General features: G+C 43.6%; 5 protein-coding genes across 10 annotated transcripts; 3 read left to right on the top strand and 2 right to left on the bottom strand.

Annotated features, from left to right (window-relative positions):
* The first annotated feature begins 26547 nt into the window (after nt 1–26547).
* On the top strand, nt 26548–79627 carry pask (PAS domain containing serine/threonine kinase). The gene is made up of 19 exons (XM_078563493.1): nt 26548–26804; nt 27846–28057; nt 29383–29553; nt 32140–32280; nt 33852–33986; nt 37416–37557; nt 43402–43589; nt 47169–47340; nt 49629–49721; nt 52613–52784; nt 58596–59932; nt 62718–62890; nt 63931–64098; nt 65284–65409; nt 65965–66099; nt 67350–67549; nt 68783–68916; nt 75966–76109; nt 77288–79627. The coding sequence occupies exons 1-19, from the start codon at nt 26588–26590 to the stop codon at nt 77527–77529; spliced, it is 4302 nt and encodes a 1433-aa protein (XP_078419619.1). The 5' UTR covers nt 26548–26587; the 3' UTR covers nt 77530–79627.
* mterf4 (mitochondrial transcription termination factor 4) lies at nt 78342–92044 on the bottom strand. Its single transcript, XM_078563494.1, has 4 exons — nt 91956–92044; nt 90396–90915; nt 85931–86115; nt 78342–82477 (listed from the first exon to the last, which is right to left on the bottom strand). Exons 1-4 carry the CDS (start codon nt 91986–91988, stop codon nt 82115–82117), a joined length of 1101 nt encoding a protein of 366 aa, XP_078419620.1. The 5' UTR covers nt 91989–92044; the 3' UTR covers nt 78342–82114.
* A 5109-nt stretch (nt 92045–97153) lies between these two features.
* LOC144693642 (E3 ubiquitin/ISG15 ligase TRIM25-like) lies at nt 97154–107415 on the bottom strand. Its single transcript, XM_078563492.1, has 6 exons — nt 106795–107415; nt 106016–106111; nt 104312–104545; nt 102612–102634; nt 100500–100630; nt 97154–98803 (listed from the first exon to the last, which is right to left on the bottom strand). The coding sequence occupies exons 1-6, from the start codon at nt 107359–107361 to the stop codon at nt 98265–98267; spliced, it is 1590 nt and encodes a 529-aa protein (XP_078419618.1). The 5' UTR covers nt 107362–107415; the 3' UTR covers nt 97154–98264.
* A 9408-nt stretch (nt 107416–116823) lies between these two features.
* sap130b (Sin3A-associated protein b) lies at nt 116824–173676 on the top strand. 2 transcript variants are annotated; one of them, XM_078563498.1, is made up of 21 exons: nt 116824–118142; nt 121949–122078; nt 126096–126352; nt 132905–133072; nt 133204–133336; nt 135240–135367; nt 137927–138051; nt 139411–139558; nt 140649–140739; nt 143952–144050; nt 145169–145310; nt 145901–146031; nt 149162–149470; nt 152235–152406; nt 153256–153360; nt 156162–156526; nt 157715–157972; nt 159684–159809; nt 160617–160720; nt 170661–170774; nt 172031–173676. In XM_078563498.1, exons 2-21 carry the CDS (start codon nt 121955–121957, stop codon nt 172187–172189), a joined length of 3258 nt encoding a protein of 1085 aa, XP_078419624.1. In that variant the 5' UTR covers nt 116824–118142; nt 121949–121954; the 3' UTR covers nt 172190–173676. The 2 variants fall into 2 exon arrangements, with proteins under 2 accessions (XP_078419624.1, XP_078419623.1); XM_078563497.1 differs by having other exon boundaries at nt 143946–144050.
* Nucleotides 173677–205549: 31873 nt separating this feature from the next.
* On the top strand, nt 205550–260012 carry LOC144693641 (AMMECR1-like protein). Of its 5 annotated transcripts, XM_078563490.1 has the most exons (9): nt 205708–205852; nt 210139–210233; nt 211655–211779; nt 227975–228476; nt 246369–246479; nt 247473–247587; nt 253260–253350; nt 254277–254373; nt 258941–260012. In XM_078563490.1, the coding sequence occupies exons 4-9, from the start codon at nt 228007–228009 to the stop codon at nt 259050–259052; spliced, it is 996 nt and encodes a 331-aa protein (XP_078419616.1). In that variant the 5' UTR covers nt 205708–205852; nt 210139–210233; nt 211655–211779; nt 227975–228006; the 3' UTR covers nt 259053–260012. The 5 variants fall into 5 exon arrangements, with proteins under 5 accessions (XP_078419612.1, XP_078419615.1, XP_078419614.1 ...); XM_078563489.1 differs by lacking the exon at nt 210139–210233 and having other exon boundaries at nt 205695–205852; nt 211629–211779; XM_078563488.1 differs by lacking the exon at nt 210139–210233 and having other exon boundaries at nt 205698–205852.
* Nucleotides 260013–267865: the final 7853 nt, after the last annotated feature.

Raw genomic sequence — 267865 nt, 5'->3', positions numbered from 1 at the left:
AGACGGGACTAACGCCGTGCCCCCTGCAGCTGTCTGCGCATGCGTGTTTGGAGTCTGCTGCTGGGCATGAATCTCAGACTGGAGTCAGAAGCAGGAATTATCATCTTCATTCAAAATCACCTGAGGATTACCACAGCAGAGAACAAACATGAATTCTGCTTCTATATTCATTATTGGCAGTATCTGTGTCTGCATAATTCAGAAGTAAATAACTTGCATTTATATACACCTTCCAACTTACATTGGAGAAGGAGTAAGCCACTTGATTGAGGTGTACAAAATTATGAGGGGAATAGATAGAGCGGACAGGATAAAATTGTTTCCCTTGGTGGAGAATTCTTCAAGATAAGCGGCAGAAGGTGTAGGGGGGACATGAGGAAGAACTTTTTTTTTATGCAGAGGGTAGTGGGAGTCTGGAATTCGCTGCCCAAGTTGGTGGTAGAGGCAGAAACTCTAAACTCTTTTAAAAAGTTCCTGGATCTGCACCTTAAGTGCTGTAAACTGCAGGGCTATGGGCCGAGTGCAGGAAGGTGGGATTAGAAAGGGCACCTGGGTGTCCTCGGGCTGGCATGGGCAAGATAAGACAAATGGCCTCCTTCTGTGCTGTAACTTTTCTATGGTTCTATTTGGCCCTTCCAGCCAACTCTACCTTTCGAGAAGTTCATGGCTGATCTGGTTGTAGTCTCAACTCCACTTTCCTGTCTGACTCCAATAACATTTAAATCTCTTGTAGATTAAAAATCTGTCCAACTCAGCCTAGAATAAATTCAATGACCCAGCTTCTGATGCTTTCTGGGGAAGAGAATTCTGAGAGAAAAAAATTCTCCTCATGCCCATCTTAGAAGGGAGACCTCATTCTTAAACTGTATTCCCCCTAGTTCTCTCCTTAAGGTGAAACAACCTCTCAGCAACCAGTCTGTCAAGTCCCTCAATATCTTAAGATAAAAGTTTCAGTGCTGCTTCATGCTCTCGTTTGGACCTGGAAAAATTGATCAATTTTGCTTCCAATTTCCACCTCTCTATCACCTTCATATGGTCCATCTCCAACACTTCCCTTCCCTTCCTTGACCTCTCTGTCTCCATTTCCGGTGATAGACTGTCCACCAATATGCATTACAAGCCCACCGACTCCCACAGCTACCTCGACTACAGCTCCTGATACCCTGCTTCCCGGGAGGACTCCATCCCATTCTTTCAGTTCCTTGGCCTCCATCGCATCTGTTCCAATGATGCCACTTTCCAAAACATCACTTCTAACAGTATTCCTCCTTCCTTAACTTAACCACCCACTGTGGTTGACAGGGCTCTCAACCATGTCCGACCCATCTCCCGCGCCTCTGCCCTCACACCTTCCCCTCCCCCAAGAACCATGACAGGGTCCCCCTTGACTTCACTTTTCAGCCCACCAGCCTCCGCATTCAAAGGATCATCCTCCGCCATTTCCGCCAACTCCAGCATGATGCCACTACCGAACACATCTTCGCCTCACCCCCCTGTCAGCATTCCATAGGGACCTTTTCCTCCAGGATGCCCTGGTCCACTCCTCCATCACTCCCAACGCCTCATCCCCTTCCCCTGCAATCGCAGAAGGTGCAACACCTGCCCCTTTACCTCCTCCTTCCTCACTGTCCAAGGCCCTTAACACTCCTTTCAGGTGAAGCAGCACTTCACTTGTGTAAGGAACATATATTTTTATTTCTGTTGGACTGCTGTAAAGAACTCTTTTTATTTTCTGTTTGACTGTGGATTAAGATTAAAATGGCTGCAGTTTGAAAGATATGTCCATTGGAACAGGATGAGAGATGTGTACAATGTTGCAGTCCTGGAACAGAGTGTGCCATGGAAAACAAGATGGTGCCAGAAAGGAGTCCTGGACCAAGGAGGCTGCCTGGCAACAACATTTTAGTTGGCTCCTGACTGCATTCACTGCTCCCAATGCAGTCTCCTCTACATTGGGGAGACCAAACGCAGACTGGGTGACCGCTTTGCGGAACACCTTTCGGTCTGTCCACAAGCATGACCCAGACCTTACTGTCGCTTGCCATTTCAACACACCATCCTGCTCTCATGCCCACATGTCCGTCCTTGGCCTGCTGCAATGTTCCAATGAAGCCCAATGCAAATTGGAGGAGCAGCACCTCATCTTCCGATTAGGCACCTTTCAGCCTTCTGAACTTAACAATGGGCAGGATTTTACCATCAGCGAGCGGGGTCACCGCGCCCCATTTAAATTTTCAGGAAGGCGGGGGCGCAGCAAAATCAGCTGCACACCTGCCAACCTGTCAATGGCCAACTGAAGCCATTGACAGATCAATTAAAGTAATTAGTTGACCTGCCCGTCCAACCTTAAGGTTAGCAGGCAGGCCAGGAGCCCCGGCGGGAAGTAGAGAAAACACGAAACCTCATCCACAGGCGGGATGAGGTTTCATGTTGGGTTTTAAAAATTTTAATAAAGTTTTTTTGGAAATTATGAACATGTCCCAACTCATGTGACATTGTCACATGAGGGGACATGGAAGGGAATTTTTTTTTTTCTATTTTTAATATTTTTGAAAGTAGAGGTGATCTCCCTGAGGCTGCACTTAGCCTCAGGGAGATGAGTGCGCTCTGTCATGCGCATGTGTGAAAGAGCGCACTCTCGATTTTAGGAAACCCTCCCCCCGCCCGCACAGGGAGCACATAGTGCTTCCGTGCGGACGTCACCCTGGGCGGGCCCTAATTGACACCGATTGGAAGTGCGCCCGCATGCGCCCGCCCATCAACTTCCCCCCTGACAGGGGGAAAATTCAGCCCAATGAGTTCAACAACTTCAGACCATGAAGTCTCTCCTCTATCCTCACCCCTTTTTTAATCCCTTTTTTAAAAGTTTATTTTTATTTTAATCCACTTATTTTCATTTTTATTCATTTTTTCATTGTTTTATCCTCTTTTTTATCTCTTTTTCCATCCTTTTTCCCAACCACTGCCACTTCCCCCCACCCCATCCCCAAAAGGGCCATCTGTTACTTGTTCCATGTTGATCTTTCACAGAGTGCTTATCTTTGTTCTGCTACTAACATATTGTGTTTTCTTACCTTTATGCCACTATCAGCACCTTCTTTAGTCCTTACCACTCCTTTTGTCTTTTTGTCCATGACATCTTTGTCAAACTCTCCTTAGCCCCCACCTATCACTGGCCTTCTATCCCTCTTCACCTGCTCCAACCCCCTTAAACAGTATAAATTTCATCACACTTCTATTTCTCTTTAGCTCTGAAGAAGGGTCATATAGGCATGAAACATTAACTCTGTTTCTGTCTCCACAGATGCTGTCAGACCTGCTGAGTTTTTCCAGCATTTTCTGTTTTCATTCCCTCAATATCTTATATGTTTCAGTAAGGTCATCTCTCATTCTTCCAAACTCCAATGGGTATAGTCCCACCCTGCTCAACCTTTCTTCATAAAATCGCAGGACATCCCAGAGCTATTCACAGTCAGATAAAGATTTTTTAAGCATAGTTACTGATGTAATATAGGAAATCATGGCAGCCTAATTGAGCAAAGTCTCACAAATGGAAATGAAAATGACCAGATAATCCCTTTTAGTGATGTTAGTTGAGGGATAAATGTTGACCTGGTTTCCTACCTTTCACTCTATCTTATAGGTCCACGTGGGAGGGAAAAGGTGCCTCTGGGTAAACATCTCATGTGAAAAGCTGCACCTCCAAGAGTGCAGCATTCCCTCAGTATGGAACTGCAGCATCAGCCTAGATTATGAGCTTAAGGCCAGAATCTTCTGCTCGCCGTGCGGGGGCAGGCCCACATGCTGACGCGTGGTGACATCGGGCATGTGTCCCGACGTCACCGTGCGTCATTCTGACCTTCCATTCGGCGGGCACGCACCGGAGTCAGCTGTGCACCTGCCGAACTGTCAAAGGCCTGTTAAAGCCGTTAATAATCCAATTAAAGTACTTGTCAGAGCTGCCCGTCCAACCTTAAGGCCGGCGGGCAGCCGAAGAGCCCAGGCGGCCTTTGCATTTTTCATGGAACCTCATCCACGGGTGGGATGAGGTTTCATGAAGGGTTTATAACTTAACTAAAGTTACATGAGGGAACATGTCTGAATAATTTTTTAAATTCTTTTATTCAATTTTTCATGATGAAATTAATCTCCCTGAGGCAGCTCCATGCCTCAGAGAGATTTCTGCACCCATTTGCACGCAAAAGAGCACAGGCCCCGACTCCCTCTCCTCCCCCGCCCGCACAGGTAGCACTGAGCGCTTCCAGGTGCACGTCACACTGGGCGGGCCTTAATTGGCCCACCCACATAAAATGGCGGTGCACAGCTGATCGCGGGCTGCGATCGGCTCCACACCCGCCCACGTACGCTCCAGACCAGCCCACCCAACAGGGAGAAAATTCTCCCCTAAGTCTCCGAAGAGGGATTTGCTCTGCAAATTTCCAACCCAGGGGCAAGACACCACCACTGCTTAAACTTTTTCTTACATCCACTCGAAGAAGCAAAGGGGAGCTCAGTTTAATGAAAAAATAAATGGTGTGTATAGATATGAAATAGGTTTTTACCTTAGTCTGAATACATTGTCTGAGTTTACATCGTGCATTGCGCCACATTTTATTTTTTATTGCACTCAGGTGATCATGCTGCAGCAAGCTTTAGTGTAAATTATTGATGGTACTGCTGAAAAATATATCCATGGTGGAATCCTGTTTTTTGGAGATGCAACTGGACCCCACCTAATACTCCCAAAACCATCAAACTGTGATTTTTCCTGAAGGTATTATCTGATGCTGGGATACAACGTCATGCATGCTCTAGCCCCATGCCCAAATTATCTTTCTTCCTATAGAGTATTGGTATGCTACACTGCTATGGTCAACCACATCACAACTCATCCCCTCACCCAATGTTCACACACTTGCAGCTTCCATAAGGTGTCATTGGATAACTGTTAAGAAAATATCATTTTTTCCAATATTACGGTGGGATACTGTGAAGCAGGCCTGTGCAGGCTGTGTTTATGTTTGAAGACAGTCAGACTGCAAGGTTTAAATCATCAAAGGGATGGGTGTAAAAGCAGGCATTTTGAAGATGAACAAGCTAACATGGGATACAAGTAAATACAGCATGAATAGGAATTTGCATTAGGAGATAAATGAGGAGTTGAATTTTAACTGTTGAATTTCAAAGAGAAATAAAAGGAAGTTTTACAACTGGCAAAGATCATAAATTAATAAAGCCAAGCTTATTTTTATTTACTAAGTTTATTTTTCCCAAAAGTAGCGGCCATAAAGAACATGAAAGATTTTTATATTCTGGGAATGGTAACTTCCAAAGAAAGTTAGGAACAATGGGTTTAACGATGAAAGAAGAAAAACATATTTAAGGAAAGATTGAAAGCTGTATAAGAGGTGTGGGCATATGATATCTTGAAGAGTGTGCTGTCCGAGGACAGACCGGTGAAGTAAGCAGCCTCTAGCCAACTCAGAGAATTGTTTGTTTGTTCCAGAAAGCAAGGCTTTGGTACAAGCCTGGGATTTCTATTGCCGAGTGAGAGGGAGAGAGGAGCCTGTGAAATACCTCCCCTATGGCAACAGTGGGTGCCTTGCAGTAATATTACTGGATTTTTTTATAGATTAAGAATCTATATGGATTGTTTCCTGGAAAAGGATGTTTATTTGTGAGTCCAGCTAAGTAGAAACATTTTGGGAAATGTTGTAAGACTAAATTTAACTGTGTAACTGTAATTTGGTGTGTTTAATTTTCTTTTCATTTGTTAAGAAATGTTTTAATTTAATGTTTAAAATCTTCAAAAGTTGTGGTGAAATCTTTACTTCTGACTTCAGTACGCATACCTCCTCGTAACAAATACAAATTGCAAATTGTTGTGATAGTTTGAACAAGTTTCCCTTTGGGATTTGGTCAGCCCGGCAATTACCACCTGCCACGTCATAACAATAATGGGAAGTCTAGTTGATGTATTTCTTTCAGGAACTCCTCCTCCTTCAGGCACCATGCCTTAAGAGTGCATTGGCAACCATAGACTTTCATTGGATTGGTCGATGATTATGCTTGGCAAAGTACGCAGTGGTTTGCCATTGCCTTCTGCAGAATAGCTGACCAGGAAACTCTCCCACTCTTAGAGCCTGCCATCAGATGTATTGGAAGGATTTACAGGCTGATAATCAACCAGTTTGGCCACGTTATGAACATACCTTCCAGGGCCATCGAGTCCTGAAGTGGGACTTGAACCCAGAGTTTCTGGCCAAGAGTTAGGGATGCTATCACAGGACCTCCCTCAGGGCCACTGAAGCTTTATTATAGCATTCCTTCTGAAACTCAGCACGGTCGAAGAATGGAACCTGAGACCTTCTGACCTGAATAATTCAGCAAAACACCGCGTGGTAAACTTGCCCAGAAAGAAGTTAACAGATAAAGAGATGTCTTCAGGTAAGAAGAACCCAAGGTTATTAACCCAGAAGCAGAGTATATCAGTGCAGAGAATTTGGATCATCAATCTTAATATGCCGCTCAGAGGTCAGTGTAAAGGACACTAAGTGGTTGTCTGGTGTAAAAATAATCAGTGACATTTACTGCAATTTTTTATGTGGACATTTATAGAAAGCAATTAAAAATGTAATAAATCACACTTCCAAAATACATAAATCTGACAGATTCTTACCCCTGGGAAAGCTCCTATACGCAGTTTGGAAAAAGCTTTCAAACAGATGGGTCACTAAGATTGTGATGCTGTTCGCATTAACAAAATGGCTCAAAGTATATTACTCTCCAATTTACAGTAAATTATCATAATGGAATGTTTACAGGTGCAGGCGAAAGAGGAGGTGATATTGACTACATACATTGTATGGTCATCCTTCAAATGCAAACGTCCTCTACATAACACTAGACCATAATAGGGGAAAAATATGAGGGCAATATTGCTTTAATATACAGAAAATGCCAAAATTGGGAACCCAGCAGGAACCTGTCGACCTCTGCATTTAACTCAAGTGCCTCACCAGGTTGAACAAGGGGGCAAGAATTCAAGTCTGGAATGTAAAGCTAGCCTCAGTAATGGTGACCATGAAACTATCATTGATAGTCACAAAAACCCATCCGGTTTATTAATGTCCTTCAGGGGAAATAAATTCTGCTGACTGGTCCTGGTCTGGCCTACACGTGACTCCATATCCACAGAACATGGTTGGTCCTTAACTGCCCTCTCAAGCAGTATCACAAGCCACTCAAGCGAGATAAAGGATCAGCAACAAATGTTGGCCTTTCCCACATCCCATGAAAGAAGGCTTTTGCTCACAAGACATGTTCTAAGAGTGCATTTTCACTGCTTTTGAAGTGATTTCTGAGATTTTGGAACTCATTTCTGCTACCTTGGATTCTTGTGACTTTGAATTACAATTCCCAGATATCAACCTGCACAGCAGCACAGGAGTCACTTGTGCAGCTCGACCTTGGGCCTCTGATGAGAAACAAGGAGAGCGGCACCAACAACACCAGCAGGAGCTGCAGCAGTTTTCTCCTCGGCAACCTGCTGCTCTACAGGACAAAGGGGATGGACTCAGAGCTCCAACTCGCAGGAGGCGATATCCCAAAACAGGGTCTACAGATAGAGAATGAGCTCCCTGGACATTACTGAGCACCAGTGCCTCAGGAGGCTCAAACATTCATGGCAGGTGGTTGTAGACGTTTGCAGTCTCCTCTTTCCAAGGGGCCAGGTGCTTGCCAGTTGCGATGAAGGTCACCAGAGTCCTGAATTTCTTCCTTTCCGGGCTCCTCCGGAGTTCTGCTGATGACATCTGCAGGATTTCATGATCCGTTGCCCATAAGTGCATCTCCCAGGTGACCGATGCTATGTTTGCCAGTGCTGTCACTTATTACCAGTTCACGACTACTGAAACCAGTCACAATGGGAGGGCACTGGATTTGCAACAGTGGCTGGATTCTCACAGATGCGGGGATTTACGGATTGCACATTTGTGGCAATCAAGGCAACATCAGAATAAATGGCAGTATAAATGCAGACATTTATAATGTCGATCGAAAGCAATTACACTCTATCAATGTTCAGCTGGTATGTAACCATCGGAAGATCAAACCTGTCTGCGCAAAATACCAAGAAGGCTGCCATAATGCCTTTATTCTGCTTCAGTCAAGTCTGCCACGTATTTGAACCTCCATGTAGACTCGTTGATAGCTCCAGGGAGACAAGGGCTACAAGGGCTACCGTTGAAGGACATGGCTGATTACGTCACTGGTGCACAGCAAAGATATAACCGAAGCCACAAAAACACAAGAGCGATCAATGAGCAAGACATCAGGAGGCGATGGTGTAGTGGTATTGTCACTGGACTAGTAATCCAGAGGCCCAGGGTAATGCTCTGGGGTTCAAATCCCAGATGGTGGAATTTGAATTCAATAAAAATCTGGAATTAAAAGTCTAATGGTGATCATGAAACCATTGTCGATTGTTGTAAAAACCCATCTGGTTCACTAATGTCGTTTAGGGAAAGAAATCTGACTTCCAGATTTGACTCTGAAGTGGCCTAGTGAGCCACTCATTTGTATCAAACCCCTACAAAGGAATGAAACCAGACGGACCATTTGGCATCAACCTAGGCACTAGAAACGACAACAGCAAACTCAGCCCTGTCGACCCTGCAAAGTCCTCCTCACTAACATCTGGGGCTTGTGCCAAAATTGGGAGAGCTGTCTCACACACTAGTCAAGTGACTGCCTGACATAGTCATCCTCACGGAATCATACCTTACAGATAATGTCCCACACACCACCATCACCCTCCCTGGGTATGTCCTGTCCCACCAGTAGGACTGACCCAGCAGAGGTGGCGGCACAGTGGTATACAGTAGGGAGGGAGTTGCCCTGGGAGTCCTCAACATCAGCTCTGGACCCCACGAAGTCTCATGGTATCAGGTCAACCATGGGCATGGAAACCTCCTGCTGATTACCACGTACCGTCCTCCTTCAGCTCATGAATCAGTGCTCCTCCATGTTGAACACTACTTGGAGGAAGCACTGAGGGTGGCAAGGGCGCAGAACGTACCCTGAGTGGGGACTTCAATTCCATCACCTCGGTAGCACCACTATTGACCAAGCTGGCCAAGTCCTAAATGACTAGGTCTGTGGCAGGTGGTGAGGGAACCAACAAGAGGGAAAAGCATACTTGATCTCATCCTCACCAACCTGCCTGCCGCAGATGCATCTGTCTATGACAGTATCGGTAGGAGTGACCACCGCACAGTCATTGTGGAGATGAAGTCCCACCTTCACATTGAGAACACCCTGCATCGTGTTTTGTGGCACCACCATCACACTAAATGGGATAGATTTTGAACAGATATAGCAACTCAAGACTGGGCAACCATGAGGTGCTGTGGGCCATCAGCAGCAGCAGAATTGTACTCAATCACAACCTGTAAACTCATGGCCTGGCATATCCCCCACTCTACCATTACCATCAAGCCAGGGGATCTACCCTGGTTCAATGAGGAGTGCAGGAGGACGTTCCAGGAGCAGCACCAGGCATACCTAAAAATGAGGTGTCAACCTGATGAAGCTATAACACAGGACTACTTTCATGCCAAACAGCATAAGTAGCAAGTGATAGACAGAGATAAGCTATCCCACAACCAACGGATTAGATCTAAACTCTGCAGTCCTGCCGCATCCAGTCGTGAATGGTGGTGGACAATTAAACAACTCACTGGAGGAAGAGGGTCCACAAAATTCCCCATCCTCAATGATGGGGGAGCCCAGCACATCAGTATAAAAGATAAGGCTGAAGCATTTGCAACAATCTACAGCCAGGAGTGCCGGGTGGATGATCCATCTCAGCCTCCTCCGGAGGTCCCCAACATCACAGGTGCCAGCCTTCAGCCAATTCAATTCACTCCATGTGATATCAACAAACGGCTGAAGGCACTGCATACTGCAAAGGCCATGGGCCCTGACAATATTCCAGCAATAGTACTGAAGACTTGTGCTCCAGAACTTGCCGCGCCCCTAGCCAAGCTGTTCCAGTACAGCTACAACAATGGCATCTAGCCGGCTATATGGAAATTTGCCCAGGTATGTCCTGTACACAAAGAACAGGACAAACCCAACCTGGCCATCAGTCTACTCTCGATCATCAGTAAAGTAATTGAAGGGGTCATCAACAGTGCTATCAAGCAGCACTTGCTTAGCAATAACCTGCTCACTGACGCCCAGTTTGGGTTCTGCCAGGGCCTCTCAGCTCCTGGCCTCATTACAGCCTTGGTTCAAACATGGACAAAAGAGCTGAACTCCAGAGGTGAGGTGAGGGTGACTGCCCTTGACATCAAGGCTGCATTTGACCGAGTGTGGCATCAAGGAGCCCTAGCCAAACTGGAGTCAATGGGAATCGGGGGGAAACTCTCCACTGGTTGGAGTCATACCGAGCACAAAGGAAGATGGCTGTGGTTGTTGGAGGTCAGTCATCTCAGCTCCAGGGCATCATTGCAAAAGTTCCTCAGGGTAGTGTCCTAGGCCCAACAACCTTCAACTACTTCATCAATTACCTTCCTTCCATCATAAGGTCAGAAGTGGGGATGTTCACTGATAATTGCACAATGTTAAGCACCATCCTTGACTCCTCAGATACTGAAACAGTCCATGTCCACATGCATCAAAACCTGGACAATATTCAGGCTTATGCTGACAAGTGCCAAGTAACATTCGCGCCATACAAGTGCCAGGCAATGACCATCTCCAACAAGAGAGAGTTTCACCATCGCCCCTTGACATTGAATGGCATTACCATCACTGAATCCCCCACTATCAACATCTTGGGGGGGTTACCGTTGACCAGAAACTCAACTGGACTAGCCATATAAATACTGTGGCGACAAGAGCAGGCCAGAGGCTGGGAATCCTGCAATGAGTAACTCACCCCCTGACTCCCCAAAGCCTGTCCACCACCTATAAGGTACAAGTCAGGAGTGTGATGGTATACTCCCCACTTGCCTGGATGAGTGCAGCTCCCACAACACTCAAGAAGCTCGACACAGTCCAGGACAAAGCAGCTCACTTGATTGACACTACATCCACAAACATTCACTCCCTCCACCACAATGCACAGTAGCAGCAGTGTGTACCATCTACAAGATGCACTGCAGGAATTCACCAAGGCTCCTTAAACAGCATCTTCCAAGCCCATGACCACTACCATCTAGAAGGAAAAGGGCAGCAGATACATGGGAACATGACCACTTGTAAGTTCCCCTCCAAATCACTCACCATCCTGACTTGGAAATATATCGCCGTTCCTTCACTGTCGCTGAATCAACATACTGGAACTCTAACAGCACTGTGGGTGCACCTCCTACACCACAGGGACTGCAGTGGTTCAAAAAGGCAGCTCATCATCATCTTTTCAAGGGCAACTAGGGATGGGCATTAAATGCTGGCCCAGACAGCGATACTGACATCCCGTGAATGAAAACAAAAGGATTGCTGAAGATGTGATTCAGGTGTCTGGACAGATCTGGGGGGCACCCTTCAGTTTTTACCAGCAAGGATATCCTGAGTGATAGTGGTCTGCTGTACATTGCACAACATAACACAGCAGGGTGGACTGGAGCTGCAGGAGGGGGAAGGTGAGAACCACTCTGCTGGACTGCAGCAGTTCGAGAAGGTGGCTCACCACCACCTTCTCAAGGGCAATTAGGGATGGACAGCAAATGTTGGCCTTGCTTGTAATGCCCACATTCTGTAAGATTTTGAGATTCAGGAGCCGCAGATACCTAAATCAGCAGTTGATTAGTCATAAATGATTTTAAGATGATTTACTAAGTTATTTAAGAAGCAACAGTTTAGATATGATGCATTAATTAATTAGACAGAAAAAGTATATGACCTGTGACAGTTTACCAGCCCCGGAGGATGGACAAATGGCTGCAGCTAATCTCTGGAGCCCCGGGTGATGGGAGGGTGGGGGTGGGAGTGTGTGTTGGGGGTGGGGGGGGGGGGGGGGGGGGGCAGTCCTTCGCTGATTGCAGACGGCAGTACAGATGCGGCTCCCTAATCTCTTAATTACACATCATAGATAACAAACTAAAGCTATTAGAACTGTTGATATCAAGCTCTGGGTGATTACCAAACATAGAGCTAGCATCCTCAGCCAGGGATTTTGACTGACGTTATTTATCAGTTCATACCAGGCACATTCTCCTAACTTAAGATAAAAGCAAAATACTGCAGGTGCTGGAAATCTGAAACAAAATAGCTGGAAAAATTCAGCAGGTCTGACAGCATTTGCAGAGAGGAATACAGTTAACATTTCGAGTCCATATGACTCTTCATCAGAACTGAGGAAATATAAAAATGTGGTGAAATATTTTTCCAGCTATTTTCATTTTTGTTTCACATTCTCCTAACTTCTGGATTTCTTGTTTTATTTCTTTATTCTGCTGGACCATTTTAACCAGATGCTTTTCTGATGTGCTGGTCCTATTTAAGATTGATTTTTGAGGTTTAGCAACAATGGGAGAATTGGGTGCCAAACTGGGAGACAGACTTAAGGGCCTCATTTTTCATAGAGATGTTTAATCTTAATTCCATAATATTATGTATGGATATGGGGACCAGGAGGTGACTCCCTTTCATAGTTGCTTCATTGGGTTTGAAGCAGAAGGTGGGCTTCCAAATGGGAGAACAAATAAACTACAGTGATTTATTCAATCAAAAGAATGATAGGGCATACTTCTTGAAGATTTTTCAGACCCTGAAGTATCTTTTGACTGTCTGTCCTGTATGGTACTCGAGCTCATCCCCAATACTGGCAAAGATGGTGGTCCACTGGCTACCGCACCTACATCTCGTGAACTTCTCCACTTCCCATGTGAATCACCCCCGCTATACTCATATCCCCATATTTCATTGTTCTGGCATTAGTTGTGACACAATAATTCCCCATCTGGAGATACACACATTCCAAATTATTCTCCCCCTACTTCTGGACATTTATGTCACAGGTCGGTGATTCTGAATCCAGGGTGAAGCCACAGGCCAGCTTCCCTTGATTTCTGACATCACAACAGCACAAGTAAGCTCCTCCTCTCTCTGACCATCACCCAGTGTTCGGGCTGTCCACAGTCTGATTTTGGTTTATCAGAATTGGGGGAGGAGCTTTGTATGATGAATGGCACCCCCTGGTCCATAGACCCTATGGGCTCCACTTTAAATACTTCCCATTCATTTTCTGCTCAGAGACATGGTAGCCATAAGACTACAGATGTTATATTTCCCTAGTCATGGTTCCTTCTTACCAAGTAGGATAACCCCCATGCTGACTCTTTTTGCATCATTGTAATCTGTGAGCCATTCACTGATCATGCTGTCATTTACAAAGGATGGAATCTGGTTATTCTCTATGTCATTGAGTCCGGCCATGACTTGATGAAGCACATAACTTCCAAAGATGGAGCTGACGATGGCCTTTGATATATTCTTTTCTGCCTCACCCTTGCCTTTAATGATCTCATTGATTGTTTCTTGAATCTCTTGAAATATTCTCACCTTGTCTCTAACTATTAGTAGATCTTGGGACAATTCCAGGATGACATCCCTTGCCTCTTGATTTGTTCCTGGTAAAATACATTTCAGTTGTTTCCTCATCACTTCATTGTGTTCCCACGTGCTTTCTATATCCACCCAATTCCAGGCAGCAGTTCCTGCAGATGCTCCTATCCCAATCCATTCTCTCAACCCCCTTTTTTTCCTTTGGTTCCTTCCCTCTTTGGTTCACGTCCACCTCACTTGGCCTGTCCTTTTCTTTCCAGGCTCCCCAGTTATCCTGTTCTTGGTTCCCTGCTAAGAAATTCCTTACCACTTTTCCTACTAACTGATCATAGTACGTTCGGTATCCTGGTAGGCATAGTCCTTGAGGGAGTGGAATATTCCTAAAATGTAGTATGACCAGTACGATTTCATACCTCACATCATTATTTAGTCGTTTGTGGGTGTGGGTGACTACTAAGCCGTTTGCTGGCCCTATCTCTGATAGTGGACACCTCTCTGTTATGGCTTTATTCCCCCTTGGTCTCCCTGGTTTTTGCTTTCCTTTTTCCTTACATCAACTTGTTGGATTTCTCCATGCCTTCTCCCTGGTTCTGCATTGAAACAACTTATCATCCTCTGGTGTCTTTGGCTCATCTTTGGCCTATTCAGTGTTTCCTGGTCTTGTCTTAGGTATGGGAGCCCTACACTTTCTGGGGCGACCTTGGTGAAGTTCATGAAGCCAAACCCCAGGTCTCTCCATCTTCCCCATCCCAAATGGAACCTTGGTGTTACCTTTATGCTCCTCTAGGCACACCGACACACCACCTTTGACCCTTCCCCCTCTTGTGCCTACACCATGAATTGTTCATTAATATTGGGTCTCTCACTACACTGATCACAATAAATGGTCATATCATACCCATCTCCTGAGTGAAAGCCCCATTGTTCATCCTCAACCTGAGGCAGTGGTATGTATTAGCAGTCCTGGTATGAATCTGAATAGAGACATCTTTCAGTTGATCTGGGAACAACAATTGTGCAGTATTTAGACTTTTGCAGTTTTTAACTGATTAATATGGAACCACTTGGGTCTCTTTTTCGCAGGAGGCAAGGAAGACACCTCCGGGTCTTGGCCTCAAAGTCTGTTTCACAGCCCAGGTACCAGGCCAAGGTAGAAAGCTTCTCCAGAGTAACCGTTGCTGAATAGCGCCATCTGATGGAGTGAGTGTGTAACAGTTCAAACAATGGGGGGGGAAACGCAAGCAACCGAGGACCCAGGGAAACTATCATACATGAGAATGAGCATGCTGGAGTCCACCTGATGGATGGACGAGAGCTGAGTCCAAGGGTTTAGGGCCAGCAGGAGCTGCCCCTCCTGATGCCAAGCAATGACGGTTGGGAATGAATCATATGTGGCCTGCTAGGAAGTGAGATCACTGACTGGACTGATGGCTGCTATAGTTAGTGGGACAGGCTCCGGGGGTTTTATCCACATGGGAGCTTTCATGATGGCTTGCTTTGCTGCCTGATCAGCCATGGAGCTGCTTTTGGCAAGGAGTTCCATGGAGTGGGAATGGGTCCTCACTTTGCCCATATAAACAGCCTCTGTACAGCCCCTCTACACTGCAATGAGGATCCAGAACAAACCAGTGTGTACTAAGGGTTTACCATTGATTGTACAAAAAGTATTCCACACATCCTATGGTAAAGAAACCAGGGTGTTGGTAGCGTATGCGCTGTCGGACCAAATGTTAACACTTTGGCAATTAGTAACCTAAATAGCAGTCATCAGCGCAGCCACCTTGGGGTATTGGGCAGAGCGAGGGGTACATCTAAATTGAATAGTCTCATGCCTTGTCAATCGGCTCTGCCCAGAACAAGGGGGTGTGAAAGTCCAATGGGGGTAATGGGCACTCATGCACCAGCCCATCATACATGAGCTGCTGCGGCAATAATGTAATTCATTTGGGAGTCACTTCCAAATCACACTGGGTCAGTTCCAATGTCCAGTGATTCAGTCGGGCTGGTGACACGAGTGAGTCCCCCCCGGTCGAAGAAGTAGATTGGGGAGATTTTGGGTGGTTTTGGGTGGCAAATGTCACCAGAAATAGTCTCCCCTGATTCTCCTGGCAAAGAACGACTGCCAAGCTTTTTTCCATAACCCCTGCCTCCATGTGAAAGGCCTTGTTTGGGTCTGGGGTTATGAGACACGACGTCTGGACAACAGCTTTTTTCAGTTGTGTAACTGCTTCGGTGCATTCTTCACTCCACTGGACCTGGACATCGTCACCCTTGAGCAATGCATAAAGTGCCGCTGCGGATTCTGCGAGTCAAGGAATGAAAGTCCTCTGAGGTGCTGAACAGCCAAGGCGAGACAATGCCCTATCCTAAGTGGCAGGCATAAGTGTGCATGCCATTGGTCACATCTGATTCTCCAATCAGGTGACCACTCTTTTCATGGAGGTGGGGACATCAGCACAAAGTCCTGAGACATCAGGGCATATGTGGTGAAGATGGGCTTCTCCAATCTCTCTCCAATGGTGCTCTGTGCTTCTGGAAAGGCTGGAAGAACCTCACACATTCTGTGCTGCTGTCCTAGAATTGTCCTCTTCGTTGATGACCCATGAGGTGCAGCATCTGCATCCAGCTGAGCAGAGCTTGGAGGATCCTGCGCCCTCGGATAGGGACTGTCCATCTCTGTCCCAACACCTCACTTGGGATGTGTAGCTTTGACAACCCAACTACCTGCCTTGGAGGCCCCACTGAAGTGTGTGTATCTGAGCTGGCAGTGTGTGTGTGCATAAGTCATGTGATGGTGCATCCTTGCAGTATGAAACCTCCTCTGATGAATCTTCCTCCTCCCCTGGTACCAGCTCCCTCGCGATGTCTATAGGAAATGAAAGTCACAAATTAGAACTGAGAAAGTGAAAGGGTTCAAAGTCAGCATATTCCTGATCATCATATTTCAACGCCTTCTGATATCAAATCAACATGAGGGAGTGTTGTGTGTCATGGGGTTGTGTGATATCTAATTCTGTCACCAGATATCTGGAAAACCCCCCCTCTCCCCATTGCCAATGGACATGAATTCCAAGATTCTGCTCAGTTCCAGGGCTTGGCCCTCTGTAATAACCGTGATGATTGGAGGGCCTCCACTGGTTTTCCCTGGAGATCTACATTCACTTCTCCATGAAGGAGAGAAAGCAGAGAATTATGAGTGTGAGAAATGGATTGTGTTGTGAGGAGGAAATGAGAACATTTGTGGAGGGTTGAGGGTGAGTGTCCGTGGTGGCTGTTCATATGGTCTTGTAAGGAGATGCCTCGAGAGAGAAATAGGTGAAGGCTGGGAAGTCAGAGTGAGGGGGTTGACACTTGAATGTGGAATGTCACTCATCTTTCCTGCCCTGATTAAGTCATTGTCAGCTGTAGCTCAGTTGGTAGCACTCTCACCTCTGAGGTTCTGGGTTCAAATCCCACTCCAGGACTTGGGCATAAAAAATCAATGCTGTCGCTCCAGTGCAGTACCGAGGGAGTGCTGCAATGTTGGAATTGCTGTCTTTTGGACGAGGCATTAAACTAATGCCCCATCTGCCCTCTTCTGTAGATGTAAAAGATCATACAAACATACATATTAGGAGCAAAATCAGAAAATGCTGGAAAAACTCAGCAGGTTTAACAGCATCTGTGGAGAAAAAAAAAAGAGTTAACGTTTCGAGTCTGTATGACTATAATGACTCGAAACATTAACTGTTTTTTTTTCCCCACAGATGCTGTTAGTCCTGCTGAGTTTTTCCAGCATTTTCTGTTTTTGTTTCAGATTTCCAGCATCCGCAGTATTTTGCTTTTATACATATTAGGCACCCTGCTTTGCCATTTGATGAGATCATCGCTGATCTGATTGTGGCCTCAACTCTACTTTCCAGTCTACCCTCTATACCCTTTGACTCCCTTGTCACTCAAGAATCTACCAACTCAGTCTTTAAAATATTTAATGGCCCTGCTTCCACTGTCCTCTAGGAAAATGAATCCCATTGAGTAACAACCCTCTGAGAGAAAAGAATTCTCCTCATCTTCTTAAATAAGAGACCCCTTATTTTAAACAGTGTCGCTTAGTTCTAGTCTCTTCCATAAGAGGAAACATCCCCTTAGCATCCACTCTATCAAGTCCTCTCAGTATCTTACATATTTCAATAAGATTACCTCTCATTCTTCTAAACTCCAATGTGCTCAATCTTTCCTTATAATCTGACCCCTTCATCCCAGGAATTAATTGGATAAACTTTCTCTGAACTGCTTCTAATGCAATTATATTTTTTTCCAAATAAGGGGACCAAAACTGTATACAGTACTCCAGATGTGGTCTCACCAATGCCCTATTAAACTGCAGTAAAATTTGCCTACTTTTATATTCCATTCCCCTTGCAGTCAACAACAACATTCCATTTGCTTTCCTAGTCACTTGTTGTGCCTGGATACTTGCTTTTTGTGATTCATGTATTAGGACTCCCAGGTCCCTTTGTACTGCAGAGTTCTGCAATCTTTCTCCATTTAAATAATATACTGCTTTTTATTTTTCCTGCCAAAGTGCACATCTTCATATTTTCCCACATTTTACTCCATCTGCCAAATATCTGCCCACTCACTTAACCTATCAATATCCCTTTGCAGAACTTATGTCCTCTTCACAACTTACTCTCCTACCTATCTTTGTGTCATCAGCAAATTTAGTAACCATACATTTGGTCCCTTCATCCAAGTCATTGATATAGATTGTAAAAAGTTAATCCCAAGGCACTATTTCAAAGAAGAGCAGAAAGTTCTCCCTGGTGCCTTGGCAAATATTTATCCCTCATTTGACATCATAAAAAAATCTCCCTTAATCAACATCACAAAAAACAGGTTATGTGGCCTTTATCACATTAATGTTTGTGGGAGTTTGCTGTGTGCAAATTGGTTTTTGCCTTCTCTATGTTACAACAGTGACTACACTTCAAAAGTGCTTAATTGGCTGTAAAGTGCTTTAAGACGTCCAATTGTTTTTTCCTTTCTTAAACCTCTTCCAGCATTTTATCCTTGAGTGAGGGGCCACACTCCTGTTGCTCACGTCCTCAGTCACCTTCCAGGCACACCTGCTTGGTTTCGGAGACTGTCCTCTTCCTCTGGTCCACTGGGAACAATATTTCTCTGCAGACCCTTTAGCATGGTCTCCAGGGATGCCTCAGAGAACTGCGAGGGCAGTCTTCCCTCTTTGAGACTCCAACACTCTAGTTGTTACCTCTCAATTGCCAGATATCAAATTCTGTCTGTCACTGGGTCCCGTTAAATAAGGAGGCTTCAACTGTCAAATGCCAGTCTTGATCACAATCACCATTCCAATTGGTTGAGAAACACAGAAGCGGGATGCTAATGGTGTGGCTCAGTTAAAGGGCGCGGAAAAATCTATTGCTTGAACTATTGGGTTCCTGAACCACTGTCGGGCTCCCCAGCTATGAGTTGGTCCAAAGATTAAAAATCACCCAATGTTTTCAATAGGAGAGGGGAAAAAATTGGCAATGGTAAAAAAACTAATTGGCAAATACAATGAGCAGGACTCAGATATTGGCAATCCCCTTGAGATGAAATCTGGTTCTCAAAACTATATCTCAAAATACGATGGGCAGGATCTTAACTGCTGAGGAGAGGTGTGTTTGGCTGCATGTGGGGAGTTAAATCCCTTAAAAGTAATGTTGGGTCAACACCAACCCACACACTTCCAGGTTTCACCCAGGCAGGTGAAGCCCCTTAGAGTAATCAAGTAGCTAATTTTATGTGGAAATTGTTAGTTAACCCAGCATCATGCCGGGGCCACCAGGGTGAGTGCACAGCAAGGAGTGCTTCTTCATTGAAACGGATAGGCTGGGAAAGCTTTGATCAGTGAATCTGAAGAGCTCCAGCCATTTATTCTTTCATAGGACGTGGGCATCACTGGCAAAGCCAGGATTTGTTGCCCATCCCTAACTGCCCTTGAACTGAGTGGCTTGCTAGGCCATTCCAGTGGACAGTTAAGAGTCAGCCACATTGCTGTTTGTCTGGAGTCACATATAGGCCAGACCAGGTAAGGCTGGCAGATTAGTGAATCAGATGTGTTTTTTTTTACAACAATCGATGATAGTTTTACGGTCACCATTACTGAGACTAGCTTTCAATTCCAGAATTTATTAATTGAATTTAAAGTCCACCAGCTGCTGTGGTGGGATTTGAACCCTATCCTGAGAGCATGAGCCTGGGCCTCTGGATTACTAGTCCACAATTACATTGCCACTATGCCTCCATCTCCCCAAGTGCCATTGCCAGATGAGAGGCTGTTGCTTACAGTGCTTCTTCTGAGAGTATGCTTTTATTGCTCAACAGGTGATTTATTCTGGAAAGTCAGTTCACCCATCTTGTACTTACTTATCTTGATCTATACTTCTCTGCTGTCAAGTTTCACCATGGCATGAGAGTAGATTATACAGCTCCTGCTGCATCTCTGAGCAGCACCAGCAGCAGCTGTCACAACACCAACAGCAACACAAGCTGCCTTCTCCTCAGTCACATGCTGCTCCACAGGGTACAGGGGATGGACACAGAGGTCCAGCTGGAAAAGTTAGAGACCACAACACAGGGTCTACAGGCAGATATCAGCTCTCTCAATATGTGTGAGCTCCAGTACTTCAGGTGGTTTAGGCTCTCACGACAGGTTGTTGCTGAGATCTGAAGCCTCCTGGAACATAGATTTGTAAAGGATAAGTTGTGTCTAACTAACTTGGTTGATTTGTTTTGAGAAGGCAGATAAAGGAATGTCTATGGATGTTACTTACAAGGGCTTCCAGAAGATTATTGTCATGACCACAGATCCTATCCCCAAATTATTTATGGACACATTGGGCTTTTAAGTAAGACATGTGTTTTCTAAAAAAGGACATACAAGCAAAAGCTGGCTGAGACTGTAAGGTAACCACGTGCTGGAAAATTCCTATGTGAAATACTTGACCAACTGGCTCAGAGAGAATGGAATGCTGCACCTAAAAGGTGTGATATGGCCTCCTTCAGACAGAGGCACTTCAAAGGAAAAGATACAATGCAAACTGGACTGTAATCTTCTGTGGTTGTGGAGATAATGGAAAATGATTACCACCTCTGCCAAAATCACCTCCTGTTGAGTTATATCCCAGACTGTGAACATGATCTCAGTTGAAAGGGAAACAGGTCTGGGCAAAAGCCATGTTTGTTTTTCCCTTCCAGGAATACACAGGGAAAGGGGTTTATAAAAGCCAACTGCAACCCTAGTTCTGAGTGCTAGTCTGGTGTTCTGTTCTGGTGTGTGTGCTGTGAAGGTCAAAGCTGAAGAACATCAACTGAGCATCCCTGCACTTGCAAGTAAAAACCTCTTTCTCTCTGATTGCAAAGCCACAGTCGAAAAGGAAACAGTACAACTCCTTTCAGCTAACCTGCAGAACCAAGAATCTCCAAACCAACTGCTCAACTGACAAAGTCAGTGCTACCAGAATCATCCAACTTAATGGCTGCAACATTTCACCATCTACTCCTCATGGACAAGCCAAAGGACTGATTCATATATCTTTTTAACTTTCATTTTTGGACTCAATTTTTCATTTCTAACCCATGTGTATGTGAGTTGTGTTTTCTTTTTTGCATTTAGTAACTAATAAACTCACTCTTTCTTTGACTCAAGACAGCCTGGTTAAATTGGCTCCTTTTAAAACACAAATACATTTGGATTGGGAAAAGGTATCCATGAGGGAAGGGGTCCTTTCAAAAATTAACCTTGTTGCGACCAACTGAGGGGGTTGAGTAAAGAAAGGGAACCAGTTCATCCCTCCTCACCCAGGAGCATAACAATTTTGGTTACCTCATCTGGGATTATAACAAATTGGGGAACCTCGCCAAGGGACCAGTTGTAACACTATCAATAATGTTATGGAAAGGAGGGTATTTAATTCAAACAGCCCTGATTTCGCCTCTCACCACCCATCCATAAACAGAAAAAATGTTTTGATTTTGATTACCCTCTTTATAAGTGGTGGTGTATTTCCCAACCCCTCAGTTTTGGTGTGATCCAACTTCTATTAATAACCCCGCAGCAAATTTGAGATAGGGTAATCTCAGAGGGGTAGTTTTATTCACACACACTCAAAACGTGCCAGGGGTGGGGGGTTATTGCTATGTAGCCCTTGGTGCATTCATAATAAAATAAAAGAGGATAGAGAAAGAAAGATTTACAGGGCAAAGACTACAGAGCAAAGAATTACTGTTTCACATGAGTCCAGAGTCCTGAATCAAAGTCCAATGGTGTATTCGTTCACAAAGGTTGGCAGGTTGCAGACTGATGCTGGATAATTCCCTTTTACTTTTCCAATAGAGATGACTTCCATGATAGGATAAGCACATAGAGATGAATTAGTCTTGTAGGCACTGATACTGAAGTTCAGAAGTTCCAACAGAAACATTGTTGATGGGGGCTAGGCATTCACCTGGACTGAACCCTTGTTCTGAGCTGCTGCTTGCTAAATGGAAGATGACAGATTGATTGGCAGTATATCAAGAGAGTGTTGCAGGTTCCTCCAGCTAGGGAGTCATGTCATTTGACTCCCACCTGTCCACTTTGGCTTTGACAAAGAATGTATATTCCTTTGTCTGGATTCTTGAGATTGTTAATGATTCAACCATTAAGAATTTGAAAGGAAAGGTGCAGGGTCCTTTGTCCTAGCAGACTTGTAATCTCCATTGGCCAGGCCTGACTTAGGAAATGTAGATGGCCTTTCTTTAATTCCCTTTGAATTTGATCTCTGCAGTCCACAGAGTTGTTAGCGTCTCTTCAGAGGTAACAAGGTGCAAATTTATTCGATACTGCTAGATTAGCTCCTATGTTCAGGGTTACAGCCAGAAAGTTTCTTTTGCTCAGGGGTATAGGGAGGCATAGGTTCAGCCTTTTTAAAGCATTTGTCCAGTTTTTAGTAGGCATGTTGATATATTTTATGAAAACAGTGTGAGGTCTTAACTCTGTTATAATCAGGAGCCAAGCAAGAGACAGTTAGCAAAAATGAAGGAATTGAAGGCCACCTTTTAGCACACGGTAGAATTGGTTAGGAGATAGGAGGCAGAGAGTAGATGATGGATCCCTCTCCCTGGCAACTGTTGGAGAATTAACCAAACTGCCCTCAACCTTGGTGTCATACTTGAAATTTCAGCCACATATCCATGCTGTCACCAAGACTGTCTATCTCCACTTCCAATACATCGCTCGGCTCCACTGCTGCTTCAGCTCTTCTGTTGCTGAAACCCTGATCCATGCCTTTTTTAACCCCAGAAGTAATTATTCTAAAGCACTCCTGGCCAGCCTCTCATGTTGTACCCTGCCTAAGCTTGGAATTCTTCCATAACTCTGCTCCCCATGTCCCAACTCACAACAAATCCTTTTCACCCATCACCTGTGTTTGCTGACCCACTTGCTGATCCACGCTATAGCGTGGTTAAGAAACTCCTCGATTTTAAAACTCCCATCCTTGTTATGGTGGCCTCATCGCTCCTAATCTCTACAATCACTTTAAGCCCCACAACGCTGTGGGGCATCTACGATCCACTAATTCTGGCCTCTTGAGCATCCCTGATTGTTATCACTGCACCCTTCAGCTGCCTGGGCTGTGGAATTCCCTCCCTAAAACCTCCACATCTCTTTAAGATATTTTTCTCCTTAAGGACACTACCTCTTTGACCAACCTTTCATTAATATGTCAAATGTCACCTTATGTGGCTTGGTGCCGTGTTTTGTTTAAAGGTGGCTATTTGAAGCACATTAGGGCATTTTATAATGTGGTAAAAGTGTTATATAAATTGGCAGGATGTGGTTAGTGATGTCTCTCCAGCCCCACAGCCCCCCAACGCCCCCTCAATCCCACCACCATCACTGGGAAGTACTGGGGCCTCAGCTTTTCACTATATTTATAAATGACTTAGAATAAAGAACTGTATATCAAAGTCTGTTGACTGCACTAAGTGGCACAGTAAGTAGTATAACTGGGAGCAGAAAGTTGCTGCAGAATATTGATATGTTAAGTGAGTGGGCATAACTGTGGCAGGTGGGATTCAGTGTGGCAGGTCACCTGCTTTGGGATGATAGGTCAGGGGATTGTCTCAATGATGAGGGCTGGGGACACAGATTTGGAGGGGTGACCAAGCACAGGTGACCTTTGACCTCCCTCCACGGGCTCCCATGGTAACGGGCACCGCGCGACCAGCTCCAAGGGAACGGCACAGCCCAGGTCCACCTCCAGGCGCTGCCCATTGGCTAAAGCGGTCCAACAGTGCAGGCCCAACCTATGATTGGCCAGGACAGCTGTCAGTCATATCGCGGCGCCAATCGTTTGAGATAGAATTTGGCGGCGAAGAGCGGGCTTGAAGTGGAGAATATGGCGTCTCTGAGGAGCGAGTAACGGCAGGTAGGCCGAAGGCAGGGGCTGGGGGACCGGGAGGCACACAGCCCAGAAGGCAGCGTGAGGCTTCACACCGCAAACAGGGTGAGTTCCAGCCTGTCTCAGCAGCAGAGGGAAGGAGCTGGGCCAGAAAAGAATTGACCTCTTCTGCCCTGACCGACGCCCTCCCCTGCCCTCCCCTGCCCGCCCCTGCCCTCCCCTGCCCGCCCCTGCCCCCCCTGCCCTCCCCTGCCCGCCCCTGCCCTCCCCTCCCTGCCCGCCCCTGCCCTCCCCTCCCTGCCCTCCCCTGCCCGCCCCTGCCCTCCCCTCCCTGCCAGCCCCTGCCCTCCCCTCCCTGCCCTCCCCTGCCCGCCCCTGCCCTGCCCGCTCCGCCCCTGCCCTGCCCTCACCTCCCCGCTCCGCCCCTGCCCTGCCCTCACCTCCCCGCTCCGCCCCTGCCCTGCCCGCCCCTGCCCTGCCCGCCCCTCCCCTCCCCTGCCCTCCCCTCCCCTGCCCTCCCCTCCCCTGCCCTCCCCTGCCCTCCCCTCCCCTGCCCTCCCCTCCCCTGCCCGCCCCTGCCCTGCCCACCCCTGCCCTGCCTGCTCCGCCCCTGCCCTCCCCTGCCCTCCCCTCCCCTGCCCTCCCCTCCCCTGCCCTCCCCTCCCCTGCCCTCCCCTCCCCTGCCCGCCCCTGCCCTGCCCACCCCTGCCCTGCCCGCTCCGCCCCTGCCCTGCCCTCCCCTCCCCTGCCTGCCCCGCCCCTGCCCTGCCCGCCCCTGCCCTGCCCTCCCCTCCCCTGCCCTCCCCGCCCCTGCCCTCCCCGCCCCTGCCCTCCCCGCCCCTGCCCTCCCCGCCCCTGCCCTCCCCGCCCCTGCCCTCCCCGCCCCTGCCCTGCCCGCCCCTGCCCTGCCCGCCCCTGCCCTGCCCGCCCCTGCCTGCCCCATCCCCGCCCTCCCCCATCCCCTGCCTGCCCCCATCCCCTGCCTGCCCTTGCCCCATCCCCTCCCGACCACCTCCCCTCCCGACTCCCCTCCTCTCCCGGGCCCCCTGCCCCCTCCGCGGCGCCCGACCTCCTCGCCTCCGTGACCCCCTCCCTCTCGCCCTCCCCTGCCCTGACTGACCGCTTCTCCTCCTTTCCCTTTTTATTTTATATATTATATTTACATTATATTCTGGGAACTTTTAACACTCATTTGAATTGGTTTAACTCCACCAATAGATCAGTTTACAAATAAAGCTCTGTTGTGATATTGGGGACAACAGGCCAAGTAGTCCCTGTTTAACTGCTAGTCTGTGCTGCGCTGGCCAGTCTTAGGGCATTGGTAGCAGTGCGTCCTCAAATATTGGGAACAGATTTGAGTCAGGGTTTTGCTTTCTCATGACCTGCACTGGAATTATCTGTGTGTGCATATGGGTAGGAACTTTAATTGTGCTGGCTGTGAGGAATCTACTATGGTCAAAATGCAACCATGTAAAATGCCAGTTTATATATGATGACTGGCCACTTGTCAAGGTCGGAGGGCTGCTATTCCCATTGTGTCTCATACTGAGCTCGAATGCTTTTCTTCACGATGAAGAGAGCAAGAGAGTGGAATTGAAAAAGGTTTGATTTAATGTTACAATATTGAGAAATGTTCCATCTATTTGTGTCTACCTGTTGCTTAATGGTGTTATCTTTGAGCATTTTTTCTTCCTGTACACGAGGCAGTCTGTGGTTGGGCGCATTGGTTATTTTTTGCAACCTGGAATGCAGATTGGCAGGAGGTAAAAGGAAAGAATGACTCTATAAAGTTTAAATGCCAACAGTGAGATTTTAGGAAGAGGAAAAAACAGCGGGAAAGAGTCTGAAACCTTAATTGTAAGAAATGCTGGAGAGTTTACCAACAGTGAGACAGATTGAGAGTCCATTGAAATGAATAGAGTTAGGTTTATTTTCCCTTTTTAAGAGATGCACATTAACAAGTTAAATCATTCCTTATGTGGCAGGTCTGCTGTGATTCTGCTTCCTTCTCTAAAACTAATCCTTTACTGTTGCTACAACAGAGCTGAATTCTTTCAACCAGGGCATTTTGCTGTCCAAAGTTATCATACCTAATCTGAAGTCAGATGTATATATTTTTAAAATTTGATGATGCTTATGTAACATTTGTTATAAGATGTGCCAGAGGACAAATTCTGATTGTGTTGGTCCCACGCCTCTGAAAAGTCTCATGCCAATGACCGACAAAGGATTTTTCATCAGGGTATGTGTGAACGCCTGATCTGGAGGATTAGTTTAGCTCTGTTCAGCACTTGCAGTTTTACTAGCAGTTTACCACATTTCTGTTGTTTTAAGAAAATACATTAGCAATTATTTTTAAGTGGGAAGAATCGCACCTCTTCCCCTTGTCCTTTCACTACTAGCTGTTTGGTCTTTTTGGTACCTGGTACTATTTTTAAAATAATTGTTCTGTATAGCTGACTTGGAATAATGCCCAAAATGTTGTTACAGTGCTGTTTTTGTATTATTTGTTCCGACTGCTCTTTATTCGTACTTTAGGTGAATGTTTCATAGCATTTACTGTATAAGTGCTAGTGCTAAAGATGGATTCACAACTCCTGGGCTCCTTGGATAGCAGGTACAGAGCTTTATCTCCATGGGACAATTTGGAGAAAGGCAAGAGGACAAGGGCAGCGCTGTTTGGCCTTGAAAAGAAGCTAAATGATTCATTTGACCTCAGCAAAACATTTCCCCGGACAGCAAAGCCTGCGCTCCGGAAGGTAGCTCCAGGCACCTACTGGAACCTAGAGTCTTTTACAGGTGGGTTTTTCTTGTGTTTAGAAGATTGCTTTGCTTAGGAGCATGTAACTTTAATTGCAATTTGCAACAAACTGAAAAGAATTGAAATGCATATTGATTAGTTAATAAATGTTCACAACACCGCAGGATTCTACTGTAGCACTGTATAGTATTGTTTGTTTGTAAATTCAGGCAATGTATTAGGATTCAATTTCAGGCTACACAGTGTAAGGTTTGATAGTATATTTAAATTTGTATGAGTTTTTTCTATAACGCAAAGTCTGATGGTTTTGCTATTTGACTTCAGAAGTCAGCACACGTATCATCTAGCACTTTTATATATGCATATAGTAAAATTGTGCTGAGCTTTAATCAACTCAAAGGTCGGATCCTGAATCAGTGCTGATAAATCCCTATATCTCCCCTTATTCCTATTGGATCACTGTAACTGCAGTATTCCAGACCCTGTCTCCCATAATCCCAATTCTTCTCATTCCCCTTGCAACGATCCCATTCACAATACTCCCCCCTTTACACAGCTCAGCTTCATCTCCCATTATCATAAACTCCTTTACTGTACTCCATTTCCCAATTCGCACCAATGCCACCCTCCCACACACTAGAGAACTGGGGGTAACCTCTAGCTATAATGAAAGACCCCCTTTCCCTAACCTCATTTCTCCTCAAATCTGTTTAACTCTCCTCCATCCCCAGTAGCTTCCCTACCATCTTGTAATGCATGTATTCTGGACTTCAGGAAAAGGCATAAGGTTAATGAATCTTAAACTAGCTGGAGAATGATGTGGGTGCCCCTACCATTTGTAGTCTTTATATACTGGTTGCTTGCATGGTGGTGAGTGTCCTAGACTTGGATGTGTGGTGGTGACTGACTATCTGTCTCTCTAGCTGAGGAAGTTGTGTGTGTAGGGCTTGATTCCAAAACCCTAGGCAGAGTAAGTTGCTTGTGTTTTGCATGGGGAGACAATGATTAGAAAACTTGAAGGTAGAAAATAACCAAATTTGGCATGACCTTACCAATTATTCCTTGCTTACTTCCAACAGGTGAATCTCTGAACTCCTACAGTTACTCCTCTGTGGCCTCTCGAAATCTTCTCTTGACCGATCTCAGTGGTTCCCTCTCTTGCCCTGGGTCAGCTCCTAATATCTCGAGCAACATCTGGAATCTTCTAGGGGGTGATGGCAATTCCAATCTCCCTGCTGCAGTGCGCAACCCTAACAAAGCCATCCTTACAATAGATGGCCTGACTACAGAGGTATACGATGAACTCCGATCTGTCAGCCTTTACTATGCACCTTTTAGCATATGCTAACTACATATAGCTTTGGAGAAATCAAGTTCATACCAGCTAAGAAAATGTGGGGTGAGGGAAGGGAAGAGGTAGAGCTGCTGTGCGTTTGCAGAAAGTTAAATGTGTTAAATTTTGGGGATACTCATTGGAAAGAACGGAATGCTGAAAGGAACCAGAATATTTACAAAATCCTGTTGGACCTTTCTGTGCAAATCCCACATACTGAGGCAGGATGGTATTGTACAACGTTGACTTTATCTGAGGATCTGAATGCTTTGATACTCCTGGCCAATTTATGCATTATAAAAATGGAAAAGAGTGCTGCACCTAAGTATGTGTTTAACAGTTAGATTTCTCTTGCGTTCTATCAGAATTTCTTTGCTAGTATATTTTCAAATTACTTGTGGTAAATGCCTAAAACTGCAAATTCGCAGCTGGTCTACCATATTAGGCTAAAACCGATTGTGCAACATAGTGTATTATGACCATATTAATTCAGATTCAAATCTTACATTCATACTCTTGACAAGTGGAGATGATGGCATAGTGGTAAGGTCACTGGTCTAGTAATCCAGAGACCCAGGGGCCTGGGTTCAAATCCCACCACAGCAAATTCAATAAATTTGAAAAGACCTGGAATTGAAAACTCGCCTCAGTAATGGTGGCTGTGAAACTATCATTGCTGCAAAAACACATCTGATTCACGAGTGTTCCTTCAGGGAAGGAAATCTGCCATCCTTATCTGGTCTGGCCTAAATGTGACTCCAGACCAACAGCAATGTGGTTGATGCTTAACTGCCCTCTGAAATGGCTGAGCAAGCCACTCGGTTCCTGGGCAACAAATGCTGGCCTTGCTGATGATACCCACATTCCATGAAAGAAATTTTAAAAAATTCTTACTGTTGCACAAACTGAGCTGGGGATATTTGCTACAGTGTGGCAAGTCTGAGTAGATAGCACTTACCCTGTGAATGGTGTACAGGTCTCCCACTGGCACTGCCGGTCCCTGGCTCCTTTTTAAAAATCAAGCCAGGAAATGTTAAACTTTTTTTGATTGAATCTGCAGCATTCTCTTCCTTCCCCTCAGTGTTTCACCCCTTCTATTCCCCACTTCTTTTATCGATCTGTTATTATAATCACCTGAGGATAAGAGCAAAGAATCCAATTACCTAGGGTTATCTATCTCTCTTTCCCATGATGGTGTGAATTCTTAGTGAGACATAGTGATTTTCTAGTTTGCACAGCTTGTTATTCTGATGCCCATTTGCTCTTTCTCTATGTTCCAACAGATATTAGTGGCCAATGACATGGCTTGTAAGCTGCTTTGTTACAGTAGCAAAGAGCTAATTGGTCAGAAGTTGTCTTTACTTGTATCAAAGTCCAGCCATGTGCTGGAAGAGGTGCTGTATGAAGAACATCCGGAAGCTGATGGACAAGTTGTGACCATCTCTGGAAAAGTGGTATGTGACCAAATAAGCACAATCAGTGGATTCCTCCCCATGTTTCTATTGTGGTGCTCTCGGTAATTAATTATTTCCCTGCCGAAGGGTCATTGCTGACTAAATTTGGTATGAACTAGTTTTTACAAACAGAAGAAGGGTTGTTTGAATAGAGCCTTTCGCAGAGCTAGGAGCTAAAAGTTCCATGGACTGTTCTGGGAGTAGGAGAACCAACGTGCATTAATACTGAGATAAAAACAAAAAGCTAAAAGCTACTGCGGATGCTGGAAATCCAAAACAAAAACAGAATTACCTGGAAAAACTCAGCAGGTCTGGCAGCATCGGTGGAGAAGAAAACAGTTGATGTTTCGAGTCCTCATGACCCTTCGGCAGAACTGAAGTATAGTTAGGAGAGAGGTGAAATATAAGCTGGTCTAAGGTGGGGGGCGGGGGGAGAGAGAAGTTGAGGGTGGGGTGGTTGTAGGGATAAGCAAGCAGTGATAGGAGCAGATAATCAAAAGATGTCACAGACAAAAGGATCAAAGAGGTGTTGAAGGTGGTGATATTATCTAAGAAAAGTGCTAATTAAGAATGGATGGCAGGATACTCAAGGTACAGCTCTAGTGGGGGTGGGGTGGAAAGACTAACAAAGTTTTAGTTTTAGATTTAAAAATAATGGAAATAGGTGGGAAAAGAAGAATCTATATAAATTATTGAAAAAAACGGGGTGGGGATAGGGGGAGGGGGAGTTTAAGATCTAAAGTTGTTGAATTCAATATTCAGCCCGGAAGGCTGTAAAATGCCTAGTCGGAAGATGAGGTGCTGTTCCTCCAGTTTGCGTTGGGCTTCACTGGAACAATCCAGCAAGCCAAGGACAGGCATGTGGGCAAGAGAACAGGGTGGATTAATACTGTGCTGAAGGGAGGAAGGTTAATGTACCAGGCCTTGCATTCGCACAGGGCGGGATGGGGAAAGTAGAGCTTCATTCTGAGCTTATATTGCACATCTTTTAGCTGATTTTGGAATGGCATTAACCAGGGAACAAACTGCCACCTCCTTGTGTATAATGTGAAGAGACCCAGAATTGAGGAGAAAATATCCATTTCTATATGTCCTCCCCAACTCAAATGATGAAATAAGCCAGTATTTGCATTGTGTCCTATACAGTAAAATCCCAATGAGTTGAATCCCAGGGGATCTGCCCACAAATTTAAGTGGAGCTTTGTATTAGCCAAGGAGGCCCTATCTCCACATGAATGCGTCTGTATGTAACACAATATGCCTACAAATGTGGCCTATGTCAAAAACAACAGATTCAAATGCAAATTAAAGCACAGTAAAAAGTGAAAAGGCCTTTATTCAATTTGTTCACACCTTACAATGTCCTGACCTTGTAAAAGGCCGGAGCTTTGCATTGAAAGATGTCAGGAGTTAATTCTGGAAAAACTCTATAATCTTTTTCTGATTAGCGTGCTGTCTCAGATGTGCGCGATTGTTATGACCGATGCAGTTGGTAAAGCGGAGTTATTTAAAAATCCCAGAGTGAAACTTTAAACAACTGTCATAACCTGTAATTTTAAGTGTTATGCTTGAGGTGCAACCAGTTCTCGAGGTTTTACATTAAACTAAATGAAACATTTTATTCATTTACACAGGTTAAAATATATATACACATGGCTTCAAATTATACTATCATAACTTTTAAGAAATTTCCAAACTAATCTCCATTAAGGCAACAGCAACCCAGAGACGTAACCAAACACCAGGCAAAGTATTTTCACCGTACAAATTCAAAATGAGGTTCTTTTAACTTTGGTTCCTGTGGAAACAGTTGGAGGTGTACAGCTACTGTTAATCTCACATTGCCATCTGCCCTGCAACACAAAACCACTGAAGTTATACCTACCACCGCCCATTGAATGTAAATTCTCATTGTATCACCAGCCTCTTCTAACAATAAAACCCCTTTCATAGTACCAATTTTATTAGTAATATAAACATATTGCTTTGTATCTGCTAGATAAGTGTCAGTTTTCACCCCATTTCTTGAATGCTCTATTCAAAAAATGCAAATACACTCTATCTCTCTTACATATCAAAACTAGTACATATCAAAGCACCCAGACTAGCTGGCTTTAACCTAATTAAGGTACACCCACAGACTAAACCTCTTTTAAAAGAAAAATATTTTCCAATAATATTATATACATTAATAGCTTCATGACAGCGATACAGTTCACCATGTCATCCAATGCAGTCAAGTATGTTTTCTGGGTTTTTGTGCTGCTGTGCGAAATCCTGGAGCATCTCTACAGCCTTTGTGGCATTGGCCAGGGAAATGGGCGGGCAGGCGGTTTAATTCTGCTCTGGTTGGTGTGGTCATGTGACAAGCTTAGACAAGTTTGCCTAACCTGGAGACACCAGTGCGGAATTTCGGTTTATCATGGGCATCATTCTTTGGGATTCGCTGTTCTATTGGTGGGAATGGTTGACAAATTGGACATAGCCTGAATTTCGTGTCACCCAAGTTTGACTCATTGTAATTTCACTGTACTTTCTTAGTAATATTTATAATTTTCCCATTATGGTTTGTGTTCCTGTTTCCAGATTGACATTATTAGCAATGGCGGCATGGAGATTCCAGTGTCAGTCTGGATGAAGCGCATGACTGGTGAAGACAGACAGTGCTGTGTTGTGGTGATGGAACCTGTAGAGCGACTTACTGCCTTTGTCACATTCACAAGAAGCGTGAGTTCAAACATGTAGCGGTAATGTGCCACAAAACACGGGCTACTTCACCAACTTACATTTATATGGTGTCTTTTAAGATAGTAAAAAATCAAGGTACTTCACAGGACCATTATCAAACAAAATTTGACTCTGAGCCACATGAGATATTAGGACAGATGACCAAAAGCTTGGTCAAAGAGGTAGGTTTTAAGGAGGAAATAAAGGTAGAGGGACTGAGGTTTAAGGAGGGAATTCTAGAGCTTAGGGCTGTGGTAGTTGAAGGCATGGTCTCCAATGGTAGATCATTTAAAATCGGGACATGCAAGATGCCAGAATTGGAGGAGTGCATGTATCTCTGAGGATTGTAGGGCTGGAGGATGTTACCAAGATAGGGAAGGACAAGATCATGGAGGGATCTCAAAACGAGGATGAGAATTTTCAACTCAACGTGTTGCTCAACTCGGCTCAATCAATTGAACTGCTGAATCAACTGCTGCATTTTTGCACAACACATTGTAGTTTGATAGCTTTGTCGACCTAGAACAAACAGGAAAGCAATGGATATATGTTTATTTTTTTCAAAGGATAGCCTTAAAAAAGGCAATCTGGTGTACTAAGGAGGGAAAAATAAGTGGGAGATACAAAATTAAACTTTTGAACTGTGAACTGCAGCTGGATACTTAATCCCTATTTCACAATGTTTGCTGAAGCTCTTGAATGCCCTTTAGTCTCAGCTGTTCAGATGGATATTGAAGATCCTACGGTGTTATTCGATATACAGCAGGGAGTCCTTTCAGTTGTCCTGGTCAACATTCCTTCCCAAAATACCACCATCAGAATCAGATTAACTAATTATTCTTCCCATTTACTGTTTGTGGAACGTTGCTGTATGCAAATTTGCTGCCCACATAAGTGACTACGCAAATGTAATGAATTAGTTGTAAAGTGGTTTGAGATATTGAGTGTAATAAAGAGCTATATCTTTTTCTAACTTCCCTTCTGTTCCATAGGGAACTGAAAAGAGAAGGATAGGGTTTTGAATAACTTACTTCTAACTTGTAGTACCCTAGTTACGTAGATTGCGGCATATAAGTTGACTTTTGAAGCCTCAAAGCCCACCCCCCCCAAAAACAAGGGTCAACTTAAACGCCGTATAAAAGTGAGTTGTTGGCGTGAGACTTTGGTGATTGCCATATTGAAAGGTCATCATCCAACGCAAAAAGTGGGCATGCCTTTAATTCCTGCATATCTTCCAATATGTATCACCTGTTGATCCCTTGCACCCAGTTATAAGATACTGGTAAGTAAGCCATGCATTTTTGGGGTAAAAAAGTTGAGGCTGACTACTAATGTGAATACAGCATTTCATAGCTGAAATGGGGCCCAACCTGTACACCGAGTATATGCAAAAACATCTGGATCTGGAAAAATGGTGTTGTCTTATATGCCGGGTCAACTTTACATCATGATTTATGGTATTTTCCATCCATCTATCTGCCCTATGTATTCTTGGTCCCAGATGCTCAAATGCATGCATTTCCACTCATGTTTTGATTATTTCTCATTAGAGTTATTGCTTCTTTCTTTAGGGAAGAATAGTATCTTGTGATGCATCATTTGCCTATCTCCATGGATACACAGCTGCAGATGAACTCACAGGCTTTTCAATAACTGATGTTATTCCTTCAATAAAGATACCCTCCCCTCACATGAAGATACCAAAGGTTTGAAACTGCTGAATGCGAACGTTGTTAAATAAGTCTGGGAGGGTAGGATGGAGGGCAGCTAGCAGCTTCCTTAAGCTGCAGGAAATACTTCCATAAGAAAAAGTTCATTTTGAAGATATTAAGATGCATTTCTTGACATTTATTTAGTGAGATGGCGTTCTGTGCAATCTGTTGGGATTGATACTCAGTTAGGTACAGACAGACAGGTTAATCTTTTTGAATACTACTGCTTTATTTGTACAGCCAGGCAGCTTTTTAAGATCCTGAAATGCTGTCCAGTTTGGTACAGTGTATCATGAAAGGATTTTGAATAGTGTGTCTGAGGCTGGCTGCCTTCCAGTCAGCAGTTCTTCTGAAGAAGAGGATTAGGGGCTGCATATTACTAAGGGTGCAGGTGGGTGGTGCAGCCGACTTGCTGCAGGCCAACCTGCCCCACAGCCATAACGCGCTGCAGGTGGGCTAAATTGCCTGACAGCAGGGCTTCCATCTCTCACTGGGGAGGAAGTCCCGTCCGCTGGAGCAGATGGCCAATCTGATTGACTAGCAGTTCCAGTGCTTCTGGCAGTGTCAGTAGTCCTAGCAGTGCCAAGATCGCATTAATGGGTGCTGCCAAGACTGAAACCAGTCCCAAGAAGGCGGCCTAATGGATCTCAGAGTAAGGCAAGTCCAGGATATTGGTCATGGGGGGTTTGGCCAGCTTAGGGCACCCCCTGAAGATAGTACTCCCCCTTTCTACCCATCCTTTTAAAAATTTTTATACAAAAATGGCCTGCCCACTCCTGCCTGACTGCCAACGCCAACCATATTATGGCCTGGGCAGAGTATTGGTGCCAATTGACTTGTTAACCAGCTCAATTGAACCTTGATTATTTATTTAAATATGGCAGGCCAGCTGTTGATTTTGGCACCTGCCCATCTACCCTGTTATGGGGTTGAGCTTATTGGGGCGGGTGGGAAGCTAGTGGGGTGGACAACTACCCTATTTTATGTGCAACCCTCCCTGCCAAAACACGCCTGGCGAGGACATGTAAATGCCAACCCGAGGTAGTAGTGAAAAGCCACATCAGACAGGGATCATGTTTCAAGACCAGTTTTGCACTAACACAGCAAAATGCCTTTTTTTCAATATTCCAAAGAGTATAGGCATGTCTGTAACTACAAATGTGCAATTTAAATTCAGTACTGTTAATGTCAAGGGATATGAGGATCGTGTGGGGAAAATGGCGCTGAGGTGGAAGATCAGCCATGATCTGATAGAATGGTGGAGCAGACTCGAAGGGCTGAATGGCCTACTCCTCCTATTCCTATGTTCTTGTATGTTTAGTGTTCAATACATCTGACTACTACTTTGCAACCCAAGCCACAGCCTGATCTTGTTGATTCTACCACTTTCTATATGTGACGTATCCAGTAAATTGGAATACAATGCTTGGCGTTCTCAGCTTGATTATCTACATGGATGTCCAGAAGACATTCAACAAGGTTCACATAAGAGACTGTCAACCAAAATGAGAGCACATGGAACTGAATGCAACCTATTGGATTGGATAAGGAATTGGTTAGGAGGAGATGGAGAGTAGGGATAATAGATGTGTACTCAAATTGGCGGAATATGACTAATGGTGCCTCCAGGGATCTGTGTCACAGCTGCAAGTTTTCAGTATATTAATAATTGACTTGGATGACAGAGTAGAGAACTTTATATCTAAAATTTCTGGTGACAGCATTAGGTGGCACAATAAAGTGGGAGAGCAAGTTGCAAAGGGGCACTGATAGATTAAGTGAGTGGGGAAAACTGTGGTGGACAGAGTTCAGTTTGGCTAAGTGTGAGGTCCTTTGGACATAAGAAGGATAACTTAAAATATTTTTTAAGTGGCAAGAAGATAGAAATTGTAAATGAGTATAGAGATTTATGGGTCCAAGCCCAGAAATCCCTAACAGCTAGTGGGACAGGTCCAAAAATAATTGAAAAGGCTAATGGATGTTGGCCTTGATCCCAAGATTGCTTGAGTTTAAAGTGGAGGAAGCTATGTTACAGTTGTATAAAGCTCTGGTCACACTGCATTTGGAGTGTTACAATCCCTTGAATGTAGAAGATTAAGGGGTAATCTTTTTGAATTGTTTAAGAGGATTAAAGGATTTGACAGGGTAAATAGAAACTATTTCCTGTGGTGGGAGAGTTCAGAACAAGGGAGCATGACCTTAAAATTACAGCTAGTGGATTTAGGGTGATATCAGGAAGCAATTCTTTACACCGTGTTGTGGATGTCTGGAATTCTGTCTTCAAAAATACTGTTGAAGTTGGGGGCCAATTGTAAATTTCAAAACTGAAGTTAATAGGTTTTCGTTAGGCAAGAGTAGTAAGGGATCTGGAGCTAAGGCGAGTAGGTGCAGTTAGATCATGGCTGGTCTGTATCTTAATTGAATGGTGGAACAGATTTGAGGGCCTGAATGGCCTAATCCTGTACCGATGATCTCTGAACTTGCTTAGTTTGCCTAAAACAAAGTGAAGACACATTGCAGGTGTAGGGCACACAGGTTCACTTCTGTTTACTGTGCTCTGGTGATACTGAACTTGAAAATATCCAGTTTAAAAATACAAAACCCATGGGGAGAAAGCGGAAAATGCAAGGTAAATGGAGAAACGTAGCGTGGAAGACTACTGGAGAGACGGGTGCAGGGGAGGCATCAGTTCTATTTATTTCTGAACAATGTTATTGTCAAATTGTATATTTTAAACTCTAGATAGTTTGCTTTGGGTCTATAGTTGGTTATCTCTAGATTTTTAAAGCAGTCATTAATCTTAAAGCTTTCTCAAGTGAGTGTACAATGACAGACGTATACGACTGCACTGGACTGCGTATTTTTACATGGCCGTTCTTTTCCTTTTCTCAATGTCCAAGGAATCTATCTGGTCTTTTGCTTTCATTCAGGGAGTGTGTTTGATTTAAACCAAACAGGCTGAGAAATTCTTTCCAGAAAACGATACAGGCCAAATGTTTAAATAACACAGTTGTTTTTTTGAACTGAACAATTAAATGTGTTTAACCAAATCCCAAAAGATGGTTGTATTTGAATTGAATGAGTTGCTCTGTTCCTTGGATGCCTGATTGAGACAAAAATCTTCAACATAGCATCAAAATAAACTAGGGTGTGTTTTTCACTGCGTGAGAATTGTTTATGCACTTTGATAGTTAATGAAATCAATACTAAACCAACTTTTAGACAGAACTCCATCATTTTTTCACAGCTGTGAAAGATCAACTAGTATTTCATAAAAGCTACAATACTGGGGGGTAAAATGGGGCAATAGAACAACTGTTTAATAATGGCTGAAAACCAGTGATTGAGCTGCTTCAGAAAAGCATAATTCAAAGTGTTTGCTAGGAGTTTTGTCCCCTTTCTACAGTTTGCCTCCTCTTTCAGAACTTGAAGAATCAGCATGCAGCTGGCAGGGCAAAGGATGGCACTACTTTTCCTCTCAGCATTAAACTCAGCATTAAAGTCCTGGAGGATCAGAGCACTGAGAGTCATAATCAGTTTCAGCCACCAGACCTTGCTTCTCTAGGTACAGTATATAACTTTCTTGTGTGTACCAGGTTTTGTAGCCATAATATGGCTGGGGGAAAAAACTAGAAGTGAACAGTTGATGACAAAGCCTTCAATTTGTGTGACTTGTGGTAGAGTTTGTTATTGTGGAAGTGGTATTTTATTTTAGGGATGAGGAAACCCTGGTTTTATTTTTGAAGTTGCTCAAGTAGAGATTGTGCCAAAAACATACACGCTGGATATCTGAAACAAAAGCAAAATGCTGGGAGCACTCAGCTGGTCACAGTATCTGTGGAGCAAACTATATGAGCAGTTTTTCAGGTATATACCTTTCCTCAGAGGTCGAGAAATTGGGGCATGTTTTTAACAGCATGGTTTTCAATAATGACGAACCTGGTCATATAAATCACTTCTGGCTAGTGGTTTTATTCTAACAGATGCCCCTTTCCAGTTTATACTTGTAAAGATGAAAACAGTTGCTTGGTAGTACAGAATTTGAATATTGCTAAAAAGAGAGACATGTTACGGAAGCTTTTCATCTTGTACTCACGAGGACAAATATAAGAATGCCAAATTTCAAACTGTCACCACAACTTTATACTACAGGAGAAAAGGGTGCTGATTGGGTGGCAAGTTGTAAAGATGTATTTGATTTGAATCCGGATTCTTTTTTGGTTCTGTGTTTGATGTAAGCAGCTCATGATTGAAAGTTTTCTTTTCCTCCAAAATACAAGTTGCAGGATCTATTTTCACTAATCTGATCACCGAGTTAGAGGCTAATCAAATGCTAGAATTGTGTAACCAATCAGACCCCAGGACCACCTCTCATTTGTGACTGATCCAATGAAGCAGAAATGTTCTCTTGTGGCTTTTAGTGACAGAATAGTTTCTCACCCATATCGTGGTAAGCCTAAAAATAAATATAACATACCAGATTGAAAAGCTTTATGCCTCAGCAGCTCCCTTCACATTCCTTGCAACCATACCCTGTTCTTGATAATCCTCTCTCCTTCCACTGGGTGTCTTGACCCATTGATTTACCTACTTAATCTTCAACTTGCACCGATTTGATAGGAGAAATAGGCCCACATCTGATAAATTTAATTTGATATAGGTTCATATAATACATGTTTTGCATGTGGATAAGAAAGAACACCAAGCATCTATAAACCATGCAGGATTGAATGCTCAGGATTATTCAACGGAAGAAAGACCTGGGTGTTTCTAATGCAAATAAAATATTAGAATATACTGCCAGGCCAATTTAAACACAAAACAACTCACAAAAATATACTGCCATGGTTAGATTTCATTTAGAAGACAGTTCAGTTATGCTTCCATCACAAAATAATATCATCAGCCAAAATAGATGTGTTTCCATCAAATTAGAAGTAAAAGGAGTCTCACAAGGATGCCTTGTTGAACAACCTAATTTTAAAACAAAAACAGAATTACCTGGAAAAACTCAGCAGGTCTGGCAGCATAGGTGGAGAAGAAAAGAGTTGACGTTTCGAGTCCAACATGACCCTTCAACAGAACTGAAGTATAGTTAGGAGAGGGGTGAAATATAAGCTGGTTTAAGGTGGGGGGCGGGGGGAGAGAAGTTGTGGGTGGGGTGGTTGTGGGGACAAGCAAGCAGTGATAGGAGCAGATAATCAAAAGATGTCACAGACAAAAGGATCAAAGAGGTGTTGAAGGTGGTGATATTATCTAAGAAAAGTGCTAATTAGGAATGAATGGCAGGACACTCAAGGTACAGCTCTAGTGGGGGTGGGGTGGAAAGACTGGCAAGGTATTAGTTGTAGATTTAAAAATAATGGAAATAGGTGGGAAAAGAAGAATCTATATACATTATTGAAAAAAAAAGGGAGGGGGAAGAAACGGGGTGGGGATGGGGGGAGGGAGTTAAGATCTAAAGTTGTTGAATTCAATATTTAGCCCGGAAGGCTGTAAAGTGCCTAGTCGGAAGATGAGGTGCTGTTCCTCCAGTTTGCGTTGGGCTTCACTGGAACAATGCAGCAAGCCAAGGACAGACATGTGGGCAAGAGAGCAGGGTGGAGTGTTAAAATGGCAAGCGACAGGGAGGTTTGGGTCTTTCTTGCGGACAGACCGCTGGTGTTCTGCAAAGCGGTCGCCCAGTTTGCGTTTGGTCTCTCCAATGTAGAGGAGACCGCATTGGGAGCAACGAATGCAGTAGACTAAGTTAGGGGAAATGCAAGTGAAATGCTGCTTCACTGGAAAGGAGTGTTTGGGCCCTTGTACGGTGAGGAGAGAGTAAGTGAAGGGGCAGGTGTTGCATCTTCTGCGTGGGCATGGGGAGGTGCCATAGGTGGGGGTTGAGGAGTAGGGGGTGATGGAGGAGTGGACCAGGGTGTCCCGGAGGGAACGATCCCTACGGAATGCCGCCAGGGGGGGTGAAGGGAAGATGTGTTTGGTGGTGGCATCATGCTGGAGTTGGCGGAAATGGCGGAGGATGATCCTTTGAATGCGGAGGCTGGTGGGGTGATAAGTGAGGATAAGGGGGACCCTATCATGTTTCTGGGAGGGAGGAGAAGGCGTGAGGGTGGATGCGCGGGAGATGGGCCGGACACGGTTGAGGGTCCTGTCAACGACCGTGGGTGGAAAACCTCGGTTAAGGAAGAAGGAGGACATGTCAGAGGAGCTGTTTTTGAAGGTAGCGTCATCAGAACAGATGCGACGGAGGCGAAGGAACTGAGAGAATGGGATGGAGTTCTTACAGGAAGTGGGGTGTGAGGAGCTGTAGTCGAGGTAGCTGTGGGAGTCGGTAGGCTTGTCATGGAATTAAACCTAATTTTAATGTATTTATCATTTAGATTGGAGTTTTCTGAGTTGGGAGTAATTTTATTTTCTGGAACATTTTTCTAATTTCTATGTGTAGATCTGATTGATGACTGTTTTCCTCCATTACCACCATGATGGGTGATATAAAGGCCCTGGATAATGTTCAGAGGAGGGCTACTGAATTAACATCTGAAGGCCCTTAGCTGCTGCAAAAGGGTTAGGGAGCTGGGGCTATATAATCTGGAAAAAGGTAGATTTTGAGGCAATTTAATTGATTTCTTCAAGATAATGAGAGGTTTAGATTTGGTCCATGTGGATTGAATATTTGAATTAGTCAGGTTAGGGAGGACTGTTAAACAGATATAAATTAAGCACAGAACTAGGTTAGATGTCGGGAGTGCATCTTTTTGTAGAGTTATTGACCTATGGAATAGGTTGCCATCTCGCACAGTGTGTGTGGATTTGCTGCAAGAGTTCAAAATGATAGTTGGATCTTGACTGTGGTCACCATATAGAAGTTAAATGGGTATTGAGGGATTTGTCTCCTTGGAACTTGATAGATCAATGGGTTTGGTCACTTCTTCCCAAGCTACTTTCCAATGTGACCCAATTTTAACACTTGAAAATTAACATAACCCAAGAAGCCAGCAAAAATAAAACAGCAATAAAGCAGCATAATAACATTCAGTATATAATTATTAAAGTTTACATATTATAGCTCAATATATAACAATACACATGTTAAATATGAAAATCTCTTTTTAAAGTACTTTGTAAAAATGTTATTATTTTATGTACTTTCAGTCAAGCTCCATATTCCCTAGTGACAGAGATTGTGAATACCCTCTCCTCTCCATCTCCCCAACACACATTGTAATGAACCCACTCTCCCACCCCCCCAAACCCATACACGTCAACCCATTCCCTCACTCACTCAGCATTCCTTCTTCCCAGCGCCCTGACATTCACTCACTCAGCAGCCCCTCTTCCCAACTCCCTCCTCCACCACTCACTTACTCAGCAGCCCCTCTCCGCAACCCCCGTCCACCCCACTCACTCACTTACCAGCTTCTTTCCACTTTCCCCCTTTGAGCCCAGGTGCCGGTGCAGTCATTAGCCTGGGGCAAGGAGACTGTAGAACAAGCAGACAGGAGCAGAAATATAGCAAAGTTCGAAGGTGCCACTCGCCTTCCCCATGACCTCTGTTTTTCCCCACCCTCCAGATGCTGTCAACCTCTGGTCTCTTCCTGTGCTGAATTGGTACACAAACATCCTGGGCCTATCCGGCACTTGCCGCCAAAAATATTTACTGAAGCTAAGAAGCTCTTCGGGCTCAACGTCTGCCCCATGTTGTTTGAAAGAATTGACCCAGTGGGTCCAAGACTGTCCTGTCAGGACCTCCAAACTGGTTTGCCTCCTCTCCACAGAGGCCATTGCTGCTCGGAGGAGGGGGAGGTTGCGACCCACAGTTTAGGAACTGCTGGGTTAGGGAACCCGATGGGAGTGGAGAGGAGTGGCAAGGACTAGATGTGGTTATAAAGGAGCTGCTGAGGCTTAAGATTTTTCAATTTGATGTGTTATAGTAATCATTTTTTAACATTTTGCTCCTCCTAGGAGATTGTGTGACTGTGGGTGATGAAGGGTTTGGTGGGGTGCCTGGGGTTCATTGTGTAACTTGCGCACACCATGATGATATGAAACAGACTTAATAGATCAACTGGCCTTTTGTATTCTTCATTTTTATATGTTCAAAGCTGCTTTTCTCAGTACAGTCCAACTCACCTTGCAGTAAGTCGGAGAATACAATTGGTCTTTCTCCTGTAGCAGCATTATAAAATCTTACAGCATAGAAAGAGGCCATTTGGCCGATCATGCATGTGATGGCCTTTTGGAAGAGCTATCTAATTACTACAGTTGCAATCCCTTGCTCTCCTTAGCTTTGCTAATTTAGCCCCCTTCAAGAATTTATCAGTGCATTTTAGATCATTGTAGCTCACTGCGCTAACATGAAAAAACTCTCAAGTCTCCTTTGTTCTTTTACCAATTATCTTAAATCTGTGCCCTCTGCTTACTGACCCTGGTGGAAACAGTTTCTCCTTATTAACTCAATCAAACTCTTAATCTGTTGTGCTGGTGTTTTTCAATCTGTGTTCTGATTGATTTCTGATATTTGTGTATTTTTTTTCTTTGCTCATCTTGTTTTTCTGCTTTCATTGTGCTTTGCTTTCCTCTTGATTGGGAGGCGATGGGGTTTGCAGGACACCTTGGTGGCAAGTGAAGGGGAAATACAATTTTTAGACATTGGCAGCTCCCTTTGCATCCCTTCCAACCACACCTATCCTTGTTAATCCTCACTATTTCCATTGCTTCCCCATACCCATTGAGTTCCTGCCACTATTGACCCCCTCCCACTTTAACTCAGTATTGTATCTAACACCTTGGCCTGTTGCCTAAGCCCTTGCTTAGTATAGCTTTCTCTCACTACCCCCATTTGTACTTTCCAAACCCTAATGCAAACTCCTCTCTCCACCACTACCTACTACTGGTGGATAGCACATATTTTTCTAACCACCTCCTCTCAGCCCCATGTGCATGTCCACTGTCAGTAAGTGAAAACATTAGTTAGATGCATAGTAATGATTGCTCCACTCTGTCAACAATGTTCTTTAACTACAGCCTTTAAAGAGAACCAGCTACTACAGCAATGTCAACTTTTCCACTTCTCAAAACAGCCACCTTGTGGCTTCTCTGAATGAAATTGTCAATCCAGGATCAAATTGTGGTCAGCTTTTGTAGCCTTGCAGCCAGGGAACAGGATGAAAGTGTTCCAGATTCAATTCACTTGATCTGTTACATCAGAGAGAATGCAATTCCTTAATGTCTAATAATAGAAAGCAGACAATGTGGCAGTACAATCACTGCTGAATGATAGATTTTGTCCTGAGACTGGATGCTTTGATATTGACTTGCTGTATCCTCAAATTCTTTTAAACTCTCTGTAATGATTTTATAATACTCATGTACTTCGTATGAAAGGTTTGCTTTATTTTCTTTTCCCCAGCTGAATCTGAGGAACATGATGCGAATCAGGCAATCACTGGCACAGAGGTGGTTTTCTCAGGAGTTGTGTGGGTTTTCACCACCATCAGTGGTCTAATCACTCTCCTGCCAGATGGAGCAATCCACAGTTTGAATAATAACTTTGCTCTGATGTTGTTTGGATATGAGAACAGAGAATTACTGGACAAGGTAAGATTGTGAAAGGCTGTTGTATTAGTGAGGCATTGATTGTCTCTATTCACCACCCTCTTGGGCTAGGAGTTCCAGGTCATTATCACTCAGTGTTTTTAAAAAAATGTTCTTCCTCAAATTCCGCTGCACCTCTTGCCCAAAACCTTAATGGGAACAGCTTTTCTTTGTCTACCTTATCTACACCTGTCAAAGTCTCGTACACTTCTATCAAATCTCCCCTCAATCTCCTTTGCCCCAAGGAGAACAACCCCCTCAGCTTCTCCAAGCTAACCTTGTTGCTAAAATCCTCCATCCCTGGAACCATTCTGGTAAATCTCTTCACCTTCTCGAGGACCCTCACATCGTTCCTAAAGTGGGGTGACCAGAACTGGATGCAGTACTCTAGTTGTGGCCTAACCAGAGCTTTATAAAGGTTGAGCATAACTTCCCTGCTTTTGTATTTGATGCCTCTGTTTATGAAGCCCAGGATCCCAGATACTTTGCTAACTACTTTCTCAACGTGTCCTACCCTATCCTTTTTGAACACTTAGCATTCAAGGATATAAAGACCCCAGTCCTCACCATTATTCAGCCACATTTCTGCTATTGCCACTACATTATATTCCTACATGACTTTTATGCTTGTAGCTCCTCAACCTTATTCACCATACTTTTTGCATTTACATACATGCATTGTAAACTGTTTTTGCATTCCTCACTGTCTTTCTTTGCCGCACCTATCGAATATGGAACTACTCCCCCCTCTAATACTGCCCAACACACTCACTTTATGCACCTTTTTTCTACTCCCATATGCTGGTGCCCATCCCCGTGCCAATTTAGTTTAAATCCTCCTCCTCCCCCCCCCCCGCCCCACCAAATCACACGAGTGAACCTTCCTGCAAGGGCATTGGTCCCAGTTCTGTTGAGGTCCAACCCATCCCTTCAAGCTGATGTTACTCATAGCCTCCAATGCTGCGTATCTGTTTGAAAGTGCCACACACCCCAAAGACTCCTGTACTTCCTGCCTCTTCCTATTCTTCCTGATGGCCACCTATCTACTATCCTGAACTCTTATTGCCTGTGGGTGGCTGCATCCTGGAACGCATGATCTAGGAAACACTCCTCCTTCCTGATGCTACACAATGACTCCACCTGCCCCTCAAGCTCGTAAATCCTGAGCTCAAACAGAAGTAGCTGGGCATTTTTCCTACACATGTGGTTCCCCAAGACACGTGAAGTGTCCTAAAGTTCCCATGTAGCGCAGGAACTGCAAGCAACAGGTATCAGATGTCTGTCCATGATGTTTGGAAAAAACCCTTAATCCTCCTTTAACAATCTAGTTAGTACCTTGTTTAGACTGTTAATTTTGATCAATGCCTCAAGTCCTGCATGTGCTTATACTCTTATTGATTCACCAACTTGCCCTGATTTGAAAATTTTAATTTCCCAGCTCCTAATTTGAAGAAATGCCTTTGTTTAGAGAGAAAAAAGACTGATTTGTTTTCATCATTTACCTTCTCAAAATCATTCATGATTTGAAACTCCTATTAACTTCCTTTTTACTCTTCTGTGTCTCAGTGAAAAAGCTCCTTATTTTTTTCAAACTGTTTTCATAACTGTAACCTCATTCCTGGTATTCTAGTGAATCGTACCTTTTCATGACTAAGATATGCAGAACTGTGTGCATTATTTCAACATGACTCCCTTTTCTATTCAACTTCGCTATGAAATAAAACCTCAAATTCTATTTGCTTTTCTACCTATGCTTCCAATCAGTAAATAATTTATAACAGACCCTTCATGGCATTGCTGCTCATTCCACATTGTCGAAATGGTCCCTTGCGGAATGATATGAAGTAGTGGAAGGATTGTGGCTGATTAATGGTCTGGCAGGCAATAACATGAATGGCCTTTCTGTGACCGTAATGGTCTTTATACCAATGGACAGGTGGTTAGTCTTATACAGTGGGAGGGCTTTTGGGCTCTCACAATCCATTGGTTGCGAGTATTCCACTTGATGTCAACCCGAATTGAGAGCCTGAGCTCCAGTCTCCACTTGCCAGGACTGTCCTGAACAGGGTATGAACTCTGCAAAACAAAATTAGAATTACCTGGAAAAACTCAGCAGGTCTGGCAGCATCGGTGGAGAAGAAAAGAGTCGACGTTTCGGGTCCACACGACCCTTCAACAGAACTCAAAATCCTTCTGACTTGACGTGACAGTCCTACCACTGACCTAAATGTTTGGTAAGCCAAATGATAATATTTGATAATGCACAATGTGCTATTCTGTAGCCATGTTGTACAGTGTTAACTGACCTGTTAATAACTGGAGTAAATAAACCCAGCTTGAAGGCAAACTTTGTTTAATAATTATTTGTGAAAAAAGTTTGCATTTTGGAGAGGACATATAAATTTCTGGCTCCAAGTCAGAAAAAGTTAACACACAATACTGTTTTTTTTATTTAAAACTTTCTTGTGCTTTAATATAGCCAGCTCTCTCTCAACTTTTATGCTGGTAAGTTACTAGTTGATTTCCCCTATGACATTGCTTATGTGTCTTTGCTTCTTTCTCACTGTGTGGTTTTCTATTTGCCTTTTTTTCTCAATGTTTCCCTCTGTTCCAGTATCTATCTACCTCACACATTGCTTTGTCACATTTCCTTTTTTCTCTCTCTGACTCATTCTTAATTTCCCTCCCATCATGTACCTTTGACATTCTCTGTATTCTCTGCTTTTCTTTGTCTATCCATTCATTATCACTTAACCCTCGCTTTCATCCTTTTAATGAGTTCCATCTTCTTTCTGATTTCACTTTCTCTGAGGTTGGGCTGGGGTTTGCAAAGTGGGGACTGATGCTGATTGATACACAAGTTGGTCTGAAAAGTGACAATTGGGTTGTGGATGCAGAGTGACAAAAAAATAGCAGGAAAGGCCAGCTGAAAGATCCTAAATTGGATATTGAAGCAAAAGGCAAGCCTAATTCAGAGATGACTCTGCAATGACAGCAGGCGAAAAGCAATAGTCAAGTCAAACTGTGTGCTTATGCTGAGGGGCGTAACTTTTTAATAACTCTCGTGCTTGATTCAAAAGATGCATGAACTATAAAGCAAGTATATTCCATGCTCAATGGGCATCTTCCCACATCTGCAGCCACAAAATGTTTAACTTTTAATGTTGACTGTGTTACATGGGTGTTCTGTCTGAAATATTAGTATACCTTCAATATACCAAATAACCCCTCAGAATTCATTAGAGGCATCCCCAGGGAATTATTTTGTAGCTCCCATTTAAATTGCAAGGGAATTAAGAATCTCCCATTCTAACTCTTCTGTCTTGAAATTTTCTGTTTTAAGTGGACTTTTGGAATATTAATGGACAAATAGTGAACAAGATTTGCCTGAATTTCTTTTTATCTGCTATTTGCAAGAGAGGCATTAATCCAAATTGGGTTAATATTTCTGTCAAAAAAAAACAGATAAGGGGCTCTCACACGGTACGTTGCTTTGTATGTGGCTATGTAAAGAATCTGATTTTAATACATCATTTAGATTAGATTGGATTATTCTGAGGTAGAAGTATTTTTATTTTCTAGAATATTACATTTCTAATTCCTGGTTTCTATGACTACATGGATCCAATTGATGATGGTTTTCTTCCATTACCACTCCTGGACGATGATGCTGATGAGGTAGAGGTGTGTCGTAATAGTGAGGCGAGTGAAGGAGGATGCCATAGTTACTCAATGCTATCTGACAATGTGGAGGGTATGTTGAATAATACAAAAGAAATTCTTCACTTGCCTTCACCTCTGTCTAGTTCTGTTATTGCTAGCATCTGCCCTCTTCCTGCTTCACTGCTGTAGTTAGTCGTAATATGAGTTAGATGTGGAAGAAAGAAGGCACCAGCAGTAACGATCTAAATTGAACCTTTTTTGTAAAACTAATAAGAGAATACCAGCACTTATATTCCAGACAGATTAATGAGTAAACTCTTGATGCTCTTTACAGGTGTTAAGTAAACTGATCTTCAAGTCTCTATCATAAACTGTGGTTTAGACTCAAAGCCAATCGCTATTAGGAGATGGGCTTCCTTAGTAGATTAAAAATATTACCTTGACCAAATTGTTTAAGTTAAGCCAAGTGCAGCGGTGTGTACTGAACCTGACATGACACCGCATCAGGTCTTCAGAGTCCTGAGAAAGGAGTCTTCAACACGCCTTAAACACTGTTTTTATTAGGTAATGAAGGATTTAAAACAGGCCCACTAGTTCTTTGGGTCTAGGGTTTGTCAGAGTTCATGAAAACTGTATTCACAGTATATGTTGGTGTTGCTCTTGCTGTTGGTTATGTACCAATTTCAGAAAGGCCTACAACATGTAATCTTGCTGGATTAACCTGTATACCTCATCTGCAGGCCTAATCTTTTACTATGAATTTTAATTAAGGCCACTGATTTATAATTTCTTAAGTCAAATGCTTTTTTTTATTTGGAGTGTGGGATTTTTATCATGCTTTTAGAACTGTATTCTAAGAATCCATCTATTTCTTTGAAAACTACATGTCGGCCTGCTTGCAGATGAATTAACAGCTTGCTCTATAGAAGAGCACTGTGAGAAACATGGTTGACTACTTGCGATTGCCACAACATGAATGGCCATCAGCAGAGTTGTCCCAGTTGCTTACTGTGTGGTAAGATCTTTCCCCGTATTTGCAGTTAGGAGAGTTTTGACAATAACAAACCTGAGAACAGTGAACCACAGCCAACTAGCCCTGTGCAGTCTGAGGTTCCTGGTCAGACTTGAAAATATGTTTTTTTTTATCTTAGGATGTTGCAGTATTTATTGCCTATCCCTAGTTGCCCCAAGGGGTTTAAGTGTAAACTATATTGCATGACATTGGAATCACATGTAGGCCAGACGGGGTGGGGGGCAGATTCCCTTTGTGAAGGGCCTGAGTGAACTAATTGTGATCTTTGCAACATTCTGGCATTGTCATGGTCATTTTCTGTTGCCAGCCCAAAAATAATCACATTTGTTAAATTCAACTTGTCAACCTAACCACAGTGACATTTGAACTCAAGATTGCTAAGTAGGCTCCAAGAACAGTCCACTGATGACACTAACATTCTCCAGCTTTGTTGACTTAATATTTCCACCATAATAGTTCATCCTATAAGAAGCAATGCAACAGCAAAAGCCTATTTTTTTTAAACACTTAGTAAAATGTCTGCAAACATTGCTGTTTGTTTTACCATGTTATTATACTGCTGTAATTTACTAAGATGCACCCCTTGCTATAATTAAAATGTTTGAGGTCCCCAGGAAGTTTTTATAGCAAGGTTACTGTGTTAATGGGTAAATTGCAGCATCGTGAAGATTGGACAGAATATTAAATCAGACCTATGCTCTTAACAGAGGCTGAATTAGCTACGTACATTTATTAGTGCATGTGTACTGTTAAATAAATAGAACTTTAGGGGAAAAATAGAGAGACATGACTGAATTTAAAAGTTGCTGCCATGTTTGATGGTGCTGAACTGATTTTCTTTGAAACATGGTAAGGGTTACGTACTTTGAGTCTGGTCTGTGTGAATTTGGCCTTGATTAGATATGATTTCAGCAACACAAAGCTAGTCTCTAGAATGGACGTGCTATCTGATGCGGGGAATGCCCTAGTATCTCTTTTCCTATGTAGACTTTGGGGGTAGGGGAGAAAAAAGTTATATTTTGGATGTTTTTCGTTTTACAAAAATGGTGTTGGTGCTTTTGGCTAGTTTATGTTGGTGCTCTTTTCTCCTATTTAACACAATGAGAGCGTGTGAGAATCTTATACTGAGCAGTCACTGGAAATCTAAGGTAAAACTGAATGTAAAATTCATAGTTAGTGTGAATATTCAGTGACCTGCCTGCTCACATTGTTTTCAATGGGCGAATATTTGTTATGGCTTGCAATACAAGTAGGAATGCTTTTGTTCTTTACTGACTGACATTCTCTTTTTCTCTTTCTGTGGTATTTCTTTCTGGCCTGTTTCTCCGGGTTTTGTTTGTGTTTAGATGACCAACATGGTGCAGGTAACATTAACCCACTTGGCAATGACATCGAGGCACCTAACATACTCCCTATAGTACCTGCTACGATGAGAAAAGGTATAGTATGATGAATGGGATTAGGGGTTCAGAGGTGGGAGGCATAAGGGGCAATTTGAATGTAGTTGAAGGAGGAAATGAGCTATATTGCAGATGACTGCATTCATATTCTGGATTGAAACCTGAGATCTTGCTCTGTTTTAAATTAGCATTTGACCCATGACTTGTAATTTTTAGCAAAATGTTAATATTCAGTCCCATTTATAATTTCTATCTTATCACCAAACAAATCACCATCTAAAGTTGTTGATTGTAGGTGCAATGTACATTTGTCAACCGTGGGTCAGTTGGTAACATTTTTATCTTTGAGCAAGAAATTTGTGGTTTCATATCCTGCTCCATAGACTTGAATGCAAAATCTAGGCTAACACTACAATGCAGTATTGATGGACTGCTGCAATGTTGGAGCTGCCACCTTGTTGATGGGACATTAAACTGAGGCCCGGTCTTTCCCCTCAGATGAATGTAAAAGATCATGGCACTATTCGAAGAAGATGAAGGGTGTTCTCCTTGGCATCCTAGCCAACATTTATCTCTCAGCCAACACCTCAAAAAATAGATGATCTGGTCATTATTACATTGCTGTTTGTGAGCCTTGCTGTGCGTAAATTGGATGGGATGTTTCCTACGTTATAACCATACTTAATGAGCTGTGAAATGTTTTGGAACATTGAGGTGAAAAACCCTCTCGAAATGCAAGTCTTTATTGATTACTAAATAAATAATTTATTGCTGACAAAAGAGATATGCTGTCGAAGCTTTTCATTTTGCACTTGTCAAGACAGTTTGCAAGAATACCAATTGTAAAGGGAACAATTTATACTGCAGGATAAGAGTGGTGATTGGTTGACAAATGGACTCTGGTAGAGACATTGCCATGGGGAATGCACCAGGGAACAGTTAACTGTCAAGCTTTTGTTCAAATTCAAACTCGACTGGTCAATAATGTGCATAATTCATATATTGTGAAATATGTACCTGATGTTGTGTCAGGTTTTCCATCCAGATTCAACAGACTTCTTTTGTTTAGCCATTGAAAGGAGAAGGCTATTGACTAGTGCTTTTTTGCTCCTCTATTGGCTGGTTAGATTGACTTTAGAAGTAAAGCTTATAAAAATGTGAAATAAAGATGTCATTTCAGAGAACTTCATCAGTTGTCATATGAGATGCCCTGCATTTGTCCAATTTAAGTCTGAAGTCAATTTCTCTGGGTTCATTACCTCCCATGTTTCAACTTCTCCTGGGGAATATGATCTTCTGCAATGCATGGAGCTTGGAAATATAGCCCTCTGTCTTTTTGCACCCTTTTCCATCAATTTACTCCTTTCTCCTCCTCAATTTAGTTGGAATATGATGAAGAGGGTGCTAGTTGCCTTCTGGTACCTTGGCTGTATGTGAACCTTGATGATGCATGTTTGTATGCAATTCACTTGAAGGAGGCATTACAGAAGAGCCTAATTCTGTCTTCCCTGAATGTTTATACAAGTGCTCTTCCAACGGTGTTGTTAGAGGTCAGCAGGTGTAGAAAACATGGCTGTTTTCTCCCCTCCACTAATCCAAATAAGGTCAGGCTAACTATGGTACCCAGGTTTTCCTATTTTATGTTGGAAGTATTCTTGTTTACAGGGCGATGCAATCATATATCCTCCTAATTTCCTCAGTCACCCAGTGTAGAAAATTCATTCCGTGGCACTATCCAACAGAGTACACCATTTCCTAACAATGCCATCAAGGAGCTCGGTTGCTTTTGAGATTTAGCCTGAAAAATCAATTAATTCAGCTGAGACTAGCCATGTAATCTAGGGCCTTTCTTGCCTATATGACTAGGGACAGCCACCTAGTGCAACTTGTTCTTAAGCTAATTCCTGTCCAGGACCATTCTGAGATCTGATTCAAATTGGTAAATTTGATGTTCAATCTGTGCTTCAATTTTTTTGAGTTAAAATTTTGCATTTGAATATCATCTTTCCTGATAATATCTGTTTAGTTGGAGGAATCAGAGAGTTGTAATTACATGATTCCTTGTCAAAAAAAAAACATTTGGACCTTTTTTGTCTTCAGCCCACTAATTTTCAGACTTTTGGTCTTTGGCGACTCTAACCCCTGGAGTTCTAACTGACAGTTGAGCATCCATTTGATATCACACATTGATCAGGATATTCTCTCATCTCATCCCACCAAAGGATATTTGAGAACTACTTTGTTAGGATTAAGTTACTATTCCTTTTTATCCTTCCCTACATAAATTGCCACATTGACAGAACAACAGCTTTTTGTAAGACCCAATAATTTTTTAAAATCATTTGAGGGATGATGAGTGCCTACCTAGTGACTAGATAGTAATGTTCTCCTTTTAATCGTATTGGTGGAGCTCTGTACATCTCCATTTTTGGTCATTTACGAGGTCGACCATTTTGGAGCAGGAGTTTCCTAATTACCTGGTCTTTTGGGTCAGTATTGAGCTGTTTCCCACATTGCTTTGCTTCCACTGGCTTGATATTGAAACAGAGCAGGAAGATATTTCATGATGGGTCTCAAAAGCAACCCAGCTCCCTGATAGCATTGTAGGTAAATGGCGTGCTCTGTTGGGTAATGCTACAGACTGACATCGCTGCACTGAGACTGAGGAAATTGGGAGGATGTATTATTGTACTGCCCTGTAAAGAAGAATATTTTCAACAAGAAAAGAGGAAACCTACCTGGGATACATGAAGAAGTAAGTACTTCATATCTTTGGTTTCTCGGCTTGCCTTCTCAATGTTTATGTATAGTTGTTAGAAGGAGAACCCACTTTGTTCGCCAACCTCTTTATTAACTGATGGAGTAGCTCTATATGCTATTTACCTAGAATCATAACATAAGTGCTTACTATGTATGGCTTTCTAATTTAGATCCAAGCCCATTGCTTGCTGGGGATACAGCTCTTATACAGCAGGAAAAAACAAGATATGCCAATGGTCCGAGCGTCTCAATTTTTACCGGAACCAGCTCAAGGCTACTTGCTGACAGTAGCCTTCCTTCCACTATGTCATCTCCCAAAGTCACCTCTACTCCTTTCAGCAGGTAAATGAACACAAATGTGTGAAGAGCAATATGGATTGTGAGAGACGCTGGTGCCATTTCCAGAATACATGCATTCAATTGTGCAAGATAAACTGTTGGTCATATTCTGCTGAAGTACCTTGCCCTGAGTCATTCACTGTGAGATTTATCACATGGGGCCTTCTAATAACTACAGTTGTCCCTGAGAATTTGATGGACAATATCATCCTTGAAGCTGTGCAGGTTGGATTTAGATGTAGAAACTGATCTTAGGATTGTACTATGCAGTGGAGGGATATCAGTGCTACTTTGGCAGACGGTGCGAGCAGCCGTGACATAGGCTGCAAATAGAGCAAAAATCCCTCTACACTGCTAACAAAACACCCTTTAACTTCCAGGAGTAGTGCAAGAGGACTGGAGAATTGCAAATGTTACACCCTAATTCAAAAAGCGCGTGTAAGGATAAGCCCAGCAACTACCAGCCAGTTATTTTCACCTCGGTGGTGGGAAAGCTTTTACAAGTGGTAGTCTGGGACAAAAGTAAAAGTCACTTGAACAAATGTGGATTAATTAAGGAAAGTCAGCACTGATTTGCTAAGGACAAATCATGTTTAACTGATATGATTGAATTTTTCAATGAGGTGACGGAGAAGGTTGGTTAGGGTAATTGCAGTTGCTGTGGTGTACACGGACTTCCAAAAAGCATTTGATCAAGTGCCACAAAACAGGCTTGTCAGCAAAGTTAAAGCCCATAGGATGAAAGGGAAAGTGGAAGCCAGGATGCGAAGTGACAGAAAAGAGAGAGTAGTGATGAACGATTGATTGTTTTTCAGACTGGAGGATGTAGCAGGGTTCCCCAGGGATCAGTATTAGGACTCCTTTTCTTGATTTATATTAATGACCTAGACTTGGGTGTGCAGGGCAAAACATCAAAATTTGGATATGAGACAGAAGTTGGAAGTATTGTGAACTGTAAGGAGGATAGTGATGAACTTCAGGAGGGCATGGACAGGCTGGTGGTACGGGCAGACACATGGCAGATGAAATTTAATGCAGACAAGTGTGAAGTGATTCATTTTGGTAGGAAGAATGAGAAAAGGCAATATTAAAATGAAGGATACAATTGTAAAGGGGGTGGAGGAGCAGAGGGACCTAGTATATGTGCAGTGTCAGCTTGCAAAAGCAGTTAATATAGCATTTAGGATCCTGGGCTTTATAACTAGGGGCTTAGAGCACAAAAGCAAGGAAGTTATGGTGAAGCTTTATAAAATACTGGTTCGCCCTCAACAGAAGTATTGTGTCCAATTCAGGATACCAGACTTTGAGGATGTGAAAATATTGGAAGAAGGTACAGAAAATACGAGAATGGCTCCAGGGATGAGGGACTTCAGTTATATGGATACATTGGAAAACCTGGAGCTGTTCTTAGAGAAGAGAAGATTGAGAGATTTGATAGAAGCATTGAAAATCATGAGTGGGTTTGGACAGAGTAGATAGAAGCTGTTCCCATTGGCAGCAGGGTTGAGAACCATAGGACACCGATTTTAAAATGATTGGCAAAGCACCAGAAGTGAGAAGAGGAAAATCTTTCTTATGCACTGAGTAGTTAGGATCTGGAATGCACTGCCCGAGAGTATGCTGAAGGCAGATTTTGTGGCTTTCAAAAGGGAATTGGCTAATTATCTGAGGGAAAAAAATTGTTGGGCTGAGGGGAAAGGCAAAGGAGTGGGATTAGCTGAGTTGCTAACGCAGAGAACCGGCAGGGACACAACAGGCTGAATGGCCTCCTTCTGTGCTATAACCATCTATGATTCCAAGATAAGTCCCAATCTTTGAACTTCTCACAAAAATAACAGATCGTGTTCTGGGATGCACCATGATGTGTTTAATTATTTTATCTCTATACATCTGTTCATTCAGGCCACATTTAAAATATGTGTATTTTCAGGTAATGCATTTTTAACATCAAAAATACGTCAGTCTTTTTTTTAAAGACTCAAAGAAGAGTGACCAGGAATTAAAACTTGATGTGAAAGGAATCTCATTTGTTATTATTCAGGAAAGATGTTGAGAAAGGACTTGACCTGATCTTCAAAAAAAAATGAGATCTAATGTAGATGAGTGGCAGGTCAGATGATTTGGCCAGAATATAAAGAGTGGCAGTGAATGGCTAAAAGGTTAATCAGGAGAAAGAAATTAGAGTATGAGAGGAAGCTAGCTAGAAATGTGAAAACGGATAACAAGAGTTTCTACAGGTATTTAAACAGGAAAAGAGTAGGTAAAGTGAGTGTTGGTCCCCTAGAGAGTGAGAATGGGGAGTTAATAGTAGATAACAAGGAAATGGCAGATGAAATGAAATATTTTGCTTCTGTCTTCACTATAGAAGATGTTTAAAAAGAAAAATTCCAGTAATAGCTATAAATCAGGAGGTGGAGAGGAACTTGGTGACATTACAATCACTAAGGAAGCATTATTGAGCAAACTGATGGAGCTGTGGGCTGACAAGTCTCTGGGTCCAGATGGACTTCATCCTAAGGCCTTAAGAGGTGGCTAATGAGGTAGTAGATGCGTTCGTGTTAATTTTCCAAAATTCCCTAGAATCTGGAACAGTTCCATCAGACTGGAAAGTAGCAATTATAACCCCTCCATTCAAGATGGGAGGGAGACAGAAAACAGGAAACTATGGGCCAGTTAGCTTGATGTCTGTCGTGGGGAAGGTGTTAGAGTTGATCATTAAAGAGGTTATAGCTGGGCACTTAGAAAAACATAAGGTAATCAGGAAGAGTCAGCATGGTTTTGTGAAAGGGAAATCATGTTTAACAAATTTATTGGAGTTCTTTGAAGGAGTAACGTGCTGTGGATAAAGGGGAGCCTGTAGACATACTGTACTTGGATTTCCAGAAGGCATTTGATAAGGTGCCACATGAAAGATTATTGTGGAAAATAAAAGCTCATGTTATAGGGGTAACATATTCTCCTGGATAGAGGATTGGCTGGCTGGCAGAAAACAGAGTATGCATAAATAGGTCTTTGTCTGAATGGCAGGATGTGACTAGTGTGGTCCTGCATGGGATCTGTGCTAGGGCCTCAACTTTTTACAATTTACGTCAATGACTTAGATGAGGGGAGCGAAGGCATTGGAGCTAAATTTGCAAACGACACAAAGATATGTAGGAAAGTATGTTGTGAAGAAGACATAAGTTTGCAGATGGATATATGTAAGTTGAGTGAGTGGGCAAAAATCTGGCGAACGGAGTATAATGTGGGAAAATGTGAAGTTGTTCACTTTGGCAGAAAGAATAAAAAGCAGAGTATTACTTAAGCGGAGAATGATTGCAGAATTCAGAGATGCAGAGGAATCTAGGTGTCCTCATGATGAGTCGCAAAAAGTTAGTATGCAGATACAGCATGTAATCAAGAAGGCTAATGGATGCTATCCTTTATTATGAAGGGAATTGAACATAAAAGTAAGGATGTTATGTTTCAGTTATACAGGGCATTGGTGAGACCACATCTCGAATACTGTGTGCAGTTTGGGTCTCCTTATTTAAGGAAGAATATAAATGCGTTGGAGGTGGTCCAGGGGAGGTTTACTAGATTGATACCTGGAATGAGTGAGTTGTCTTATGAGGATAGGTTGGACAGGCTGGGCTTGTTTCCACTGGAGTTTATAAGAGTGAGGGGTGACTTGATTAAAGTATATAAGATCCTGAATAGTCTTGACAAGGTGGATGTGGAAAGGATGTTTCCTCTTGTGGGTGAGTCCAGAATTAGGGGGCACTGTTTTAAAATTAGGGGTCGCCCTTTTAAGACAGAGATGAGGAGAAATGTTTTCTGAGGGTTGTGCAACTTTGGAACTCTCTGCCCCCAAAGGCAGTGGACTGCAGCGATTCAAAAAGGCAGCTCACCACCACCTTCTCAAGGGCAACTAGGGATGGGCAGTAAATGCTGGCCCAGCCAGCGGAGCCCACATCCCATGAATGAATTTTTTTAAAAGTGGAAGCGGGGCCACTGAACATTTTTAAGGCGGAGGTAGATAAATTCTTGTTAGGCAAGGGAATCGGGGGTAGATGGGAATGTAGAGCTCGAAACACAAACAGATCAGCCATGATCTTATTGAAGGCTGAGCAAGCTTGAGGGGCCAAATGACCTACTTCTGCATCTATTTCATATGTTCGTATGCATTTATTTCAAACTTGATTTTAGACTTACAGAAACTTATTGAGGCTCAAATAGACTGAAATGAACAGTTTTTCCACACTGTAATAGAAAAACTGAATAGATTGTCAATGCAAGTCCCTATGGCTGTATCGTGCTGGGTAGTATATGCCAGCATAGTGGTTAGGTTGCTGGACTAGTAGTGCAGATGTCTGGACTCATGATCTGGAGACATGAATTTAAGTCCCATCACAGCACTGGGAAATTTAAATTGTTAGTTAAATAAATCTTTTTTTTAAAGAAAAAGTTAGTATTAGTACTGGTGACCACGACACTACAGATTGCTGTTTAAAAACTCATCTGGTTACTAATGTCTGCGAGGGAAGGAAAACTCATATCCTTACCAGGTCTGCCCTACACGTGACTCCAGACCCACAGCAATACGGTTGACTCTTAACTGCCCTCTGAAATAGCCTAGCAGCCCACAGAGCTGTATAGGGATGGGTTATAAAAGCTGTTCTTGCTAGTGATGCCCACAACCTATGAAAAACACTTCTGAAAAAATAATTTAGATTTAAAGGTTAGAAAAGCAAGTCTAAATATATGTTGATGAAATACCCCACTCAACATAATGCATCCTCTTTCTTTAGGATTGACTGTTGTTTTAATTTTACAGATTATAATTTTCACAGAATCTCAATGGCTACAACACAGAAGGAGGCCATTTGGCCTGTCATATTTGTGCTGGATCTCTAAAGGAGCAATTCACCTGGTGCCGTCCCCCCCACCTTCTCCCTGCAGTCCTGCACATTCTCCCTTTTCTGATAACCCAATTCCCTCCTGAATACCTCAATTGAACCTGCCTCCACCATACTCTCAGGCGGTGCATTCCAGATCCTAACCACTCCCTGTGTGAAAAAGTCTTGTCACCATTGCTGTTTTTGCCAATTACCTTAAATCTGTGCCCTCATGTTCTTACTCCTTCCACCAATGGGAACCATTTCTCCCTATCTACTCTGTCCAGACACCTCATGATTTTGAATACCTCTGTCAAATCTCCTCTCAATCTTCTCTTCTGCAAGGAAAGCACTCCCAACTTCTATTGTTATATTGATTTTCCAGGCATTTTGCAAGATCAACTTAGGGTCAGGGACAAATTTCAGAGCTTTGTTTTACTTTGAAGTTTTGTTGTAGTTTTTAGAAGATTAAGTAGTTAAACTAGGTATGGCCTGGGAATGGAATGGGCTGAATGACATTCTCCTGCCTATATTTTGTTATTTTCAGAATGGTCTATTCTGTACTATGGTTTTGTATCACCATTTTCTACACAAGCCTTGCTTCTGGCCTACTGAGTAAGACGATTGAGTAGGAATAGTTTTGAGCTGTGAGAATTATTTACTAGAATCTGGGATGATAATATCTAAACTCATCTCTCTCACACTAAAGTTGTATCTCATCTCTTTGACTTAAATTAATTTCCAGCTTCCAGAAATCAAAGATTAATGTTTAACTTTCCACTGAACCTAATCTCTGGCCAAATTTGGAGATTTGAGTTTGTCTGGCATTGTGCTCCCATCACTTCATGTTAATATGTGCCACAATTTAAAATGCTTGTTTGGGTCTTTCTGATGTCTAGATAATGTACCCCTTTTTATATTACCCTTGTCATTTCAGGCCCGGGAGTGATAACACAAATGAACTCATTGCCCAGGCTGAGCAGCATTACCCTCTGCGCCAGAGCAGTAGTTCTTTGCTGCTTTTGGAAAGTACTGGCAAGCAGGATCTTCTCATGGTGCCATCCACGATGTCTCCTCAGACAAAACAAATGGAGAGCCGTCCATCTCAGTTTGACGAGGTTGATCTTAAGGAAAGCCAAGAGCGATTAATTCCAAAGGACTGTATGGAGACATTGTGCTGTAATGATGTAAGTGGGTATTGTCCAATTTCAGTGGCATCAGCAGCTGTCTATGATGGAGTGGGTACATTACCAGATTCACCAATTCTAAATCCGCTCTTGTCAACGTTTGGTACCCCAACCTGTCTGCCAGGAGATAAGATGAGCAGTTTGAATGGGGATGGCAACTTTATTAGACAGCATTGTAGCAATGTTTGTGATTCCCCAGGGACTCCAACCCTGGATGAAGTGTGGCCTGGAAATAGAATTTGTACCCACAACACCCACCTGGAAACTTCAGAAAGTAAATATGATGGTGATAAAGTTGTGTCTCTTAAGTGTCTCAGTGGTAAATACAATGCTGTAGGTACAGCCAATAAAGGGACTTTGTGGCACTCTCATGCACTCACTCTGCTATCTGATGACCGCAAAGAACAAATGAGTGCCTCCAATGGAAAGCAAACAAGAGATTCTCTGGATGGGCTAAATACTCAAGTGAAATTATCTGAGAGACAATGTACTCAGAGTGGCACAGAGGCTGAAAATGCAGCTGAGGCAGATGTAAACCAGATGCTGAACGGTTTCAAAGAGCTGGACCTCAGCAGTGACTCTGAGCTGGTTTCTGTAGACCAGTCAGGTACTTCTTGTGCTACCTCAGAACTTCTCAGAACTCCATCTCCCTATGTGATAGATTCAGATCTTGAATCAGAACCTGAGAAGAGCAGGATGGATTCCCCTGCAGCCGGTTTGGAAGAACCAATGAGTACGGGTACCTCCAGTTGCAGTGACCAAAGTGGTGGAAAGTTAACCAGCCAATGCGTGGCTGCATCAGAACAGTTCCCTCTTCATTCTGTGGTGGCTGGTGATTTGCCTGAAGGATCAATTTACAGCCAGGGTGATCACCATGATGGTGAGGCGCTGAATTCCAGTGACCTCCCACTGTGGCATACTCCTTGTCCGGAAATGTCCGAAAATAAGGATGTGTTAGAGGTGCATGTGACATCAACACCAATAGCCCAGAAGCACTTGAAAAGTCAAGTTTCTTCAAGGCCCACCTGTGAAATTAATGAAGGGAACTACACTGGAAACTGCTATCACAGGGATGGTTCCAGGCTCTGTAAGTCATTTTAATGTTGTATAATCAAAGGTATCATAACTGAAACCTGGTGTATTTGATGTACTATTATTTAATATATATTTGATACCTGAAATATTTGATGCATTCACATTTTGGACTGTTCTCCTGATGTTGGATGTTGTGGAATTTTCATTCCTTGAAATGGGATTTTTTAGCTGTACGAGAGGGTTAGTGGACGCGCAGGCTCCACATTTCAGTGTCATCATCGTTTTTTACAAAAAGGAGACAGTCATTTCATGTTCTTTTTCAGAGCTGGAACTTAGAAGCAAGTTCCAAACAATAATTAAACTGAGTGACCCCCAGACTTTGTCCTAGACTTGTGAGACTTTGTGGCAGTAAAGGAACAGACCACTATAAAAACACAGTTCACATTAGGTACCCTAACATTCCTGTTATTAGTTAAACCTGATGTAAAGGTCCTGGTATATAATGCTTCTGTCACTATGAAACGGTGCTTCTTTGGTTTACCTGAAATCTGCTCGTATATGTATACATAAAAATCTTGCCTAGTCTGCAACCAATCTTGCATCTAATTGGCTCAAAAATTGTTTTCCTAAAACACTTGACAAATCACGACTGAACAGGTACAACCCAAAAAACAACAAATCACACTGAACAGGTACAGCCCAAAAAACAACACAAATCATACTTGAACAGGTACAGCCCAAAAAACCTCACCAGACAACTGGGGGCAATACTCATCACTCAACTCTGAAACTGCCAATTCAGTATTGGCAGTCAGCAAGAAACAGAAATTGACCTTAGTGCAGTTGGTCCTGACCCCTTCTGGTGGGGTGGGTGTAGTGAGGGGGTGAAGATTTTGTCCACCGTTTTGGTTGCCAGTCAGCTTGAGAGTCATAAAAAAACAAGTTTTCTGATGCGAGAGAGAAATTTTTTAAAGTTAATAATTCACAGTGTCATTCAGGTGTGGTTTTATTTGGAAGTTTGCCATGTGTTTGAAGCTCTGGCTCCTGAGGTTTGCTGTATGTTCAGGTCTCTGAGTGAAGTGGAAGTCAGGCTGTCGGATTGAAAATTGATGGTTCTACACGTCACAACAGTGAACTTAATAAGCTGGGCTTCATGGCCTCTGACCTCGCTGAGGAGCCTATGCAGATGTATACAAGAAACTTAGTGGAATGAATAAATCTGAAATAAAGGGAGAGCCTCTAAAGGAGGTGCAGGAACAGAGGGACCTCGGTGTATACGTACATAGATCATTGAAGATGGCAGGGCATGTTGAGAGAGCAGTTAATAAAGCACATAGTGGTCTTAGGCTTTATTAACAGGGGCATAGAGTACAAGAGTAGGGAGGTCATGTCGAACTTGTATAAGACACTAGTTCGGCCTCATCTGGAGTACAGCATCCAGTTCTGGGCACCATACTTGAGGAAGGATGTGAAAGCATTGGAGAGAGTACAGAGGAGATTCACCAGATTGATTGCCGGGATGAAGCACTGTAGCAATGAGGATAGATTGGAGAGGTTGGGACCATTTTCCTTGGAGAAAAGAAGGCTGAGAGGAGACTTGATAGAGGTAGTCAAGATCCTGAGGGGTATGGACAGGGTAAATAGTGAGAAACTGTTTCCAATCAAGAGAGAGCATCAAGAATGAGAGGGCACAGGTTCAAAATAATTGGTAAAAGGATTAAGTGTGATGTGAAGAAGGTGGTTGGAGTCTGGAACAAACTTCCTGAAAGGGTGGTGGAGGCAGGTTTGATCGAGGTATTCAAAAGGGAATTGGATTGCTACCTGAAAAGCGAGAATGTGCAAGATGACGGGGATAAAGCAGGAGAGTGGGACTAGGTGGAATGCTCTTTCAGAGAGCCAGTGCAGACTCGATGGGCCAAATGGCCTCCTTTTGTACTGTATAGATGCTGTGATACTGTGAAACAATACTTTGGACCCATCAGTGTAGTAGAACCAGAGGGTGAGGAGAGTCTGTGAAAGGCAAATTTAGGACCGAGAATTCTTTACACCGAGAACGATCAGTTGGCATCCACAGTGGATTCACTTGTGAAACATATGGATGTGTAATAGGAAATGGTAGAGTAGCTGTACTAGGAGGATAGAATCAAGTGGACTCTGGGATCTCCTTTATCCAAACCTATCTTGGGAATAAGTTTAGATTGCTTTGTGGGTAGGACACAATGAGCTGCAGAAGCTTGTTCTCTTGTCCCAAGGACCCATATCTACAGTACTTGTGTATCAATCACCCTCCCTCCCAAACCACCCCCCCCGAAAGAATAATGAGCTGATAAATTTTGTATTTACCATTTGAAGCCTCAGCTACATTGACTTCCAACCAATAACACACACAATTGATAATGAAAATACAATGCTTTCAGCTCTAATTTTGAATCCAGTCCAGATTGATGGGCTGGAAATCAATCTCTTACAGCTGCCCATGTTTAATATGGTAGAATAAAAACAGAAAATAATGGAAATACTCAGCAGGTCAGGCAGCATCTGTGGAGAGAGAAACAGTTAATGTTTCAGATCTATGACCATTCATCAGAACCTGAAACACAGACCTGAAACATTAACTGTTTCTCTCTCTGCTGATCCTGCCGAGTATTTTCAGGGTTGTTTTTGATTCAGGTTTCCAGCATCTGCAGTATTTTGCTTTTGTATTAAGTATGTGTTCATATGTTTGTGGTTAATGGCGGAATGAAGGAATGTGCAATAAGATCTGATGTGAGTAGGATCTGCTCTTTTTGTCATTTATTGATGCCATAGACATGTGCAATCTCATCTTTTTGTTCCAGGTATTGTGTTTCAGGTCAAATGTCTGGATTTACGAGATGGAGGAAAGTTGTATTGTGTGTGGGTGGTGCGTGATCATATTCAGAGTCGGAGAGAGGCTGCACTGAAGACTCTTTTAATGTCCACTCTGAACAGCACCTCTGTGTCTGCAGACCACTCTATCAGCCTGGGAGAGGTCAGTGTATAATAATTTGTTCTGGATTTAGCATTTTAGTCTGTGTTGAATTATTTTGTCCCAGAAGATTAAGCCATCTCTGGTAAATGGAATGTGTGGAGGAATTGGTGTGATAAATACTCTGAAGATGGCTGTATCAAATCTCAGTGCTATGTGAAACTGAGGAAGACTAAGATGGAATGTGAATAGAATTTTGCTAGCCAAGGGTATTAAGGGACATGAAGTTAAGGTGGGTGATTAGAGCTTTGATACAGCTCAGGCTTGAATGGTGGAACAGGCTCAAGGGACTGAATGGCCTCCTGCTCCCATGTATCTTCAGTAGGTGGAATTTCAAAGCAAGTCAATGCTTGAACAACCTAAAATGATTACTATATTACTTATGTTTTAAAGCATTAGTTTGACCATTACTGTAGACAGTTTTCACTTGCATATAACACCAGAAGTTCATTGCAGAGTTGAGTGCCCACTGTGGGAAGTGCAGAAAAGCCTTGAATAAACAGAGCCCCGTGTATTGGTGAGAAATGCAAAGAGTCCATTGATAACACTAACCCATCAGCTGCTCAAGCCTGGTTCAAGCAGCATTTCCTCCTAATAAGCAGCAACTTGGGTGTCAAACATGAACTCTTCCAACCTCTGTTTCCCTTTGCACTAGATGTCTGCAGTGACCAGGTTAGTAAGTGAAATAAGCACTTTATAGAAACCAGTAATTTGGGACACTTTTTAAAAATTATTTTAATGGGACATGGGTGTCACTGGCTAGGTCAGCATTTTTATTGCCCATCCCTAATTGCCCTTCAGAAGGTAGTGGTGAGCTGCCGGCTTTAAACTGCTGCAGTCCATGTGGTGTAAGTTCACTCAGTGCTGTTAGGGAAAGAGTTCCAGGAGTTTGGATCTCTACAACTAAAACCCAAAACCTTACGGTGGGGAGCTAAATGCTTTCTGTCCCTCTTCAAATCAAAACCGCTACTTGGATTTAAAAGTTTGCTCTGTAGAGTTCATGGGATGACATGTCTGACATGTGGGTTGCCATTCTTTTTTAGGCAATAATGGAGACTGCCAGATCGAATGGCTTGAAGAGTTCAGAGGATCTGGAAGCAGTGAAAGCTTGTGAAGGAGAATACTCCGAGTATTATAGCACACTTAGCCCACTGGGGAAGGGAGCTTTCGGCTTTGTGTGGACAGCCAGTCAAAAACTCAGCAAGAAAGAGGTATACGCGGAGCTTAATTCCTGAGCTGACACATGTAGCTCGTTAAAAAAGAATCAGATCATGATAGCAACAGGCTAATGTAAAACTAAACTCAAATATTAGCAAATCTGCTGCATAGACTAAGATGATTTTTACTTGTGGGGACATGTAAACTATTTTATTTTTTGCAAAACAACCAGAAAGATGATGAGAATTTTGGGTTTCATTTTACACAGTGGTGTTCTAATGATTTGGAATGCACTGTCTGAAAGGGTAAAGGAAGCAGATTGAAAAATAATTTTCGAAGAGGAATTGGAAAAATATTTGAAATGGTAAAACTTGTGGGGCTCTGAAGAAAGAGCAGGGGAATTGAATTGACGCGATAGCTCTTTCAAAGAACCAGCTCAGGCACAATGGGCCAAATGGTGGCCGCCTCTGATTAATTTGATTAGATTGTTTGGTTAGATTACACTCTTCACAATAATGGGTTGCCAGAAAACCTTAGAGCAACATTGTTGATGTTTAACCAATTGTGAACTGCTTATAACTGAAACTCTTTAGCAAGAACTGTGTATGGGATAGTGGTCTTGTGGATGAAAGACCCCGTTCATAAACTGTGCTGAGGGATCAACTGGTTAAAGTGGCACCTTAGAGACTATGAAGATTCTGGCTTCAATTCCTGATGTGTGTTGAGTTAGTGGATCTCAGCTAGAATAAAGACATGCAATCAACCTCATGGTCCTGGTTTAGGGAAATCTAGCTAAAAATATGGCTTGGGGAAATCTGGCTAGAATTGTCACTTCTAATTCTTACTACTGAAAGTGTATGTGGACACTGGTCAAGTTTGAGTTTAGTGTTGTGTCCCTACAGTTAAATAGCCTATTAACATTTTCTAGGCTGAAGTATCAAAAGGGCTTTATTTTGTTGAGATCCTGGGTCCCATTAAGGGATCGAAGCCTTCAGGAGAGAGGGAGGGGGATGGGGGGGATTTTTGTTGAAGGTCATTCATTTTCTATGCTTCATTTGACTTTGGCTTAGATGGATGAGAGCTTTGTTTGCTTCCCCAACCTCCGACTGAGAACATGTCACATGGGCATTCACAGCCAAGCTAGTTGCCAACAATGATTGCCAGTGACAGTATGAAAAATGTTCAGCCAGTATCATTGTTGTACAGTTTCTACATGTGTTTTTGTTTTGTGTCTCCAGGTTGTGGTGAAATTTATTAGGAAGGACAAGATTGTGGAGGACTGCTGGGTGGATGATGTGGACCTAGGCAGAGTAAGTCAAGAGATTGCAATCCTTGCGAGACTCAATCATCCCAACATAATTAAGGTCAGTCGCATTTCCTCCTGGTCCTTCCTTTTTAAATGTCTTTTTTACGTTCTGATTTGGTCTGTCTTCATCAAGATTCTGCTGCTGATCCACAGGAAATCATGTGAACAAATTTGCTGAATCCCACCAGGGGAGTGGGATCTTTTCTGATGATTGATACTGACTGTGTTGCCTTCCAATTTACTCCCTCCCCTATGGTAGCAGGAGATTCTCTATTTTAGTTCCTCTATGTACTGCTGCTTGTGATATGTGAACACATTACTTTATGGAAGTGCAAAATGTTAGCTGTATTTTCTTATGACTGAGCTATCACACACACTTAACATTCTGAGCTGGGTGCTCTCATATTACTTGATTGGGGGGGCCACAGTGAGCAAACTGATTAGTGAAACTGCTCTTCAACCAGTGGTTCAGTTGGTATCCATTTTGGAATAGGGTAGAAAACAGTAGAGCCTAAGCACCACTGACTTAACAGCTCTTTTTATTTTCAATTTGTATTGTTCCTTACTGAAAGTACAGCTACAAATTCAACAAGATACTTTATAATCCCTGCAGGTACTTGATGTGTTTGAGAACCTGGATTTCTTTCAGCTTGTGATGGAGAAACATGGAGTTGGTTTGGACCTCTTTGAGTTCATTGATCAACAGCCAGACCTAGATGAACCATTAGCAAGTTTCATATTCAGACAGGTACAGAGAGCGAAAGGACAATAGGTTCATAATCAGTTTTTTACTCTTTAAGGGAGTATGTTAATTTTGAACAATGTAAATAGTCATTAATATAACGGCCAGCATTTCTGGTCTTGTGCCATTAAAGATCCAATTTATTTTTCATTCTAAATGTACATATTCTATATTTAGGATTTATTAACATGTTATTTCTGTATTCTATGCAACAAAAGTCATGTGTGATATTTAGGGAGTGATGGCTTGAGCAACTGGAGGTAGCATTTGGTTTCCACAAGAGTGGCTTAAACTATATATTAAGCTGCAACCATGAGTTTGAAGAGGTTAAAGGGTAGGACCTGGAGACAGATTGAACTAGGGTTAGAGTGAGTGACTAGGAGAGCTGGTCTCTAGGAGAAGGGAGAATGCAGCAGAGGACATCATGCATCTCTAATAATAAAAACAGAAAATGCTGGAAAAACTCAGCAGGTCTGGCAGCACCTGTGGAGAAAGAAACCAAGTTAACGTTTTGAGTCCAATATGACTCCTCTTCAGAACTCATGAGTCTCTATCTTGGTTTCTGCATTTGGTGCTCAAGATGATAATGGTGTCGTTAGGAAAGAATGGTTTAAGAAGTTGGATGCTCAGAAAAGAGTGCCTGGATTGCTGTCCCAATAGGAGTTCCTGGAATAGTGGGTTGTTTTAGTTGGAAGCACCATAAATACTTGGCTGTGCCAGATTTGACAAATGATTAGGCCAGTGGTGCTCTCGGTACACTATGGGCTACATTCCTCAAACTTGAGGGAGTGACAGTGTAGGTGGAGAGGGGATAATGTCAGGGAACAAAGGCACGGACAATAGGCGAGGGAGCACAGTTTAGCAGATCTGAGGGGTCATAATGATTGAAGGGCCAGAAGCTAGGGATTTGGGAATTTGAGATCAAAGTTGGAAGGATCCTGGGGTGGAGTTTTTTTCCTTTGCTAATGTGAGAAAGATGTGGAAGTGATCAGTCATAACCTTTGCTGAAATTGAGGCCACAGATGCTGAGAAACTGTGATGGAGAAGTATAAGTCTTTACACTTGTATCAGATAGCTTTAAACTCTCTGCCACTGCTGTCTGTCTGATTCATGTTCAGTTTTTCTCCTCCCTCTATAATCTTGGTTTCCCAGTGGATACCCACCTGAATTCTGTCCTATATCTTGGTCATTTGCTTAGTTTCACCTTTACACTTTCACAGTGTGTACTGAAGTGGATGGACCTATGTGTGTTGCAGATTGTGGCTGCAGTGGACTACCTGCACAGTAAGTGCATTCTACACCGGGATATCAAGGATGAGAATGTAATTATTGATGAGGATTTCACTATTAAACTTATTGACTTTGGCTCAGCTGTGAACTTGGAGCCTGGGAAGGTTTTCCACACATTTTATGGAACGATTGAGTACTGCTCCCCAGAGGTGCTTATGGGAAACCCGTGAGTATTTACCAGGGAAACATATGGATGACAGATGTTGAACATAGGATTTTCATTTGACACACAAGGACGTTTAAATTCCCTTTCCTTGGTTTTGTCCATGGTTCCCATTTCCCACCTACGAAGCTGTCCTTGTTGCATGAAGGGTCAGGCCTGTGAAATCCTCTACTGTTGCCATTTATGCCACTCCATATTGACTTAATACAACCCTGTATTTTTAAATGAAGGACTTTCCGCTTGATGCTGCTCCTTCCCCTCCTGTTTCACTTCACTCTGGGCATTCCTATTGAGCAAACCTATAATTCATCTCTTCCTCCTTAGCTGTTCTGGTCCCACACATTATGTGGCCTGTGCAATCCTGGTTTATGCTGCCTATTATGGTCCTTTTTTAACAAAATTTATTCCTTGCATGCTAACCAGCCAGAGTTGCTCCCAAATTTCTGCCAATGTCACAGTGACCAAATGATTGCCTGTTGAATGGGAATGCTGTAGTGATTGCCATGGAGTCAAGGGATCCAATTTATCAGGTTTGTTTTCATTTTGCTGTTCAGGGCCAACAAATGGGATAAACTGAAGCCCTTGGCTCCATAGTAGTCCCTACAGCATTCCCATTCTACAGACATCCAATACACCAGCTCCATAGTGATCAGCTTGTCCCACCTAGTTCTGACTGTCTCCTTGATAGAATCTACCACTGAAAATATATCACAAGTAAGAGAAGGTCATGTTAACTAGTTTTATTTCACCTTTTGTATCAAGTCAAGATGCTTATAGTGGTATCTACCACACTGCAAAAGCTTGTTTGCTTGTGGTATAAATGCAGGGGAGTTTATGGAGTAAAAATGGGAGAAAATGTGTCCTAATTTGTGCAATAAAATCATAAAACTGTTTATAAACTGTTTGCATATACTTGCACAGTGTAATGGATATGTGAAAGTAGATTCTTGTAAAATATAGTGAATATATACTTCTGAGAATTTAATAAAATAGTGTGTAGGAGGCAGTGAGTTTTCCATTTCGTTACACATAGTACATAGGTTAAATGTTACCCCATGTCATACAGTATTGTTTTAGTGGTGAGGCTGATTGCAGTTGCAGTGTTTTACATCGATCTACTAAAGGTATTTTTGATGGTCTGTATCCAACATTAGCAGGCCTTTGATTTTGAAATAGTGAAATTTTTGCTCCCTTGTAAATGAACTTTATGTTCCACGTCTTTTTGTCTATGTCCAGGTACTCTGGGCCTGAATTAGAGATTTGGTCCCTGGGAGTGACTTTGTATACCTTAGTCTTTGCAGAGAATCCGTTCAGCGATGTGGAGGAAACAGTGGCAGCTAAACTAAAACCGCCTTTTCAAGTGTCTGATGGTAAGATATCTTTGAAATTTCACAGTGAATAGCACCCATTCGTAATCTGGACCATATGGATTTAGCCTGCTTAGTTTGCAGTTTCTGGGATTGAAGCGTTAATGTACCTGTTTTACAGTTTGGGATAATAATGTCATTGCATGTGCAATGGGAGGTTGGAGTGGCTGTTGGTGAAACCTTGCCTATTGATACCATTGTGTTTGTAGCTCATAGCCAACACATCAGCTTTTCACTTAGTTTCAGTGAATCTGTTTTGGTTTAGAGCATGTCAAGGCAGGGGGAAGACACAATGTGTTGCATTTGTAGTACTGGGATGAGGATGATGCCATGATTTTGTTGGGAACACCCACTTACTTCATTGTCTATTTATATTGTTGTGAATGTACCTCATTTACTACCCTGGACACCCTTTTTCCAAAAAGAAATCCTTTGTTGTGCTAAATAAACCTTTAGCATAGTTCATTCTTCAAGGTGAAGATGATCTTGTCCATCATCTGAGATGTTTGGTAGGGTTCCAGTGGGTAACTAGGTGACTGTTAAGGCCGATCTGTGCCCGTAAGGTTCCGCTGCAGACAGGACAAGAGACCACAGACGATTGAGTTTTGGTTGGGCTACTGTCATGGGATTTTCTCTCCTTGTGATTTTTATTTGGTTACTCCGAGTGCAGCATTCCTGGGTGAGCTTCTCCCAGGACTTGGGGTTGATATCAAAACTCCTAAGCAAAGCCTTCAGAGTGTCGTTGTAGCACTTCCTTTGACCTCCATGAGACCCCACCCCAGACTCGAGCTCTCCATAGAGGATTCACTTGTATAAGCAAGTATCGGGTATTCTGGCTACATGACCAGCCCAACTCAGTTGTGACTTGTCTCAGTATGGTGTAGATGCTTGGCATGCCAGCTTGGGTGAGCACCTCAGTGTCTGGTATTTTGTCCTGCATCTGATCTTCAAAAGCTTCTGAAGGCAGTTCAAATGAAAGTGCGTGAGCTTCCTGGCATGATGCTGGTGCACAGTCCAAGCCTCACATGCATAAAGCAGAGTGGGCAGGACTATTGTTCTAAAACTTACTCCTGTTCCTTTCCAAACTTTTGCTTGAGTGAGTGTGCTGACAGGTTCTGATCATGGACTGAAACCTTTGGCTTGAGATAAGGCTTTCCTGAAGCAGGCAGTTTTCTTTGTGCTGCTCATAAGGCCAAAGTTGATGCATGCATTGGAACAAGTTCATGCTACGTTATATGTGCTGTTTTGATCTGGCAGCTAGTGCACAGTCATTGACAAACAGTATGTCCTTGGTCTTGATCCTTGATCTTTGCCTGGAGTCATCTCAGATTGAGCAGCTTCCATCCGTGCAATACCTGATTTCGATGCCAGGATCACCATGGAAGGCATCAGAGATGATGGCGGAGAAAATCATGCTGAAGAGGGTTGACACTGGCACGCACCCCAGCTTAACTCCATTAATGACTGGAAATGGATCAGAAGATTCAGCATAATCCAGGACACATGCGATCAATCGATTTTCATCCATTAAAGAAGAAACAATCAAAGGCTGCCACAGGTTGCCATCAACTATTCTCTTGATGACCCTCTGTTAAAAACAACAAAAGTTATTAAACAAAAACAGAATTACCTGGAAAAACTCAGCAGGTCTGGCAGCATCGGTGGAGAAGAAAAGAGTCGACGTTTCGAGTCCACATGACCCTTCAACAGAACTGAAGTATAGTTAGGAGAGGGGTGAAATATAAGCTGGTTTAAGGTCGGGGGCAGGGGAGAGAGAAGTTGAGGGTGGGGTGGTTGTAGGGACAAGCAAGCAGTGATAGGAGCAGATAATCAAAAGATGTCACAGACAAAAGGATCAAAGAGGTGTTGAAGGTGGTGATATTATCTAAGAAAAGTGCTAATTAAGAATGGATGGCAGGACACTCAAGGTACAGCTCTAGTGGGGGTGGGGTGGAAAGACTGACAAGGTATTAGTTGTAGATTTAAAAATAATGGAAATAGGTGGGAAAAGAAAAATCTATATAAATTATTGAAAAAAAAAACAAAAGGGAGGGGGAAGAAACGGGGTGGGGATGGGGGGAGGGAGTTTAAGATCTAAAGTTGTTGAATTCAATATTCAGCCCAGAAGGCTGTAAAGTGCCTAGTCGGAAGATGAGGTGCTGTTCCTCCAGTTTGCGTTGGGCTTCACTGGAACAATGCAGCAAGCCAAGGACAGACATGTGGGCAAGAGAACAGGGTGGATTAATACTGTGCTGAAGGGAGGAAGGTTAATGTACCAGGCCTTGCTGGAGGTGGAGTGTTAAAATGGCAAGCGACAGGGAGGTTTGGGTCTTTCTTGTGGGCAGACCGCAGGTGTTCTGCAAAGCGGTCGCCCAGTTTGCGTTTGGTCTCTCCAATGTAGAGGAGACCGCATTGGGAGCAACGAATGCAGTAGACTAAGTTAGGGGAAATGCAAGTGAAATGCTGCTTCACTTGAAAGGAGTGTTTGGGCCCTTGGACGGTGAGGAGAGAGGAAGTGAAGGGGCAGGTGTTGCATCTTCTGTGTGGGCATGGGGAGGTGCCGTAGGTGGGGGTTGAGGAGTAGGGGGTGATGGAGGAGTGGACCAGGGTGTCCCGGAGGGAACGATCCCTACGGAATGCCGCCAGGGGGGGTGAAGGGAAGATGTGATTGGTGGTGGCATCATGCTGGAGTTGGCGGAAATGGTGGAGGATGATCCTTTGAATGCGGAGGCTGGTGGGGTGATAAGTGAGGACAAGGGGGACCCTATCATGTTTCTGGGAGGGAGGAGAAGGCGTGAGGGCGGATGCGCGGGAGATGGGCTGGACACGGTTGAGGGCCCTGTCAATGACCGTAGGTGGAAAACCTCAGTTAAGGAAGAAGGGGAAATGTCAGAGGAACTGTTTTTGAAGGTAGCGTCATCAGAACAGATGTGACGGAGGCGAAGGAACTGAGAGAATGGGATGGAGTCTTTACAGGAAGCGGGGTGTGAGGAGCTGTAGTCGAGGTAGCTGTGGGAGTCGGTAGGCTTGTAATGAATATTGGTGGACAGTCTATCATCAGAAATTGAGACAGAGAGGTCAAGGAAGGGAAGAGAAGTGTCAGAGATGGACCATGTGAAAATGATGGAGGGGTGGAGATTGGAAGCAAAATTAATAAATTTTTCCAGGTCCCGACGAGAGCATGAAGCAACACCGCAGTAATCATCGATGTACCAGAGAAAGAGTTGTGGGAGGGGGCCGGAGTAGGACTGGAACAAGGAATGTTCCACATACCCCATAAAGAGACAGGCATAGCTGAGGCCCATGCGGGTACCCATAGCCACACCTTTTATTTGGAGGAAGTGAGAGGAGTTAAAGGAGAAATTGTTCAGTTTGATTAGTGTGATTCAGTGTTCAGTGTGTTATTAAACTCCTGTCTAGCAGCAAAGATCCAGAAGCTGATGCTTTCCCAGCTGAGGTCTACATGGCATGGAGGTCAACGCCTGGTCAAAAAGCTCACTCAACTCTTCCAGTCTATGTGGGAGCAAGGAATCATCCTGTAAGAATACAAAGATACCTCCACTGTCCACCTATACAAATGGTAAGGAAGTTGCCAATCTTGCAACAATCATAGAGATATCTCGCTCCTCTCCATTGCCGGCATAATCTTTGCCTAAATCCTTCTGAACTGCTTATTGCAACATCTCGGCCAGTATTTGCTGCTACAGAGTCAGCGCGATTTCAAAGGGTCGAGGAACCACTAATATGGTGTTTTCAGTTAGCCGGCTTCGGTAGAAATGCCAAGAACAGAATGTGTACCTCTACACCATATTTGTTGACCTGATTAAGAACTTCGACACAGTCAGCCGTGGGACCTTTGGAAGGTAATGGAGAAATTTGGTTGCCTGGAGAAATTTGGCTGCCCTGAGAAATTCTTCACAATGGTTTGACAGCTCCACGACTGCATATTAACTAAACCTTTATAAATCAACACAGAGTAGGATTAATTGAATAACTCCTTCAAAGAGTCAACACTAGCAAGATGGGCCAAATGGCTTCCTCCTGCACTCATGATTCAAACACAACCTATTTGACGTTAACACAGGATGTATTTCTCAAACCTAGTAGTGAAAATTCAAGAATAAAAGAACAGAAAATGCTGGGAATACTCAGCAGGTCAAGCAGCATATGTTGAGAGAGAAACAGAGTTAACTGGCTGGATTTCATGGTGAATGACGAAGCGACGATGCTTATCACTAACCGCAAACAAAGCTGCCCAAAAAGATCTAACAACCTCTGTGGCATGGATTTCATGTTTTCTGATGTTAGTTTGAATCTGGCATCAAGTCAAAAGAATCTCCAAATGTCCAGAAACAAAAATGTCATCAAGTAAGATAAGCAGCCAATCACATTGAAGTATTCTCACAGCTGGCAAATCAGGAAGTTAAAAGCCTCTGACTCTCCACTTAATTTATTCATGATTGATGCATGCACTTTGGATTAAGTTATTAGAAGTTAAGATATCATAAACTTTAAAAAAAGATTATTTTAAAAATGTGTGGCATTTCTTATAATGGAGAAATTTGATAATCAAATAAAAAATTACTCTTTCAAGGCCAATGAAGCTGTTTAGTAGTAAATATGAACTTAGTATATTGTTAAAAACCCAATTGCACTTCATTAAACAAGTGTAACTTTATCAAGTGTTTTTACAGTGAGACTGAAAAGCATTAAAGCAGAAGTTCTCGTCAGTTGAATGATTTCTAATTCATTGCAGTTTGGAGGGGACTTCAACAGTGCACCTCATGGGGAAGCTTAGAATCACTGACATTAACTTCTGGATTTTCATGTTTAACTGCGCACTTGCAGACTCTGCAAGTTGTTATTGGTTTCAGAGGATTAAAGACAGCGAATGCTGACAGATTTGTTGTCATTACTATTAAAAAATGCAGGATAATGTTTCAGATGTGTGTGTGTGTCTCTCTCTTCCCCCTCCCTGTCTCTTCACAGATGCACCCTGACCTGCTGGACGATTCCAGCATTTTCTGTTTTTAATTTCAGATTTCCAGCATCTGTAATATTTTGTTTTTGATTTAGTGGAAATTCAAATCGTTTTTCTAATGCATGGAAGTAGTGTTACTCTGAAAACAGTCAATTCTGTCTGTATTGCGGAGCAGGAGCCAAACCTTAAAATATTGTGGATATTGGAGATGTGAAATTAAAAACAGAAAATGCTGGAAAAACTCAGCAGATCTGGCAGCATCTGTGGAGATAAAAACAGAGTTAATGTTTCAAGTCTAATATGACTCTTCAGAACTAGGACTTGAACAAGGAATTGTTTTGTTCAACTATTTGATTAATGTTTAACCATTTGGCACAAACAAAAAGTCACTTCCTGTAAATCTGTCTTTTATTTTCCCTCCAATGTATTTGTATCTCTCCCTTACGATTGTGTTGCATTCTTTTCTTTTCCTCTCCCTCCATTATTCTAGCTATACCTGCTACCATACTCCATTGAGGAGTACTGTAAAAGCTGAATTACTTGCCAGCAATTTCTATTGATAATGTTATGGATAGAAATCATAGGTATTTATAAGGCCATTCGACCCATCGTGTCTACATTGGCCAACAAATAACCATCCAGCCTAATGCCACTTTCTAGCTCCTGATCCAGAGCCCTGTAGATTTTGGCAACTTCAAGTGCACATCCAAGTATGTTTTAAATGTTATGAGGGTTTTTGCCTCTATCACCTCTTCAGGCAATGAGTTCTAGATCCTCACCACCCATTGGGTGAAACAATTTCCCCTCTAAACCTTCTACCTCTTATTCTAAATCTATGCCCGCTGGTTATGGACCCCTCAGCAAAGGGGAATCCAGCTTTCTGTCTAGACCCCTCATAATTTTATACACATCAATTTGATCATTCCTCAGACTCCTCTGTTCCAAAGAAAGCAACCCTAGACTATCCAAGAGTTCCTCATAAATAAAATTCTCCAGTCCAGGCAACATCCTCGTAAATCTCCTTTGTAATCTCTATATTTTAATCACATTTTCCTCTAGTCCACTGACCTGGACTCCATCTGTGTCCTAACTAGTGTTTTACATAGTTTAGCATAACCTCCCAGCTGTTACTAACCATGGCATAGAATAAAAGGGCAAGTATCCCATATCTTGACCATCTTATTGACCTTTCCCACCACCCTCGGATCTATGGACAAGCACTCCAAGGTCCCTCTGTTTTTCTACACTTCTCAGTCTCCTACCATTTATTGTGTAATCGTTTGCCTTGTTACTCTTCCCCAAATGCATTACCTCACTACTCTGGATTAAATCCCATTTGCCAATGTGCTGCCCACCTGACTAATCCATTGACATTTTCCTGCAGTCTACAGCTTTCTTCTTCATTATAAATCACACAGTCAATTTTTCTATTGTCTGCAAGCTTAATCATATCCCCTACATTCCAATCCAAATCAATCCAAGGGACCTAGTACTGAGCCCTGCGGAAGCTGACAGATTAATGAAGGCTTGAAAAAAGCACTTTTTGCTTGTCACATTCTATTGTTACACCCCAGTCATTAGTTATTTGTGGTCTGACTAAGGCAGCTTCTGATCGCATTCTCCCTTCTCCCAAGCCATTCTGTCTTTGCTTCTCTCTTCAATGCTCCATATGATGATCTATTGTTCAGGTGGTCCAGAAATATCCTCGTTTTCCCTTCCATCTTTCCTTTTACAGCTCTTTTACTATCCCATCACTTCTCCGAACAGCCTCAGTTGTCATCAAGCAGCATTTTGTCTGACTCTAAGTAAAGCTACAGGACATCTAGTCATTTATTATGCAATTGAAATACGTAATGCAGGCAAGCAAGTAATGGATTGTCAGGGAATATAAGGATACACAACATATAGTACTTTCCCTTAGCAACGCCACAAGTGGTCAATCAACGGATGAAGAAAATAAAAATGGTGAACGTGCATAGGGCCAAATATAATGCTCTCATTCATTGGTGCAGTTACCCAGGTTTTGAGGGCCGCTGAATTCTTCCTTTTGTTTTTCTTCTCTTTTCTGCAGAATTTATAAATCTGGTGTCCCGTATGCTGCAGCCTGATCCTCTCCAGCGCCTGAGTCTAGAGGAACTATTGAAGAACCCGTGGGTGACGCAACCAGTCAACCTGGCACTCTACACCTGGGAGGAGGTGTACTCCAGCAAAGGAAGTGAGTGTGGGACTGGAGTCCTTTTATATACAGCTGAGAATTGAGCAAGTGCCACCTTGCTTTTGGGTAAAGGGAGCAGGTCTGATAGGAACTGATGTCGCACTAAGTTCCAGTATAAGATGAAGAAGATTTTACCCTCCCAGAATATTAACATAATCTTCTAGATTTTAAATAAACTCGGCAGCCTGGTCTCAATCACGCCACCTAATAGTTTATTCCAACAGTGAATCCCCCCTAGGTAAAGCATTTTATTCTGGGTCTTGGCTTAAATGTTGTCACTCACTAAGTATTTTGAGCTTCTTGCATTTAGTGGTGTCTCAAACTGCTCAAATATAGTAGAGGTGTAGCAATTGTACAACCTTGTGATCTGAACTGGACAGTTGCATCTTGTACCTTTCCAATTGTTTCAAAGGCAGACCCAGAAACCACTTGGTAAGACCATGGACATATCGAACAATAGTTATAATCAGACTCATTTAATTCAATTAGCCTTCATGTCAAAATACAAAATAAGGACGAAATGACACTGCCCCATGTTGGTGGGTCATCTTACATACTTAAATAAAATAACTCCTGACTGCCCTCCTGAAATTTTCTTCTGAGCAGGCTAAAGGTTGCTCTTGCAGCTTTCAGTTCAAAGACTGTGCAGAGTGCTTATACCTCTCTGTTGATTTTTTTTTATGTGCCTGTATCCAGAGGCCGAGGGGAAGAGTTGCCAGACCACTCCCTAGCAAGTGTCTAGATGCTAGTTTTCCCAACACAATGGGTGTGTGGGTTGTTTGTTGATCACCAACACAAGCAAACAAATTGCTAATTATTTACAATCTATGAAGAGTCTATATTGAAGCTTTGCTCATTAGCATGATTTTTAAAAATTTGTGTAAATACACATTGCTTTTAGAAAATCTCTGAATACTTTGTCCCAAATCCTTGCTAAGGTAAAATCTTTAAACATCTCAATGTGATTCTGGCACTGAGTGGCAAAGCGAAAAAAGGTTGTTCCATTCCATAGCACTGATATCTCCTACCTTACAAAGCATGAAGTACCCACTCAAGGACCTCCTGGTGGAACCTAGCTCATTTTATATGCTTCTGGTATGCAATTGCAACAAGAACAGGAAAGGGGAAATAATGTGTTCAATAATAACCAAGTAACCTTTGCTACATTTTGTAAACAGGACTGTCTAGAAGCTGCTCTGCTATGGCTGGAGAGAACAGCAGAGAATTCATTCCCTTGAAGTTTGCAGGCAGTGGGAATGAAGTGTGTGCTAATGAGGATCACTGTGCTGATCACCTCCAGAGTGAACATGGATATTGTGAGCCACATGGGAGTGATGAAGAGAACATGGATCATGAAACACTGCCATTGTCTGCAGAGCTCCAATCTGACCTCCTGGAATACCTGCTTAGCCAGGACTGAGAGACATTCTTGTACTGAAAACCAGGTGCAGGGTACTTGCAGTCTCACTTATTTTAAGTTCCTTTTTCTTAATTCATTTTATTTTCATCCTGTAAGGTGCATATAGTAGTGTGGGGATCAGTGGGGCCTGCCGCAGTCCTGCGAGTCCAGTAACATGCTGTGGGATTAGTGAGGTCTTGCTGTGCATCAGAGAGGCTAGTAATATGCTGTTGGGATCTGCTGCACTTCCATGAACATAGCACCATGCTGTGGCAATCACTTAACTTCTCTCCTTGATCTACTTTTAATCTGAAGGCAGCAAATTCTTGCTTGGGTATGACTCCTGAGGTAGCTGCAGCCCACACTTAGCCCGAGCTATCCTTTATCGGTGAGCCTAGACTAGAAGTGTCAGCAAGTAAAATAGCCTCTAGGCAGAGTCAAATGTAACTCCCTTACTTGCACTTTGAGCAACAATTGAACACCTCTTGCCCTGGGATACTGAGCCATATGTTCACCACGTCTCCCCAGCTGGAACTTCTTAATTCTGTATAGGCCAGGCAATGAAAATCCAGGGGCCTTCAGATTAGTGATGCTGTTGATTTAAGGACCCCTGGGTTTAATCCATGAAGATTTTCCTTCCAATTTTCTGTTTAATTAGGGAGCTCATGTTTAACTGGTTACAGCAGATTAGCTGTCTCTGACATGGAGACTAACATGCATTACCAGTAGAAATGGAAACCTGATCTCCCTGAAAGTGCCTTAGTGCAGAAATAAATGTTAATATGAAGAGTTACTTACAGCATCCTAAAGAGATTCCAAGCAGAAGCAGCTGATTACTGGATATGCTATTAACCATTTTATTTAGTAGGTATATAAAGGTTGTGAGCATATTTGTAATGGTATGTTTTTAAAGTTTAACACTGCTGTATTGACATACTTTATAGTTCTATTACATTTCAGTAACATTGGATTTATACACGTTACAATTGCGCAGAACACTCCTGCATGTCATCACTCAAGAATATTCAAACTGCTTGTTATTAAGGTCTAATGTTAAGGATGCTGAGCACCAGTGAAACACCTCATCATATTTCTGACCCCAGTAACATTATTTTCACTCTCTGCAACCATTCACATAAGTAATGAATACAAAGGAATTGTCATCAGTATTTACTGATAAAATTACATTAGAGATCCTTTAGTTAGATTTATGAGTTAAGCCTTTTATTTTGACTTGCACCATCCAGCGTGTAGTGCTTTTTGTCACCCGGAGCCTGGTTGTTTTTTGTCTGATTATATGCCATCTGAATGACTGCTTGGTATCCGCTTTGAAGCGATAACCAGACAGCTACTCGTTACACACGCTGTATGGCCCTCAGCTGTGGTTGATCTATACTCTGCGTGATTCCTAATCCATAAAGTTTCTTTTGCAACCCTCCGGGTTGGGCCAGAGTTTGTAGCTACATGACCCTTGCAGTTAGAACAATTGAATTCATCTGAGATTGAGAAGCTGAGGTGAAGTCAGATTTCATTTGAGATCATCTGTGATACAGTTGCTGTACTTTAGATTTCCTGTTGACAACATATCAGTGCCAATCCCTAAAAGTGCATGCTTTCAGCAATACTCGTGTACCAAAACTTACCAATATCCTGCACGGTTCTGTTTAATTCTCATTTTATTAATGTCAGTTCAGTTATAAAATGCACTTGTTCAAGGTTTACAGCCACTGGGGGAACTAATGCTTCCTATTCTGTAATACTCAAAACCGAATCCAGTAAATTTCTCCAATTGTGGCTGATTTCTTGTTACAACTCTTAGTGTAAAATAAACAGAGGATTGAATGGCCCTGACATTTAGTGATGGAAGCAATTATCTCTCTTCATTATGGGGGTGCATGTAGCCACGACAGCCAACATCACTTTGTCCCAGATTAAAGACCTATAGTAAAGTTGCCACTTTGCATTGCTTTAGTATGGAATAAATTAATAAAGTTATTTTAAATTAATATATAATATTTTTGTGCACTATTGTGACACTAGTCTAGTATTCTGACAACTAATTTTGTACTAGCAGCTGGTTTCGCTTCTATTCCTTTAAATAAAAGCAACTTGGCTAACAGATTGCTAAACTTTGCACTACATATTTACCTAAGGAAATAAATGTTCAGCTTTTCTTTAGTTGAATGAACACAACCATCTCGTGATCAACGCAAAGATGGACTATTGCTATCTTGTTTATATCTCGTAATACTATGTTATATAAAGATTCCTTGCATGTTGGGAGAACACTATAGATGCAATATTTATCTTCTGAATTACATATTTTCATGTTAGAAACAATGAGATAAACAGCGATGTGGTTTACATAGCCACCTCATGGGAATGTGCAGGATTTGCTGTCCAACACTTGCATTCAAAACGTGACACTAAATCTGTTTAGTCTGGGGAGATCTGTGTTGATCTACTGCAAACTCCTGTGGAATTTAAAAGCTCAGTTGAAGTTTGTGGGGACTTAGCTTCAGCCCATCTTGAAAGATGGTGATGTTTCCTGACAGATCCTGAACTGTCTGTAGCATTGTCATGAAAACAATATCACAAATACTTTTGTTAAATACATTTGTAAAATAACCAGGTAGCATGTAATTGTATAGTGGACAGTGTAACACACAGCTGCTGTAGTCATAGGTTTGAATCGCATTACCTGGCTCAAGTGTGACTAATTTTATTCATCAGGTCCCTTCTGCCTCATGAAGGATTAACTATGCTCACCTTGTCTCTGCCTACATGGAGGTAGTTGCTGACTGACATGGGGGTTTGTGACAGTCAGTCTGGATACAGCCCTTGCACCTACGACAGGGTGAATGTAATTAACCATGATGGGAGGAAGGAGAAATCCATCACTTCTATCTAAAACACCACAGCAATGAATCCAGCTTGCAAAGACATGGGGACTAGGAATGGCAATTTGACAGATCCTGACCAGGATAAATCATTGTGAATTGTCACTCCATCATTTAGTAAGCTGTGGGGCACCTTGAGCAATATAAAGTTACCACAGCATAAGGATACCAAATGCAAATGTTGTGTCATGGTCTACATACGGTGATGTGTGTAGTTCAGGACCTACAAAATCTAATTGTGCATCTAACTAGTCTGGTAAGAACTGTCTTAGTCATTATCCTCTGCTTGCCAAACATCTGTTGGGATTACTATGTGGCATCAAAATTATCAATTGAAATCTATTCTATATTTCATAAAGATTCCAAGTGCCTGCATGGAGTATTTAATGTACCTCTTTGTCCTTTACTCAAATTACATATTTTTGTATTTATGCTGTGTGAACAGTAAAGCTTATTTTGAAAAAAATCTGCTTTTTAAAAAATATATATATATAATTATATTAATGTCTTTTCCTCATTTGTGAGAGTTGTGGTCACCTGTAGTAGCATCAATTTATTTCAAAAACATTCCAAACTACACAGCTACATCACATTCCTGGAGATGATTACCTTATCCAGGTAAAGCTTGTGTCACAGTGATGGGGTAACTGTTTGAAAGAGAAAGGGCTTGCATTAATGTAATACTTTAACTCAAAGTAGTTTACAATTACTTCAGTTGCAGTCAGTGTTGTTTTGCAGGCAAATATGGCAGCCAATTGGACACAAGAAGGTCCCACCAATGTCAGTTGAGAGGACTGCATGACTGGTGGTGTTGATTGGGAGAAGAACGTTGTTGTCTTTGCAGACGAGCCTGGCACAAGATCTTTATATTGACCTGAGCAGATTCATCAGAGAAACAGCACTGGGGTACAAACCTAGTTCTCAAAGGCTGGAGTGGGGCTTGAACCTGTGACCTGACTTAACACACCGTGTACTACCAACTTAGCTAAGCTGACTTTATTTTTCTAAATTTCCATTCAAATATTGTTGCCAATTCATATCACTATTAATTATTTCACAAATGCCCTTGTCTGGATCTCTGAACCCGATGGTGTTTAATTATATAAATAGGATGCATTCACTTTAATGATTCATATCGGTTCTCCCATAACATATCTCACTTTGCTGTTGCTCACTTATCACAGGCTTGTTCCTGTAGTTTGTGATGTTCCCAGTAGAAAATGAATGGTGATGCTTAGCTGCAGCAAAGATCTTGCTTCAGCTTGCTTCAAAATGTAGTTTGATCCTTTGTTCTGAAATGTAGAAAATAATACTCAGCACATAAACCTTGATAAGATTTAGCAATTCACTGAATTAGCTAGTGATTTTTAATAATAGCCAATCTCATTTAGTAATTCGTGACTTTTCCTTCCAAATGAAATAGTGGAAATATAGAAGACAGCTCAGCATTTCCGGCTAAACCTTTTTTCCTTTTTTGGTTCTCAGCAATTCTTTCTACCATTTCTGTTTATAATTACATTCTGCCATTTTTAAAACCTGATTGAAACAGGCTTTGTGTATAAAGTCTAGCAAAGAACAGCGTTTGTTTTTTCAAAAAAGGTTATGAATAATCCTTGTGTTTTTTATTAATGAGTTTTAACTGGTTTCTTTCAAACCCCAATTTCATCACCAGTAGCTCTAATCCTTTTCTGGAACCTAACCCTTTATCACTTTCCCTGAAGCGGTCCTTCATCCTCCTCACTGCTGTACTCAGAGTCTTCTTCATCTTCCCATTCTGAGGACTCAAGTTCTTCTTTCTCAACCTCCTCACGACTCAGTAGCTTCTTAAAGATGTCAAACTCTTCCCAGGATGACCTGGCCACTTTAGCTAGGAAATGGTCCTCGCTGGTGGTGAGTATGTCCTTCGCTTTTGGATTGATGATCTGAGTCTGTCCTTTCTTATCTGGAGTCTGGTAAAATCCTAGCCGTTCCAAGAAGATGTGACGCTGCTTCAGTTCTTCCAGTGACATCCGGAATAATCCTGATTTTGTCATTTCCGATTGTTTTATTCCCATTCGGAAATAGGCATACTGTGGGGGAAATATGGACGGCAAAGTTAAAGTAGCAACAAAAATATGGGTCCACAAGTGCCAATATCTATGACAATCTGAAAGAAGTCATACATTTTTGGAAGGGGGAAGATGGAATTTTGTGATGGAGAACAATATCAGTACTGTGAATTAAATATCTTTCTCTCTTTGCCAGCATCTCATTATATGTATGTAGCCCAGAGTTCAGAATCCTGTCATATTGCTTGACTCTAAGCTCAGCTTTTATCCCACATCTGATTTTTCATCTGCATCATCCACCTCTGAGCTATATTTTAATTCCTGCCTATCCCCTCACTAGACTTCTCTAGGATTTTGCTTGCTGGCTTCCCTGTTTATACCATTCATAAACTTACAACCAGGATTCCACAGTCACCTGCCCTCGCCAAGATTCACTGGTTTCCCAGGAGTTAGAGCATCCTGCCCATGCTTTCAAATCCCTCATTGCTTTGCCCCTCCCTATCACTGATCTCCAGCCCATGTCCTTGCGCACACTATCCAGTGCTCTACAGCTTACTACTTCAACACCCTGCTGTTTCATCAAGGACTGCTCCTTCCTTTTGGTATTCTTGTAAAATCTGCACCTTGCCACTTCCTTCCCTCCTTAAGAATCTCAGCATCCATTCAATATGTACTGCCCTGTAAAAGTCTTTTTAAATATAATTAACACTAGGAATCCAAGTTGTTACTTGCAGGATCCTGCCCCTTTCGCATTTATCTCAGAAAAGCATATCCTGCTATACCACTGAATTTTACATTTCAGAAAAAGGGCACTTGGCTCATTGTGCAGGTGCTGACTTTCTGAAAGATCTCTCCTCTGTTTAACTGCCCTTTCCCTAACCATTTAAACATTTCCTTTTTCAAACATTTATCCACTTCTGTTTTAAAAACTTACAGATAACATCATTTCTGGGAAGCATTCTATGTCCTCGTAACCTTCAGTATTTAAAAATAATATCCCATTCTCTGTGTTTTGTGTTGATGAATTTATGCCTATTAGTAACTGAATCATCAACCAATTAAAACTTCTAGAATGAAAGACTTGCATTTATGTAGCACCTTGCATGACCACAGGACGTCCCAAAGTGCTTTACAGACGATTAAGTACTTCTGAAGTATAATCACTGTTGTAATGTAGGAAATTTGGCAGCTAAATTGCACACCGCGAACTCCCAAAAACATCAATGTGATAATGACCAGATAATAAGTTTTTTGTGATGTTGAATTCCCAGCCTCTGACCTGCTCTCGTAGCCACAGTATTTATATGGCTGGTCCAGTTCAGTTTCTGGTCAATGGTAACCCCACCCCCCCAGGATGTTGATAGTCAGGAATTCAGCAATGGTAATGCCATTGAATGTCATGGGGCAATGGTTAGATTCTCACTTGTTGAAGATGGTTATTTCCTGGCACTTGTGTGGTGTGAATGTTACTTGCCACTTATTGTTCCACTTATCCTAAATATTGTTCAGGTCTTGCTGCACATGGCTATGGACTGCTTCTGTATCTGGAGTCACGAATGGTGTTGCACATTGTGCAATCATCAGGGAATATCCCCACTTCTCAGCTTATGATGGAAGGAAGGTAATTGATGAAGCAGCTGAAACTGATACAGAAAAGATTTTCATTCCCATACTGGCGGTTAAACCCAGGCCCCCTGGGTATAAAGCAGGAATTCTAACCGCAGGACCATATGGAAAATATTTTAAATTTGAGCAACTCCATGGGATCATTCTGTTCTACAGAAAAATATAGGTTTCTGATCATAACTAAAGCTTCTCAGAGTAGTGTGATAATTCCATTTTGTAATTCTCATAACCTAAGACAGCCAAGTGAACAATTTCTGGTGTGTATTCATGCCATCTAGGACAAAGGTTGACATTGCCATGCTCACTTCTGAAGCCCAATGTAGGGAGCAGAGATATTTGTTTCTCAGGCTGGGCATGAACCCAGTACCAATATTTTCCTGCACATTACATCAGCCAGCACACTGGTGTACAAGCATTTTTGCTTATGACACCCAACTTCTCCATGGGCAGTACACACTGATGGAGGGTGCAGGCCAACTTACCCATCTGCCCAAGAGTTGGTCATGATCTTAGTTGGGGAATATTTACATGTAATGACATGTTATTTGGAAAAATATTTAAAGTCTGGTATTCGTAACTTAAATTTGAATAAGATCAAAAGAAATAGGAACAGGAGTAGGCCATTCAGTCCCTCAAACATGCTTTGCCATTCAAGAAGGCCTCAACTCCAATTTCCTGCCTGCCCCCATAACTCTTGACTCCCTTGTCGATCAAAAATCTAATTCAGCCTTGAATATATTCAATGACCCTGCCTCCACTGCTCGCTGGGATGAGAATTCCAAAGACTAACGCCTTCTGAGAGAAGAAATTCCTCCTCATCGCTGTCTTAAAAGGGAGACCCCTTACTCTGAAACTGTGCCTCCTGGATCCAGTTTCCCCCACAAGGGGAAACATCCTCTTTGCATCTGCCCTGTCAAGTCCCCTCAGAATCTCATATGTTTCAATAAGATCACCTCTCATCCATCTAAACTGCAATGAGTATAAGCCCAACCTTTCCTCGGAAGACAATCCCCTCATCCCAGGAATCAGCTTTGTGAACCTTCTCTCCACCACCCCCTTACAATAGATACCAACATTCCATTTGCCTTCCTAATTACTTGCTGTACCTGCACGTCAACTTTGTGATTCATGTACAAGGACATCCAGATCCCTCTGTACCTGAGCATCCTGCAGTCTCTCCATTTAAATAACATTCTGCTTTTCTGTTCTTAAAAACAAATTGGGAATTTGTGTAGCACCCTCACATCTCAAACTTGCCAAAGTGCTACATACAGAATGAAATAGATTGTCCAGTTATTGTTATGTGGAAAGTATGGCAGACATTTTCTCAATAAAATGCAATAGAGAGCAATAAGATGAATTAATTACATGTTTGTGGAACTTTGTTTTGGTGGTATTGGCTGAGGGTGGAATGTTGACCAAGGCACCAGGAGAGAGATCCATCCTCTTAAAGCAGTGTCTTGCGGTTTTTAACATTTATTTGAGCAGGAAGATGTCCTAAGAACTGGAAATTTTTTTTTTAAAATCCACAAAACATAATGGTGGCAACAATCAAGATTAATGTCTTATTGAATGTCACTTGCCACAGAGTAAGATGCGAGGGATTGAATCCCAGATGCTACAGCTCCAAGGCTTTTGAACAGAAAGCATAAGTTTTTAACTCTTCCCATTAAATATTTCCTAGTGAAAGTACAATTTTTCACAAACACCAAATTTGAAATCTATACAACTTCATAAAGGATTATCCATCAGAATAATTTTGCAATATAGCTGATAAGGGGCAAGAGAATGCATAAATACAACAGGATCGTCTAACACAAGAGAGACTTAAGAGGATGTATCTGTTACCTGGAACTTGTATTCCAATTCTTCAGATTTCTCAAAAAGGACGTTGGGTGAAGTCTGGAGGATTTCTGTTATCTGCTGACCTGTGAAAATACACTTGTCTTTCAAGAAACGCACTGTGTTGTTCACCTGCTTTGCAGAGAGGTTCAGGATCTGTGGGGATTGCAGCAATACACGTTGTAGACTGCCTAGAGAAAAGGAAACGCACACTGAGAATCCGTAACAGGGCCTGCAGAGTGTTCCAGCACATAACATATTTCTGCAGTCTGATACTATGCATTATCACAAACACATCATCACTCAATACATATCATGCTTAGCCAACTTGATAGAATTTTTTGAAGTTACAGGATGGGTAGATAAGGGTAGCGCAGTGGAAGTCATATTTATTTGGCTTTTCAAAATGCCTTTGATGAGGAACTGTGGCTGAGAAGACAGACTAAGGTCACGGGCTAAGGACTCATGACTAACGTCACAGCATGTTGGATCATGGGACATGGAGCAGAATGGAAACAAACTGGCTACAAAATGACTCAGGAATCAGAAGCATAATTTCAAAATTTGCAGATGACGACACCAAATTGGAAGAGTATCATTAATAGAAAAGAGGACTGGACTCCCTAGCTACCAACTCTATCCCTCTCCCTGGGAACAGCCTGAGATTAAGTCAGTCTGTTTGCAACTTTAGTGTCACATTTAACCCTGAGATGAGCTTCCGACCTCATATCTGTGCCATCACGAAGGCCGTCTTTTCTCAGTTCTGTAACATCAGTTGACTCTGCCTATTTCAGCTCATCTGCTGCTGAAACTTTCACCCATGCCTTTGTTACCTCTAGACTCGACTATTCCAATGCACTCTTGGCTTGTCTCCCTCATTCTACCCTCCATAAACTTAAGGTTATCTAAAACTCTGCTACTTACAGCAAGTCCCATTTCCCCTATCAGCCCGGGGGGTTTGGTGGGGGGGGGGGTGAAAAATTCAGACTGACTACTAATACGAGTATAGCATGTCGTGGCTGAAAAGGGGGGATGACTATACACTGAGTTTATGCAAAAGCATGATTTTGGGGGGGGGGGGCAGAAAAATTGGGTTGTCTTATACATCAGGTCAACTTATATGCCATGATCTTGGTACTCCTTGGAAAATAAGTGTCTAAATAGGGTAGAGAAACAGATGCATCTGGGAGTCCACATTGGCAAATAGCTAAAAAAAATAGGGACGCAGAAATGAGAAGTTATACCTATCAGGAAAGATCGGAATTTCCCCCAGAAAGATGGGACTCTTTCTCTAGAAAAAGAGAACACTGAGGGGAGACCTGATAGAGGTCTTTAAACTCACGAAAGGGTTTGATAAGGGGTACACAGAATCTCAGAATTGTTACAGTGTAGGGGGCTATTCGGCCCATTGTGTCTGCACCGGCTCTCACTTTGTGCCGATCTCTTGCCTTTTCCCCGTAACCCTGCACGTTGTTTCTATTTAAATAATCATCCAATGCCCTCTTGAATGCCTCAATTGAACCTGCCTCCACCACACTTCCAGGCAGCGCATTCCAAACCTGAACTACTCGCTGTGTGGAAAAGTTTTTTCTCACCTGGCATTTGCTTCTTTTTGCAGAAGATGTTTCCATTTGTGTGTGAGGCCAGAAGCAGGGGCTTAAATATATGATAGCTACTAATAAATCTAATAATGAAGCAAGGGGAAATGTCTTCATCCAGATAGTGGCTAGAATGTGGAACTTGTTACCACAGGGAGTGGTTGAGGACAGTAGCATTGATACATTTAAGGGGACGCTCGGCAAACACGAGGGACAAAGGAATAAAGGGGCTCCAGGAAGAAGGGTGGGAGGAGGCTTATGTAGAACAGAAACCCGGCCAAATGGCTTGTTTCAGTGCTGTAAGTACTATGCAACTAGTGTTATTCTAGGTAGCGCAAGCACATTGTCACAAGGATGGATTGCAACAATGCACTCACATAAACATAGTTACTCGAGTGCCACACAGTTATTCAATGCAGTGCCACAGGGAGTCGCACATCAACACAACACACCATTACATGTGCCCATCATTCCTGTGAGTTTATAGCGTATATTATCGATATAATCCATATGAACATACAAATTAGGAGTAGGCCACTCAGCCCGCTCTGCCATTCAATAAGATCATGGCTGATCCAATTGTAACCTCAACTCCACATTCTCACCTACCCCGATAACCTTTCACCCCCTTCCCTTATCAAGAATCTATCTACCTCTGCCTTAAAAATACTCAAAGATTCTGCTTCCACTAAGATAAAAGCAAAGAACTGCAGATGCTGGAAATCCAAAACAGAAACAGAAATACCTGGAAAAACTCAGCGGGTCTGGCAGCATTGGCAGAGAAGAAAAGAGTTGACGTTTCAAGTCCTCACGACCCTTCAGCTGAACTAAGTAAAAATAGGAAAGGGGTGAAATATAAGCTGGTTTAAGGGGGGGGGGGGTTGTTGGGACAAGCAGCCAGTAGGTGGAGATAACCAAAAGATGTCACAGACAAAAGGACAAAGAGGTGTTGAAGGTGGTGATATTATCTAAAGGAATGTGCTAATTAAGAGTAGAAAGCAGGACGAGCAAGGTACAGATAGCTCTACTGGGGGTGGGGTGAAGGAATACTAAAAGGTAGAGTTAAACAATGGGTGGAAATACATTTAAAAATAATGGAAATAGGTGGGAAAAGAAATATCTATATAAATTATTGGAAAAAACAAAAAGGAGGGGGAAGAAACGGAAAGGGGGTGGGGATGGAGGAGAGAGTTCAAGATCTAAAATTGTTGAACTCAATATTCAGTCCGGAAGGCTGTAAAGTGCCTAGTCGGAAGATGAGGTGCTGTTCCTCCAGTTTGCGTTGAGCTTCACTGGAACAATGCAGCAAGCCAAGGACAGACATGTGGGCATGAGAGCAGGGTGGAGTATTGAAATGGCAAGTGACAAGGAGGTCTAGGTGATGCTTGCAGACAGACCGAAGGTGTTCTGCAAAGCGGTCACCCAGTCTGCGTTTGGTCTCTCCAATGTAGAGGAAACCGCATTGGGAGCAACGAATGCAGTAGACTAAGTTGAGGGAAGTGCAAGTGAAATGCTGCTTCACTTGAAAGGAGTGTTTGGGCCCTTGTACGGTGAGGAGAGAGGAAGTGAAGGGGCAGGTGTTGCATCTTCTGTGTGGGCATGGGGAGGTGCCGTGGGAGGGGGTTGAGGAGTAGGGGGTGATGGAGGAGTGGACCAGGGTGTCACGGAGGGAACAATCCCTACGGAATGCCACCAGGGGGGGTGAAGGGAAGATGTGTTTGGTGGTGGCATCATACTGGAGTTGGCGGAAATGGCGGAGGATGATCCTTTGAATGCGGAGGCTGGTGGGGTGATAAGTGGGGACAAGGGGGACCCTACCATGTTTCTGGGAGGGAGAAGATGATGTGAGGGCAGGTGCGCCGGAGATGGGCCGGACACGGTTGAGGGCCCTGTCAACCACCGTGGGTGGAAAATCTCGGTTAAGAAAGAAGGAAAACATGTCAGAGGAACTGTTTTTGAAAGTGGCACAGATGCGCCGGAGGCGAAGGAACTGAGAGAATGGGATGGAGTCCTTACAGGGAGCGGGGTGTGAGGAGCTGTAGTCGAGGTAGTTGTGGGAGTCGGTAGGCTTGTAATGGATATTGGTGGACAGTCTATCACCAGAAATTGAGACAGAGGTCAAGGAAGGGAAGGGAAGTGTCAGAGATGGATCATGTGAAAATGATGGAGGGGTGGAAATTGGAGGCAAAATTAATAAATTTTTCCAGGTCCTGACGAGAGCATGAAGCAGCACCGAAGTAATCAATGATGTACCGGAGAAAGAGTTGTGGGAGGGGGCCGGAGTAGGACTGGAACAAGGAATGTTCCACACACCCCATAAAGAGACAGGCATAGCTGGGGCCCACTGCCACTGCCTTTTGAGAATGAGTTCCGAAGACACTCACCCTTCTGAGGGAAAACATTTCTCCTCACCTCTGTCTTAAATGGGTGACCCCTTATTTTTAAACAGTGACCCCTAGTTCTAGATTCTCCCACAAAAGGAAACATCCTCTCCACATCCACCCTGTCAAGACCCCTCAGGATCATATAATCCATGTCCTTCAGCATGTTAAACACCGCAATCATGTCTTCCAATAAGTTTTGTTCCATAAATCTCTCATTAACAGTAGGAGCCCTGTGTATAGAGAGACCCTCCTCAGGCAGCTGGGGAAGCTCAACACCCCAGAGGCAACAGACGGCAATGGTTCATGACAAAGAGAAACCAATGCAGAATAGGCAGCAAGATAAGACACAGAGAACGTGACCCCTACTGTAGATGCACCAGGCTTACGATATCTAATTAACATCTTCATATGATGTATACTTCCTGCACAATGTACTGTACTAAAACCAGCCAGATCTGCAAGTGAAACAGGTAGTAACCATTACCTTACCTTCTCCCAGCCCATGCTTCTGCAGGTTGTCAATGCGCGACTGAAGTTGATGGTCCTTTGCTCCAAACAGTTCTGGACATTTCTCCAGGACCTTGAGGGTGCTGCTTGGGTTTAGGCCAAGGAGGCTGAGCATGTAAAGTACAGGAAGGCTCTTCTGTGGAGGCTGTACAGCAATACTGGGATTCAAAGCAAGCAGCTGCTTCACCTGTACCTGGCTGAATCCGAGCTTCAGAATGGATTCAGCCACACTCACAAACCCTGAGGCATCGATGTCTGACTTTCCAAAATGTTTCGCAGCAGTTTGTCGGACAGCTTCCAGAAGCTCGGGTTTGATCTTTGGAGCTGAAAGGGAATTGGGTGAAGTTTTCTCAGACTGACTGAGAGTCCCGGCTGTAGAGAACCCACAAGAGATATATCTCCAAGGTCCTGCATTTTGAGCGTTGTATTTCTGTGTAGAGAGAAGTTGCCAATACCCAACAAGTGGCTGGATCCTTTGGAGGAAGCAATGCAAACGCACAGCCTGAAAGATAACAACAGGGTGAGGAAAGAAGGGGAATAGTCCAAATGCAGTTTTAACAAAAACAAACAGCATAGACTGGACATGAAGCCTGAAACCTTTGAAATCTCACTGTGCTAAACTCTCTTGAGGCAATGGAGAGACCCAGCAGGTTACATTCAGGGCTGACTGAATTCCATTTATCTATCACAATATCACTCATCTCATTACCAACCACCACAGGATTCACCTCCTCTTTTACTGAAGACCAGTGCAAAGTACTTATTAAATACCCACCCCCATGCACTGATTATCCTCCACACACACGCACCCCCTCACACGAGCTCCCACATTCAATCTTTTTACTGAAACATTTATAAATTACTTTAAACTGGAATCATCACCTTCAGTGTCGCCCTCCTCCCCCTCATCCTCAGCCCTCCCCCTCATCCTCAACCTTCCTCCCCCTCATCCTCAACCCTCTCCCTCATCCCTCCTCCCCCTCATCCTCAGCCCTCCCCATCCTCAACCCTCTTCCCCCTCATCCTCAACGTTCCTCCTCATCCTCAGCCTTCCCCATCCTCAACCCTACCCCTCATCCTCAACCCTACCCCTCATCCTCAACCCTCCCCCTCATCCTCAACCCTCTTCCCCCTCATCCTCAACCCTCCTCCCCCTCATCCTCAACCCTACCCCTCATCCTCAACCCTCTTCCCCTCATCCTCAACCCTCCTCCCCTCATCCTCAACCCTCCCCCTCATCCTCAACCCTCTTCCCCTCATCCTCAACCCTCTTCCCCTCATCCTCAACCCTCTTCCCCTCATCCTCAACCCTCTTCCCCCTCATCCTCAACCCTCCTCCCCCTCATCCTCAACCCTCCCTCATCCTCAACCCTACCCCTCATCCTCAACCCTCTCCCCCATCCTCAACCCTCCTCCCCCATTCTCCCTCAGTCTTCATCCTCCTTATTCATCCCTCTCTCTCCCTGTTCCCTCCTTCTCCTTCACCCTCTCTCCCCCCTCCCTCAATCCCCCCCCTCCCTCAATCCCCCTGTCTCCTCTCACCTGCTGTGTCACCTCTTTCAGCCTCCGGCTCATTGCTGCTCCCGCTCTATCTCCGTGTCCGTCCGTCACTCGGACTCTCCAACCACCCGTTCCCCGGGTAAATGTTCCGACCCACGAGCTAAGGTTCCTCCTGCTCCCAGCTGCTGCAGTGCGCCACCTGCTGGAGGGTCAATTTGTCTGCTTGTAAATACGGGGCCAGGGTCAGGCTTGGCTCTGCTGCCTCGATTGTGAAATGATCTATTGACAGTGGAGTTGTGCCACACTCTCTGAAATTGCCCCACAGCCCAAATTAGCATCTTCTGGGGAAGATGGGGATGAAGAGGAAGGAAAATTGATTTTAAAAAATGCTGCACTTTAGCTGAAACCAAAAAAAAGCATTAACCATAAAACAAAATTTGATAAAGAGCAATAATAAAATTCGAGCTTGATCTCCCCTCGAAGGGACAGTTTGCTCCGTTTTGCTTTCTTTATCCAAGAATATAGTGAAGTGTCAGGTAATGCATTTTTGTCAAAAGACCAGCCCATGGTTCTGTTGTCCCGGTTGCTCTCCAGCTGCAGTATGTCCACCTCCATGGGTGCAAGGAAAGCTGAGCTGGGCACATTCCCACTGGTCCTCAGCCCCTCCCTGGCATTTTGGGCCCTCTCCTGCAGGTCAGAAAATGGGAAAAGAATTATTATCCTTTTAGAAAGGACCATGCCTTTGTGGTTGTGCCACATCATGAGCTACCTAAATACAGCAGCTGGCATAATTCCCCATTCTGGCTCCTTCTTTCCAGATAACCACCCCCTTGTTGTCCAATTATATCATACTTGGTGGTTCACAGACACCTGGATGATGTGTAGATGAGGGGAGTGCAGTTGGTGTAGTCTACATCGACTTCAGTAAGGCTTTTGACAAGGTCCAGCATGGGAGAATGGTCAAGAAGGTAAGAGCCCATGGGATCCAGAGCAATTTGGCAAATTGGATCCAAAATTGGCTTAGTGGCAAGAGGCAGAGGGTGATAGTTGAAGGTTGTTTTTGCGATTGGAAGCCTGTGATGAGTGGTGTACTGCAGGGATCAGTGCTGGGACCCTTGCTGTTTGTAGTGTACATTAATGATTTAGACGTGAATATAGGAGGTATGATCAGTAAGTTTGCAGATGACATGATAATTGGTGGTGTTGTAAATAGTGAGGAGGAAAGCCCTAGACTACAGGACAATATAGATGGATTGGTAAAATGGGCAGAGCAGTGGCAAATGGAATTTAATTCTGAGCAGTCGTAGTCCTGTATGCTATCGCGTTTCAAGTGCTCATCTAATACTTCTTAAATGTTGTGAGGGTTCCTGCATCTACCACCCCCTCAGGCAGTGTGTTCCAGAGTCCAACCACCCTCTGGGTGAAAAATTATTCCTCAAATCCCGCTAAACCTCCTGCCCCTTACCTTAAATCTATGACCCTGGTTATTGACACCTTCGCAAATGGGAAAAGTTTCTTCCTACCTACTTATCTATGCCACTCATAATTTTGTACACCTCTACCATGTCTCCCCTCAGCCTTCTCTGCTCTAAGGAAAACAACCCTAGCCTATCCAGTCTCTCTTCATTGCTGAAACGCTCCAGCCTAGGCAACATCCTGGTGAATCTCCTCTGCACCCTCTCCAGTGCAATCACATCTTTCCTGTAGTGTGGCAACCAGAACTGCATACAGTACTCCAGCTGTAGCCTAACTAGCATTTTATACAGCCCCAACATAACCTCCCTGCTCTGATATCCTATGCCTCGACTGATAAAGGCAAATATCCCATATGCCTTCTTAACCACCTTATCTACCTGTGCTGCTGCCTTCAGGGATCTATGGACATGTACGCCAAGATCCCTCTGATCCTCTGTACTTCCTAGGGTTCTACCATTCATTGTGTATTCCTTTGCCGTGTTAGTCATGCACAGGCATGATGGGCTGAAGGGCCTGTTTCTGTGCTGTATAACTCTATGACTCTAAAGAGGCTGCATACTGCTTGGTTAGTAAGAGTCTGAATAGGGTGGAGGATCAGAGGGATGTGAGGACTACAGATTCACAAATGTAAATGTACCTACCCAGGTTAATCACAATAATAAAAAGCAAACCAAGCACTGAAACATTTTTAGAGAATTGAAAAGTAGAGAAATGATGTTAACCTTATTTTGAACCTTGGTTAGATCGCACTTGAAGGACTACAAACAGTTCTGGTTTCCACATTATAAAGAGCTATAGAAGCGCTGAAAAATGTGTAAAAAATTCACAGGGATGAAATTAAAACAGAAAAAAAACTTTAATCAGGAAAGCCTGAATAGGCTGGGCCATTTTTCTCACTCAAAGCCTGAGGGGTAATGTGATAGAGGTCTTTGAAGTTCGAAATAGGGTAGACATACAGGAAATGTTACCAATTCTGGGAGAAGTCCAAAAGTAAGGGCCATAAATATAAGTTTTTTAAAATTCATTCACGGGATGTGGGCTTCACTGGCTGGGCCAGCATTTATTGCCCATCCCTAATTGTCCTTGAGAAGGTGGTGGTGAGCTGCCTTCTTGAACCGCTGCAGTCCATGTGGTGTAGGTAACCCACAGTGCTGTTAGGGAGGGAGCTCCAGGATTTTGACCAGCGAGAGTGAAGGAACGGTGATATATTTCCAAGTCAGGATGGTGAGTGACTTGGAGGGGAACTTCCAGATGGTGATGTTCCCATCTATCTGCTGCCCTTGTCCTTCTAGGTGGTAGTGTTCATGGGATTGGAAGGTCCTATCTAAGGAGCCTTGGTGAATTCCTGCAGTGCATCTTATAGATGGTACACACTGTTGCCACTGTGTATTGGTGGTGGAGTGAGTGAATGTTTGTGGATGTGGTACGAATCAAGTGGGCTGCTTTGTCCTGTATGGTATCAAACTTCTTGAGTGTTGTGGGAGCTGCACTCATCCAGGCAGGTAGGGAGTATTCCATCACACTCCTGACTTGTGCCTTGTAGATGGTGGACAGGGTTTGGGGAGTCAGGAGTTACTTGCCACAGGATTCCTAGCCTCTGACATGCTCTTGTAGCCACCGTATTTATATGGCTAGTCCAGTTGTTTCTGGTCAATAAGAACATAAGAAATAGGAACTGAGGTAGACCATTCAGCTCCTCGAGCCTGCTCCGCCATTCAATAAGTTCTTGGCTGATCTTCTTGTGTTTCAATTTCCACATTCCCATCTAACTCTGTTAACCTTTGATTCCCTTGCCTAACAAGAATCTATCTACCTCTGCCTTAAAAATATTCAATGACCTCGCCTCAACCACCTTCTGAGGCAGAGTTCCAAAGTTGCACAACCCTCTGAGATAAAATTTCTCCTCATCTCTGTCCTAAAAGGGTGACATCTAATTTTAAAACAGTGCCCCCTAGTTCTGGACTCACCCACAAGAGGAAACATCCTTTCCACATCCACTTTATCAATACCGTTCAGGATCTTGTATACTTCAATCAAATCACCCCTCACTCTTCTAAACTCCAGTGGAAACAAGCCCAGTCTGTCTAACCTTTCCTCATAAGACAACCTGCTCATTCCAGGTATCAATCTAGTAAACCTCCCCTGAACCGCCTCCAATGCATTTACATCCTTCCTTAAAAAAGGAGACCAAAACTGTACACAGTATTCAAGATGCGGTCTCACCAATGCCCTGTATAACTGAAGCATAACATCCTCACTTTTATGTTCAATCTCTCTTGTAATAAAGGATAGCATTCCATTAACCTTCTTAATTACTTGCTGTAGCTACATAAACTTTTTGTGACTCGTACTAGAACACCTAGATCCCTCTGTACCTCAGAATTATACAGCTGTTCTCCATTTAAGTAACACTCTGCTTTTATGTTCTTCCTGCCAAAGTGAACTCCATTTACCAGATCTTTGCCCACTCACTCAACCTATCTATATCCATCTGCAACCTCCCTCATATTCTCTTCACAAGATGCTTTCCTACCTATCTTGTGTCATCAATGGTAACCTCCAGGATGTTGATGGTGGGGATTCAGCAATGGTAATGCCATGGGGCGATGGTTAGATTCTCTCTTGTTGGAGATGGTCATTGCCTGGCACTTGTGTGCATACAAATATTATTTGCCACTTGTCTGCCCAAGCCTGGATATTGTTCAGGTCATGCTGCATGTGGACATGGATTGTTTCAGTATCTGAGGAGTCACAAACATCATGCAATCATCAGAAAACATCTCCACTTCTGACCTTATGAAGGAAGGTCATTGATGAAACAGCTGAAGATGGTTGGGTCGAGGACACTACCCTGAGGAACTCCTACAGTTATGTCCTGGAGCTGAGATGACTGACCTCCAACAACCACAACCATCTTCCTTTGTGCTACATATGACTCCAACCAGTGGACAGTTTTTTCCGATTCCCATTAACTCCAGCTTTGCTAGGGTTCCTTGATGCCACACTCGGTCAAATGCAGCCTTGATGTCAAGGGCAGTCACTCTCACCTGACGAGTTCAACTCTTTTGTCCATGTTTGAACCAAGGCTGTAATGAGGTCAGGAGCTCTGTGGCCCTGGCAGAACCCAAACTGGGCATCCCTAATCAATCCAAGAGGGAACTCTTTAATCAGAGTGGTGACAATGTGGAGCTTGTTATCACAAGGAGTGGTTGAGACAAATGGGAAGCTGGATAAACATACGAGGGAGAAATGAATAGAAGGAGACAGCTAGCTGGAGAGAGGAGGCTCTTCTAGTGCATCAACATGACATACACCACTTGGGTAGAATGGCCTGTTTCTGTGCTGTAGCCTTGTTGTAAGTCTTTAGGCTCTGCCATCTTACTTAGCCCACTCACCATGTTTAAATTGAGATTTTCTGTTGTGCCAACAGCATGCCTCACTTTTGTCCATCTTGGTCTCACATTCATGACAGCCAATACACACACTCAAGGAAATAAGTGAAACCGGACTCCTTCCTGGTGGGAGTGAGGCTTTATGACCAAGATGGTATTCGTAAAACCACCCGTGTGTTGTGATCGTGTTTCTAGTTACAGAATAGGCGGAGGGCCCTTAGAGAACCGCACATCAGTTACACAAATACCAGATTCAGCTCAGTCCATTTATTTAAAAGGAATGTATTTTAGGAAAAGATAGTTTTCATAACCAGGCTCACTTTATATAATCTGAAACTCTGCACTGGAGATCATACAGCTACACACTCAAAGGTTTATTGAACCAGTAATCAAATTTATTTACAAAAATTACAACCATACAGAAATAAAAGTATACAGCAAATATTGGCCAGTATTACAGATATCAGACATCTTCAGAATGAATTTCCTACATAAACTTCAAGGCTTTTGTTGACTTCTTGGTATGTGAGGCTACATTCTTGTGCTAGTCACATAGAGTCCAGCTGTTGGCATATATACCACTGGACTAGTAGTGTATAACCTTTATGGCAAAAAAGATTCTTTCATGCTGCAGATGTTACTGCAGACAATTATCTTCTGTTCAGGACAACTGACTGCTGATGGGTTAGATCAGAGAGAATTACTTTGCATAAAAGTTCAGATCTTTAACACTGGGGAACAGCAATCACAATTATTCCCCCGTCTGACTGGAATCTGCTAACAAAATGCTCATTGCACCTCAGAAGCTTGCCCATTTGACTGTTCTTGTCGAGTTACAAGAGCAACACTAAAGCACGCAACAGGCATCCCCGACTTGCATGTGTATTCAACATCTCAAAGAAGGGAGGTATGAGCCCACTTCAATTCGAGTCTGATCTGACAATCTCTAACAGAGAGGCAGGCTGCAATTCTCGTATCTAATCCTCATTTCCAGACAGTATCTGTGTTTTGTCTTTCCCTCCTGAAGTAATTCTGTTTTTACCAATCCGGCTGATAGAGTCCATTTGATTTCACAACATATAGATATATAATCTTATATAGACCCATAAGACATTATATAGGTCTGTTATGGTTTGAAGCAAGACTCTGGTTCTGGCGCACATGGATTGTACTTCAGTGGCTCTTTAGAAGGATTAAAAATTATTTAGGTAGAATTTGAACCAGCGGGAATGGGGCCAGTCATGCAGCAAAAATGTTGTTGCAGACAGAACGTGGAACTCAGTTCATAAATGCAGTTGGTGGAGCTACCATTGTCTCTACATCATCTCACCCAGCTGTGTGGATGCTGTGGTTTGGTGTCCCAGGTACAAAACATAGCAGAGAAGGGGCGTAAGGGCACAAGGTTCAGATCTTTATGACAAAGGCAGTTTCCTCAGTAAAAATAAAAGAGATGGTGGAACGCGGTGTATTACAGTTGTACCAATCACTTCAGAACAGACACGGATAGAGTTACCCCAATTCGAATTCGCAGCGCTGGGTGGAGAGGCTCAGTGAACGTTCCATGGAAGGTGTGTAATAAGGTTAGTTCACTCCCTGACACACTGTAGAAGGAGATTATCCCGCCTTCAAAATCAATATAGACTCCCAATGTGGAGGGCTTTTCTGCCTTCATGGCGATTCTCTTCCCATCGTGTAAGCTGGAAAGGGTGTCTGACCCAGAGTGAATGCACCAGGATTTGTCATTAAAGCCCAGCAGACATTCATTGCCTGCTCCTCTCCTGCTGATGCTCTTGTAGCAGACTCCTATGCTCCAGGCCCCGTCACCCTCCTTAACCTTGATCTCCCAGTAAGATCGGCCACAACTCACAGCCTGAGCGCCAAGGATCTGTGGCCACCGGTCAAAGATTTGTGCGCTTTTGGGAAACACCTGGATCTGACTCGAGGCTGATACCGTTCTATTATTGTCTGTCAGAGCGAGATAGGGATTTGCTGTGTCTGGGTCTAGAGTTGGTGTCTGTCCATCTGTCAGTAAAAAGGAGATAGTGAGGTAAATGACTTGTTCACCTCCTGCAGAGTATTAGAGTTTGTTTCTTAATAAATATCATGCAATTTTACCATCTTAAAGTAATCTGCTTCCAAGTTTGTTTACAAATTAGCCTTGGTTTATTAGTAGCACTGTCACCTCTGAGTCAGATCATGGATTCCAGTCTCACTCCAGAGACTTGAGCACATAATCCAGACTGACACTCCCAGTGCAGTGCTGAGAGTGTGCTGCACTGTCGAAGATGCTGTCTTTTGGATGAGATGTTAAACATAGGCCCCCTTCTAGCTCTCAGGTGGACATAAAAGATCCCCTACTTGAAATCTCCAAGATCTACTTGAAGAGCAGGGGAATTCTCCCCACTGTCCTGGCCAATCATTATCCTTCAACCAACATGACGATCTGGTCATTTATTAATTGCTTGCAAATCAGCTGCCACATTTCCTCAAAAGGAAGCATGTGTAGGGTTACAGGGAGGTGTGGGAATGGCACAAAGTGGCTCATTTGGAGAGCCTGTGCAGACAAGACGGGCTGAATGGCCTCCTGTGCAGAACGGTTACAGCAATTATCAAAATTGTAAACCACTTGGGACATGGTGCTATAGAAATGCAGGTTTATTGTATTTTCTTACAAAGCTTTCTAGTGAGAATTGTGTGTCTGAAGGGCAGGCAAAATGGCCACAGTGACATACGTCTCTGATCCCAGCACATTTAACCTGCTCTTTAGAGCAGGCGAGTGGCACCTGCTTTAAATATGCAGATAAGGTGCTAACGAATTCGGCAGCAGCCAAATGCAATTTGAACTCTAGACCTTCGCAGGGGGGGTGGGAGCTGTCCTGACTTTCCCACCAGGACCTAGGGCCAGGAGAGGCCCAGTAAAATCGGTTGTTTTTGTTTCCATTTCACTGCTCCACTCCAGAGCCGGCGAGCTCCTCCAGCCCTTCGAGGAAACCTTCAGTCTCTTTCTCACTCCTTCCAAGCTTCCTCATGTCATTCCTGGGGACAATTCTTTCGGGGCCACACAATAGCAGACCCCCCAGCGGTCCAAGATCCCATTCCCACTTGCCTGTCCACCAGCACTGGTTTGGGTGGGAAACTGAGTGCCTGGGGTGCTTTTCTTTGTTGAAAGTGTTATTATTAACAATTTTCATTGCGCGCTACGTAACACAAGCGTCAGCTCAGTTTCTGCATTGTTACCAATAACATTCCCATTAAACAAGAGACTACAAGATATCCCAGTTCCAATCTGCCACCATGTGGTAATATATTTATACACTGAACCTGGCTTAACCACAGCACTCCTACTTGGGAGCTGTCCAAATATTTTACTAAGAAGCCACAATGTGAACATCTGAACATTTCATTTCTCCACCAAAAGATATGCTGACCTCCTTTGTACAGTGTTGTTCTAAACTGTTTCACGTGAAGTGGTCAAGTATTCATTACTAAATTCTGCAGTTTGTCTGCGCTCAAATAATATAGATAAATTTTGATATACAAAATGGCACTAACTAGGGGAGAATGATTATTACACAGAGACAATTGATGGTTACAGATTACAGCTATACTGTGACAGCTGAAGCAGTAGAATTGAATGGGAAACTTTGACAGAAAAGTGAAGAACGGTTTGTGAACAGGGAGCAAGACCATGAAAAATAGATTTCTGTAGGATACTTACAGAGTTTGACCATCATCTGTCTGTTCCTCAGCTCTTCATTCCCCTCAACTGTACATTTTATTGGGTCATTTATTTGCGTACTACCCAAAGTATAAGGTGCTGATGTAAGTGGCAACGAGATATCCTTCAAGCTGGAAACATGTGTAGCAGCAGTGAGATGACGTGTGGATGAAATGAAAATAGGACATGTGAAATAATACTGTGGCTGAAATTTTTACCAGAAGGTCATCTCAAGTACAAAAATTTCTATAAAAGATACAAAAGTACATTGACCAAATCTAAAGTTAGATACAAAACATTAAACACCTCCTTCAGGGTCAGTTCAATAAAGGCAGTCTATTCTGGTCAAATCAGATACTTAACTAATCTGCCTATCCTTTTGGTTAGACACTCAGTTTCACAACGTTTTACATGAGAATCACACCCATTGCAACTGGTCCTGTCAAACTGGAGTGCCCTGAGAAACACAGTCCAATCATAATTATTCACAAGCAGCCAGTCAGGTCTTGAATATATTGAGCAGTATTGCTCATAAAATAATAATGCCATTTACGCAGCACCTTGTCACACTGAAATGTCTCAAACCATTTTATGCAACTAAAATTATTCATTTTGAATACTGACTTTTTCTGTAGGCAAATAGAGCAGCCATGCTACACCAGCAGTGTCCCAGAAAGAGTAATCAGATAATCAGTCGTTTTATGGTGATGTTGGCTGCAGGAATAATGTTGGCCAGGACTCTGGGAGAACCCCCTACTTTTCTCAATTAGTGTCGTGGGATCTTTCTATCCAATGGAATATGAAGACAAGAGTAGAGTTAAACTTCCCAGGTGTGCCAATACATTAGGTGATTGAGAATGAAGGAGTGTGCTGTTTTTGACCCATTTTAATTTTTGGACTGACTGGTGTAACATTTACCCTCTCTGTGCTCTCTCGCATTCCCATACTTATATATCATATAGGGGCTGTGCCTGGATTGATTCTTTGCAAAGTGGGAGATGTGACTGCCTTGGTGGGTGCTGCTTCACTCAATGTAGACAAGCAGGTCAGTGCCACAAACCAATGCAGCACTCAAATATTTTTTTCCTTTATTCTTTCATGGGATGTGGGTGTCGCTGGCAGGGCCAGCATTTTTTGCCCATCCCTAATTGCCCCTGAACTGAATGACTTGCTATGTCATTTCAGAGGGCAGTTAAGAGTCAAACACATCGCTGTGAATCTGGAGTCACGTCTAGGCCAGACCAGGTAAGAATGGCAAATTTCCTTCCCCAAAAAGGACATTATGATTATGCCACAATCAGTTCCAAAAACGATTGACAAGGAAACCAAAATCAAGCCTTTACCCACCTTTTCTCTAGTGACAGGCTTTGGAGGGAGACAGTGGTCTCGTGGTGATGTCACTGACCCCCCCCCTATACTTTGTACATTTCTCTGACAGAAAAAAAATGTCTCAGTTACATCCGTCTGCCTCCAGCTGCAACCCGTAAAATAAGAAAGCACAAATGTCATACATGCATACCTACCTGAGCACAAGCACAGGGACAATGGATAGACAAATTTATTCATACTCTGGGAGAGGGAACTGCAATAAGTTTGTCCCATTCACCACATGGATGTTTAATACAAAATCTGCCAATTCTAAGGTGGATTGTAGTAACCCCTATAGATCGCTAAGACCAAGCAGACCCAGGCTCTACAAGCATGGTCTGCCTGCATGTACTTACTAATAGAGTCAAGCATAAATCAGAGGAAACATACAATTATATTTCAACAAGTGTGCAGTATTGTGACTGGCTGTGTTGCTACATTCCTCTTTAAACTGATAGATATGTAAAATAGTACAAAATTAAAGCAAAACACTGTGGATGCTGGAAGGCTGAAATTAAAAAAGTGTTGGATATACTCAGCAGGTCTGGCAGCAACTGTGGATAGACAAACAGTGTTAAATGCTTCAAGCCCACATAACTCTACTTCAGAATTCAAGGAGGTAGAAATGTGATGGGTTTTATACCATTTAAAGGGCAGGGGGTTGGGGGTGGGGGGGGGAGACAACGTGTTTGTTTAGTGATGACTTTCAGTGTTACTGTAGGTTATGAGCTGGTTTTCACTTACCGTGCAGCAATGGAGTTAAATTCCTGAAACAAAATAGACAGAGAACACTGGTGTCAGACAGAATGTGTAGATTGAACACGACCAGGCTCAAACATACTGAAAGGGTGGCTGTAGCCCCTATGGCCACAGAGCCACCATTATCCCACATTTATCTATGTTATATGTTAACAAAAGGAATATCCCAGATATACACGTCGAGCCCCAATGGGAGAGATTAGTGGGTGCCTGATGACTTGATGGAGAAGTCACTTAAAGGATGAGAGGGGTTTTTAAGGAGAATATTTCAGCCTGTATGGGCTAGGTAGCTGAAAGCACTGCTGCTTCGGGAGCGGGGCAGGGAACGGTGACATGGGAAATAGCTCAGCCGCACTATCCCTGTCAGGAGAAACAGCGTTTAGGTCAGGAGGAGATTGCAGAGAGAGTAGAGGGAGACCATGGAGAGTCTTACAAAAAGAGGATTTTAAATGAAGTATGACAAGGGATTGGAAACAAATATTGGCGAGAGGTAATAGAGGCAATGGGTGAGCAGAATTTAGTGCTGGAGAAGATATTTGGGGCAGAGTTTAGAAAGGGAGGAAAATGGGGGAGCAGCCAGAGCACCAATACAGCGGTGATAGTCATGGATAAGGAATTCAGCAGCGACTGACTGCAGTGGGAGTAGGCAATCCATGTGGTGGGGAGCATGTGGAGCCTGAAACTAAGCTTAGGCGCAAACAAGATGCTAAGTTTGCAAATGTTCAGTTGAGTCTGAGGCATTGGTCATGAAAAAGGAGGGAATCCATATCAAGGGAATGGGTTGGTTTTTTTTTATATGAAAACTGGGGACAGAAGTTGCTGGCTTTCTATTTTCCCCAAACAGGTTACCAGACAAACAGCCTGATGGATGGAAGACAAGGAAAGTGAGAAAGAGGGCTGTCATCAGTTTCGAAAGCTGAACACAGTCATAGAAGAGCAACCCTCTGCACAACCATCTAAACCTCCACTTGCCCATCCAGCTGAGAAAGCTACCCAGCCATTACTAAGGAGATTCAGAGAACACCTTGGAAACACTAAGGCAGAGTGTGCAAATTACAGCAATTACATGAACATTAAATAGAATCGCCTGGAGGTAACTCAAAGGGAAGCTGCTGAAAATGGATTTATCCCACAAAGAGACTGAATTATTCCTGAACAGCACATATAGCTCCCTGATTTTAGCTGGGCATCAACACAAGAATCTCCTGGACAGGGAGGGGACAAATGGGCTAGGTTTCCCATTCCCAACCACAAATGTGCTTTATCAGAATTTGTTTGGAGATTGAGTGAGGAGAGGAGTGAACTTGACTATGAATCACTCCAGACTGAAACACACTGCCCGCGCCTACAGCTCAGCCACCTTCCCAAACCTAATTTAGTGTCCTTCTCCGACTATCTCACACACGCCTGAGTCCAGCACTCATACAGGACTAATGCACTGACAGTCAGTCATCAAGAGGAGAAACACATAAGAAACAGAAAGATTTGTATTTGTAGAGCAAGCTAACAAAGATAGATATCCAGACTGACACTAAGACAAATTACTAAGCACAAATAACATAAATGAAGGTTCTTGATTTAATAAATATATTCAGTGATCATTACTAATCTGTGGTTTATAATTTATTGTAATTAATTGCTTTGATTCCCTGCCCCGCCAATCATTGCATTAAAATATTCATTACCTGGATAAAGAGGATGTCATCATACTTTTGTGAAAGCTTGTTGAGGTCAGTCAGAGATTTCTCAAATTCTTTTGCCGCATTCTGGAGGTTGAGGATCCTTGCGTCAATCTCTGCTGTTACACGGGTCTGCTCCCTGTCCAGCTCTTCAAAGGCTTCTCTCTCTTCATTGTCAATCTGATGTCTGAGAGCCTCATACTTCTCCTCAACGTTTATTTCCTTCTCCTTTATTGCTGCCTTCAGTAGCAAAGATTTAGTGATTACACAATACAGATCTTGCACACTCTCTTCTTCATTAGTGATGTCGGCTGTGGCTCAGTGGGTAGCACGATCATTATGGATCAGAAGGTCGTGGGTTCAAGCTCCACTCCAGAAACTTGAGCTCTCGGCTAACCCTCCAGTGCTGTACTGAGAGAGCATTGCAATGTTTGTCCTCTTAGGCGGACATAAAACATTCAGAATGCTATTCGAGAAAAAACAGAAGGTTTGCTGATCAATATTTATCCTTCCACCAACACCTAAAACAGACGATCTGTTTATGTGGAAGTTTCTTCTGCACAAATTCCCTCCATTACAACAGTGATTGGCAGTAAAGTGCTTTTTGTCCTGAGGTCATTAAATGCACTATATAAATGCAAATATTTTGTTCTTTTCTCACATACTCTCTCACTGTTGGGGATATGTCATTAAACAGAGAGAAGATTACAGCAAATAGGGAGCAATTCCACCCTGCTTCCGTCCCTTTCACGCTGAGAAAAAAAATTCCCCACTGAAATTGTGTCCACTGCACGAATTTTCATATGGGCCTCAAACAAGAGGAATGGGCGGAGTGGTATGGAACCACAGGACCACTGATATTCATATTCAGTCTCTGGCTACCACCCAGTCCTGTCTATTCACCCTGTGGTTCAATCACTCCATCCGAGGTGCGCAGAGGGATGGCTTAGCTGAAGAAGCTTCCCTTAGTTAAATGATCACCATTTACAAATCAGCACAGACTGTAAATTAACCACAGGGAAACAGTACAGCTCAGCGTGATTCCATCTTTCTCTATCAGCTATCCATATGCTTCTAACACAGGACAAGAATTGAAACCCAACTGATTTTTCCGATCTTTAGACAGATGTTGCGGTCACCTGCTCCCAATGCTAGACTGGACTTTGCACTTGATTCTGAGTCAATGTGCATCTCATTAACTCATTGGACATCAAATAGGCTTGACAAACAAAAGTAAAGAAAGACTTTAATTTCTATCCCAACAGCGTACGTCCCAGAGCACAATGTAGCCTGAGAAGTACCTTTAAAGTGTAGTCAATGTGTAGAATGCAAGAAAAGCAGCAGTTAAAATGGTGCACAGCTAGATTCCGCAGAAAGCAATCTGCTAACGAATGGATAATGTACTTGACTGAGGGATAAATGTTAGCCAGGACACCAGGAAAACTCCTTGGCGTTTCTTCAAAATAGTGCCATGACATTTTAGATAGGGCCTCAGTTTAATGTATCATCTGAAAGATGACAGCTCCAAAAGTGCTCCCTTCCCTCAGTACTGGACTGGAGTGTCAGCCTGGACCACATGCTCACGCCTCAAGTAGGACTTGAAACCAGGTACTTCTGACTTCAGAGGTGAGAATGCTACCCACTAAGCCACAGCTGACACCATATGTTGAAGCTTTATACTTAAATCCACCGACCAGTTGGGTTACTCACCAAAGCATTTTGCTTTTCTTTCTGAAGATCTTCAAGGGTGACTTGTGAAGCTTCAGCATTGATCCTGAGCTTCTCCTGTTGATCTTTCAAATTATTCTAACAGGGAGCAGAGAAACAGTCATTGCATGTTGTTACACACCAGACTCAAATCGTCTGTAAATGATTGAGAATTTAATGAACTCAACCTGACAACATATGATCCCTGGACTTTAATACAAAATGCAGAGACCTTTCATTTTTATTCTGCAAATTAAGGAGGCCTGGATTTTGCAACATACTGGAATTATTTGTATATTGAAATGTTCATAATTATGCAATCATTATTTTATACTTTATTTTAATGATTGACTATAACCATTGCAAATTATGGTTGTTTTATCTGCATTGTCATTATTCCTTCAACAGCATCTTCCAAAACCCCAACCTCTACCACCCCCTAGAAGGACAAGAGCAACAGATACATGGGAACACCATGACCTGGAAGTTCCCCTCCAAGCCACTCACCATCCTGACTTGTCCGTTCCTTCACTGTCACTGGGTCAAACTCCTGGAACTCCCTCCCTAACACTGTGCATGTACCTACACCACAGAGACTGCAGCAGTTCAAGAAAGCGGCTCACTGCCACCTTCTCAAGGGCAATTAGGGATGGGCAACAAATGGTAGCCTAGCCAGCATGAATGAATTTTTTAAAATAACCATGGTGATTTTTCAATAAACCAATTATCTAGCTATCTAATTGAAATAAAGAGCAAATATATTTTCACTAGCACACACATACCCTCAACTCCTTCACTGCTTCACTAATGCTGATTAAGTCATGGCCCTTGTGGCTTCCTATTAAAGCGCAGAGGCTGCAGACACAGACAGCATCCTCCTTACAGTAAATCTCCAGCAGCTTCTGGTGCTCTGTGCATTTGCCAATCGCCATGTCTGCCGTTGGGTCTGTGAGGGGATGGCTTTTCAGCACCACGTTCTCCTGGTGCAACCTGAGGTGCATGGAGCACATGGAGACCTCACACTGGAGGCAGCTTTTAAGGGCGGAGCGCCTTTTCTTGGTGCAATAGGTGCAGGGGACCGCGTCCTGGGAGGGATCCAGAGCCAGGTAACTGGCCACGATGTTGGCCAGCTGGAAATTCTTCTCCAGGGTGGGCCTCACCCGGGAGCCTGCTCGACACTGGGGGCAGCAGTAGGTGCCGGACTCGGGCTCCCTCCACACCCCCTCGAGGCAGGCCCGGCAGAAACTGTGTTTACAGCTGAGAATCACCGGATCCGTGTAAATCTCCAGGCACACCGGGCAGGTCAACTCTTCCTCCAGAGGCTCCTGCTGGAGAGCCGCTGCCGCCATGTCGCAGAATTGCGAAACCCCGGAAGTGGAGCGGGGAAGAGGAGGCAGGTTGCACAGGCCCCTTGTGCACCGCGGAAAGAATCCCGAGCAGCAACTGGGACCTCAACTCACATTCCGGCTGGAAATAAATAGCCCATCACCCAAGAGCCTGCAGATTGTTATTATTATCAATAATAATAATAATTATTATATATTTTTATTATTTTACGGGATGTGGGCGTCGCTGGTTTTAACCAGTGAAAGAATAAAAAAAGATTGTATATGTCTATGATTAATATTCATTATATTAATTACTTTATTATTATATTACACAACTATTACTCCTCAGACAATTCTTTTGCTGCCCAGTCAGTTTTTGTTCCCAGATTTTGCTGCATGTTTATAATATAATCTACTATTTTATAAAAATGCAGCAAAAACTAGGAACAAAAAGAATGATACAATAATTTAATAATATCTTTAAATTATTAATAATTTCACAGCAAAACTGAACACAAGATGTAAGCTGGGATTGTTTACTAAAGGATAAACAGGAGGGAAGAGGTGAGGGCAGTGAATCAAGAGACTCCAGTCCCAGTGAATTTGTTAAACTACTGAAAACTGGTCAGTGTAAAACTGGTCAGCAGTGGAGGGATACAAAACAGTGATTCTCAAACCTTTTTTTTGGGTTGAAGGATCTCTTTTCAAATGGATTAGTAATCTTGAACCCCTGCCCCCCTAAATTATTGTATAATACTCGTGAAAGTGCTGCATGTAAAGTGTTTAAGCAACGCTTTTAAGAAACATTTATTTAGATATCAGTATGTACAGATATCAGGGTGTACCTCTTCTCATTGCAGGGTCTGCTATTTCTTGGTGTGATATTTGAAAACGAGACTCATAAATCATTTCATATAAAAGCCAATATTTCTTGTTTCTCATGGAAAAGTGGACGGAGTTGCAAAATGTGGTTCCCCCAATACACCTGTAAAAATCCAATGTAATTAAAAACAGAACTTGATTTACTCAATCTGGTGGAGCAGCAAACCTGCAAGGCACCAGCAGACTGGCAGAAGGGTGGTCTGAGATTAAATTAGTTTGACAGCTTTCTGTGCTTAAGTGACAGTGCACCAATGAAAGAGGCTGTTATTTCACTCCGTGCAGGCCTTTCAACCAAGAACCAAGAAGCTCAGCTTCTTAAGCAGCGGCAGTGGACCTGAGTGGTTATGTGGTGGCAAAGTTTAATCTAAGCCCTGACCTCAGTGTCCTGGACAGTCACCCATGTCATCCTTTAGCAAAGGCTGCCATGCTCAGTAGCCACTTTCACATTATCTCACGGCCCCTTTGAAAGTCTCCATAGACCCCAGATTGAGAACTGTTTGTAAAAAAAATCTGCAAATACTAAAGTGGGTGAAAAACAGGAAGGGAATAAAGTGGGAGGAAAAGAGAAAACACTGCCAAGTGAAGCAATCCTGAAATTAGATCAGGAAACACGAGCAAAACAAGGGAGGCCTGTCAGTGGAAAATACCACTTACGTAGCCACTGCATGGTAGCAGCATGAAATAGGTTGTTTAATCTGTTGTTCAAATTTGCTGCTGTCAGTCCAAGAAGACATTCTGCCTAACACACAATTCATGTGTGAATTTCAATGTCAGTGCAATGCCAGGTACATAGGCTCATATGTCCCAACAATTGGCTGATCTAATCAAGCAGCATGTTCCTTCAGTTGTTTGTAATAGGCAGAGTACAGACAGTACTCAACCAACCCGCGCTTGCAAAGCCCATGACAAATATCTCCTGTTAGATGTGATTCTGCAATTGTAATGGGGAGGCGACGGCATAGTGGTATTGTCAATAGACTAAAAATCCAGAGACCCCAGGGTAATGCTCTGGGGACCTGGGTTTGAATCCCACCACAGCAGATAGTGGAATTTAAATTCAATAAAAAATCTGAAAATAAAAGTCTAATGATGACCATGAAACCATTGTCAACTGTTGTAAAAACCCATCTGGTTCACTGATGCCCTTTAGGGAAGGAAATCTGCTGGCCTACATGTGACTCCAGACCCCACAGCAATATGGTTGACCCTGAACAAGGGATGGGCCTAATAGATACTGGCCTAGACAGTGATGTGAGTAAATTAAAAAAAACTTACTGAACAAACCTGAGTGTGCTAATAGCTACACTAACAACCAATTTAAGATGATCGTTCAAGCTGGCAAATGGCTCATTTTGAAGTGACATATTCATACGCAGGGACCCATTCATTGCAAACAAAAGGAGTATGTTCAAGCCTTGTGCCTTTTTTGAATTACCTGGGAGCATGGGAGCCTATAGTTCCCCATTGTTTTCTCCATGGCAACACCTTGGCCAATTAGAGTCAACTTGTCAACCAATTTGTCAACCCTTTTCTCTTGTAGTATACATCATTGCTTTGTTTGAAATTTGGCATTCTTCTGTTTGTCCTGATAAGTGCAGGATGAAAAACTTTGGTATATGTCTCTTTTCAGCAAGATGTCGACAGGTTAAGTGAGTGGGTGACACGGTGGAAGATGGGAATAAGGTGGGAAAGTGTGAGGTTATTCACTTTGGTAGTAAGAATAGAAAAGCAGAATATTTTTGAAAAGGCGTAAAACTTGCAAATGTTGATGTTCAGAGGGGTTTGGGTGTACTCGTACAAGGAACACAGAAAGTTAGTTAGTATGCAGGTGCAACAAGCAATTAGGAAGGCAAATGGCATGTTGGTCTTTATTACAAGGGAATTAGAATACAAAAATAAGGAAGTCTTGTTACAATTGTACAGGCTTTGGTGAGACCACACCAGGAGAACAGTATGTTTTGGTCTCCATATTTAAGGAAGGATATACTTGCATTGGGCACAGTGCAGTGAAGGTTCACTAGATTGGTCCCTGGGATGAAAGGTTTGAGCTGTGATGAGAGGCTGTGTAAATTGGGCCTGTACCCATTGGGGTTTAGAAGAATGAAAGGTGATCTCATTGAAACATTCAAAATTCTGAAGGGGCTTGACAAGGTAAGCAACGAGAGGTTGTTTCCCCTGGCTGGAGAATCTAGAATAAGGGGGCACAGTTTCAGGATAAGGGGTTAATCATTTAGGACTGAAATTATGTGACATTTCTTCAGTCAAAGGTGATAAAACATTATAAGGCAGTAATAAAAATTGTTTAACCCATCCACATACTGTACCTTCCATGTTTCCGTCCCCAAAGTTCTGTACTAAAATGATGCCGATGACACTAAGGCCTGCTCAAAAGATTTCCGGAAAACTGGTGTTTTCAAACAATAGCTTTCTGGACTGAAGAGGTCTGAGTGTACTCACAGCTGGACTTTATCAGCATTTGCAATGGGGTGTGGGTGAAGTTGAAGCGTCCCAAGCATATTGAACTTTTAGGTTGGCCCACAACTGGATGTTTACTTTGACTGTTTTATGTAAGATGGGGTGAGTGAAGATGGTATCCTGCCCAGTGTGTGGGACACAGGATGAGACTCTGTCCAATTTAATCAACTTATGTGTGCAGTTAAATTATATAAAGCACAATAACAGGCGTGGCAGTACATGTTACTAGTCAAGTAATCCAGAGTCCTGGACCAGAGACATGATTTCAAATCCCAATGCAGTAGCCGGGAAATTTAAATTCAGACAAATAAATAAATCTGTAATTCGAAGCTAATCTCAGTAATGGTGAAACTACCAGATTTTCATAAAAACCCAGATTCACTTATGTCCTTTAGGGAAGGAAAACTCTCATATTTACCTGGTCTGGCCCATTTGTGACTCCAGACCCACAGCAAAATGATGGGCTCTTAACTGCTCTCTGAAATGGCCTAGTAAGCCACTCAGTTGTACCAAACTGCAATGGAAAACTATACTATAGTAATAATAAAACCAGATAAACATCAACCAAGACATCAGATTCAGAAACTATGGAGTAACATCCTGCAAACTCACTAACATCTTATGCCACAGATCAGTCAAGCAACAGCTGGACATAGCTGTGCACAGAATCATACCTTATATCTAATGTTCCAGACCTCTCCATCACCATCCTCGAGCATGTCCTATCCCACCAGACGTGGTGGTAGAGTAGTATACAGTCGGGAGGGAGTGGCCCTGGGAGTTCTCAAAATTGACCCTGGAACCCCATTAAGTCTCATGGCATCAGGTCAAACATAGGCAATGAAATCCCCTGCTGATTACCTACCTACCGCCCTCACTCAGCTCATGAATCAGTACTCCTCCATGTTGAATACTACTGTCCATCACCAACAACAGCATCACCGGTGACCGAGCTGGCTGAATCCTGTTGGACATAGCGACAGCAGGTGGCAAGAGAAATACCTCACTTGACTTTGTTGTCAAACATTTCCCTGTTGTAGATACAGCTGCCCATGACAGTATTGGTAGCAGTGACTATTAAAGTCCTGTCCTCAAACTTGAGGACAGGCTCTAGCTTGTGTGGCACTACCACTGTGCTAAATGGAATAGATTCAAAATAGATCTAGCAGCTCAAAACTGGGCATCTGTGAGCCATCAGCACAAATTGTAACCTCATGGCCTGACATATCCCTCATTCTACCATTACCACCAAGCCAGGGGATCAATGCTGGTTCAATGAAGAGTGCAGGATAGCATAACAGGAGCAGCATCAGGCATACCTAAAAATGAGGTGCCAACTTGTTGAAGCTACAACATAGGACTACATGCACGATAAACAGTGGAAGCAGCATACAATAGATGGAGCTAAGCGATCCCACAACCAACAGATCAGATCAAAACCTAGCCCAAAGGAAGATGGTTGTGGTTGTTGGAAACCAATCACCTCAGTCTCACAGTACACGGACTGCAGCGGTTTAAGAAGGCAGCTCACCACCACCTTCTCAAGGGTAATTTGGAATGGGCAACCGATGCTGAATGCCCAAATTGCAGGAATGAACAAAATAAAATGTTCCACAGTTGTGTTTGGTTTACATACTGGGTGGGAGCCAAACTGTGGGAATCAGAGTCCCATGGGACTGTATTTTGAGATGGGAATTGCAGGGCAGGAGTGTCTGGCTGAGTCTAGTGGAGCTGTGATTAATTTAAAGTTTGGTTGCCCAGATTTGTGATTGCTCAAAGTGCAATACACTATTAAGAGAAGAGGAATCAACCTGAAATGCCATTTCAGAAATAAACAGAGCATTTTAAGACATTATGGGCTTATTATTCAGAATAAAATTTAAGGATATATTTTTGATCAGATTTTGAAGTTTAATTGGTTAATATGTGCTATGGGCAACAAACTGAACTTTAGCCACTTGGTTGTACAGAATTTGAGTATTGCTGGAAAAAGAGACATACTGTTGAAGTTTTTCATCTTGCACTCATTAAGACAGATGACAAGAGTCATCAATCTCATAGGGAGCAACAATTCTTACTGCATAAGAAAAGGGAGCTGAGTGGTTGACAAGTTGACTCTGGTCGAGGCATTGTTACAGAGAATGCTCCAGGTAACTATTGTCCCTCATACATTTGTTTAATTCAAAAAAGCCACAATGCCTTTCACATGTTCTTTCTACTTGCAGAGGCCAAGGCCCTGCATATTAATATATGTAACTTCTAGCAAGTGTAAGTGAGCCACATTGCAAGCCTGACTAATAATCTTCATTTGTTAGTATAATTCTTAACACTTGGTATTGTTCAGTTAGTGCTGTCAAATTGCAGAATCACATCTGATGTTAGACAATATGTTTTGAGTTTTGCAAGCAAGGGCCGAATTAAACTGAACTTTAATTTCTGTAGCAAAAAACTGGTAGAGGAATGATCACAAAGCTGTAATGTGATTAAGATTGAATAAATAAAGCAAAACAAAACTGTTCTTGTCTGACCTCATGAAGCTAATAAGCTGCTGAATATAGGTACAAAGCAGGAAGACTTTAAGTGAAGAGAAGCAAAGCACTACTGCCACATTACTCTGAAAGAATCTGATCTGATCTGGGAAACTAAGCAGTGTCAGGTCTGGTTAGAACTTGCTTGGCAGGCAATCTGAGAATACCAAATGCATTAGGCTTTTCTCCTCACTAGAGGCTGTTAGATGTTCTGCACATTGTCATTGTTTTCTCTCTCTCTCGTAAGTGTGTTTGCTTGTCTTGACTCATTTCCTTGCCGTTAGCTCTCCTGCTGGACCAGTCTAATAAATGGATCTCAGACCAGATGGTGAAGTATAAAACCAGGTTCAAATCCTTTTCTTGATAATTCATTTATTTACAGAACACAGCATTACATATGTTTGCCTCATACCTACTAACCCAGACTCCCAGCAGTCTCTCTTTATATTCTTTTGAGCATTGCAATAAACAAATGGGCAAATTAACAAAGTAACTTAAAGTGACAGTCCCTTAAAGGGGCACTGTAACAGAAACAAAACTCCAAAGGAAACTTATCTAAATCAAAATATTGTTTTGGGGGCCAACGAAACACTCCAGCCCCAATGGTGCCCACCAGTTGCGGAAGGTCGGTCTTTTTTATACTCTTTTGAATACCTATGAACTAAGAACAGTTAATCAAATTAGCTAAATTAACCAAATTGACAGCCCCTTAAAGGGGCACTGTAACAAAGGATAAGGATTTAAAGGAAACTTAACAAACTAAAACAAAATGTAATTTTTGGGGCTGATAGAGCACTCCAGCCCCTCCGGTGGCCCCTAGTTGCGAAAGGCTAGTGTCTCTTTATACCCTTTTGAGTATACCTGTAACTAATGGCAAATTAACAGGTGAACAGATCAAATTAAGTAACTACATCAAATCAAAGTGATATCCTCTTAAAGGGGAACTGTAACAAGGGAGAAACATTTGTTTAAAGGAACCTTACATATTTAAAGAATGTTATTTTGGGGGCTGATAATGCACTCCAGCCCCTGCGTGCCCACTGGCTGCAGAAGGCAGGGCTCTCTTTATAAGTTTCTAAGTTTTTAATGAAACAATGCCCTTCACCTGTGTATCTTAATAATATACCTAACAGCCTATTAATACAGTTCTCCTGTACAACTGTGTTGATTTTATCCAGATACAGAGAGGCCTGCATGTTATGGTTGAATTAGCAAAAATGAGTTGAATTGATGAGTGAGATTAACTCTTTTTTTTAAGAAGCTGACCTGCGCCAGGAAGAGAAGAAAAGGCTGCTCCATGATTGTCTGTTTTTTGAGACACGAATAGAGCATTAGTGAATATGTAGGGTTTTCAATTCTAGTTGGACATGTTCCTGACAGTTTCATGACATGATCTCTCGCCCTAGCCAGTTAAACAGCATTTTTTTTCTAAATCCTCCTTCAATATTTTAATAACTAATGTACAAAAATGAAAAATATGCATAATATTTCACAACTTCTGAGTGAGATTACTATCCAGGGTTGCTCACAGCAATGCCCTGAAGATGAATCTTCATCTCAGGACAACCTGGGAGGGTTAACCCCAGCCTCTTGTAAGGGCATAAATCTAGGATGACCATATTTTCTAAAGCAAATGTGGGGAAATGCTGTGTGACGTTCTCCCACACCATCCAAGGCTCCCAGTCATATCCACGTGGCTCAACTCCCGCCATTGCTCACTTGTCCAGTTTTCAGTGTCCCCTCACCTCATTTCTAGGACATTTTAACTCCAGGGCCATTTTTCCTTTGACTAAATTTCACAGCAGAACTGTGTGCGTTCTGGGGACTATCTGGCAAGGGTGGGACTGCACAGTTGTCAGTTGGGAGGATAGAGCAGGCACACTGTGGCCATAGAGCGTGATCTCTTCATAGATGAATGTCCCTCAGTGATCCCGCCCTGTTAACATTGCAATTCTATCACAATGAAGTGCACGCGTTGGTTGTAAGTGAGAGCAACTGTTAGTAATCAGGGAAAGGTTAGGGCATTATTCTTAAGTATACATAAGAATCGGTTTCCAGCTGTGTTGGGGGAGGGGGGGAGGAAAAGGGAGTCTGTACCTATGTTCACTGGGTCTTGTGAATAAATCTATGTTACAGAAAGACTGGCTCCAGCTTCCCCTTTTAGTGAATGAGCATCAAATTATAACACCCTCCCCTCTACTGGTTGAAAACAAATTTGACATCCCTCCCCTCAGTCAGAACCCACGCCCCCCGCAGAGACCGCACAGCCTTGCCCACTTTATTGTCTTGAATGTACGGCAGTTTGGGGGGGGGGGTCACATGGATAAGGGTGACCAACCATCCCGGAATTAAGGGATTGTCCTATAATTGGGCCACTTGTTCCGTGTCCCGGGTTGCTTGAGGCCGGGATGGTGTTTTTCCCCTATTTGTGATGTTCGAACTTTGCGTATGCACAGTACACACCTCTCCGGCAGCCTGAAAAGCCACGGTAACCTACTGCTCATAGCTCCGGCAGCTAGGGTTGTAAACTGTGATTAAATAGAAGATTGAATGTGATTAAATGATGAAATCTGAAGGTTTCATATGACTTGCCTGATGCTCCAGCCATTAGTTGGCCGACACACCCATCCTCACAACGCACTGCCTTCCTACGCCAAATGGAAATCAAAAAGACTCATTACCCAATTGGATAATGCTTGACTGTCAGCCAAACAGTCTCTCCCCCCCCCACCTCCCCCCATTTTCTATATTTTAATATCTGGTAAAGAGGAATGTTCAAAGAAAATGACAAAAATCTTTTTTAATGTCCTGATGATTTTTCAGCGGGTTTGCACGCAGCTGTGTCCTGGAGATTGATCTTCAATTCTTGGAGACTCCAGGCTAATCCTGGAGGGCTGGCAACCCTAAGACACCAGCAACAACCCCCCAACTCCCCCAAAGTGTCTCTAAAGTTTTTTTACTTGGAGTTTGCCCGACGTGGATCCTGATTTTAACCCTTGCGGCCATCAATACTTGGGGTATTCATTCAAGGACGAGTTTCATGAACCGGAGGCTGTTCCATGGACATGGTTTGCTCAGGGACAAGGGACACTGCAGCTCATCTGGGGACTGTCCCTGGAAAATAGGGATGTATGGTAAATCCTGGTTTGCCAACTTGGTTGGGGGAGTTCCTGGAGAATTATTCACTGTACCACCTGCTGCCAACTAACCTGTCCAGTCCGTCTTCGCTTTCCTAGCTCCAATATCTTCATAACTGACAATCAAGTGTTCAAAGAAAATAGAGGAAAACAAACACTTTTCTTTTAAAACAAAATAAAAACAGAATTACCTGGAAAAACTCAGCAAGTCTGGCAGCATCGGCGGAGAAGAAATCAGTCAACGTTTCGAGCCCTCATGGCCATGAGGGCTCGAAACGTTGACTGATTTCTTCTCCGCCGATGCTGCCAGACTTGCTGAGTTTTTCCAGGTAATTCTGTTTTTATTTTGTTTTGGATTTCCAGCATCCGCAGTAGCTTTTAACTTTTCTTTTAATGCCATTGTGATTTTTCTCCTGGATTGCTCACAGCAGCGTATAGATTAATCTTTAATTCTTGGAGGCTCCAGGACTCCTGGAGGGTTGGCAACCCTATTTTTTATTGTTCTTTCACTGGATGTGGGGTCAATGAAGGCAGGCATTTATTGCCCATCCCTAATTGCCCTTGAGAAGATGGTGGTGAGCCGCCTTCTTGAAATGCTTCGGTCCGTGTGATCTAAATACACCCATAGTGCTGTTAGAAAGGGAGTTCCAGGATTTTGACATAGTGACAGTGAATGAACGGTGATATATTTCCAAGTCAGGATAGTGGCTTGGAGGGGAACTTGGTGTTCCCATGTGTCTGCTGCCCTTGTCCTTCTTACATGGTAGAAGTTTGGATGGTCTGTCAAAAAAGCTTTGGTGAGTTTCTGCAGTGCATCTTGTAGATGGTACACACTGCTGCTACTGTGCGTCGGTGGTGGAGGGAGTGAATGTTTGTGGATGGGGCGCCAATCAAGCGGGCTGCTTTGTCCTGGATGGTGTCAAGCTTCTTGAGTGTTGTGGGAGCTGCACTCATCTAGGCAAATGGGGAGTATTCCATCACACTCCTGACTTGTGCCTTGTAGATGGTGGAAAAGCTTTGGGGAGTCAGGAGGTGAGTTACTCAGTGGAGGTTTCCTAGCCTCTGACCTGCTCTTGTAGCCACAGTATTTATATGGCTGATCCCGTTCAGTTTCTAGTCAGTTGTATCCCCCAGGATGTAGCTAGCTGGGGGATTCAGTGCCGGAGTGTCAAGGGACCATGGTTAGATTCTGTATTGCCTGTTCAATCACGTTCAGGCTCCAGTAGGAGGGCCCACTTGGCAAAGTCCCATTGAGGAGCCCGCAGGGAGAGGATATTGCAAAAACTGCAAGTGCTGAAAATCTAAAAAAAAACAGAAAGCGCTCGAAATCCTCAGCATCTGTGGAGAGAGAAACAATTAACATTTGAGGTCGACGGCCCTCCGTCTTTCTCCGACCTCCATCAACTCTGGATGTACTCTGGAAACTAAAGAGACTACAACTCCCAGAAGGCTGTGCGTACACACGTCCGCTCTTCACTGGCTGCCATGGCAACCCCGGTCAGAGTTCACCCTCGGTCAATTCCTACCAATGGGAGCTGCCGAAGGGCCTGCCAGCTGGCAGCCAATCGGAACAGGCGTTGCTCGTCGCAGTGCTGCGTTTGCTCGGGTCGTTATCCAATAGAAAGACGGGGCGCTCCGGAGCTCCGCCAATCAGAGCTCCGGTTGTTCAGGCTGTCGTCGATGGTTCGCGGAGTCTGTAGAAGCGAGAAGAGGGAAGAGTGACCGGGAGAGGAGAGGCAGGCACAGCGAGCAATCTTACCCCACCGGGGAATAACCTGAGGTGAGGATCGGCTCGACATATTAGGCCCCGGGTAGAGAGGAGGCGAGAGGCACAGTGAGGCCCCTGGTAGAGGGAGCGACATCAGGCCCTGGGCAGTGACAGAGGGAGGGAGGGAGAGACACAGTGAGGCCCCGGGTGGAGGGAGCGACATCAGGCCCTGGGCAGTGACAGAGAGAGGGAGGGAGAGACACAGTGAGGCCCCTGGTAGAGGGAGCGACATCAGGCCCTGGGCAGTGACAGAGAGAGGGAGGGAGAGACACGGTGAGGCCCCGGGTGGAGGGAGGGAGGGAGAGACACGGTGAGGCCCCGGGTGGAGGGAGGGAGGGAGACACGGTGAGGCCCCGGGTGGAGGGAGGGAGGGGGAGACACGGTGAGGCCCCGGGTGGAGGGAGGGAGGGGGAGACACGGTGAGGCTCCGGGTGGAGGGAGGGGGAGACACGGTGAGGCCCCGGGTGGAGGGAGGGGGAGACACGGTGAGGCCCCGGGTGGAGGGAGGGAGGGAGGGAGAGACGGTGAGGCCCCGGGTGGAGGGAGGGAGAGACAAACATCTCCCAGCGCTCTACCATTGGTAACTGTGCCTTCACTAGCTGAAGCCCCAAGCTCTGCAATACCCTAACCCTACACCCCTCTGCTTATCTCTCTTTTCTCCTTTAAAACAACTTAAATCCTATCTCTTTGACCAAGCTTTTGGTTACCTGCTCCTAATACTTCCTTATGCGGCTTGGATTGTTTTAAAACACTCCTGTGCAGGATCTTGGGATGTTTCTTTAGGTTAAAGGTGCTTTTTAGCTACAAGTTGTTGTGAGACACAGGGAGTCCCCAGGTACTGAGGATGGGAGGGGGAAGTCCCTGGGTACTGAGAGAAAGGGGAAGGGGGGGTTGGCGGAGGTGGAGTTAGTGAGGCTTGGGCAGTTTTATTTATCTGAGGGAGCTGTGTCCCTTTACTAATACTTGAGCAAATGTTTGTATTTGAAGGCAAAACTATAGTGCATGAAATAAAATGTGCAGCTCTCTACTTAAAATGAGAAACTTTTTCTTGTTCCCACTGCCACTCTTGAGGTCAGCAGCCAGTGCTCTCTACGCTCCAGTCTTTGCACAGCAGAATTGGATTGGTCCTGGGCATTAACTTTTCTGTCCCATCTTTGCATCTCGCTTGCTCTATTACTATCAACTTTTCCAGTCGATACTCTTGGCCATCTGAATAATGTAACCACAATACACTATTCTCACTATAAATAATCTTGTCACTTTTCGTTTTCATTTCAAGCATCCTCTCATTTGTTGTGATCATTATCTCACTGATAGGAATGCTGAGTCAGGGGTGTCCATTCTCTGACTCTAAGGTATCACGTTACCCTTGAGCCCTCACAATTTAATCATTGAATCCCTGGTAACTTGTCCCTATTTGCACTGATTTTTATTTGTGCTTTGATCTGTTAATGGGCCTGAAGGTTTGGAAAGGGTGTTTATCATGATACTGTCAGGTTGGTGCATACCAGGATCTTTTTTGGAAGCTTGAGATCTCTACAAATGATGGGAACGCAGATTCAACCTTGACATGTAAACTTTATATAAAATCTGATTGGGCTTCAGCTAGAGCATTGCATCCAATTCTGGGCACCACACTTTGGGAGGAATGTCAAGGCTTTGGAGAGGGTACAGAGGAGCTTTACTGAAAAGCGCACAGGAGGAGGCCATTCAATCTGTCATGTCCCTGCTGGCTCTCCAATGAGCAATGCACCCAGTGCCATTCCCCCTGCCTCCTCCCTGTAACCATTCATATTCTTCCTTTTCAGATAATCCAATTCCCTCTTGAATGCCTCGATTGAACCTCCATCCGCCACACTCTCAGGCAGTACATTCCAGATCTTAACCACTCGCTGCGTGAAAAAGTTTCTACTCGTGTCTCCATTGCCGCTTTTGTCAATTACCTTAAATCTGTGCCCTCTTGTTCTCAATCCTTCCATCAATAGGAACAGTTTTTCCCTATTTACTCTGTCCAGATCCCTCATGGTTTTGAATACCTCTATTGTGCCTGTGCTGGAGCTTTGAAAGATTTTACCAATTTGGTCCCACACCTCAGCCTTTTCCCTGTTACGAACATATAAATTAGGAGCAGGAGTAGGCCATTCATACACTGCATATCAGTCCTCTTGATGTACATGTACAGTTGCCTTTTAAATATGCCTGTGGAATCTGATTCCACCATCTGTTAGGTCTACATCCAGATCGTAACCCTCTTGTGTTATCTAGTTTTTTGCCAATTATTCTATATCTATGACCTCTAGTTAGTTATTGACTGACTCCTCTGAGGAAACAGTTTCTTCCTATCTACTTCACCAAAACCCCTCAGTTTTGAACACCCCAATTAATTCTCTTAACCTCTTTTCTAAGGAGAATATTCCCAGTTTCCCAATCTCTCCACATAACTGAAGTCCATCATCCTGGTAAACCTTGTCTGCTCCCTCATGAAGGCCTTAACATCCTTCTTGAAGTTGTGTCTGGAATTGAACACAGTACTCCAGCTGAGGCCCAAAGGTTTGGCATGGCCTTGATTTTGTTATCCAAACTCTCAATAATAGCAGGGATGATGGATTTCATTTAGGCAGAGAAACTAGAGAAGCTGAGGTGGTTTAAAGGAGATTTATTGATAGACTGGACAGGGAGAAAATGTTTCCACTGGCAGGAGGGTTGGTAACCAGATGACACCAATTTGAGGTCACTGGCAAAAGATCCAAGGGGGAAGGAAAGAAGTTTTTACACAGCAAGTTTTTTTTGTTCATTCATGGGGTGTGGGCTTCGCTGGCTGGACCAGCATTTATTGCCCATCCCTAGTTGCCCTTGAGAAAGGTGGTGGTGAGCTGCTGCCTTGAACTGCTGCCGTCCCTGTGGTACACCAACAGTGCTGAAATGTGCGGCCTAATAACTTTCAAAAGGAAATTCAATAAATAATTGAAAAAGAGAAATTTGCAGGGTTACAGGGAAAGAGCAGGTGGACGGGACTAATTGGATCATTTTTTCGAAGAGCCAGCACAGGTACAATGTGCTGACTGGCCTTCACTTGTGTTGTTTGGTTCGATGAATTGGTCCCTGAGACTTTGGAATGCACTGTGCCAGCCACCAAAACAGGGCTTTTGAATGTTCTTGCACTAAACGGGGACATCACTTTGTGGTGAAATCTCAGAGATTTTCATATGTGAAGCTGAACTGAACATTGCAATTTCATCCTTGGATATTTTCCTTAAAAATGGAAAATTTTCTGGAAGTCGTGCAACAGTCTGTGCCTTATGCCCAGTGGACAGCCCTGAGGAGAAGGCGAATGCAACGTACCATTAGGGTTTTCTCAAACCAGTGTGCACCACATGGAATAGTGTCGAGTAGTCGCGGGCAATAAGAAAATGTTTTAGATTGAGGTTTTGTTCAAACTAGCCATGTTTAAATTTGTTCTATTAATTAGAATCATAGAATGATGCAGCACAGACTGTCATGTGGGCCATTGTGCTTGTGCCAGCTCCTGAACAGAATAGGGGCATTTGCAGAATATTATCATCTGTTGATGAAACTGGGGTGACCCTACTGGTTGAAAAAAGATGAGCTTGCAGCAGTTTGCAGAATGTTTTGTTTTACGGTTTTGAAAGGAATTTTACAGATGGTGGTCCTTTGTAAGTTATTTAAAACCATACACACTTCATGACCAATGGAAAATAACACACTGTGGCTTACTCCACCTTCCATCCCCCCAACAACCGGCACCCCCACTACCAATGTCCTTTGTGTGTAACTACCTCCCTACTGTTTTATTCCAGGATCGAATGAGCACCCAGCAGTTTCCAAGGCCTGGTGTACCTGCATCAGGCCTGGGAGCAGGCCAGCCTTCCATCACCAGCATGCAGAACAGCAGTGGTCCAGGGGCACCGGGCAACAATAACGTAACAGGTAAATGGAAACCATCCTCCGTCAGTCCCTGTAAATAAAGTGAATTTGTAGTGAAGACTTGAAGCCAGCATTAGCCTGGCACTTTCTCATGTTACTGAAACATCCCAAAGCGCTTCATCTAGAATGAAGCCCTTTGAAGTGAGATGATTTAAGTGAGTGAGCATGGCAGCTATTTCATGCCTAGGAATTCCTCACAAGCAGAAAGAAGATGGATGAACTGTTAATCTCTGCAGACTTGTAGGTTTCTTTTTACAATTTCAATTGAATTGAAACCTTAAATTGACACATACAAGGTCTGTTAACATCTGAAACAGGAAGGGGTGACTTGTTAATCTTTTGAGCTGTATGCTAAATCTGAACCCATCTTCGATCCAAAGCCCTAACTCTCCAGTTCCAGATTCTGATGCATAATCTGCATGTTAGCAGGGAGACGGTGATGTAGTGGTAATGCCACTGGACTAGCGTTCCAGAGGACTAGACTAATGCTCTGAGAACATGGGCTTAAATCCCGCCATAGTGGCTGGTGGAATTTAAATTGAATTAATTAATAAAATCTGGAATTGAAAGCTAGTCCCAGTAATGGACAATTGTTGTAAAAGCCCAAGTGGTTCACTAATGTCCTTTAGGGAAGGAAACCTGCTGTCCTGATCTGGTCTAGCCTATGTGTGACTCCAGACAAACAGCAATGTGGTTGAATCTTAAATGAAATGACCTGGCATGCCACTCATTTCAAGGGCAATTGGGGATGGGCAACAAATGCTGGCCTTTTCAGTGACACCCACACCCCATGAAAGAAAATAGGTTTCCACAATTTTTGGTGTTTAAATTGAACTTCAGCATTGTGTTTCTTTTAATCTCTGCTGGATAATTTTGAATTAGGAGTGAGAATAATGGAGTTACGTATGCACTTACTGAAGGAGCTTCAGGGATCTTTTGGTTCTGGTGCAGGCAGTGGAGTAGGGTGAGGATTCCCATCTGGAGGGCAGCTCACCAGAGCAGAACCGCGGGGATCAAAGGGAATGGATGGTTATTCTGGCAGTTCACTTCAACATTGTTGGATCATGGTGTATTAGTGAAGAACTTTTATTGGATGAGAGCACAATTTGCATTTGTGTAGCGCCTTGAATGTAGTAAAATGCCCCAATGCTCTTCACTGGAGCATAGCCAGATTAAAATTTGGGATGCTTAAGATGCCAGAATTGGAAAAGCGCAGAAATCTTGGAGGCTTGTGGGGCTTTAGGAGGTTAAGAGATAGAGAGGGGTGAGGCGATGGTGAGATTTGAACACTGGGTTGAAAATTTTAAAATCAATTTGTTGCCAGACTAGAAGCCCCCATATATAAGCGAGCACAAGGGTAATGCGGAACTTGGTGCGAATCAAGATATGGGCAGCAGAGTTTTGGATGAACTCGAAGTTACAGTGAATGAGATGATAGATTATGCATGTTTGTGGAAGAAGTAAGACATACCTCGTTCCAAGAATTCTTGTCTTCCTACCTTGACAACCAGCTCGTGAAACTGTAGCCAGTTGGCAAGTACATGATGGTAGATATCAATGATGGACGCTAGACTGGTGGAGTTGTGGTTATGACACTGGACTGGCCACCAGTTTTGGAATTGAATTCAAAATTGGGTAATGTTTTGTATAAACCAGCTGGTTCACTAATGTATTTCAGGAAATAGAACCTGCCATCCCTGTGTTGGCTGGCCCACACTATGGTTCACTCTAAATATCCTTACAGATGGGATAGCAAACCACTATTGTCTGAGCAGTCAAAGTTCCTCATCCGGAGCACCAGTAAGGAGAAGTACCTGGAATTTTACTCCTTTGATTTTTGCTTGGCTTTGGAGTAACATTCTTTCCTCTCAGTCGGAAGGTTGTGAACTCAAGAACTTCAGAACTTGAGCACATAATCTAGGCTGATATTTCAGTGTAGTACCAAGTGATTGCTGCATTGTCAAAGGGGGTGTTTTTCATACAAGATGTTAAAACTGTACATTCAGGTGGATGCAAGAGATCTGCATGGCACATTCTCAGAGAAGAGCAAGGAGTTTCTTGCCAAAGTTCTTCCCCTAAGCAAGCAGATTAACCAAGACCTTGCTGCAAGCAAGTTGGTTGCCTGCATAGTGACTGCACTTTAAAGCATAATTCATTGTCTATAAAGTGTGTCGAGGTATCCTGAAGACATAGAAGATGCTATATTAATGCACATTCTTTCAGTTAGGGTGTTTCTGTACATTGACCACTGGCTAATCTGAGTCTCTGCAGCAGGAGAGAATGGATGGCAGCATGAATGAGATTGCTCCATCAATTCCATCTCCATTCCTGAACTCCAGGCATCGGTTGCAATGGCTTATACAAATGCTTCTCTCTCTCAATTCTGAGAATTTCAGAAGCTGTGGCCTTGGGTTTGGGGAGCATGAGAATCTCCAATTAAATCTGTTGAAAATTAAGTGAAAAGTTCTATCAAATTGGACAGAATTAATATTTTGCTTTCTTTTTTAAAGCTCTGCATTTAATATTTTAAGAATATGTATATTTCTGCAGTAAATCCATGGTTTTTAGATGGGCTGACTTGGTCACTGGCAGCAGCTTTGACCTAGCCAATGTATTTCCCTCAACAAACAAAACTATAACAGATTATCTGTTCGTTATCACCTTGCTGTTTGTGAGAGCTTCCTGTGTGGAAATTGACTGCCACACTCCCTGCATTATAATAATGACTACACTTCCCTAAAAGTGGCTGCAAATTGCTTTGGGATGTTCCAAAGGCAACTCTTTTTTGATAAAAGCAAAATAATGCGGATGCTGGAAATCTGAAATAAAAACAGAAAATGCTGGAAAAACTCAGCAGGCCTGACAGCATCTGTGGAGAGAGAAACAGAGTTAACATTTTGAGTCTGTATGACCCTTCCTTTTTTGATCTGGTTAGGGTAGTGGAGGTCAAAGTGATTGAGTGAAGGTGGGCTGAATGGGAATCCCCATCCTTGTTTATCCTGTAGTTGAAAATAGAGCAGTAAAGTCACACTGTTGATTAATTTTTTCATCTAAACCAGTGCTCCTTAAATTACTTTCCAATACAATCCTGCTTTAAGACTTGAAAATTAAGGTTAGACTCCAACCCCAGACTCCAACAAAAACAAAGCAGCAAAAAGCAGCAGAGTAACATTTGGTATATAATTATTAAAGTTCATGTATAATAGATCAACATATAAATTCACCCTATAAATGTGGAGAGCTGTGGGAAATCCCAGGCCATCGTTGGCTGGCTGCTGCTGGTTGTTAAATCCGCGTCCACCTATATCACTACTCGCTCCTGGAAACTTCTAGTGTATTCACGTAGACATGTAGTTACATCACAGCATGTCTGATCAGAACTGTCCCAGCCAATCAGTGCCCAACACTGAAAGTTCATCTTGTGACTTTCCACTGCTGGGCAATACGAGATTAACACGATTTTATTTCTTGTGGCCTCATTTACTGTTTCTGTGACCCACAGCTTGGAAACCACTGATCTAAACTTTGGAAACTGGCCAGTGGGGTTATGTCATCAGTTGGCAATCCACCTAGAGCCATAATCTGGAGAACGTGAGTTCAAACCTCACCATGGCAGTGTGAGAATTTTCCTAAAACAAACTCTGGAAATAAAAAGCGGGTATCAGTGAAAGTGACCATGAAGCTGTTGCATTGTTCACTGTCAGCTGTTTTACCAATATCCTTAGGGAAAGAATCCTGCTATCTTTGACAAGTCTGGCCTATGTGGTTGATTTTTAACTGCTGTCTGAAGTGGTGGGGCAGGTTGCCTAGTTATATCAAGAAGATGACCTTCCACACCACCTCAGGGCAACTCAAATGAGGCGATAAATGGCAATCTTGCTAGCAATCCCCACGTTCCAAGAACAAATTATTAAAAAACTGGTGCGAGGGGTAATTTCTCAAAAGGATTGGGGTCAATGAAGACGGCTGGTGGTTGATGGTTTACTGTTTGAATTACCTTTATTTTCTGTTTACTTCCAGCTGCCAGTGAGGAGATGAATCGGGATGTGGAACACTTGCCCCGTGAGCATTCTAACCCTATATCTTCACTGCCATTCCGAGATGAGAAGCAAGAGACTGTGGTGGTTAGGCCTTACCCACAGGTGCAGACCCATGCACAGCCGCTACCAGCAGCCCAGCACCATATGCAGCAGCCTGGCGTGCCCGTAACCCTAGGTGCTCCTCCCACACACCTAGCACAGACCACTCAGCTTTCCTTCCCGGAAGGACTCATGAAGGTATGCAGCCTTTTTTTTAAACAGTTGTTAACAGAACCTTCTAGGTTTGGATTTGAGATGGGGCATGACCATGCTCCAGTTTACTGTTAATGTTCCAGTCATCATTGTACAGTGCTTCAGGTGGGTTTGTTTTGAGAGTGGGCAGCATGTCATTTTGGGATGTGGCAGCTCTTTGGTTGCATGGCCAGCACTCTGCAACTGGTTATTGTCTCTTGGTACTTTTTGCTTGGGGCTTAGAGGGTTAACTAATCTGGGCAAGTTGGATAAACTTGGCTTGTACTCACTTGGGTTTGGGCCATTAAGGTGTGATCGAATCAAGGAGCTTTAAAATAATATAACGATTCAGTATGGTTGATGCAGGGAAACGGTTTGGAGAAAAGTCAAGAGCAAGGTGGCATTACCTTAAAATTAGGGCTAAGCCATTAAGCAGTGAAATCAGGAAACAATCCCTGAGAGGGTAGTGGAAATTTGTAACTCTCAGGGCAAAGCTGCAGATGATGGGGAACAATTGGAATTGTCCAGCTGTTTTTGTTAGATAGGGATATTGAAGGATCTGGAACTAAAGCAGGTAAATAGAGATGAGATACAGATCAGCCCTGATCTAAATGTTGGAGCAGTCTTGAGGGGCTGAGTGGCCACTTGTGTTCCTAATGTCCTTACAGATCTGTTATGACTCAGCATTGCTCCAAAGTCAATGCACTTGGCATCATATCATCTTTAAGTTCCAGCACCACCAAGATCAGCAACATATCTGCAAGTAATTGTAAAGCCTCTTGAAGGTTCTGTGCCTTGCAAAAGTTGGCATGCTGGATGTGGTTCTTTCCATTCCTACGATTTCAAGAATGGATATGAAGCTGGGCTGATTATCCCGAGTGAAATCAAATCACTATTCCCATAGAACAGTGTCAGACTGCCTCAGTTATTTCAGAATGACTCATGCATCTTCTGGGATGTTGCTCATGAGGAGTCAAAGAATATGGCAACTTTATTTTGAAACATTTTTTCCTCAAGGAATTATTCCTAATAGGAGCATGCTTTTTTAATTGTAAAATAATGACCTTTTATTTGTGCTAGGGACACTTTTAAAGTGCAATTCATGCAGTAAATGACTTTTAATATATCAGAGTTTTTCAGGACCCCATCTGAATATAATGTGAGATCCAGTAGGGCACGATCCTGGTTGGAATTTGCTAATTTTGAGTTAAATGGTTCTGGTAGAGGAATCCATGACTTCACTAAGACACACAGGCATAGGAACAGGAGTAGGCCATTCAGCCCATCAAGCCTGTTCTGCCATCCAGTACAACCATGGCTGATCATCCACTTCAACGCCTTTTCCCCACACTATCCCATGTGCTTACTGCCTGAGATCATCAACAGGGAGCTTGTATTTTGAGCCCTGTTGTTGTGTTTCAATAAGCAACCCTTATTTTAGTTCTCTGCTAGGGCTGTCCAGATTCTGAGCCCAGGGTAACTAAGTCAGCCCTATATTGTTTCCAGTGGTAAGTAAATAAAATCGTTCCCAAAAAGCTGACAGCTGGTTGCCACATATTAGAAACACGCCTGATGTTATTTATTATGTTCTGTCATGAGAGGCACTCAGTATCTTTTAGAGTTGTGTGAGAACAGCAAATGGTCTGCAATTTGGATTGTGCTGATGGTGTTTCCTCCCACGCTGACCTTATGGGTAGAGAGAGAGATTGGGCTAGATTCTGTTGTTGCTGTTGGATACATGTAGAAACTTGCTTGCTTTCACTGTGTCCCTTTCAAACCCACCTCCTTGGCAGTGGTCTAAAATGCATTGGCTCATATGTGGGTGAGCACATACAAATTAGATTAAAAGCTGCCTGCTTGTTTGTTTCCTGATCACCGCCCCGATTGAATGCTGAAGTCGTTTGTTTTGTAGCCGAGTGTTCAGCATTCACGCGAATGTGAAGGGTGTCTTGGAGGAAGAATGCTCAAGGGGCCTGTTCAGGCTCTCAGAGGCTGATTATGCACAGGTACCCACTAAACTGGAATGAAAATGTTTTGCAGGCAGCTCAGTAGCTGCTTCCTTCCTCCCACTATGCCGGCCCTAAGGGGGCTGTCATAGCAGATCTCGTGTGCCGGGCATTTTCTATGTATAAATGACCCCTGCACCAGGAATGCCATACTGCTGCAATCTATCACCATCTGAAAACTCTGGCCTATGTCACGTGCGGAATTCTACCTTTATGATTCAAAGTCTTGAGCTGATTCTTCCTTCCATTGTCATTGGGTCTAAAGCCTTTATTAGATATAAAGCCCTGCAGTTAACATTGATTTTCATATTATTTCTCCCTTTCTTTCCTGGAGGTCTCCTTTGACGCATCATCTGTGCCTCACCTTCTGCAAACTTGCCTTTTGCATGAGATTCGCAGCCAATTCTCATTCTGACTTCATCTGGCATCAAAAATGTGAACTTTCCAGAAGTAATTGTTCATTTGTGATGAATGGGAGCCCTGGTTTAATTTCTCTACCCCTGCCTAGTACAGTTGCGTTAAGGCCAGTTGTAGATCTCTACCACTCTCCTGGTCATAGAGCAAAAACCTGGGATGATCATCTTCAGTTCTACGCTTTATCAACTGAGAGCACCCCTCTCCCTTTTCAAAATTTCTGCCTGGTTTTAACGAAGAAATGCTGACCACATTTTTTAAAAAAGTTTTTTTTTTTATTCATTCATGGGATGTGGGCGTCACTAGCTAGCCCAGCATTTATTGCCCATCCCTAATTGCCCTTGAGAAGGTGGTGGTGAGCTACCTTCTTGAACCGCTGCAGTCCTTGTGGTGTGGGTACACCTACAGTGCTGTTAGGAAGAGAGTTCCAGGATTTTGACCCAGCGACAGTGAAGGAACGGTGATATATTTTCAAGTCAGGATGGTAAGTGACTTGGAGGGGAACTTGCAGGTGGTGATGTTCCCATGTGTCTGCTGCCCTTGTCCTTCCAGATGGTAGTGGTCATGAGTTTGGAAGGTGCTTTCTAAGGAGGCTTGTTGAGTTCATTGGGAGGGTGGGGGGGGTGGGTGCCTGTGAGATGATCTACTGAACCTGCTGGCCTGAGGGAGTTGAATTAATGTCTATTGTGTTATGGTAACCTGACCAGTGTCGAGCTCTGATTCTTCCAGGTCTCAGACACTTCCTCCTACCTCCCCCTGGAACATGACCCGAGCCATTGTTTCCAGGACTGTCACTGACCTCATCTCCTCTGGAGACCTTCCCTCCACAGCTCACACTTGATGCCATCAGCATTTAGAGTCATAATTTAATATGTCACAGAAATAGGCCATTTGGCCCCTCGAGTCCATGATAGCTCTCTGCAGAGTTATCCAGTCAGTCTCACTCCCCAGCTTTATCCCCATAGCCCTGGTTTATTCCCTTCAAGTATCCATCCAAGTTCCTTTTTAAATCATTGATCATCTCTGCTTCCACCACCCTCATGGGCATTCCAGGTCATTATCACTCGCTGCATGAAAAGGTTCCTTCTCATATTCCCCTGTATCTCTTGCCCAAATCCTTAAATCTGTATCCCCTTAGTCCTTTTACTACCAGCTAACAGGAACAGTTTTTCCCTTGTCTACCTTATCTACACTGTCATAATCTTGTACATCTCTATCAACTCTCTTCTCAATCTCCTTTGCTCCAAGGAGAACAACCAGAGATTTTCTTACCTAACCTTGTAACTAAAGTTTCCACATTCCCCAGAACCATTCTGGTAAATATCCTCTGCACCCTCTCTAGGACCCTTGCATCCTTCCTAAAATGTAATGACCAGAACTTAGGTACAGTACTCTAGTTGGGGCCTAACTAGAGCTTTTTAAAGGTTCAGCATAACTTCCCTGCTTTTGTACTCAGTGCCTCTCTTTATGAAGAGCAGGATCCCTGTCGGCGTCACTTCGGCCGTCTCAATTTCTCTGCTCCTCTCACCCACTCTAACCTGTCCCCTTCTGAACTTGCCGCACTCCATTCTCTCAGCTTCCAACCTCAGTCTCCCAACCCCACCAGCCCGCTTCTACCTCTTCCCCCAAAATCCACAAACAGGACTGTCCTGGCAGACCAATCGTGTCAGCCTATTCCTGTCCCACGGAACTCATTTCTTCCAATCTTGACTCGGTTCTCTTTCCCCTTGTCCAGTCTCTTCCCACCTATGTCGGCGATTGCTCTGATGCCCTATGTCTTATCAACAATTTCCAGTTCCCTGGCCCTAACCACCTCCTCTTCACCATGGACGTCCTATCCCTCTACACCTCCATTTCCCACCAGGATGGTCTGAGGGCTCTCTGCTTCTTCCTCGAACAGAGGCATGAACAATCCCCATCCACCACTACTCTCCTCCGCCTGGCTGAACTTGTTCTCTCACTGAACAATTTCTCCTTAAACTTGTCTCACTTCCTCCAAATAAAAGGTGTGGCTATGGGTACCCTCATGGGCCCCAGTTACGCCAGTCTCTTTATGGGGCACGTGGACCATTCCTTGTTCAGCCCTACTCAGAATCCCTCTCAACTCTCTTTTTTGGTACATCGATGAATGTTTCGGTGCCACTTTCTGCTCTCGTCTGGACCTGGAAAAATTTGCTTCCAATTTCCACCCCCCCCATCACCTTCACATGGTCCATCTCCAACACTTCCCTTCCCTTCCTTGACCCCTCTGTCTCAATTTCTGGTGATAGACTGTCTACCAATATTCATTACAAGCCCAACGACTCCCACAGCTACATCGACTACAACTGCTCACACCCTGCTTCCTGTAAGGACTCCATCCCATTCTCTCCATTCCTTCACCTCCGCCGCATCTGTTCCGATAGTGCCACTTTCCAAAACAGCACTTCTGACATGTCTTCCTTCTCCCTTAACCGAGGTTTCCCACCCACTGTGGCTGATGGGGCCACCTTCCTCTCCCTCCCAGAACCATGATAGGGTGCCCCTTGCCCTCACTTTTCAACCCACCAGCCTCCGCATTCAAAGGATCATCCTCCGCCATTTCTGCTAACTCCAGCATGATGCCACCACCAAGCACATCCTCCCTTCGCCTCCCCTGTCGCCATTCTGAAGGGACCATTCCCTCTGGGACACCCTGGTCCACGCCTCCATACCCCCAACATCTCACCCCCCTCCCACAGCACCTTCCCATGCAATTGCAGAAGTTGCAACACCTGCCCCTTTACCTCCTCCCTCCTCACCGTCCAAAGGCCCAAACACTCCTTTCAGGTGAAGCAGATCTTCACTTGCACTTCCTTCAATTTGGTTTATTGCACTCGCTGCTCCCAATGTGGCCTCCTCTACATTGGAAAGACCAAATGCAGACTGGGTGACCGCTTTGCGGAACACCTTCGGTCTGTTCGCAAGCATGACCCAGACCTTCCTGTCCCTTGCCATTTCAACACCATTCTGCTCTCATGCCCACATGTCTGCCCTTGGCCTGCTGCAAAGTTCCAGTGAAGCCCAGGTCAAACTGGAGGAACAGCACCTCATCTTCCAATTAGGCACTTTACAGCCTTCTGGACTTAAAACTGAGCTCAACAACTTCATGAACTCTCTCCTCCATCCCCAACCCTATTTATCCCCTTTTTTCAATATTCATTTTTATTTTTCAATTTTTATTTTTTATCCACTTATTTTAATTTATTTTCACTTTTATTCATTGTTTTATCTCCACCTTTTATCCCACTTTTGAACTTTTTTCCCACTCCACGAGGACCATCTGTCACTTGTTCATGTTATTCTTTCCAGAGTGCTTACCCTTGCCCTGCTATTATCACATTCTGCTTTCTACCTTAATGCCACCATCAGCACCTCCTTTAGCCAGTACCACTATCATTAACATCCCTTTGTCCTTTTATTCATTACACCTTTGTCAATCTCTCCTTTGCCTCCACCGCTGCTGGCCTTCTATCCACCCCCTGCTCCACCCCCCTTAAACAGTATAAATTTTTACTTCTCATTAGCTCTGAAGAAGAGTCATAGGGACTCGAAACATTAACTCTGTCTTTCTCTCCACAGATGCTGTTAGACCTGCTGAGTTTTCCAGCATTTTCTATTTTGTTTCAGATTTCCAGCATCTGCAGTATTTTGCTTTTACCAGGATCCCATATGTTTTGTTAACCACTCTCTCAACATGCCCTGCCACCTTCAAAGATCTGTGCTTAGGCACCCCCAGGTCCCTGCACACTTAAGACTATATTGCCTCTCTGTGTCCCTTCTGCCAAAATGCATCACCTGACACCTCTCTGTATTAAATTGCATCTGCCACTTGCCGGCTCATTCTGCTAGCCTATCGATCTATGTCATGTTGCAGATGATTCGTATCATCCTCACTGTTGGGATTGAAATATGTGTTTTGAAGATCCACAGAATTACTGTTAACACAGCTGAGACTCATCTTGCAGGTGTTCTGAGACATGACACCTGTGGTAATTGCTCCCAAAAACACACAATTGTGAAAATTCCAAATGATCTGAGGTCTTGCTGGCTTCTCCAGCCCCAGTATTGCCATTTTTGCTTTTCTGCACAAAGTCAGATTGTAGTTTTGTTTTCCCAGACAACACTGAAGCCGCCCTTGCCCAGTCGGCCCATTGCTCCGGCTCCGTCATCTGGCCTAGGACACTTGACTGTTCCTCCGAAAGTTTCAGGACATGTAACTGTTAGCATGGACACTGGTGTACCACAGGCCTCTGCAATCCCCGTAGCTACAATCAGTGGGCAGCAGGTAAGCGCACAAATGTCCTAAAACATGAATTCACAGTTATGCACAGCACCCTCTAAACAGGAACAAACCATTCTGTCCAGCGGTTGTCATTTCACTTACTGTGCCTTGATTCTGAATTACATCCTTCCCAGGGGCATCCTAACATCCCACATCTAATGGGCACCAATGTGCAAATGTCAATCATCCGAAACTCAGTTCCAGCTTCGCTCCATATTGGACCATCCACTGCACAGACGCAGATGTTCTCATCCCATGTGCCTAGAGGTAATGTAGTAGATCTGGTGTCTGTATGTGAGTGTGGGGCGGGGGGAGGGTGCGTGAGTGTGGTGGGGGGGGGTTGGGGGGAAGTGAGCATGGCGAGCGGAGTGGGGGAAGGTGAGCGTGGTGGGCGCTGGGGGAAGGTGAGCGTGGTGGGCGCTGGGGGAAGGTGAGCGTGGTGGGCGCTGGGGGAAGGTGAGCGTGGTGGGCGCTGGGGGAAGGTGAGCGTGGTGGGCGCTGGGGGAAGGTGAGCGTGGTGGGCGCTGGGGGAAGGTGAGCGTGGTGGGCGCTGGGGGAAGGTGAGCGTGGTGGGCGCTGGGGGAAGGTGAGCGTGGTGGGTGCTGGGGGAAGGTGAGCGTGGTGGGTGCTGGGGGAAGGTGAGCGTGGTGGGTGCTGGGGGAAGGTGAGCGTGGTGGGTGCTGGGGGGAGGTGAGCATGAGGGGGTGCTGGGGGGAGGTGAGCGTAGTGGGTGTGTGGGGGGAGGTGGGCGGGGTGGGGGTGAGCGTGGTGGGCGGGGTGGGGGTGAGCGTGGGGGAGGGGGGTGGGTGGAGGTGGGGGGATATGCGTGTGTGGGGGTGGGTATTTTGTGTGTGTGTGTGTGTGTGTGGGAAGCATTGGCAGGGGTGCCTGTGTGTATATGGCGGAGCAGGGGGTGGGTGTGGCGGGGCAGGGGGGCCGGGGAGTGAGGGGGGGGGTGCGAGGGGGGGGTGGTGGCGAGGGGGGGGGTGGCGAGGAGGGGGGGTGGGTGCGAGGGGGGGGGGGGGCGAGGAGAAGGGGGGGGTGGGGGGGAGGAGAGGGGGGGAGCGGGGAGATGGGGTGGGTGGGGGGGTGGGGAGGTGGGGGGAGCAGGTGGGGAGGTGGGGGGAGCAGGTGGGGAGGTGGGGGGAGCAGGTGGGGAGGTGGGGGGAGCAGGTGGGGGGTGGGGCGGGGAGGTGGGGGGGGCGGGGAGAGCAGGTGTGGGGGGTGGTGCGGGGAGGTGGGGGGGGGGCGCGGGGGGGGGTGGGGGGGGGGGGCAGGGCGGGGGGGGGCAGGGCGGGGGGTGAGTGGGGCTGGGGCGGGGTCTGTGTATGTGGGTTAGGGGGTGTGGTGGGATCTGTGTGTGTGGGTTAGTGGGTGTCTGTGTGTGGGGGGGTGTGGCTGTGTATACGTGGCGGAGTAGGTGTAGGTGCACGACGGGGCGGAGGGGAGGTGTGTTTACTTTGCAAATTTATTTTTCTTCTCTTAAATATCCTTAACAAAAGTTGAACTGTTACACCATCCAATGTACAGCCGGGTGTACTGCAATGATTAATGCACAATCCTCCTGCATTTCTCTCTGTTTGGTTATGGACATTTTTATAAATTGTATAGATGAGGTAACTTGCTATCTTTCTACTAATTAAAACTGCAAACCCATCTACATGTTTATATGTAGAAGCTGTTCTCGACAGATCTCTGGAATAGACTCTTTGTAAAGTTGTTAAAAAGTTAATCATGCTCTTCAGCTTGACTGTCTTGGTAGCTTTGGGTCTGGAGGCTGTGGGTTGAGGCTCCACTATGTTGACACTTCAGTGAAGAGTTATGGGGAGATCTGCATGTCAGATGTGTCATCATTAAATGAGAGGTTAAACTGAGGCCCCATCATCCCTCACTGGGAGCCAGGTAAACTGAAAAACTGTAAATGGACAGTAAAATCCCATTTTATTACTCAGAGAAGCACGTATATCTCCTGGTGCCTTAACCAACCCTTTCCCTCAACTGATGCACTCTAGATTAGCTGGTCATTCATTTTATATGTTCGCATGACTATTCTGTGTCAAATAACTGCGGTTAATGCACTTCAAAGAATTAATTGCAGGTCAGGCCCTTTGGATGCTTCTGAGAGGCTGATGAGGTGCAGCTTTTTGAAATGAAATGTTATCCTTCATAGGTGCAGCAGTCGCAGCAGCAATATCAAGTTCCAAAGTAACTACAGTCCTACGTCCTGCTCCAGCACCACTACCAACAGCTGGGAATCCTCAGACTGCTGTGCAGCACTCTCTGCACCTACCTATACAGGTAACCACTTTACTCTAAATAATGAGCTCCTTTTAAATGAAAATCTTTATCATGATGGAGCTACAGTGATATTGAGAGCTGGTGGAATGAGTCTTATCTTAATGTTAAACTTTTAAAGACAAAAGGCTCTTCCTATGACTGTTGAGTCGAATGTTAAGTCTGGGATGAGGTGCGATTCTCTACAACTCTTATGTCAACAAGACTGAAGCCGCCATGGTGAACTGCCAGCAGAACACATGCACCTGCATTCACTTAACCTCCCTGGTTGACCATTTCTGAGCTGTGTTTTCTGAATACGTCTGGTTGATGGTCAAGAATGTTTTTTTATTCACCACCTGTTTAAGTGTCCATCTCATCACACCCACTGCCTGTAACCCTTCTCTACACCTGCATCAGCTCCAAGGTAGATTTCTGCAGTGTTCTGCTTCATTGGCTTCCCAACTGTACACAACCTTCAACACATGCACACATATAATTTCCTGCACCAAGTTCTACACGACTCCTAACACTGTCCGCCCCAAGTTTCGCTGGCTTCCTGTGGCCTGGTGGATTGCGTTGGAAAAACCTTGATTTTTGTTTTAAAGTCCCCATCCCACCCCATCTTGCTCCATCTTATCTCTTCACTCCTTTCCTACCTCTGGGTTCCCGTTTTCAACCAATCCGCCAAACTGTCCTAAGATGACTCCTCATCCTCGTTTGTTGGAATCCTCATTAGGATTAGGATGTGATTGACAGCAGGGGGAGCAGTGAACACATCATCTGCTTGGTTGCATTGTGTAGCTTGGACAGCAGCTATTAAGGAATTTGTTGCCCAAGTGGCTCCTGTCTCAAACTGAAGGAAGACTTGTGTGCAGTAGAGTTATGATCTGGTATGCATTCCCTGAAAGATTGGTGGAAGTAGGTTCAATAGTAATTTAACAAAAGGGAACATATGAACATATGAATTAGGAGCAGGAGTAAGCCTCACGGCCCCTTGAGCCTGCTCTGCAATTTAATAAGATTATGGCTGATGTGATTGTTATCTCAACCCCACATTCCTGCTACCCCCAAAAACCTTTCACCTCCTTGTTAATCAAGAACCTATTTTGCTCTGCCTTAAAAATATTCAAAGACTCTGCTTCCTCTGTCTTTTGAGGAAGGGAGTCCCAAAGACTCATGATACTCAGGGGAAAAATTTCTTCTCATCTCTGTCTTAAATGACCGACCCCTTATTTTTAAACAGCGATAGTAAACAGTTCTAGATTCTCCCCACAAGAGGAAACATCCTCTCCACATGCACCCTGTCAAGACCCTTCCGGATCTTAAAGGTTTCTTTCAATCAAGTCACCTCTTACTCTTCTAAACTCCAGTGGATTTAAGCCTAACCTGTCCAACCTTTCCTCATTGGGCAACCCGCTCATTCCTGGTATTAATCTAGGAAACCTTCTCTGAACTGCTAACGCACTTACATCCTTCCTTAAATAAGGAGATCAGTACTGTACACAATTCTCAAGATGTGGTCTCACCAGTGTCCTGTACAACTGAAGCATAACCTCCCTACTTTTGTAATCAATTCACCTCTCAAATTATAACATTCTATTAGCTTTCCTAATTACTTGCTGTACCTGCATACTAGCCTTTTGTAATTCATGCAGTAGGACACCTGGATCCCTCTGAATCTCAGAGCTCTGCGATCTCTCACCATTTAGATAATATGCTTGTTTTTTATTCTTCCTGCCAAAATGAACGATTTCATATTTTCTCACCTTATACTCCATTTGCCAGATCTTTTCCCACTCACTTAATCTATGCCCCTTTTTATCCTCCTCATGTTCCCACCACAATTTACTTTCCTACCTATCTATATGTCGTCACCAAATTTAGCAACCATTCCTTCAGTCTCTTCATCCAAGTCATTTATATATATGTTGTAAAAAGTTGAGGCCCCAGCACTGATCACAATGGCACACTGCTTGTCACATGCTGCCAACTCTCTGCTTCCTGTTAGCTAGCCAATCTTCTATCCATGCCAATATGTTACCCCCAATACCATGAGCTTTTATTTTCCACAATAACCTTTGATGTGGCACTTTATCAAATGCATTCTGGAAATCTAAGTACAGTACATCCACCGGTTCCCCTTTATCCACAGCATATGTTCCTTCTTCAAAGAACTCTGATAAATTGGGTAAACATGATTTCCCTTTCACAAAACCATGTTGATTCTGTCTGATTTCCTTGAATTTTTCTAAGTGCCCTACTATAAGATCTTTAATAATAGCTTCTAATATTTTCCCGAAGACAGATGTTAAGCTAATTGGCCTATAGTTTCCTGAGAATTGGATATATATCTGCAAAGGGAAAAAAATCAGGGCTATGGGGAAAGCAGAGGAGTGGGACTAAATGGATAACTCTATCAAAGAGCCACTACACAAACAACGGGTTGAATGGTCTCTTGTGCTATATAAGTCTATGAATGGTTAACCTCCAACTTATTACAAGCTTGTAGAGTTTGACATGTTGTGGCATTGCCTCAGCACTTAAGTGTGTTAAGTTTGAATCTGGCTTTTTGTTTCACAGTCTCGCCCTCCTTCAACCACCTCTACAGCAATCCCTCCAGCAGTGGTAGCCACAGTATCTGCGACACGAGCACAATCTCCTGTCATTACAACAGCAGCAGCTCATGGGACAGATGTAGCACACAGGTAATTTAAGGAGAAAAAACGCGGAGAAAGGATTTCGTATGTAATAACTCTGCATGGCAAAGAAAACTTAGGTTTATTTTATGCTGTTTACATATTCAGGGTGTCTGTGCTTCACGGCCAATGAACTGCCTTTGTACTGTGCAGTAATTGGTATGTTACAGTGCTTATATTAGAATACTAGATTTCAGCTTGCTTGAAATGCCGTATCTTGCTTCCAGAAGACTGCGACTGTTGTTGCTGGAGTCTGTCCAAAGTTTTGACAGCGCCAAAAGAGAAATGAGTCTGGGAACACCGATAGGGTTCTCAGACGCATTCCTTCTCTGGCTGCTGTAACTTGGTTTGAGTTGTCATGAACAGCTCTGCACTTCAAAGGTGAAAATGTGGAGTTTTTGGAAACTGACCTGTAACCAGATCTGTATATTTATAATGCTGAATATTGTAATGAGATTCTGAAAAATGCATGGGCTCAAACATAGTGTTGGAATAAAGCCTTAAATTTTGGCATTCTCTATGGGTTTGCTGGGGAAGTGTTCCTGCAATCTGTAAAACTGTACAACCCTCTCCTGCCTTCAGTGATTCTGAATGGGTAGATGTGGAGAACATAGACTACTGTTGTCCTGACCTGAGGATTTAACTGCCGCATCAGTAACAGACATATATCATTGGGCATTGTATTTAATATATCAGGTAACTTTTCCTGCAATGTTGGTTACTATGCAGAACAAAATTACAGCTATATAAACCTCTGGTTAGACTCCACTTAAAGTACTGCGTTCAATTTCGGCTGTTGCACCTCAGGAAGGATATGTTGACCTTGAGGGGCTGCAGCATAGATTTACCAGAATGGTACTGGGCTAAAAGAATTAAATTATGAAGACCCGTTTCTGTAGCATGGTCAAGACTTGCATTCCCTTGAATGTAGAAGATGAAGGGATGACCTCATTGAGGTGTTTAAATTGATTAAAGGATTTGTTGGGGTTGATGCAAACTATTTCCTCTGCTGGGCAAGTCTTGAACAAGGCAGCATAACCTTAAAATTAGAGCCAGGTCATTCAGGGGTGATGTCAAGAAGCACTTCTTCACAAAGTGTAGTGAAGATCTGGACTCTCCTCCAAAACAACTGTCAATTGAAAATATCAAAACTAAGATTGATAGATTTTTATTAGGTAAGGGCATTAGGGATTGCAGAACCAAGGCTTAGATACAGGTCAGCTGTGATCTAATTGAATGATCGAACAGGCTTGAGAGGCTGAATGATGATCTCCTGTTCCTATGTTCCAAAAACATCGTTATTTGTCAGTAAATATTCAGATGATCCCTTGTTTGATTTGTAATTTTCGTCCCTCCCATCCTCTGCAGTAGACCAGCACTGACCATCCAACCTCACCCATCCGCTGCTACAATTAGCATCCAGCGCACTCAGCAACCCAGGGATACAACAGCTCGAATCACATTACCTTCCCACCCTGCAGTGGCTGCCCAGAAACCACAGCTCCACATAACACAGGTAAAGAGTTCCACCTCCCTCCCCTCCTACAGGGTTTTACTGCACAAGGAGCTACCAGGGATAATCCCTATTCCCTCCACCTGCATCTTCACCCCTACCCTTTCCCCTTGAAGCCCTTTCACTTTGATCCAAGTTAGATGTATCCCAGAAATGGAATGTTTTCGTAACGTGGGGAATTACTACTTTAGAGTCATTTCATGTGTAGTTTAACCAGAAGTTTGAGGATCGGCTAACTTTTAATGTCTTGTCCTTGACTCATTAAGTCACTTGAGTACCTTCAAACCAAGTTCTTGCTTGTTAGCAAGTGAGTTGATTATAAATGTTTTAAATTTTAAATATTTAAAAATTGGAAGACTTAATGCATTTAAGGCATAAATCTTTTGAGAACTGTGTGCAGTTAGTTTGGAGTGTTTGGAGTGTATGTCTAGTTCAGTGTGCATAAGCTGATAACCACTTTCTTGAAGCAATTCTCCAATGCCTTTCCAAATGGAAACATTTGTAGGGCTGTGGTGAAAGAGCAAGAAGTAGAATGACTTGGATGGATCTTTCAAAGAACTGGCACAGGCAGGATGGACTGAATGGCCCCCTTCTGTGCTATATGTATCTATGAATGCTGAGTTTGGTTCTCACAAATACAGGGGTTTCCCTGTGCTTATTTGTAGGACAGTGTCTGCAGTGCCAGAGTCATTCTTAACTCATCATTTGTGGCTCTTCAGCCACAAATGAATGGAAAGCTTACACAAATCAGCAATACTGGAAAGCATTGATTTTGCTGTTTGGAGCAGATGTCTTCAGCTGCACCTGTTGTAACAAATGAGCAGCAACTGTACTACCTTGATGCCACAACTGGCAGAGCTGCAGCTGTTTGTCAAGCTGGCAACTGTCAGGTGTTCACATATCAGAATCTCTGCAAGTGTAAGATCTGGTTGAGCTGGCTTGGAATTCTTGTTTCGTAACTTGTTATATTTCGTGTTTATCTCAAGATGGCTCCCTTCCTGTTGTTAGTCAGCCAGTGGAAATATAACAGATTGAAACCAGAGCTTGTAATGTTGTCAACTCCAATACCAACAAGGCAGTTCTCTTTCAACAGAAAACAATGTTCAGTACCGGGACACCAGTTGCTGCTGCTACTGTGGCACCCATACTCTCCACAAATTCAATCCCCTCTACCACAGGTCAGGGTGAGTACCTGGTGTCTGAAAAATGCTCATATTGTATGTGTGCTCTAGAGATTTCATTTTAGATTGACCAATAGCAGTTGACTGTTCTTTAGAATGCAAATAGCCCAGATAAGATGTGACGGAGAGTGGAACCTACTCAACCTCAGTGACAGTCACATTGTGTGTTTTTTTTTTAAAGATCATGTACTGAGACATTTTAAGATAGTCACTAACTTTCAAATCAAATTCAAGATTCAAGCTTTCTAATCTAATCCGCTTGTAAATGGATTGAGAACCAGAGGGCACAGTTTTAAAGTGTTTTGCAAAAGAAGCAAATGCAAGGTGACAAAAGTCTTTTTCACACAGCGAGTAGTTAGGGTTTGGAATGCACTGCCTGGAAGTGTGGTGGAGGCAGGTTCAATTGAGGCATTCAAGGAGGGCATTGGATGAATGAAATTGAAACAATGTGCAGGGTTACGGGGAAAAGGCAGGAGATTGGCATTAAGTTAAAATGCTCAGAGAGCCAGTGCAGACACAATGGGCCAAGTGGCCTCCTTCTACACTGTAACAATTCTGTGATTCTCTAATCTTCACAGGCCCAAAGCATCTCTAGGCACATTTTAAAAAGTAGCTTCCTTGGGTGAGTTGCGTAAACAATAGAAGTACAGCTACCTGCTAATACCTCCTTCATACCTCCTATATAGAATAAAGTTTCCTTGGCCTCAATTCTACTGAAGTCCTCAACCAGGTTTCCACCCTGCTGCAGTACTGAAGCAGTTCCTATCAAAATCACAAATAACATCCTGTGTGACTGTGACAAAGGCAAATTATCCCTCCTCGTCCTCCTTGATCTGTCAGCTTTTGACACTTTAGACCACACCATCATCGTCCAATGCCTTTCTACTGTTGTCCACCTGGGTGGGACTGCACTTGCCTGGCTCTTTTCTCATCTATCTAATTGTAGCCAGAGAACCATTCACAATGGTTTCTCTTCCTGCTCCTGCACCATTATCTTTGGTATCTCCCAAGGATCTTTCATTGGTTCCCTTCCTATTTCTCATCTACTTTTCTCTCAGCGACATCATCTGAAAAGTAAGGACCAGTTTCCAATTGTATGCTGACAAGCAGCTCTATCTCACCACCACCTCTCTTGATCCCTTCACTGTCTCTAAATTATCAGACTGCTTGCCCTGCATTCAGTACTAGATGAGTAAAAATTTCCTCCATTTAAATATTGGGAAGACTGAAGCTATTGTTTTCGGTCTTGCGCTAAACTCCATTCCCTTATCATTAACTCAGTCCTTCTCCCTGGCAACTGTCTTCGCAACCTTTTTGTTGTATTTGATGCTGAGATGAGTTACCTAATCTCTGTGCCATCACTAAAATGTCCTATTCCAACCTCTGTAACATTACCCGATTCTTCCCCTGCCTCAGCTCATTTGCTGAAACCTTCTTCCATACCTTTGTTACTTCTAGATTTAACTATTCCAAAGCACTCGTGGCTGGTCTCCACTTTCTACCCTCCGTAAATTGAGGTTATCCAAAATTCTACAGCCCAGGTCTTTACTTGCACTCCTGTGTTTGCTTACCTACAGTGGCTCTCATTTGAGCAACACCTTGATTTTAAATTTCTCATCCTTCTTTTCAAATCCTTCCTTAGTCTTGCTCTTCCCTATCTCTCTCAACTCCTCCAACCCACAACCCTTAAGGTATCTGCACTCATCTAATTCTAGCCTCTTGAGCGTCTCCAGTTGTATGGCTGTGCCTTCAGCTGCCTGAGCCTTAAACTCTGAAATTCCTTCCCTATGCCTCTCTTTCCTCTAAGATGCTCCTTAAAAACCTACTTCTTTAGCCACGCTTTGTAATCTGCCCTAATATCTTTTTATCTGACACAGTGTCAAATTTTTCTTTATAACGCTGCTGTGAAGCCCCTTGAGATTAAAGTTGCTATATCAATGCAGATTGTTATTGTGGAGATAGATGACTCCTGACACTGCTTCACAATAACTATGCAAAGATAACTTGTGACCCACAGGAAAAGAATCCCATGTGTCAGTTAAAGGTACTGATCACCTTTTATCAAGTCATGAAGTGGCAAAGAAGCACTGAAAAACAAAGCATCATTTTGGAAAAGTAGACATGTAACTTTCTCATTGGACAAATTGACTGGCATCTGGAATGTGACTGGGGCTGATAAGAGCCTGGCTAGTGGGGATGTAGATTATTGGGGCTTCAGTCTGATCCCAGTATAATAGTAATTGCTTCAAGGTTTTACAGATTACTTACAGTGGTATGAGTGTTAACGCCAAGGATTTGAACAGTTTCTGATTTCAGTCAGTTCATTTTAGGTAAAGGAGCAAATTGAGGTTAGCGTGGCCAATTGCCAATGTTAAAATCCAGACACACCCACATAAGGGTTGAAACCTTAACCTTTAAGCTGAATATTAAACTGCCACACAAGTCAGGTGGCTGCGATCTTTACTTGCACTCCTTGCATATACGAAACCACTTGGTAGTTTATAGAGCAGCTTTTGGTGGTGAAGCTACTATTTTAATTTTTAGGATGCTCTTCCTGCCTTTGTGACACACCGTGATTAGAACGCTGGTAAGCCTCAAGACAGTAGCTAGGAAAGACGAGAATCCTATTGAAGATTAATTCTATGTAGTGATTGACTTATTCATATTGTGCATTGTCTATTTTGATTTTATTTTCAGTGCTTGCATTCTGTGCTTTTTGCTGTATATCAATGCTGGATAACTTTTTTTTAAAAGTAGCTGGATATAGTTGTGAAGGGAGAGTGCCAACACTGATCCTTCTCTGATCTTAGGACAGCCTTTTGTGAAACACAGTTAAATGGTTAGAACAATGCTTAGCTGATTTTCTGTAATGCCTATTGCTTTAAGTTAACTTTGCAATGCGCAAAATATTTGAGTTTGCAACAGGTACAGCAAAGTCTGTGAAACGATCTTGAAGGAAACGATGAATGCAAGAAATTCAAAACCTAATCTGTTAGCGTTTTTTTTAAAGCTGACTTTTGTAATAGAATTTTTCTGTTAAATAATAAGACTAGAAAGTTTGGAAAAGATACAATCTTGTGTTTGTGCCTCTCAAACATGATCTAGCCTCTATTGCTGAGAGTTTATCTTATTTGGGAATAGATGTCATTGGTTGTCTGCCAGCTTTCTTGATATTTTCTTGATTCACAATCCCTCCTCTTCCTTGGCAGGTGCAGTTTCCCATGCTCAAGTGACGAGCAGTACAATTGTTAATATGACGATGGCTTCTCACACACCACATGCTCCTGTAGTCACCACTTCTACTATTCCCGTCGGTGAGTGAAAGCAAATGGCACAACTTCCAGATTGCAACGGAAAGTGCTACACTGAAGCAAACCCTGACCTCCAGTTGCAAGGAATCAGGTTCAACTCAAGCCTGAGTTTGCGTTAAGACATTGCATTCCTTCACATGCAAACTTCAGATTCCCATTCAGGATGCTGGGTACTTTGTATTGGCAGAGCTCTGCCTTCAGGGAGAGGTGGAATAATGTTCTGAATGAGACACTCAAAATTCTTCTCTTACCATTCAGTAGAAATTGTATTAATGACTCCCTAGAATAGTCTGACTGGATCGCCAGGTTTGTGATCCTACAATGGGACAAAGTACAATTGTAGGAAAAATTAACTACTTCACCTATCAGTAATGAGGTTTGGAAACATAAAAAATTTATGGCACAGAAAGGTGCCATTCCACCCATCATGTCTCTGCTGACTGAAAAAGAGCCATCAAGTCTATTCTCACCTTCCAGCCCTTGGTCCATAGCCCTGTAGGTTACAGCACATCAAGTGCATATCCAAGTACTTTTTAAATACAATGGGGGTTTCTGCCTCTACTACCCTTTCGGGCAGTGAGTTCCAGATCTCCACCATCCTCTCGGTGAAATAATTTCTCAACTCTCCTCTAATCCTTCTGTAATTTACTTCAAATCTATGCCTCCTGATGGTTGACCTCCCTGTAAAGGGAAAATTGCCCACCCTATGCACACTAACTAGGCCCTGTATAATTTTATACACCTAGATTAGATCTCTCCCCAGCCGCCTTTGTTCCAAGGAAAACAATCCCAGCCTACCCAATCTTTCCTCATGGCTAAAATTGTCCATTCCTGGCAACATCCTCATAAATCTCCTCCATACCGCTCCACTGCGATCGCATGGCTTCCTGTATTACGATGGCCAGAACTGTACACAGTATGTTCCTTTTGAGATGCTTTGAGCAGGAACCCACTGCTATTTGTTGGTCTAGATCAAGGGTTGGTTTTCTAGGCAGCATGTGGAAGTTCTCTTGCTCATCTGCTGTAACTTGGGAAGAGTCGCGAAACCTTGGAAAACTAGCACAAGCAGAAGGGAATGCAATCTCTACCACTAATGTATGCTATCCTGTGTTGTGTTGCAGCAAAAGTTGTTCCTCAACCAATAACCCACACTTCCCCACGGATCCAGCCTGACTATACAACAGAAAGGGGGAACCTGATCTCCATACCTGGTCATAGGGCCTCACCTAACCCTGTTACCATGGAAACACGAACTGAGAACAGGTAAGCTGCCAGACAGAATGATGTTCTTCAGTGTTTGAATGGATAAGTTAGAATCGCGAGCAAAAATTTTGTGGATAAATGTTCAGCATTCTCATTGCATTCAAATATGTCAAGATTTTCCTCTTGCTTTCTCCTTTTCTCCCTGCTGCCATCCCTCCGGGGGTGCTGACCCATAATCGTGCACAGCTGCACATATGCCGGGTGACACTTAACCCAAGTGATCCTTCAGTGTAGTGCGAAAGGGAAAAAAGCACCATGGCCTCCACCCAATTACCATCCAGTGACCCTGTTGGAAAATGTGGTTGTGTGGCAATGAGGATAGGATTGAATTAGACTGTAATGCACACCCTCTGCACCTCCCCCCCAACCCCAAACACCAGACAACACAACAACTTCTCGGCTGACACATGGGCAACTTGGGTAGGCGACAGATTTAATTTGAAGCAGGTGGAGGTATTGAAACCTAAATAAACTTGTAGAAATTCATTCAAAAGTTCAATGGTCTAGTCCCAGTTTGAATTGTGAAACCTGCTTGGAATTGCTACTAATTAAGATTAATTCACTTCTCATTCCTTTTCCCCTGCATCCAGGCAAGTACCTGTGCAGTTCCAGTATTATCTGCCAGCTTACCCACCATCAGCTGCCATCCCTGGCTACCCAACACTGGCGCACACCTTTACCCCAATAACTAGCACTGTGTCCACTATACGGCAATACCCAGGTATGGATATACTATATTCATTCATTGGTGCTTTTACAGCAGTGGCCAGGATAAGAATACATGAGGAACAAAGAGCTGTCAGAGGAGTTGAGAAGCCGGATGTTGAGAATTTAAATAAAAACAAAATGCTGGAAATACTCAGCAGATCATGCATCAACTGTGGAGAGAGAAAGAGTTACCGTTTCAAGTCAATGACCACTTCTGATGAAAGATAATTGACCCTTAATGTTAACTCTGTTTCTCTCTGCACCATTGATGCCTGACCTGCTGAGTATTTCCAGCATTTTCTGATTATATTTCAGGTTTCTAGCATCTGCAGTATTTTGCTTTGGTGTTGTTGAAAGTTAAATGGCTTGGCTGTTAGCTGGATAAACTCTGAGAAATTGCGAGGGTGCGCCATTAGATTTTAACTCAATTTTTTCAGTAGTTTCCTTAGCGATGTGAATTCCCCTCGTAAATGGGCATGCTTGGAGTGGTACTGTATTGAGCTCATAAAGACAAATAAATCCACTACAGAGATAGCAACAGTTTACTAGATTGTAAACTTTACAATATCTTTCAATTTAGAAGCAAGTTTTTTTTGAAAATCTGCATGGTGACTGATTATCTGACCTAGTTTCTTGCAGTAATATATCACCATGGAGAGGTGTTTTATAATTATACAATAATTAGTGTTCATGTGTAATTTTAATTGCTCAATAATTAGCTTGTGCATCTAACAACTGTTATGAAGGTTGTTATGAAGCCTGTGATCCTTGCATTATTCCCATGAAGTGAATAAAACCTTCCAACTCTCTCCAACGTAATGAAACAATCTTGTAATTTTCTTTTTCCTAATTATGTGGGAAAATTGTTTGATGTCTTTCACAGTCTTGTAGCAAAGTACAACTTGCGATTCAGTATGAGTTCAGAGTTGCAGCCTAGTTAAGACTGCTGTTATATTTGAATTTGGAGGTTCCAGTTAGTGGCAAGTTGTACAGTCCTTCATGGACAATGTTGCACCCTCATAGTTAATGGAAATTCTGTGATCTAAAATTTGCTGTATCTCTTCTAAAGGCATTTTCAGTGTGGGCTGGACTATACACACAAGGATGTTCTTGCATCTATATCCAAGGAAAGGACTTCAACACAATAGAATTTATTAAGTTTTAAGTATATTGTGTATATTTAAATCGCTTTTTTTTTAAATTTGCATGTTAAATACATTTTTCAGTTTATTTGAAACCTCGCCCCCCCCGCTGCCCAGTTGAAGTTTATTCTTATTTAACAAATGTGAAAAGAAATGACAAAAGCGTTGCTGTTAAACAATCCAAATCCCCAAAAAAAAAATATTCCTGATGGATAGCTCCACGGGTGCTGCCAACTCTTCAGTACCTTGTGCAAATGGCTGTTCATCTTGTCAGGCAAGTCTTCCCTGGATTTTGTTCTCACTTGACAGGCAAATATGCCCGTTATCCAGCTGGGGTGACTGGGGAGTAGTCAGGAGAGGGTACTTGGGCTGTCTGATTTATTCCCATTCATTTCCCCTACCCTGCAATCCTTCTCCACCCACCCACCACCCCCTCCACCTCCTCCTGGAGCTCCAAGGACCCTGAAGGGCAATCACTGCTCTCATGACTAATCCCCTACCAGATGAACTGATGTTAAAACTGAGACTACCTGTTTTCTTGATTTGTGCTACACTAGGCTGTGCCATTATTCAAAGTCATCAGAATGCTTTAGAGTAAGACAATTTTATGTGGGTTTTGTATGTTTTAAATATATGTTTTCGATTGTGTCAGCCTGAAAATTTTAGGTGTAAACTAAGTTTGGCATTTGCTAAATTTTATCTGAATACTTTATAAATCAATTAATGTCATCAAAATAATTATTTGAACAACTGTTCGGAATCAATCTATATACAGCTGTTGAAGGAAACCTAGGAAAGATGTGGCAGTTAGCCCTCTATTTACCCAGGCAAGTGTTACGTTCTTGCACATTTAAGTTTTTGAAATCGGGCCAAACACACTTACTTTAAGGATTGGGAGTTGCTAACTCTGCTTTCTTTTCCTTTTCTGTAAATGTGAACTTGATGAACCAGAATTAATACAGTGAAAATCCCTTTAACCAAACCATCAGCTCTCTAAAAGCACCAAACTTTTTGTAATAGGACTGAGATGGATTGCTTACAGGATGTAATGTGTAACTTCATCAATTGCTAAGTTTAATGGGAAGATCAGAATAATCATAGCTTTTGAGCTGAAACTCTGGTATCCCAGAATTTGTTTTCAATTGCAATCTAACTGTCATTCCATATTTTCTTGGGCACATTGACAAAAAAGACAGCTTGTTCACCTTTTTAGAACCATCACTCATCTTATGGGCTTGACTGGAGCCATGGCTTCATTTGGTCATTAGCCCCTGGTACCAGTCACAATCAACGTGGCTAACTGCTCCTAAAGGTAAATGTAGCAGAGGAACAGACAGCATGTCAGACTAGTTGATTTTAAAATGACGACTTCTTATAAACTCTCAAGCTGCCATTTGCTTTCACACTTTAATGAGATTTATGCACTCTATCTGACCCTGTTTACTTGCGTTTATTCCCTTCATTTGGTTTTATAAATCGTGCTCCATTTGGCAGGTGAGATGGAGATAAAAGGAGGGTTCCGTTGTGCTATGTTTATGAACCCAGTGGCGAATCTTCGGTTGTCCACAATTGACACGGGGGACTGGTGGGGAGCGTGGGGGTGCAGACAGCAGTGAGGGTTTATTTGCATGTTGTGTAATGAAATCATAACTTGTAAAGAAAGTGTCTTATGATTGTTACTGCTTTTGTGCACAAAGGAAATCTTTGTCAGTGTCCATGTTAACAACTAAGAGCAAAGACTGGGCTACTTGTTTTATGATTTTTACATAACCAGCTAATATATGCTTGTAAAGAACTAATTTGCAGAGCTATGGAGAAAAATCTTGGGTGTGGGACTGAATTGGGGAGTTCTTTCAAAGAGCCAGCACAGGCACAACAGGCTGAATGGCCTCCATCTGTGCTGTAACATTCTATGATCCTATAACTTCTCTTTGTAAAAACATGAGCTTCTGAATAAGTAAGTTGTTTCTTTTTAAGACTAATGTCCAATCTCTGTCTCAGTTTCAGCACAAGCACCGAGCTCTGTGTCTGCAGCAGCAATCGCAGCTCAGGCAGGTGTGGGCGTGGCCTCCACTGTCCATCTGAACCCTATGCAGCTGATGACTGTGGACACTACGCATGCACGTCACATTCAGGGGCTGCAGCCTGCATCGATCAGTGCCCAGGGGCTACAGCCTACTTCAATTGGCCCCCAAGGGATTCAACCAGCTCCACTTGGGGCACAGGGGATTCAGTCAACATCTATTGGCACCCAAGCTATGCAACCTGCAACACTTGGCCCTCAACAGACTACAGAGAACAAACCACCAGGTAAAGAGGAAGCTGCATTTTGAGTAATTTATGGGCTCGGCTACATCACTGTACAGAAAAGGGAAGCAATTACTAACAAAAAGGCATCCCCAATGTCTGAAAAGGCGAAGCAATTGTGACCGAATTCTTGACATTCGAATTAATTGCACCGTATTTTGCTCTGTATTAATTTTTAACAGAAGCCCAGGAACAGAGACTTGCATGTTTGTATACACAAATTGTTGAACAAGTTGAAAAGGCTGCTTAAAAATGCATCTGGGATACTTTGTATAAATCGAGACATGGAGTATAAAAGCAAGGAAGTTATGGTGAACCTTTATAAATCTCTGGTCTAGCCTCAGCTGGAGTACTGTGTTCACTTTTGGACACCACACTTTAGAAAGCATGTCAAAGCCTTAAAAAGGGTACAGAGAAGATTTACTAGAATGGTACCAGGGATGAGGGGCTTCAGTTTTGTGGATCTGGGATAGTCCTGCTTGGAGCAGAGAAGGTTAAGGGGAGATTTACTTGATGGGTTCAAAATTATGAAGCGTTTTAATAAAGTTTCCATGGAAAATTGTTTCTACTGGCAGGAGGATTAGTAACCAGAGGGGACAGATTTAAGATAATTGACAAGACAATGGGTGGGGGAGATTTGGAATTTTTTAATGTAATGAGTTATGATTTGGAAGGGACTGCCTGAAAGGGCAGTGGAAGCAGACACTGTAGGTACTTCCAAAAGGGAATTGGATATATACTTAAAGCAACATTTGCTAGGCTATGGGGAAAGAGCAGGGGAGTGGAACTAATTGGATTAGTTGCTCCTTAAGACCTTTTTTCTGACCAAGCTTTTTGACATCTGACCTAATAACTCCATATGTGGCACGTTTGTCAAAATTTGTTTGATAATGCTCCTGTGAAGTGCAATGAGATGCTTTGTAACATTTAAAGATGCTTTATAAATACAAGTTGTTGTTAGCCCTTTCAAAGGGCAGACACTGTGTGTCTCCTGTGCTGTCCAATTCTGATTCTTGTAATTTATCTATTAACTTGTGTAATTTATTCAGTCTGGGTGTTTGAGCTTATCCCTAGTAGCCTGGATGCCTGTTGTAGTTCAGTTGTGTGTTCCTAACGTAATAATTACACTGAAGGTTTAATAAACATCTTAGGTATGGATTGGCAGTGGTTATGTTACTGGACTATTAATCCAGAAGAAAAACTTGCAAATATATGGTGACTTTACAACACTAGATATTTCACAGGAGACCTATCAGACAAAATTTTACATTGAACCACATAGGGAGATATTAGGGTGGGTGACCAATGGCTTGGACAAAGAGTTATGTTTAAAAGGGGTCTTGAAGGAAGTGAAAGAGGTCAAGAGGTAGAAAGGTTAAGGGAGAAAATTGCAGAGTTTAGGGCTTAGACAGCTGAAAGCATGGCTGCTAATGGTGATGTGAAGGGAATTGGGATGTTCAAATGGCCAGAGTTGGAGTAAGGTTGTGGGGCTGGAGGAGGTTACGTAAACAGGGAGGTGCGAGACCATGGAAGGATTTGAAAACAAGAATGAGAATTTTTAAATCGTAGTATCGACTGTAAGCCAGGAAGCACAGGATACTGGGTGAACGGGGCTTGATGCAACTTAGCATGTGGGCAGCAGAATTTTGGATGGGCACAAATTCGAGGTATCAAAATGGAAGGCCAGCCAGGAGAGTGTTTAGAATAGTTGAGGTAACAAAACCATGGTTGAGGGATATCAGCGCAGATGAGCTGAGGCAGTGGTGGAGGCAAATAATGTTACCAATAGGTTGTCCTCCTGATCGGGGAGTATGGAGTTGGAAGCTCAGCTCGGGCTCAAATAGGACACTGAGGTCTAGAACAACCTGGTTCAGCCTGAGACAATGGTGAAGGAGAGGATGGAATCCGTGGCGAGGGAACAGTATTTGTAGCGTGGTTAGAAGACAATGGGACCTTAATCGTCTTGTTTTAATTTAAGTAAATTTTGGCTCGTCCAAGCCTGGATGTTGGTCCAAGCAGTCTGACATAGGCATTGGAGAGGTTGATAGCGGTGGTGATGAACTAAAGCTGGGCATCGTTAATATGTTGTCAGGTTCCCCCCACTAGTGTCCTGGGAAGTATTTATCTTTCAACCGACATCACTGAAATAGTTTATCCTGTCACTATCACATTGTGGGATTTTACTGTGCATGTATCAGCTGCCACGTTTCCCAAATTACAACAGTGACTACAATTCAAAAAGGACGTCATTGGCTGTAACATGCTTTGGGAATTGTTCAAACACTTACATTTTTATATCGCTTTTCACAATGTTACTGAGGGGGAAACAGGTAGTTGGATAGAGGATGCTTTGTACTCTCCAAGTCGTTCCTGATCATATTCATTAGTTACGCTGTGCCTGGTTCCAAATATCACCGAGGACATGGTGCTCCAGATCTGTTTATGAAATAGTGTGAGCTGGAGACGGTGAGTGGTCGTCTTAATTACACAAAAAGCAAACTGGATAATAGTAGATCTTTAATAATTGCTGGCTGGGATAATGGGTGTAGAACAGCTTCAGGCCTCAATTGATGAGAAACCCTGGGGCTTCACCCTTGTAGTTTGCCCCCTGAATCACCCCACTGAGTTCCACCTTTGGAACTTGCTTGATGCCAGTTGCTCTTTCGTTTTTAGTTAAATTGTCAAATCTACTCTAGCACTGTGTGTTGGATTCACAAGTCCATCAGGAACATCATGTCATTGCTTTACATGTGCCTTTTCTCAGCAGTGGTGTTAACAGATGGGGCCACCATTGTAGCCAATCCCATTAGCACATTTAGTGCAACGCCTGCTGTCACCACTGTGATCCAGACCCACACTCAGAGCAACAGTACAACTGCTCCAGCACAGGGATCTTCGCCACGACCCAGCATTCTACGCAAGAAGCCAGCCTCAGATGGGTAAGAACGGTTAACTGCTGATTGGCTGACTGCACCTGGTCAGTTTGACAGGGACAAAGATAATGGAGGGGAGTTCTGACTTTAATTTAGACTGTAGGAAAATTCTTTCGGTTGCTTAGGGACATGTCGCGAAATCTGACTAATGTGCATTGAGGAAAATCTTTCTATGATCGTCAATGAGTTTTAGGGAATGTTGGGGGGAAAACTGTGTGGAGGAAAAGTAAATCTGATAAATCACCCAAGTGTAGAAACATTTTGAGAATACCAGAAGGAATATTAAGCTTGCTGGCTGCAATATAGCAACTGAGCTGACATTCCCAGCGCTGGAAATACTGTTTGGTCTCAGATAATCCCATCCATATGCTGTCTATAGCTCAAACATCTGAAAGCACTTCACGTGCAGAGGACTTCTGTAGCCACAACCAATAAATATAAATTTTCCTAGCCAAAACAAACTTAACTAAGTGCCATTGTTAGAGTTTTATGATGTAATTGTTTTTAAAAGATTTTTAGCTGACTTGTTAGGCAGATCAGTTGTCCTGTAGCAATGCCAATGAATTTTGGTTTAGTGCATGTACACTTGATCTGGGTATGTTGCAGTATGATTCAGTTCATGTTCTTATACACCTGATCTGGTTGCATGGAGCTTGATGTTCTACTGAAGACCTCTGACCTTCAACATGTTTGTTCAGCTGGACTTCAGCTGAAATGCCCCTAAATTGCGATTGCACTTCTAATCCCTGGGTTAATACCTGGGCCCCTAATGTACATTATATTGCCTGAAATAAATGGGCTGTGATTTTGTTCAATAAGGTATTTTAACTTCTTATTGTGTCTTTTTTTTTGCAGTATGGCTGTCCGGAAAAGCCTCATTCCTCCGCAGCCAACAGAGGCAACAAGCCCTCGCTTAGATGGCACAATGCGGAATGCATCAGGATCCCCGCGACCAGTTGGGTAAGAGCATTAATTGTTTTGTGTGCCTTTTTCTCAAGCTCTGTTTTTGTGTACGATTGACAGAAATGAAACAAATCTAGAAACAGAAAATGCTGTAAATAGTCAGCAAGCCTGGCAGAATCTGACCTGAAACATTAACTCCGTTTCTCTTTCCACAGATGCTGCCAGACCTGCTGAGTATGTTCAGCGTCTTCTGTTTTTATTTCAGATTTTCAACATCTTCAGCACTTTGTTCTTGTCTTTGTACGAGATCTGTATAATCTGCTCTGAAGTCTAGGTCAACCCTGCTTCATAACAGATCACCTGGATCGGGGGAGGTGGTGGCGTAGTATTGTCACTGAACTGGTAATCCAGAAACCTAGGGTAATGCTCTGCCTGGGTTCGAATCCTACCATGGCAGATGGTGAAATTTGAATTCAATAAAAATCTGGAATTAAAAGTCTGATGATGACCATGAAACTATTGTCGATTGTTGTAAAAGCCCATCTGGTTCACTAGTGCCTTTTAGGGAAGGAAATCTGCCATCCTTACCTGGTCTGGCCTACATATGACTCCAGACCCACAGCAATGTGGTTGACTCTTAACTGCCTCTGAACAAGGGCAGTTAGGGGTGATAATAAATGCTGGTCTAGCCAGCGACACCCACATCAATGAACAAATTAAAAAAAAAAATACTCTGAGGGCTCTGTGTGTGTATCCAGTAAGCAGCTGAACCCTCCAGACCAAAAATGTGCTGTGTTGTGTTGTGCTAGCTTTTGGCACATAATTTAGAGTTGTGTCCCTGGATTCAGGAAGGAAAAATCAACCACTGGTTCTATTCCTGATTGCAATGTAGCGTCCTCTTTTGAAAGTGTGCACGTGCAGATCTTCTGATTTGTGATGCAACCATGGTTGTACAGTCCATTTGTGTTCCTGGTCAAGACTTGGACCAGTTGGATGAGCCTACACCAAGGGTGACTGTTATCAGTGTTGCTAAACTTCAGTGAAGGTACCGATGCCTTTTGGAGATCAGGTTAGAAACTGGTGAAAGGGAGAGGATATAGTGGACACTTGAATGTAGATTTTCTGCTGGTAACCCCTGATTTTTGAGGCAACATTAAGGTGAAACCTGGGGCTGTGATCAGCTGGTAAGCAATTAAAGTATTTTAGCACAGCGAAAGAAGGCAATGGCAGGCATAATACAAACAGTCTGTTCCAGGAAGATATAGCTGGTTTGTCTTGCTTACTTACCTGACTGATAAGGTTGCTAAATATTTGGCTGTATAGTATTGTGATGTGTGAGTTGGCCACTTCTTTCCATTGCTTTCCTTCAAGCTTTGTGCTCTTCTTTACTTCAACAGGTTAGAGCTCTATCATCCTGGAGACCTGCCAGACATTATTTAGCTGCACTGGAGGCCGTGCTCCCAGTCCATCATTGTCATTGCCTGCCCCTTTAAGTTGTTGCAACTCTTTAACCCTACAGCAACACACTAATGGGCAAGCTCCCAATCTTTGTTCACATCTGGAACTTACCTCAAATATTTAAGCTGTGTTAGCCACACTCTGCCCTACTCTGGTCAGGATTTTACCTGGACACACAATCTTGCTATATTCCCTTTTGTGTTTGGTTTCATCAGCCTTCCTGATTAATAAAGATGATGGTGAACCAGAGCATACTGTAATTTTTTCAGCTCTTCATGGTAGATCAGAACCAATAATTTTCCCTCTCCAGGCAGTTGCTGGTTCTCATTCATTACTAGCCTGGGATTTCCTGTTGCCAGGTAGCAGATTAACCACTGTTGCTCACAAGAGTGAATACTAATTTTATTTTAAAATATCATTTTCTTAGAAACATGTAGTTCCAAAATAATCTCCCAAGGTGAGGTTTCAAATTGCTTGTTTTTTTGGGACCACTCCATATAAATAAAAACTAGGACTATTAAAGTTTGGGCTTTCTCCTCACATTTTCAACCTCTACCCTTGAGGGATAAGGTACCCTGGGATTATTAATTACCCCTTAACTATGGTGCACTGCACCAGCATCCAAGTGGGATGCCCACTGCATTCTCTTGCCTATTTCGAAAGGTTTTCAATCGTAGTTTAGATTGATAATCAAATTAACCCATCAACCACTGAGTGAGCCTCACTAGTTTGTGGAAGAATAACTAAGCAGAATGCTCTTCTCAAGGGATATGTTGTTGCTCCCAGTCACTGTGGAGGTCAGTGAGTGAAGTTACTAAATAAAGTGAGATAATGAATGTGGAGCTGATTTCAACCCAGTTCTGACTGACAGTGGGGAAGACAGAATACTGTCCACAGATCTTTATGTAATGCATATAATAGGTCATCAATTCTCATTTTTGAACCTTCCTTAAACAGCGACATTGCACACCTATTAGATTTTTTTAAAAATAACTAACTTGCATTTATTTAGCACCTTTCACAACCTGGTGGCACCCCAAAGCGCTTTACATTTTGGTTCAGTGATGTTGGTTAAAGAATAAATGTTGGCAGGACATCGGGCAAAACTTCCCTGACTGTCTTTGAGATAGTGCTATGGGATCTTTTATGTCCATCTTAGGGGCAGATGGGACCTAAGTTTATCCGAAGGACTACGATTCATTCCCTCATTACTGCACTGGTGTGTCAGCCTAGATTTATGTGCTATGTCTTTGGAGCGTGTAACCTTCTGATTCAGTGTTAGCACTGAGCCATGTCTAACCTACTCTTTGTCGTTTTGGGCGACAGTTAGAGAATGGGTATTCCTTTTGAGCAGGCTAATGCAATGTTTTAATATGATTTAATTGCTTCTTACTTTTTAGTGCCAAATCAAAACCAGAGATCCACGTTTCCATGACCGCACCAGTGGCTGTTGCAATGGAAGCGGTCAGCAATCAGAACGTGGAGCAAATGCCTGGGCCTGGCCAGCCAAATTCTCAGCAGCCTCAGCCACCAATCCCAACCCTCATTGCAGCAGCAGCAGCCCCTCATCCTCAACCTACTGCCTTGTCCACTGTTACAGCGGCTGTGTCTGCCACTCCTCCAAGTTCAGTCTCCATGGCTACAGTGGTAGCTCCTCCATCGCAGCCAGTCGCCATTTCTGTTCCTGTCTCCATGAGCTCAGCATTACCAGAGGTTAAAATCAAGCAAGAGAGCGAACTAGTGGACACACTGCAGCCTGTATCAGGTAGGTGATGTGTGTCCCCCTTTCATGAATAGTAGTTCACCTTCAGCCAAATACTTCTTTGTAAAAATGATGTGAACAGTTCACTGGTGCACTGAATTCTCCTTTTGTGTGGGTATTGGGGTACTAAATGCTTCTATTTCTCTGGAGTATAGGGGAGGGGGACAAATTAAGGTAGCTGAAGAGGTCCGTTTTCTGTGGCCCGTTAGGAAGTATCCCAGAGCTTTGGAGAGTGTGTCAAGATAGACTGTTTTTTGTGAAAGACTTAAGCTGTTCACTCTTGCCATTGATTTGCCTTTCAGACTTGCAGAAGGATTCCAGAACACACTTACTGATGCAATATTCAGCATCTATTGGGGAAAAATTGATGAATTAATCTGGAGTTTTTGAGAAAGAAAATGGTAGGGGAGAAAAGAGTATTGTGGCACAGTTGAATTCCAATAGTAAATTTGCTGCTGGCTGTGCCATTGTGTAAAACTGTTGAGTAAAGGGAAAGTGTGTTCCCACAGGAGGGAACAATCAGTCTGCCAGTCCCCCTGGGCCACATTGAAACATTTCATACCAGTTAATTAGAAGAAGAACACAAGAAATAGGAGCAGGGGTAGGCCGTATGGCCCATTGAGCCTGCCCCGCCATTCAATATGAGCATGGCTGATCTGGGCTTCAACTCCATTTTCCTGCCCATTTGTTGAATCCCTTGATTCCCTGAGAGACCAACAATCTGTCTATCCCAGCCTTAACTGTATTCAACGATGGAGCATCCACAACCCTCTGGGGTAGAGAATTCCAAAGATTCACAATCCTTTTGTGAAGTAATTTCTCCTCATCTCAGTCCTAAATGATTGGCCCTTATCCTGTGAGTGTGCCCCTGTGTTTAGATTCCCCGACCAGCAGAAACAATCTCTCAGCATCCACCCTATCAAGCCCCTTCAGAATCTTGTATGTTTAAGTGAGATCGCTTCTCATTCTTTTAAACTCCTGAGAATATAGGAAGTTTTAGAGTAGGAATAGCCAATCAATAGGGATTGGTAAGGTTGGTTGGATCCTACATTTTCATGTATTTTTATCTGGTGTTGTGAATGTTCTTTTTGAAAACATTGATTAATTTTCACATTTTCTCTCTCTCCCTCTCTGCCTGTCTCTGCTTCTCCCTCTGTCTATCTTCCCCACTATCCCCATTGCCAATCCCAGTTACTGTATCATCGTCACAGTCCATGTCAGTGACATCAACTGCTCTAACTCCAATGGTGAACAACCTCGGTCTTCCTGGTAATGAGCTGCCGCCTGGTGCTTCCCCCCGGAAGAAACCCCGCAAACAGCAGCACATCATCTCCACAGAAGAGACTGAAATGATGGAAACAAACAGCACTGATGAGGAAAAGAACAGCAGCAGCAAGCCGGTACTCCTTAAACCAGAAAAAAGGAAATCGCCTCCAAAAGAATACATAGGTAAAATGGTTTTGTGCCTGAAAGGGGAACTGGAATGGACTGTTGTTTGTGACCCTGGAGGGGAGCGGGTCTGGTATTGTGACCCTGAGAGGGGAGCGGGTCTGGCATTGTGACCCTGAGAGGGGAGCGGGTCTGGTGTTTGTGACCCTGGAGGGGAGTGGGTCTGGTGTTTGTGACCCTGAGAGGGGAGCGGGTCTGGTGTTTGTGACCCTGAGGGGGGAGCGGGTCTGGTGTTTGTGACCCTGAGGGGGAGCGGGTCTGGTGTTTGTGACCCTGAGGGGGGAGCGGGTCTGGTGTTTGTGACCCTGGAGGGGAGCGGGTCTGGTGTTTGTGACCCTGAGGGGGGAGCGGGTCTGGTGTTTGTGACCCTGGAGGGGAGCGGGTCTGGTGTTTGTGACCCTGGAGGGGAGCGGGTCTGGTGTTTGTGACCCTGAGGGGGAGCGGGTCTGGTGTTTGTGACCCTGGAGGGGAGCGGGTCTGGTGTTTGTGACCCTGAGGGGGAGCGGGTCTGGTGTTTGTGACCGTGGAGGGGAGCGGGTCTGGTGTTTGTGACCCTGGAGGGGAGCGGGTCTGGTGTTTGTGACCCTGGAGGGGAGTGGGTCTGGTGTTTGTGACCGTGGAGGGGAGCGGGTCTGGTGTTTGTGACCCTGAGGGGAGCGGGTCTGGTGTTTGTGACCCTGAGGGGAAGCGGGTTTGGTATTGTGACCCTGAGAGGGGAGTGGGTCTGGTGTTTGTGATCCTGGAGGGGAGCGGGTCAGGTGTTTGTGACCCTGAGGGGGAAGCGGGTCAGGTGTTTATGACCCTGAGGGGGAACGGGTCAGGTGTTTATGACCCTGAGGGGGAAGCGGGTCTGGTATTGTGACCCTGAAGGGGAGCGGGTCTGGTATTGTGACCCTGAAGGGGAGCGGGTCTGGTATTGTGACCCTGAAGGGGAGCGGGTCTGGTATTGTGACCCTGAGAGGGGAGCGGGTCAGGTGTTTATGACCCTGAGGGGGAGCGGGTCAGGTGTTTGTGACCCTGAGGGGGAGTGGGACTGATGTTTGTGGCCCCAATGATGACATTTGTCCATGTAAATAACCTGATTTGTGCTCCCATATCCAAAACAATAGCTAGATAAATGATTTACTGGAAAAGTTATTCAAATAACTCATTGCTTAAAATTACACGTAGCTTCAGAGAAATTTATTCTTAATCTGGAATCCAAGACTTTTCTATAGCATGTGAAAAGAGAAAATCAACTTTGGCTGTTTTCTAATTCCTGTGCTTTTGAGTACGGTACTGAACTCTTGAGGACTATACTTTAGATGGTAAATATCAGGGCATGGTGTACTGCAGTCTGAACATTCAATATATCAAGGGTAATTTGAGACCATTCAGTAAAATGTGATGACCAATTGAGGCTCCATGATATGAGGAGCTTGTATCTGTGTGTGAAAGGACAGCTCCCACTTCTCATAGTCACTTAAACAGCCCAGAATTTTTTGAGGTGCCTTCAATTCTAATGAAGCTGAATATTTCTCTCTACACCAGTGTCAGTCTGACTTCACTTTTGTTCACACTATTGTTACTAAATTTTCATGTCGTGTGTTGTAGTGTGTGTGACCACCTGCAATTGGATGACATGGGGTTAGGATCGCCTGTTTATCAGGAATGCTGTTTGTTGTCTATACTTTTGAAAGCCCCCCAGTCCAACTAAATATTTGTGTTGCAGATGAAGAGGGTGTGAGGTACGTTCCTGTCCGCCCTCGACCCCCAGTCACGTTACTTCGACATTACAGGAACCCCTGGAAAGCAGCTTACCATCATTTTCAAAGATATAGTGATGTGAAAGTCAAAGGTCAGTTTTTTTTTCATTCTTGCTGAAGGGGCTGTCATAAATTGTGAATCTTTCTAAATCAAATGGCTTTCTGTTTGGAACCAGGTGCGTCAAGCTTTAAACCCTGTAGTGTTCCATTAACTTACTTCAGAAACATCATTTACTCAATACATAATGTGTGCACAGTTAATGGGTGTTTTGGTGATGGTGGTAGCTAAGGGAGAGCTTATTTGCCAGGGTAAGTACTGTCACAGGACATTCAAAATCCATCTGAACTACTGGAATAGATCAACTGGAGTTTGATTTAATATATACAAATAATAGCACTCCCAGCAATGCAGCACTCTTAGGATTGCATTGGAGTGTCATCTTAGGTTAGAAGTCCTGGCTTAAACTCTCAACCTTCTGCCTGAGAGCACCAGTTTAAGCAACATGGCTAACCATTATTTAAGCGTAATGTGTGTGTTAGCTTTTGGGAAATGTAAGGTGCTACAAACAACGATGCAACTCCTTTCAATTTTACTTTGTTTACATGAGCAAAAGTGTAAAAATTAGCCTCGGAAGGTTAGTGAAAATTGTTTTTGTTATATTTTGCATGATTGAGGGGGTGGAGAGTGCCTTGGGTTAGACGTTGCCCTTTTGTGAGATTCGGCTATGAATCAGCCTTATATAATCAAAGGAAAATTTCTCTTCTACTGGCTGTAAAAGACAAGAACCAAAATAAGTTCAGGAAGTCTCCCTTCCCTTTGTTTGACCTCGGTTTGCACATTGCTATGTAGTAGTCCTGACTAATGTCTTTTCTAACCTGTCCTCTCTGTTTAATGGCAGAGGAGAAAAAGCCCACACTGCAGGAGATAGCCAATCAGAAAGGAATTGTCTGCAAGGCCCAAGGTTGGAAAGTGCACCTCTGTGCTGCACAACTCATGCAGCTGGTAAGTGAGGTTGGAACTGTGCGTTGGGTGTACAGGGAGGGATTATCTATATGACACTGGGTGACTGCTGTTGGCCTGTTTTGTATAAAATCATTGGTTGACCATGATGATGTCAGTTCTTTGTTCATAAAACTATGGGAGGCAGTAAATGGCATCATTTTGATATAGAAATATCAGCAGCGGTGTTCATCCTCTGTGTCTTATGAAGCAGAGATTGGGACTGTGTGTGAACATGTACTGCAAGGCATGAGGTCATGCCTAGCCTTCAGAAAATGTTAAAATAGAAGTCTTAAACTTGCCACCTGTTGGCTGAAAATAGTTTATCTCAGGTGAACAATGTATATATCCTATTTAACAGGGTCCTTCAAAACAAATTGAGTGGAAGGTAATGGAGTATGCAGTAATTTTTAAAATAACAGTCAAACTTCAAAGTGATTTTTGATGGCTTTACCACTTAAGTTTTAATAGACGTTGTGTTTATGCAGCTGATATTTTTTTGGCTTGGCTTGTGAACAGCAGCAGCCTGACATCACTGTGACCAGAAGGGATGGTGCTGAGTCTTTGATTTCAAGTTGGAAATCTAGATTCCTAAGTATTGCAGCAGTACTTGATAAGTATCAGTTCTACAGGGAGAAGTTATACTGAACTACTTCTGAAAATGCCTCTGCTGGGTATAAGGAGTGTGATTTAGGTATGTGGTTACCTCTCAGTTGAAGTATACCATCCTCTTGCATCACTGCATTATAACAAAAGACCCATTGTCGTGCAACAGAGCTGAATCTAAATTTGCCACTGATGCTCTGTAAATAGAATGGGTTTCATATTCGGTTGTCAGCAGTGACCTCCACTAAAAGCTGTTAACCGATCATTAGCTGTAATGGTGCAGGATGCATTGTCCATCATTATTCATTGTCCAGGCTAACGTCTGCTAGTGATCAGTGGCTGCAAAAGCTAGTTTATATTTGGAGCACAAGACAAGGTACTTGACTGATGGTTGTGAGTGATCACTTATGATTGTGATCCCAAACTAACTTACTGAAAGGTGAGCTAACAGGTTAAGTATGTTTTATAGAAGGATTCATTCTGAAGCTGCTACTGGGATCTGACTACTTGTTTCTAACTGGTACATGCCATTGGCATTTTTGATCAACAGTTTTAAACTTTAGATATTTGACTAATTGCAATTCAAAACATCAGCACAAAGGCATTTTTTTAGATAGGAATTTTCTCGGCTGTGAAAGCTGGATCTTGCCCCAGGTTCCTCGATTGCTGCTATTGATAGCGAATCTGCTTCTAGCATTCCAGTGGTTCTTAAGTGGTGACTGCTAAATACAAGCACACTGCGATGAAAGCTGTTACCTTGTGTAGGAAAAGGCCATCAGTATCAAAAAAGGATGAGCATCTACTCTGCATAAAGTGTTTTTGGCAGTTTTGATGATTCTGCATCTTACACATATTGTGACAGTGAAACTCCTTGTGCCCATGAAGCTGCTGTTAATTCATCAAACCTGTGGGCTGAACATGTGCTGAAAACTTCACAAGTGGGGCTGTCCTATGTAATCCTCTAAGGCCAACATGCACGTGTGCTCTCAGCACTCTCTCAAAGGTGCGCTAGAGTTGATAACAAGCCATCAATCCCTTTCCGGTTGCCTAGTTGCAGCTTTAATTGCCTCTTCTTTGACCCCTGGTGCTTTTACAGTTATTTTAGTCTTCGGGCTGCCATCCTCTCTGTTATTCCTTTGAGCCATGTCTTCAGTTCAAGATAGTGTAACTCCCAACCAGCTGCTATTTTCATCTGAGACCAGTGCTTTTTTGCCTTTGCTCAGTCCTAGCTTTGACTTTCCCCAGCTTTTGCACCTCTCCGGGGTTTAACCGTTTCTCTCTGAGAAAGAATCTGAGTCACATCATGCAACTGCTTTAGCCCTCAGAACCCTATTCATTCTCCACAGATGCTTCAGCCTTCACACGGGTCTCTAAATACAGTCCAAGACCCATAGTTGAACAAATGCACACCTGCAGCATGTTAAACAATGCAGTTGAATTTCTCCATCAATAACAAATTAGTTCACCGCATTGCAGAGCAGCTTAAAATGCATACAAAAGCAAAATACTGCAGATGCTGGAGATCTGATTAAAAACAGAAAATGCTGGAAATACTCAGCAGGTTTGGCAGCATCTGTGGAGAGAGAAACAGAGTTAATGTTTCAGTTCTGATGAAAGGCCACAGTAAAGGCCACACAAAGACCTGAGTATTTCCAGCATTTTTTGTTTTTATTTTAGCTTAAAATGTGTGTCTACCGAAATGTATAATGTTCATATTTACCATGCTGTAAAAGAAAGTGCTGTCACCTGACACAATGAATATTAAACTTGAGGATGACAATGTTCTAACTAATCCTATGCTCATATTAAATCACAGAAGTTTACGTCATAGAATGAGGCTTTTTGGCCCAGTGTGTTCTTTACTTAGAGATATCCCACTCCACAAGTCCCCGTCATTTAATCAGTTGGCAGCTGAGTCATACACAACCAATTCTTGTCTTTGAATTGGCTGATCTGAGCTTAGGAAGCAGCACTTATCTCCTGCATCTTAAAGTTCAAGAGGGAGAGATCGGCCAGGGTTCTACTGATGGTGTCCAGCTAACCTCCCTGAAAGTTTGTGGAAATTGGGTGAGAACAAAGTCAACTGTGACTGTTATGCTTCTCCAGTTGGAGACCCTATTTGGCTTGTGCCTTGCCCATCTGGCTCTAGGCTTCACCATATTGCCTGCTCAGACCACCATGGCCCTAATCAGTAAATCAAAATTTGATGTCTCCCCCTACTCCCAATGTACCCTCGAGCGCCTCCCCTTGTTCTGTCCCACCTTTTAAAATCCTCATCCCGTATTATCCCCTCCATCCCCTAAAGTCCCACTTTACTTTTTCAGCAAGAAACTATCTGTGAACTAAGTTGCTATCAAAACCACGATGTCAGTACAAGCGTCCATATTAAGATTGTGGATGGGAAAGGCCTTGTTCGCAAGTAAACTGGCATTCTACTGGATAATCCGGACGGCTGTGATCTCCTGACAGAGTCCAAGAGGGCTAGCGGCAGCTGCAGTGAACAAGACGAGGAGGTGGTCGGTGAGGGTGTAGAACGACGGGAACATTTGGGAGAGGAGGGGGAACAATTAGGGTTGCTGCTCATAAGCAGGCAGTAATGGTTGCCTTGGTGAGCCTTTTGGAGAATGCCTAAGAAAGAGACAGAGTAGCTGCGAGCTTATTCAAGGACAATTCATGCTTGGAAGAGTGACAGGAGAGCAGGAAGGCAAAGGAGCAGTGATTTACACGGCAAGGGGGATGGTGTGGTGGAAAAATTCCTGAAAGGAGTAACTGAATGTCAGGAAGCGAGATGTCAGAAAGAGGTCGAGTAAGCAGACAAGAGTAGAAATAAAGGGAGTTTTACTAAATAATCTTGTGTCTGAGCAGCGGTCAAAATGGACACTGAGAGACGTTAGTTACAGAGACATTGCAAAGGTATGTAAAGGAAGAAAGTGTCTAAAACTGAAGTTGTGTGGTGAGATGAAGTTGACTTGCAGATGGGATAGCATTAGCTTGGAACATTGGTTAGTCAATATCTAAGTTCAAAGACTGGTGTGGAAGGAGAGTGAACCAGTTTGGGGGTAAGTAGCGTGGGTGGTGAGTGGGGGACACAGTGTATCAGTAGTGAACCACTCTTCCTTTGATGTCCTGACTACAGTAAAACCTTTATTCTCTCCCATCCCAACTGTTCCCCCTTTTTTGTCTCCCATCTTCACTCTGAGGGGAGTAGACTTGACCATATCGGAAGTAAAACTGATTTAACCATCTGTCAAATCAAATGCTTTTTAGGTGTCTCTCCTCTACCAAAACTGTCAACTAGGATCATCCTGGAGAGCAAAGATAACTCTAACTTTTTTTCTCTGTCTCCTTAAACTGCTTCGCCCTACACCTTTCGCTTTCGCCTTCAATAGAGTACAAGAGAAAGCTAGCCAGAAATATAAGAACAGATAGTAAGAGTTTCTATAAATATTTTAAAAAGAAACACGTTAACGAAGTGAGTTTCCTATAGAAAGTGAGTCTGGAGAATGGATGATGGAAAACAAGAAAATGGCAGATGAATTGAACAGGTATTTTGCATCAGTCTTCACTACAGATGATGCAAATAACATCCCAGAAGCAGTTATAAATCAGGAAATGGAAGGCAAGGAGGAATTCAGGAAAATTACAATCACCAGAGAATTGGTACTAAGTAAATTGTTGGAGCTGCGGGTTGACAAGTGCCCAGGTCCTGATGGACTTCATTCTAGGGTCTTAAAAGAAGTGGTTAGTGAGATAGTGATGTATTGGTTTTAATTTTCCAGGATTCCCTAGATTTGGGGTTGGTCCCATTAGATTGGAAGATAGCAAATGTAACTCCATTATCAAAGAGGGAGGGAGACAGAAAGCAGGAAACTACAGGCCTGTTAGTTTAACACCTGTCATAGGGAAAATGTTAGAAGCTATTATTAAAGAAGCTATTGCAGGGCACTTGGATAAATTCAAAGTAATCAGGCAGAGTCAATATGATTTTATGAAAGGGAAATCATGATTAACCAACTTATTGGAGTTCTTTGAGGAAGTAACATGTGCTGTGGATAAAGGGAAACTGGTAGATGTACTGTACTTAGATTTCCAGAAGGCATTTGATAAAGTGCCACACAAAGGTTATTGTGGAAAATAAAAGCTCATGGTATAGGGGGTAACACATTAGCATGGATAGAAGTTTGGCAAGCTAACAGGAAGCAGAGAGTAGGCATAAATGGGTCTTTTTTAGTTTGGCAAGATGTAACAAGTGGCGTGCCACAGGGATAAGTACTGGGTTCTCAACTGTTTACAATTTATATAATTGATTTGGATGAAGGGATGGTTGCCAAATTTGCTGAAAGTAATTTGTGAAGAGGACATAAGGAGGCTACAAAAAGATATAGATAGGTTAAGTGAGTGGGCAAAGATCTGGCAAATGGAATATCATGTGGGAAAATGTGAAATTGTCCATTTTGGCAGGAAGAATAAAAGAGAGGCACGTTTTCTAAATGGTGATAGATTGCAGATATCTGAGATGTAGAGGGATCTGGGTACCTTAGTGCATGAATCGCAAAAGGCTAGTATGTAGGTACAGCAAGTAATTAGGAAAGCTAAGAGAATGTTATCATTTATTGCGAGGGGAATTGAATACAAAAGTTGGGAGGTTATGGTACAGTTATACAGAGCACTAGTGAGACCACATCTGGACTACTCTACATAGTATTGATCACCCTATTTAAGGAAGGATGTAAATACGTTGGAAGCAGTTCAGAGAAGGTTTACCAGACTAATATCTGGAATGGGCGGGTTGTCTTATGAGGGAAGGATGGACAGGCTAGGCTTGTATCTGCTGGAGGCGACTTGATTGAAATCTTTAAGATCCTGAGGGGTCTTGACAGGGTAGATGTGGAGAGGATGCTTCCTCTTGTGGGAGTATCTGGAACTAAGGGTCATGCTTTAAAAATAAAGGGCTGTCCAGAGATGAGGCGAAATTTTTTCTGAGAGTCGTGAGTCTTTAGAACTCTCTTTCTGAAAAGGCGGTGGAAGCAGAGTCTTTGAATATTTTTAAGGCAGATGTGGTTAGATTCTTGGTAAGCAAGAGAGTGATAGGTTATCAGGGGTAGGCAGGATGCAGATTTGCGGTTACTATCAGATCAGCTGTGATCTTATTAAATGGCGCAGCAGGCTTGAGGGGGCTGAATGGCCTACTCCTCGTTTCTATGTTCATATGTAGTCAGTGTGAAGAACTCATGGACAACTTATTAACATTGAGGCCATCCATTCATCTGCCTTTGCTGAATCTCTCCTTTGCCTGTTGACTAAAACACCCAGATTCTCCTTCCCCTAGCTCTGAACATCAGTCTTTCTCTTTCTTTCCTTTCCTGTCTTGCTTCATGTCCATGTTCACCTCCTCCCTCCCAGTTTTCCTTCCTGTACTCTATGCTGGCATTAGTACTGTCCCATTCCCCTTCAAAACTTGCATCATTACCTTCCTCATCAAAAGTCCCACCCTCAATCCCTCTGTCTTTGTAAACTACTACCACATCTCCAATCTTTTTTTATTTATTCAAGGGATATGGGCTTTGCTAGCTAGGCCAGCATTTATTGTCCATCCCTAATTGCCCTTGAGAAGGTGGTGGTGAGCTGCTGCCTTGAGCCGCTGCAATCCCTGTGGTGTAGGTACACCCACAGTGCTGTTAGGGAGGGAGTTCCAGGATTTTGACCCAGCGACAGTGAAGGAATGGTGATATATTTCCATATTAGGATGGTGAGTGGCTTCGAGGGGAACATCCAGGGGCTGGTGTTCCTGTGTATCTGCTGCCCTTGTCCTTCTAGATGGTAGTGGTTGTGGGTCTGGAAGGTGCTGTCTAAGGAGCCTTGGTGAGTTTCTGCAGTGTATCTTGTAGATGGTACACACTGCTGCTACAGTCTGTCGGTGGTAGAGGGAGTGAATGTTTGTGGATGGGGTGCCAATCAAGCGGGCTGCTTTCTCCTGGATGGTGTCAAGCTTCTTGAGTGGTGTTGGAGCTGCACTCATCCAGGCAAGGGAGAAGTATTCCATTATACTTCTGACTTGTGCCTTGTAGGTTGTGGACAGGCTTTGGAGAGTCAGGAGGTGAGTTACTCTCCACAGGATTTCTAGCCTCTGATCTGCTCTTGTAGCCATAAAATTTATATGGCTGGTCTAGTTCAGTATCTGGTCAATGGTAACCCCCAGGATGTTGTTAGTGAGGGATTCTGCGATGGTAATTCCATTGAATGTCAAGGGGCGATGGATAGATTTTCTCTTGTTGGAGATGGTCATTGCCTGGCACTTGTGTGGCATGAATGTTACTTGCCACTTGTCAGCCCATGCCTAGATGTTGTCCAGCTCTTGTTGCATTTGGACGTGGACTGCTTCAATATATGAGGAGCTGCGAATGGTGCTGAACGTTGTGCAATCATCAGTGAACATCCCCACTTCTGATGGAAGGTCATTGATAAAACAACTGAAGATGGATAGGCCTAGGATACTATCCTGAGGAACTCCTGGAGCTGAGATGACTGACCTCCAACAACCACATCCATCTTCCTTTGTGCTAGGTATGACTCCAACAAGTGGAGAGTATTCCCCCTGATTCCCATTGACTCCGGTTTTGCTTGGGCCCCTTGATGCCACACTCAGTCAAATGTGGCCTTGATGTCAAGGGCAGTCACACTCACCTCACCTCTGGAGTTCAGAACCAAGGCTGTAATGAGGTCAGAAGCTGAGTGGCCCTGGCGGAACCCAAACTGTGTCAATCAGCAAGTGCTGCTTGATAGCACTGTTGATGACCCCTTCCATCACTTTACTGATGATTGAGAGTAGTCTGACAGGGCAGTAATTGGCCGGGTTGGGTTTTGCTACTTTTTGTGTACAGGATGTACCTGGGCAATTTTCCACATAGCCAGGTAGATGCCAGTGGTGTTGCTGTCTTGGAACAGCTTGGATAGGGGCACGGAAAATTCTGGAGCACAAGTCTTCCATACTATTGCTGAAATATTGTCCTCTGCTCTGCAAAGTCCCCGAATATGTTAAGTCACAAATTCGTGCCTGTATTTTTCCACAACTTTGTCTGAATCTTTCCATCAGTTTTCCACCTCTTCCACATACTCAGACATAAAGGCATTAAAAAGGGTACAGTGAAGGTTTACTTACTAGAATGTTACCAGGGATGAGGGACCTCAGTTATGAGAGGTTGGAAAGTTAGGACTTTTCCTCCTGGAAACAGAGAAGGCTGAGAGGCGACTCAGAGATTTTCATAATGAGATTAGAGTTTTGATAGATTAGATGGAGAAAAACTATTCCCTCTGTCGTTTGGGTTAATTACCAGAGATCAGAGATTTGGCAAAAGATCTAGAGGGGAGATCAGAAATTATTTTCACTGAATTGTCAGGATCTACCTGGAAAGGTGGCGGAGGCAGATTGCATAAATAAATTTAAAACTAAGTTGCACAGAAATAGAGGGACAAGCGATGAAGAAATTTAAACAAGAGGATGAGAATTTCAAATTGGAGATAGTGAAGAACTTGTATGGTTACGGAGGTGAAAAAGGCCCGAATCACAGCTGCTTTTTCAAAAGGCCCAACGTGCTGAATGGCTAGGATTCTAATTAAAGTCACAAATTAATCCTCCGTGACTATAATTCCCTCTTCACTCTGCAACCTTTTACATGGTTGACCATATACCATCCTCCTCCAAAACCTTGACCAATTGAGTTACATTGTCATCACTTAGCTCCAATCTTGTCTACAACAGAAACAGAAATACCTGGAAAAACTCAGCAGGTCTGGCAGCCTCGGCGGAGAAGTGCACAGTTGACGTTTCGAGTCCTCATGACCCTTCAACAGAACTAAGTAAAAATAGGAAAGGGGTGAAATATAAGCTGGTTACCCCCCCCCCTTAAACCAGCTTATATTTCACTCCCTTCTTATTTTTACTTAGTTCTGTTGAAGGGTCATGAGGACTCGAAACGTCAACTGTGCTCTCCTCCGCCGATGCTGCCAGACCTGCTGAGTTTTTCCAGGTATTTCTGTTTCTGTTGTGGATTTCCAGCATCTGCAGTTTTTTGTTTTTTATCTGTTGTTTTTTATCTCCAATCTTATCTATCCAGTCAGAGTGTGGGCATCTCCAGCAGTGGGTTCTCTTTCCGCCCTGTTATCTGTAGATCTATACATTATCAATTTCCTCTTTGCTATCTACGTCTTGTCCCTGTTGATGTCACCTATAGACATGGAGTCACATTCTGCTTGTATACTAATGACACCCAACTCTTCAGTTTTGTCACACTGCCTGTCCAGCATCTAGTCTGATTGAGCCATAGTTTCCTTCAGTTGGGAAGACTGAAGTCATTGTTTTTCCCCCCCCCCCCTCCCCCCTTCCATAAGTTCTGTACCATATCTATCCCCCTTCCCAACCATTGTCTCTGGTTGAAGGACGGCCTATTAAGTCACAAGCTAAGCTTCTAATCCCACTTCCATGCCATCATGAATACTTCCTACATTGTAATATCGTTCACCTCGGCCTTAGTCCATCTGTTGCTGAATCCCTCATCCTTGCCATTGTCAGCTCTAGATTCGACTATCCCATTACTCCTCTGGTCGCCAGCCTAACAATTCACCCCCCCCGACTCTGCTGCTTGTATCCTATCCCACAACACACTGTTCATCCACATCCCATTGTTGCTGCTCCATTTTGGCTCTCAATTCCCCCAAGATCTCTAATTTGAAATTCTTGTGTTCAAATTTCTTCATGATTTGTCCCTTAATCTTTCTGTAATCTCCTCCCAGTGCTATAACACATGCCTGCACCCCCCCCCCCCCCCCCCCCCCCCAAAATCTATGTTCCTGACTCTTCCCTCATCAGTATCCTTCCTCGCCTCAAGCAACCATTGACAGCTGTGTTTTTAACTCTCCACACTCTGGAATTTCTTCCTCTGAACCTCTATCACCTTCTCCCTTCAAACTCTTTGATTATTCATTTGATCTCTTAAATGGCCACAGCAAAGGAAAACATTTTTTCTAATTGTGCCTCTGATGGCCTTTAGGATGTTTCTTCCACACTAGGGGTGGTATATAACTGCCAGTTGTTGATGTTGTTTCAAGATGCATATATGAAGATTGGACTCTTAGTCAAAACACTAGAGGTCACCTAGAGTTTATAATGCTTTGAGGAGAAGAGGAAGTTGAAGTGGAAAAAAAATCCCTTTTGTCATTTACCAGTTTTGAATATCTTATCCTAGGATTTACTCAATGTAATTACTTGGCAAAAATGTTAGAATTTGAACCTCCTCTTTACATCTTGTCTGTTCCTTCCCCTATATTCTGAATGGCACAGACTAGTTTGGAACATGATGTTTACAGTCGATTGGCTTCGTTGCAAGAGGGTCTGATTCCAAAGAAGAAAGCGGCTGCAGATGATGACATGCATCGAATCAACGAGCTGATTCAGGTATGTAGCTGATCAATTGGAGGGCTTGTCCACTGGCCTGTGGACTTGGCAAAAGTGGCACCTGCAATCTGGGTTGTTGTCATGAGCAGGCTAATTATGCACAAGATTGAGTAAATTCCAGTTTCTCTTCAGTAAACTGGCATGTGTGTGTCAAAGCAGCTAAAATAGTACACATTGGTGTGGGATGAGGAGGGTTTAAACAAATGATTGGTCCTGATAGTTGAGTGGGGCAAATGCACTGTACTGGGACTGACTGATAGACCACAAAGACTACAGATCTGTGCTGAATTAGGTGAAGGAAGGAAATCAGCAAACCATAAGTTTGAGACCTGTTGGAAATGAGCGAGGACAGAATAAGAGGACAACCATCTGGATGGGATTCCAAAACATCATAACTGTCTATAGCTGTACCCCAGCATGATTTATGAACTTCAGAATAAATGGAATGAGGGAAGAAAATGAGAGGAGTGCAGAAACTGTCAGGGAAATGTCAGTTCAGTTTTTTAATAACACTGGAAACAAATGGCTGGTGTCAATAAAAGTGACCAAAAAATTGTTGTAAAAATTCAACTGGTTCACTAATGCCCTTTAGGGAAGGAAATCTATCGTCCTTACCCGGTCTGGTCAGTCTTACAGCAATGTGGTTGGTTGACTCTTGCCTGCCCTCTGGAATGGCCTAGCCTGCCACTTGATTGTATTAAGCTGCTACTCAAGGAGACCCAGCACCAGCTTCAAAGGGGCAGCTACAGACGAGGAATAAATGCTAACCGTGTCAATGATACCCACATCCAGAGAATGGGGAAAAAATGTGTAAAGTCTATATGTAGCCGGATACAGGATGGCCCAGAGTAAGAACAGTGTGTTCGGTGGATGGGTGCAGTACAGTGTTATTTCCAATTGGTTCAATGACTTGTAAACTCATAAATGTGATGGTAATATTAAAGCCTTGCATTCTGAACTGGATATACTGTGAGGTTCCGAATTGGGCAGCATGAAATGTATCAAATATTAATCTTTTTTTAAAGAAGTCAAAATTGAAAGTGCACATTTATCTAGGCTTTGGCCACTACTTTCTTAACCTATACCATTAGCACAAGGTTTTCAGTGATATTTTTGACCACTTCTTCCCATGATTATGCTGTTAGATTTCTTAAAAAGTATCGAGTTCTATCTTTGAAGTTACTCTGGAGCTTCTTGTAGTAATATTATTTATTCCTCACCTTCTGTAACATTGCTCTGCACTATTGTATTCACAGGGGAACATGCAACGCTGCAAACTGGTTATTGACCAGATCACTGAGGCCAAAGACACAATGATGAAGGTTCTGGATCATAAAGATAGAGTTCTAAAGCTCCTCAACAAAAATGGCACAGTCAAAAAGGTGTCCAAATTAAAGAGGAAAGAGAAGTCCTAAAGCCTCATATTGGATAGTAACTGTGTTTTAAAGCCACTGTATAGATGTTTAGTTTGGTATCTGAATAAAGCAGAGGTTTGCAGATGATGGATAAGTTCCACCGAATACAAACACTGCTGCGGTGTGTCTGGGGATTGCAGCAAAACAAGCACTCACCTTCTCAATAGCGCTTCCATTGTTAATCAGACAGCGTATAGTTGATTTGTAAGTTTTGCCCCCCATCTCCTTTTAAAATTGTGAGAACCTACAAAAAGGTTTTGATTTTCATCCGACCCAATTTAGGTGATTTTATGGTTACACAGGTTGTCCTCTGAGCTGAAACACCAGGGCTTTCTCCTCCTACATTTTTGATGTGTGATAACTATTCTGAAACAACAGATTCACATTGGCCAGCAGTTTTTCTGTTAACTTTGTATCTTTGAGCAGTGCATTTTATACTTATTCATTTATTTTAATAAGTGACAGCTCATCACTTCTGTTGATTTACAGGGCAGAGAGCATGCATATTCTCTAGATGCTCATCGCGATTAACAGCCCCAGTCAGCTGCTGGAATTAGTGGGATGGCTATAGATTAGGTGGGAATAATGGTTCCAGTTCAACGCCCGCAGCTCGTGACCATGCAGTGCAAAGTAGGTGTAAGAGGAAGAGGTCCCCAATCAGAGTTTGTTTGTCCTCTACAGCATGTGTTCTCTTCTACAGGTAGATGAGGTAGGTCTTATTTGATGGATTTAATGGCCATCCTTGGTGCTTGTTGGACGTGACTCATGGTCCTAAAAGTCTGTCCCAGTTAGTGGTCTGCAATGACAACTGGGAGTGACTCGAGAACTACTTGAATATTTTCTCAATGAGAAAAAGAAAATCCCTATAATTTTCATTGTTTAATTTAGAGGGAAAAAATGGAGGTGTTTGCAAATCAAACCCATCTGCTGGTGGGCTCTGTGTATCTTGAGTTTGATGTGGCTCTCAAAAGGATGCGGAACAGAATTTTAAATCTGTTACAAAGAATAGCTTTATGCTTTCGGTTCACAGTGTGCAGAGGAAGTCTGTTCTCTGCATCCTTTGCTCCCCCACTGGGGTGAGTAGAACTGAGTGGTGAATTGTTACAGTGCAGTTCTTGTTTTTCCCATACCAGGTTGCTATGTTGGTGAAGTACAGAATCTAACCATGTGATGGTCCTTCTATCAGAACTTTTAAAAAGTGAAATAACTAGGTTTTTTAAAAACAAAAAAATGAAAGCCTGCACGTTTCTTGGTAGACTTGGCAGCATTTCTTCCCCCCCTCCCACACACCGGTCACCTCTTAACCTACATATAATATGTTTGGTGTTTGGACCAGTAGTACTTGTAACTGAGATGGTTCAGTATGTAAAGCCTGGGCTGCTCCTGTTGTGTGGTGGTCTTGTGTGAAATGTTTGTAGTTTGTGTTGCAGTTTCTTGTACATATACACTTGGAGATCATTAATAAACAGTACAAGCTTTTATACCAATCACGCAAATCTGTCTGGAAAATGACATGCTCTGTATGAATGATATAGTTTCTACCACATCTGTGTGTGTGTTGTATTTTTCATAGACGATACCATGTCAAAATGGCGATTAGGTCATCTGTTATGGCTGTTAGCTCCCAACCTTCCATAGCTTACTGAATTGGCCAGTTTTTGAATTCCAGGGGGACCTTTCACTCAGTAGCTATCTCAATAAATTTGGGCTAAAGGATGAAAAGCCAATTATGGTCTGAGACACTTGGCCATTTTGCTGCTCCTGAAGAGGCTGTAAAATGGCCAGATTAGGCCAGTTCTGACCTTGATTCTGTTTGTTATCCCTCCAGTTTTCCCAGGGTTTCCATTTTGATTGCTTGGGACTGTGATATGGAGTGCTTGAGGCACCATTCTGCACTTGCCCGCTGAAAAGGTTTGATCACTTGAACTGTACGTCAGCATGCCTCTGATAGACATAATTGCCACTGCATGGTAGAATCTTTGGGTTATGAGTACTGTGCCTAAGGCCTCAAATGACAAGATTGTTAGGCTGACCAGCTTCATATTTCAAGCTAAATCAAAAATCTCTTTAATGTCCAGTTCCATTTCTGTCCTTCGCAACTTTTCCCAATTACCTCCCTCCATCCCAAACTACCTGTTTAGCAAGTGTTAATTAATTTTGTGTTGCAACTTTTCCAATCTCCCTCTCTCCTTAAACCTGTTTTAATGTCATTTTAACTTCTCTTTTTAGCAATAAAGGTTTAAGCTGTGATAGTAATATACTTCCATTCTTTCCAACAGTTAAAACAAGTCCATTTCACTTTTTGATACTTTCTTTACTGGTTTGATTTCCTAATGGGCTACATTGCCAGTAGGCAGAGATTTCTGTGTTACTGGGAAATGACCCCTGACCCCACCTATATTTCCATCCCTAGGGACGTTTGCATATGGGGAAGTAAGGTCTTTGGCTTTTGCCAGCGATTTGTGCCAGACTGGAGCTGGAAACATCCTGCAGCTGGAAACATCCTGCAGAAGGCCCTAAATTCAGTAAGGGTGAAGTGGAGGAGATGGGGATGGTGGTCTGTCCCAGTTAGAGAAAGAAGGAAACACCAATCTTGGGAGCTGAGTGGGGGGTGGAATTCTTAATGTTGTGGATAGTTGCCCTCAGAGTGCTAGCAAAGGCCCCTTGACCTTTGAACACTGGATACCAGAGTCCAGCATTCAATCAAAACAGAGGCTGAGTATCCCCTTATCTAAAATCCTCAATGATGGGGGAGCCTAGCACGTCAATGCAAAAGATAAGGCTGAAGCATTTGCAACCATCTTCAGCCTGAAATGCTGATCCTCCAGAGGCCAGTCTTCAACTCACTCCATGTGATATCAAGAAACGGCTGAAGGCACTGGATACTGCAACCTGACAACCTTCCGGCAATAATACTGAAGACTTGTGTCCAGAACTAGCTGCGCCCCAAGCCAAACTTCTAGTACAGCTATAACACTGGCATCTACCCGGCAATGTGGAAAATTGGCCAGGTATGTCTTGTCCACAAAAAGCAGGACAAATCCAGCCAAGTCAATTACTGCCCCATCAATGTACTCTCGATTATCAGCAAAGTGATGGAAGGTGTTGTCGACAGTGCCATCAAGCGGCATTTTTAAAAAAATGTTTTTTTATTCATTCACGGGATGTGGGCTTTGCTGGCTGGGCCAACATTTATTGCTCATTCCTAGTTGCCCTTGAGAAGAAGTGAGCTGCCTTCTTGAACCGCTGCAGTCCATGTGTTGTGGATACACCCACGGTGATAAGAAGTTCCAGGATTTTGACCCAGCGACAGTGAAGGAACAGCGATATATTTCCAAGTCAGGATGGTGAGTGACTTGGAGGGGAACTTCTAGGTGGTGGTTTTCTCATCTATCTGCTACCCTTGTCCTTCTAGATGGTAAAAGTTGTGGGTTTGGAAGGTGCTGTCGAAGGAGCCTTGGTGAATTCCTGCAATGCAACTTATAGATGGTACACACTGCTGCTACTGTGTGTTGGTGGTGGAGGGAGTGAATGTTTGTGGATGTGGTGCCAATCAAGCGGGCTGCTTTGTCCTGGATGGTGTCCAGCTTCTTGAGTGTTGTGGGAGCTGCACTCATCCAGGCAAGTGGGGAGTATTCCATCATACTCCTGACTTGTGCCTTGTAGATGGTGGCAATAACCTGCCCACTAATGCTTAGTTTGGGTTCTGCCAGGGCCACTCAGCTCCTGACCTCATTACAGCCTTGGTCCAAACATGGACATGAAGATGTGAGGTGAGGGTAACTGCCCTTGACATCAAGGCTGCATTTGACTTGAGTGTGGCATCAAGGAGCCCTAGCAAAACTGGAATCACTGGGCATCAGGGGGAAAACTCTCCACTGGTTGGAATCATACCTAGCACAAAGGAAAATGGTGTGGTTGTTGGAGGTCAATCATCTCAGCCTTGGATATCATTGCAGGAGTTCCTTAGGTTAGTGTCTTAGGCACAACCATCTTCAGCTACTTCATCAATGACCTTCCTTCCATCATAAGGTCAGAAGTAGGGATGTTCAGTTCAACACCATTTGCAACAACTCAGATGCTGAAGCAGTCTATCCACGTGCACCAAGACCTAGACAATATTCAGGCTTGGGCTGATAAGTGGCAACTAACATTTACGCCACAAGTGCCAGGCAATGACCAACTCCAAGAGGAGAAAATCTAACCATCTCCCTATGACATTCAATGCGATTACCATCACTGAATCCCTGACTATCAATATCCTGGGGGTTACCATTGACCAGAAACTGAACTGGACCAGCCATATATATATTGTCGCTACAAGAGCAGGTGAGGGGGAATTCTATGGTAAGTAACTCGCCTCCTGACTCCCCAAAGCCTGTCCACCATCTACAAGGCACAAGTCAGGACTATGATGGAATATTCTCCACTTGCCTGGATGAGTGCAGCTTCAACAAAACTCAAGAAGCTTAGCACCATCTAGGACAAAGCAGCCTACTTGATTGGTGCCCCTTCCTAATTGCTTGCTGTACCTGCATGTTAACTTTGTGATTCAACTGCTAGGATACCCAAATCCCTCTGAATATTAACATTAACTCATCTCTCTCCTTTTTAAAAACTAATGTTTCTCCACTTTCTATCAAAGTGGATGATTTCACACTTACCTACACTATACTCCATCTGTCACTGTCTTGCCCAGTCACCTAACCGGTCCACGTTGTCTTGCAGTCCCCCTTGTTGTCTCTCCACAGTTTACTTTCCCACCTAGCTTTGTATCATCAGCAAACTTGGAAATATTACACCAGGGCTCCCCCCTGCCCCCATTTAAGTCATTGATCTAGATTGTAAATAGCTACATCTCTGATCCTTGTGACAGTAACTGGTTACAGCATCTCATTCCAAAAATGCCCATTTATCCCTACCTTTTTTTTTCTCTGTTAACCAATTGTCATCCATGCTAATATATTAACCACAATTCCTAGAGCCCTAATATTGTGAAACAATACCTCATTGAATAAAAGCAAAAAAACTGCGGATGCTGGAAATCCATTGAATACCTTTTGAAAATCCAAATATATTACATAAGTGGTTCCCCTTTATCTGCCATATTAGTTACACCTTCAAAAAAACTCTTCCGTGTTTAAAAAATAAAAACTACTATATCACATCAGCCTCAGGGCTGAGTTTATTTTGCACTAGTTTATTTTTCCCCAGTTAAAAAATTGTATTTTGTGCTCCTTGTGCTATATGCCCTGTTGTACTGGTACAAGTCTGCTAAGAGTATTTGAGATTAGGTAGGTTTTATTTTCACCTGCCTATTCTGCTTCCAAAGTCGGTGGTTTTCCTTTCAGGTTTTGAGATTTTGGCCATTGGAAGTCTGAAATAAAAACCAACTAAAGCAGGGCTCTCCTACTAATGACATCACCAAATAAGAGATGTCAGATTGATGCTGCTAACTCAATAAGCAGTGGTTGTCTTAAGTCATATAGCAACCACCACTGAACAACAACAATTTCTCGCTGCCTTCTGCTTTATAGTTCTTTGTATTGGCACAACATTGGAAACTTGTATTCATCCCAGAGAATGTGCTTGCAACCAGCTGTCAAATGTATGTACTGGCACTGAAGAATCCAATAAGCTGCCTGCATCAAAACCAAGTGCCTGAACAGTGCAGAATGTGTCCATTCATGGTGGCTAATGAGCAAAACTGAATTGTTAATTTCCAATTAATGCCTCTGTCCCTACCTCAGCCCTAAACCTGCCTTGGGCTTCTCCACACTTGATTTAATCCAGTACACTTTCGACTGGCCTCCCTTCCATCATTGTCCATTTACTGCAGCTCAGCCAAAACTCTGCTGCCTGTATTTCATCTCACAATAATCTCGGTTGTCCATCACTTCGGCCCTTGCTATCCTACGTTGATTTTTAATTTTCCTGATGCCTCAAATTTAAAGTTGTCTTCAAAGCCTTGCCCTTCCTGAGTGCTAAGCCACAAAGATCCTATCAAACTCTAAATTTCCCGAACTCCTGTGCCATCATACTACCACTGGCAGCTTTACTCTGAGGTGCCGAGAATCACTGAATCTCTTTTCCCAAACCCCATTAACTCTTCCCTTTCCTCCTTCAGAACCCTACTTAGAAGCCACCTCTTTGACCATGCTTTTTGGTCATGCCAGATATCTGATTTTTTTGATTAAATGTCTGCTGCTCTTCTGCCTCTGAAGTGCTTTGAGATATTTTTCTAAGTTAAAGATACTTTATAAATGCAAGTTCTATTAGTTCTGTGTGTCAGTTGATGGTCTAAATTGACCTTCAGATCTCAGAGTAGAGTCATAGGACAGAACCTATCTTGTGTTAGTCCACATTACTTGCCAAAAACTTGCATCTATATGAACATACAAATTAGGAGCAGGAGTAGGCTACTTGGCCTTTCAAGCCTGCTCCACCATGCGATCATGGCTGCTCTGATTGTAACCTCAACTCCACATTCCCGTCTACCCATCTCATCCCCTTACTCATCAAGAATCTATGTACCTCTGCCTTAAAAACATTCAAAGACTCTGCTTCTACTGCCTTCTGAAGAGAATTCCAAAGACTCATGACCGTCTGAGAGAAAAAATTCCTCATCTCTGTTTTAAATGAGCGACCCCTTATTTTTAAACAGTGACCCCCTAGTTCTAGGTTCTCCTGCAAGAGGAAACGTCCTCTCCACATCCACCCTGTCAAGACCCCTCAGCATATTATATGTTTCAATCAAGTTACACCAACTTATCAGCCTCTCAAATTTCCCAAAGCGCTTCACATACAATGAATTGTTTTCAAATGGAGTGACTATGCTTGATTATGCATCATTTTGTTGGTGATTGAGGGAGGACTTTTGGCCAAGACAAATCCCTGTTGTTTTTCAGAATAGGGCAATGAGATCTTTAAAATTCACAAGCATATGGGGCTCAATTTAATATCACATAAAGGACGGCACCTCTGACAATGCAGCACTCTTTTGTCAGTACTTCACCAAAGTGATGGCTTATTTTACAGTGCTGTACACTATTCAGCTTTGAACCCATAACCTAATCCCAAGATGTGTGCGCTGGGAACTGGGCCAAGCTAACACACCTATGCATTTTAATATGCTTTGCGAACAGCTGCCAAACTAAGTACGATACTTTATTTTACTCTCTCACTAGAGTAACATCTATTATAGTACATATGGAACAGCTAGTCTATCTTCATGCATATTGTTGAAATTTGTACAGCTGCCCGACATAACATCAGTATGAGTTCAATAGGTTTGATGTCATTTATGGCTAAAGCTCTGGTTCATGTGATTAAGAGTTAGAATTTATGGAAAAATCAATCCCAACTGACTGTAAGAACGCTGGCAATTAGGGTGGCCAGATCTGGTTAGATACGTTCATGCAGCTGTCAACATGTGACATCCTGACCTGGATCTTCGGAGTGGCGGCAATGATTGTCAGATTGCCACTGCGCTCGTAAACTCAACACCGCTGCCCATTTCTACTGGGGCCTTCCGAGCCCAGCTTTCACAGAAACACACAGTGTCCATTGGAGAACTCCACTGCAGCAGAGTAGAGGTGAGGGAAAGGCAGGACAGGCCCCCTTTCCAGACTAGCTGCTGTATGGTAAGTTTAAAGGTCCAGTTTGAATATTAGTAAATGGGTAAGTGGGTAATCGGCAGTGGGGGTGGGGCGGGGGGGGGGGGTATAGTCAGGTGGACGGAAGGGTAGTCAGGTCATGAGTTGGGTCGGGCAGTTGTGTCGGGAGGTAGTTGGGGTGGGGGGGTAGTCAGGTCAAGGGATGGTTGGGAGGGGTAGTCAGGTTGGGGAGGTAGTCAGGAGGGTTAGTCAGATCAGGGGGTGGTTGTCTGGGTATTTGTCTGGTTCTGAGGGGTAGTCGGGTTGGGGGATAGCCGGGTGGTTGGTAGGGGGTATACTCGGAGGGTCAGGGAGTGGCGGTGATTGGTAGGGTGGGGGGGGGCGTGGGGTCAATTGTAGAGTTACACAAGCGTTAGACTAGGTTTTATTCTGCATACATTTCCTGGGTAACTATCAAGGTAAGTCCCGTGGAACTATCCAAAATCTCTGACTCTTAACTCAGAGTCAGAGAGATTCGGGCAGGGTACAGGGGAGCAAGGGAATTGCCAATCAGTAGTTGAAACTTCCCAGGCAAGTCCCACGTAATTCTGCACATCAGGACTTCCACGGGGTCCCGTCGTGCATCTTCAGTCGGTACATCTGGTCTCCGACTATCCAGAGACCGGAAGTTTTGGCCCCACGTGTCCAATCTCTCTGTCCCCGCAGCCCAAGTATAGTTCAACCAACGTGTCCATTGTCATGGTGCTCCACCTTCCCAGCCAATCAGAAAGTGAATAGTCTCTTCATTTTAGTCTCCTCTTTTAGTGTAATCACAGAATCACGCAGTGCAGAAGAGGCCCTTCAGCCCATCGAGTCTGCATGGACATGTGAGAAACACCTGAGCTACCTACCTAATCCCATTTACCAGCACTTGGCCATAGCCTTGAATGTTATGATGTGCCAAGTGCTCATCCAGGTACTTTTTAAAGGATGTGAGGCAACCCGCCTCCACCACCCTCCCAGGAGTGCATTCCAGACCGTCACCACCCTCTGGGTAAAAAGGTTTTTCCTCACATCCCCCGCTAAACCTCCTGCCCCTCATCTTGAACTTATGTCCCGTTGTGACTGATTCTTCAACTAAGGGGAACAGCTGCTCCCTATCCACCCTGTCCATGCCCCTCATAATCTTGTACACCTCGATCAGGTCGCCGCTCAGTCTTCTCTGCTCCAACGAAAACAACCCAAGTCTATCCAACCTCTCTCCCCGCAGCCCAGGTATAATGTGGCAGAAAGAATAAGAAAGTCACTTATTACTTGAAAGGTGTGACTCTGGGTGAGGTAGAGGAACAAAGGAATCTTAAGAGTACAAATACATCAATCACGAAAAGTTGTGTCATAGGTTAGCAAGACCATAAAAAAGCAAATCAAACATTGGGGTTTATTTCTAAAGGGAAAGATTTGAAAAGTAGGGAAATCATGTTAAATCTGTATTGAACATTGATTAGGCCAAATGTAAAGTACTGCGTGCAGTTCTGGTCGTCATATCGAGGAATTGGAGAAGGTGCAGAGAATATTTACAAGGACAATACCAGAAATGTGTGGATATACATTATCAGGAAAGGATTGACAGACTGAATCTCTTTTTTCTTGGAAAAAAGGCTGAGGGCTGACCTAATGGAGGTCTTTAAAATTATGAAAGGTTTTGATAGAGTGAATTCAGAGAATGTTTCCTCTTGTGGGGAAGAGCATAACTAGAGACCGTCAATATAAGAGAGTCACCAAGAAATCCAGTAGGGAATCTAAAAGAAACTTGCTTACTCCAAGAGTGGCAAGAATGTGGAACTCACTAGGACAGGGAGTGGTTAAAGTGAATAGCATTTGACAGGAGGTTAGTCAAGCATATGAAGGAGAAGGGAGTAGAGGGTTACGATGATAGATTTAGATGAGGAAAGACGAGAGGAGGCTTGAGTAGAGCATAAGCATGGATTACTTGGGCCGAATGGCCTGTTTCTGTGCCTTATATCCAATGTCAATCATTACTTGATTGGATAATTCTTGACTGTCAGTCAAACAGCTTTTTTCCCTTCATGTCCCAATGTTTTTACAATTTGTTATCAAAAGTATTAAAACAATTTCTTTAAAAGATGGCTTTTTTTTAATCCCCCATATGATTTTTCTCCAGGGTTTCTCGCAGAGGGTGGGACTTAAATTCCTGGAGACTTCAGAGCAACCCTGGATTGCTGAGAAATTACAACACTCCAGTTCTTTAACTTTTTAAGATCAGGTTCACCAATCAAGTCCAGGGATGATGAACTTCCGTGTCAACCAGGCCTGGCCTGGCCTGACCTGACTGAGGGTGCTGTGGCTGGACACAAGTAGGGATAACATAATAAGGACAAAGATTCTGAAGGCAGGTCACTAGGCACAGGGAGCTGAGGAGCTTGACAATTAAGGAGAGGCAGATGGGCGTGAGAAGAGACTGTGGAGTTCAGGCTTTGGAAGGGTTTGTGAAGGATGAAGACAAGAGGAGAGAGGCACCGAGATAGGAATCCTCAAGGTGATGCAAATAAGGATAAGGGTTTCAGCAGCAATAAAGATGCACGCATGGACGAAAGCAAACAGCGATTCTGGTGGGAAAGAATGTGATCTTGATGACGAACCAGGTTGAAAGTTCTGCTTAGTTTGTGCACCACCTGATTTAGCCTGTTGAGGGAGATGGGGATGGAGGTTTGTAGATGCTGGTGGAATCCAAGTGTCTTAGCTTTGACCTTGCAGACATTGAGCTGAATGAAGTTACAATTCACCCAGGATTTAATGATTGTCAGTCAGAAAATATAGAAACAGTCATGAAATATCTGCTGGTCGGAGGGAGGTAGAGACAGCTTAAAGGCTCACGATATTTATTTTTAACGTGGAAAAACTTGCATTTATAAAGTGCCTTTCATGATCATCAGACGTCTCAAAGCGCTTTACAGCAAATTAAGTACTTTTGAAGTGTAGTCACTGTTTGTAATATATGAAATGTGGCAGTCAATTTGCGCATAGGAAGCTCCCACAAACAGCTATGTTATGATGAACAGATAATCTGCTTTTTGTGACGTGGATTGGGGGTAAATATTGGCCAGGACACTGGGGAGAATTCCAATGCTTTCCTTGGAAATAGTGTCATGGAATCTGTTACACCCACCTGAGCAGGCAAATGGGTCCTCAGGTTACCTTCTCGTCTGTAAGACAGCACCTCTGTCAGTGCAGCACTCCCTCAATACTGCGCTGGAATATCATCCTTGATTTTTGTGCTCAAGCCTCGGAGACAAAATATTTCCCCAATCTGCATTTTTGAAGAATGTTTTGAATACATTATGAAGTTTTACCCATTCACAGGTGCACATATAAATGCAAAAATACTTTTGTGTTTCTCGGAAATGTTTATAATCCGCCGGTATTAACCGCACCAACTGGAGTGACACTGAATGTTGTGACATGTTGGCCTGTAACTTCTGGTGGAGTGGCAGTTGAGACCTTGAAATCCAGCTGCCCCTATCTCGCCCAGCCTTCTGACTCAGGTCAGGTGGGATCTGTGTAGCGCAGTGGGTTCCCACTTCTTCTGTCTGAGGCTGCAGCATCAGAGGAAAAGAGGACATGTCCCCTTTTTTACGGCACTAGCTGCCATAAACTGGGTAAGTTAAAAGGTCCAGCCACTTTGACAGGCCAGGGAGAAGGTGAGTGTATAAAGTAAGTGGTTAGGATTTGGGGGAGTTGGGTTGGGTTGGGGGTTGGCTAAGACTGGGTTGGGCCCGGAGCAGGTGGTCAGCTCGGGTCGGGCCTGTTGGGTGGGGGAGGCAGTCAGGTCGGGCCAGACCTGGGGGAGCGGGGGATTGGGTTGGGCCTGGGGTTGTTGGGGGGGAGGGGAGGGGTTGGAAGGTGGTTGGGGGTGATAGTGGGGGTAGTCCTGTCAGGGTTGTGGGAGTCTCTTGGGGGTATTAGGGAGTGGGGGGGAAGACCCATGGAGATTTAGCGGGGGGAGGGGGAATTGTGTAAGGGGTTAGTTGGGGGGTGGTAGTGGGTAGTGAAGGTTAGTCGGTGTGTAGGTTGGGGGGGGGGCGGGTGTAGTTGAATGAAGACTCTATGCATTGAAATAAAGAATCCTTTGACAAGTGGAAGATTCACGTTTCTCCAAAATAACAGGCTATAACTTTCAAGCTCCAGGACTGTGTATCTGGGGGTTACCCCAAAGATGCCCTGAGGAACCCAACCCCTGGAGGTTCCCGGGTAAGGGTTGGGGGAGGTAGTGAGTCAGGTGGGGGGCTAGTGGGGGCTGGAGGAGACCCATGGATGGTTGGGGGAGGTCTGTACAATAGTTACGCAGAAGCTAGAAGTGGTTTTAATTCTTCTAACTTTTTCTGGGTAACTATTGCTGTTTGACAGTCAGAGCCATCTGAAGTTTGCAATTTAAATTGCATTTTTGAATGGTTCCCAATGCAGGGCAATTGCCCAAAGGAAATTTGAAACTCCCGAACAATTGCCATGCAACCCTTACCCGGGAACCCCCAGGGGTTGGGTTCCTCAGGGCATCTTTGGGGTAACCCCCAGATACACAGTCCTGGAGCTTGAAAGTTACAGCCTGTTATTTTGGAGAAACGTGAATCTTCCGCTTGTCAAAGGATTCCTTATTTCAATGCATAGAATCTTCATTAACCAGCAACCTTGCCAACAGTTGACTTTTTCATCTGCCTGGTTTCTTTTAAAATGTAGATGTGATTTATTTTCAAAGGGAAAGTGTTAATAATTCTAAATCCTTCCATCGGGGTAGTACCTATCCAGTATCATTAGAGCAGGTCAAGAGTTTGGTTATCTTTTCAATTTAAGAACAAGTTCCATTTCTATGAATTGGAACAGTAAGAGGCTCTGGTTTTCTTTCAAGGTTGCTGTTGCTCAGAGTGAGGTAGATTTGATCTAAATCTGTTGCCTGTTTTCTCAGGTTTCACTTTTCAGTGACATAGCCTGAGGAAATCCCCAGAGTTTTTCATATCTTGTTGCTTACTTCATGTCTCTCCTTTTTATCCTTTTCTTTTTTTCACAGTTTCTATTTCAGACCTTTTATCTCAAGATTGGTTAATTCAGTTCTAGACACTGTAACTCTGGAAGGATATACAGTCCTTGGCTGGGGCAGGGGTGCAGTGCAAATTAATCAATGATATGAGGGCTAAAAAGGTTAAATTATGAGGACAGGTTGCATCGACTTGCCTCATATTCCCTTGTAGAAGATTAAAGGGTGATCTGGTTGAGGTGTTTAAGATATTTAAAGGAACTGAAAGGTTAGATGGGGGGACTAGTTAGCTAGACAGCTAGCAGGCAGTTCAGAATAACACCAGCAGCACAGAGTTCAATCCGTGCTCCAGCTGAGGTAGTCTTAGGGTCTGTCTCCTCACCCTGCCCTGTAGTAAAATAACAGCATAAGCACAGTTTAGCGACTTTCAAATAATCGAGGATGTTGTAATATGCCTTTAAAGGATAGCAGCATGACATCACTAGAAGGGCGGTGTGTCATGCAACCCAGTCTTAGTTTCACTTTTGCCTTGGAGCTCTGCTGCTGATGTCTTCAAACATTCTACCTCTCATGTGCCTATTCTAAATAAATGAACCCACAACATGTTTGCACAGTCCGTTATGAGCGATTGGTGTTTATATCAGTATAACAACATGACAGAGGATGCTACCTTGAGAAAAAGACGTTAGATAGACATATACTATTGCCTCTGGTGGGAGAGTCCAGAACTAGGGGGCATAACCTTAAAATTAGAGTTAGGCTGTTCAGGGGTGATGTCAGGACACACTTCTTCAACAAAAGGTAGTGGAAATCTAGAACTCTTCCCAACCCACCACTCTCCAAAAAAGTAGAAGCTGGGAGTCAATTGAAAATATCAAAACTGAGATTGATAATTTTTTGTTAGACAAGGGTTTTAAGGCTTACAGAAACAGGGTGGGGGAATGTAGTTAAGCTACATATCAGCCACAATATAGTTAAATGACAGACTCAAAGGGCTGAATGGCCTCCTCCTGTTCACATGGATTTATTTTTTGGCTTTTTATTTGCTTATGTTTTCATTTTATTGAGTCTTTCTTGAATCTTTAATTTTTATACTTTGGTTTTGTCATCAGTTGTTTCTGTTTTCTTCCCTGTCCAGTTAGTTTTATAATTATTTCATTTTGAATGGGATGGCTTTGGTGACTTGTGATACAGAGGTGGAACGAGCTGGCCCTGCCTGATGACACGGACCATGTGCCAAGGCTGGGCAGCAACAAGCTGAGTGTAGTGAGAGTTTGGAGGTCATCCAAGGAGCTTCAGCAAAAACAGAAAATGCTGGAAAAATTCAGCACGTCTCCATGGAGAGAGAAACAAAGTCAACATTTCGAGTCCATATGACTCTTCTTCAGAGACTCTTTCATAAACTCTGTTCCTCTCTCCATGAATGCTGCCGGATTGCTGAGTTTTTCCAGCATTTTCTGTTTTCGTTTCAGATTTCCAGCATCCGCAGTATTTTGCTTTTAACCAAGGAGCCGGAGTCTGTGCATGGGAAACAATCACAATTCTCGTACAAACTGCAACTGGTCAAATCTTGTCATTCTCTCACCTGGCTTGATTTTAACAACAGTGATCCAGACCTGTGGCAATCAGAAATTGAGGAAATGCAATAGGATTGCGGCTTTGAAATACTGAGAGCCAAAATGATCACATGACTATTACAGACCCATGGGCCAAAATTTTTAGCTCGGTGGACAGCCCGAGCCCGACCCACTCGAACGTAAAATGACGCATGTTGACGTCAGGCAAGCGTCCCGATGTCAACGTGCAGTCGTGTGATATTTTGCTCGGCAGGCGTGCGCCGGAGTCAGCAGCGCGCCCGACAATTAAAAGGCCTGTTAAAGCCATTAAAGCAGCAACTGAATAGAATTTTTCGCTGCCTGTCCAACCTTACGGTTGGTGGGCAGGTGAAAAGGCCAAGTGGCCTTTGGATTTTTTAGGAAACCTCATCCATGGGCGGGATGAGGTTTCCTAAAGCAAATAAAAATTTTAAAATTTAATTAATAACATGCCCCTGCTCAAGTTGTTTTATAGCATTTTTAATTTAAAAAAAACCTTTTCATCTCCCTGAGGCAGCTCTGTGCCTCAGGGAGATTAGGAAGTGCGCATGTGCGAAGTTTGCCCTCCTCCTCCCCACCCGCACAGGCAGCGCTCAGCGCTGCTGCTCACATTTCATGCTCGACGGGCCTTAATTGGCCCGCCCAGTGTGAAATCGCCTTCCGGCCCTGATCGCGGGCGGTGGTTGGCTTCCCGACTGCCCCTGCCGAGCCCGCCCAACAAGGGCAAGATTCTGCCCATGATACTGCTAGTGACAACAACGTGTATTTATATAGCACCTTTAATGGAGTTGTATCCCAAGGTGCTTCACAGGAGCATTATCAAATTTGACACCCGAGCCACTTGGTGATATTAGGTCAGATGACCAAAAGCTTGATCAAAGAGAGATTTTAAGGCATGTCTTGACGGAGGAAAGAGAGGTAGAGAGCTGGGGAGGTTTAGGGAGGGAATTCCAGAGCTTGGGGCCTAGGCGACAGAAGGCACGTCCACCAATAGTGGACCGAATATAAATCGGGAATGGCCAAGATCCCAGAACCTGAGAAATGCAGAGATTGCTAAGGGTCAATCATGTGATTATTATAAGGCCAATAAGATAGCTCAGAATCTCAGGATGTTGGTATGCACTGCCTAACCCTAGTTGCCCTGAGAAGGTGGCAATTAATCTTGTATTGAACTGCTGCAGTCCTTGTGGTGATGGTGCTCTCCTGATGGTGTTTGATAGGAAATTCTAGGATTTTGACCCAGCATTGATGAAAGAACGGGGATATATTTACAAGTCAGGATGCTGCATGATTTGCAGGTGCTCCCATGACCTTTCTGCTCTTACCCTTCCGTATGGTAGAGTTTGGGAGATGCTGTAGGAATAAGCTTGGGGAGTTGCTGCAGCATATCCTGCAGATTGTACACATTGTGGCCGCGGTGCACAAAATAGTGGAGCAGGTGGATATTGAGTCCTAGAGAGCCGACTCTCTCACTGTAGACCATCTTAACTGATTTTTCCAGATAAAATGAATCATCTGCTTTGCAAATTTCAGCTGCAGATATTAGCTAACTGTTGACAGGCTGCTATAGAAATTCCTTCACTTTAGGAAGGAATGTTCTTCCAAGGAGTCGGAATCCAAAGTGTAGGAACTTTAATTCATCTCTAATAGCTTTCTTTGCTTTACTTGAACAGTGAGGCAGATTGCTTTGAGATATCATTACAAAGTTATGATTACCTTCAATAGTAAAATTGTAAAATCAAATACAATCCTATGATAGTCAGCTGTGGCTCAGTGGGTAGCACTCTTGCCTCTGAGTCAGAAGGTTGTGGGTTCACTCCAGGACTTGAGCACAAAAATCAAGCCTGACACTCTAGTGTAGTACTGAGGGCGTGCTGTACTGTTAAAGGTGTCTTTAGGATGAGATGATAAGTGGAAAGTGCATCTGCCTGCTCAGGTGGATGTAAAAGGTCCCATGGCACATTTTGAAGAAGAGCAGAGGAGTTATCCTCAGTGTCCTGTCCTGGCCAATATTGATCCCTCAATCAATGTCACAAAAAACAGACTATCTGGTCATTTTCATAATGCTGTTTGTGGGTTCTTGATGTGTGCAAATTGGCTGCCGCATTTCCTACAACAGTGCCTTGATTTCAAAAGTACTTTATTGGCTGTGAAGCACTTTGAGACCTCGGTGGTCACGAAAGGGGCTATAATAATGCAAGTATTTCTTTCTATTGCAACAGTGCCTATACTTCAAATGTACTTCACTGGCTGTTAAGTACTTTGGGATGTCCTGAAGTTGTGTAAGACACTATTCACACACAGGTCTTTCTTTTCTCTCATATTCAGTACCTATGGATCCTTGAGGTATACCTTTCAGAAATAGTGAAGTGCTTTAACACTAACTTGGGAGGGGGTGGCGGGGGAGGTGCTTATCTTTCATTTTGAAGCTTTATCTGCAGAGGCCTGAAGCCACTCTCCCCTGATGCCCAATGATCTGACAGTTCTGATTTAGATTTATCCCTCACTGAGGCCAGAACCTTTAAAATAAACTTTCTGAAACCATGAAACCCACACAGTCAAAGGAGGATGAACCAAGATATCAGAAATATCAGCAGAACTGGGATGAGGGTGGGAATTCCAGGGTGTGGGAGCTGCAAGTGGCCCACAAGTTGCAGCTTCTGTGGGTAGACCAGCTGTATATAGCTTGCTGAGTTATAGAGACCAGGTAGGCTAAGGCTTGATTCCTGGCTTGGGGTAGGGCAGGGGGAGCAATGATGGGGACATTTGTGGACCTCAGGGAAGATGGTCTCTTTGTTATTTCCACAGTCAGAAGCGTATAAAAACGTGTTTCAGCAGCAAACCTTCCTGCTAGGTGGAATAAGCTGTGAAGCCCTCCATGGTTGAAAAGCCTGCCTGCACTCACCATCTAGGCTCATGCCTGAAGAATGGCTCTTCTTCCTGTCTACCAATACTTCAGAGTAATTCATCATGCAACAAAAGTTGCGAGTTGTTGAGACATTATCACAGTGATATGGCGTTATATAAAAATAAATACATTCGTATTTATTCACTTTGGTGAATTTGGAAATTACTGGGAGTCCCCATGAAACCATATCCCACTGTAGGCAGTGAGGGAACTGCTGGCAAGTACCAGGTTGCAAAGATGCCCAGTGTGGGAGTTTAACAAAAAAGACTGCACACTCATGAAAAGTTATTCTGAACCAATGGAATCCCCAAAGGTTGGAGGTTCAAACATTGTGCTGAAACCTAAGAACAGAGATGATTCTGAGATTCATTATAACATCCCAACAATTTTCTGGCCATTTTGTTGAAGCTACACTAGTGATGCAGAAACTGTGAACTTTTCACTTATCAAGGATACATACTACCAGTACATAAGCATGATTAAAGCATTGCATATAAGATAGAACTAAATGGTTTTAAGGTTGTAATCTAATCTGATGGCTCAGCTGACTAAACCTGCTGGGTCCTCATATCTGTGATTGATGACAATCTCCGAACGCCATTAAATTACTGGATTGGAATCACTCCAAGGTATGCATTATGCTGTAATAATAAATATTGCTTTGCTTAACTTATTATATAAGATGGTTTGAATTACTTGGGAGATTCTATGGTGATGTGGCTTGATGCTTTTATCTTGTATATTTGAGAAGAAAAGGGTTCAGCCTACAGCAGCATAGCCAAAGACAGATATCCCTCAACTGGTGGTTGCTGCGAATGTTGTCCTTTGGCATTTCCATTTGGCTAATGCACACTCCCAGGTCTATGGCTCAGCAAATGATGTTTAACTCTGTATTTGGACTTTTGGTCATAATTTCTGAGCAATGTGAGGAAGAAAGACCACATGTGCTCCACAAGGGGAAGTGATGTGTGGGGCTTGATTCCGTGAAGACCATTTGAATTTGAAACTGCAGGTACAAAATGGAAAATTGGCTTGAGTGCTGGCAGCTTCTATAAGACTGTTATCATCAATACTCAGAACTAATGTGAACTGTGAGGAGGATAGTGATAGACTTTAAGAGGACATAGTCAGGCTTGAGGAATGGGTGAACAGGTGGCAGATGAAATTTAATGCAATGAAATGTAAAGTGATTCATTCTGGTAGGAAGAACGAGGAGAGGCCATACAAAATAAAAGGATACAATTCGAAAGATGATGCAGGAACAAACGAGCCTGGGGGTGTATATATGCACAAATTGTTGAAGGTGACAGAACAGGTTGAGAAAGTACTTAATAAGGCATACAGGATCCTGGGCTTCAATATTAGAGGCATACAGTGCAAAGCAAGGAAGTTATGGTGAGCCTTTATAAAACACTGGTTCGGCCTCAACTGGAGTATCGTGCCCAATTCTGGACACTACACTTTGGGAAGGATGTGAAGGCTTTGGAGAGGATGCAGAAAAGATTTATGAGAATGGTTCTCGGGGTGAGAGACTTCATTTGAGGATAGATTGGGAAAGCTGGGATAGCTCTTTCTTTAGAAAAGAGAAGCTTGTGAGGAGATTGTGAGGAGAAGTGTTCAAAATCATAAGGGGCTGGACAGAGTAGATAGGGAGAAACTGTTCCCAATGACAGAAGGGCTGAGAACCAGAGGGCACCGATTTAGGGTAATTGGCAAAACAAGTAGTAACAAGGGGGAAAACGTTTTTATGCAGCAAGTGGTTAGTAACTGGAATACAATGCCTGAGACTGTGGTGGAGGCAGATTCAATCATGGCTTTCAAAGGGGAATTGGATAATTGTTGGAAGAGAAAAAATATACAAGGCTACAGAGAAAAATCAGGAGTGGGAATAGTTCAGTCATTCTTCCAGAGAGTTGGCACAGACACAGCAGTCTCCTTCTGTGCTGTAACCATTCTACAATTATATAGCTGAGAGTTTGTCTATATTTCCTCACTGTTGTGGAAGATGGAAATAGTCACCCCCATCCAGTCTACTTGTCATAATGACTTTAGACTATTGGGGTCCAGGAAGAAGAGCTAGTTCTTTTCTTCAGACCTTAAAAAAGGGCCGCTATACTCCATCACCAGGCAGATAAAGGCTTTATAAAGTACTAGTACTGATGGTGACAAGTGATGCTGGGCTCCCTTGCGGATTCCTATTCCTCTTCCAATTTTAACTCAATGACGTTTACCATTTCTTTGCCCCAGCATAACCCAAATGTGCTTATTGTAGTTAATCATTAGGGAAGGAACTTGTGCATTGGTCAGATTCCAGCTGAAGTACTGTACCTAAGGAAGATTATATTGAGCTTGGAGGGGATATAGTGCAGATTCTCCAGATGATACAGGGGCTTAGAGGGTTAAATTATGAGAACCAAGTGCATAAACTTGGCTTGTATTTCCCTGAATTTACAAGGCTGGGAGGCGATCTGAACAATAGAAATTTACAGCATGGAAAGGAGGCTATTTGGTCCATTGTGTCATGATTGTGGTGTCTAAAATGTTAAAAGAGTTAGATAGGATAGAGTGGGGGAAACTATGACATGGGAACATAATCTCAAAATTAGAGCTACACCATTCAAAGCGGGGAGGCGATGGTGTAGTGGTATTGTCACTGGAATAGTAATCCAGAGACCCAAGGTAATGCTCTGGGGACCCGGGTTTGAATCCTGCCACAGCAGATGGTGGAATTTGAATTCAATAAAAAAACTGGAATTAAAAGTCTAATGATGGCCATAAAACCACATCTGGTTCACTAATGCCCTTTAGGGAAGGAAATCTGCTGTCCTGCAGACCTTGTCTGGTCTGGCCTAGCTTACATGTGACTCCAGACCCACAGCAATGTGGTTGACTCTTAACTGCCCTCACAATAAATGCTGACCTAGCCAGTGACACCCACATCCAATGAACAAATATTAAAAAAAATTGAAGGATCAAAGTCTGGCAAAGCAGGTCAGAGGGGCTCAATGACTTACTCCTGTTGCAATGACATCTTATCTTTCATGTTAGAAAGATTGCTGGGTGGCTTTCCTCTGTTCTGTACCCACAGACAGTTGCCTTTGTACTATTGAGATTTCCCTCGAGGTCGTCTTTCTGCCCCCGTTTTTAGCTGCAAATATCTGAACCTTGTGTAAACCAGGTTAATAATCTGACCCTACAAACATGGACATTCTCTACCTGGCTTGCACTTAAGTGGTGTCGTGAAATTTGTGTTAACCACCTGTCCACTGCCCTATTCTGTCCCTGTCAACTGTGATTCTGCCCGAGCTGGAGAGTTACATAGTTAACCAGTGCTGAAATCAGTAGAGCAAAATCACTCTAAGAACAGCGACACCATGGTCCTTCTACCAGAGAACCCCATTTAAATAAGCCTATTTGTGACATCCCAGTGTTTTTTCTGCTTTGACAATGCTACACATTTTGTTTCAGTAGTTCACTATGGAAGCCATCAAGACAGCTTTGGCAATAAGACTGGAGACTTCTCTAATGTTTTGGAACTGTTGATGCAAAGAGAAAAGAAAGGGATAAAGAACCTTGATTTTTAGCAAGCTTTGAAGGGAGAATACAGGAGACCCAGCAATGAAGGAGGAGGGTGAAAAATGCAGGAGGGGAATGATAATGTGTGATGGAGGGAGGAAAAACAGTGAGATGTGAAGGAAGTGGAAAATTGAAGAGAGTGAGAGTGAAAGGAAACTGGACTGTGAAGGAAAGCTAAAGTTAAAGGTGGTTAAAGAGTTGCGGAGAGTGATAAGAAGCCATGTTGGACTCGAAACGTTAACTCTGTTTCTCTCTCTTCAGATGTTGCCAGACCTGCTGAGTTTTTCCAGCACTTTCTGTTTTTATACCAGACTGAGAAACCTGTGTTGCAGACACAGAAAAAGAGAGAAAAGGTGAAACACAAAAGACAGAGAGATGACACAAAAAGAATTTGATTAGAATAGCAGATTGGTGAGGTGATTTAATGTGACCTGCGAGCAATGCCAAGATCCTTATTATATAGTATTATAATCCATTGTGTGTTGCACCCGCTACTATAACATCCCCGTCGTGATAAAATGCAGTAACTTCACCACAAAAACAATCCCATTAGCGATATGCATTCATATAATCAAATTTCTTACAACTACATGCAGTTCCCATGTCTTGCCTCCTTATTTCTGGTGTCACTAGTTTTGTCACATATTGTGACACTCTGAGCACTAGTTAGAGCCTGGAGTTACAGGTGCCACATTGTCACCTGTTAATATTCCCAATGTACTAACCTGTCACTGCCTTTCAGTGCTCCTACCACTGGCTGTCCTGTGACAACTCTATAATTCTGCCTCCCAGTTCCATCGCTATGTGTGAAGGGATGGGCAGCTTCCGTGTCCAACTTTATTTAATAAATGCATTGTTTGCTGGTTTTTATTTGATTCATTTTCCTGGTCCTGTGCCCCATTGCCAACTTTAGTTATCTTCTTTCAATTCATCAAGTCCACACATTTTACTTACTTTCTTCCAATTCTGTGTAAGCATTTTCTGGGAGCATTACCAAGTTTATTTTAATTTTCCAAGGATACTTTCCATTCTTGAATTCTAAATATTTATTCCAATATTTCCCCAACTTGCTGCCAAACTGATGACTTGATTCAATTAATTAATTTCCTGTCCATCTTTATTTAATTCATATTTCCAATTGCCAACTTTAATTCCTTTCCCAATGTTTCTTTGCACTGTCCCTAGGGCTGTTTTTCATTCGTGAAGCACAAGCAGTTATTGACTTAATTTCCTCAACTTTATTGCAAATGGATAACTTCATTCAATAAATGTATTTTCTGTTGTTTTTCACCCAAACTGCTTTCACTTCTACACATTTATCTTCCATGTGAGCAGAAAGTTCTTGGTTTAAAATAACACCCTGCTACATCATTCCTAATTTTCCTGTAGTATTGTTATCCTCCCCTGCCCATACCTGCACCTGGAAACTTCTGCTGTCCATTTTCCATCTTTCTACTGCCCTCTGCTCCTTCATTCAATGTGAGACTAGCTAGCAGATGCAAACATTATTATATTCCTTTTATTTAATGATTACTCCCTGATAACATCTGAGTTCTTTTACCACATATTTAGCCATTCAAATATCACACTTTCTTCCTCCAAAATGTTTTCTTTACACTTTTGAAAACACTCTTAACATAAAACAGATACCCCATCAGCTACACTTGGAAGACCAGCAAATTTGCGAGGAACACCACTCAATGAAGACATTCTCTTCATTTCCCTGTTGGATTTATTAGTGACTATCTTGTATTTTTGGTCCCTAGTTTTGGATTCTCCTACAAATGGAAACATTCTCTCTACATCTGCCCTCTCCAACCCATTCATATTGTTTAAAAACCTCTCCCAGGTCACTGCTAAAACTTCTCTTTCCTAAAGCAAAAAAGCCCCAATCTTTCCCGATAGCTGTAAGCTCTTAGTTCTGGCATCATCTTTGCAAACCTTTTCTGCATTTTCTGCAGTGCTTCTATGTCCTTTTTCATACTATGGAGTCCAGAACATTGCACAGTGCTCTAAATGCGGTCTGACTAGGGTCCAATATGAGTTATAGTTTTTAAACAAGTACAGAGGAGCAGAAGGGGCGGGGGGGGGGGGGGGGGGGTCAATATGAGTTATAGTTTTTAAACAAGTACAGAGGAGCAGAAAGGGGGGTTCTATGATTAGGTGAAAGACAAGAAATATTGAATGTCAAAAGAGATGATGGTACAAGGTGAAGAGAGGTGATGACGAGACACATAAAGAAACAAATGATGGATTCAGGGGAGCTGTAAATTTTTACAGAATGTTCGAGGGGAAAAGGAAGTGATGGTTAAGACCCAAAGTTGTTAAACTCAGTGTTGGGTCTGGAAGGATGTAAAGTGCCTAGTAGAAAGGTTGTACCTCAAGCTTCCATTGAGCTTCACTGGATATTGTAGGAGGCTGAAGGCAGAAAGCACAGAGTAGGAGTGGGAAGGAGAATTAAAACGACTGGCGATCAGGAGCTCGGGGTCGTGCCTGCAGACTGGACAGAGGTGTTCTGCAAAGTGATTACCCAATCGCATTGGGTCTCCCCAGTGTAAAGGAGACCACATTCAGAGCAATGAATACAATATACTGAACAAAATGACACTGTTTTACCCTGAAGCAGAGTTTGGGACCCTGAGCAGTTGGGGGGAAAAAGAAGTGAAAGTTCCTAGTACCTTTTGATTGGCAATTTTCTGACCATTTTCCTTGTCTTTGCTTCCCTCTTTCATTCTGTTTTGCTTCAGTATTACTATAAACTAATCAAATGATTGACATCCAACCTTTTACTGGCCAAAGGGTGACTCTGACAAAAGAACAATCACAGGAAGCAAAGCAGCAGTTATATAAGAATTGTAATTCTCTAATGTTACACATACTTCCTGTAACCCTTTCCTGTCATACCTTTTGCATCATACTATCTATCATACCAGTTTGTCACATTGTTGCATACATAATTAAATGTACCTAGTCAGTTTACTTTGCCTCTGAGTCCTCTAAATTGGTTGCTAGGATAGATGGCATTGTTGCTCACTTAGCTTTGGGAACTCCCAACTCTATCTCCAAGATGGATACCCTTGGATGCACCACTCACCTTGGGAATATTAAAGTCGAGCTAGTGACCCAATGCTCCCTGCACCCACAGTTCTGTAAAATCGATGCTGCCAAGGTTCTCCCCACTGGCCATGACTGGTGATGAAATCTCAATCCAGTTTTTGAGCCATGAACTGATCAGCACCCCCGCTCCTCCCAATTCCACCTCACCCAACACCATGACCAAACTCCAATCTGATACTGTCATCCATTCCCCTCTTGAGCCAGAGCCTTTCTGGCAGAGTCAGACCTGAGCCTGACCTTGGCTCCGGGGCCCAATCGCAGTTGTAAGAGCTGCTCTGTTCCTGGCCATTCCTAGGAACTCCCTTTGTAATTGCTTAAGCGCACTTCCGGCGTTAATAAGCAAAGACCTCCCAAACTATTTTATTATTAGATTATTGTAGCAGTGATTAGTATTATTTTGGGGCTCAAATCCATGATTATGCGCACATTTTCAAGGTAACTGAAACAGTGGTCTTGGTTCCTAGCAAATATTTGCTTAACTTTGCAATTCATGTTATTTACTTGCTTAAGAGAGAGATGTTAAGGCAGACTTCACAAAGACAGAAAAAATCTTGCATTTAATATAGCAGCTTCCATGTCTGGACGATCCCACATCAAAAAGAGCATCCTAGTGTCTTGGATAATGTTTGTTCCTCAACTGACATCACTAAAACAGATTATCTGGTTATTATCACATTACTGTTGTGGGAGCTTGCTGTGCACAAATTAGCTGTCTTGTTCCTTACATTGTAACAGTGACTACACTTCAAAAGTACTTCACTGACTGTAAAGTGCTTTAGGACATCCTATGGTTGTAAAAGGTGCTATATAAATGCAAGTCCTTCTTTTATTTATTCAGCATATCCCAAAGTACTTTGACTCACCCTTAGCAATGCCACAGGAGATCAGCTAGATTGTTTAGGACATGTCTGTTGCACTCCAGACAGTACAGTGCAAAGTGTCACATTTCACTTCTGGATGAAAAGCAATCTTGAAAATAGGACAGTAATTTCTGAACTGTTTCTGACCTGGAATAGTTACAATTAAACAGTTAAGGACTCGAAACGTTAACTGTATACCTCTCCGCAGATGCTGTCAGACCTGCTGAGTTTTTCCAGCTATTTTTGTTTTTGTTTCAGATTTCCAGCATCCGCAGTATTTTGCTTTTATACAATTAAACAGTTGCTTGGTAGTAGAGAACTTAAATATTGTTGGAAAGAGAGATGTGTTGCTGGAACTTTTTGTCTTGCACTCATCAGGACAAATGCAAGAATGCAAAATTTCAAATGCTCACACCAATTTATACTACCAGAGAAAAGGGTGCAGATTCTCTGAAATTTGGCATTCTTCCATTTGTCCCGATGAGTGCAAGACAAAAGGCTTTGGCAACATGTCTTTTCAACAATATTTAAGTTACAATTAACACATGATTGACGCCAGGAAATTAATAGCTGCTTGTGTGGTAGCCTTAGAGAGATAAGCCAAGGTAGTAACTAAACATCAGAACTGCACCCTAGGCCTCACACCACTGATAGTGCTGAAGTAGCTCCTCTATGATGCCCAAGCTCACTGTCTTAAAGCAGGTTGTTCAAAGTATTCTGCAATACATGACTGCGTGGGCCCCCTAAATACATGAATCCTATGAATTCCAAACATTTTTTCATGGGGAACCCCTGCGAATATCAAAGTAATTCTAGACACGCTCTTCCTAATTTACAAAAGGTAGTTACCAGCCTGAAATGTTGACTCTGTTCCTGCGCCACAGGTGGTGCCTGACTTGCTGAGTGTTTCCAGCATTTTCTCCTTTTATTACGAAGGGCAGCACTTGCTCCCCTCAGCAAACTAGCACTGTCATAACACGAATAAAAACAGAAAGTGCTGGAAAAACTCAGCAGATCTGGCAGCATCTGTGGAGAGAGAAATAGAGTTAACGTTTCGACCCCAATATGGCTCTTCTTTAGAACTGTTGTGAAGAGTCACATTGAACTCAAAATGTTAACTGAGTTTTTTTAGCCCTTTCTGTTTCTATTTCAGATCTCCAGCATCCACAGTATTCTGCTTTTATTTTACTGTCATAACATTGTGTTTTTGATTACTATTAGTTAAATACCATATGCCAGTGAGTCAAATACAGAAAGACTGGACTAAAAATGCAGAATATAAAACCCTTGAGACATTTCAGTACACTTCGACACTTCAGAGTGTCATTGTGAAGCTGCAATTACTTATACAAGGAATCTTCCCACGTAGTAAGTCCTGATTAGCCAGCACAGAGCTCTGCTCAATGTTCAGACAGTGCGTTTTGACTTTGTACACACCAAAGCAGGAAATGGGTATGTGATAGAGGCTGAGATATCCTAGGTATCACTCACTATCACTGAGTTGAGATTGAAAATCTTGACTCTCCCATCTCTGTAACCTCCTACAACCCTCCCAGGTCTTTACGTTGTTCCAATTCTGGCCTCATGCATCTCCAGCTTCCTTCGCTCCACCAATGACGACTATGTTTTCAGTAGGTTGGAATTCCCTACCTAAACCTCTCCTTTATTCTCTCTTGCTTTAAGAGACTCATTAAAACTCACCTCTTTGACCACACTTTTGGTCACATTCCTAATGTCTCCTCCTTTGTCTCAGCATCAATGTTTACCTGATTACCCTCTTGCGAAATACCTCTGGATGTTGCACTACATCAAAGACACTGAATAAATGCAAGTTGTTGCAGATATTGTCCTAACCATTCTGGTTAAGAGATGCTTGCTATCATTCTCACTCTCACTTATCTGAGACTGAGAAATAGTTACTAATAATTCTCACCATCATTAAGCTGAGACTATATAAACAAATATAGGAAAACACAGCAGAAAAATTTGGAGAGAGGACAGTACGGGGCTGTTGAAGCTATCAGAGGGAGAGTCGGAATATCCTGCTGGAGTAGATGGCGAGCTCTCAATTTGCTTTAGCTGCTTCCTGTAATAATAGACACATTTTTGATTGAGACAAAGACCAGAGAGCAGAGAAGGTATGTATCATGTGACGGGAGGTGTAAAATGAAACTAAAATATGAGTCAGATGCTCAGTTCAATCAGTGCGGTAGGCAATTTACATCTTTTTGTTATTTTTCTGACATTCTTACCTGGTCTGGCCTACATATGACTCTAAACCCACAGCAATGTGGTTGCCTCTTAATTGCCCTCAGTTCAGGGACAATTAGGGATGGGCAACAAATCCTGGCCTTGCTAGCAACATGCACATTCTGTGAAAGAATAAATAAAAAAACTATTTGGAAGAGGAGCAGGGGAGTTCTTCCCAGTATCTTGGCCAATATTTATCCCTCAATTTTTTTTTCTATATTTCTTAGTTCTGATGAAGGGTCATACGGACTCGAAACGTCAACTGTATCCCACTCCGCAGATGCTGTCAGACCTGCTGAGTTTTTCCAGGTATTTTTGTTTTTGTTCTAGATTTCCAGCATCCGCAGTACTTTGCTTTTATCATTAATAGATTACCTGGTGAGTTTCACATTGCTGTTTGTGGCTGTTTGCTGTGCACAAATTGGCTGCTGCATTTCGTACATTACAACAGTGACTACACTTCAAAAAGTACTTGATTGGCTACAAAGCGCTTTGATTGTGAAAGGTGCTACATAAATGCAAGTCGTTCTGTCTTTTAGTTTGTGAGGCTTTCTTTATTCCCAACACTCAGTAGTGGCCAAAGTGCTTGGAGAGATGTATGCATTTATACAGAGCATTACTGGAGAGTTGAAATGTGTCAAAGTGGAATGACTGTTGTTATGCAGGTGGAAACCTCAAGAGCTCAGCAAATGTACCTATTGAACTGATAGAATTATAGCATAGGAGGCCGCCATTTGGCCCAGCAACCAGCATGTCTGTGCCTGCTGCCTGCAATGACAATTTAGTTAGTCCCACTCCCACACCCTTTCCCTGTATCCTGCAATTGTTTTCTCGTCTGGTGCTTAGCAAATTCCCTTTTGAAAGCCACAATTAATCTGCCTCAACGTGGTAATCTGATGTGTAATATACCTTTAAGAAGAATGTTATAATGGAAGATCACATGATCTTAGTATCCAATAGCAGAGTAGCGTGGGCTACCTCTGTAGTTAGTAGCAGTAGTAGTGTGGAGATAGAGTTTAAAGTGTTAGCACATGTTTAGTACATGCTGAATACCTTTGTAAAGAAACACAGTTTCTACTTGTGAAGTGTCTGCTACTCAACTCTATCATTAGTACCAAATCGGCCACCCCTTACAACGAGTGTGCTAACAAGATCCAATGAACTGGTGACGAGGATCCAACAAACTGGCGACAAGGATTAAAAAAGTTAAACAGAAGCAAGCAAGAGAAATGAAATCGGCACTTTACCTCGCACAGCAATTGTAAGTAGAGGTTCTGTTCAAATCGAAGTAACTCCTTCACAGCATGCCGCAATTCGGTAGAATTGATCCTTTCGATCCAGGAACAGACAATTGATTCCACTATATTGAGCATCTCTCATTCTTTTTCCAAGCAAGTGAGATTTCGGGGGAAGAGAAAAGGCAGCTGATCCTCTTAAGTACATGTGGGAATAAGACCTATGGCTTGATTCAAAATTTGACTGCACCCAGTGCCCCAGACTCGAGGAATTTTGATGAATTAGTGGACCTGGTGAAGGGCCATTACCAACCAAAGCTCTCAGTAACGATGCAAAGGTTTAAGTTTAACTCGTGAATTAGAGCCCAGGGGGAGACAGTTGCAAGCTATGTGGCAAGCTTGAAGCAATTAACAGAGCATTGTGAGTTTGGTACATCCTTAAACGATATGCTTGGAGATCGGGGTCATACGGACTTGAGACGTTAACTCTGTTTTTCTCTCCACAGATGCTGTTAGACCTGCTGAGTTTTTCCAGCATTTTCTGTTTGTGTTTCAGATTTCCAGCATCTGCAGTATTTTGCTTTTATTTTTGCTTAGAGATCGTTTAGTGTGTGGTGCGAATGAGGACGCGAATCAGAAGTGATTGTTATCCGAAACAAGTTTGGATTTTAAGAAGGCGCTAGAGATTGCACTGGCGATGGAAAGTGCAGTTATAAATTAGAAAGCCATACAGGGCGGGCGGGAAACCCCAGCCAAAAAGGGCGCAAAAATGCTATACCCTACTGAGTGGTGGTAAACAACCCCCGCTAGCAGGAAGATGAGAAAGAACGACTCAGCAGCAAAAACAAGGAGTAATATCAATGGCGATGGAAATCAACAATCTCTTAACGATTGGCCCTTTAAAAAGAATGTTTTTATTGTCATAAAAATGGTCACATAATGAGAGTGTAAGGAAAGAGTCAGACTTTTAAACAAAATTAAAAAACCAGTGAGATCTACAATGTAGAAGAGCCTGAAGCAACAGATTCAGATATTTATTCACTGCATAACTTGGAAGTCAGAAGAACAGAACCAATCTATGTAACAGTGAAAGCGAATGGTAGACCTGTTCGAATATCTGAGTAATGGAGAACATCAATTAAATTTGGAAGAAACAGCTGCCCAATTAAAAACCTACACGGGTGAAGACATCCAAGTCAAAGGCATAAATAGTGTAACTGTTAATTATGGGAGCCAATTGGTGAAGCTATCAGAGATGGTAGTAGGAGGTGGGGGGCCAAGCCTCCTAGGGCAAAACTGGCTAAAGGAGGTCAAGTTGAAATAGGCTGAAATTTTCCAATTGAGAGCAAGTGGGTTACCAGTGCTACTACTAAAGCACGCCACCGTCTTCAGGGACAAACGTGGGAAGATCCAGGGGATGCAGGCAAAAATTCATGTGGACTCAGAGGCTACCCCCGATTCATGAAGGCCAGACTAGTACCTTGTGCATTGAGAGAAAAGGTCGACGCCAAATTGGACAGACTAGAAAAACTGGGCTTTATGCAACCCGTTTCTGCTCATTGGTTCCGCCCACTCAAAATGGATGGACATATATGAGGTGAAATCACCAACGTCCTCTGCAACAATTGAGAAGTTACATCAAAGTTTTGCCATTAACGGGCTATCAGGAGTAGTTGTTTCTGATAACGGCACGACATTTACAAGTGCTGAGTTTCAGCGGTCTATTAACCTCAACGGTATCACTCATGTGAAAACTTCACTGTATCACTCTTCCTCAAATTAACTGGCCGAAAGGGCAGTTCAAACATTCAAGGCAGGCATGAAGAAATTAACTAGAGATTCCTTAACAACCAAGCTGGCACGCTTTTTTTTCTATTATAGGATCACCCCTCACACAACAACAGGTGTCACACCTGCAAAATTAGTGATGAATTGCCATCTCAGGGAAAGATTGAGCTTAATAATGCCAAATTTAGGGGGGAAGGTGGAGAGAAGACAGGGAAGTCAGAAAACTAGACACAACTGGCATAGTCGTCAGAGGAAATTTACCATGGGAGAGACGGTATATGTGAAGAACTTTGGAGAAGGACCAAAGTGGTTACTGGGTGAAATAAGTGCAGTGACTGGACCTCTATCTTACCACGTGGAGGTGGAAGGCCAAGTCATACGGAGACATGTGGCTCATCTAAGGAAGAGAGAAATGATGCACCAAGAAATGATTCCAGCAGTGTTCTGGAATCACTGGGTCAACGTTTCCTGTTGACAGACCTCAACCTAGTACAGATGTGTCTGAAGTATCTATTGTTCCTTCAAGAGTGGAGGATACAGATCTGCAGCAGCCCAGCAAAGCACCTGATGTTCAGAAAACTTTGGAAAAGGAGGTTCCTGACAAGGCATCTTAGGTTATAACGCTGAGACACTCTAAAGAAACTCCCAGAAAGACTGAATTTGTAAATTATTTATCAGTGTAAATATTTTGCTATTTTGAGATTGTAAATTTAAAATGTATTTCTGAGTAAAGGGGTAAAAGAGTAAAGGTAATCTAATGTGTAATATACCTTTAAGAGGAATGTTATAATGGAAGATCACATGATCTTAGTATCCAGTAGCAGAGTAGCGCAGGCTATCTCTGTAGTTAAAAGCAAAAAACTGCGGATGCTGGAAATCCAAAACAAAAACAAAAACAAAAATATCTGGAAAAACTCAGCAGGTCTGGCAGCATCTGTGGAGAGGAGCACAGTTAACGTTTCGAGTCCGAATGACCCTTCAACAGAACTAAGTAAAAATAGAAAAGAGGTGAAATATAAGTTGGTTTAAGGGAGGGGTGGGACAAGAAGAGCTGGATAGAGGGCCAGTGATAGGTGGAGATAACCAAAAGATGTCACAGACAAAAGGTCAAAGAGGTGTTGAAGGTGGTGATATTATCTAGAGGAATGTGCTAATTAAGGGTAGAAAGCAAGACGAGCAAGGTACAGATAGCCCTAGTGGGGGTGGGGTGGGGTGAAGGGATCGAAATAGGCTAAAAGGTAGAGATAAAACAATGGATGGAAATACATTTAAAAATAATGGAAGTAGGTGGGAAAAGAAAAATCTATATAAATTATTAGAAAAAACAAAAAGGAGGGGGGAAAATGATGGAGGGGTGGAAATTGGAAGCAAAATTAATAAATTTTTCCAGGTCCAGATGAGAGCACGAAGCAGCACCGAAGTAATCATCGATGTACCAGAGAAAGAGTTCTGGGAGGGGGCTGGAGTAGGACTGGAACAAGGAATGTTCCACATACCCCATAAAGAGACAGGCATAGCTGGGGCCCATGTGGGTACCCATAGCCACACCTTTTACTTGGAGGAAGTGAGAGGAGTTAAAGGAGAAATTGTTCAGTGTGAGAACAAGTTCAGCCAGATGGAGGATAGTGGCAGATGGGGATTGTTCGGGCCTCTGTTCAAGGAAGAAGCGGAGAGCCATCAGACCATCCCAGTGGGGGATGGAGGTGTAGAGGGATCGTTCCCTCCGGGACACCCTGGTCCACTCCTCTATCACCCCCTACACCTCAACCCCCTCCCACAGCACCTTCCTGTGCAACCGCAGAAGGTGCAACACCTGCTCCTTTACTTACCCTCTCCTCACCGTCCAAGGGCCCAAACACTCCTTTCAAGTGAAGCAGCATTTCACTTGCACTTCCCTCAACTTAGTCTACTGCATTCGTTGCTCCAATGCGGATTCCTCTACATTGGAGAGACCAGACGCAGACTGGGTGATCGCTTTGCAGAACACCTTTGGTCTGTCCGCAAGCATTACCCAGACCTCCCTGTCGCTTGCCATTTCAACACCCCACCCTGCTCTCATGCCCACATGTCCGTCCTTGGCTTGCTGCATTGTTCCAGTGAAGCTCAATGCAAACTAGAGGAACAGCACCTCATCTTCCGACTAGGCACTTTACAGCCTTCTGGACTAAATATTGAGTTCAACAATTTTAGATCACGAACTCTCTTCTCCATCCCCACCCTCTTTCTGATTTTCCCCCTCCTTTTTGTTTTTTCTAATAATTTATATAGATTTTTCTTTTCCCACCTACTTCCATTATTTTTAAATGTATTTCCATCCATTGTTTTATCTCTACCTTTTAGCCTATTTCGATCCCTTCACCCCACCCCACCCCCACTAGGGCTATCTGTACCTTGCTCGTCTTGCTTTCTACCCTTAATTAGCACATTCCTCTAGATAATATCACCACCTTCAACACTTCTTTGACCTTTTGTCTGTGACATCTTTTGGTTATCTCCACCTATCACTGGCCCTCTATCCAGCTCTTCTTGTCCCACTCCCCCCTCCCCCTTTAAACCAACTTATATTTCACCTCTTTTCTATTTTTACTTAGTTCTGTTGAAGGGTCATTCGGACTCGAAACGTTAACTGTGCTCCTCTCCACAGATGCTGCCAGACCTGCTGAGTTTTTCCAGGTATTTTTATCTCTGTAGTTAGTAGTCTGTAGCCAGTAGCAGCAGTGGTGTAGAGATAGTTTGAAGTGTTAGCACATGTTTAGTTGCTTCTGAGTACCTTTGTAAATAAACACAAGAGTTTCTACCTATGAAGTGTCTGCTACTCAACTCTATCATTAGTGCCAAATTGGCCAACCCTTATAAGTGTGTGAACAGGATCCAACAAACTGGTGACTGGGATCCACTACACTCTCAGGCAGTGTACTCCAGATCCTATCCAATCACTGCAAATGTTTTTTCCTCACATCAGCATTGCTTCTTTTGCCAATCACATCCCTCCACCAAAGGGAACATTTTCTCCCTATCTACTCTCTCCAGAGCCCTCTATCAAATCTAAATTACGTGAAAGCCATTCCTGAACCTGGGACAATTGGAAGGCAGCCATGTGGTCAGACTTTGAAAGGCTTTCCACTCAGCCTGTGCTATCATCGAGCGCGTTACCAGGGTGCCAACCTTCAGAGCACGTTTGTCAACCCCTCTCAGAATCCTGGGATACTGGAGTGTCTCCCTGAGTCCTCCGAGTTCTGATTTCAGCTGAGCGTGGCCTAGTGGCCGCCGGGATACCGGAGTGCCTCCCTGAGTCCTCCGAGCTCTGATTTGACGCCAACGTGTCTCGGTGCGGTGTGCGCAGACACCTTACGTTCACCGTGTCCCGGTGATCGCTGGGATATTGGAGGTTCTCTTGGTCATCCGGCTCTTCAGTCTTTCCGCTGGCTAACTGGCTGCGCTGTTGCTCTTATCTGTCTCGCTTTCTCTCTTATATCCCCACCTCCCCGCTCCTCTTCTTTCTCCCCCCCCCCCCGCTCCACCCTCGGTGCTCCCGGTTACTGCGGCCTGTGTGTTTGGCTGGTTTCTGGTGAAATCTCTGCTGTGACATGGCTCCATGATCGAGGGAATGTGTGCCAGGAAAGAGGCCGGCCTCCTCCTCCTGCCCTTGTTTGAGACTGAGGGACCGTCCCAAGCACCCGTCAGTGTAAAAGGTTTGACATTCACTATTTGCTCGGTTTGTGCTGTGTGTTTTGGCCTGTCCCCTCCCCTTCATCAGCTGCTTAATTCACCTCCTCCTCCTCCTCGTCCCCGGTCCCAGGCCCCATATGATTCTGTTGGAATCCCCCCCCCCCGCGTTGGGATACTCAGTGACAGGCAGTATTCCCAGATATTTTACCTGCATCACCCTGGCAACAATCCCGGGGCCCTAGCCCACTGACCCCCCATCCCTATTGCAACAAAAGAGTCTCGTCCCGGGCGAACTCCCATTCTGAAATCACGGAAAACGAGTGACTCCCGGCACCAATACCACCCCCCCCTCCCCCCCCGGCACCAATAACCCCCCACACCCCACGACGACCCAGTAACCCCCGCCCTCCACCTCCTCCTCTCCCTCCCCTCCACTCTCTCTCCCCTCTCCCTCCCCTCCACTCTCTCTCCCCTCTCCCTCACCTCCACCCCAGACCCCCTCCCAGGATCAACTCCTCTTCTCCCCCACCCTTTTCCCAGGACCACTAACCAACCCCTCCCCTTACCCGGGACCAACATCCACCCCCACCCTCACCCTCAAGCACCCACCCCCCAGCACCAACGTCATCATAATGCAACCCACACCTCTCACAACATCTAACTTCCTCCCCTTGAAGACCACTGCATTGAACACATTGTCCATCACCCAAGTCTCTGACTTTATCTTGAGTGTTAGTTCCTTTTTGTGACTGTTTCCTGGTGCAGCCTGTTTATTCTTTGCTGGGGTGGGTAGATTTTCCAATCAAATGCCACTGACTGGATGTTGGGAAAATCTGTGCAATTAAACCAATTCATGTTGAAGTTTTTATTTTTGCTTTTAGGGGTTCTTGTTTGAAATTGTTCCTTCCTCTACCCCACCTCCTGATGTCACCCTGATCTTGGCAGTAGGCTGTTGTGTTGGGGAGGAGGAGGCAATGAATTGTGGTGAGATGGCAGCTGGTGTAGGGTTCAAAATGTTTACCTTGCTGTTTTTTTACCCCCAAATCTGCAAAAAGGCTGGGATTTAAAGTAGAGAAGCAGAGACTTCCCTTTACTGCCACCTGCAGCCCTCGTGGATAAGGGAGGCGCTCTGCTTCTTCAGTTCAGGCAGCAGCACTGGGAGATCCATCCATGCCTCAGGGGTTTACAGAGGGTGACGTTGCATTCCTTGTTTCACTCATTACAGTATTGTTAAACATTGCCAATTATTGTGGGAAAGATGAACTGGTATGAAGAGAATGGTGAGGGAGGCAACATATCAGTATATAGGTGAGAGGAGAGACAGAAAATATTTACCCCAATTATGGGAGAGAGGAGAATGAGAGCATGGATCGAGAATTTAAAGAAGAAAGAGGCAGACATGCAAGAGGTGCAGATGAGAAGTAACAGAATAGATAAGACCAACAATATCCAGGCTGGGGCGGGATGGACTACACGAGAATGCATGCTGAATATATAGATGAGATAGAAAACTGATTATGTAGAGACTTATCGATAAACAGCATTACATACATGGGTGTAAGACAGACAAGAGTGAAGAAGCACATAACATGCCTACAAGCGAAGTGGAAATATTTGGTTTAAAATTCCCATTCATGTACCAGCTGCATGCAGGAGGGTGATTTTGGCAGCCATCAATGCTGTTTTGTGCTGGAAGTGACTCCCCCCTTGTGACCTCTCTCCCTCCCATGTGCAAATGTTCGGTGCTTCTTGCCAGTGAGATTCGGGCACTGACATCCCCGTATGTGAATTCTTCCTCTTGCGTAGTTACATAGTATTTATTGCACACAAATAGGCCATTTGGCCCATCAGGTCTATGCCAGTGTTTTATGCTCCACAAGAATCACCACCTGCACCCTTCTTCATGTAACCCCATCACCATATCCTTCAGTTCCCTTCTCCATCCTCCTCTCATCCCTTAAATGTTATTTGCCTTAGCTATTCCTTGTGGTATTGCGTTCCACAGTCTCGCCACTCAGAGTAAAGAAGTTTCTCTTGAATTTCCTATTGGATGTATTGATGACTATCTCATTTATGGCCCCGAGTTCTGATTTTCCCTGAAAGTGGGAACATTTTCTCTGTCTACCCTATCAAACCCTTTTGTAAGTCACCCCTTGGTCTTCTCGGGAGAAAGGAACCCCAGCCTGCGCAATCTGTCCTGATACTTATAACCCCATATTTTGATATCAGCCTAGCAAACCTTTTTGCACCTTCTCCAGTGCCTCTATATCCTTTTCTTATGTATAATATGGAGACCAGAGCTGTTCACAGTGCAGATAGGGTCATCATTTTAATGGGAGCTCCTACACAAAATAATCCCAAAAAATGAATCCTGTGCACTATATAGAAAGAACTCAAGCCTGGGACAATACTGTTCAACACATCCTCAGTATGCATGTTTATATACTGATCTTCATATAACCACAAAACTTAAAACCCTGAAACTTAATAAATATTAAAAATTGTGTTCAAAATTTAATCTTTGGTTTCATTCCTGCTGTAGTATTGTTGTTTGCCTTTGTGCTTGTGCATGTGCCCTTAAATGTCTAGACATTGGACTTGTCTAGTTTCCTGATGAGTGATGTTGCAGGTTGACATTAGAGTACATTTGTATGTCTCTGAGAGAATGCATACAGATTGGCTAGTCAGGCTAAATAGATTGTCAGCTTTCGGGCACTTCACAAATGGACCAAGTGGAGCAGCAGACAAGACAAACAGCTGAGCAGATGTATGGTTTAACTCATGGACTTCCTGTGGTTTACTGGGCAGTGACTGGGCCCACAGGTGCCAAATACTATAGAGAAAATCAAGGAGAAACTCCTGCCTCAGAGAAGCTGAACCAGGAAGAAACAAAATTGAAGGCTTGTAGTAGATCTGATACAGATGGTTGGGAACTGACAGAAGACAGAATTTAATCAGGAGTGGAGGTCAGGTAATGTCCTTATTCATGAGTAATCCCCTGGTCCCTATTAACGAAACAAAAAAATCTGGAAAGAGATTATTACTTCAATGGTAAAACAATAATGTGCATGGAAAATGAGAGAGATCCAGGGGTTCTGATTGACAAATTGAGGCTATTGTAACAATGCTCAGTGGCAATGAATAAAATGAATCAGATAGTGGGATATATTAAAAGGTCAATACTGAGCTGAAATAGTGAGGTAATCCTGCACTTTAATAAATCATTAGTATGACTGCATTTAGAATACTGTGCAGAGTCTTGGTCACCACCGTATAGAAAGGAAATTGCAGTTAATGAAAGGATACAGAAGAAAGCAACCAGAATGATTGAGGGATTAGATTGAGGAGTGATGATGTAAATTGGTCATGTTCTCACTGGAAAGGAGAAGGTTATGAGGTGATATGATTGCTGTTTTCTGGATTCTAAAGGGTAGGGATAATGTAGACCATGACGGGCCTCTTCACTATGTCCAGAACAGTAGAACTAGAAGACAGTCTGTTCTGATGAAAGATCACAGATCTAAAACGTTAACATTCTTTCTCTCTCCACAGATGCTGCCTGACCTGCTGAGTATTTCCAGCATTTTCTGTTTTGATTTCAGATTTCCAGCATCTGCAGTATTCTGCTTTCGACACAGCCTAAGCTTGAAAGGATGTAAATTCAAAACTAATCTGGGGAAATGTTATTTTGTTTAGTGAGTTGTCAATACATGCACAGACTCCCGAGTAAGACAGTGGAAGCAGACAGCATTGATTCATTCAAATACAAATTAGATTTCTTTCAAGGAATTACATGTTGGGATCCAGGATGTGAGTAAATTGAGACATGATGTGATAAGTACAGTCTGTTTGGGAGAAATGGGTGACTGGATCATGGTTCCCAAAGCTCTCCACCAATTTGGGTTTTCCTTGTGTCATGTCTGAGCCTGTTCTGGATCAATAGCTAGAGGTTGAATGCAGTGATTTATCAACAACTCCATTATCATTTTGTCACATGACTCCCAAAATGGTAGATGGATTCTGGTCTTTTATCCTGCAGCAATTCCTATCTGTCAATATGCAATTTGTTGTTTTGATCCTTGGTGCTATTTCTGCTGTTGCAGATGTGTAGTAGTGCAGGAACTCTCAGAATCCTGGGTCCTTTGATTTGGTGAATTATAAAGGAATTGCTTTTTTCCCTTTTAAAATGGATGTTATTGCAAACGGTGGGTAGAAGAGTCACACAATATTTACATAGCAGCTAATGTTGTGTGTCTAGGATCAGTAAAGACCATCAGGCCCAGGTGAACTCACTTCATATTTTGTTCAGTCTCAGACCAACGTACTTGCCCTTCCCCCGACCTCTCAAAGCAATGGAATATGTTGGAACTGCAGTGACTGCTATGTAGGCTAACATGACATACAGCAAATTCCAAATTCAGACTTTTATAGTGCCTTCCACTAGCCGTATAAAAACCCTGTCTTTGTGTGGCGTTGTCAAAGATTGGAAGGTGATTTGGTTGAAGTTTAAATGGTAAGAAGATTTGTTAGGGTAACTATTTTCTCTGGTGTGGGAGGTCAGAACAATGGAATATAATACAATTAGAGCAAGGCTGTTTGGGAGGGAAATTAGGAAGTCCCCCCCCCACACACACACACACACACACACACACAGGGTAGTGGAATTCCTCCCCACTCCACCCCACAAGACAAAAGGTAGGTCAATGGATCTGAGGTGCAGATCAGCTATAATCTAAGTGAATGATGGCGCAGGCTCAAGGGGTTGAATGGCATCCTCCTAATGATAATTGTGATGCCCCTGTGGCAACCTCAGCTGACATTTTGTAACTCACTGCACAGATTGGTGATTAAACCTGGGATTCTGTTGTCTTGTATGGATTAGTTTAATTTTGAGTTGTGCTTTTGTTATGCTGTATTAGAGATGCTTGCCACCTTTGTGTTCTCCTGCCACTTGCACAGTGTTGCCACCTCTGCACATTGTTGGCCTCTACACTGTTTTGTTTGCTCTGGATCTTCCTTTTGATTCCTGCCTTCTGTAAGCATCATCACAATCTATGTCTCTGTGAGTTCCCATTAGTTCGTGCATGGTCCCATCATTATTCTCTGTCTCTAGCTATCTAGAGATTGCATAGTATTATGTAGCAATCTAGTTGGAGGTAGCAGACACAGAGAACTTGCTTGGGAGTCTATACAGATGATATCCACAGTTACTGCAGCATGGTAAATGCTTAGTGTGTGCTTCATGGGGCGAATTGAAATTTGGATCTGGAGATAATGTAAATATGTTTTGAAATTAATTCTGAGAGCATCTTGAGGAAGGAATGGGACTGTACATTTTGTACTTCTGTGATAACTGATGATCTGTACAGGAGATCAAGATCTTTTTGGCAGGATATTGCAACCTATCCCAGTCTATCAGTGTCACTGGGCTTATGTGGAGCATTCTCTGAAGCCAGTTTGCTTTCATGTGATACACCCAACAATCCCAATTGCGTTTGCAGCTGCTATCACCAGTGACAGACTTGTTACCCACCAGTACTTTACCCCAGTGTTATACAGCTTACTATGTCCTCTTGGAAGAGCAGAGGTTTGAAAATAACTACTGCTCAATGTATTTCACTGTTGAGTGGACATGGCACAAAACTTTCACATGCCCACCATTGCTCTTCACAAAAATCCTTGTGCCAGCACTTGATCTTTAGGATTGTTAGGAGTTCAGAGCAGATCTGGTGGATGATAAACTTGGGTTTAACACTGGAAATGTTTCTGAAGCAGTGTTGCTCTGTTGTTTTATTACAGGTTCTGTTTCTATCCCTGTCTTTCAGGCTTCACAAGTTGGGAGAGGTTGATCCCAGCCAGGAATGGAAGTAGAGCTGACTGAATTTTCCCTGGAATTTCAATAACCCAATCAACTGTGTGTAAATTATTTGGTTCCCAACTTCCAGAGCAGGTACACATCAGTATTACAGAGGTGGCTGCATGTGTATCACGTGCTGTGATAACTTTTTGGTATATTTTTCTGCTTTATCTCCTCCTCTCTCTGGTACCTTACCCAACTGACCATTGTTCATTTGAAGCCAGACCTTAAGTGGTGGCAGGTAATTTGACCATTGAGTTCAGCTGAGTCTAGTTGCCCTCGACTGACCTCACTGCATGTACGGTCACTAGCATGAGTTGCTGGCTCGTGATCAGTTGGACTTCTGCCTGTTTTCCCCTCCTCTCCGAGTTCTGGGACGATGTGGCCAATTGTAGCATTCCAGTTGTTGTTTACTCAGCACAGAATATGTCCTTCTGTGCTATATTGGTTAGTGACACACAGGTTAGTGAAGAACAGTGAGTTTTCACAAGAGTCTTAGACAGCATTCCTCCCTCAACCAACATGAAGGACAGATTAAATGGTATCTCATCTCATTTCCTGTTTCTTGGATCTTTCTGTGCTTAAATTGGATGCTTTTATTCCTGCAAAATAGCAATGACTACATGTGAAAAGTAAGTCAGTAGCTGTTAAATGCTTGTTAAATGCAAATCACATCACAATAGAGGGATTTCAGAACTGGATTAGACATTGCTTTGCAATGGCATGGTGAATCAAGACATTCCTGGCAGATCCTAATTTCACATTCAATGCTGAGTTAGCTCAGCTCAGCCAGGACAGTGACAGGGGACTGCAAAGGAAATCAGAAAAATCACAGTGGATTCCATCTTCCAAGCCAGTCACCCTTTCTTGAAAATGCAAGTTTGGATGTTGGGTGAGAGGTAGTTTGGGCTCTGCTGCGATGCCCTCCTTGGTTGAATAGCCACCTGACACCCCCAATCTAGGTGCACGACTGCAGAGTGGCCTCTTTCATGATGCGCCGGAGGGCTGCCTATACACCCAGTGTTACCAATCTGGAACAGGAGATTGATCTCCCTGAGAACTGGGACAAGCATTGAGCATTTTGCTCCTTTGCACCGCTTGCATGTCTCGCACGAGAACCTTTGGTGCCAAAGCTGAAACCTTTACTGGTTCCCGCCCCTAGCCATCCCAATGTCTATCCTAGGCCCACCACCATTCCAAAATACAGCCTGGATTTTCCTGCTAGCTGCTTCTGCTGTCGTAACTTGACTAGAAGTGTAGTCTGAGCAAGATGCTGTGGCAGCTGGAGCACACCAGCTAGGCATGAGTAAATTCCTGTTCAACACTGTTCAAAAGTACAGACTGTTCTCCAATTGTTTAACACAATGCCTGCTTAGGAAAAAAACCTGTCCTCTACATTCAGCAGGGTCTGCTTATGTATTGCTCATTGTTTTGAAATGAGCAGTCTGGGATACCAAGCTGATTTCTTTGTTACACTGTTACTGTCTTTTCTTAATTTGAAAAATGATCAATTTTGATTTGCACAAAATATTTTCGTTCATCAGCATTCGAAAAGTTGAGTGTTTAAAGTCAGACTACTTGAGTTACATATCTCTGGATGTAGACTTTCCAAGCCTTCTGAATTATCTGGGGGTGTCCCACATTGGTACAAGGGTGATATCACTTGTGGGTCACCATGTACCACCACGACAATCAGTGGTTACAGTGGCTTAGCAACAAGCATCACCACTGAAAGCAACAACGTACAATGGAAACCTGATAACCATTTCATGTGCAGCACTTGTGGCCGAACCTGAGGCCTCGGGAGCCAAGGTAAATTGTGGGAAGAGCGAGGCCATGTTCTTTGGGAACTGAGCTGACCGATCCTTTGTCCCCTTCACTGTCAGGGCTGACGGCCTGAAGGTGCTGGGGATATGGTTCGGAGGGACCAGAGCATGCGTTAGAAACTGGAAGGAGCGAGTGTCTATGGTGAAAAGGAAACTGGGCATGTGGGAGTGACGCTCCCTCTCCATTGCGGGTAAGAACCTGGTCATCAGGTGTGAGGCACTCTCGCTGTTGCTGTACGTGGTGCAGGTCTGGCCCATTCCACGGTCCTGCGCGATGGCGATCACCCGAGCCATCTTCCGCTTTATCTGGAGGTCGAAAATGGATCGTGTCCGTAGGGACACGATGTACAAGCCTCTAGATAAAGGGGGAAAAAACGTGCCCAACATCGCCCTCATACTGATGGCCACTTTTGTGTGTGGCTGCATCAAGCGGTGTGTAGACCCTCAGTATGCAAACACTAAGTGTCACTACGTGCTGAGGTTCTACCTGTCCCCAGTGTTGCGAAGGATGGGTCTAGCCACGCTGCCGCGGAACGCTCCAAGTAGTTGGACCGTGCCGTACCACCTGTCCCTCGTGGGAAAATTTATGCAGAGAAACCCCTTTGACCACAAGTCCATCAGGCAGTGGTCGGCACGTAACGTCTTAGAGGCCCTGAGGGAAAAGGAGAGGGTGGATCCTGTGGGATGGTTCCCCGAGCAGACTGTCAAAGCCATTTGGCAGAATGCCTCATCGCCAGAACTTTCCAACAAGCACCAAGACGTAGCTTGGCTGGTGGTGAGAAAGGCCCTCCCCGTCAGATCCTTCCTGCTCGCCAGAAGTCTCACCCCCTCGGCACGTTGCCCTCCAGGTGGCTGTGGTGGGGAAGAGACCGTTGTTCACCTCCTGGTGGATTGTGCCTTTGCAAAGAAGGTCTGGAGAGAGATGCAGTGGTTTCTGTCGAGGTTCATCCCGAGCAGTTCTGTGACACAGGACTCTGTGCTCTACAGGCTGTTCCCAGGGACACACACCGAGACAAACATCAACTGCAGCTGGAGGATCATCAGCTCGGTGAAAGACGCTCTTTGGTCTGCACGAAACTTGTTGGTCTTCCAGTGCAAAGAGTTGTCCCCGACCATGTGTTGCAGACTGGCACATTCCAATGTCCAGGACTACGTGCTGGGGGACGCACTAAAGCTTGGGGCAGCCGCTGCAAAGGCGCAATGGGGAAGGGTTGCTGCCTAAGACCTTTCTGCCACAGTGCACCGAGGGGCTGGGAACTGTTTAAATCCCCTCGGGCTGTACAGCTCAAAATGAATGTCTGCAAATGATTGTAATATTCATTTATTGTATTGATGCATTTCGTGATACACATTGTAAAAGTTGAACCTGATTGTATTTTTGTGATGGTGATTTTGAAATGGTTTGGAATGTGGTTGAAGATATTTTGTGAATAAAGTATATTTTTGCAAAAAAAAACTTGTGGCCGAACCTGCCTACCTCTCATGGATTGGTCTCTTCAGCCATCAGAAAAAGTGCAGCATAGTGAAGCTACCCCCATCCCCAATGGATTTAATTTGCTGCATGTCCATCATTTCACCTAGATTGAAGGGTACCGAGTGTCCCGGGTTGGAAGATAAGTCTCCCGGGCACTGATGCTAGCGACCCAGAGCTGACACCAGTCACTTGTATTCTGACCCATGCCTGACTTCAAACTGGGGGAGATGGGAGCCCACACCCGGGCTGACCCACTGTGAATCGAGGAGAGATGGGAACCCACACCTAGACTGACCCACTGTGAATCGGGGAGAGATGGGAACCCACACCCAGACTGACCCACTGTGAATCGGGGAGAGATGGAAACCCACACCCAGACTGACCCACTGTGAATCGGGAAAGATACAAGCTCAGATCTGGATTGGGGGGTTGGAGAGAGACAAACCCAAACTCAGGAGAAACCATGTGACTGAATATTAAACATGGGCCTCTTGGTGCTTTCTATTTAAATGTCAACTGAAGTTTTATAGCAGTCACTCCCTGACAACTGTATGCAGGTCCCTGATTAGAGTCCTGACAAACAAACTATAAATGTCTCTTCTGTATCTGCTTTTAGGACCCTTGTGCTTGTCTTTATCTTTCTGATAATGTAGGGAAATGTCACCACCCTCAAAGGTTAGCTGCATTGAGTTGCATCAAATCTACAGCACAGAAACAGGTTATTTGGCTCAGCTGGCCAATGCCAACATTTATGGTCCCACCCCATTTGGTCTAACCCTATCAGCATAACCTCTTATTCCTTTCTGCCTTATTATCTGGCTACTCTTTGTTATTTGTCTCAATTAGTTGTTGTGGTCGTGTGTTCCACATTCTTACTACTACTTGGGTAAAGAGGTTTCTCCTGAATTCTCTATTGGATTTATATGGCTTCTAGTTTTGGAAACATGCACAGGTGGGAACATTTTCTCTACGTCTACCCTGTCAAAATCTTTCATAGTTTAAAGACCTCTACCCCTCTGCCTTCTGTTTTTTAGAGAAAAGAGCACTAGCCTGTTTGATCTTTCCAGATACTTTTAACCTGGTACCATCCTTGTAAATCTTTTTTGCATCTTCTTTTAATGCCTCTATATCATTTTTATAATATGGGGACCAGAACTGTGCACTGTACTCCCAAGTGTGCTCTAAGCAAGGTTCTACACAAGATTTGAAGTGGCTTCCCTGCTTTTCAATTCTGTCCCTCTAGAAATGAAACCCAGTGTTTGATTTGCCTTTTTATGGTCTTATTAGCCTGCATTGCTACTTTTAAGTGTTTTCTGTATCCGTACCGTGAGATCCCTCTGCTCCTTGACCCTGTTTAGACTCTGACCTCTTTTATTATATAATAATAAATAAATAGTTTTATTTAAGTGAAACCACTTATTAGCAAGAGCTTGGCAGTTTTTGTAGAATAATTGTCTAAACTTAAGTCGGGACCCTTGAAGATTCTTGACCTAGCTTGAAATGCAGCTGGCAGGGGTGAAAGTGTGGTTCTGACCAACTGTGCCAACTGTCACAGCAGTGTCTTGTCTGTTTTAAAAAAAAACTGAGAGTTGCTAACTGGCTTTGGGAAGTAGGGGAGGTAGAAAAGATGCACAGTGATATAGCTATAGAGAGAGAGAGAGAATGTTGAGGAGGCTTAATCTTGGTGGAAAGTGTGCTGCAGTTTGAAGTGTGTAACTAAAAGCTTTGCCAGGATTTGTAAGGAGGAAGGCAGAGTAATATAACTAATATTGTGCTGCCAAGGCCTTGCGACTGATCTATGAGTTCTAATTTAATTTAAAACAGCATAAAATTCACCTAGTATTCCTGCTGCAATAGATAGAACATTTGAAGCAAGAGCAAACATTGGCCGATGCAATCATCAGCAAGCAGCATATGGAAAGCAGGCTGTGTCTAACTCAGAGGCCTGGAGGGAGTGGTGTTGAAATTTGCAGATGATTGATTCCTTGGAAGACCAAAGGGATATGCTGTGATGGGGTAATAGGCTATAAAGTCACAGATGGAATTCAGCGTCAGTAAGTGTGAGGTGATGCATTTTGATTTTAAAAACGTGGAGCAATAAATGTAATGAATGGATGTAGGCTTGGTGCTGTAGAGGAGCCAAGGGATTTGGGGTTATAGGTTCATAGGACATTAAAGGAAATGCATCAGCATAAGGCTGTTTTTTTTTAAAGAGCTAATAGAATTGAAGGTTTTATCTTAAACTATAAAATATAAAGCCAAGAGGTAACGATAAACTTTATAAACCTTAAGACCTCTGTTGGAGCAGTGTGTGCGTCATTGTGTTCCACAACAGAGGAAGGATATTAAGGCTTTCGAGAAGGTACAACTAGGGTTGCCAGCTCCTCCATCCCCACTGGATTGTCTTGTGTGTCTGCAGGAATGGAAGATTAATCTTTCTGCCCCTGCTGCCAGGAACATGGGTGAAACATTGAATTTGTAGCTTGAACCTGTGGTTTGCACCTGGGCTTTCTTGATGTGCCTCCTGCTTCTGGGAAATTCTTGCACAAAATGCTGAGCAAACATACTCAATGACGGGCAACCCAACCTTGAAAAGTAAATGCAGCAGCGTTCACAAATTGTGGGCAAGTGTCATGTGATTGGACACCATGCTTTCAAGCCTCCAGGGATACCTCCAACCACAGCTGTTAACCTTATGTGCTCCTGTACTGCTGTCAGGAAAGGAGGGAAGAACATTATGCGATCGGAGATGCACATTATTGGTATTGTAGCTTTTCTGAACATTGGATGCAGTTAAAATGATCATTAAAGAGGCCTGTACACATCCCACCATGGCAGTTTAAGAATTTTAATTTGATTTTACAAATCGGGAAATAAAAAGCTGGTATCTGTTGTAAATGCCTGCTGGTTCACTTAAATCCTTTTGGAAATGAAACCTCCTGTCCTCATTGTATTGGCCTGTGTGCGACTCCAGCCTCTCACCAATGTGATTGACTCTTAACTGCCCTCTGTTACGACCTTGCAAACCATTCGCTTGTATCAAACTAACACACAGACTGCAGCGGTTGAGAAGGGAGCACACCATTATCTCTCTGGACAGTTAGAGTTAGGCAATAAATGTCAGTGACGCCCACATCCTGTGAAGGAATTAATAAAAATCCCACTCACTGTGCTGTGTATCGCGCCTGTGCTCCCGCTTTGTTAGCACTGAAGATGGCTATGTGGTGCTCTCTGGCAAACCCCTACATCCTGAGAAACTTCCTCATTGGGTTACTTGGCATTGCATTCTATGTTAGGCTACAAATTGACAAATGCAAACACTGAGAGACTTCACATGAAAAAACTCTACACTCACTATTCATGCTGATTAAACTGTAAACTAGGAAGTTTCAAACCTCAAGAGTCTGTGCTGAAAGAACTTTCATCAATTATTTGTTGTAGTAACAGACTGTACTCCCAATTTAAGACAATTTACTGAACACTACAGTTTAAAAGAACAGGTTGTTCTTTGAAAAATATCAAGGAGCACGGGTGAAAAATGACTTCCAATTCTAGTCATCACAGTGTGTGTTCTTTAACCTCACGCTGGAAGCACTAGGTATCAGCATGTATCGACAGTCCCCTGATTTGTAAACCATTGAGAAAAAACTTGCGTCTGCAAAACATCTCTTCCAAATATTTCTAAGTGCTTCACTTGCAATGAACTACTTTGCATTGAAGTAACTATAACTTGGGCAAATGTTGCAGCCACTGCAACCATAGCAAGATGGTGGTGTTGTATGGTTTTGGTGATGTTGGTTGAGAGAGGAATGAGGTATCTTAAACTGGACTAAGCTGTTAACTGGCAAACCTGTAGAAAAACAAAGGTATTCAAAAAATGTATTTAGTACAATACAGTACCAATATATTTATAGATTTTGGTTGTGTAAGAGTATCAAGGGATATGGAGATGAGTTCTTGGGTCATCTTTGACTTAGAAATCAGTGTGCTACAAAGTTGACATTCAAAAAATACTCCTATCATCAAATCTATATAGAAAGTAGACTGCATGACTTCTCACTAGGAAATAACAGTCATTCCAGTGTGGGAAATCTTAGGGATCACAGTGTGTTTTATTGAGACTTTAATGAAAATCCCAAAACCACTGCAGAATTTGGGAGGCCTCTCATTGGGAAACCCTAGGTACAATAATAGGGGTGGACATAAAACTCTGAGGTGAATCCAGGTACATTGTAACCTTTCCAATCCAGAATGCTTGGGACCAAGACATTTCTGGATTTCGGAATTCTTTGGATTATAAAATGACATTAGAATTTTCATACTGTACGTGATACCTGCTCTGCTTGTTCCAAAACTGTATTTCCAGAAATACTGCATCCTGTGGTAAGGAGGCGTTAAATGTTCATTATCTTTTTTGAGCCCGCAGTGCCTGAGCAGTGAGTCTGTGGGTTGCTTGAGTCTGCTCAAAAAATTTCCGGACAACTGGTGTTTCTGAACAATAGATTTCCGAGTCTGAGAGGCTAGGTGTGTTGCAGTTTGTGCTGTTGGAAATGCTATCCTGACAGACCTGCCTGGGAAATTATTGACGTTGCAATGTATGCTGTTGGATCCCACAAAAGGAAATTCTAGGTGCTGACAACCAGCTGGGAGGCTGTAGGTATTAGTGTGTGGAGTGGATCCCTCATGGAAGCTCCCAAGACATCACAAGGTCTTGCTATGGGAAATTCTAAATTTGAGAACATGTGGCGGGAACTCACTTGGATCCTTTGCTGCAATACTGTTTGTAGACAGCAACTTGTATTTATTTAGTGCCTTTTAATGTAGTGAACTATCCCAGGGCACTCACAGTGTCATCCGACAAAATTTGACACAGAGCCACAGCAGGGCTTTGTAGTAAACTGTAGGGTGTTTCCACAAATATCTCAATGATTAAACCCCTCCCATAACCATTGATGGACCTGCTTGTTGGGAACCTCTAGATACCACACTCTGCTGTTATATAGCTGACTCCAGATGTTTGAATGTACTGGCAGACTCCCATCTACCTCATTATGAAGTTCTAGATATTGGAATGTGGTATTCAACATCTCACAGGGAGTCCCTACAGATTAGACTGTTGTACAATCTCATTTTGAACTCTAGATGTCTCAGTGCACTGACTGAGACTCTGATGAATCCAGCATATGAAAATTTAGTTTCAATGTGAAGATATTTCATGTTTAATAAAAGCGTGTGGCTTAATTCTGTTTTGAAGTTGCCAGAATATGATACCATTTTGAGGAGAGAGCCCTTTTTGCCTGATTACGCTTCCATGGAGTGCTTTGGGCCATTTCTCTATGTTAAAGGTGCTACATAAATGCAAGTTGATGTTGTAATTTCACACTGCTTCAGCTTCAGACTTGCTGCAATAGAACCATAACAACTGTTTAATAAGTTCTGAGCTGGACAAACTGGAACCGTGCCCAAACTTACTTATTACTGTCGGAGAGGCTTAGCATAGATTGAGACATGTTGTTCTTAGGTTGCACTTTCAAATCGATGCCTGCGATATGACTGCAGCCCAGGCATCATAATGTGCTTTGAAACTCTTCATGTCAAAGGGAACCATTTGAAATCTGATGTGGAGTGTGGTGTGTCACTGTAGGTCCTGAAAGAACTCTGGTTAAGAAATTCTAGGTGGCATATTAATAGGTGTTCTGGTGCTGTATTTGCGAAAGCATAATAGAAAAATGCTGGGGTTCTGTGCGATTGTTCTGGTTAGCATTTGGACCATCTAGAAAAATTTCCTTCTCTCAAAACATTTTTTTCTTAGGTTGGATATCTAGTATTTAGACTGGAACTTTGTTATTTCTACTTAAAAGAATCAGTTCAGACTGGATCTGCCTTTAAAACCATTGGGCTTGATTTATGTACATCATTTTTGTGGACGAGCACTCTGACTCTGCACAGGTTTTTCTTACTTAGCTATGCCAGATGTCTTGTTTATGCTGTTTCCCTGGTAGTGTTTAAAAGGAATCATCTCTATGAAAGGGAGCATCACAAAATACCTTCAATTGGCAAAGCGTTGAGATTTAAATTTAACCTACCACTGAGTACAGATTGAGATATTTGACGAAATAATCTACAATCTGACTGCGGAGTTTTGAAGTGGCCACAAAAATGCCTGAAACTCTGATCAGCCCCATTGTGTAATCACACGGTTTGTACTGGATTCCAATCAGAATCCAATATAAACCCTGGGGATTATCCCCATCAGATCTCAGTACAAAACCTGGGATTATTGTCATATCCCAGTACAAACCTTGGGATTATCCCATCGGATCCCAGCACAATCTCTGGGATTGTTCCCATCAGAACCCAGTACAAACCCTGGGAATATCTGCATCAGAACCCAGTACGAACCCTGGGATTATCCCCAGTAAAATCCAATACACAACAGAATCCTAGAATGGTTACAGCACAGAAGGCCATTCCGCCTGCCTTGACTGTGTCAGTTCTATGCAAGAGCAATTTAGCTAGTCTCACTCCCTTTCCCTTTCCCTGTAGCCCTGCATATCTTTTCTCTTATGGTGCTTATTCAATCCCCCTTTGAAAGCCATGAATGAATCTGCCTGCAGCGCTTTCTCAGTGCATTCCAGATCCTAAGTAATTGCCATCACCAGTGTCATCTCGTTCTTGACCCTTCCACCTATGGGGACAGTTTCTCTCTGTCTACTCTGTCTAGACCCCTCACAATTTTTAACATCTCTATCAAATCTCATCTCAACCTTCTCTTCTCTAAGGCGAACAATCCCAATATCTACAGTTCACCCAAGTAACTGAAGTAACTCATCCCTGGGACCATTCACTTGAATCTTTTTGTCACCCTCTCCAAATCCTTCACATCCTCTTTAAAGTGTGGTGCAGGGAATTGGACACAATACTCCTCAAGGCTGAAGCCAGGTTTTATAAAATTTCTTCATAATTTCCTTGCTTTTGTACTTTGTGGCTCCATTTATAAAGTCCAGGATTCTGCATGCCACTTTCTCAACCTGCCCTGCCGCCTTCAACAATTTGTGCGCACATACCCCCAGGTGCCTTTCTTTCTGCATTCCCTTTAGAATTGTACTGTTTAGTTTATATTGCCTATCTTTATTCTTACTGTCAAAATGTAGCCTCCGCATTAATTGCATCTGACATTCCTAACTATTCCACCAACCTGTCTGTGCCTTCTTGAAGTGCCTTACTGTCCTCTTCACAGTTCACTATACTTACAAGTTTGTCAGTAAATTTTGAAATTGTGTCCTCTACAGCCAGGTCTAGGTCATTAATATATATCAAATAAACTAGTGGGGTGAAATGTGCTAATTTCTTAGCTAATATCACCACCGTCAACACCCTTCTGTCTATGACATCTTTGGCAATTTCTTCTTTGCCTCCACCTATCACTGGCCCTCTATCCAGCTCTACCTGTCCCACCCCCCTCAACTAGCTTATATTTCACCTCATTTCTATTTTTCCTCAGTTCTGATGAAGAGTCATACGGACTCGAAACATTAACTGTGTTCCTCTCCGCAGATGCTGTTAGACCTGCTGAGTTTTTCCAGCTATTTTTATTTTTGTTTCAGATTTCCATCATCCGCAGTATGTTGCTTTTATCCTTATTTTTATGTTCAATTCCTCATAATAAAGGATATCATTCCATTAGCCGCCTTGATTATATGCTGTACCTGCATCTAACCTTTTGTTACTCATGCTCTAGAACAGCTAGATCCCTCTGCACCTTTCAATTTTGCAGTCATTTTCCATTTAAGTAATACTCTGCTTTTTAAAAAAATCTTTCTGCTAAAGTGAACAATTTCATATTTTCCCACATTATACTCCATCTGCCAGATTTTTGCCCACTCTCAACTTATCTATATCTGCCTGGAAATTCCTTGGGTCTTCACAACATAGTTTCCTACCTATGACTTTGGCAGCATCTTCTTCCTTGGTAACGACAGATGCAAAGTACTTATTTTGTACCTCGGCCACGCCCTCTGATTCCATGTGTAAATCTCCTTTTGGTCCCTACTCAGCTCCATCCCTCCTCTTACTATCATTTTACTATTAATCTGCCAATAGAAAACTTTTGGATTCAATTTTTATGTTAGCTGCCAATCTCTTCTCATGCTCTCACTTATGTCCTTTTTCACTTTCTCTCTGACTTTTCTAAATTCAGCCGACAGTAAAATCCCAATGAATCCCTGGGGATCCGCCCAAAAATTTGTTAAGCGGAGCTTCATGATAGTCGAGGAGGCCCCATTCCCACATGAATACGTCTCTATAGCACCCAATATGCCTACAAATAAGGCCTATGTCAAAAGCAACATTTTTGGATGCCAAATGAAAACATAGTAAAGTAGTGAATGTGTGAAAAATTCTTTATTCAATTTGTTCACGCTTTACAATGACCTGACTTTGTAAAAGCCAAAGCTTTGCATTAAAAAATGGTGAGAGTTAGCTCTGGTAAAATGAATCTTTTTCTGCTTAGTGTTTTGTTTTCGGATCTGCGTGATACAGTCCACCATGTTGTCGATGCAGTTAAATGTGTTTTTGGTGTTTTCGTGCTGCAGTGCGAAATCCAAGAGCATCCCTACAGGCTTTGTGACATTGGCTAGGGAAACAGGCGAGCGGGTGGGCATTCATTGGACTTGTCAGGGTCATCAGCCTCCTCTGGCTTAATGTTTTCACGCTCTTGTGTGGTCTAACTCTGCCCTGATTGGTCGGTGCTGTCATATGACAGCTTGGACAAATTTGCTAATCCAGAGATAGCTGTGTGGAATTTTCGTTTATCACTGACATTGTTCTGGTGGGAATGGTTGACTAGTTCAACATAAGTGGAATTTAAAGTCACCTGAGTTTGTCGCCTTGTGATTTCACTGTAGTTCTTACGTATTATCAACTTGAATCTGTCATTTGCGTCCTTTTTGTTTTTCATCTTACTCTCCATCTCTTTTGTTATCCAGGGAGCTCTGTCTTTGTCCTTGATACGCCTGAATTATCCCCTCTTTAAAGACAGCTCATTGTTCCGCTACAGTGTTGCCTGCCAATTTTTGATTCCAATTTACCTGGGACAGATCCATTCTCAACCAAGTGAAATTGGCCCTCCCCAATTAAGTATTTTTTTACTTTAAGTTGCTCTCTGTCCTTTTCCATAGATAAATTAAACCTTATGTTACTATGAACACTGTTCTCTAAAAGTTCCCCTACTGAAACTTGTTCCATTCAGCCCACCTCATTTTCCGGAACACGTCCAGCCATGTTTCCTTCCTTGTAGAGCAGAAAACATACTGATCTAGAAAATTCTCCTGAACACGCTTTAGAAACCCCCACCTGCCCTTTACACTATTACGATCCCAGTCTATACTAGGATAATTAAAATCCCCCTTTATCTACAGTTTTTCTCCATTAGTATCTCTTTGGTTTTTGCACCTCTCTGTAGTTTCCAAATTTGTCCCTTTATATCTTTCCCAATATTTGGTGGTCCATTGAATACACAGAGTAGTGTAATGGCACCCATATTGTTTCTTAACTATGCTCTCCTGGACCCAAACTGTAACATATTCTTCAATTAATATTGCCACCACTCCTCTCTTTCCTGAACACCCTGTATGCAGGGATATTTATTGCCCATTCCTGCTCTTTATAAAGCCATTCACAACATCATATTCCCATGTGGCTAACTGCACCTGCAGCTCACCAACCATGCTTTGTGTTTAGGTACATGCACTGTAGAACTATATATTGGACCTCCTTGTCTGCCCCATGCCTGACCTGACCTTTCTCACTCACGTGCTATCTGTCTCTCCCAAACCTTTGTGCAAGTCATTTCTTCTTTCTAATGCCGCATTCTGGTTCCCATCCCCCTGCCAAGTTAGTTTAAACCCTCCCCAAATCATTAACAAACTGCCCCACCATGATTTTGGTTCCACTCTGTTGAAGTGCAACTCTTCTGGCCTGTATAGGTCCTCGCGCCCCCCAGAAATGGTCCCAATGTCCCACAAATCTAAAGGCTTTCTTCTTGCACTATGTCGTCAAACACATATTCATCTGCTCTATCCTCCTATTTCTATACTCACTAACATGTGGCACCAGGAGTAATCCAGGGATTACTACCTTTTTGAGGTCTTGCTTGCAAGTCTCCTTCCTAGCTCTCTAAAATGTGATGCAGGGCCACATCCCTTATTCTATGTAGCTTGTTGTAACCGATATGGATCATGACCTCTGGCTATTCACCCTCCTTCCTCAGAGTGCTCTGCAGCTGCTCAGTGACATCCTGGACCCTGGCACCCAAGAGATGACCTGCCATCCTGGATTCATGTCTGCAGCTGCAGAAACATCTGTCTGTACCCCAAACTATGGAACCTCCTATCAATATTCCCCTCAATTTTCCTCCTGCCTCTTTTTACAGTTGAACCCGTTGTGGACTTGGCTCTGGCTGCACTCCACAGAGGAACCATCATTCTCATTAGTATTCAAAATTTGAATATTGCTTGGAGAGTGAGATGCACTCAAGGGGCTCTTGCAATACCTGCCCAGTCCTCATTGACTTCCTGGCGGTCACTCATTCCCACTCTACTTGCACACCCATAAGCCCCAGAGTTGCCACATCCAGAAACGTACTATCCGTGTAGCGCTCAGCCTCGTGGATGCACTGCAGTGACACCAGCTATTGCTCATGTCCTGAAACCCAGAGCTCAAGCTCCTCCAGCTGGCAACACTTCCTGCACATGTGGTTGTTCAGGATTGAGAAACATCCTAGAGCTCCCATGTGGCACAGGATGTGCATTCCATGTGACTGATTAGACTAACTAAATTTAACAGAAATAAATTAGAGAGAGAGCGTTAATTTCACCTCAGTATAATCCAGTATACAGCCTGTAATTACACCGCAGTATTATCCAGTACACAGGGTCTAATTACACTGCAGTGTAAACTGCTACACGGTTTGTGATTACACTGCAGTTTAATTTGGAACACGGACTGTAACTGCACCTCAGTATAATCTGATACACGGCCTGTAATTACACAGTAGTATAACCTGGCATACAATCTGTAATAGCACCTCAGTATAATCTGGTACGTGGCCTGTAAATACACCGCAGTATAATCCGGTACGCAGCCTGTAAATACACTGCTGTATAATCCGGTATGCGGCCTGTCAGTCCACTGCACTATAATTTGGTATACAGTTTGCGATTACACTGCAGTGTAATCTGGTTCGGAGCCTGTAATTACACCTCGGTAATCTGGTACACGGCCTGTAATTACAGCATGATGGGTCAAGGACGTCTGGTGTAATATAATAAACTGATTAGTTTGAAGGACGGAGTGTGTCTGGTCCTGATATATTCATATGTCATATGGTTGGGTGTAACCCTTAATTTGACTTAATTCATCAGTGTATTCATGTTAATTTAAACTAAAATTTGGGTCCTATTCTTAGAATAATGACTCGTGTCTGTAATAATCCCTTCCAGTTTATAAAAGTGTCGATGTTGTATTTTTCTATATAATCTTGTTTTGAGGCCGAGGGTTTAACTTTTTAATTAAAATCTAATTAAAGTCCCATCTTGCTTGGTATTATTTTGATTGTTGACATTTGTTTGTCAGATACTTAATTTCTGCATTAGCAGAACAGAGACAAATTCCAAATCAGTTTAGCTTCATTAAGACGCATCACCTTTATTTAATTATGTTGTGCCAGCTTGGAAGCTGAAAAAGAGAGAGAGACAGCATCAGTTCACCCAGTCAGAGCATCAACCACCTGATACTATGTTCTTCAGTTATTATCCCTTTTCACTGTGCTGCTAATGGGACTTAGTTTTAATCATGGACTTGTATTCAAAGCTTATTGAAGAGAGCTGTTAACCCTGCAAAACATTTATTCTATTGAAACCAGTGAAAGTTTAATACTGTAATGGGTTATCTGTTAATTTACCTTGCTCTGTTTCTTTCTTAGTGATTTGTAGTTTAGCCTGAAATGTTTGGTCTGTATACAATAAGTACAATACCAAAAGAGAGAGTTTAATTATGGGGCGGTTGTAATGATGAAATTGTGGAGAGATGTTCTTAGTGCAGAGTGAAAGAGTCTCAGTCGATATAATGATAATTATTCTGATACAGTACTGTGACCTTCCAACAAGAGATGGCAGTGATGTACCTTGGAAATAGACAGAAATATGGAGGTGTATCTGGATCAGTGCTGGTGTCTGGGCAATGCAGTGTGGTGGTGCTATGTCTAGATGATGCTGGATACAGTGCTCTAAATGATGGGGGGCATTGACTATGACTGATATGAGTGCTGTGATGGGGTGGCATTCTTCATTTGGGTATTGTTGGGGTGATGTTAGGTGGCACATCAACCAGCTGTGATTGGTATCAGGTGGTTGATGTTGTGACTGGGTGAACTGATGCTTGTAGTTGCAGCACCATGGAACAACTCCGAGGTTTTCTTTGCACTTGCTCTTCATTCTGTAGTGAATTGCAATTCATTGTTGGCACTTGATATATTTAGGACATTGATACATTATGCAGGCCAAACAACCAACCCAGTTCACCTCAATGTGATTACCATAACCTTGTATGATGCTCTCAATTCATCAACCCAAATTTCTCCTGCCACCAGTGATGATAGACTGTAACTTCTGCACAGTCGTGTAAAGCACAAAATACTTTCCAGACCAAACCCAAGTTTGGAAGGACAAAATTTCAGTCTGCATTCCTGAGCAATTTGTCACAGTTTAGTTGCTCTGATATGAAGTGTTCACACTTTAGTGGGGATGGGTGTGAGAAGAAACTCTTCCAGTTTTGCTGTATACAAATGTCATGCGATTACTCCTTAATAACAGCGCCACTGTGCTGACATATTATGCATTTATTTTGTATTCATTCCTTGAGAACTTCCAGTTGGTGTGTTATCTTTGTTAGTATTGTGTCTCTAATTGTTGGGCATTCTCTCGCTCAGGGTGCCGTGCTGACACTGTGTTGCAGAGGAGGATGGGAAAGAGGCGGTGCCTTCAAGTGGAGCCAACGCTCGAGCAGAAGATAGCAGCAGGGTGCTGTGGAGTGAAGAAGCCCAAGTTATCGGGCAGTAATGTGCACAACCAGCTGAACCACCCTGGCACGGGGCTGGGCTGTGGCTCGGTGCCTGGCCTGCAGTCTGGAACAGCCCTGGGGAACCACCACAACCACAGCCAGAACCACAACTATAGCCAGAACCATTGCGAGAGGAACAACCGGGAGAGCAATGGGAACCTGAACTCCTTGAACTCTGCACTCAGCCCTGTGACAGGGCTGACCACAGTGGGAAACCGTCCGAACGGGACTGGGCTCAGTGGGACCAGTGGAGTGAATGTGAGGAACTTGGTGGTGACCGCAGAGATGTGCTGCTACTGCTTTGATGTGTTGTACTGTCATCTGTACGGATTCCCACTGCCCCGATCACCCAGGTTCACCAATGACCCATAGTGAGTACTGCAGGATAAGGATAGTCGATATACTACTCATTGTAGAGAGGAGCAAACACTTCCCCAATGATGCTTCCATTTAGGCACATTAGTGAAGAGTGAGGGTAAGTCCCCTCGTGAAATATCAAATGAACCAATTTAAAAGAAAATCAATAAGTTATTAAGTGGCATGTTATCCTTTTAGTTCTTGTACCTGGCTCCAGTATGAGCTGAAGGATTCCTCTTCTGTGGATGATTAGATGGTGTGCTGGGTTAGATTGATGCTGTGCTCTTTCTGCTGTGTTATGGGCTGTTTCTCCGGTTTCCCATGTAGGGAGCTCTGATCTCCACCATAATCTCCTGGGAGGGAGGCAGCAAATCAATCGCTACTTAGTCAGCAGCTCCTTACAGCTGGTTCAATAGCAGTACAATATTGTCAGCTACCTGAGAGCAGAACTCTTGCCAGTCCTTTCATCCAAGGGATGTTTGGTGATGCTCTTTAAGACCCAGTACAATAACCTATGCCAGAAACATTTGGCTGCAGTGTAACCACCATTTGGATGCAGGTCAATAGCCAGCACTGCCGTTATGTAAATACAGCTCAGGCTGGCACAGAGGCTATTTCGAAGCTGTGCAGTGATCTGTGCCAAGGCCATTTAGATGCAGTGTACTATTTAGACACCGTACAGGATTTCATTCCTATGCCATTGGGAGTTCCTATTCTGCATCCTACTGCCAAGTATTAGCAGGTTAGTGAGCTTGAGCTGCTTTCTTGTTTCCTAGCAGGTGACAGAATAACTGTATTGTTGGAAGCATGGAGCACGTTTGCTTCATACCTTTACAGCTGGGAAATAGGAAGAACATTTGGTTTAAAACAAAAGAGATGCTGCTCTCGTATTTCTGAGACTTGACTTCAATTTCAGTCCAGACTGACCAGACACAATTCCTCTCATTGTGTTTGGTGCTGATGCTGAGGTGGGTTTGTCATGGACCTTTTAATAGTTTAACTTGGCTAACTATAAAATGGTGTTTGGTGAAGGTCATGTGATATATACTCAGTGAGATTATACTCAAGGTATTGAAGTGGGAGAAAGATCTGAGATATTGGGAAGATTATTAACACGATCAGACCAATGTTCCTTTGGCGTAAAACAAACAAAAATGAAATGTTGCACTACATATCAAATAAACTGAGTGCACAAAATTGAGTAGGAAAATAAAGGACTTGAAAGGAGATGGGCATCTGAAAAGCTACTTAATTTTACAGGAACTGAGGATTGGCAGACTGGGAGAAGTTGCATTTAAGTAGTGCCTTTCACACCCTCGACATCCCAAAGTATTTCGCAATCACTTTGCTGAGTAATCACTGTTATAGGAACATACGAACGTACAAATTAGGAGCAGGAGTAGACCACTTGACCCTTTGAGCCTGCTCTGCCATTCGATGAAATCATGGCTGATCTGATTGTAACCTCAACTCCACATTCCCACCTACCCCCAATAACCTTTCACCCCCTTGCTTATCAAGAATCTATCTAGCTCTGCCTTAAAAATATTCAAAGACTGCTTGCACTGCCTTTTGAGGAGGAGTGTTCCAAAGACTCACGACCCTCAAGAGAAAAGATTTCTCCTCATCTCTGTCTTAAATGAATGACTCCTTTTTTTGAATAGTGGTCCCTAGTTCCAGACTCCCACAAGAGGAAACATCATTTCCACACCCACTCTGTCAAGACTCCTCAGGATCTTATATGTTTCAATCAAGTTGCCTCTTACTGTTCTAAACTTCAGCAGATATAAGCCTAGCCTATCCACCCTTTCCTCATACCTGGAATGGGCTTGTTATCTTGTTAGTCTAGTAAACTTTCTCTGCATTGTTTCCAATGCATTTACATCTTTCCTTAAATAAAGAGACCAATATTGTACACAGTGCTCCAGATGTGGTGTCTCCAACGCCCTGTATAAATGAAGCATAACCTCCCTACTTTTGTATTCAATTCCCCTCTCAATAAGCGATAACATTCTATTAGCTTTCCTAGTTACTTGCTGTACCTGCATACTAACCTTTTGTGATTCATGCACTACGGCACCCAGATCTGTCTGAATCTGAGCTCTGCAATCTCTCACCATTTAGATAATGATTTTTTATTCTTCCTGCCAAAATGGACAGTTTCACATTTTCCCATGTAACACTCCATTTGCTAGATCTTTGCCCACTCACTTTATCTATATCCCTTTGTAGCCTCCTTATGTCCTCTTCACAACCTACTTTCCTATCTATCCTTGTGTCATCAGCAAATTTAGCAACCATACCTTTGGTCCCTTCATCCAAGTCATTTAAATAAATGGGAAAAAAATTTGAGGCCCCAGCACTGATCCTTGAGGCAAACTACTTGTTACATTTACCAACCAGAAAATGACCCATTTATGCCTGCTTTTTGTTTCTTGTTAGCTAGCCAACCTTCTATCCATGCCCATGCCCTACACCATGAGCTTTTATTTTCTCCAGTAGCCTTTGATGGGGCACCTTATCAAATGCCTTCTGGAAATCTAAGCATATACACTGGTTTCCCCTTTATTCACAGCACGTTACTTCTTGAAAGAACTCCAATAAATTGGTTAAACATGATTTCCCTTTCACAAAATCATGTTGACTTTGCCTGATTACCTTGAATATTTTTAAGTGCCCTGCTCTAATGTCTTTAATCATAACTTCTAACATTCCCTATGACAGATGTTAAGCTAACAGGCCTGCAGTTTCCTGCTCTCTGTCTTCCTCTCTTTTTGAATAAAGAAGTTATATTTGCTATTTTCCAATCTAATGGAACCTTGCCCGAATCTAGGGAATTTTGGAAAATTAAAACCAACGCATCAACAATCTCACTAGCCACTTCTTTTAAGACCCTAGGATCAAGTCCATCAGGACCTGGGAACTTGTCAGCCCGCAACTCCAACAATTTACTCAGTACCACTTCCTTGGTGATTGTAATTTTCTTGAGCTTCTCCCTTCCTTCCTTCCATTTCCTGATTTATAGCTGTTTCTGAGATGTTACTTGTATCCTCTACAATGATGGCGGATGCAAAATACTGTTCAATTACCTGTTATAGTCCACAAAAATAGCGAATTAGATAGATAATTAACTGATTGATTAGTGGTTGGGATTGTTTGGATCCATCTGAGTGAGCTTGTTTGATGTCTCATCTAAGATCATAACAGTGGAGTACTTTCTCAGAATGGATTATGTACCCAAGTCCAGTGAGGCTTGAACTCTCAACCTTCTGACTTGGGCAAGAGTGCTATCACTGAGCCAAGCTGATAATTTGGACCTTTGCCTGAAATACATCACTATGTTGGTTGTGATTCATGTTTGACTGAGACAATGAGATGAAAGTTGGACTCCCAATGTGAAGCACCTGAGACAGTGTAAGTTCAGATAATCTCAGTGCAATTCTTCTGGAGAAATGTCTATAACACTAAACACTAATGACTAAGTCTTATCAGACCCTGGAAAAGTCATACTGATTTATTAGTAGGCAGTTTCCCACACCAGATCCATTGGGAAATCAGGCCAGGCTCTAGGCTGTGGCCTTCGAGTGCTTGATTCCATTTTTGAAATTGTTAGGTTTTGATTAGCAGTTTTCAAACTGTGATGGGTGGGGAGATAAGGAAAATTTAGAAGGTTCAATTCCTGCAGGCCACTTTAAACAAAATGGATCTGGAAAAGCTCGGATGGTTAAATCCCTCTTGTTTGGGGATCGTTTGCACTGACTGAATTCCGAGGCTGGAGATCTGACAGATATAAGTGCTACACCACTGGCAAATGTGTGACAGTTACGTTCCCAGCCACCTCCCTGCTCATAGAATTATAGAAAAATACATCACAGGAAGAAGTCATTCAGCCCATTGTGCCTGTGCTGGCTCTTTGGTAGTTATCTAATTGCTGTCTACCCCAGGCACTGCCTGAGCCATTCTCTCAGCGCATGCATGTAACTTTGCACTGCAGCAGCAGCATCGAAAAATGGAGGGGTAAAACTGTACCTTTATATAATGTGCAGCAATTAGCTGTAATGAATGTGAGGTGAGATGGACAGTTCTTTTTTAAAAATGGCTTTTCTTTATTCTTTAGTGCATATTTTAATTCCTTGACAGCAGGTGTTAAGCTGTTTGTTTTGTACAGGCACTTGAATGGTGATTGAGAGAGTGATACCAGTTGTTTCTCATCCATTTGATGGTGTAAGCATAGAACAGTATAAATGGGATCAAAAGGAAGAAGTTGTTTTTTAAAATGTCCCCTGTGGTGAATGTTCCAGGGTTGCACCAGCTGAGTGAGTGTGTGGATTGAAAACACAAAATGCTGGAAAAACTCAGCAAGTCTAATAGCATCTGTGGAGAGAGAGACAAAGATAATGTTTTGAGTCCGTATGACTCTTCTCCAGATCTCCAGAAACATTGTGTCTCTCTCTCTCCACAGATGCTGTCAGAGCTGCTGAGTTTTTCCAGCATTTTTTATTTTCGTTTCAGATTTCCAGCATCTGCAGTATTTTGCCTTTGAGTATTTGCGGATGTCTGGATTGCACTGGCTGAATTAGTGCATGTGAGGCTGGAATTTTACGCTCCCCTTGGAGGCGGGTTGGCAAGCAGATGTGCAGCATAAAATTGGGTGCCATGTCAGCGGCATTGTGCTCATCACTCAGGCGTCAGGCCTCCTAAGGGTCTCCATTATTGGGACACTAAGGTCTCCTCTCATTGCTGCTAGGATTCTTTTCCTCGGCGGAGAGGTCGGTGCCAAGTTTTGAGTCCACCCAGTAAAACCTGGTGGTATCATGCCTGGGCTTGGTTGTGGGGGGAGGGGGTGCGCGGTGCTTCCTGTTCAGGCATCCTGTGCCCATCAAAGGCCTCCCTCAAGCTATTCCTCCACTCCCTACCCTCCCGAATTTTTATTGATATGATTAATTCATTTTTTATTTATTTGATTGGCTGGCAGCTCTCTGAAATAGGATTTCCTCTGCGATCAGGGAGGAAGGCCTGCCTGAAGATAATTAAAGGCCTGGGGACCCCGCCCCCTGTGTCTGGGTTACACTGGCTGTGTGTGCGCGTGTGCGCGCGGGACACTTGTAAAGTTGATTCTTGTTTGAAGGGACTGTGGGGAAACATTTTTTTCTCCAATTTGCTGTCTTACTTTCCTGAGGCTGCTATAACTCTGCCATTACAGCTCCATTACTAATGGCTTCCCTCTGGTACCTCGGTCAGTTTTCCTTGGGCAATCCTGGACAGTGACTTAGGCAAGCTATACAATTGTGCAAGGCATCGTGCACTTTTCAGTGTTGGGTAATGATCAGCAGTGTGACTGTGGCATCACTTGCAAAGAGCTCTTGACTTCTACTTTCAGCACTCGTTCAGGTAACAGCGCAGACAAGGGGTCAAACATGGGTCCCTCCTGGTCCTTATCTTGACAATGCATTTACCAAGTGGACCTTTGAAAGAAGTTCAGGATTAGATTTTTAAAAACAAGTGCTATTGATTCCGTTCTGCCTCTTGTAATGGGTTTGCACAAGTTTCACTATTGTAATAAAAACAATATGCTGACTTAATGTTTCAGGACGATCTTTTCTCCGCATTCTGATCAAAGGTCACTGACCTGAAATATTAACTCTGTTTCTTTCTCTTCACAAATGCTGCCAAACCAGAATACTTCCAGCATTTTCTATTTTTATTTCAGATTTCCAGAGTCCATGTTGCTTTGCTTTGGTTTCACTGTTATAGATTGACTGGAAGCAATTGAATTGTAGTTGTCAATCCATGTTTCAGCCTATTATGCTTAGATGCTAGATAGATTTTGAGATGCAGCAAGGAAAAGCTTGTAAGGGACTTCAGTGCACTCAGAATCACAGAAATGCGACAACACAGAAGGAGGCCATTCAGCCTGTTGTGCCTGCACCAGCTCTCTGAGCGGTGCATCTAGTGCCACTACCCTGCCTTCTCCCAATGACCCTGCACATTCTTCCTTTTTCGATAATAATCCAATTTCCTCTTGAATGCCTTGATTGAACCTGTCTCAACCACATCCTCCAGCAACAGATCTTAACTACTCACTGCATGAAAAAATTTCTCCTCATGTCTCCATTGCTTCTTATGCCAATTACTGTAAATCCGTGCCCTCTCATTCTTGATTCTTCCACTAGGGGAACAGTTTTTGAACACCTAATACTCTGGTGAGGATTGTATCATATTCTAAGCAGCCTCATCCTAGAGATGTTTTCAAGGGTCTGTTATTTATAATGAATGCTACAGGACTAGGTTTCTGTTACTGGAGTCAGATTTCATTTTAGTCCTGCTGGAATACTGTGTTGGAACATTTCATCCTGTTAGGGCTTCAAAATATTGCTATCAGTCCTGCTAGAATATATTATGTGGGAGGTTATTTGGGCGAGTCCACAGCTGAGGTTATTGTTCCAAGTTTTGAATTTGTATTAGATATTACCTCGGTAAAGTGGCGCTGGTCATTCCCACAAGTGGCCTGAGCTTCCTTTGTGTCTGTACTAATCCTAACCCTAATATCATAATGGCTTAACCTAGGAATGTAACAATAAAATAAAATAGAGTCTTTCACAATATCAGTGTGTCTCAAAGGGCTTTACAGCCAATAAAGTGCTCATGAAGTATAGTCGCTGTTGTAATGCAGGAAATGTGACTGTCAATTTGCGCACAGAAAGGCCCTCCAAAAGCAAAACGATAATGACCAGAAAATCTATTTAATGATTTTGGTTGAGGGACGAATATTTGCCGGAACACTGGGGAGAACTCCCCTGCCAAAGCTAACGGCACTATTGATTAACTGCATGTATCTGCAGGGGGCCCAAAATCAATACTACTTACACTTTAAGCAGTGCAAGCTAGGTTTAAGTGCATTGTGGCTGGAGCAATGGCAGTTTGCATTTATATAGCGTCTTTAATATAGTAAAATGTTCCAAGGTGCTTCACAGAATTGTTATAAAGTAAATTTTGACACTGCTGTTAGGGTAGATGGCCAAAAACTTGGTCAAAGAAGTAAACTTTAAAAAGTGTCTTAAAGAGAGGCAGAGAGATTCAGGGAGGGAATTCAGAGTTTAGGATCTAGGTAGCTGAAAGCACAGACACCAATAGTGGCCAGAATTAGATGAGTGCAGAGATTTTGGAGGGTTCTGGGGCTGGGGGAGATTATAGAGATGGGGAGAGGCTGAGGCCATAGAGGGATTTGAAAACAAGGATGAGAATTTTAAAATTGAGCTGTTGTTCAGCTGGGAGCCAGTGTAGGTCAAGGAGCACAGGGGCTATGGGAACTTTTGTATGAGTTGGAACACGAGCAGCAGAGCTTTAGTTAACCTTCAGTTTAGAGATGGTAGAATGTGGGCGACCAACCAGGAGTTCATTAGACTAGTCAAGCCTGGAGATAAAGGCAGGAATGAGGCTTTCAGTTGCAAATGAGCTGAGTCAGGGATGGAGTTGAACAGTGTTACAGTGGTGGAAATAGGCAATTTTGATGATGGCAGAATTATGTGGTTGGAAGCTCATCTTGGGATCAAATATGACATCAAGGTTGCAAACAGTCCAGTTCAGCTTCAGACAGTTACCAGGGAGAGGGATGGAGTTGGTAGTTAGGGAACAGAGTTTGTAGCAGGGACTGAAGACGATGGCTTTGGCCTTCCCAATACTTAACTGGAAAAAAATGTCTGCTTATCCAGTGCTGTTGGCTCTGGCGGGGAGTTCTCCCCGGTGTCCTGACAAATATTCATCCCTCAACCAAAATCACTGAAACAGATTATCTGGTCATTATCGTTTTGCTGTTTGAGGGACCTTTTTAATGTGTGCAAATTGACGTTTTCTACATTACAACAGTGACAGAATGCCAGATAAGCAGTTTGATAATTTAGTAATAGAGGAGTCATCGAGCGAAGTGCTGTTGAGTATAGCTGGGTGTCGTTAGCATACACGTGAAAACTGACAATGTGCTTTCAGATGATGTCAACGAAATAGATAAGGAATATGAGGAGATCGAGAATAGATTTTTGGGGTCCCAGAAAGCAACACTGTAGGAGCAGGGAGAGAAGCCATTGCAAGTGAGACTTTCGCTAAGTTTAGAGAGATAAGAACATAACCGGGTGAGTGCAGTCCCATCCAGCCAGATGACGCTGGAGAGGCATTGGAAGAGGATGGTGTGGTCAGCTGTCTCAGAGGCAGCAGACAGGCTGAGAAGGATGAAGAGGGATAGGTTACCTTTGTCACAGTCACTAGGGTGCCATTTGTGGCTTTGATAAGAGCTGTTTTGGCACTGTGGCGGGGGCAAAAACCTAATTGGAGGGACTCTATGGAGTTTCAAGAAAGGTGGGCATGGATTTGAGAGGTGACAACATGTTAAAGGACTTTGGAGAGCAATGGGAGTTTGGAGATGGGGCGGGTAGTTTGCATGGAGGTTGGGAGTCAGGGTTGGATTTTTGAGGAGCAAGTGCTGTATGAGTTGAATCTGACCTGGGAAAGACAGCAAAATGACTGAACATAGGAGGGAAGGGGCACCCAGCTTTTCTGACACTGCACTGGAGATCTTGGCGGAAACAAGAACTGTTCTGAATCCTTAGGGGGCCTGGAGGCCAGCCAAATGCACAGTGAAATGGCAGTAGGAGCAGATAGCCAATGTCGGAAGCCTGGCCCCAAAGACCAGGATGCAATGCCTTAAGAAATTCAGTGACCTCAGACAAATAGTCAGGGCCAGTGAATGCATCTTCAAATGTCATGTCCAACCAACAGCCTCGGCTACTGCTCAAATCACCACATTTCCATCATTCACTTACCAGCAATCTCTAATGATAGGACAAATAACCTAACAATCATTTGCTTCACACATGCACACTTAGCATTGTTGTGAGCCTCAAACTCGCATCTCACAGGTTGGACACTCGGCCAGCTATTCAACCAAGACAACTGCATCACCCAAGCATTATTGCATGGCATTTACTGACACATTTTCCCCTTCCCTCGAGAAGGTGGCACACCACCAAAGGCAGCAGGAGCTAACTGGAGGAGGACAGGGGTAAACCTGCATGCCCTTTCAACCATGGAGAGTCTGTACTAGCCATTATTGGAAGTGCCATTGTTGAGGCAGTGCTCAGCAGTGGAACTGAAGTCATTGAAAGTAGATGATGGCATCCTTATACCTAATCCTTCTCACATCCCACTTCCTCCTCATCCCACAATCTCTTCTGACTTAAAAGCTGCAGAAGTTGTAAGCATGCCACCCTCTTACTTTATTCTCCCTTCCTTCACTGTAACCTTGCTGTTGTGCCTTTCATATAATCAAGTGGTGCCACCTGGCCAGGTATGCCAGGAAGAGGTTGATGACACGCCATTGCATGATTTCACATTTGCAGCCATCAGCTTGGATATTAACACTGTGCATACCTTGGAAGATAGATTAGAGATGGGATCTGCACATGGCAAGTCATTGGGCACAAGTATGCTGCAGCTTGGGCTGGGGGCAAGGATAGCACTGGTGCTAGCTGGCTGGAGTACTCTGCAGGGACTTAAATGAAATCTTTGCTGGACAAGATATGGAAGAAGGTTGATGGGCACACATAATGAAATGCTTGTGCCAGAAGCCTGCCAGAAAGCCAGTGTTTAATGTCAAGGAGCATGAAGGAGCCAGCGCCAGCTTGGCCCAGGGCTTTGGAGCCCATTTTGTCTAGTACAGAAGTGAAGACCAACTCCGTCAGCACGTTTGTGGACCCAGCCATGAAGCAGTGTGTGGTGCTGCCTCAAGCTCTGAACACTGCCATCATGGATGCAGATAGCAGTACTCAAAGGGGCCTGCAGGCAGTCCAGCAACAGATTACTAGGATGACTGAGCCACCACCTGGGGGAGTGGCTGTTGCTCCATGCAGCACAAGCCTGCAGTCCTTTATCAGGATGACGGCATTCATCCCTCCCATGCCACTCAGCCCCTGTTCTTCCTGTTGCTTGTCAGTCAACCAGCCCAGAATGATGTAATCTGAAGCTAGACCTTCTAGGCCCAGAGCTGCTCAAGGTTGCCCTTCAAGGGCATTGCAGTCTCCTGCATTGAAAGTCAGCAGCTTTCCATCAGTCATGCTGCAGCCACTAGCATAGCGCTGAGGAAAGGTTGAGTAGGTTGGACCTATATCCATTGGCGTTTAGAAGAATGAGAGGTAACCCTAGAACAAGGGGCTACAGTTTAAAAATTAGGGTTCAACCATTTAAGTCAGTGAGATTTTTTTCTGAGGGTTGTTAGCCTGTGGAATTCTGGGAGTGGAGGCTGGGTCACTGAATTTATTCAGGGCTGAGTTAGTTAGATTTTTGATTAACAAGGGAGGCAAGGGTTATGGAGGGCAGGCAGGAAAGTGGAGTTGAGGCCACAATCAGATCAGTCATAGCAGAACAGGCTCGAGGGGCTGAATGGCCTACTTCTCCTAATTCCTGTGTTCTTGTGGTTGAGAGCACTAGGACAGAAATGAGGGGAATGCAGAAGGGTGATTAACAATAATTTGGGACAAATTTAATTGTCACTTGGACAAATGTAGTTTAATTAAGGAAATCCAGCATGGATTTGTTAAGGGAAAATTGTGTTTAACTTGCTTGAGTTTTTTTTGATGAGTTAACAGAGAGGGTTGATGAAGCTAATGCTGTTGATGTGGTGTTCGTGGACTTCCAAAAGGCATTTGATACAGTGCCACATAATGGACTTGTGAGAAAAGTTAGAGCTAATGGAAAAGAGACAGTAGCAACATGGATATGGAACTCATCGAGTTACAGGAAATAGTAGTGATGAATGGTTGTTTTTCAGACTGGAGCAAGTATTATAGTGGAGTTCTCCAGAAATCTGTGTTAGGTCACCTACCCTTCCTAATATAAATGACGTAGACCTTGGTGTACATGCCACAATTTCAAAATTTGCGAATGATGCAAAACTTAGAAGTATTGTAAACCATGAGGAGGATTATGTAGAACTTCAAAAGGACATAGGTTGGTGGAATGGGTGGACAAATGGCAGATGAAGTTTAATGGAGTAAAATGCGAAGTGATACATTTTGGTAGGAAGAGAGACAAAATAAAGGGTATAATCCTAAAGTGGGAAAATAATATTTGAAGATAACAGGCCAGGTTGAGAGCATGGTTCATACAGAAAACGGCATCCTGGGCTGCTTCAATATGGGCTTAAGAGTACAAAACAATGAAGTTATGATAAACCTGTATAAAACTAGTTTGGCCTCAACTGGAATATTGTGTCCAGTTCTGGGTACCACACTTTAGGAAGGAAATGAAGGTTAGTGAGGGTGCAGAAATGATTCATGAGAATGATTCCAGTGATGAGGAATTTCAGTTACACAGAAAGATTGGAGAGGTCGGGACTGTTTTCCTTGGAGAAGAGAAGATTGAGAGGAGATTTGATAGAGGTATTCAAAATCATGAGGGGTCTCTGGACAGTAGATAGGGAGAAACTGTTCCCATTAATGGAAGGATCGAGAACCAGAGGACACAATTTAAAGCAATTGGCAAAAGGAGCAATGCGACATGAGAAAACGCTTTTTCATGCAGAGTGTGGTTAGGATCTGAAGTGCACTGCCTGAGAGTGTGGTGGAGGCAGGGTCAGTTGAGGCTTTCAAAAGGGAATTGGATAATTATCTGAAATGAAAACTTTGCAGGGCTAAGGGAGAAGGCAGGTGAGTGGCAGGAGGCGAATTGCTCCTTTAAAGAACCAGCATAGACATGACGGGCTGAATAGCCTCCTGCATTGTAATCATTCTGTGATCCTATGACTTTTGTATGTAATATGTCATTTCATTTATAAATATAGTTTGGACTTTTTTTTGTGGTTTTTATTTTTGCTCTGTGGCCAAGAGGACAACCTGATGGTCAGTGACAGAAGGGAGGTTAAGTATGGGATTGTTGGTGAAAGAGTAATTAGGTTTGCGGTTACTGGTATCTTGCATGAATTAGCTCTTCATGCATATCTCAGGTAGAAAGGTTGTCACCTAGACTTCATTCCCTTCCTCCTTCCCTCCCCATTCTCCTTTCACCCCACCCCCCTCCACAGCTTCTTGCTTGATATCTGGCTGCAAGGCCTTAAAACAGCAAGGTTATGCAGCAGAACACTATGAATTTCAAGACCCTTACGGCTGAGTAGGGCAGGACTCCTCCAGAGAGGGCCAACAGTGGAATTCTTGTTTCAGCATGCCCGTGGTCTGCTCTATCGCATTTTGTGTGGCAGCATAGTGCTCATTGTATGTGCATGTGTGGGTGGGTTGTGAACTGGAGTCATGAGTCGTGTCATCAGTTGATAGCCCTTGTTTGGTTTGCTGTGGTGGCTGAAATACAGCTGGCACAGCGGAATGCCACAGAATTAAAGCATCATGATTACTGCCAGGATACTGGGAACTGATCTGCATGTTGCACTGCCTCGGGCCACACACCAGCTGCACATTGAGGAAATGAAATCTTTTTCGGTTCCAAGAGCCTGTAAACCAATGTGCATGCATTCAGTGGTACCCTGCACTGTGGGGGAACCTGCAGTCTGAGCAAATGCTCATGCTGCTCTATCTGCTGAGGGTCCCTCTCCCTCCCTCTTTTAGCGGCTTACCCTGCTCCTTAATGGGCTTCGCTCATTTCTTCCAGCCATCTTGTATTCCAAGAGGAAGGTTTACTAGTGCACCCATATCTGGGAACAATTGGTTTCTGCGGGAACAATTGGTTTCTGCAGAAACCTTGAATTCAACAGAAAAGTTCTTCACCTGCCATATCACTGTAGACTTTTGAAACTTGAAACAGCAATGAAAGCACCAAAGATGTATAGAATTGGAGCAACAGATGTAAGTAAATAAATAAATAAACCAGCAACTAACTGTGAATAGTTGATGGATTCTTCTGTTGCTTCAATGGATGAGCATTCAGCAAGGAGACCAGTTGTTCACCATCTTGGTTGGTGTTGTCTCATATGTGATGTTGAACCAAATCTTGATTTGCAGATTCAATTGCAAATATTACATAAGGGGTGGATGAAGGCACTGGCTTTGAGATGTGCTAGCTTGTCCTGTAGGCATCTGACTCTGTTCTCCTCAAATGTTGAAATTGCTTGACAGAGACTTCTCCATTTGAACCTGTCCAGGGTAAAAGCAAAATACTGAGGATGCTGAAAATCTGAAACAAAAACAGAAAATGCTGGAAAAACTAAGGTCTGACGGCGTCTGTGGAGAGAGAAAAACAAAATTAACATTTTGAGTCAGTGACCCTTCTTCAGAGCCAAAAAGAAATGGAAATGTGATGAAATTTATACTGTTTAAGGGGGGTGAGGCAGGTGGAGCTGGATAGAAGGCCAGTGATAGGTGGGGACAAAGGAAGGATTGACAAAGATGGCATGAACTAAAGGACAAAGGGGTGTTCATGGTAGTGGTTAGTGCTTTAAAAAAGGTGCTAATAGTGGCGTAAAGGTAAGAAAGCAGAATGTGATAATAGCAGAACAAGGGTAGCATTGTGTAAAAGGACAACATAAATGACAGATGGCCCTGTAGGGGATGGGGTGGGGGGACGGGGCAGTGGTGGGTGGAAAAAAGGATAGAAAATGCGATAAAAAAGGGGATAAAACTACGGATAAATGAATACAAATTAAATAAGTGGATAAAAAATAATAATAAATGTAGAAGAAAGGGGATTTAAAAAAGGAGGTGAGGATGGAGAAGAGAGTTCATGGTCTGAAGTTGTTGAACTCAATGTTAAGTCCAGAAGGCTGTAAGGTGCCTAAATCAGAAGGTGCATGTCCGTCCTTGGCCTGCTGCAATGGTCCAGTGAAGCTCAACACAAACTGGAGGAACAGCACTTCATCTTCTGATTAGATGTTCATAACATCTTTGTCAATCCCTCCTTTGTCCCCACCTATTGCTGGCCTTCTGTCCAGCTCCACCTGCCCCACCCCCCTTAAACAGTATAAATTTCATCACATTTCCCCTTCTCTTCAGCTCTGAAGAAGGGTCATATGGATTCGAAACGTTTAACTTTGTTTTTCTCTCTCCACAGATGCTGTCAGACCTGCTGAGTTTTTCCAGCATTTTCTGTTTTTGAATCTGCCCAGGGCTGTTTTTTCCCTATGTAGTGGGGTTCAATTGGCTTTCAGAATGTTTTTGTATCTAGGTTTGAGTGGTAGATGATCCCTCTAAATAGTTTTGGTGGGTCCTTCCTGCTGCTTTACATGTGTTCAGCTGTATGACCTTGAGAGGGCATCACCAGGACCATTGAGCTGCAAGATGGTAGCACTGCCATTAAGTCAGTGTTGCACACTGATTGACATCATGATCTGCTTGCCCTCTGCTTGCCCTGCATTTTGTTGGACATTTGTTGTCTGCGCACTAAAGCCTATGCCAAGATGGTGTCCACACTTCACGTCACAAGTGTCTGTATGCTATGTGGGTGCTATTTTTGAGCTCTGCAGATGCTCAGCATCCAAAAAATGGTGCTACAAAGTTCAATTTCTTGCCCCATATTTTCGTGAATGCCCTTTCATGCACTTGTCCAATCTTTTTGAAGGCTGTCTGATAAACATGTGTGAAGCAAGACCAGGTGTGAATGATTAAGCTGCCTTATTTCACAGACAGCATGAGTATAGAGGTTATATTGCTGGCTACCAAGCTGTCTGGGCTAATAATCCTGAGAACATGAGTCCAAATCCTTCTTTCCCCACCCCTACATCCCATGCAAGTTTGAGAATTTGAATTTGGAAATTAAAAAACTGGTGTCGTAATGGTCATGAGCTATTGGATTGGTGTAAAATCCCTTCTGGCTCACTGATCTCTTTTTAGGGAAGGAATCCTGCCGTCAGTACCCTGTCTGGCCTACATGGGATTCTGGTCCTAAACCAATGTGGTTGACTCTTAACTGCCTTCCTGAAGTGATCTAGCAGGTCATTCAGTTGCATCAAACCTGAGAAACTTGATTCGCTACAAATGTCATCCTTGCTAGCAATGCCCTTGTCCCAAGAATGAATTAGTGAACAAGGAAGAAGAGTCAAAGCAAATTTCATTTCATTCAGTCTTTCATCTTTATCAAAATGTGGGAAGTATTTTTGGTATTACCTTTCTTACAGACTGACTCAAACTTTAAAACCTAGCCACCTGCATTTCTAGCTCCCAAGATTGTCTCTCAGTACTTTGTTTAAATCTCAGTTATGTATATATGTCCCTTTATTTTTTTAGTTGAATTTGCAAAGCCCTGTCACCTTCCCTGTGAAGTCAATTTAGAGAAAAGAACTCTGGAAAATTACTCTCCTATCCCCAAAGGCAAACAAAAACTAGTTCTGAGCAATAACAGTGACCATGTGATACATCACCCAACATGTATACTGCAATATGAGCATATTCCAGGAATACACCCAGTTCCCTTTTAGACATTTGTAGTGAATCTGCACCCTTTTTACTGGTCGCCAATCTATCCAAAGGTCATGGACCTACTGGGGAAAAATAAACTTCCTGACTTTGAACCTAGTTCTGCACTTACCCACCTAGTATGCATGGCCCCTCATTGTTTGTTACTTATCAAATAATCTGTTCACAGTTAAGCCTTTCCAAAGCCTGTGTCTCTAGAGTAAAGACAAAGTTCTTGAACCTATCGTGATAACTAAAGGCTTTCAAACTAGGTATTAATCAGTAACCCTTCTCTGAACCTTTTCTAAGGCCTCTGTAACTTCCACCAAACTAGGGGATCAGCACTGCATACAATATTCTAAACAAGATACCATATGCTCTTTGTTTTATATTGGATTGTTCTAAACATACATCCTAATACCAAGTTTGCTTTCCTTATTGCAATGGTTGTGGACCTTTGGAGGCGCATACACTTTAACACACAGGTGACTTTTGCTCTGAACAAACTAGTTCAGAGCCCAGCATGCTATACACATCCATTGTGTTAACCCTGTCCACATGCATTTCTCTACATTTATCTCTGTTAAATGTCAATTGCCAATTGTAGACCCATTCTTTCACTGCATGTGGATTTCATTGCAATTTTCTTTTCTCTTTACGGATATTGACACTAACACAGATCTTTGTGTCATCCGCAAACTTGCAGACAGTTCCCATAACAGCTTCTTCAAAAGCGTTGATATAAATTGTGAAGTGCCATGGTGCTAGCACCATTTATGTTTGGTCTGTACACAGAGCTGTTACCATTAATGATGATCCTTTGTTAAAAAAAATCTGATGTCACCGACCATTCATTGAGTACCAAAAGGATGAGATTTCTCCAGAAAAACTAGAGCGCTAGACATTCTTCCAAATAACTTGAGCTAATTCTAAAGTATGAGAATCGTAAATCTAAATATGGAATATCTGAGATAATAGGCAATCCACATCATATGTAGCAAAAACAATATCTAGAATATTGGATGTAACTAACAGTTTGCTGAACATTTGAGATATATAGAAAATTCCAGATTCTGGCCTAGGGGTAACTTCCAGAATTCCCGAATAATCAACCTATTTCTAGAATATTCAAATAGTAGACCTAATTCTAGAATATCTATTCAGTGGATTTAATTTCAGAATATCTTATCAATAATGTTTCCTGCTAAAGCTGTATGGGTGTGGCTGCACAACAACCTGAAAAGCACTGCGCAGGCCTTATTCTAATTCTAGAAAACCTGTGGCACAAAACTAATCCCAGCTTATCTGCAACTACATTGAGATATAATAGAAAATTCCCATTTTGTATTTGAGGTGTGGGTCTAATTCCAGAATATCTGGAGTTCCAATCTCTGACATCGTAGGCATAAATCAATTCCAGAATGTTGGAGGCCCGGCGCTAATTGTAGTCCCCAGGTTACTTGAAGCACATGACTACCCCAGGATTATCTGTGGTATGAATCATTGAATTATCTTTGCCATGAGGCTGATTCTGGAATATCTGGAGCAATAGGGCCAATTTCAGAATATCTGTGATACTAGGCAATCCCGGAATATCTAGAACATGGGGTTCCTTGCAGAATATTTGGAATAGTTGCTAACTGGAGACCATTTGGAATAATTGCTAACTCAATAACATTTGAAGTGCTGGTTTGTTGCCAAATATATCTGAGGTTTGGACTAATGCCACAATATCTGAGATAACAGAGTATTCTCCAAATGCCAGATGTACATGAGTAATTCCAGAATATCTAGAGACATTGGGATAAATACAGATAAATCTGGGAAACTGAATGAGAAATCCAGATAGATAGTTACTGAACGATCTCTGGTTATGCGTGTCATTCCGAATTGTCGTCCTATTGAACTCTGTTGTAGCAGAATATCTGTAGCACCAGATTATACCCAGAATATATGTAGTAGCCAGAATATGTGTAGTTACAGATTATACCCTGAGTATGCATAGTACCAGAATATATGTAGGAACAGATTATTCTTTGAATATCTGTAGCCCAAGATTTTGTTCAAAGATCTGTAGCATCAGAATAGCTGCCGTACCAGCTTACGCTCTGCACATCTTGTTGTACCAGGCTATGCATACCACCACATTGTTCACACGATATCTTGGCTGCGGGGGTTACTTAAGAATATTCTGAGTTACCTGACTATTCCTAGATATCTGATATGCTGGGGTAATCCCTGTGTTTAAGGGATATAGGTTTATCCCCAGTATACCTGAAGTTCTCAGAGCTCTTGCAGAATATTTGAGGCATAGGGCCAAGGTCAGAATAACTAATTTACTGGGCTAAAATCTCAATCCCCAAGGGATCACAGTTACCCTCCATTATTCGAGGCACTGGGCTTCTTCCTGTCTGCATTTTAGATTAATCTGTACAGCAGAGTCTCGTGTCAGGTGTTTGTGTTCTGTGCAACCCATACGACCTGATTCTATTATGTAGGAATGAATGGCTTTGTGTTTTCTAGCCCATTGTTTGTAACGTGGAAGATGGGCCGAGATAAACGCCTGCGAGGCTGCATTGGGACCTTCTCTGCCATGAACCTCCATTCAGGACTCAGGGAATACACACTTACCAGGTAAAAACATTTAAGTTCTCTATAAATAATTAAAAAAAAATACGAGATGACAAAAGGATTCAACCAATGTGAAAAATATGCTCCCCTGTCTCTCAGCTTTGTATTAGTATAACTAGCAGAGACTAATTGGGCTGAATGTCTGTGCTGTATATTCTATGTAATTTTATAATTGTGTTGGATAATGGTTTATTTCATGCACATAGTGGCATTGGGGCCACTGTAAATGGAAACTCTGGAAGTCTCCATACCGGCTGAATGTCACATAGTGAAAGGCAGACTTTGTAATGTGCAACAGTTGGCAAGACTGCAGACTGAGCGCATGAGGTGACCCATGTAGTGGTTGGTACTCGGGGTAATCCGAGTAACTCTGACTGGAATAGGGGACCAGAAGCTGTACAGTTGACTGAATGACCTGCAGCTCCTAATGTTTGGGGAGGGCGGTGTAACCTGTACTGTTCCTGACTGAAAGGAGTATACTACACATGTCTCAGCTGGAGGAGGGGAAACCAGCCTGCTCCTTGGTTTGGTGGGGTGGGGTTAACTAAAGAAAAAAACCTTTGCAGTTTATGATTTTGATCGAGGTGGGGGGATGCTGCGAGGTGGCATGTAAGATGCTTTTTATTTTTCTGACTCAGAAACAAATCCCCCAACATTCAGCGGTCTTTTGATTTTGCCAACAACCTCCACCACCTTGTCTGTTAATTGCATGCAGGTGGTGGACATTAGCTGGTGATTCACTTGAGCCCCTGTAAATATAAACAGACTGAAACTGTGTTTGTTGGATTAAGAGGTTTATGCTTATAATGTGTATCTCTGCAAATAAATACAAAGGTGTGTAAAGATTGGCTCCAGTTCTATCCTTCGTCAACTGATTTATAACACATGCTATGAATCTTCATTACCCAGATTCTTAGCTTCTCCTTCATGCATAGTGGTCCTTCAATGCTCTGAAATATCCAGCCTAATCTTGTTGATATCTTTCTCTGCTCACAGTGCCCTTAAGGACAGCCGCTTCCCTCCGCTGACTCGTGAGGAACTTCCCAAACTCTTCTGCTCTGTTTCGCTGCTCACTAATTTCGAGGATGCCAGTGATTACCTGGACTGGGAGGTAATGGAATTCCAGTTCAAACTTACACCACAGGAGGCTGAAATGGGGGAGGGGTAATCCCTTAAAAATTGAATGGGAAGTAGTTTTAATACATTTTTATCCTGTGTTCTCCCATCATCTCTCAAAGGTACTGAGTTATTCTAGAATAAGTTATCCTGGGATGCAGGCAGCTTTCTGGTATCTGAAACATTTAGGCCTGGATAGTGAGTGTTGGCATGTGAAGGTTGGAGGTTTTATTACAGCAGACTGGACCCTGTCTGCCCATGCAGACTCCAGCAGGGCCATTTTATAATGTTTCTTCTTAGTGCATGGAAGCCTATCACTGTTCCTATAAATCAAACCAATTGGAAATCCATAGCTACCCTTTCAGGATTCTGTTATCTCCCTTATAGTGTGCAGCTGTACCAATAGGAGCACATCCCATTTAACCGTCTCTGATTCAGAGAGTATTGCTTATGTTTAACCAGCTGTGTCAGCCTTGGCCCAGTTGGAAGCATTCTTGCCCCTGAGTCAAAATGCTGTGTTTTTCTTTTGTATTTGCTCATGGGATGTAGGTGTTGCTGGCTTGGCCAGCATTTATTGCCTATCCTTGATTGTCCATGAGAAAGTAGTGGTATACTGCGTTCTTGAACTGCTGCAGTTCCATGTGGTGTAGGGGGAGAGATCCAGAATTTTTACCCAGCCACAGTGATGGAAAGGTGATTATAATTCCAAGTCGGGGTGGTGTGTGACTTGGAAGGGAACTTGCAGGTGATGGTGTTCCCAAATGTCTGCTGCCCTTGTCCTTCTAGGTAGTAGTAGTAGTAGTTGTGAGTTTGGAAGGTGCTGTTGAAAGGAGCCTTGGTGAGTTGCTGCAGTGCATTTTGTAGATGGTACACACTGCTGCCACTGTGCATCAGTGTTCAAGCTCTGATCCAAAGAATTGAGCACATAATCCAGGCTGATACCCCAGTGCAGTACTGAGGTAACACTGCACTTTGAAATATTGTCTTTTGGATGATACATTAAAATGTATTTCCCATGGTACTATTTGAAGAATGGCCTATTCTGGCCAACATTTATGTCAGTCAGCCCCATTAAAAACAAATTGTCTATTAATTAATTTGTTGGGTTTTGCTATACACAAATTGGTTGCTGCATTTCCCTACAAAACAATGGTGACCATATTTCAGAAAGTGTGGTTGTGAAGCATTTTGCGACATACTGAAGACATGAAAGATGCTATACAAATGCAAGATGCCTTTTTAACTAAGACCGCAAAATCAACCAGTGTAGAATGCTAGTAAGATCCCCATTGCTTATCTGCCTAGGGGTTAATAGCTAGTTAGTCAGTGAACAATCTACAAGCGCAAATTTTTGTACTTGCTAGGCACATGTCATGTACCAGGGGCTGTCATAATCTATCTTTTCAGCAGGTCTCAGTTGCTTCATAGAAACTTCATGTACCACTTTAGAGGCCATCTGATTTTGCCCAACAGCTCTCACTCCCTTTGCTCTGGTCTTAACAGGACCCTAATCAGGCAGCAGTTTGGTTAAGAATTCAGCAACTGAGGCAAGGAACCAGTTAGGCACACCTACTGCTGTCAAGCCTTTTTTTTTGTTGAGTGCTGCAGAGACTGGTCCCAAGGCTGCTTTGTGATATTCCTCTCTTGGTCCAGTTGCTTACAGCACAGGAACTGTCACTTTATCTTGGGGCCAACCTTCTGGACAAGATATCAAAGGACTAGTCTCTTAACAAAGAAAGGAACAGGCCAGTGGTTTGAGGTTTCTAGGGTATTCTTATTGAAACATAAAAGATTCTGAGAGGGCTTGACAGAGTAGATGCTGAGAGGATGTTCCTCTTGTGATGGAACCTAGAACTAGGCTGCATAGTTTCAAAATAAGGGCCTCCCACTTAAGATGGTGATGAAGAAGAATTTCTTCTCTAAGACGGTTGTTTGTCATTGGAATTCTCTCTCTCAGAGCAGTAGAGGCTGGATCATTGAATATATTCAAGGCTGAGTTAGACAGATTTTTGATTGACAAGGAGTCAAGGTTATGGGGGGCAGGCAGAAAAGTGGAATTAAGGCCACATATGCCATGATATTGACTGGTAGAGGAGGTGTGAGGAGCAAAATGGCGCATCCTCTTATTTCTTATGTAACAGTGCAATTAGGAAACAAAAGAAACGTTGAGCTACAATGATGTAGTTGATTGCCCTGCCTCTCCATGTCCACAAAATGTGTGAACCCAGGAATAGAAGCAGTGAGCACTATTGGCTATGGAATTTGCACCACCTTTAAAAATCCCAATGTGGCATATTCCAGTTATCTCGGAGAAACAACGGGCGATTAAGAAATTATAATGTATAGAGATGTACCTACAGTCTCGATGATTCTCAGTATAGTAGAAGGATTCCAAAAGTCATGATCTAGGCAAGTTGAGCCCTGGAGACCCCAGCATTCACTGGAAGTAGGAGACGGTCTCTAAACAGGGTCAAATCCCAGGGACTATTTGTATTTGGCTCATAGGCTGTTTGACTAATTTGTTGCCATGGAACCTTAGTTTACAGTCATTGGTCATTCTATATATCTCCTCTAATGCAAGGGCAATGTTACTTTCTTAAGAAAAGGGAAGCCTAGTCTCTGGCTTCTTGATGCCAAGGAATTGATATTCTTGTTGGCAAAAGAACGGCCAGATCGTTGAGGGAAGTCCTTAAGCTCCCATAATGGAGTGATTGCCTGAGGCAGGTTGAGGATATTTACTAATAGATGAACGAAGGGTCCTCCTTTGCTTATAAACACAAGGATATCATGTGAGTAAAATTACATCCTGTGCACACAGGAACCTAAACCGAATCATTGATTTCATGTGAGCAGCTCCAGGATGAGATTGAACAGCAGGTGACGGAGGGCAATGCTGCTGAAGGCCTCAAGATTGTTTGAACAGTGGGGAGGAATGAGAATTGGTGTTGAGCCCTGTAGGATGATCACTCTCTATTGAATTGATGTCCATTGGATAAATGGGGTCTTCATGGGATGTAGGATAGAAAAGTCGACATCATCAAGGATTGGACAGTCGTGGATCAGATTATCTGTGTTTCTTTCTAAGCAATGAATCTCACCTTTTCTGGTTGAGGATGCTTGCAATGATAGGTCCCAATGTAGTAACTAAGCTTTTAGCTAAGATTCTCTGATCAACACGAAGTGTGAACTCGTAGTTTATTTATCTCTGACATTGAGACCATCTATGCAGCTGCTTCTACTACTATTTCTCCTTTCTTTATCATCAACTCCACTCCCCATCACCCCCACTGGCTCCCGACCACCATATCTGACTCCAGGCACTCTAGCCCCGGTCCTGTATAGAGTTGGAATTATCCCTCATCTCCTGCCTTGTTTATTTCAATATGGAAACTCGCTTTCTGCCTATTAATCTCCACCCTGTTTAACTTCAGAACGCTTTCCCCCCCTGTCTCCTATGTTAGCAGATACTGTTAATGATTCTCTTTTCTCATGCACCATCTGCTCTCCCTTTGTGGATAGGTTACCAAAGGTGAGGGAATCTTATTCGACATTGTCCCCTCATGCAGATAGTCCAGACACCTGGTCTCTGCACCTTGCGAGACTCTATTGCAAATACACCCATCCAAGAAGGAAGTTTAAAAGTGCAGCATGGAGTCTGGATATCCTCCAAACTGCCTGTATCTTCTATTGACACTGCTGTGAAGAACTCACTCATCCAGAGTGGCTAATACAAGCTCCTGCAGAAAAAATTGACCTCAGATGGAGTGGTTGTCAGCTGCCCCTCCCCACTGATAGAACGAGATACAAGTACGACTCAATAAGTCCAATCTGGATCCGTGGTTTTGTCTTTTTTTTCAATGATGATCACAATTCAAATAAAAGTGAATTTTTTTTTAACCAATCAGCTTATTAATTTTATAGCTTTCACCAATCATTTTCTTTTTCAGTCAGGTCCTGAGTTAATCTCAAAAGCAGAAACTATTGGAGGTGCACAACAGGTGAATTAGCATCTGAGAGAGAAAGGTTAGCACTTTGGTGTAAACTTCCACAGAGCTGGCCAAATATACTGACAATATAAACATGAGCCCACAGAGCTGGTAACGTTCAAACCTGAGTACTGTAAATGGAGTATGGGTCATGGGCAAGTTGCTCTCAAATGGATGGACAACTTAAAGAATGAAACAGTAGCAGATTGTCACCTTGCCTAATGGGGAGGCTCTTTACTCTCCTGCCCCCACCCTTCTCCACATCAGCAGTGGTCTGTTTCTCTTCCAGAAGCCTGTGGTAAAAGGGACAGAACTGATGCTGTGCTGCAATATAGCCACTTGGTGGCACAGCTGCATTCTCTTACCAGTGAACATTGTGTTGCACTCGGTTAACACTCCAAGCCTTTCTGATGTATCCCGTCATTGCTTCCTAATTTCTATATGCAGCTTTGTAGTGTTAATTTCCTTCATATTCAAACATTTTACTGAGGGAATTGATCAAGCTACAACCACCAGGTCTGGCAGTATGAGGGCTGGCCCCCTCGTTCCAGTCAACAGCACAATGAGAAGCACACAAAATTGAACAACTCTGTGAGTTCGAGACATGGGGGCCCCTAGCTCTGACAGCCAAGGTCAGAGATTGGACACCTCGTAACAGCTCCTCACCACACTGTCCTACCATCTGATAGGCCACTGTGTCAGGACAATAAACACTTTGAGCTACGAATTCAAATGTTTTTAAGGAAACCATTCACTGTTGTTTAAGTGTAAGCAGTCAATGAAGGATTGTTGCACTTGGCTACCAATGAGGCTAACTGTGTAAAATAATAATGATGAGGGTCTAAGTTATATATCCAAGTTGCAGATTATATGAAGTTAGGAACAAGAAGTTGTGCAGAGGATGTTACAAAAGGACATAGGCTGTGAATGGACAAAACTGTGGCAGATGCAGTTTAATGTGGGAAAGGGTGAGGTCATCCACTTTGGGTCTCAGAAAGACAAATTGGAATATATTCTTAGTGCTGAGGCACTAGAAGCTGTGGAGGAATAAAGGGATTTTTTTTAGGTGTCCATGTACACAAATCACTAAAGACTAGTGCATAGGAATCAACAGTAATCAAAAAAATGGCTCATGGAATGTTTCCCTTCATCATCTCAAGATGGTTGCAATTCCAGAATGAGGAAATGATGCTTCTGTTGATGCTTGGCTAAGCCCCGCCTGGTGTACTGCATTCAGTTTTGGTTCCGATTTGCAGGAAGAATAATGGCCTTCAAACGGGTATAGCAAAAATTCACCTGATGGACACTAGGGTTTAAAGGGTTAAATTTAAACTTGGCTTGAGTTCCCTTGCTATTATAAGATTGAGAGGTAAGCAACTGAAGGCAATAATATTGCAGTTGCCAGCACTTTAGCTGAGACCAGTGAACTTGGGGTATGCCAGGGACTTTCTGGTCTGCATGGCTCTGTTTTACATGAGCTATCACAGGAGCTGGTTTGTTTAAAGTAATGGCCAGTCAGTCAGTCTTATCTCCCCTTTGCTAAGCTATTCTGTGACTGAGGTAGCAGTTTGGTGTAGGCCTGGCACTTTATGTGGGATTGCATTTACACTCAACAGGTGATGGTGTTTTAAATGAAATATATTTTATCTTTTCATAGTAATAAAGATGAATCTGTGTTTAGGTGGGAGTACATGGGATTCGAATAGAGTTTGTGAATGAGAAAGGGGCAAAACGCACAGCAACGTACTTACCAGAAGTGGCCAAGGAACAGGGTAGGTGTGATCCACAACCTGGCAAATTTATTCCTTTAGTCCTCTTTTTCTATGTGTATATTGAGGGGCCGAGTCAGGAGGCCAGGTGAAACGTAACTGCAGCACCCCATTTTCATCATGAACTGACGACACACCCCTTAAGGCCTGTCTTCCGTTCATTGACTTGCAGAATTTTAAATGTCCTGTCAGTCCTGTCACTGCACAGCCTCCCCTCATGACAATGCTCACCCGCCCCTGTCTTGCACTCCCTTTCCCAACTCGGCTTCCGGAATCACTGATTCCTGTCCAGCTGATATCAGAGTCACCATTGTCGACAGGGAGGGGGAATAAGCATTGTTTGAGTGATGGGGAGGTGATGTTTGTCCGGCAGGGGGTGTGGTAGCATTATTGTGAGGGGAGGCTGTGCAATGTTGTGGGTGACAGGGATATTTAAAATAAAAACTCTGCAAGGCAATGAATTGAAGACAGACCTTTTTAAGGGGATGTGGATCTGCTGTGGTTGCCCTTTGCCACTTGTTCTTCAAACTCTACTCATCGCTAGATTCAAACTAGAGCTGCAACCCAGAGATCCAAAGGCTCCAGAGTGCAAAGGAAAGTGGGTGGTTTAAATGACACTCAATGGCGGCACACCCACTCCACGGCTGACCAGAAGATCTGAGCTTTTGAGAAACCTCATTCTATTGATTGTGTGCATGTGTATATGTAATTGATTTAATTATAGCCTGTAGAGTTTGCTTTATGTAAATTCAGTTAAAATAAAGCATTACAAACAGTTTGTATTCCATTTTTCCTCTTTTCTCCTTTTCTTTATTATCCTGAATATTGTAACTTGTGTATGTGCTGTATGCCGGTGACCTCGCCAGTATTGGAGCCTCATTGCAGGATTTGTCCCTGGCATTACCTGTGTGTGTGTGTTTGTTTTGCAGACTGGGACCAGATTCAGACCATAGACTCTCTTCTGCGTAAAGGAGGTTACAAAGCTCCAATCACAAATGAATTCAGGAAAGCAATCAAACTCACCAGGCGAGTAACATAGTAAAACTACATTCAAACCTGTATCAAGGTATTGGAGGCCAAAAACACTAATGCATCTGTATAAAGACTGGAGGCAGATTATCTTTAGGTCGAGAGATTGGAGGCATGTGAGACACGAACCTGTACAGAGAAATTTGAGGCAGATAAGGTGTTAGTAATTCTAGAGAAGTGAAGTTTGATTTTTGTTTAGTTTTGATGTGGGTCAACTAAAGATGTGCAAAGCGTTCTTTATTAGTTTTGGAGTTCAGCCACGAGATTATCCGTGACTGGTTCTGGAGAATCTTCAGTTGCCAAATGACCACCTCTCTCTCTCCCTTGAGTTTTACTAGCAGCAGTGAAGCTCATTGCTGATTTGTCTTGGATGTTGGGGCTGCTAATTGGATGGATTTGAGGTGGCAGGATAGATAGGTATTAGGGTGGGAATTTATTCATTGTTTCAGTTGGAGCAGCATACGATACAGTGAACCATAGACGTCTTCTCTGCAAGATCCTAGAGATGACGAAAGATATTCACTTAACAGAGCTGTTAGAAACCATGCTTCAGAATCGCCGGTTCTATGTTGAACTAGGTGGGAAGCGCAGCAGGTGGCGTATTCAGAAGAATGGTCTTCCTCAGGGAAGCGTGCTTGCACTGCTGCTGTACAACATCTACACGAATGACCAACCTATAGACGGTGTCACACGCCGTTTTATATATGCTGATGACTTATGTGTCACTGCCCAAAGCACTGATTTTAGCACCGTGGAGAAAACGCTTTCTGAGGCCTTGGAGGGACTAACATCCTACTATGAAGAAAACCACCTTCGTGCAAACCCATCAAAGACGCAAGTTTGTGCATTCCACCTCAGAAACCGTGAAGCCAAACGCCAACTTAAAGTAACCTGGTGTGGAGCAACACTGACGCATTGTGAGCACCCTATCTACTTAGGGGTCACCCTTGACAGATGCCTCACCTTTAATAACCACATCGAAAAGACAAAGGCAAAAGTGAGCGCACGAAACAACATCCTGACTAAGTTCACTAACACAAAATGGGGAGCAAGCTCAAAAACATTGCACTTGCTCTTGGCTATTCCACTGCCGAATACGCCTGCCCTGCATGGGAAAGATCTAATGCTCAGAAGATGGATGCCGTTCTGAATGCAAGCTGCCGACTTATCACAGGTTGTTTAAAACCAACAAAACACCAACAGCCTATCTATCCTGGCGGATATCGTTCCCCCTGATATAAGAAGAACGGTAGCCAGCAAGAAAGAGCGACTCCGTCAAACATCAGATGAGAGACACCCTCTACATGGTCATACACCTACACCCAGCCGCCTAAAGTCAAGGAAGAGCTTCATGAACAGTGTTGTTCCATTACAATCAACCTCCATCTGAAGCCTGCATCGCCTTGTGGAAAGACCGGCTTGCCAGTCTCGAACAACCCCCAGCGACGGAAATTCTACCGGATGAAAGCCTTCCCCCAGGAGCTAATTGCAACTGGGCAACCTGGAAGTGCCTTAACAGACTTAGGACTGGTGTAGGTCGTTCAAAGGTGTCACTAAGCAAATGAGGATTTACAACCAGCCCGACAACTTGTGAATGTGGAACTGAGCCACAGACTATGCAACATCTCCTGCAAAGCCTATCGCTAGAGGAACCCTGCACTGTTGCAGATCTTGCTGAATTCAACAATAAGGCACAAAAACATGTCCAATTCTGGCTGGGCCATGTATAGACTGTCCGTGGACACGATAAGAAGAAAGTGGGACTTGAAATCTGTTTTAGACATGCATGCCCACTAATCTTTGACTGGTTTTGGATGAACTGTAATCTGTTATGGTTTGGGGTTTGGAATCACTGTTGCCTCTCAGTTGTTGTAAGTAATTTCCTCCTCAGTGACACTTAGCACTTGTGTTCCCTGAGAATATTTCTTAGGGTACAGAACTGAAGGCTGTTACTCTACTTTGCAATTATGTTGTGCTCTGGATTTCTAGAGGATTCCTCTTTGCTCTGAATTCAGATCTGAAAATGTCTCAGTTAAAACCCTATTGTACAGGTTATGATTACTAACCAGTTTATTTGCATTTGTTATATACAAAGGTAGAATTATTAGGCAAGCTACAAGATGATATTGCCAAACATGGGCATGTAGATTGGATAGTCTCCTTTAGGTATTTTGGGCACATTTCTTTGGTTGTTACAAATGTGTAGAGGACTCTGTTTTCAGGGATTCTTACCAATGTATGTGGGGTGGCTCTTCAGTTTGGGTCATTGGCTATCAGAGAATTTTATGATTGTTTTTGCTGTTTAAAGAGTCTTGGGGTATGCTGTGCAAGGGACTCTTACTACAATGCTGCTTCAAACATTCCCAGGCCCAATTCAAGACTGTCTCAGGAAGGGTTCAAAAGAGAAGATATACCATGAGCTAGATACAGGGTATAGCTTCTTCTGCAGGTTAAAGCTTCTATATTAACAAAAGAACTTGCATTTCTTAACCTCAGGACATACCAAAGCACGCCATAACTAACAAGGTACTTTTGAAGGGTAGCCACTGCTTTAGTGGACGGAAACTTAGCAGCCACTTGTGCCGAGCAAGATCCCACAAACAGCAATGAGATGAATGACTAATTAATCAGTGGGGATGGTTGGGGGATAAAGACATTGGAAGAACTCTCCTGCCCTGTGAATAAACTGTGGTATCTTTCGCATCCACTTCGACGAGCAGATGAGGCCACAGCTTGATATCAACGAAAGCTGGCATCTCTGATCATAACCTCTGATCCCTTGGTACTGCAGTGAAGTGTCAGTCTAGATTATGTGATCAATTCTCTGGAGTGGGGCTTGAATTTGCAAACTTTTGACTCTGAGCTAAGAGTTCTACCACTTAGCTACAGTAATATTTCAGGTAGCACTACCAGGTGAAGTATAGAATGGATTAGATGCAGGGTAAAACTCCCTCCACACTGTCCTTGGAACAGGAATAATGTGGTAAATCTCCTAGTCTGCTTATTGAGCACTTCCAGTTAAGGAAATTAACCCCTTGGGATGTTTTCTTCTACATTAAATATGTTGTTATGCAGTGGGTATGTGCATTGTACAGCTCCCTTAACAGATTGTGCTGTTGAAGAATGTGACACTAGGATTTGACTGAATCCTTAAATGGTGAGTTGTGTTTACCCAGGCCAGCAGTTGAAGTTGCTGAATGATGGCCATTTTCTTCCCTACAGAATAAATGGAAAGAAATTTGATTGGTAGGTCATCTTGGTCTGTTGCCTGTAGTTGGCTTGAGGGCAGAAGTAACTCTCCTTTCCTGGGCCAGAGAATTGGGTGGGGAAAAACAGCAAGGGAAAAAAAAAATTAGTGAAAGCAGAAATGGAAAATAAATATTCAAATGAATGAAATAAAAGCAGGAAATACTGGAATTGGCCCTGCAACAGGTCTGTCAGTATCTGAAAAGAGGAAGAACAAGTTAATGTTTCAGGTTTTTAATCATTTGTCTGAAATTTAACTGCACAACGGTAATCTACCGTCCATCATTTTGGATGCTGACATACTGGGAAGAAAATTGAAATCGTGAATGAAGGAAGGTTTCTTGGTGGCAGATAAAAATTCTAACTTTTCAAACGTAGAATGTGGGCCTTGAATCTAGTTGCTTCACTTTGAAACTGATCGACGTCTTGAACCTTCATGTGCTCCTCCGTTGGAGAAGTGTGTGAAGCAGTGGAAGGACTTTCAGGCTGCTTAAATAGTCTTAATAGACTTAAATAGTCTCACCTGCACCACATAGACTGCAGCAGTTCAAGAAGGCAGATCACCACCACCTTCTCGAGGGCAATTAGGGGTGGGCAGTAAATGCTGGCCTAGCCAGCAAGCCATGCCCTGTGAAAGAATAAAGAAAAGGCTGTGATGTAAAAGCTTCTTCAATGCTTGTAACCTCCTTTATGCCAGCTAATAGTAGGGGTTGGCCCTACATTCAGGAGGATTGCATGGGCACCCGCAACCCATACCATGAGGGGTCATCAATTTAGAGCTGAACTGTGATCTGTATTTTCCCCGAACTGTCTGGAGCAGATTTCGAGCCCTGAAACTTCTAACTCAGTGAAAATGCTACCACTGACCTAAAGGATTGCTTCTTTGGAACTGATAATTGAATAGTTCAGTTGTTGGACAATGATATCTGATTCTTTCTCTCATGCTGAGTTACCCAACCTCAGACCAGCTGTTGGACCACTACAATTCATATTGACACTCCTGGGTTAGATGGGAGGCTGGGGAGGGCGATCATCAGTAATTGCTACTGAATGCCAGTCTGCTTATGTCATTTCCTTACAGGACCAGGATCAAGTCCGATGCTGTGATAATTTAAAGGGTCTGCTGATGCTCACTTCCCCAAGGCTCCCTCAGGAAAGTTGCCACTTTGGGAAGATAGCATGAGCTGACTTGGTGTCATTGGTACATGTTTTCAGAAAGTGAGGTGGGGGGTGGTGTAGAAGGTACATCCAATTGTATCACTCGCCAGTTCAAATCTAACCAGGCACAGCCACGTTAATTCCATTTCTTTTTCCTCAGGTACCGCAGTGAGAAAGTAACAATCAGCTATGCTGAGTACATGGCCTCCCGACAACACTATTTTCAGAATGGCACCCTCCATGCTCCACCTCTCTACAATCATTACTCCTGACAACAGGCTGCACGACCAATCACGGGACTCCACCTATGACCTCATCGGGGGTGACGCCTCCACTTCCTGGTCTAGTTACTTTTACTACTGCACTATTTTATGATGCTAGCTTCCGTTGCCAAGCACGCCTTCGGTCAGCGCTACCTCAGACAGACTTGGCAACGGAATGCTGCGGTGAAACAGTAGAATATTGTTGGGGGATGGGGAGGGATTTCTATCAAATCTTGTTTCTGTTTCTATACTTGTTTACCTATGTTTGCCTTACTTTGGTAACTTGCAGGACTCCAAATATGAACTGCAGGTTTTAGTACTGAAACCATTGATGTGTGTAAGGTGCTCAGGCTCTTTGACAATGGACAGCGTTTCCACAAAATTGCTATTTTTAGTCGTGTCTCCCTAAGCCAAATGGCAAGGTCACTGGTTTCGATTTTAATGTGTGACACAATTCCCCAAAACGCTGGTCAAAATAGGGGAAAATTCCAAAATCCTGTGCAATGAAAATGGAGTTTGAATTTATTCAGTCAGCACGTACCAATGGTCTGCCAAAAGGTGCGACTGAAAATAGGGCCAGGATAGAAACGTTTTCCTTTGTTCCTTTCAAAGTCCTGTCTCCTGTGACACAAGTATTAACTTGAAGCATATAACAGGATTTCAAGCCGACATGTTGTGCGTAATTGCCAACTGCCATTAGGCATGCGATTACGTGTTGCATGCCTGCAGGTCAAGTAAAAAACCAAGTGTAGATGCTGGATTTCTCTGCACATTATACAAGAGTACAGCACAGACCCAGTTCCAGCAGTCACTCTGGCAATAATCCGGTTATCTTTTAATCAACAGTATTGGAGGGGCAGTAAAATCTAATAAGGTATTTTTGTTGGCCTCATTTACTACTTGTATATCTATAGCCCAAACGTACACGTTTTGTGAATGAAAACCCTTTGATAAAGTGAATTGTATTTACTCTGTGTCTCTTGGTCTGTGTATAACATTACATGCCTGTTCTCCATAGCCCTGCTCTCTCTGGAATAACCCTGCTCTGTCAGTGCAGAAACTTTTTCCTGCTAGACAATGCACTAAAGTGCATCTGAGTTTAGCACAGTGGAGTTCGGGACTCATTCACGTTCAGAACTCTGAGCCCTGATTAAATGTTCAAAGCCAGCTTATTAAGCCAGGAGCAGCAGCACTAAGCGACAAGAGGATCCTAGGTTTGAATCCCAGGCTGCATTGAATGATCTGATCATCGTTCAGTGCCCTACAATTGACCTCAGTACCTCCAAGACTAGAGACGGGGGAAGAATCATCCAGTTCTCATTGCTGGTTACTGCCTGGTTGAGTCATGCTGGAAAATGCATGTGTGTTTGTGAACAGTTGAGGGTAAGATCAGTTTTGGCAGTAAGGACGTATATGATCAAATAGCCTCTTGGTTTCTCTTTGAACTCACGTGGAATGAATGAAGGGTTGGGTAGAATACCAGAATTGGTACCACTTCCTCCCATCATTAACCTTACTAAGTTTAAACAATCTAAGTGGCTGATAACTATCAAGGGTATGATTTGAATGGCTGTATTCTTTTCATGCTGAAAAAAGACCACAATTAATCATATTGTCACCTTAGTTTTGCCTAGAAATGAGCCACATTATATGTTATGTGACACAGATGCAGGTAAAACATAGTTTTTAATTTCCTTGCTTAAATGTCCATAAAGGAAATCATGACCAATTGATCACAAAAGCTCTCAGCTTTATCACACTCTGCTGCATAATAATTTATTACGGTTAATGTGGTCAACTTTTGCCCCATCCTTCACTTCCGACTGGACAGTCATTGCTTCAGGCATCATGTCCTTCCATGGTATATGGGTGGAAGTTGATTAACTGTTCCAGCACAAAATCCCAAGTGGGACGGCTGGGGTTGAGTGAGTAGAGCCAGGTCAGTTATATTGTGTGTTAACTACATGGTCAGACAGCAATCTGAGAAAGACAGGGCAAGGGGGATTGGTGCAACACTTAATAACATAACAGTTCCATTGATGAAGTGTCTGTGTCAATAGGATAAGTAGTTCCTCAATAGAACACCAAGCAGAATATGAAATGTAATCATCTTGGCAATCTCATTGAAAAATGTGTGGTCCTGTCAGCTGAGAAATTAGGAATATTCCACCCAGAAATCAGGGATTTTTGATTCTACATACCACCTCCAGCCTGTCCAGGGACAGGAGGAGGCCATTCAGCCACCCAAGGCTGTTCAGCCATTCACTTAGATCGTGGCTGCTCTGTACCTTCCCTCTATTTACCTGCCTTGGTTTCCTTATCTCTTAATACACTTACCTAACAAAAAAAAATCTATCAATCTTAGATTTGAAAATTTCAACTGACACTATCGGCCTCAACAGATTTTTTTTTGGAATGGTGGGTAAGGAAATGTTCCAGTTTTCCACAACCCTTGTGTGTAAAGAAGTACTTCTTGACCCCACCCCTGAATGGTCTAGCTCCAGTTAGGTTGTGTACCCCTGTTATTCAGGTCTGCTTCACCAGAGGAAATAATTTCTGTTTACCTTATTAAATTCTTTAATCATCTTAAACATCTTGATTAGATCACCCCTTAATTTTCCTTATTCAAGGGAACACAAACCCAGCCTATGCAACCTGCCCTCATTTAACCCTTTAAGCCCTGGTACAGTTCTGGTGAATCTACGCTGCATCCCCTCCAAGGCCAGTGTATCCTTGCTGAGTGGCAGTGCTCAGAATTGGACACAGTATTCCAAATGGGGTCCAACCAGAGCTCTACAACTGTAGCATAACTTCCAAGCGTTTTCTATTCCAGTCCCCTTATGAGAAAGGTCAATGTTCTATTAGCCGTTTAATTTTTTTTTTGCACTTGTCCACTGTATTTTAATGATTTTGATTTTTGACTCCTAAATTGCTCTGCCCTTCCACAGTTTCTATCTTCTCACCGTTTAGAAAGTACTCCGATCTAATTATCTTTGTTTCAAAGTGGATGACCTCACACTTTCCCACTCGGAATATCCTCCACAGTTTTACCCACTCATTTAATCTTTCAATGTAACTTTGCAACTGAAGTTTCGAATCCCGATTTGCATATCTTTGTGCAACTGTTAACCGCTTTGAGTGTACACAGTTGTTACAGAGTGTCTACCTTGCAGTACACCAGTTTGGGCTGCGTCTGTTCTGCGCTTTAATGCAGTGAGTGCCCTTTTGGCTGAGAATCAAACACCAAATGTGCAGATGGCCAAAAGCACTTAGTGTTCATGAAGCCACCTAAAGCAGGAAGGATGTAATATAAAAGCCCAGCCAAAAAGATAAGAACTTGCATCTTGTTAGCTTTTTTCAACAATCAAAATTTTTCAACAATCAAAATCCCACTGACAGTGGAAGAGGAGGTAGTGTTTGCATGTGAGATGTGCAGACAGCTGTCTCTGACTTTGCAGGCAGTGAAAATGACTCTGGATCAAATGACCCCATTTTGCAAATGCCATACATAGAAAGGTTGGCATTAGTTCTTTTCTCTTCTGCATTTCTGATACTTGTTTTCTTCTTCTCCATTTCTCTTATTTCTCCCCTTCTCTATTGCCTCTCTTAGCTCCCTCATCTCCTCCTCCATCTCTATCTTCCCCTCTGCCACTTGTTTACTACTCTTATCTCCCTTCCTTTCTCCTCTTCTTGCCTCTATTCTCCCCAGCACTTGATTTCACTTTCCTGTGTGTTGTTATGCTACCTTGCTTTTCCCCACTCCATCTTTATCTGTTGCTGCTGCTTGTGCACATTCCCTCGCTGGTCAGACTCTCCTCCTTACTCATCCCAGTGCACTTGCTCATTCTCTCGTTCATACTTTTCATTTCTTTCCCCTCTTCTGCTCGAACCCTGCCACCCTTCTCTCTCCAACACCTGTTTATTTGTCTGTCAGCCTCCACCAGCTTCATTCTCTCTTGCTTGTTCTCAGTCCTTCTTGTTTTCTCTTTCTGTCTCCCTTAGACTTTTTCTCTCTGCCTTGAACCTCATTCAGCCACATATCTTAGCACAATTATTGTGCCTCATGTCCCTCTTGGCTGTGTTGGCCCTTCTGTCTCTTGGCTTTCAAACCTGCTGTCACAGCTCTCACCACACTTAGGGCTTTGTGTTGCCCCTTTCCCACCAACCCTGTGTAAAGCATCACGTTAGGGCAACTCACCATCCATTCCACCCCTCCACCCTGTGGTCCACTCTCTATCTCTGAAACACCAGGGTAATTCTACCTCACCCACTCCCTGTGGATCCATGCTATTCTCCACCACCCCCCCCCAAGAATCCCAACTTGCAGCCCCATCACTGAAACAACGAGGACTCACTCCCTCACTGCCTCCCCCCCACACTGAACTCCTCACCCGCTCCCTAGCCCGCTCAGGACACCCTGCTTTCCTTACGTCCTTGGGACCACTCCTGGCTCTATCCCAATTTGTGACGTGCCCCTGTCTCTCTCCCCACGTAAGCCCCCTTCCCCAGGTGACCTGCCCTTCCACTCCCCGCCCACATCTGCACCCTCGTGCGCCCTCCCCCACATCTGAACCCTCCTCCCCCATCGGCCTGATCTCCACGCGCCCACCCCAAGCCCAGGGGACCCCTCGCCACTTTGGGGCCCCTCACTACTGTGGGATTGCTTGCAAGCCCTCCCACTCCCTCCCACCAACCCCTGCTCCCTTCCACTGCACTGTGCCCCTTCTCTCTCTCTTCCCCCCCCCACTTCACCGCCGGGCTCACACCCACTTCTCCGTTCCCTGCCCCCAGCCCCCCCTTGAGCCCACTTGCCCCTCCCCCCCCCTTTCCCCCCTCCGTGCCTGTTTCCCCCTCTCCCCCCACCTCCCTCGTGGTCCCTCAGCCCCCCCCCACCCCACCACGCCCCCTTCCTTCCCCACCGCGGCCCCCATCTCACAACCCCCTCTCCTCTCTCCCAACGGACCCCTTCCAGCCCACCCCCTTTCCTCCCCCTTCTCACCTCCTTTCCTCCCACCCCTCACGGGCCCCTTCCCCCTGCGCCCCGTTCCGCCCATCCCGCGCGCCCCCTTGCGCCCTCCCGCGCGCCCCCTTGCGCCCTCCCGCGCGCCCCCTTGCGCCCTCCCGCGCGCCCCCTTGCGCCCTCCCGCGCGCCCCCTTGCGCCCTCCCGCGCGCCCCCTTGCGCCCTCCCGCGCGCCCCCGCGCGCCCTCCCGCGCGCCCCCTTGCGCCCTCCCGCGCGCCCCCTTGCGCCCTCCCGCGCGCCCCCTTGCGCCCTCCCGCGCGCCCCCTTGCGCCCTCCCGCGCGCCCCCTTGCGCCCTCCCGCGCGCCCCCTTGCGCCCTCCCGCGCGCCCCCTTGCGCCCTCCCGCGCGCCCCCTTGCGCCCTCCCGCGCGCCCCCTTGCGCCCTCCCGCGCGCCCCCTTGCGCCCTCCCGCGCGCCCCCTTGCGCCCTCCCGCGCGCCCCCTTCCGCCCTCCCGCGCGCCCCCTTCCGCCCTCCCGCGCGCCCCCTTCCGCCCTCCCGCGCGCCCCCTTCCGCCCTCCCGCGCGCCCCCTTCCGCCCTCCCGCGCGCCCCCTTCCGCCCTCCCGCGCGCCCCCTTCCGCCCTCCCGCGCGCCCCCTTCCGCCCTCCCGCGCGCCCCCTTCCGCCCTCCCGCGCGCCCCTTCCGCCCTCCCGCGCGCCCCCTTCCGCCCTCCCGCGCGCCCCCTCCCGCCCTCCCGCGCGCCCCCCTTCCGCCCTCCCGCGCGCCCCCTTCCGCCCTCCCGCGCGCCCCCTTCCGCCCTCCCGCGCGCCCCCTTCCGCCCTCCCGCGCGCCCCCTTCCGCCCTCCCGCGCGCCCCCTTCCGCCCTCCCGCGCGCCCCCTTCCCCCCCTTTGCGCCCCCTCCCCCCCTTTGCGCCCCCTCCCCCCCCTTTGCGCCCCCTTCCTCCCCTTTGCGCCCCCTTCCTCCCCTTTGCGCCCCCTTCCTCCCCTTTGCGCCCCTTCCCCCCCTTTACGCCCCCTTCCCCCCCTTTGCGCCCCCTTCCCCCCCTTTGCGCCCCTTTCCCCCCCTTTGCGCCCCTTTCCCCCCCTTTGCGCCCCTTCCCCCCTTTGCGCCCCTTCCCCCCCTTTGCGCCCCCTTCCCCCCTTTGCGCCCCCTTCCCCCCCTTTGCGCCCCCTTCCCCCCCTTTGCGCCCCCTTCCCCCCTTTTGCGCCCCCTTCCCCCCCTTTGCGCCCCCTTCCCCCCCTTTGCGCCCCCTTCCCCCCCTTTGCGCCCCCTTCCTCCCCTTTGCGCCCCCTTCCTCCCCCTTTGCGCCCCCTTCCTCCCCTTTGCGCCCCCTTCCTCCCCTTTGCGCCCCCTTCCTCCCCTTTGCGCCCCCTTCCTCCCCTTTGCGCCCCCTTCCTCCCCTTTGCGCCCCCTTCCTCCCCTTTGCGCCCCCTTCCTCCCCTTTGCGCCCCCCTTCCTTCCCCCCTTTGCGCCCCCTTCCCCCCTTTGCGCCCCCTTCCCCCCCTTTGCGCCCCCTTCCCCCCCTTTGCGCCCCCTTCCCCCCCTTTGCGCCCCCTTCCCCCCCTTTGCGCCCCCTTCCCCCCCTTTGCGCCCCCTTCCCCCCCTTTGCGCCCCCTTCCCCCCTTTGCGCCCCCTTCCCCCCCTTTGCGCCCCCTTCCCCCCTTTGCGCCCCCTCCCCCCCCCTTTGCGCCCCCTTCCCCCCCTTTGCGCCCCCTTCCCCCCTTTGCGCCCCCTTCCCCCCCTTTGCGCCCCCTTCCCCCCCTTTGCGCCCCCTTCCCCCCCTTTGCGCCCCCTTCCCCCCCTTTGCGCCCCCTTCCCCCCTTTGCGCCCCCTTCCCCCCCTTTGCGCCCCCTTCCCCCCTTTGCGCCCCCTTCCCCCCCTTTGCGCCCCCTCCCCCTTTTGCGCCCCCTCCCCCCTTTTGCGCCCCCTCCCCCCCTTTGCGCCCCCTCCCCCCTTTGCGCCCCCTCCCCCCTTTGCGCCCCCTCCCCCCCTTTGCGCCCCCTCCCCCCCTTTGCGCCCCCTCCCCCCCTTTGCGCCCCCTCCCCCCCTTTGCGCCCCCTCCCCCCTTTGCGCCCCCTCCTCCCCCTTTGCGCTCCCTTCCCCCCCTTTGCGCTCCCTTCCCCCCTTTGCGCTCCCTTCCCCCCCTTTGCGCTCCCTTCCCCCCCTTTGCGCTCCCTTCCCCCCCTTTGCGCTCCCTTCCCCCCCTTTGCGCTCCCTTCCCCCCCTTTGCGCTCCCTTCCCCCCCTTTGCGCTCCCTTCCCCCCCTTTGCGCCCCCTTCCCCCCCTCCTCTCCCCTTTCCCCCCCTCCTCTCCCCTTTCCCCCCCTCGTCGCCCCCCCCCCACCCCTCAGCCCCCTCGAGCCCTGTTCCCTCCTCCCACCACTCACCCTTGTGGCCCCTTCCCCCACCCTAGTGCCCCCTTCTCCTGCACCCTTCCCCTGCCTTGTGCCTGCTCTCCAATCCTCAATGGTCGTAGAAAGCCTCAAGCACAATGGTAGACAGTGTGTGCACCCTCTCCAGGGACATCCAGGCTTGGAGGGAACGGTGGAAGAAAGACAGGCAGTCAGGCCAGATGCCCACCCCTCAACTGCCCATTGACTGGACCTGTTGATGGCCACTATGGCCAGGCCCAGGAGCAGCCTGACAAGGGGATCTCCTGATCTGCCTGCCCAGCCTCCACCCCGACGCCCTTCAGCACTGGGTGGCCAAAGATAATGTCAGCACTCAAACCTTAAGGATGTGACAGATGTGTGCATCAGTGTGACTGAGTAGCAGAAACTGTTTTTCCCAATGTTAGGTCCACTGAGAGAATGTGTGTAATCCACATGCCTCTTCATTAGCCTAGAAAGGGCGTTTATGACCATAGATGTCCACTATTCAAGAGGAAATAGGGATTTCTATTATTATGATAACTTGAGTCTGCAAGCACTCTCTTGTCTACTGTACTTCCACTCTGATGTTTCTGCTTCCCTGTTTTTCAGTCCTCAGTTTTTCAGTTGACCCATTCTGATGCCATCTTAGCTAGTTCAGGTCTATGTGCAGCTCTGAACTACCAGACTTAGAGGGGGAAATTAGAATTAACCTGCTGAAAACTGGGCATGTGGGCAGTTAAAATGCCCCAGGTTACATACCTGCCCTGGAGCTGCCCAGATTCTGCTCTCTTACCATTTTGACTTGGCCTTTCGGGCAGTCACCTGCCCCAAAGCCAATGGTCCCCTAATTGATGATGTTAGTGGGCTATTTTAACATCAGCTTGAGCAGAGGAACCAGAAGAGAGCATTTTAGGTAAATTCTAGGACCTTAGAGCTGTCGCCTGCGCAAGAAGAAACTGTGTTTGCTGAAACGTGGTATCTTTGTTACCTTAACCTTAAAGCATTGGAAATGATGTACATTATTATTTATTACACAGTCTCTACCACTGCACAACTGCAGTAAAAAGGCTACAGATCTTTCTGAGAGTGCAATCATCAGTTGTTAAACTGTGTTTTGTGCATGGAACTCAATTCTTTTATTGAGTGGATTATTATGAAGGACCACTGCTCGCCAGCAGCCCCCACCACTCTCACCAGCATTCCACCCCCCTCCCCACCCCCCAATCCTTGGTGCCATGGTTGAAGTGTCCCTCATTTTATTTCATCCGAGTTGGCCACCTTGGCAAGATCCCTCCTGGAATCTCCTTTCTCACAGTGACATAAACTCTGGACATATTCCTGGAGTTTTTAATCACATGACCTTCCAACCACTCAGCTAATCATTTCCCATCTCCATTATTTTCATAACTAATAGTAAAACTTTTCAAGGATAATGTAATAAAATATTTTTTTAATGTTCCTATGACTTA

The sequence above is a fragment of the Cetorhinus maximus genome, chromosome 19, assembly GCF_964194155.1.
Source record: "Cetorhinus maximus chromosome 19, sCetMax3.hap1.1, whole genome shotgun sequence".
In the NCBI taxonomy this organism is placed as follows: Eukaryota; Metazoa; Chordata; class Chondrichthyes; order Lamniformes; family Cetorhinidae; genus Cetorhinus; species Cetorhinus maximus.
Note: the sequence above shows the minus strand (reverse complement) of the source record. Positions and strands in the feature narration are given on the sequence as shown.

Coding starts and splice junctions, on each gene's coding strand:
- pask (XM_078563493.1), top strand. CDS start 26,588: ATGGATTCACAACTCCTGGGCTCCTTGGATAGCAGGTACAGAGCTTTA. Junction 47,341..49,628: donor GCTATCTGACAATGTGGAGG/GTATGTTGAATA, acceptor GTTTGTGTTTAG/ATGACCAACATGGTGCAGGT. Junction 52,785..58,595: donor ACCTCTACTCCTTTCAGCAG/GTAAATGAACAC, acceptor TTGTCATTTCAG/GCCCGGGAGTGATAACACAA.
- mterf4 (XM_078563494.1), bottom strand. CDS start 91,988: ATGAGCCGGAGGCTGAAAGAGGTGACACAGCAG. Junction 90,916..91,955: donor TGAAAGAGGTGACACAGCAG/GTGAGAGGAGAC, acceptor GTTATCTTTCAG/GCTGTGCGTTTGCATTGCTT. Junction 82,478..85,930: donor AATTGGAATACAAGTTCCAG/GTAACAGATACA, acceptor TTTCCCCCACAG/TATGCCTATTTCCGAATGGG.
- LOC144693642 (XM_078563492.1), bottom strand. CDS start 107,361: ATGGCGGCAGCGGCTCTCCAGCAGGAGCCTCTGGAGGAAGAGTTGACC. Junction 106,112..106,794: donor AAGCAGTGAAGGAGTTGAGG/GTATGTGTGTGC, acceptor GCTCCCTGTTAG/AATAATTTGAAAGATCAACA. Junction 100,631..102,611: donor TTTAACTCCATTGCTGCACG/GTAAGTGAAAAC, acceptor ACATGTTTCCAG/CTTGAAGGATATCTCGTTGC.
- sap130b (XM_078563497.1), top strand. CDS start 121,955: ATGAGCACCCAGCAGTTTCCAAGGCCTGGTGTACCTGCATCAGGCCTG. Junction 126,353..132,904: donor TCCCGGAAGGACTCATGAAG/GTATGCAGCCTT, acceptor TTGTTTTCCCAG/ACAACACTGAAGCCGCCCTT. Junction 152,407..153,255: donor AAGAAGCCAGCCTCAGATGG/GTAAGAACGGTT, acceptor TTTTTTTTGCAG/TATGGCTGTCCGGAAAAGCC.
- LOC144693641 (XM_078563486.1), top strand. CDS start 205,756: ATGATCGAGGGAATGTGTGCCAGGAAAGAGGCCGGCCTCCTCCTCCTG. Junction 228,477..246,368: donor AGGTTCACCAATGACCCATA/GTGAGTACTGCA, acceptor TGTGTTTTCTAG/CCCATTGTTTGTAACGTGGA. Junction 246,480..247,472: donor AGGGAATACACACTTACCAG/GTAAAAACATTT, acceptor CTCTGCTCACAG/TGCCCTTAAGGACAGCCGCT.